Source organism: Lissotriton vulgaris, chromosome 2_1 (genome assembly GCF_964263255.1).
Source record: "Lissotriton vulgaris chromosome 2_1, aLisVul1.2, whole genome shotgun sequence".
In the NCBI taxonomy this organism is placed as follows: Eukaryota; Metazoa; Chordata; class Amphibia; order Caudata; family Salamandridae; genus Lissotriton; species Lissotriton vulgaris.
In genome coordinates this window covers 927,954,755-928,243,112 of record NC_141687.1, presented here as the reverse complement: position 1 = coordinate 928,243,112, position 288,358 = coordinate 927,954,755, and positions in this window count along the sequence as shown.

The window sequence follows — 288,358 nt, the reverse complement described above, 5'->3', positions numbered from 1 at the left end:
TACTGCTCTGGAGTAAGGCCATACCTGAGACATAAGGCCTCCTTCATATTGGGGTAGGTCATGGCACCTGTCAACTCTAAAGGCTCTAGAGCACTCCTCCCAGACGCCTCAAAATGTTTCCACAGGCCCGCCCCCCAATACTTGTCAGGCACATCATTCATCTTCAATGCAATTTCATACGAAGTGAACCAGGCATAAATATCCTCACTCCTATGGTAATTCTGTACCAGGTCTTTGGGAATATATACCTTACCCCCATGCACTGGCTGCGCGCTGCCACCATTAGAACTGGCATCCACCTCCTTGTTTTTCAGATCCAGCTCTTTTATTCTCAATTCATGATCCAAAAGCAATTTCTTTTCCTCCAAGGCGCGGGCCTCTCTCTTGTCTTCCGCTGCCCTTTCTTTCTCCAACTCCAATTGCCTCAGTTTCATTTTCATGACTTCCAAGTCATATTCTCTTATTCTTTGATTTTCCTGTAACTCTTCTGGGGTGAGGCCCCTACCGGAGTGGTTGCTGCCAGCTCCTGAGCCTACTCTGCCCACTGGCAGATCTGTGCTTTGAAAAGCATTTTCTACATCCACATCATCTTCCTCTCGTGCCTCCCAATGGGCTCTCAAGATTCTCTGTAGCTCCTCCTTTCTGTAGGTGCTTTTTATGGGGCACTCAAACTCAAGGCAGAATTTCTTCAGTTGCTCAACTCTGTATGAACACAAATCTTCAATGCAAAACTCTAATTCTGCTTCTGCCCTCTCACTGGGTGCCTTCCCATTCTGAGACATGATGCTTTTCGAAGAGTTACTCAACAACAGAATTCAAAAACTCAAAAACCAGTAGTATGCGGTGGCGTAATGGTCAGCACTCACTAGTGATGTACACCAATTACTGTGGGTCAAGTACAAATACAAGTTCAAATCCCACCGCCTGACCACCAATGTTAGAACTGGGGGTCTCTAGTTGGCAGGGGTAGGTACCACTGTCCAAATAGGGACCCTTGCTTCTAGTCAGGACAAGGAGATAACCCTCTCAGATAACCCCTGCTCGCCCTCAAGGTAGCTTGGCCTGAGCAGTCTAGGCTAACCAGAGGCAATGCGTTAAGTATTTGTACCAACACTCACAGTAACACAGTGAAAACACCACAAACTGATTCCACAACAGTTTAGGAAAATAAAGATATTTATTCTAAACTACACAAGACCAAAACGGCAAAAATCCAACATACACAGTTCAAGGTTACGGTTTCAAAAAGAGTTCTTCAGGTTGTAATCAAAGTTCTTTAAGTTGCGTTAAAATAATCCACAGATGCGTGAAAAATTCACAGTTGCGTCACGTTTACTCACAGTACCTTTTAGATGCAACAAAGTTCCACAAGCAGGAAGCTGGTGCGGTGGAAACAAGCGATGCGTTACTCCTGAGACCCTGGGGAGGCGATGCGACAGCCCCGCTGCAGCAGCGGGCGTGTGGCGACGAATCCGATCTGTATGGGGAGGAAGGCAGCTTGCGTGGATTCCGGTGCGTAGGTTCCGTGGGAAGTCTGTTCTCGCAAAGGCACGATGCGATGATCTCGTAGGGGCTGCGACGATCTCCGGGGCGACGATGCGCGGTCCAGCGGTGATCCTCTCTCTCGCAGCTCCTCGATGCGATGGTTCTGCGACGATGCTCGCAGCGACGTGATGCGGTCCGCAAGCAAGCGGTGCGGCGATCTCACCCAGCGACGACAGGCTCTGCGACGACACTCGCAGCGATGTTCGATTCTCCCGCACCGGTCTGGTGCGTCCCGCAAACGAAGGGTGCGACGGCTCCGGCAGCGATGTCAGGCGCTGCGCCGATCTCGACCTTCGTAGCGGCGGGAAACTTCTCGCACTGTCGGGGATGCGCTCCGCAAGCGAGCGATGCGACACTTTTCAGCTTCACAAGTTTCTCAGCTTAGTCTCAAGCTTCCCAGCTCAGGTTCAACTTCCAGAGGCCCCACAACTGGATCAAGCGCTCTAGGAAGGACAGAACTCTCTCAGCAGAGTTCAGGGAGACTGGGGGTGAAGTCCTTTTGTTCCTGGGACTTCAAAAACAGGGAGCCAGCTCTTCTCAGGCCCTTGGAGATTCCTTCAAGACAGGGGACACAGCTCACAGCAAAGTCCTTCCCCTCTCCTTGGCAGCAAAGCAACAGCAGGTCAGTCCAGCAGAGCAACAGCAGGACAGTCTTCCTTCTTCAGAGTCAGCTTTCTCCTTGGCAGAGGTTCCTTCTTGATTCCAGGATGATCTACTTTTCTGTTGTCAGGGGTCCTGTACTTATACCCCTAAAGTCTTTGTTCTCTCTGTGCATGTGGGCCCTGAGCCCGGTCTGAACCAGTTCTGGGTGGATCCTGAGTACTTTGTTTTGCTGGCTGCATCTTTCCTTTCAGAGTGAGGGGCAGGGTCCTCAGCCGCCCAGCAGGAGGTGGGGCCAGCATTGTGGCAGGCAGGCACAGCCCTATTCAGCCCAGGTGCTAACTCCTCCCACCACTCAGGTTGTAATTGCTTCATTCAGCCTAGTGCTGACTCATCCAGCCTCTGGGGGAATTCCCCAGCCCCTGTCACTCACAAACCAGACAGTCAATACACAAACAGGCCCAGGCACACAGAAGGGTCAGACAAGAGAACAGCAACTTTCTAAAAGTGCTGTTCTCAAACACAGGATTTAAAAACCACCTTCCCTAAAAGATGTATTATTAAATTCTGAGTTCAGGGATACTAGATACTTATGTCCTATCTTGTTCCTATGGGAAGGAATGCTGTTAACCACTGTAGCCAGCATCCCCCATGTTAACCTATGGAGCAAGATAGCCTTACAATAGTGAAAAACGAAAATGGCTGTAATTCACTACCAGAGCATGGTACCTGCACTAGTACATGCTCTACCTTTCACATACACTGCACCCTGCCCAGGGGGGTACCTTGGGCCTTCCATAGGGGTGACTGAGGTGCACGAAAAGGGAAGGGTTAGGCCTGGTCAGTGGGGACACTGACCAGGAGGACATGGCAGTTCTAAACTGCCCGTAGGCGCTGCAGTGGCAGGCCCGAGACACCATTTTAGAGCTACTCCTGTGGGTGGCACAATCAGTGCTGCAGGCCCACTAGTAGCATTTGCCATCACCAGCCCTGGCACACCCAGTGCACTTTACTAGGGACTTCATGGTGATACAAATATGCCAAACATGTATATCCAATCAGAATAACAATTTACATAGGGAGCACTTACACTCTGGCACTGATCAGCAGTGGCAGAGTGTCCAAAGCATCTAAACCAGCAAAAACGAATTCCAGCACAGCATCAAAAATACAGGAGGCAGAGGCAAAAAGATAGGGGTAATCACGCCAAAAGATGTCAGGTCTAACAGTTATTGTGTTATATTTGTGTTAACTTTAGATATTTGAACAAATGCTACCACATTTCCAGAAAAAATAGGGACCTTTGTATGGAGTTGCTGTGAAATGAAACTATTCACCAATGTCTAAAGTGGTAAAATATTATAGCTGCACCGCATCAACTATTTAAGACATCAGGTTGCCCAAAACCTTGGCAGAGACTGTTTCTTAAGATACCACTTCCAGTCCTTACTTTATGTCATACAGCCCCAAATGTTATGAATGCATCATCACATGCTAAATTATTTACAGTTTAAGAGAAATGGGCTGGAGGAGGACCATGATGGCACCCTGAAGAGAGAACTTGTGTCAGAGGTGGGCTCCAAATACTATATCTGGTATAATCCTGAGCAGAAGAACGAGCACCACTACAGGGCGGCAAATGGGTGAAACTGCTTTATAAAATGCCACTTGAAAGAGTCACACTGAAAAGGACACTGTCAAAGGTGTTCCTGCTATAGAGGGGAACAAGACAGAGATACCCTTTATCACCAAATTTCTTTGCGCTTGTGTTGAAAGTGCTAGTGTGCTTGATAAGAGGAGACCCCCTAATAACAGGACCTAGATGGACAGGAGACTGGGAGAACTGCATATGACTGTATGTGGATGATCTTCAACTATATTTCGTAGATCAAGAAATGTCAATAGACAGACTCCTGTATATCATTAAAGTGTAAAGCCAATACTTAGGGTTTAAAGTTAATTGGGGAAAACTATCATATACCAGTTGACTGAGGGATCCAGTATAAGGGTATCATAATCCTCACTAGAGATTGAAAATACAATATTTAGGTATCTATCAATACAGATCTCTAAAGACAAGGATAGATTCATAAACTTAAACCTAATATTGATACTCACCAAATGCAGATTGCATAGAGACCACAGGGGAAAGCTACCTCTGCTACAGTTAACCAGACCAGGCATGCTCAAAATGATCATGCTACAAATATTTTTGTATGTGCTACAAAATATGCTATTTTGGGTTCCTGAGGATCTATTTCTGCAAGAAAATGCAATATAATGTAATGTATTGTGGGATGGTGGGACTCCCAGCATTTCCCTGGATACATTAAAGAGAGGAGTATGTGAAGGAGGAATAGCTCTCCTGATTTGAGAAAATATTATTGGGCCTACCAATTAATGATAGTAAATGATTGGATGTTTGCAGCACACCATGAGCCCTCAATCACACTTGATAAGATGGTAATGTATTAAAGGGTTTACTTAGCTTGACTCTACAATACCAAAACAACTCAACATCTACAAGGACCCACACATGAAGTTATCAGGTCATGGTTGCCAGCTGCGGCAAAGATAGGCTGAAATGGAAGAATAACCTTGGAGACATTACTAGAAAAAAGCAGTATTCTTAAGGAGGTAAGAGTGCCGGGTGGATTTTATAACTGGGTCACTATAGGAATCACCAAGACAGAAGATGTGTGGACCCCGGGTAGAATAAAAACACCTGAAGCGCTACAGTTTGAATATGAGCTATCAAATTCAGGAATGTATATATATATACAACTGAGGATTGCACTAGAACTGTATCAAAAAGAGAAGGAAAACGTAAACGGTAGTTACCTTACTGAATATAAATCATTAAATGGGCAATATCCCAAGCACACAGAACACTTATTAATAAATACTACCACATTGGCAAAACTATGGGAATGGTGGTAGAAGGACTCAAGGCATATTGATGAGAAAGACTGGGATGAGGCATGCAGACACCCTAGAAAGGCGACAATAAGCTTGTGAGTTTGATTGGAAAAATTAAAGATACTATATAGATTATTCTATAGGAGAACTCAAATGATGATATTTGTGTGGTTAATGCCGCATTTGTTTTGAGAAATTGCAGTCAACTAAGTACCTTTTATCGTATAATCAGGCAATACCCTAAAGTAACTAAATATATTGGAAAGAGGTTGCAAAATGCATGGGTGAAATATGGGGTTTGAACCTAGAATGCCCTTAAGAACAAGATGCTGGGCACATGCAGTGACAATATAAATCCTAAATATGAAGAAAAAAATCTTTACAGGAATGGAGCAACAACATGGACTTGTGTATGTGAAACATATGTGTACAAGAATAGCGTATGCCTGAAGAAAAAGAAAAAATATGGGGAAACTGGAAGGTTACATATAGGAATACAACAGTTGCTAGAGAGATTGCTGATAGTGCATGGGGCTACCTGTATATTGCTAGCTTGTTGTTGCACATGGTCCAACTTGTAGAATCGGGCTGTTTGCAAAAAGCCTGTTTGTATCTAAATAACCCTATTTTACGTTTTGGTAACCTATTACCAAATCGCAAAATGGGTTTCCGATTCCGTATTAAAGGCTTCCCTTACTAATAGCGACTCTCAGTGTGATGTATGAATGTCTTGTGACCAAAATGCAGTTGCAAAACATTCGCATTTTACTACCTACTTTAAGAAGGTGGTAATCCAAACGTAAATGGGAATTGACCCTTTCCCCTTCGTAAATGCATGTGAAAACGTTTTTGAAGAGCAAACAGTGGTTCCAGGCACCACTGCTAACTTTAAAAAAAGTGAAACTGAAACGTTTCATTTTTGTTTTTGAAATATATCCTGTTATCCTTTAAGAAAATGGGCTGCATTTTTTTATGTTGCTTTATTTAAAAGCAAAAACAGACATTGTTGTCTGCTGTCCCAGCAGGCCACAATACATGTGTTTTTAGCAATTCCCAATAGGTCGCAAATTGCGACCTACCTCATGAATATTAATGAGGTAGGTCAATTGCGATCCCATTAGGAATCACTAAATGTGTCAAGGACACATTTATACATATGTGTTTGCAATTTCGCAAATCAATCAATCAATCAATCAAGCTTTATTTTGATATAAATATCATAAAAGCAATAACAATTTCAATATGGGAGAAAATGCATAAATTGATAAAAACATACAACACAATTTTTTCTTGTTCAATAAAATTTATAGCTTATTAAAATATAAATAATCGAATGGATAAAGCATGCCACACAATTCTCACTGAATCAATAAAAGTTAAAGCTTTTAACAAATGTTATAAATAATCAGTATGGTTAAGAGAAACAATTTAAGACGAAGAGGACAAATATATTTAAAATATAGAAAGTTCATTGGCTAAATCAAGGAGTACCATAGCAAGCTTCAATCTTACAATGCACATGCTTTTAACCACTATGTCAATTTTTGGAGGCCCTTTTTATGGCACTGTGCCTGATTCACCAGGCTCGACTCAGAAACTTAGCAACAGCACAAACATATAAGGTTCTTGGGTCTGTTCTCAATATGCAAAGGGCATCTCGATGGTTAGTGGTGACTAGCTGCTTGCAAATAGGCTCAAGCCAAAAAGACCTGGTGCTGGCGTAAGCAGGTCAGGCGAACATAAGGTGTGCGATGCTCTCATTAGGCTTCCCATGAGACGGACATTCTTTGGCGGTCTGATTAAAAGAGCGTCACTTCATAGTAAATTCGGCAACTGGGATTGTGACAAATCTGAATTGAGTATATAAAGTATATAAAGTCCTGTCTCTTGGGGTCTGAATCACATCTAGGTAAGGTTCAAACGTTCTAGATGATTATGATTAAAAAAACTCCTCTGTAAGCTTACCTAAGTTTGGTTTACTGTGCTTTCTAGCACCTATCCACTCCCAGTACATACGTTTAAGCTCAGCTTTTGTCGGGGGTTTGGGAGTTCTAAAATTAGCAGCAGTGCCTAGACATTAGAGATCCATTTTATGTTTTTACCAGTGTCCGGTGTTATTACCTCAGTGAAAGCATTGGCATAATTTACAAGTTCTGAGGTGCACCTAAAGCATGGACAGTACAGCATGGGGCGGGGTTTGGCTAGATCCTTAATATAACGCCTGCCTAAGTCATATAACAAGGGGATTAAATGTGTTCCCTGTGGTAGCATAAGGAGGTCCCTAAGGAACTTATTTTCTGATCTACCAAGGTCATCAAGATTGTTAAAACTCCATAGTTTGGAGTCACAAAGGGCCGAACTAACTGCCTTAGCTTAGTACACGGCGAGGGCTGGAGCAATAGGTCTGCTATATGACAAGCAATGTTCTTTACTTATCACTCCAGCCGCACGCTTGTGATTCAGAAGCATTTTGTCCAAATGAAATTTCCATTGGGCTTTGTTAGAGAGGCGTATCCCAAGGTAGTCAAAAGTCTTAACTCTCTCAAGATAGATTCCATCTAGAATGATATTGCTCTTAAAAGATTTATGGGGAATAAAGGTCATAAACGTTGTTTTGGACGTATTTACGACTAGACCCCAAGTACTACAAAAAAGCTGGAACCTATACAAAAGCTTCTGGAGGCATGTTGGTGTCTTTGAGATCAGTAGTGTGTCGTCAGCAAACAGGGAGAGTTGGCACCTTGTTGCCTGCCAGGGTCGGGGCATCTGCTGATGTTTCTTGCAGGAATTTAACCACCCGACCACATATAACGAGAACTGAGTGGGTGCCATCACACAACCCTGGCGTACTCCTCTGTTTACTGGAATCCTGCCAGTAAGCTGTCCCTGTGACCCCCACCTAATCTGAGCATAGTTACCCTCATGTAGCCTTCTGAGTAGGTTAAGAGTCAATGAAGGGATGCCCATACCTTTCAATGCAAGCTATAACTTATCTCTGGGGATCAGGTCGAAGGCAGTCTTCAGATCGATAAAGGCAATGTAGAGGCTGCCCCACCAAGTGCCACTTTCCAATAGATCATAAGAAGCCTAAAGACCTGGTCCACAGTTCCTATCTTGGCCTGGAAACCAGCCTGAAAGAATATTGTCTTCTTCTGCCCACAGTTGGATCCTCTGCAATATGACCCTGCCAACTAACTTCGGCATTGCATCTATACGGCTAATTGCACTATAGTTAGACAAGTCTTCTCTGGCCCCTTTTTTTGTAAATTGGGTCTACCTCAGCTTCCTTCCATGAATCTAGGACCGGGCATCCTTCAGCGATGGAGTTAAGGAAGAGGAGAACATACGCAGCCCAATTTCCAGGTCAGCTAGGATTAAGTCCCCTGGTAGGCCATCAGGTCCTGGGGCTTTTGCGGGTACTATCTTACTTATGGCTGACTCTACTTCTTTTAATGTAAATAAGTCGCAGTCGCCCTCTGCAAGAGTTAATAAAGATTGAGCGGGATGGGCCTCTGCATTTGGGCTGTTAGGTTCGGAGTATAGATTACAGAAATGGTCATACCAGACCTGGGATGTTATGTGATTAGGGATTTGTTTGGGCAACAGATTTAGTGGGCCTTTTCGGGGTTTAAAAGTAAATACAAATGTGTTCAATAGTACGAGAGTGTTCGCTAAGAGCATTAGTTGGCCCTACTACATTTCCCTCTCTCTAGCTCATTTGTGCTTTCACAAAGAAATCGCTTGATGGCCTCCATTTTTACTTCGTCAAGGGCAAACTTTGGCCATTTCAGGGCTCTACTGCAGTTTGAGGGAATCACCTTCTTGGTCACAGAGTAGGTATTATTAGGTAGTGTGTGGCGAATTGATGTCCAAGGGGACCTCAGTGACATGCAAAGAGGATTATGATCGCTGTTGGTTGTGTTACCCACCATCATGTCTAGGACAAAGCCCCAAAGCCTGACATCCACTAATATATAGTAAATTTGGGATGGACTGGTTGCCCTATTATAAGTAGATGCCCCTAGGGTGTTGGATCTAGTCTTACCATTTGCCACCCTTAAACCGTATTCCAGAGTGAGTGCACACAGTTGGATAGCCACCTGAGTCCATCGCTTTCTTATCTTTCTCCTCAATCCCAACTATATCCTCTGCAATAAGGGGCTCGAAAGTAGTATTAAAATCACTGACTTCTAAATATCTGGAATGGGGCGAACAATCTGATAAGCCCTGTTCAAGTACAGCACAAGCAGATGAGGTTTTGCCCCCTCTTGCCCCCCTTATATAAACATTAAAAAGGTCCAGCACAGCCCCTCCCTTCCATTTAATGGTGAGTTTCATGATATCGGGGCTCAAGGAATGGCATTTGAGTGTAGTACGATTGAGGGCCATGCTAACCCATATGATCAGCCCTCCTGAGGGGCGACCCCTCCCTTTGGTACTGGCAGGTATGCAAAAACAGCTATAACCCGATTTGTGCAAGGGAACCATGCTCCAAGTTTCTTGAAAAGCGCAAATATCATAACCGCCTACCAAGTCATTCCAATTGGGTAAAGATAACTTATTACTAAGGCCAGCGACATTCCATGATATAATTTTTAACTGGCGATTAGTAGGTGTATCATAGGTTAGGGCTGTAGTAGGTGTCTACTGTAAATCTGGATCGTTTGGATGAGCTAAATACATGGGTGGCAGGGGTGTCTGCCGTTGCTGCGCTGACTGAGTCTCAATTGGTGGTCAATCATTGGCTTCCAGGGAGGAGGATCCACTGGCCAACTCTACCCGATGTTGATCATTAGCTCTTCCTAAAGATGAAAATAGTGGGAACCGACTAAGCTGTATTAATGATGAGTCGGGGGAGCAGGTGCGAAACTCAAGCGAGACGAGATTCTCTGACAGAAAAGCACTAACTAGAGTCAGCTCGATATGATTGTGTGCGTGCCGTGTGCCTCCTTGCCCTAACAATATCCTCCCTAATAAGTGAATGACACCCCCTAACATGATGAATCCAGTGTATTGACTTGTTTATCAGTGACTCCTCGCTTTCGTAACCTCCTGCAATACTTAGTTTTAGAACAATCAGGGGTTGTTATATGTATTGGTGCTGGTGTGTTGTTAAGTACAATGCAAGACTGGGTTCTAGGGGCACGGGGTTAAGGACCTGTGCTGTCTACTGTGTCAGGGGGTGGTGCTATATCCATCTTTGTAGCTAGAGCTACAAATGGGCGTCTACATATTTGAATGCTTTGGTCCTGTACGGAGGGGGGAGGTCACTGTGAGCGTACGCGCTCTTCTACCAGAGAGCATGGGACCTGATTATGAGCTGTTTGGCTGGGGGGTCAAGATTTTGATCGCAACAAACAGTTCATCAATCTTTGCTATCAAGGTCCCTATGTCTTGTCTAAGCAAGACAACAAGCTGGTGCAGCCCCTGGGATGAACTGTCCACCTCCTTGCTGTTTGCAATTTCTGATCCAGACAATATTGCAGCAGCGCTGGTCTCCGTAATATCGGAAATATCAGCCAAGACTGCGAACCTGTTTGTGCAATGTATTAAAGTTTCACCTGGACTAGTGGTAGGTGGGAATTTTGCATGGGGAGATGGTATATCTTTGATCTGGGGTTCTATTATTTGTACCTCCTTGGGTGCATGCGGTGTTTCATTACTATACTTGGTTATTTTACCCGTGAACTGCTAAACATCATAGGAATGGTGGACTTGACTCATGAGGCTGGGCTGTGAGGTGGTGATTGGGCATTACTAGTTGGCGCAGGTATCTCAGTGCCTAAGATATCTTCACACTCAAGTACAAGGGTGTCGATCTTGTCCATTATTCAATTATTTCTAGCCCGTTTATTTGATTTTTTTGCTTTCTTCCTGCACCATGCCCCCGGCTGCAAGCCACTGTTTTCAGACAACCCCTCCATTACCTTCCTTTTGCCCATGATGCAATTAAGTTGGAATAACTATAGCTCACAAGGAAGCATGACAGAGTTCGACAGTTCTCCTAACTGTGGAGTCCACCAAGAGGGGAAATTGAATGGCAATTTGTATGAAATGTCCCGTAATGAGATAGATCGCAGTGAGCGCCAAAGGCAGATATAGTAATAGGGCACAGTACCTTAAGTTCTTTAGGCGGGTGCAAAATAGTCCACTCATGGTGGAGGGGGGGTGGCCCAGCCCAGCCTGCTCCGGCATGTGACTGGCAAGGATGGGCCCGCCCTTGGCCAGGGCTTTGCCCACGCACGTCCCGCGCTGCAGGAGCACGCTTGATGATTTATAAGCAGCGCCACCTGGCGCGGCTGTTGACGCATTGAAAGGCTCATCGGGCACTCTGGGACACTGAGTCCTAGCCCCCTCGCTGACCCAGCTACTGCTGCTGGAGTAAACTGACGGGCGTCTGCGCTGCGGGAGCCCGCTTGATGATTTATAGGCGGCGCCTCCTGGCACGGCTGTCAACGCGTTGAAAGGCTCGCAGGGCACTCTGGGGCACTGAGTCCTAGCCCCCTTGCTGACCCGGCTACTGCTGCTGGAGTAAACTGCCGGGCATTGCAAATCGCTAAAATTTGCTGTTAGGAAGTCACTAAATGAAACCTATGTGCATGTTGACCATTATCTCAACCATCTGTTAATTTGATGGTACAGCTAGATACAAGGAATGTATCTGATGAGACCTTGGTAGTAGACATACTTGTTTTGATGTATATGACTGACACTGACTCATAAGACAATCTTGCTTAGTTTAAAACACAATCTTGCTTAATATAAAAAGGACCAAAGCTGATTATTTCACCTCCACAATATGTAATGCCTCTAATAGTTCGAGATGCATCTTTAACATTCTGAACAGTCTCACCAGCCCTGATTGTTCAAGAAATGAAATAGTTCCCTCTCAAGAACTTTGCAAAAACCTAGCTAGCTTCTTCCAGGAAAAGATCCAACTGATAATCAATGATCTTGCGGGTTGTCAGTTGGCAGCCGGGAACATTGTATCTGAGGCTGGGTGCTCAGGAGCCCTTGCAAGGGAGGAGTTGGAAGGTGTGGATAATGGCCGGGGATGGCAGGATACTGAGATTCTATCTGAGTTTAGGCCATTTTCAGCCGAGGATTTCAATCGCTTGGCACAGGGTATCACTTCCGGATCACCCCTGGACCCAATACCTCACAAGATCTGGAAGGAGTATGAGGATGAACTCCTCCCTTCCCTTCGCCTGATCTGTAACCAGTCACTAGTAAGTGGGGTAGTGCCCAGATAATGGAAACAAGCCTTATTGTCCCTGTTACTGAAAAAGCCATCTCTAGATCCGGAATGCTCTAAAAATTATAGACATATTTCCCTATTGCCGTTCCCATCTAAAATTGTGGAACGTGCTGTTGCCATCACACTTTCCATGCACCTTGAACAACACAGCTGGTTGGAAGAGACTCAGTTTGGCTTTCGACCGGCACATGCAACCGAGACTGCCCTGGTGACCCTCATGGATGAGCTTCAGAGGCGGGCAGACAAGGGTCAGGCAGCCGCCCTGATCCTGCTTGACCTGTCTGCCGCCTTTGATACGATAAATCACGGAATCCTGCTGGAAAGACTTAGAGAGGCCGGATTGAGAGGCTGCACCTTACGGTGGTTCCGTTCTTTCCTGCAGGATGGAGAGCAGGCAGTGTCCCTCCCTCCTTTCCAATCCACCTTCTCTATTGTGCTGCATGGTGTACCTCAGGGATCAGCAATCAGTCCTATGATATTTAACATTATTCTAAAACCATTGATTGCGGTCATAAAGTCTCACGATATTGATATTGTGAACTATGCAGACGACACTCAGATAATCCTCTCCTTCGATGGAGAGGATTCAACGTCTATGGAGGTATTTCATAAATCAGATACACAAAAGGCCGCTTGTAAATTCACCAGTGGTCAGGGGGGTTTTGAGAGGAAGGAGACTGGAGTATGTCCTCCCAGGAAATCAAATTCACAAAAAATACTCCAATTACACTTTTTTGAGATCGTTTCTCAATTAGTGTATTTTATAAGGACTGACATCTATTGTGGTATGGAATATGCATCTAACCACTCAAGGAAATGGCATGCTAATCATGCCATTAAATCAATGGGGTTCACCCACAGAATCAAAGGACCTGGGTATGAATAGTATAAAGAATGGTGGTCCTTGACTTTGATTTGAACAAAAGCTTATATGAATATCATTTGTTTCTTAGTTATGTGATTAAATCTGCATACATTGATTTAAGCAAAACAATGGGAGAGATATATTCAAAAGAGGACAATACCCAAAAGTTTAACACATTTAGCTTATGGAAAAACAATAGATTATAACCACACTGTGGATGCTTGTTGTATCAAATTTCACATATTAATTTACAGTTTAATAAAACAGTTTTTAAACGGCGCAAAAGACTATCAAGAGTATAGTCAGTGAGGAAGGAAAAAGGGGTGCTCTAGTGATTCAGAGGAAAAAAGGAGAATAGACAATTGTAGTATACTGTTATAATATTTACATAACACAAAGCAGGAGAGCCTCCGCTATCATATGGGCCTGTCCCCTGTAAATGTCAATTGTGGGGGAATCAAAATTAAACTGAGAGGGGTACAGGCATACAAATTGGTGAGCGTCGACGTTTCGACCCTAGTGCTCTTGGGATATTTGGGACCTCGGCTGCGGGTCTTCTTCAGGACAATGGTGATGGAAGGGGGGGGCGAACAGGGGAAGGAAACCTTGGCCGTGATCCAACAATTGGTCTGGATTAAACACCAGTGATGCTGTTCAAGTTTGGACCTCCGTCCACGCTTCTAGGGGGTGGGTCACCTAGTGTCTTGTTGGTGGTCAGATGGTGCAATTCAACTTTCAGTCAGGCTGATATTCTCAATGGGGCCGCTAATGGTGAACGATAGTGGGATCATACCGGCGCCCCCTCGGGCATTCCGGTGGTGGTGGTATACTAAGATACCAGCGTAGCCTCTATCGTTTGAGGTCGCCCTTCTATTAGCGTAAGTGTCACTATCAGGCACTCAAGTTACCTCTGATAATATTCAGTCGGGCCGGGTACCACAGGACAGCTTCTACCGGTGTTTGTTCGGTAAGGAGCGCCGCGTTCGAACTGGACTGATACTTCTGTGTTTGGATGTCACGTGACCATGCAATCATCTGCTAGTCACAAGTGCAAATCACAGCAATGTCAATAAACTTTTTTCATCCTTCTCAAGTAGCGTAATGTATTATTATTGCTAATATTATTATTATAATTAGTAGTAGTAGTAGTAGTAGTAGTAGTGGCAGTAATAGTATTAGTAGTAATATTAGAAAGAAGTGAGACTAGAAAATTAGAGACGAAGGAGAGAGTGGAAATCAACAGGAGAGGAGAAAGTAGCTGAGGAGTATTAAAAAGTGTGATTCAGGAGCTTCTTATAGCAATACGCAAAGGTTTAAATGTTGACTTCCTCTCCCATCATTTTGTTTTGCATTGGTTTCACACAATATGACATGATCTTAGAGTAAGAGACCTGATTGATTCAAATGTCTGTTTCTCAGAGACACTATCGGCCTGACGCAGACATGCTTGGGATCATGCTGCAGAACTTTCTTTGCAGATTAAGAGGAGATAGGTGAGCATCTCCGCCACTTGATCACCAAAACTCACCAGGTCGAAGAGGACAGGAAGCAGAGAAATGGTGGATGCAATGCAGCAGGACAACAAGACGATTCTCCATCCTGTCATGATGGTCACAGCCCATAGATGATGCAATGGGATCTTGAAGGGATCTGTGAGCCTTTTCCAACTTGTCCGGGGACCAACAGAAATGTTACAATGTCCAATGATGAGGTTTAGAATATTGTATGGTGAAAGAAAAACATATTTCTTAATGTCCAAATAGCGCTCTTTGCTGTCAGCTGGCCACACACAAGACTTCTTTTCAGACGAAAAGCAAGAATGTTGACAAAAGAAACCCAAGTAAATGAATTAAAATATGTTTTCTCAGTTTCCCTTTTCTACTTGATTGCTTCTTATTATCACCCTGTGAACTAAGGTTTGTTTCGCCCACATCATTTCCTTGTATTGCACCACGGTGCTTTTTTGGAGGGGCCTGGCTCCTGTTGGGTGGCTGACCATTTTTAGTCTGTTTATGTGTAATTTTACATATTTGATTTTGTTTGCCTACATTACCAGTATCCTCCAAACATAGGGGAGCCTGTAGCTGGAGTACGGGGTTGCTAGATCCTCTTTAATCTTTGATTTGCCTCACCTGTTTTTCCTTTGATCGCACTGAGGCGATGAAGCCACACCCACTGAGACACGGCTAGCCTTTATGATGGGCTACTTAGGCAGTTCTACAGCATGTCCACGCAGCCTGTGAACTAAGGTTGGTTTCACCCACATTTTATTTTCTTGTATCGCACCACTGTGCTTTTTTGGAGGTGCCTGGCTCCTGTTGTGTGGCTGGCCATTTTTCCTCTGTTTATGTGTACTTTTACATATCTGATTTAGTTTGCCTATGTTACCAGTTCACTCCAAACGCAGGGGAGCCTGTAGCTGGAGTGCGGGGTTGCTGGACCCTCGTTAATCTTTGATTTGCCTCACCTGTTTTTACTTTAGGCACGCTGAGGCTACTATGCCACACCCACTAAGGAATGACCAGCACTCATGAGAGGTTACTTAGGCAATTTTACAGCACAGGCTGTGAACTAAGGTTGGTTTGGCCCACATTTTATTTCCTTATATCACACCACGCTGCTTCTTTGGAGGTGCCTGGCTCCTGTTGTGTGGCTGACCATTTTTTACACTGTGTATGTGTTCTTTTACATAATTGCTTTAGTTTGCCTACGTTACCAGGTCCCTTCAAATGCAGGGAAGCCTGTAGCTGAAAGGTGGGGTAGCTGGACCCTCGTTAATCTTTGATTTGCCCCACCTGTTTTATTTTGGTCACGCTGAGGTGACAAAGCCACACCCACTGAGACACACCTAGCCCTCATGATGGGCTACTTAGGCCCGTCCCCCTGCCTGTTTCATGACCTAGACCAGTCCATATAGAACCTACACTCTTAAGGAATTGCTCGACTTGAACCCGGGCGAGCATACTAAATATGCTTTGCTGGACTTAGTCGGTAATAGATATAACCCTAATACCTGCCAGCTCTGCAAACTCACATGCCTTAACCATAGAATTGGGTACACTGTCCGAGCCACACTTTCGGATGCAAAGAAGTTAACCTTAGGTAAGGTTCCGGAAAGGGAGAATGTTAGATGTGCCCTCATCAATGCTAGATCACTCGTCAAACATGCCTTTGAGGTCGCCGAACTTGTTGAGAGCCGTCAGCTTGACCTGTGTTTTATTTCAGAGACATGGGCAGACCAAACATCGGGTCCGGAAATGGTCACAGCTACACCAACTGGGTACACTCTTTTCAGACACGATAGGCAGCATAACAAAGTTGGAGGCTTCGCAGTGATATACCGCTCGTCCTTCACAGTTTCCTTCTCCTCCCGAGCTAGTAATGCGTGTGAGGTGCTGGTTTTCGGCATAGAACTCACCAAGAAGAGATCTTTTAACTGTCTTTTAATGTACCCCCTAGGACAAAGAGCAAATTTCAATTATGAGATGTGCATTCTCCTGGAAACATTCTCACTGAAATTAGATTCCACCATTCTAGGTGATTTTAGTTTTTACTTAGAAAATGGATTAGACAGGGATACCAAGGTATTGTTGGAAAGCATGGCCAGTTTTTGCCTTACTCATGAAACATTAAGACCAACTCATACTGCAGGGCACACCCTAGATGGCATTTTTACAAACAATATCTATTTGGACAAAATAGAAATATTAGAAATTATTTGGATTGACCACAAAGCCTTCAATTTTGACTTAGGACCCGAAGAAATCACCTCCATTACAAATTACAGGGGTAACTCGCAAAAAGTCATCCCTGGTATAAAATTGGTGTCATGACACCTTAGAGACAACCAAGCCTGAAAATTCGAATGACCCAGAGCAACAAGCTTAGGCATAAACAAACTGGATCCAGTCAGCTGTAGAGACCTTAGCACCCGCTAAAAATAAAGGTAAAATAACAAGGACACATTTTCTGGGCCGCGGTGGGAAGCCAGGAACTCTCAGAGTCCTTGGCCTCCTTTTTCCAAAGTAAAAGTCAAGGACATCTTTGAAAAATTTGATGTCCATGCCCAAAATTCAATAGCACTTTCAGAAGGCAGAAAGTCATCTTTCAACAGCTTTGAATATCTATCGATTGACAGGGTTTCTCAGCTGATTGCCAACTCAAAATCTGGCTCCCTGACTGATCCCTGCTCACCACATATAATGCACTTGGCTCCAGAGCCAATCGTGACGGTTATGACCAACGTAATAATGCCATTTAGGCCTCATGGGGTGTTTCCAACACAGTGGGAAGAAGGCCATGATTCTTCCCCTTCCAAAGAAGGTGAACCTGGATCCTAAGGATCCCTCAAATTATCATCCAATATTTAGACTTCCTTTTCCGGCTAAGGTTTCCGAGAAGGCAGTGAATATAAAACTGCCAGCTTATACAGAGACTAATCATCATCTCAACAAAACTCAATTTGATTTTGGAGGCGGTTTTATTACCCTATCAGCACTTATTGTAGCTACAGAAGAGATCAGATCATCCCTTGATGCAGGGGGCAGAGCGTCTTTTATCTGATTCGATCTGTTGGCAGCCTTTGACACAGTGAATCACAGTTGTTTGATGGATTCGTTGAAAGCTGCCGGGTTAGGAGGCATGGCCTTTGTCCTTATTCAGTCCTTCCTGTGTGACAGATCGCAATTGGTCAATTTATATGGTTTTATGTCTCTACTTTTCATGCTGTCATTCATGGTTCCTCAGGGCTTGTCACTGAGCCCAACCCTGTTCAATGTTTATGTTTCCTCCCTTGCTAAACTAATAAAATGATTTGGGTTCTCGCTAGTAACCTACACTGATAACACCCAGGACAGTTGTTGACGAAATTCATCCACTGCCAATAGATTTCAAAACTGCGTGAGGGATGTAAGCGATTGGATGATCATTAATTGCCTCAAGTTGAATTCCACCAAAAAAGAGGTCATGCTCTTCGCTAAAGATACATCGTTTTGGCCTCCTTCTTGGTGGCCACAAGAGCAGGGGTACCTTCCTAAACCTGGTCTCCTCTTCCTTCCATATTTTGAAAACGATCAAGAAAATCACTTATCTACTCTCCTTCAGACTATTGCAATGGACTCCTCCAGGGCCTTCAAAGATGCTTTCTCAAAAGACTTTAAAAAGTGCAGAACATGGCAGTAAGAATGATTTTCAAAATGCTGAGATACAAATACGCATCTCTTGCTTTAAAATCTTTGCACTGGCTTCCTATAGAAAACGGGATCACGTTTATGGCACTGTGTCTTGCACACAAATTGCTATGTGGAACCTGGCCAGACTACCTAAAAGAAACCTGACCTGGTATGTTCCAGAAAGACCACTAAGATCTAGCTCATATAAAAACTTGTTAGTTCCTTCTACAAAAATAAGTCATTGGGTGGTAGGGGCTTTGTCAGAAACACTGCCACCAAATGGAATGGTCTCCCTCTCTCTTTAAAATCTACATCGGAGCTTCTTGCTTTGAGGAAAATTCTAAAAACCTTGCTCTTTACCAACTGAACCTTTCTAACTTAGGATTTACAGTTAGCGCCATGATTCCTCCGGGTACACTACGCGTTTTATAAATACTTTTTTTTACAGAGTTTTATATAGCGCAAACTTGACCCGGTATCTGGTGTCAGAGAGCTTTACATAGCACCAGTTGTGTTACATGAAGACACATTAATTTTTGTTAAGCACGGGGAGATTAAGTGATTTGCCCAGATTCACAGGATGTTCAGCGTCATAGCCGAGACTCGAACCCAGTTCCCCAGATTTGAGGTTGACCGTCCTAGCCGCTAGGCCAACTCCTCTTCCCAATATCCTTTCAATATCAATATCTAGACACCAATGTACTTTTGTAAATATTTTGTGGCACTGTTCATAAACTATGGCATGATTTGATGTATTATAGAGAGGTATTATTTATTAACATGGTTTGGGCAGCCATATGTGTTCACTGCATTTAACCTTATTCTATTAAGTGTTTACAACAAATAATCAAATTATGAAAAATCTGACTTTTATAAATTCAAAAACTAAGAATTCATTGAACTGAAATGCTCAAAATGCACACTAATGGTCAAATCAATGAAAATGGCAACATTTTACAGGGGTTAAAATGGCTGTAAAAGTAAGCATCCTATCCAAACTTGCTTTGGAAGAATATACAGTAATATTTCAGATTTCAGAGAGGTATTTTAGTAGTTGGAGGTAGAAAATGTTGACAATCCCTTGTTTTGTAAAGCTATTTGATATGAGTCTATGATGGGGATAACAGAAATGTATTTGTCTTGTAAAGGGGAAGAAAATTGGTTTTTTTTTCATGTTGACTTGATGTCATACACCCTGGTTAGGAAGTGTGTAGTACTAAACACTGTTCCAAAATGGTGAGGTGAAAGCACTCCATGCCATTGTTCACGAAATAACCTACATAATGCTCATTTAGTAGACATCTCAAATATGGCATCAGTGCACAATACCTGCCTCCTCTTGTTCTTCAGTGATCACACAGTCTGGCCTCACACAATCATCCTTTCAACTGTTCATTAAAAATAATCTTGGGTTTCAACAATGAGCTACAAACTTTTTGTTTGCAAAGACTAATACAGTATTGTCTAGCTGGGGGGGGGGAGATATATCTCTTTACTGGGTAGAAGGATAAACTACCTAACTTTACATTACAAAACACCAGGGTATCCTATGGCCATCTACCACCATTGATTCCAGGATGTCCCTCACCTACTGGACTACATTTCACGTAATACATTATGCATGACATGAGATGGAACTGTATTATGTGCACCCTGAGGACAACGCGCTCAGAACGAACAATTCCACATAAGTACCCCACGGTTATGCACACAAATGATCGAAGTAGGAAAGCAGAGGGGTCTAAATAGTTAAACCAATGACATAGTACCCTTGGAGTAATATAAGGGATAGTCTACCCCCTCAGGTACATTATAAGGATAGTGCAAGGCCAAAGACCGAGATCCTTTATAAGGTTATGGAACTCGGAGGTGACTTGCAATATTCTTATCATGTATGCCAGGGGGTACTTTATCCCATATAATACATGGCCACAATATAACCTTTTTCCACAGACCACTTAAAACCTGGGTGCATATATCTTTCATATGGAAAAGCAAGCATGTTTGTGAAAATGAAGAATAAAAATTAAAACTCTAGTGCAAAACTAAACACATCAAAAGCCTGTTAGATATTTCTTGAAAACATATATTAGAAACATTTCAATATGTCAGTTTAAAAAAAAAAGTTGCAGTAGCACAGAACTTGGAGAAACATGCAGAAAGATTCTACCTTTTCTCTATCTAAGGAGTGCAGAAAATTAACACATTCTCTCTGCTTGTCATTGCAAACTATTAAATTAGAGAAGGAAAGAAAATAAATATTTTGTTTGTTGCTTTAAACACTTCTTTAATTTTGTTCCATGACTCGACCTGCCTTTCACATCAGCAGACATTTGGACATCAGAACTCGACTGTAATTACCTTATAATAGATGAATTCTGTAACGCTTTCTCTATAATCGGCGACTTGGTGCAATCACCGATTGTAAACAAATTAGGTACTGCCACTTATAAAGGGATTACAGAATCCCATGTATAATAAGTATATTAATCAGAGCACAAGACTCTGAGTAGGTAAAAAACTCTCTTTCTACTTCAGACCTTAATGAATATTGACAATGAATGAATGAATGAATGAATAATAATATTGTAAAACGCGACCTTTGCCCGAAGGCGTCAAGGTGCTGCGGAAAGGGCAATCAAACAAAGACCTGAGAGACTCATACTGACAAGCTGGTGAAGAGCCAGGTCTTCAAAGCCTTGCGGAAGAGAGAATGGAAAACTTGTCCCGAGCTTGCAGTGGGAAGGTAGTTCCAGTGCATAGCGGCAGCGACGGTAAACACTCTGCCCCCCTCCTGACTTTCTTAAACCTGGGAACTAAAAGTAGATTTTTATTAGCTGATCTTAGCTGCTTGGTAAGAACATAACGTCGAAAAAGACATTTGATACCTTCAGAGCCTAAGTTGTAGAAGGCCTTGTGCATGAGACAAAGAGCCTTGAACAGGATTCTCCGATCCAGGGGGAGCCAATGCAGCTCTCTAACAGTGGCTGAGACTGAGTGATATTTAGGAAGGTCCATCACCAGCCTGGCTGCTGCGTTCTGTACCAGCTGCAGAAGATGAATAAGTGCTATGTTAATACCCAGATAGAAGACATTACATTAATCCAGTCTAGACCAGTCTAGATAACACTAAAGCGGTAACTGCCTGCCTACGAGAGGCTAATGATAGAAATTGCGCGATTTTCATGAGAATCCTGAAAGTCCCGAAACAGGTGGACACTGTTCTACTGATCTGAGGGCCCAAAGAAAGAGAGTTGTCCACAATAACACTGAGATTTGCCCCCTGGGACACTGGACAAAGACAGGGACCAAGACTCTCTGGCCATTAGGCATTGGACCAGATCTTATTTTGGTTTCCGAAGATCTAGACCTCAGTTTTGTCAATTTCGACAATCTATATATCATGTCCTGTTCTACCTTCAATAATATAGAGTTTGACTAGAGCGACATGTTCTCTTTGCTTTCAGAATGAGTTAAGAGCCAAACAATACTAGGGTGAGATAATAGCATACGTTTTACAGCGCACTACATCATGTGTGCTTTAAGCATGAGTTATTGGTGTATTTTAACACCTATGTCACATGTTTAGATGTGCTGATAACCTTAATGGTTAATTGAGCATACACAATGTTACATATATAGTGTTGGTAAATATGTCATTTCAGATGAAAGGCACTACATGTAAAAACATGTAAGATCTGTGGGCAAGATGTACAGCCGTGTTTAGCTGTCAGAAATTGAGAATCAGGCCTTTTGAAATTGCTAAAATGGCTTTTACAATGTACTAATCCTATTTTGCGTCTCAGTACCCAATTATGAACAGGCAAAATATAAATAGTTAATCTCCTATAAACCACTATACGGTATCTAGGCACTCAAAGTAAGACAGAACAACTGCAGAAGAAGGGGCAGTAGGAGAGAGTGAGGAGACTGAGGGAGATCGCGAATCCCAAAAACCCAGATCAGTAAGGGATGGAGAAAAGGGAGGGAGAAGGAAGGAAGAAAAGAATAACACAACTGATCGGAACCATCATAATCTCCAGGATACCTGGAAGAGGAATGTAAGCAGCTCAGGGGTGTGCCCTAGGCTCCCCCTTGAGAGGGAGGAAGAACTCAAGTTGGTTGCAGAGGTGGTTTGCCTACTGTGGATGCAGCTTGTGGATAACTTGTGTTACATCCAGCATCGTCCTGACTCAATACCAACAACCAAAGATAGCAAACCTTCAATGATGAGAATCTCAAGAGATCTTTCGTTAGTAAAAAATAAATGGGCTACAAAGGAGGAAAACAAACCCAAAACGAAATATTGAAGGAGACAATTCTTCCTTTTCAAAACCCTCAACTCCCTCCTCATCACCTAGTGGATTGGAGCATAAACCTTCACAGGCTGGAACAAATAAGATGGATTTAGGGAAGAACAAAGATAAGAGCATTACTTCCTCTATAGCAGAAGCAGGCACAATAAGATTAGATTCCTCCCTTCCACAACCTAATCTACGCACTGTATGCCAAGAAGATCCATCCTTGAAATTAGGGAAACCAACATATCCTCTTTTCACTTTGGGAGTGCCTAAAGAGGTGCATAAAAGCAGTACTTTCAAACCAGCCAACATGCAATCATTGATTAACAGTGACATGCCCCCTGCCATGGCGACAGAAGCATCTCCAGCACAGAAAATGATGAAGGGTCAAATGAGGTGCCAGCTCATGCTATAGCATCCATGAATATTGAAATAATGTTAAGCCAGATAATATGTGAGCTTGACGAAATGAAGATTTCCCAAGTAGTGGTGATTCATAAAGCTAATGAGCAATTGGGCCAGCTTACTGAGAACTTTCATTAGCTCTCAACCCGCTTGACACAGGTCGAACCTAAAATGTTTGCTTTAGAAACAGATAGATATTATCAGGGCAGTAATCTAACTAGACTGCAAGCCGAGCTCGAGGATCTTCAGTTAAAACTGGATGATCCTGAAAACCATGCTTGATGCACCAACTTAAGATTCATTGGCATATCTGAAGATCGTGAAGCAGGTCAGTCAATGATGCAATTCATAAACAATCCAGTAATGTCAATCAATCAATCAATCAGGGAATTTGTAGAGTGCACTACTTACCCGCTAGGGTCTCAAGGCCCTGGGGGGGAGGGGGGCAGCTGCAGCTAGTGGTGGAAGAGCCAGGTCTTAAGCAGTCTTCTGGCGACCTCATGTCACAAATTCCACATTTTTAAGAACTATCCTGGTCAATTTTGGAGAGTGTAGAATCATAGATCAAACCCTGTCACAAGCAACTCAAAGAAAATCATTTGCTACTTCAGACAACTTTTCATTTAGAATCTACTCAGACATGTCAGTCTTGGCAGCACAAAGGGGCAAAGAGGTTGTAGGAATGATTGACGAATTTAAACGCCATAACGCTCCGGCTGGGATAATACAGCAATCCAATCTAAAAGTCCTGTATAAAGGCAGATCACACATGTTCCAGTTAGTAGACCAGGCAAAAGATTCCCTTCTTTCCATTAAGGGGGAAAGGACAGCTACTATCCATATACATTAGAAATGCAACAATATAATTGGCATGCGAAAGATAAGGAATGATATCATCACCCCTTTTTTTATCATTTTTTGTTGTTCTTCTCTGTTTCCGTCTCTGACTATGCCAGTCCAGCTCAGGGATATCAGGTTGTTTACAGCCTTCTCCTCCAGGGGGAAGGTTGTAGTACCATGTCAAAGTAAATTGCTAGGGTGTGGGGGAAGCAGGTTTTTGGCATAGCCGCGGGGGTGAGAGGCCTATGTCGGGTAGGCGGCGGACTAAAGGAAAGGGAGAGGTGATGAGGTTTTAAAGAGACACCTTGTTTTAATGGCTGAACAACTACTCCAAATTGTCTCATGCAATATAAATGGGGGCAATAATATAATTAAATTGTGAGCCATACTTCAATGGCTAATGGGAAATCAGCCCCATGTGATACTATTGCAGGAGACTCAGTCTAAAAACGGGATGCATCTACCTAAATGGCTGAAATTTATAAAACAGGCTTTTCTAGCCTCAGCCAATGCAGCAGTAAGGGGGGGTTGCAATATTATTCACATACTATTATCACTGTAAAACCCTCAAGGTTATGAACGACCCTTTAGCGAGATGGGTGATGGGAAAGCTGAAAATTGGAGAATAGATTTTCTATTTAGTGAACTATTTTGGCCCATTAAATGATGAGACCTTAGCCTTGGAAAAGTTGGTTGACATTTTGACTCCACTATATGGAGATATAATTATAGGAGAGGATTTCAATTTTATTCAAACTCGTAGGAATAGGTCACAAAATAAACCTCTAACCTTTGATATTTGAACCGCAGGATCACAGATTTCACATTAATAGACCCGTGGAGAGTCCAACACCCCATACAGAAAAAAATGCATAACTCAGCATCTAGAATAGATTTATTTTTAATTTCCCATCTGTGCACATTAGAAAAGTCCTGGATTATCCCCAATCGTTTTTTGGATTACTTTGTCTGGCTATTAGAAATTAAAACACATTCCAGCCATAGCGATTGACCGAGGTGGATGTAGAACAAAAGCTTGTTAACTGAAGAGGTCTGGATTATGAAAATCCCAGAGTTGCAGTTGGAATTTACACATAGAAATTTTGGATCTGCTCCAACCTTTCCAGTATGGGACTCCTGTAATGCTTTTATTAGAGGGGAAGCAGTTTCACGTAGGGCATGCATTATTAAGGAAAAAAAAGAATTGGCTAGGCAATACAGCGAGACCTCTTGCAGGCAAGCCAATCGCACACCGCACTTCATTTGGAAAGAACAGCATTTAACTTAAAGAAAGCCAGGCAGAATATCAGACTTTTTTAGAGGAACAGGCTATTGTAAACAGAAATACGTGTCTACAAGAGTGGTATGAAGAAAGTGAGACAACAGGGAAATTCTGAGCATGGTCTCTAAAAAAAAAAACAATAATGCCACAATGAAATCGATCCATGATGAGCAGAAAGACCAAGATGTCTACCAGTCAGATGAAATGAATAAGGTTTTTAATCACATTAGAAACAAATATATTTGCCCCCTTCATCTATTTTGCTTGAAGGAATAGATAAATATCTTAATACAATGGCTTTGCCTACTCTGACCTCTTCTCAGAACGCTCATGTCATTGAACCAATCTCCGAGACGGAGATCCAGTCAGTCATTATAAATAGACTAGGTGGTAAATCCTGTGGCAATGATGGAATACCTATCGAATTTAATAAACCTTTGATACCACAACTAATAAGCCTATAACAGCCTTTACTCAATGCGAATTTGGAAGGGTGCAAGATCTCCAAACATTTTCAGAAACAGTTTTCATTAGCTTTTTAAAAAGAGGTAAACCACAAAAATTCACAAGTTATAGTTAGCATAGCTAACTATAACGTGTGCTCTCATCAAGCAAAGCTTATCATCTACACTCATTACATGTTCATTGACATCATGTATTACATTACTGATGACATCTCAAAATACATCATTGGTGACATTACTGGTTGAAGTTCACAGAGTCACCATAAGTGGAACTCTGCAGAGTGGGTAAAAAACTCTGCTACACTACACAGAATTCCACGGGTGGGCGGAGTTTCCTGGTGCACCCGTTCATGTTGTGTTTTCTATCAAACGCAAATTGGATTGCGTCCTTGTGTTCAAAATCATGAGCGAGTGGCACCACAAGGTTCGCATGGGTGCATTCATCTTGTTTCCTTCCTCTGTTTATAGTATTTTTTTAATCCCTCTTTAATCTTTGTAACACTCTGTCCTCCTGAGTAATCTACCTCTCATTTATGTTTATTGTATTAGTGTGTGTTACTGTGTTTGTGTATTTTATGTCTTTTTTATTGTTTTTGTGTTTAGTGTAACTTTTTGTTTATTTTTCCTTCCTTTTCCTGTTTGTTTTCTTTACCCCACCCAGTGCCATGGTAGAGCAAGTCAACCAGGAGAGTGGTGAAGCCCGCCCCCTCCAACCAGCCAGCAGCAGCCGCCTACCTTGCAGGTAGAACTGTTGCATAGGTGTTCTCCACTGAGGAGGAGGTGACAGCATTAATTTTTTTGTGCAGTGTCACCTCCCTCCATGCTGGCAGCAGACGGCAGGCCCCGCAGAGGATACCCCTGTGGGAGTGTCTACTGCACTGGGGGAGGGTGTGCTGGTGCATGCACACCCTTCATCAGCTAACTCCTTTGTGAGTGGATATTCTTGACTGTGAGCAGGACCTGCTTGACCTGTGTTGAGATATTGGGGCTAGGAGAGTATTATTAATTATTTGTTGTGTTTAAGTTCTGCAATGCTAACATTTTCTCCGGAATAGCATGTTGCTCACATTCAGCAGTAAGTTGGGTTTAGCTTAGGATAAGAATATTATTATGTGATCCAGTTTCAGCTAGGCAGGTGCTCAACACTACCTAATTACACTCATCATTGGCACTCGCTCTGGCTGATAAATTAAGAAGCCTTTGCAGACTCTTTGGTCCTCGTGTCACACTAGTGAATTAGTGATATTAGTGAGTTAGCGTTCTCTGTGACTTTCCTTATGATATGTTATGTTATGTTAATTTATTTCTTCTTTAGCGCTCGGCTACTCCAAGGAGCATCCTGGCGCTTATGTAGTTTGTATAGTTCCAAGCTACTTCACAGTGATATGTAGTATGCATCTATACATTGAAAAAAAGTGAGACTGAGTTGGTCCATCAAGGGGATTGAGAAATGAGAATAGAATCAACGATCTTTTATTACAATGCATTAGTTCCAAATGTAGTTTTTGTTAATTTAATATTGAGGTTTTAAAATTAGTATGGCCAACTCAATGATAATCGATAGACTCAAAACTAGTACTATAGGCGATCTGTTTTAGATAAGTACAACGCAACTGCATTTCCCTGGCATAATAATTCTGTTGAGATCAACTGAAGCACTAATCTATTTTTTTTCTATCTTCTTCATTTTGTACATCAGCACCCAAGGACAAGAGGTTGCATTCCTGTAATCCCTTCATTTTTTGTTTCCTTAGTTCATGTTTTATATTTTGGTAGCTGACTTTTTCCAGTCTCTAGTTCACCTATTTTGTGCTTTGTTGGTAATCCTTCCCTCTCCCCTATATATCTTTTGGTACTGTAAGACAAAGACCACATTTTTGGTACTCTACTGTCTACCGTGAAGATTACGTGCCCATGTACGCTAGTATTATAAATATTATGACAATGTATGTTTGTTGAGAAGGCTTTATTTTTCTTTCTCATGCTCCTAATCAAAATCACATCAAATTCCAATGGACCTACAGGACCATCAGTGTAATGCTACTGTGCCACACATTAATTTAAAACAATTGTTTACACAGAGCATTATTAAAAAATTGTATTTGTCCTTTTATTTCCAATATAGCTACTCCTGCTAGTCCATCAGTACCACCCACCAAGCAGGAGAGAGCGGTGGCAGAGGCTAACCCTTAGGCAGTGAGAATGCTGGATCTGGTGGTCCTGGAGGAAGAAGAGGCAGAAACAGCTTCCTATCAGCCAAGCCCCAGTACAGCCTGTCACCCACAGCCTCCACCCTCCCTACCATCCCATCACCAGCACTGCAGCTAGTTGACAGGGCCGTGACAACAACTGCTGCTACTCTCTCGTGCTCTCAGTGATCATAGTTGCGGTGCATCCTACTGTGGCTGGACGCTATGGACAGCCAGTTTTTCAGGTTGGAGCAGAGCCTGGACCATCTTCAGACCCAAATGGACATTGCTAATTTTTTGTCCTTTTTTACATTTTATGTTTTGGTGGGAAGGATTTGTTGGTGGAAAGGGATCATTTTTAAAAAAATGTGTTGGACATTTGTAGTTGGGTCCATTTGTTTGGAGACAGGGTGAGGCTGTTGTGGTAGGAGAGGATGAGTTTCTTTGTAAAAAAAATAAATAAGAAGATTATTATATTTCATCAAACTTTATCCCTGTAGTTTTTTTTCGAGTTTTGCTTTTACTTTGCACTTCTGCCTTTAGTTTTTATGCAGCATGTTCATCTGCTTTCTAGGAGTATATACAGCTTAATTATAGTTAGTTATACCTCTGTAACTATCCTGACCATCTGGGGGACGAAGCCATGACATTCATTTTCTACAACATCCTAGATGAACTATTACTTGCAGTAACAGTTAGTTTGTTCCTTACTAACTTAACTAGTTCACTTAACTCCATAGTTGTCTTGCCTGAATATAGATGAATCTATAACACAGTAAGGCATCACAACTTCACTCCCACCTAGGTGAGCTCTAACCGTATGATTATTAGGACATATTATACATTGCAGGCAATTAAATGGAAACAAAAACACTGAGTTAGTGGGTTATAAATGATATCAAAGCTTTACAAAGAATTGAGACCAGAGTAGTCTACATGACACAAAAAAGAATTCCTGATAGTGATAAAATTTCAAAAAAATAGCAATAGTAACTTCTGAGCAATGTAGTGCTACTATTTAATTTAAACTAAAATTATGAAATCCTCGAGTCATGCAAACTGGACTCAAAGTCTGCAGTGGACTAGGTTAGGCGTTTACAGTTACAAACACAAGGCCTGAATGATGATGCTGACAGCTGATGTTCTTCATTCTGTATCTAAAATATGCATTACTTTTCTGCGCAGGTGGGTAAATGGGGCCAGGGTGGGCTATTGCTTAGAAGATGCTGCCATGAGTTGATGTTGGTTTCACCGCATCCACCCCACCAAGTGTGTGATCAATTAATCGTGTAAATTGAGCCACACCTCATGTGAAACAGTGGAGCACGAAGGATGTTATACAAGATTGATTGTGATAATGTTGTATAGAACTAAGTTTTGTTGAAAAGTTCGTGGTTTTGAAATGTGGGTTGTTAATACTTGTGTTATTATTATTCACATTATGTTCCCTGACGAAGGACCCAGAAAGGGTCCGAAATGCATTGGATAAATAAACTGCTTACATGAAACCATGCATCTGTACGTGTTTTGGGTTGAGAGGTTCGGATGGCCCGCCCTAACATGAGAAAATTTGAAAATTGGCATCACCTTGCATGATAAAGAGTCCAAGCAAAAGGATAAATGAGACAAAAAGATTGCGCAGCGCAAATGAATAATGAACAAGCAAGACGTGAGAAAAAAGGATTACTAAAAGTTAATGGTAGCATTGGCATTTATAAAAAAGAGGCTGTTGCCACTGCGGTGGGGTATGAATGAAACCCTGCCACTCTTTGTGTTTAGGTATTACACGTGTCGTGTGGGCTTGGCACGAATCAGTGAGCACGCCAGCAATCAAAATAATAGTTGGAAAAAAGTTTTGTGATGAGAATTGTTTTCGAAGAAACGGTGTGCAACCTGCTTCCTTCTGTGATTTTGTCGAATCTAGCCCCACCGGGTTAGCACCCAGCGAACTAATGAACTTTATTAGCAGGAACAATGAAAATATATTGAACTCAGCATGCAAGGTTGAACATCGGGTTTCACTCAGGAAGCTGGTTTTAAACGTGTCAGTGAAAGAAGCGAGAACGCATATTTTACCACGGACATTGTTTCAATCTTGTGGACATTTCTTGATTACTTATCATCCTCCATCCAGTTTACTGTGCACATATAAATATATTTGGAGTAAAAGGTTGCTAGTTTAAAGTAAATATTATATGAATATTAGAAGGATTATGGGAAAGGTCGTCACTCCAAGCAGGATTGTTTTCCATGTTTCAGGTGCAATCTGTGTGTTTAAGGGAGGAGGCGGGTCTCAATCGTGAAAGCCTGTTAAAGGAAGGGGAGTATCTCAGCAATGTTAGCCGTCATTTTTCACCAAGGGGAGAGTGATGCCGTTTGTTAAGCAGGTACGTTGAACGTAGAAAACCGGTGAAATCAGGGAAGGGGTTGTTGCAGTGCAGCAGTTAACTGACTTATAAGTGAAAACGGCAAGTTTTATCATTCAGCTTAAAGAAAACTAGTGCGTGAAATAATGGGGTAGAACTATGTTGAAAAGAGAACGGTTATGATTCATTTGAGACTCGTAGTGAGAGGGAAGAAGTTCAGGTGTAACTGATTTCTTTCAAATAATTCCAAAGAGCTCAGTCAGGGAGACGGGTTGCATAGAGAAAGGGCATGTGAAACAGTGGAGCACGAAGGATGTTATACAAGATTGATTGTGATAATGTTGTATAGAACTAAGTTTTGTTGAAAAGTTCGTGGTTTTGAAATGTGGGTTGTTAATACTTGTGTTATTATTATTCACAGTATGTTCCCTGACGAAGGACCCAGAAAGGGTCCGAAATGCATTGGATAAATAAACTGCTTACATGAAACCATGCATCTGTACGTGTTTTGGGTTGAGAGGTTCGGATGGCCCGCCCTAACATGAGAAAATTTGAAAATTGGCATCACCTTGCATGATAAAGAGTCCAAGCAAAAGGATAAATGAGACAAAAAGATTGTGCAGCGCAAATGAATAATGAACAAGCAAGACGTGAGAAAAAAGGATTACTAAAAGTTAATGGTAGCATTGGCATTTATAAAAAAGAGGCTGTTGCCACTGCGGTGGGGTATGAATGAAACCCTGCCACTCTTTGTGTTTAGGTATTACACGTGTCGTGTGGGCTTGGCACGAATCAGTGAGCACGCCAGCAATCAAAATAATAGTTGGAAAAAAGTTTTGTGATGAGAATTGTTTTCGAAGAAACGGTGTGCAACCTGCTTCCTTCTGTGATTTTGTCGAATCTAGCCCCACCGGGTTAGCACCCAGCGAACTAATGAACTTTATTAGCAGGAACAATGAAAATATATTGAACTCAGCATGCAAGGTTGAACATCGGGTTTCACTCAGGAAGCTGGTTTTAAACGTGTCAGTGAAAGAAGCGAGAACGCATATTTTACCACGGACATTGTTTCAATCTTGTGGACATTTCTTGATTACTTATCATCCTCCATCCAGTTTACTGTGCACATATAAATATATTTGGAGTAAAAGGTTGCTAGTTTAAAGTAAATATTATATGAATATTAGAAGGATTATGGGAAAGGTCGTCACTCCAAGCAGGATTGTTTTCCATGTTTCAGGTGCAATCTGTGTGTTTAAGGGAGGAGGCGGGTCTCAATCGTGAAAGCCTGTTAAAGGAAGGGGAGTATCTCAGCAATGTTAGCCGTCATTTTTCACCAAGGGGAGAGTGATGCCGTTTGTTAAGCAGGTACGTTGAACGTAGAAAACCGGTGAAATCAGGGAAGGGGTTGTTGCAGTGCAGCAGTTAACTGACTTATAAGTGAAAACGGCAAGTTTTATCATTCAGCTTAAAGAAAACTAGTGCGTGAAATAATGGGGTAGAACTATGTTGAAAAGAGAACGGTTATGATTCATTTGAGACTCGTAGTGAGAGGGAAGAAGTTCAGGTGTAACTGATTTCTTTCAAATAATTCCAAAGAGCTCAGTCAGGGAGACGGGTTGCATAGAGAAAGGGCATGTGAAACAGTGGAGCACGAAGGATGTTATACAAGATTGATTGTGATAATGTTGTATAGAACTAAGTTTTGTTGAAAAGTTCGTGGTTTTGAAATGTGGGTTGTTAATACTTGTGTTATTATTATTCACAGTATGTTCCCTGACGAAGGACCCAGAAAGGGTCCGAAATGCATTGGATAAATAAACTGCTTACATGAAACCATGCATCTGTACGTGTTTTGGGTTGAGAGGTTCGGATGGCCCGCCCTAACATGAGAAAATTTGAAAATTGGCATCACCTTGCATGATAAAGAGTCCAAGCAAAAGGATAAATGAGACAAAAAGATTGTGCAGCGCAAATGAATAATGAACAAGCAAGACGTGAGAAAAAAGGATTACTAAAAGTTAATGGTAGCATTGGCATTTATAAAAAAGAGGCTGTTGCCACTGCGGTGGGGTATGAATGAAACCCTGCCACTCTTTGTGTTTAGGTATTACACGTGTCGTGTGGGCTTGGCACGAATCAGTGAGCACGCCAGCAATCAAAATAATAGTTGGAAAAAAGTTTTGTGATGAGAATTGTTTTCGAAGAAACGGTGTGCAACCTGCTTCCTTCTGTGATTTTGTCGAATCTAGCCCCACCGGGTTAGCACCCAGCGAACTAATGAACTTTATTAGCAGGAACAATGAAAATATATTGAACTCAGCATGCAAGGTTGAACATCGGGTTTCACTCAGGAAGCTGGTTTTAAACGTGTCAGTGAAAGAAGCGAGAACGCATATTTTACCACGGACATTGTTTCAATCTTGTGGACATTTCTTGATTACTTATCATCCTCCATCCAGTTTACTGTGCACATATAAATATATTTGGAGTAAAAGGTTGCTAGTTTAAAGTAAATATTATATGAATATTAGAAGGATTATGGGAAAGGTCGTCACTCCAAGCAGGATTGTTTTCCATGTTTCAGGTGCAATCTGTGTGTTTAAGGGAGGAGGCGGGTCTCAATCGTGAAAGCCTGTTAAAGGAAGGGGAGTATCTCAGCAATGTTAGCCGTCATTTTTCACCAAGGGGAGAGTGATGCCGTTTGTTAAGCAGGTACGTTGAACGTAGAAAACCGGTGAAATCAGGGAAGGGGTTGTTGCAGTGCAGCAGTTAACTGACTTATAAGTGAAAACGGCAAGTTTTATCATTCAGCTTAAAGAAAACTAGTGCGTGAAATAATGGGGTAGAACTATGTTGAAAAGAGAACGGTTATGATTCATTTGAGACTCGTAGTGAGAGGGAAGAAGTTCAGGTGTAACTGATTTCTTTCAAATAATTCCAAAGAGCTCAGTCAGGGAGACGGGTTGCATAGAGAAAGGGCATGTGAAACAGTGGAGCACGAAGGATGTTATACAAGATTGATTGTGATAATGTTGTATAGAACTAAGTTTTGTTGAAAAGTTCGTGGTTTTGAAATGTGGGTTGTTAATACTTGTGTTATTATTATTCACAGTATGTTCCCTGACGAAGGACCCAGAAAGGGTCCGAAATGCATTGGATAAATAAACTGCTTACATGAAACCATGCATCTGTACGTGTTTTGGGTTGAGAGGTTCGGATGGCCCGCCCTAACATGAGAAAATTTGAAAATTGGCATCACCTTGCATGATAAAGAGTCCAAGCAAAAGGATAAATGAGACAAAAAGATTGCGCAGCGCAAATGAATAATGAACAAGCAAGACGTGAGAAAAAAGGATTACTAAAAGTTAATGGTAGCATTGGCATTTATAAAAAAGAGGCTGTTGCCACTGCGGTGGGGTATGAATGAAACCCTGCCACTCTTTGTGTTTAGTTTTTATGCAGCATGTTCATCTGCTTTCTAGGAGTATATACAGCTTAATTATAGTTAGTTATACCTCTGTAACTATCCTGACCATCTGGGGGACGAAGCCATGACATTCATTTTCTACAACATCCTAGATGAACTATTACTTGCAGTAACAGTTAGTTTGTTCCTTACTAACTTAACTAGTTCACTTAACTCCATAGTTGTCTTGCCTGAATATAGATGAATCTATAACACAGTAAGGCATCACAACTTCACTCCCACCTAGGTGAGCTCTAACCGTATGATTATTAGGACATATTATACATCGCAGGCAATTAAATGGAAACAAAAACACTGAGTTAGTGGGTTATAAATGATATCAAAGCTTTACAAAGAATTGAGACCAGAGTAGTCTACATGACACAAAAAAGAATTCCTGATAGTGATAAAATTTCAAAAAAATAGCAATAGTAACTTCTGAGCAATGTAGTGCTACTATTTAATTTAAACTAAAATTATGAAATCCTCGAGTCATGCAAACTGGACTCAAAGTCTGCAGTGGACTAGGTTAGGCGTTTACAGTTACAAACACAAGGCCTGAATGATGATGCTGACAGCTGATGTTCTTCATTCTGTATCTAAAATATGCATTACTTTTCTGCGCAGGTGGGTAAATGGGGCCAGGGTGGGCTATTGCTTAGAAGATGCTGCCATGAGTTGATGTTGGTTTCACCGCATCCACCCCACCAAGTGTGTGATCAATTAATCGTGTAAATTGAGCCACACCTCAATAAATCAAACGGCCTGGAGGAAAAGGGTTAGGGGTTTGGAGAATGGATGTACAAGGGTATTTAGGGTAAGGTTTTTACATAGACAAACACTACACAAGGACAATAGTCATCTAATGATGAGCAGCACATCACTGTCATCTATCTGTTGTGGAAGGAAATGAAGGAATGAGTATGACAGAGCACAGTTAAATGCATTGGAAACAGTCCGTGTATCCCAGAGACCCAAGTTATCAGGTATCTAAGGGTCCGATTCACAGAACTAACTTCAGACAAAATCCTAAACTTACTACCATTTTGGTATTCACAGAAGGCACTTACTCATTTTGTTATTCACAGAAGGCACTTACTCATTTCGGTATTCACAGAAGTTAGGAGTCCTAACTTTAGGACTCCTAAATGCCTTCTGTGAATACCGAAAGTCTTACAATTTGGATTTTTTTACTCCTAAACTGAAAAAAATCCTAATTTTAAGACTTTTGGTATTCACAGAAGGCATTTAGAAGTCCTAAAGTTAGGACTCCTAACTTCTGTGAATACCGAAATAAGTAAGTGTCTTCTGTGAATTCCAAAATGGTAGTAAGTTTAGGATTTTGTCTTAAGTTAGTTCTGTGAATCGGGCCCCAAATGTTCTGTCTCATAGGTTGGAAAAAATTACATTTTGGAGGAGTTAACCCGCCCACCCCCTTCTTTAAATACGATTGTTAAAAAACAAAATTATAGTGTATTACAAAATTAGGTGGTGCATTTGCATTCTCTTTGGGTGCCTCTCTGGACTTGTCTGATAGGTAAGTAGGAGTGTTAAGCTCAGCCTTCACCTTTCATTCATGCAGGAGCCAAGAAGGCCTGTGGTTGTAAAACAGAACCTGTATTTTAGAGTCAAGGAGCGGGAGCAGGACAAAAGGAAAGTAATCGGCATGAGAAGTGTACCAAGAAGACGCAGAAGAAGAGCAAATTAATAGATAAGGACTTTTGCCGCCTGTGCAACACCCACACACTGAGTAGCATTTCACAAATCAACACACCTCTCTCCATTTCACATAGCTGAGTAGTAGGGCTTAGAGTCATGGTTTTCCTTTGTTGATAACTTCTTGCTTCTAGCTGTTCATGAGGTAGTACCAACCTGAGTTCTTCCATCCTCCTCCTGACTTCAAGTAACTCCACCCCAGTCAGGACCGGAGCAAGATAGATGTGCAATGCACTGCTTTTGAGGTACATGTAGACAAACAGAATTGCAGTATTTTGTTTAGGTATTTGTTTGTTAACTTAAGTGACTGTTCTAGACCCTGTAAAAATCTAAAAAATGAAGTGGACCCTGCAAGTAAATCTGGCTGTGTGTGAAAGGGCCATTCACCACCTTGAAAAAATGATCACCCATCATATAGGCTCCAAACATTGCAAATCATCTCTACCAAGTTTCCTAATTACTGTTGAACACACTCCCTCGCTGTCTACCACCACATTAATCATATTTAGGCCTTGGCGGTAGATTCCGTTCCGCTCACAGAATTTGGGTAATTTCGCGTTTCACAGAGAGCGCGGAATTGGAAGTTGGTCTGCTAACACACTTGATTCTGACCAATCATCCTACCCCTCCTCCTGTGCTGTTTCAGGAATGTTGTAAATGTAGATTCATTTTGATCATAGTCAATATATCCACGTTTTGAGGCTAGAGACAGGTCCATTTCACTGTAACAACTGCACCATCTGTACTGAATAAACCACAGAATACACACTGCCTACAGGAAAAGCCAGATACTTTTTTGCCAGCCTGCTGAGCTCTGGCATTTTGGCACATCTTCCTATACCAATATATGCACTGGTTTTGAACCACATAGACATCTTTTAGATCATCAAGATACTCCTGGAACATCCTCTGAATGCTCATTGGTGATGCCACTTGCTCGCCCTCTTTTGCCATTGCCTCTGTATTAGATTTAAGCCTGGTCAATTGAGACTAATTCAATGCAGAGGTTGGGTCCAGTGCTTCTATTGCTGTTGTTGTTTCGGTTGATGGTATTATTGGCTGCTGGGAGACATGATTGCCCTCTCTGGAAGTTGAAGGTGGCATCCCAGAACTGAAGGGTGGGACTCCAAGTCCCAGCGATTCTGCTTCCAGGTCTCTGGCTTGCTCAACAATCCACCTCTTGTACTTTGCATCACCCCTTCAGAAAAAGGAAAGTGGGCAGAGTTGTATTGTACCATGGATCAAGTAATGGCACAGATGTACTCTTTAAATGAGGTGATGTTCTCTTGCAGCCTCGTATTGGAAGCCAATAAAAAGAGTAAGCTCTCATCCAAGGCATGTCCTTCTGCGTTTTCGTTCACACCGGCGGGGGCGAACCTTAAAGACACCTTCTTTAGCTGGCCCTGTAGCAGATGCAACAACAGGATAGCTTGGCTCATCATACTGTCCTCCTTTCTAACCTTTTGTTTGAAAAATTCAGAAAGGAGCATCATCTGTGTCAGGCATTTGAATAGGCCCCATTTGTCTGCATCCATGGTCATAGCTTTCCCAACTGTATCCCCTCTTCTTTGAATGACATAGGCGTTGATCTGTTTGTACTGCTCGAAAAGACGCTGCAACATGCAATAGGTCAAGTTCCGATGTGTTTGCACCTCCTGTTTCAGGGCTTCAACTAGTGCTCTATTAGCACACTGAATAATCTGTAGCTGCGTCTGGGCTTTAAAAGAATGGCTGATATGAGTGCAGATTCTTCTGCTGGTGCTCAGTATTTTGCTAACTTGGTCCTATTTTTTGAAAAAGTCTTGCACCACCAGGTTGATGCAATGGGCCAAACACAAGACAGTGAAATAGCCACTGTCTGACATGGCCTTGACTATGTTACTGCCATTGTCCGTGGCAACAAATCCAATTCTGGGACCTCTGGGTCGCGGCTATTTATACACCTTGCTGCTAAATTTGTCTAAGATGTTTACAGCTGTATGTGATTTCTCCATGGCAAACATGGCCACTGTTGCATGCTGCTGAACACTCTGAAAACTTTCTTCAGAGCCAAGACCTGTAGATATATTTTGCTTTACCCCAGAAAAGAGATCCAGTGTGCAATGATGCACATATATTCAGTTGTCTGACAATTGGTCCACAAGTCTATCATCTGAACCACACTTTGCTGCAAAGGTTGTCCAACCAATTGCAGCACAACATGATGCAGCACTGGAACAGCAAATCTGGCAAAATATGTCTGACATGGAACCTTCCATTTTGGGCAGATTGCTGCCACAAATCCTAAGAATCTCACTCCTCCCACAAAGAAAAAGGAAAGAGGTCCAATGATAACATTCATGCCAGCTTACCATTTTACAAACGTTCCATTGGGTGGTTGCAGTCATAGGCCCCTCCTGCCTGAGCATGCCCATAGTGGTAGCCTGTATTTTCTTTCTTCTTTTCTGGGACCACTGGCACAGGCGTCTTTTGAGAAGTAGTTGGTGGTAGACTCAGTGCAAGTTATGGTGGGGCAGTCACTGTATGCCATTGTTTCTCCACCTCACTCAGAGTCTTGTGCCAATGTGACGCTGAGGTGGATGACTCTCTGGTGCACTGCTGGGGGCAGGGCAGCTTTGCATGTGGATGTCACCCTCTTCTTCCCCATCAACATTACCTCCCACCGTAATTGGACTTGTAGCTGATATTTCTCGGCTCTCCAAACTTTTACCATGATGACCACATTCTGCTATTAATTTTAAGGTGCTCCTCCCACTGGATTTTGTGGTGTGTTTTCATATGGGTTGTCTGGTCGACAGTATCATAATGTGTACCAGGCTTACCTCGATGAACATTTGTGTGGCAATTGGTGCACACTGCAATGTGCTCCCCCTCTTTGCTAACCATAAAAAGTCCCAAACTGGGGAGGAGTACTTTTTTACTGTGCCTCTGTCAAAACTTGAAGAAGAACTGTAGGTAGGTGGGCATGTCGTCGATTCCCTCTCTGAAGTGTATACTACTGCTGAGGTAGTGGTTACTAGTGCAGGTCTCTGCTGGGGATTTGCAAATATAGGAGCTTGTAGTGCTACCTGTGCCACATCCCTTGGAGAGGGTTGAATAGCAAGACTCCTCTGTGTCACCTTCCACAATGACTAAATTATCATCATCATCCTCCTCATCATCCTTCCCTTCCATAATTCTAAAACGTTCGGGAACTTTTCTTTTCCCTTGTCTCTACTGGACTCGGCACACTGCTGGTTGCACAAAACGGCTGCCAGCGAGTGCCACATGGTCAAACAACAGCCCTGAACAAGGAGGTATGTGGAACAAAGAACACAGGCAAGCCAATTGAAAAATCAATGGCTAGACACACAAAATGGCTGCCAATCACATGGCTTGCACTGGCATCTGTATAAATTGCCACTCTAGTCACCACATGATACTGATACCACTCTACATAAGAGTGCTCACAACCACTTAGATATAGTCTGTTTAAAGCTTGACAGAGCCAAAAACGTTGAGCTTCAGAGATTTAGAGAATAAGAGAAGAGCTTTTCAGAAGACCATCCACTTTCAACATTGGGGGTTATATACAAAGTGTTTGCCAACAGATTGAGCTCAACAAAAATATTAGATTGAAGAAAAAACAAAGCAGGACTGCATTACATGGGGAGGGGCTATTGGAGCATCTCAGAGCAGGTACAATTCCCCTAGAACTTCAAGGAAAAAAAATCCCTGTCATGTCTGGATTTCCCCGGATGCATTGGCACTTGTAGCCATATTTATAACAAATGCTCACACAATTGGATGTCTCTGTCGATCAAGAGATCTGAAAGACTGACGATGAAAGAATTGGAATTAATTGAAGTATTGGAAGATGCAGTTTTGAATAATGCAGTGGTCAAAGGCACAAGAGCATGGCTGAGCAAAAAAGAAAAAATACTGCAATCTTCCCCAATAAAATGAAGATTTCAAGAAAGCAAAATTACAAAGGGACATCAGTACTTTTGACGTCAAACGAGTATTTCCTTATCTACATAAAGACTTCTATAAACAACCTGAGAATACGAATGCACTGACTCAATTTCAAAGAAGAAGTAAACATAAATTCATCTGTTTCAAACAGATCCTCTTTTTCAGACAGCTCGAGCAATGCAGAGCCCTCCGCAAGTGTGGCACAAAATCAACCAAGCCAATCATCTTCCATGTCTTCTTTTTACAGCGAGGCTGAGTAGCAACAGACGCAAATGATGGTACAACCTGAATCAACTCCAAGGTGAAATTACAACGAAAGGACAAACATACAGGTGGTAATGCCAGAACTAATTCCCATCTATAATCTTTCAACAAGACAGTTGGATCATGATGAGACAAGATTACAGAGGATTATCCTTTGTACCTACAACATGACCAGACTACACACAAATAAGATTAGAGGTATTGTAGTTGTTCATAAAAATGTGCCTGAAGATATTATTCACAGAAAATCTATCTGAATATGAGAGAAACTTTTAAGGACTCAATGAAATTTCCAATTTTTAGCTTGCTATTGCCAACATGCCAATTAAACTACAAATGTTTGAAAAAAACGTCCTGCAACATATTTGAAAGAAAAAGAAGTACACCAAATCGAATCTTCCAAAAGATGAACAGGAAGCAATGACAAGATTGAAAAATTATCAAGAGATAATCATAAAGCCTGCTGACAAAGGAGGAGGTGTCATCATTATGGATCGAGTTAATTTCGAAGCAGAGATAGTACGCCAATTACAGATCAAAAACACTATGGGGCTATTCAAGAAAATACCAGCAGAATGATTTCAAGCAAGCTCTGAAAACTAATCACAGAAAGGACACAAGGAGGATGGCTATAAAAAAAGTGGAATACCTGCTCAATAATAACCCAACAATACCTTTTATTTACATCCTTCGAAAGGTACACAAGGACCAACAGAACCTCCCTGGAAGACCCGTCATTTTGGGTGTCAATTCGATACTAGAACTCCTGGCCAAATATGTGGATGTATTCCTCAAACCTCTCATCTCAGATATTCCCAGTTACCTCGGTGATACCATGCAATACGTGGATATTCCTCAAACCTCTCATATCAGATATTCCCAGTTACCTCAGAGATACCATGCTTGCATCAATACCCTGGAAGGCATGCTGTTTGATGAATCCACTGACACTTTTATCACTCTAGTCTAGACATTATCAGTTTGTATACTGACATCCCACAGGAAAGTGAATTGAAAGAGATGGAATGTTTTTTAATAAATGCAGCAACCCTATAAAAGTCCCTACATATTGTATTTAAAACTTGTAACGTTTTGCCTGAAGTTCAGCTTTTTTAAATGTAATAAACAGTTTCACCTACAAATGAAGGGAACAGGGATGGGATGTCCCTTCATACCGAAGATGGCCATAATGCTAATGGCACTGTACGAGGAGAAATAGATATACAGTACTAAGCTTTTTAAAGAACACAACCACATATGGAAAAGATATATCAATGATGTGTTATAGATCTAGAGGGGGTCTGATTACTTGATCAGCTAATTTGCTGACTGACTCAAAAGGAGATGCCCAGGTATCCGGTTCTCCATATCTTTTCACAAAAAAAGAGATACATTTTCTAGCCATTGATCCAGCGGGAGACATGAGATGCATGGGATCACACTATACTATATATAGAGAAGGCCGTTAGAAACACATTTTTACAATATTCAAGCTTCCACCAAAGAGCACTTAGGAAGCAACTTGCCATATAATCAGTTCTTCAGGATTCGAGGTAAATGAACCAAGTGAGAGCATTATTTTGCAAATTCGGAAGATATAACAAAAACACTACAATAGAGAAATTATCCATGAACATTGCTCAAAATCATTAGGTAACTGGGTAACAATGTGGTAACATCCTATTTTCCCCCGTTCCAATGTGAAAAACTCTGTGCACTATTTTAATGAACAATTGTTGCTATGTTTTACCGGGAGTATTATTGCATCTAATGTATTCCCAAATTGGGGACAAACCCCTTATTGCACCTGAATCTGTTCACCCACACAATGTAATGTGGCCATTATACTTTACTTTATTTTTTGTTTATTTGCATTTGTTTCTAAAGTGCGGTATAATTTCCCCCTAGGCCTCTTGGCACTATCAGATAATAAATTATGCAGATAGGGAAAGACCGCAGGTGCTTTCCATGCCATTCTAATATGAATACGGGAGGAATAGAACCTGATAGGTCCATTGATGGAAGTTAGAGTGCGTCCAGCCAGCTTTTTCTTTTTTTCCTAGGTCTGTTTAGAGATGACTCAACACACAGGGCGAGTGGGAGATGATTGCACTGCCACTTAACAAGTTCTTCTACCAAATCTCTAATATTGAAATTTTGAGATGGTGACCAAAGCACGGAATTGAGATCATAGAGTTCAATGTGGATATATTTAGGGAAAGATGTCTTGTGTCGTTGTAGATCTTATACATCACACAATCCACTTTATATTGTATGCACTTAGACATTGGTAAGTAGTATAACTGTTAGTGCTGTAGGGAAAACTGTCCATCTTGAGCAAATTGAAAAATAATCTGATTCTGGTAGTCTAGATAATTTGCAGTGTTTTTCTTAGACTGCCCTATGGCAATCGAATGACAGAAATTCAATCTGGAATGAACAAATATATTTGCTACTGTGACATTTTGGATAAAGTTTTGAGAAGGACGAGACACGTTTAATACAGTGAAGACTAACAGAGCACACTTTGCCATTGCTCCAATTTGTGCATCAAAAACTAGAGCATCATCCATTACAATTCCCACATTTCTGACCACTCTCACCGAAGTGGTGCAGCTACCTAGTGAGAATGACCAGAGAGAAGCCTCCCAAAGATTGACTTTCGAGTAAACTCGAACAGTACTTCATTTAGGCAGGTTTAGCTTCGGAAAATTGCTACCCATCCAATTCCTTGTGCAGTGCAACACTCCTGAGAGTTCACACATGCCAGCATATACATTTCTTCTCAGATTGATCACTAGAGACAAGCCAGCTGCATACATGTAAGTTACGATCAGGAACTCATGCAGTAAAGCAGTAAGTGGTATTAGACAGATATGAACTAGCATAGGGCAACAGGAGCCCTGCAACACTTGAGATCATTGATCTCTGGATTGTAGGAACCCAGCTGGATTCATTGGATCAGCTCAGTTAAGAAGGAAGAACACCAATCCAAAGAGTGTCCCCCAGAACTAACTTTCTCTAGCTGATAAGTCATAATTCGGTGATTCATGGTTTCTAAGGCGGCTGAAAGCGCTATTATTACAACCACCCTGGGCTCCCCCTTTTCCAGTGTACTCCTACGGTCATCAGTCACTGATGTAACCACCGGTTCCAGGTCAAGCCTTGACTGGCATTTTGCTTAAGACTTGTCTTAGGTGCCATTTTACTCTATGAATTCCTGACGTTGGTCCGTGATCCCTTTCTGTAACAGCTTCCCAAATAATGGATGCAGGTCTGCAGCCCCTTTCAGGCTACCATTGCTGCATTTGTAGCCCTTTGCAATGGATCACAAATATCAGCCTTCATAATCAGCATTTATTAGCAGGTCCTTCAGCGACCACTGAAAATTGGAATTTTGAAATAGATCTAGTAGCACGTAGTTCCCATCACAAAAATAAGAAGCAGGTCACAAAAAGTCGGTGCACATTTTCCACTGTTTGCCATATGCCTATTCATACACCTAGCCCAGTATTCTTTCAATATATAGAAATGGCTACCATCTGCTATCTACATGGCATCAATGCAATCTTAAAGCACTAAGCTGCCAGGCCTCCATCTATGGAGGTAGACACCAATTGAATGCTGTCCATTTCTGGCTCCCTCTTCTGACGTTGAGAATTGATTGAAAACATAATGGTTTTGATAATTATTTTTGTTGACGACGGGCCAATCCCCACAGTGAACTCTAGAACCACATAAATGGGTTGTCCTGCCACGACCTCTAAAAATATAAAAGACAAATACATCAGAAAACAGAAAATCTCATTGACATGTTGTAAACAGCTTTGAAAATATCTTGACCTTTTTGTTGGCACCGGGGCTTTCAGAAAACTTCACAATTAAGTGAAGTATTTACTGAGCCAGACCATTGAAAGCATAATTACAGAACATTTAAATCACTCATGAACTAATGACTGTTTTAAAAGTAGCAATTATAATTAGAGCCTGCCTGAGAGTAGCGCGGTTTGCATGTGAACGTGATACATTGCATGTTAAGTTACTTTACGAGAATATTCTTTTTTTTAAAACACTATAGGTTGTAGGTAATTCATTTGTACGTTTTGCTCACCTAACCCGAGGGCGTTTTCTGTAGGCGGACAAAAAAATGTTTGATTGATTTAATGGCGACAGATAATTTCTCTTAACTACTATGGATGTAGGAGAGAAATAATGGATAACACTCATTAATTGAAAATGCTCATCGTTTTAGGAAATGGAAAGTGATGTGTGAATTAAAAGGAACATGTTTGCACTGTTTTAACTACTGCTGCAAGCGCGAAAACAACGATAATAGAAATATGTTTTTTGAAATATTCTTATTAGTATTTTATAAACAGGCAATAATGTAATAAAATAAAAGCAGCTGTACACAAACAATCCATCCCCATCAGAGTTATTAGAACCATTTCCTATGTGTGGTTGAACTTTAACCACCAGCCTGCTTCGTCGTAAAGTCTTCCCCACTTTGACACTAGGGCTCACCTGATGGAGCATATCCAACAATGTGCCCCAAATGTTACTGTGTTTCTTGAGGCATCCCCTCAACCTTTATACTTTTTCTTCTGTGGTGGTGCAAAAGTCCATGGGCTAGATGTAGGTAATTCCCATTTACAGACTCTTATTTACCGAATTTTACCGATTCGGTATTTAAGAGTCTGTAAATGGGAAGGAGGGCAGAAATCAGCTAATTTTAAAATCTGAATTACCGAATCTGTAAAATTCGGTATTTACCGATTCTGTAAATACAGAATCGGTATTTCCCATTGATTCCTATGGGCTTTGAAGCCCATGGGAATCAATGGGAAATACCGATTCTGTATTTACAGAATCGGTAAATACCGAATCCTGCAAGGGTGCAGGGGGTGTCACTTTGACACCCTCTAGCACCCCAAGTACAGGCTTGTGTTACATGTGGCACACATACATGCCCTAAGGGCATGTCTGTGTGTCACATTGCACAGGTGTGCATGCACAGATGTGCATGCACACCTGAATTCGGTATTTTACCACACAATAGGATTGTGTGGTAAAATACCGACTCTTAAGGGCCTGTGGCACTGTAAACTGTGCCACCTACATTTCTAATTACAGAATCGGTATATTTACTGATTCGGTAATTTACCGATTCGGTAATTTTACCGAATTGGTAAATATACTGATTCTGTATTTTTCAGCCCCCTACATCTGAAAACCCTAATACTGGTCGGAAACGGCCGAAATCGGCTGTTTCCGACCGGTATTAGGGCTCCTACATCTGGCCCCATATCTCTGAACTAGTCACTACCATTACCAATCAAACTTTTTCAGCCAAAAAATAACACAATTATACAAGAGAGGTGTGGTGCAGCGGCCAGAGAGGCTGACTCTGGAGTGCGGGGCTCATGGTTTTATCGCCTGCGGCAGCTCAGGTTAGCAACATGTGACTTCAGGCAATTGCTCACTTAATCTCCATGACGGTTCTCAGTGCACTGAAACCTTAAGGGGTGATATTGTTGCACATTACAAATAGGAATTATTATTACATAAAAAGTTAAATATATTTCATTTACGTACATAGACAAGAACAGATTGTTTCCAGTTCATTGAATATCAATGCCTATTCCATTACCAAAACAGAATAAATACATTATTAGGGTGTCCCATACATTTTTCTGATAACCAGATCACAGCAGGAAAAGTTAAGCACTGTAAAACAGGTATTTATGCAACTTAACTAATGTATAAAAGGGAGAGCTCTCTGTTAAACTGTGTATTCCTCGCAAAATTGGATCTTGAAAACGTTTTTGTGGACAGAAGTACAGTTTACCGAAAAGCATAAAGCGTGATGTGCTTTGAAATGAAACGTTGTCACAGGGACAATTCTGAAGAATTGGAGACCAAACACCCTTCAGAGGAAACACTGCTAAAAATGTATAATGGTAAAACCGAGTCTCATAAAATAAAATCTATACTCATAATTTGTAAAGCCCAAAACATAAAACTCACACCACATTGACTGCTTAATCACACTTTAGTTAAAACCAGAATTTAGCTTTCTGAATGCCTCCAAGTGGGTTCCGGCTTGCCTCTGCAGGAATACATCGCTTTTTTTCTTTAAGTTTAAGTTTATTAGAGAAAGCATAGAGATACAACAATTAATAAACGCATTTGTCATCATAAAGTTATATGTATAAAGCATTCTTAGAGAACTCTACATCATGAAGATCTGTGTAATAAAATGGGGGAGGAGAAAGGAGAGAGCAAATTGTAACGTGCAAAAACATCTAAGACAACGTTTGTCAATTATTTGATTTGAAAACAAACAATAACAAAATTGTGCACAGGCAGAGTGAGAACTAAATTCAATGTGGTTTGCATACTTCATCTGGGTGAGAGACATTAATCCTATTGGAAGAGGCACAAAGGATAAATATGTGGTTTGAGGCAGCCATAAAAGATCTCTTTTAATTACAAAGGAAATAGGGGTGACGTATTTTGTATCTAATTTATAAGGGAAACAAATGGCATGCCACCAAGACCTAAAAGTAACTTTATGGGCTTGTTTCCAATGTAAATGTAATTAAGTGAAATGCAACAGCCAATAAGAAATCTATTAATTGAAAACCAGGATTTAAATGAGGCCATTGAGGTGCCAGGCTACCTAAGAGAATGTTAGTAGAGGTAAAGGAAAAGGTGACCTAGAAAAATCTTGTTAATTTGAGACCAGATTAGTAGTATTTGGAGCAATGTTTTTAAGACAGCAGGAGTAAAAATTAAATGGCAGTACACAAAGTAAAGAGTCTGAGTAGTGTTTGCAGCTCATGTAGGTTTGTGTAGTTTAAGCCACATTTTCTCCCAAAAAATGGTAGGCCAACATTCCCCCAAATCCTGCTTCCAAGCAAGTTCATCTTTTGATTTGAGTTCATCCAGAGTAAGCTGCAGGGATTTCTAAATGGTAGATACTGACATGTTGGTAGTAAGTAAGGGAAAGAGCCTAGAAGAGATTTACAAAGGAGAGGCAGTAGATATTTGAGTGTAAATATAGTGATTAATGGTATTCCATAGAGGAGAATATTCTTTTTTGGAAGAGTGTGATAAAAAACAATTGTGACTGAAGTGCAGGGAAAGAAATAGCAGTTTTTTTTAAAAGAGCTGAGAAATCCCACATAAACCTTTGGAATGCCAAGCTTTTCAGTAAAAAGGGCAACTATTAATACAAAAGGCTTTATTATGCCAAATTGGTAATTGTTTATGGTTGGTATATGCAGGATCCGATAAGGGTAAAAGAGGTTTCAAGATTTAATAAGAATGGGAAATAACAGGAAAACTTAATTGAACTATAGGTGATGTGAAGGCAAGAATCTCTTCAAAAGCAAAGGGAGCAATAACTGTTTTTTCTAGTGGTAACCATAAATTGGGTCGTGTACGAAGATCAGAAGAGATCCACTTGATTACTTGTTTTTAGAGAGAAAGTATAAAGATATTGTTTAGAATTTGAAAATGTAAGGTCCCCATTAGATTTATCTTTTTTTAATATGGATAAGGCTATATGAGAAGTTTTGCTTTTCAAAAAAAACTTTAATAAGAGGGAATATATTCTCTTGAAATAATAACCAGGGATAGAAATAGGAATAATTGCAAGAATGGATAAAAATATGGGGAGTGACCATCACTTTAATAGAGTTCATTCTACCCCACCGAAATAAATAAAAGTGGATTCCAACAATCAATGCTATCACCTAATGACTTAAGAATACAAAGTTTATTTTTAAAGTATCTTTAATATTGTGAGAGAACCATACTCCTATGTATTTTAACTTTGTAAGTTCCCAAGTAAACCCTGTGTGTGCAAAATGTGGCTTATTACACAAAATGGTCAAGAGTAGCACTTCGTACTTATCAGCGCCAAGCCGACACCCTGACAGCTGAGAAAAGGTAGATACTTATTGAAAAAAGGGTGGAAGAGAAGTGACAGGATCAGCACAGTATACAGAATATCATCAGAATACACTGACATTTTATTATTGCGATCGCATGGAGAAACCTCTAATGATATTATCCTACCTTACCTTTGTTAAAAAATGGGCAGAGGATAACCTTGAGGAACACCTCTGTACAAGGGAAAATAATCTGAAAGAATACCATTGATGAAAATAGCATCTTTAGGACCTGTGTAGAGCAAAGATGTAAGAGCAATTAATTTGGGAGGAAACCAATCCATTTTAAGGCCTGGAACAAAAAATCCTACCAAGTCGATCAAAAGCCTTCTCCGCACCAAAGGCAATAACAACAAAAGGATGATCTAGCGTTGAAGCTTTGCGTAGGACTTTGAAAGGAACCCTATTATCTGAAGCCAAAAGACCCTTAATAAAACCAGATTGTTCACATCCTATTAAACCGGGAAAAATAGGATAAATACGTAAGGCCAAGATCTTCGCAAAGACAGGGCGATAATTTTTGCATAGTGAGGAGTCTTTATTCTCTTTAGGGATCAAGCAGATCATAGCATCTTGGAAGGAGCCACAAGAAACACCTTCATTAGCAAAAAAGGTATAAAGAAGTAAGAGAAATGGAAAAAGAAGTTTAGAGAAATGACTATAAAATTCTACATTGAAGCCACCTGGGCCAGGAGCCTACCCTCTATGTAATAGAGAGACTGCATGGGGTATTTCTAAAAGTGTAATATCAGCAGTTTTTCACATATCAAATATAATATGATGGGCAGTAGGAGAAGGAATGGATTGAAAATAATCAGACAGATCGGATTCTGTAGGTTGTGGTTCTGAAGAATATAATGCAGTATAAAAATTTACAAATTCATGTAAAATATCTTCACTTTTAAAGAGAGTAGCCCCAGCCTCGCTCCGGATAACTCAATGTTGGTTCTGTCTTTCCTAATTTTTAATAAATTTGCAAGAAATTTCCCCATGTTGTTTTGACCACCGTGATAACATGTACAGCTTTTCAATAGGACATTGGAAGCAGCATTAGTCGTCAAACTTTTAAATTGCCTTTTAGCTTCGAGTAATTGTTATCTTTCATGGATTTATAGTAAGCATGTTCCAAAGATTTTTTTTTTCCTTTGGAGATTTCTATAGCGCGAACTCCACCTGAAGGTAATGGAGTGCTATACATGAGCACCAGTTACGTTATACAAGGATACATTAATTCTTTTGGTAGGTAAGGGGAGATTAAGTGAATTGCTCAGAATCACAGGATGCTGAGCAGACACTGAGGCTCAAACCTGGTTCCCCAGCTCCAATGTTGACACCTCTAGTCATAAGGCTACACCCTCTCCCTATTTAATGTTAGCAAGCAATTGATCCAATTGGGACTGTATACACTTTTTCTTTTGTGAAACAAAATGAATTATATATCCTGTGGCTGCTGCTTTACAGGAACCCCCAAACCATTACAAAAGAAGCTTCTGAGGTACTGTTAACAAGAAAGAAGTCTGAAATAAAAAATTCAAATTGAGAGGTGTATGCATTATCTAAAAGAAGTGAATTATTGAAACACCATCTGCCTGCATGGGGGGAGAAAGGAATGAGATCAAGATCTGTACGTACTGGTGCATGATCAGAAATGAGTATAAATCCTATGTCAGAATGAATGATATGTTAAGCCAAGGATTTACTAAGAAAGATACCACCTATATGGGATTGTGAGGGATGTCAATTTGAGTAGAAAGTGTACTCTAGAAGGTCAGGGTGACATAACCTCCAACTTTCAACTAGTGATTTACGGGGAATAGCAGAACGAAATTGCAAGTACATTTTAGTATGAATACATTTAACTTTTGAGTTCCTATCTAATACAGAATCATAAATTTGATTGAAATAACCACCAAATATATTATAATCATCATTATACGTTATTAACTTATCAGATACATTCATTCAAAAGGCATTATTAACTGAAACTGGACAGTACACATTAAAGATTGTTAAAGGTATATAATCAACCTTGAGTTTACAACAATCCAACGATCCTCGGAATCGGCCTTTGGGAAACAACAATACCATAAAGCTTCTTATGCAGGTGCAGTAAATATATTAGCCACCCAACATTTTTTCAATGTAGCTGCTTCTGTCTCCGAAAGATGAGTTTCGTGTAATAAGGCAACATCTGTATTGAGTCTGGCTAAATGAGCTAAGACTCTCTGCCGCTTAATAGGGTTATTTAACCCTTTAATATTCCATGAGGTGACACTGAATGGAATATTAGAGCAATCAAACACACAAGTATTTTGCCCACGGTTTCATATTCAAATGGGAAAAGAGCATAATAGTAAAAGGGATAGAGTAATAACATATAGTGGATGAAAAAAGGGGAGAGAAGGGAACCCTCACTAAAGAGGGAGGGAAGAAGGGGGGAAGAGAAAAAAGGAAATTAAGTAGGAGGATAAAAGGGAGAAGTGACAGGACAAAAAGAAACAAGAAACAAAAAGACAGTACAAGTCATACAAATGACAACTGAGGAACATACCTACAAAATACGGAAACGTGTAGAGGGTTGGCGACACCAAAAGGCAACAACCACACCCAAACTCCATAGAACGACAGGGCATATTTGACATACCACACAAGAGTAGAACATTATGGGGACAGAATTTAAGGACAACTGACCTGTGTTGAAAGAAAAAAAAACACCAAATTAGGAAAGCTGAAGAAGAAAAAGATAAGCAGCATCATAAGAAAAGACAATAGAGACAAACAATATAGAATCCTTAAACAGATTACAAGAACAAAAAAAGTAAAAAGATATCAAGTAATCTTCAAAGTGTCCATATCATCTCCTCCATGCAGCTGATGAAAAGTCTTGCGAGCAGCAGGCTCTTCAAAAAAAGTTGTCTTATCTTTATATGTCACTTAAAATAAGCAAGTATGAATTACACCATAACGTGCATTCATCGCTCTCAACTAGAGTTACAGATCCAGAAATTGTTTCCAACAGTAACTTTAGCAACATCCTAAGAAAAGTTATGGCCATCCTAGATGATTTTTTTTATTTACCTGCAGATAATACTTGTAACAATTCAGTATACTACAAGAAAAATAGAATGACTCCTCTTGGATTCGTAGAAACGTTAGGACCAAGTCTATGAACTCTTTGTATGGTAAGAGGAGTGGATATAGAGATACCAAGATGTTTCGGCAGAAATGTTTGAAAGTAAGTTGTCGGATTAGATCCCTCTAAATTTTCTGGAAGTCCACAAATGCGCCAGTTGTGAGATACACAGAGATTCTTGCTGCAGATTTTCAGTTTTTGTTCCACTACCAAAACACAAGAGGACCATTGTCGTCCAGCTGTTGAAGTATTTTAGTGGTCTCTTCCATAAATAGTTGCAGCGCATGGATTTCGTCAAGGATAACTTCCTTAGAAGCTGCCGTTGGTTTTGTTGGCGAGGGAGGATCTTTTTTAGGCCTTTTGTTTGTGTCAACCATCCCCCCGGCACAAGAAAAAGATTTAGGGTGAGTACCTGAAGGGGAGTCAGATTTCTATAAAACAGTGTCATTCATGTCGCTGTGGATGAGGTCTGGATCCGACAATAAGTGATTCTTTAAACGATCTAAAAGCTTAAGATTTTGTATTTTTCCCATTAAAGGAAAATAGGAGAAAAGGCAACACTACTTCCCAAAAGATATTCCTCGAGAGGCGAGTAATCCATTAAAGGGATGGTCCAAGAGCCAAAAAAAATTGAATAATAACTGCTCAGTGTGAAGTAAATACTGAGTATGTCGAACGAAAAATGTTGAAAAGCAATTACTCACTTCATGTAGAAAATAGATTAAAAGAAAACTTATGAGCAATAATTAGTTAACGCTACACACATTTTGAAAAAATTATTAGGAGCCATTTAAAATAACAAGCATTGAAAATATTGCTCCTAAATAATATAATTAAATAAATTGATTCCCCTGAGGGGGGAATTCAGTCTGTATGAAGAGTGTGGGAATTTGGAGCCAGATGGGGGCAGAGCAAGAAGCACAGAGCCTTCAAAAGGGTTCCGGCGACTCACCTTAGCAAGTGCGTGAGACACATGCTTGTTGAAATTGCCCCCCCCCCCATGTGGGAATAGCGCTCCAGCGTCCACGCAGCTCAGGGCAGTGCCGTCCTCTTGGTTGGCACTGTAACCAAGCACATCCAGGAATTAATCTCTAACCTAACCCGTCTTGTGCTTTTAGATACCCTAGTTTTCTTGTGCTATTAGATTCTCTGGTTTATCACATATCTCTGGCTGACCCAAATCAACAAAGCAATTTTGTAATTAATTTATCCATTCGCTCTCCAAAGCATTTTACGAGTAAGACAATCAGACAATATTCCTCATGAATAACCTTCCTCTTGATTTCCCAGATCCTAAGCCAAAGAAGTAAGGGGCCTAATATGATCCTATCTCATCTAATCTAGCTCCAACTCAGAAAGACACATAAAAAAGGGTGAGGATTGGCAAACAGACAACGACCTCTGGTGGAATTTATTTCCTACCTTTTTTATTTGGTCCACAGATTTATAACCTCATACCCCTGCTCCATAGACCACCATTGAGATGCACTTGCTATTAAAAATGTTCAGAATCTCCTTCACCTGTTTGTGTCCTAGTCCACGTGCAAAGCTAAAAATCGGCACTATAGCACCCAGACATTGTATTGCCCTGGAGTTGAGTAAAAGGTTCCAATTTAAGTTAGTGTCAAAAAGGATTCCCAGGTACTTAAATTGTAACACCTTTATAATATTTACCTTTCCTAATTGAAATTTCTTAGTTTTAGAATTTTGTGGATCAATTTTCATAGTAAAAGACACATGAAGAATACTTTAAAGGTCCACATTTCTCAAAAATGCATTAAAAAGCATCCAGGAGGAGTTGGAAACCGTTAGCTATTCTAGAAAGTAAAACTGCATCATCTGCATAAAGTAACACCGGTATTGCACGTGTTTTCGTTAGCAGCAAATCTTTCCCTGCCTCCAGACCCCATATATATATATATATATATATATATATATATATATATATATATATATATATATATATATATATATATTCACTGAAAAAACCATAGGTTAGAGACCATATATAGTTAGCTGGACATTTTATTGACAAAAAACCAATGAAATTCCATATATAGTTAGTTGCACTAACTATATATCGCGCACCCGCAATCCACTGCTGATGATGTCACATATTACATCATTCATGACATGGTCAGTGACATCACTGATGACATCACTGATGACATCTCAAATGACATCACTGATGACATCACTGATGACATCTCAAATGACATCACTGATGACATCATCTAGTGTCTGTGTGTTTTTGTAAAGTTTAAATATGTTTTACATATTGAAGAATGAGTGGATGTATGGAAGACTGAGTGTGTGTGTGGCTGGCTGGGAGGTGTGTGACTCTGTGCATATCAATGTGTACTTGTATCAGTGATTGTATAAGAGAGTAAGTATGTGTTAGTATATGTGTGAAAAGTATGGTGTTCTGTGTTTAACTGTATAGATGAGGAAATCGAAGTGTGATTGATTCTTCACAGGACTGACTAGGTGTATGAGTGCATATGATAGTGTTGTAATAATGAGTGACTGTATGTATGAGTGATTGTATGGGTGAATGAGTGAATGTGTGTGTAGACGTAGGAATCAGTGAGTGCGTATGTAGTAACTGGTATTGGTGTGTCATGATGTCATCAGTGATGTCATTTGAGATGTCATCAGTGATGTCATTTGAGATGTCATCAGTGATGTCATCAGTGATGTCACTGAAGTATGGTGTTCTGTGTTTAACTGTATAGATGAGGAAATGGAAGTGTGATTGATTCTTTACAGGACTGACTAGGTGTGTGAGTAACTCCATGGATGAGTGGCAGTGTGTGAGTGTCTGCATAGGTGTATGAGTGCATATGATAGTGTAATAATGAGTGACTGTATGTATGAGTGATTGTATGGGTGAATGAGTGAATGTGTGTGTAGACGTAGGAATCAGTGAGTGCGTATGTAGTAACTGGTATTGGTGTGTCATGATGTCATCACTGATGTCATTTGAGATGTTATCAGTGATGTCATCAGTGATGTCATTTGAGATGTCATCAGTGATGTCATCAGTGATGTCACTGACCATGTCATGAATGATGTAATATGTGACATCATCAGCAGTGGATTGCGGGTGCGCGATATATAGTTAGTGCAACTAACTATATATGGAATTTCATTGGTTTTTTGTCAATAAAATGTCCAGCTAACTATATATGGTCTCTAACCTATGGTTTTTTCAGTGAATTTTCAAGGTTTTGTAAATGCAAATTCCTAACTATATATGGTCTATAACCTATGGTTTTTTCAGTGAATTTCATTGGTTTTTTAAAAGCTAATATCTATAGCTGTAAAATATATTCTTTATTACGTGACGTATCACGTAGCCACGTGAGACGCCTCATGACGCGTCGCATAACCGTGACGTATCGGTTCTGCAGCGCAAACAAAACCCGTAACGTAAGCGTGCCGGAGCACGCTTACAGATATATATATTTTTTTTAACCTTAATTAGACAAAATCCACACGTGCACATATCTTGAGGCCTTGCAAAGGCACATCAAACAAACAGTCCCTACAATTTTGCCAAGTTTGCTGGAAATCTATTCCCTTAATTTTTTTTTTACTGTTTCTCTTGGTTTTCCCCTTGTTACGCTTACCGGGACGCTACCCGGTACGCGAACCGGACGCTCCAAAAACACAAGATGGCGGACTCCCGTTACGCTGCCGGTTAGCTGCCCGGTTCGCGTACCGGGAAGCGCCTCTACCGCGAAAAATCGCGGGGACTTTAATATCCCCCTCATAAATCCTAGGGGGTCAGGAGGGGTTTACCTTGCCCCCTTTCCTTCATTTCCCCCTTCTTTTTTCACCACATCTTGTCTCTCGAACCTACCGAGAGACAAGATGGCGGCCGCTCCGGACTGTTTACAATGTTGACAGCTACGCTGCCGGTTAGCTGCCCGGTTAGCTGCCCGGTGAGCTGCCCGGTTCGCGTACCGGGACGCGCCTCTACGGCGTAAAATCGCAAAATTTTTTGCCCCGCGGGGCACTTTAATATCCCCCTCATCAATCCTAGGGGGTCAGGAGTGGTCTACCTTGCCCCCTTTCCTTCATTTCCCCCTTCGTTTTTCACCACATCTTGTCTCTCGATCGTACCGAGAGACAAGATGGCGGCCGCTCCGGTTTGTTTAGAATGTTGACAGACACCGGAGAGCCAATCAGATTCGCTTCGCGAAGTTCCGTTACGCGTCAGGTACGCGAACCGGGGCGCTAACCGGAGCGCTGTCACAGATATATATATTTTTTTAAACGTTAATTTCTCAAAATCCACTGGAGCACATATATTGAGACATAGCAAAGGCACGTCGGGCAAACCATATCTACAATTTTGCCAAGTTTCATGTAAATCTATTCAGCCGTTCGAGCTAAAAGTGAGTCCAACCGCCCTATGGAAAAATGAATGGGAAAAACGCGTTTTGGGACCCCCCTTTGTTCTCGGCCCCCCCTTGACGAAACCCCACCAGATTTTCAGGGGCTGCTCAGAAAAAAAATGTGCCATTTTCCTGAAAATTTCAGCCAATTCCGTCAACAAACGCCAAAGTTATTAGACATAGAATTTTCAGAAATCCCATAGAGAAAAAATCCTAACTATATATACCCACTGGCTATCGCCAGTAGGTAATATACATATATAAACATATGTAATCTGCATATCTATATAAATATAAATGCATGCATACATATACATATATGCATACATATGCATGTTATTTACATGAAAGTTTTAAAAACACTAATAAAAGCAAAGCTAAAAAGCCACCTCATTACAAACAGAATGGCTTTAACTTAAACGAGGGCGAGATCTATTGCATTTTCAATGCTTGTTTACTTTGGTTCTATCAAGAAGGCATTCAGATGTGTCACACATTTGCCATAAATTCTGAATGTTAGCACTCTAGTTGCTCATTAGATCACTGTAGTAAAGCTAGTGCTCACCAGGGAAGTCTGCTGCTAATCATGGTTTGCAGCCATTTTCCCGCATTTTTTATCCCGCAGACTTTCAGTCCGCATACCATTATCCCGCAAGGTCATTGAGCTCGCATACCATTATCCCGCATTTTTTCAAAACGCATGTGCATTTATCGCGCATGCCTTTACAAAGAATTACGTTTTAAAGGCATGTATGGTAAATGCATTTGCGTTGTGAAAACCACGATGACGAGAGAGGTAAGTGGGTTTGTGTTAATTTTTTCGTGGGTTAGTGATTGTGTAGTGTAGTGTAGTGTTGTGTAGTGTAGTGTTGTGTTAGTGTAGTGTAGAGTTGTGGTGGTTGTTTAGTGTAGGGTCATGCTGGGGGTAGTGTTTTAGGGTTTAGGGTTGTGTTGTAGTGTTTGCGTAGTGTAGGGTCATGCTGGGGGTAGTGTTTTAGGGTTCAGGGTAGTGTTGTAGTGTTTGCGTAGTGTAGGGTCATGCTGGGGGTAGTGTTTTAGGGTTTAGAGTTGTGTTGTAGTGTTTGCGTAGTGTAGGGTCATGCTGGGGCTAGTGTTTTAGGGTTTAGGGTAGTGTTGTAGTGTTTGCGTAGTGTAGGGTCATGCTGGGCGTAGTGTTTTAGGGTTTAGGATAGTGTTGTAGTGTTTGCGTAGTGTAGGGTCATGCTGGGGGTAGTGTTTTAGGGTTTTGGGTAGTGTTGTAGTGTTTGCGTAGTGTAGGGTCATGCTGGGGTGTAGTATTTTAGGGTTTAGGGTAGTGTTGTAGTGTTTGCGTAGTGTAGGGTCATGCTGGGTGTAGTGTTTTAGGGTTTTGGGTAGTGTTGTAGTGTTTGCGTAGTGTAGGGTCATGCTGGGGGTAGTGTTTTAGGGTTTTGGGTAGTGTTGTAGTGTTTGCGTAGTGTAGGGTCATGCTGGGGTGTAGTGTTTTAGGGTTTTGGGTAGTGTTGTAGTGTTTGCGTAGTGTAGGGTCATGCTGGGGTGTAGTGTTTTAGGGTTTTGGGTAGTGTTGTAGTGTTTGCGTAGTGTAGGGTCATGCTGGGGGTAGTGTTTTAGGGTTCTGGGTAGTGTTGTAGTGTTTGCGTAGTGTAGGGTCATGCTGGGGGTAGTGTTTTAGGGTTTTGGGTAGTGTTGTAGTGTTTGCGTAGTGTAGGGTCATGCTGGGGGGTAGTGTTTTAGGGTTTTGGGTAGTGTTGTAGTGTTTGCGTAGTGTAGGGTCATGCTGGGGGTAGTGTTTTAGGGTTTTGGGTAGTGTTGTAGTGTTTGCGTAGTGTAGGGTCATGCTGAGGGTAGTGTTTTAGGGTTTAGGGTAGTGTTGTAGTGTTTGTGTAGTGTGGGGTCATGCTGGGGGTAGTGTTTTAGGGTTTAGGGTAGTGTTGTAGTGTTTGCGTAGTGTAGGGTCATGCTGGGGGTAGTGTTTTAGGGTTTAGGGTAGTGTTGTAGTGTTTGCGTAGTGTAGGGTCATGCTGGGGGTAGTGTTTTAGGGTTTAGGGTAGTGTTGTAGTGTTTGCGTAGTGTAGGGTCATGCTGGGGGTAGTGTTTTAGGGTTTAGGGTAGTGTTGTAGTGTTTGCGTAGTGTAGGGTCATGCTGGGGTGTAGTGTTTTAGGGTTTTGGGTAGTGTTTGCGTAGTGTAGGGTCATGCTGGGGGTAGTGTTTTAGGGTAGTGTTGTAGTGTTTGCGTAGTGTAGGGTCATGCTGGGGTGTAGTGTTTTAGGGTTTTGGGTAGTGTTGTAGTGTTTGCGTAGTGTAGGGTCATGCTGGGGGTAGTGTTTTAGGATTTAGGGTAGTGTTGTAGTGTTTGCGTAGTGTAGGGTCATGCTGGGGGTAGTGTTTTAGGGTTTTGGGTAGTGTTGTAGTGTTTGCGTAGTGTAGGGTCATGCTGGGGGGTAGTGTTTTAGGGTTTTGGGTAGTGTTGTAGTGTTTGCGTAGTGTAGGGTCATGCTGAGGGTAGTGTTTTAGGGTTTAGGGTAGTGTTGTAGTGTTTGCGTAGTGTAGGGTCATGCTGGGGGTAGTGTTTTAGGGTTTAGGGTAGTGTTGTAGTGTTTGCGTAGTGTAGGGTCATGCTGGGGGTAGTGTTTTAGGGTTTAGGGTAGTGTTGTAGTGTTTGCGCAGTGTAGGGTCATGCTGGGGGTAGTGTTTTAGGGTTTAGGGTAGTGTTGTAGTGTTTGCGTAGTGTAGGATCATGCTGGGGGTAGTGTTTTAGGGTTTAGGGTAGTGTTGTAGTGTTTGCGTAGTGTAGGGTCATGCTGGGGTGTAGTGTTTTAGGGTTTTGGGTAGTGTTGTAGTGTTTGCGTAGTGTAGGGTCATGCTGGGGGTAGTGTTTTAGGGTTTAGGGTAGTGTTGTAGTGTTTGCGTAGTGTAGGGTCATGCTGGGGTGTAGTGTTGTAGGGTTTTGGGTAGTGTTGTAGTGTTTGCGTAGTGTAGGGTCATGCTGGGGGTAGTGTTTTAGGATTTAGGTTAGTGTTGTAGTGTTTGCGTAGTGTAGGGTCATGCTGGGGGTAGTGTTTTAGGGTTTAGGGTTGTGTTGTAGTGTTTGCGTAGTGTAGGGTCATGCTGGGGGTAGTGTTTTAGGGTTTAGGGTTGTGTTGTAGTGTTTGTGTAGTGTAGGGTCATGCTGGGGGTAGTGTTTTAGGGTTTAGGGTAGTGTTGTAGTGTTTGCGTAGTGTAGGGTCATGCTGGGGTGTAGTGTTTTAGGGTTTTGGGTAGTGTTGTAGTGTTTGCGTAGTGTAGGGTCATGCTGGGGGTAGTGTTTTAGGGTTTAGGGTAGTGTTGTAGTGTTTGTGTAGTGTAGGGTCATGCTGGGGGTAGTGTTTTAGGGTTTAGGGTAGTGTTGTAGTGTTTGTGTAGTGTAGGGTCATGCTGGGGGTAGTGTTTTAGGGTTTAGGGTAGTGTTGTAGTGTTTGTGTAATGTAGGGTCATGCTGGGGGTAGTGTTTTAGGGTTTAGGGTAGTGTTGTACTGTTTGTGTAGTGTAGGGTCATGCTGGGGGTAGTGTTTTAGGGTTTAGGGTAGTTTAGTTGTTTAGTGTATGCTAAAGGCATATTCGTTCTAAAAGTTTTCGTTATTTTAATTTGCGGCCTAATAGTACATGCGGGATTTTTTTTGCGGACTGATGGTATGCGGGATTTCGTCATATATTCGCTAATCATACTTTCTATGGCAAAATGAACCCCCTCATTTTGTTCCTTTTTAAATTAAATGTTTTAAGAGTTACCACTTTATTCCAATCAAGATGGCTTCAGGTGTGCCATACCTTTGTAATAAGTAGGACTGTTAGCACTATAGTTGTTCTTTAGAACACTCTGGGACAATCTGTCATTGGGCTATAGTTGGGCTACATCTGGCTGATATTTGGGCTACATTTGGTTTTTTGTCTCTGGTGGCCATCTTTGGGCTACATTGGGCTACATTGGGCTACATTGGGCTACATTTGGGCTCCAACATATATATAGCCCAATGTAGCCCAATTTATATTTTTCAAAGTTAATTTTCGTAAAAACCACTGGAGCCTATATCTTGAGACATAGCAAAGGCACATCGGGCTACCAGTCCCTACAATTTTGCCAAGTTTGGTGTAAATCCATTCAGCCGTTCAGGCTAAAAGTGAGGCCAACCGCCCTATGGAAAATTGCATGGGAAAAACACGTTTTGGGACCCCCCTTTTTTCTCGGCCCCCCCTTGACGAAAACCCCCCAAATTTTTTTAGGGTAGTGTTGTAGTGTTTGCGTAGTGTAGGATCATGCTGGGGGTAGTGTTTTAGGGTTTAGGGTAGTGTTGTAGTGTTTGCGTAGTGTAGGGTCATGCTGGGGTGTAGTGTTTTAGGGTTTTGGGTAGTGTTGTAGTGTTTGCGTAGTGTAGGGTCATGCTGGGGGTAGTGTTTTAGGGTTTAGGGTAGTGTTGTAGTGTTTGCGTAGTGTAGGGTCATGCTGGGGTGTAGTGTTGTAGGGTTTTGGGTAGTGTTGTAGTGTTTGCGTAGTGTAGGGTCATGCTGGGGGTAGTGTTTTAGGATTTAGGTTAGTGTTGTAGTGTTTGCGTAGTGTAGGGTCATGCTGGGGGTAGTGTTTTAGGGTTTAGGGTTGTGTTGTAGTGTTTGCGTAGTGTAGGGTCATGCTGGGGGTAGTGTTTTAGGGTTTAGGGTTGTGTTGTAGTGTTTGTGTAGTGTAGGGTCATGCTGGGGGTAGTGTTTTAGGGTTTAGGGTAGTGTTGTAGTGTTTGCGTAGTGTAGGGTCATGCTGGGGTGTAGTGTTTTAGGGTTTTGGGTAGTGTTGTAGTGTTTGCGTAGTGTAGGGTCATGCTGGGGGTAGTGTTTTAGGGTTTAGGGTAGTGTTGTAGTGTTTGTGTAGTGTAGGGTCATGCTGGGGGTAGTGTTTTAGGGTTTAGGGTAGTGTTGTAGTGTTTGTGTAGTGTAGGGTCATGCTGGGGGTAGTGTTTTAGGGTTTAGGGTAGTGTTGTAGTGTTTGTGTAATGTAGGGTCATGCTGGGGGTAGTGTTTTAGGGTTTAGGGTAGTGTTGTACTGTTTGTGTAGTGTAGGGTCATGCTGGGGGTAGTGTTTTAGGGTTTAGGGTAGTTTAGTTGTTTAGTGTATGCTAAAGGCATATTCGTTCTAAAAGTTTTCGTTATTTTAATTTGCGGCCTAATAGTACATGCGGGATTTTTTTTGCGGACTGATGGTATGCGGGATTTCGTCATATATTCGCTAATCATACTTTCTATGGCAAAATGAACCCCCTCATTTTGTTCCTTTTTAAATTAAATGTTTTAAGAGTTACCACTTTATTCCAATCAAGATGGCTTCAGGTGTGCCATACCTTTGTAATAAGTAGGACTGTTAGCACTCTAGTTGTTCTTTAGAACACTCTGGGACAATCTGTCATTGGGCTATAGTTGGGCTACATCTGGCTGATATTTGGGCTACATTTGGTTTTTTGTCTCTGGTGGCCATCTTTGGGCTACATTGGGCTACATTGGGCTACATTGGGCTACATTTGGGCTCCAACATATATATAGCCCAATGTAGCCCAATTTATATTTTTCAAAGTTAATTTTCGTAAAAACCACTGGAGCCTATATCTTGAGACATAGCAAAGGCACATCGGGCTACCAGTCCCTACAATTTTGCCAAGTTTGGTGTAAATCCATTCAGCCGTTCAGGCTAAAAGTGAGGCCAACCGCCCTATGGAAAATTGCATGGGAAAAACACGTTTTGGGACCCCCCTTTTTTCTCGGCCCCCCCTTGACGAAAACCCCCCAAATTTTCAGGGGCTGCTCAGAAACAAAATGTTCCATTTTCCTGAAAATTTCAGCCAATTCTGTCCTCATAAGCCAAAGTTATTCGACATAGAATTTTCAAAAATCCCATAGGAAAAAAATCCTAACTATATATACCTACTGGCTATCGCCAGTAGGTAATATATCGATATCGAGCGTCTTTTCCATTTTTTTTAAATGGCCATTACCACTGCCTCCTACCATAAAGTTATCCGCTTTCCTGATATGGAAACCCTGATTATAGTTCTTTTACGCTGGTCCACTGGGGTACAGTCTGGCCCCTCTAAACCAGTCATGCACCTGAGGAGCAGTCAATGCCCACCATGTACGGGAGATTTCACTTTTAGCAATTAGCAACTAACTTCTATCATGCCCATAATCCATCCCACTCTGGCATTTTTCCCAGTAGTGTCATCTTAAGACTTCATGGAACTTGGATCCTGAGCACTTGAGCTAAAGCTAGAGCATCATGTATCCGATGCTGTCATGACAGAAGTGTTTGAGCATTCCCAAACCACATGAAGGGAAAGCATAACATTATGTTTGCAGCAGGGGGTCATTGGGAAGTAGCTTCTACCCATTTTATGAAGCCATTCAGGAGTGAAGTAAGCTCTGTGGAAGAAGTTAAATTAGATGAGATAGATTGTGGCCGGAATTACCAGTTCTCTGGGGGCCATCTTCACCTCAATCCACTCCTCCTTCTTTAAGGGGACTAGTTCAGCTTCCCATTTCTCCCTGCGGTTTAGAATAAGGTTGGAGATATTCACAAGTAGAGTTTTGTACAGAATAGATATAACGTTTTTCTCCATCTGCTCAAGAACACGCTTCTGTTGTAGGAGGGCAAATTCCAGGAAGTCCATTAGTTGTTTTTTGGCGAATTCGAGGGCATGGTGAATGTGTACAATTTTGACAAATTCTGATTTGTGTAACCCTATTTCATCCTGTAACTGAATGAATATGTTGCTTCATGAGGTCCCCACACGTTTCCCACACTGAGTATTCCAATGGTGTCCCACCCAGCTGGGGCACTGCAGAAGCATGTTATTAACAACATGTAATGAAAACTTTGTGCAAACTCTAACTACTTCAGCAGTACATATTTCTTTTTTTTATTTTATGTTTAGTCCTCATTCTACAAAACATGCTCTTAATTCAAGAATATAACACTAGTCAAACTGATTGCTGCAGCCCAATGAGAAAAGAAAAAGAAACCCTGTCTCTTCTCACTGAAGGGTGGGTGGATTAGACCCCCTGGCTCTATTTTCTGCAGGGCTTATCGGAGATAACCAGGGCCCCTCCTCTTTTATAGGCCTTTCACACCTAGCCTCAGCTAGTTTCCCGTCATTTCAGCCAAGCGTGCAAATTCGTAATCATTGGAACAATAAGTATGATTGTGCAACTCCCTCGCCACCTTCTTCCACCGCAAGATAACAGACATCCACAACAGCTTCAACACCTAGACAGACCCGACAGACAGCAACACATCAGACCCTCAGCAAACCATGGACCACGACCCCCTGTTAGCCTGAGCCAGCGTGAGCATCGATGACACCATCAAGCGGGAGCTCCGACCAAGCTCATCAAATGACTACAACGCATCCAAAACACCTCGGCAAGACTGATCCTTGACGTACCATGCCACGACCACATCTTCCCCCCACCTGAGGGACCTGCACTGGCTCCCCGTCAGCAAGAGGATATCCTTCAAGCTCTTCATCCACGCACACAAGGCACTCCACAAAACCGGCCCAGCCTACCTCAACAGAAGGCTCTCCTTCTACGTCCCCAACTGCCAGCTCCGCTCCGCCGACCTCTCACTCGCCACCATCCCGCGCATTCGAAGAACAACCACCGGCGAGTGATCCTTCTCCCACCTCGCTGTCAAGACATGGAACACCCTCCCACTGAGCCTACAACAGACCAAAGTCCTGCTGACCTTCAGGAGGATGCTCAAGACCTGGCTATTCAATCAGTAGCGCCCCACCCCCCCCCCACCCCAGCGCCTTGAGACCCTTGTGGGTATGTAGTGTGCTTTACAAATAACTGATTGATTGATGGATAATATCATAGTTTGTAAGGCGCAAACATTCCAGAATTTTTCTTATTCTGGGAGGAAACCTAAGGCCATTCACAATCCAGTATAGGATCTTTAAAATTTGTGGAACAGCACAAACTATTAAGAATACCTTTTTGCCACAGCATCTTTTTTTCTAAAGCAATGTTTTGTGAGTGAGGACAATTTTTTCAATCTTTTCCCCAAATGCTTTCTTTAGTTTTTTTCTGGTGCTTTCCCTTAACCCCCCACCCCACCCTATCCCTCCCTGGGGAACCCTCCCCCATCTTTAGAGGCGTTCAAGGTGCCTCTTATTTTGGCCTCTCAACTCTCATAGCGGATTGGTTAATGGTTGTGTTTTAATCCTTAATTGGATGAGCTTTTTATCTGCTGAAACCAGGAACTAACATCCTCAGGATCTCTAAAATTAAACATTTTGTTCTTCCACATCACCTTCAGGGAGGCGGGGATTTCGAGTTTTGAAGTGGCCCCTTAGCTCTTCAGCTCCTGTATCTGTTTTCCCAATTCCCACTGCCTGTCCTGTGTGGTGCGTGAAATATCCGATCTAATACGGAAAGTCCAATCTCCCTTGTTGTATAGCCCCCTTTTTAGCCCCTCTGAAAGGACAGCTTCTTTTATGGAGTATGTTTTAAAATGTACTAATATTTTCCTGGGGTTTTTCCTTCCAGGCCGTCTAGTAAAGGGGTCTCGGTGTACTCTCTGGATATCATTTTCAAGGGTCAGCTTCTCAATATCGGGGTGGAAATCATTTGAAAGATTGATTATAAATGTTTTAATATCCCCACTTCGAGGTCTTACAGAATATTTAGAATCCGGATGTTGTTTCTACTGGCATTCTTTTCCAAGCTCACCAATTTATCCGCCAGTTCTTTGTCTTTCAGTTTTAGTCTCTTCTCTACTATATTCTCCTTGACCTGTTTTGAAAGGTCTTCTACTGTGGCTTCTACTGCTTCCACTCTACCCATTATGTCATTTATTTTTAGTTCCAGCGTCTCTCAGGTCCCCTGAATTCTTTGTTGATTACTTTCTGATATAGTGAATTTTTCTCTCATTTCCGAGATCAAACTTAAAAGTAGATTCTCTGCAGTGGAGCTGGACCCCGTTGCATGCTTTCCTAAACCCCCTTCCTGAAACTAGTTGACTTGATGGGTTAGCTAACGTGAAATCAGTACTTGGAGTGGGATTTAAGCTAAGGATAGGGAAGGGGGGGTTTGTTGGCGTTAATAACTTTTGAACATTGCTGTACTAGAGCTTGTTAGGTGGAGTCAGTCTGTAATGGAGAAGTGTGGCTCACTGGTTAGAGCAGGCAGACCCTGAAGCAGAGGTCAGACCCAGGACCAGGGTTCAATTTCCGATGCGGCAGGGTCTTGAGCTCAAATGTCCATGGACTCGATAATTCTCGCTTCGGTGCCTGACCTAATCATGGGTCACACTCTGCAACTCTGGGCATTAAGCTTGCTTAATCTCCACAACGGCCCCCCGCGGCGGGATGCCTGGCTTTCACCTTGGGGATGCCCTGTAGGGGCTATCTCACAGGGAAAAGCCAGGACGGGTTCCCAAGGCAAGCGCGGAGATACCCCTTCGGGGGTCGATTCAGGTGCTATATAAGAAACAAAATAATAATAATAATAATGCAGCTTCAGTGTCCGCCATTCCTGCCGTTCCTGCCATTCCTGCGAAACATGAAAAGCTGTTCTCTAGAAGAATTTCATAAGTTCTCTGCTCCATAACCCTTGAGCTTCAACTGTCACTAGCATTTACAAGTATCTAATTTCTCAAGTTTCTCAAGGCCTTGGTTAGAATGAGTACTCAGAGCTCGAGTCTGAGCTTGTACTTTAAAATAAGTATGAAGGGATAGAGTAACACTGGAACTTACTCGGTTAGTTTGCTTGGCTTGTTTATTTTTAGCTTTTATGGCTTGTATGTCTTTTTTCCCCTCTATATGGGGTTGAATAGTCACTTTCTCCACTTGTGTAATTTTTAATGTGGTGCACCCTGGAGAATTCTCAGTGGGCGATGAATCCAACCCCCAAATACCTTTGCTACGCAAGGTATACCGGTTACGGTTATTGCATGTTTGGGGTATGTTGCTACTTCCCCGTGCCCTCTATGGACTTTTGGCCCCCGCTGCTTGTTGTAACCCAACACCTCCAGATTTACCAATGCCAGACTTAGTTTTAACACTGCCTCCCTCTAGAAGAAGCCCCCGCACTCCCTTCCTCTTTCCCCTTACCAGGTTCATCAGCGGGAGCCTTTCATCTCCCACCGCGTCTTTCCAGCTGCTATTCTGTTGACCGGTCGCCGCCGGCGCGACCGAGACCATAAGGGGCCTTCCGCCTTTCGAGAGCCCGATCCTAGCCGCTACGCACCAACCTCTGGCAACCCATAGCACTGCCTCTGCCCAAATCCCGCCCCCTGGCAGCGGGCAGGCACCCCCCGCAGCCGCAGCCACAGTGACAGCAAAATCCTTGCTGGGAGACCAGCCGGAAGCACAAGCACGAGTATGCGTGAAAACCATAAGGAAACCAAAGTGAGTAGAGTGAGTAGGGAAAAAGCAGTACATATTTCAACCACAACGGAAAAATTAAAGGCTCAGTAAGACTTGTTGGGATTCATACTTGTAACAGCTGTCAATACGGAGTACCGACTCACAAGCTACTTTGCCTTGAGTAATTACAAGATGATCACGAAAGTGTTGAAAGCACAACCATTACAGAACCAAAAAATAATGGGCAATGTTGGACTCACACCGTAACATATTACAAGTCATCGCATTAAGTGAATCAATTAAAAGGTACTATATGTTCATCAATGATCATTCATCCAGAACTATATCTGCCTCTAAATACACATTTTGGAGGAAGGAAGGGGTACTTTTCTTTACATCAAACACTAAGGGAAAAGTATTAGGATCGTATTTTAATGATGTCTAAAAAAACAAAGGATTTGATCACAACATTCAGTAGTCAGCAGCCGATGCTAGAGAGTTTGGTAACAGCGAATACAGAATGTATTTAGGTTAAGAAAGTCTATATTAGTGAGAAAGTAAAGAATAATGCGTGGGAGGGTATTAGTGTACACCATTGGTATCACAAACATTTTCACAGGAGCTAAGCAGTACACTTTTGGGTGTGATCTATAAATGTTGGCAGAGGTTGAGTGAAGCAGGAGTGGAAGGAAACGTGCATTGGGGGGATTATGAGTCACATAATGTTTTCAAGGATTAATTGCGAACCACATTCTGCTCACTTAGGCCCCTGGTCTCTATATGGCATATAGATCTCACCAGGCATTGAGTTTATTAAGTGAGACTACTTTGTCATACTCTATCTGAGTTTCAGTCTCCTTACCACCTCATGGGGGTAAGACTGACTGTTTGCCATCACTACACTTGCAGTGTTGAGCATATAAAAAGGGATCTTGATTATCCAATTGGAATTTTGACCTCATAATGCAGAGTTAACACCTCACCATGTACATAATGTGGGTAGTTATCGGGTGCTGTATTTTCCCCCACAATAGCAGGCAACTGATATTTATGCTCCTTAGGGCCATATGTATCAAGCTAGTTATAGCTAATTATAACATAGCAAATTTCGGCCTTTGCGAATGCTAATTAGCTAAACGGTATGTATGTAACATGTTTGATGCAAAATAAGGAATTGCAAAATTTGCTATTCCTTATTTTGCGATTGTACTTAAGGGCCCACATGCATCAAGCATTTTTGTAGTCGCAAATGGTGCGATTCCTTAAAATCGGCCGTTTGCGAATGCAAAAGTGCTTTTTGGGATGCATGAAGCAATTTTAGAATTCGTAACATGTTTGCGAGTTCTAAAATTGCGGGTGCTTTTAAGAAGTCGCAGATGTGCGATTTCATAAAAGCAATGCATCATTAAATTTAAAACTGTAAATACGCAATTAGGGTGCCAAATTTACCGAGTGGTTGAACCACTCGTTAAATTTGGAAAAAGTGTTTAAAATGCTTAAAATGTTTTTTTTTCAACATTCATGTTTCACACACACATGTCCTTAGGACATGTGTGTGTGAAACATGATGCGAAAAATACATTTCAGGGGTGCATGGGGGGGTCCTTTGGCCCCCACCCTGCACCCATGAAATTTTCAAAGTGCCACTCGCAATTCCCATTGACTCCTATGGGCCTTTTGGGCCATAGGAATCTATGGGAATTGCGAAAATTAACTTAAGAATTCGGTATTCATTTGGGATTCGGTAAAAATTGCGATTTTTACCGAATCACAAATGAATACCGAAAATAATGATGCATAGCATTTTGCACTTCTTAATTTGCGATTCCTTATTTTTCGCAAATTAGGAAGTGCAAAATGTCACAATGATGCATGTGGGCCAAGGAATCACAATTTTTGCGATTCCTTAAATGCAATGTATCAAAGAAAAAATATTCAAAAAATGCCCATAAGGATTCGAAAATTACCACCAACTTCTAGTTGGTGGTAAGTTGCGAATTCTTTTAAAAAAGCTTTTTTCCAAAAAACTAAAGGTGCCATATGACGCTCATACATGCCCTTAGGGCATGTATGTGCGCCATATGCCCCCAAATGTCATATTCAGGGGTGCAGCAGGGTGTTCTTGAGACACCCCTGCACCCTTGAAAGAATTCCTAATTTCCAAATTGCCCCTTCATTCCTATGGGCCTCCTGGCCCATAGAAATGAACGGGTAATTTGTGATTAGCAATTTGCTAATCGCAATTTAGGAATGGTAAGGAATCGCTATGAAAAAGCGATTTTGTTCATACATACCATTTTGCATTTTCTAAATAGCGATTCCTTAAAATTCGCTATTTTGGAAATGCAAAATATTTTGATGATACATATGGCCCTTAGTCTTTAAATTTCTCGGTACCAGTTCTTATATTAAACTTACAACTAAGGGTGTGTATAACTTGCGCAATTTGCTCTAGAGTTACTATGCAAAATTACACAAAAGTTAGCAGAATTCAGTGAGATTCGTTTTGTGCTCCAAAAACTACCCAAATAGTCTGGTTGGGTACAAATTAAACTTGAAAATGTAGTTTGAGTTGATTTCCAGTTGCTCATGTACAAAACACTTCCATTCATGTTCGAATTTATAATTCTGCCCTCGAAATTACCTGAATGCTCTGCTTGGATAAAAGATCTACCTGTAGTGTTTGTGACCTTTATCCATAAAGCAACTGCTGCTCATATTTAACACTGCTGCTTGCCAATGGATTTTCATTTTTTGCTCAAACATTGTCCTCTCTGTTAAATTGTATCTAAAGTGTTTGTGTACCGTCCTTGTTCGACTGCTCGCTTTGGGAAGATGCCGATCGCATTACAATTTCTCCCTGAACAGGGATTTAAATACACAATGTGGTATACTGGCCTAATCTTGGTAGTTATGATGGTGGTGTGTTCTAAATAAACATTGTTGACATTTTAAATATGCCAGCATGTAATTTTGGTTATCTCGAGTATTAAAAGTCATTTTCTAATACTCGAGATTACTAAAATTACACCAATTATGCTGGCATACTTAAAATGTCAACAAGGTTTATTTAGAACTCACCATCATACATGGAACCTGAATGGGAGAGTGAGAATGTATCACTGCTGTAGAATACTTCGTCCTCCACTGACCTCATTCCAGCACCCTCACTGAAGAACATATGTGCAATTCAACAGAAGTGCATTAACAAAAACACAAACATACCATTAAAAGGTTTCAATATTTTCAAGTATAAAGGTCAGAGAATTTTGGAGGATGGGAGTTAAATATCAAATATCAGGAAACATTACACCAATTTCCAAAGATAATATTCAACAACATCCTGGTATCTGGAAACGGCTGTTGCAATTAACTGCATCATGTAACCACAGCAATGGATGATTCTACTGTCAACACAGTACATCCGCAATGGCCGGCAAGTGAGACGTTTTCAATTGTTAAATTATCACTTGGTGATGGACAGTTATTGTTGCCAACCATAGGAATATGCGCCACTATTAAATCTGTTATTTTATTTCCTAATTTCAGTCCCTGTCTATCATTTATCCGCAATGATGTGTTCGTGTGTAACTGAATTCATTCTCTGACTGCTCCCTTTTAAAATTGCCCATGAGGAGGATGACTGAATTACTCTGTCAACGCGAAGGCCATTTTAGGGTATGAAATAATCTATTAGTGCAATTGTTCTGGCTAGAGATATGTGCATGTTAAAGCAGGGTGTTTTTGTATATGTCTCTGAAAATTAGATACACTTAATATGAAACGATTATAAGTATATACATGCTCTTGTATTGATTCGTATTTATTTGAAACTTTCATGAAAGATTTCCTGTAGTTCACTAATATTTCCAATTGATATCACACTGATACGAGTAGAAAAAACATCTGTGGAAATGTATCAAATGTATTCATATGAACATGCCAGGCGACACAGGCAACAGCGTGGGGGTGGGAGAGAGTCCACAGACGACAGGATAGGGAAAGTAAAGAAAATAAATAAATAAAACCACTTACCTTGCGCTCGCCGCATCGCTGAGTCAGTGTTGCGGCGAGCGCAAGTTAAATGGTTTTATTTATTTTCTGTTTTACTTTCACATCCTGTCATCTGTTGGCTCCCTCGGGCCCTGCCCCGCACCTGCCCCACCGCTTTTACCTGTGCCCGCCGTGCCTGCATTTAAATGTAATAAGCAATGTGTGCTACCTTTTAAAAATCAGGCAGCAACTACTTTCTTAATCCATTGCTCTGCCCATGTAGAGCAGAGACCAAGTCAGGACTTACAAGTATCATGCAGTCTCCTGGCTATTACCATATATATTCTGGCTCATATTTCTGGGTAAGTCTTGCAATATAGCTCTGCACAGAAAGTTACCTTGCTGGGCTGTACTAAGTAACAGAGAAAGGACAGGAATGTGCCGTAATTAAGGAAATACGGTGCATTCCTTCCTTTTCCAATGTGCTGGTGCCCTTTTAGATGCTTAGTGCCATTGGAGGCACTTTTACACCATGGTGCAAGGGTGTCTGTGTTGTATGCAGGATTGATTTTGTTCAAGAAGGGACATCTCCTGTAAAAAAAAAATCCTCTGAGGCATTTTCCTCTTTTCAAGTGTGCTGAATGCAGCACAGTCAGAAACAGGGAAAAACAAGTAGAAATTAACATATTTCTCCTCATTACATCTCACTTTGGGAGGCATAGGTTTTCGGCATCTTCCCAGGTCCACCATTTATGGTAAATCTGGGAATGAGTCAAAATCCATGGAGGTACGGAAGGAGCACCCACTCAACACCCATGGAAATGCCTACTTGGAGGACAGGAATGCAATGCAGCAATTTGAACTGGTTGCATTTTTTAGTGTTGATCAGATCTGAATCACCTTTAAAAAAATGAAAAGTCAAGAGCCTTTTAGCAAAACAGGAACAAGTTTGTTTAATTAAACACAGCAGCTGGGAGAGTCTAGACAGAATGTGTTTGAGTAAAGTCTCTAGGTGCACAAAGTTTTGGCTGACATTATATACATCTTGTGAGGTACAATAAAGTAATTTCAGCATTCCTGAAAAAGCATCTCAGTCATAAATTAACAAATTTGGACATCTGATACAGACACAGATGGCATTCAACCTAGGGTAGAGCAAGTGTGGTCCAGATGTCCGGGATGAAGAGCATGTGATCACTATGTGTTGTGTTCATGTCGTGTCCTGATTGGATGAATGTTCCTATCTACATGTGGTATCTAGCTTTGGAGTATTTTTACGAAATGCAAGCCTTTGTTCAAACATATTTTATTGGTGCCATTTTATATTGTACCTATTTATGATGCAACTATCTATCTGTGGGATCAATCAGGGTTTTCCCTGGGTAAGCATTTGTCTTTGGGTTGAGAGAGACTTCATTTGTGACCTTTCATTCGATAAGCGTGAGTGAGGGTCACAGGACCTGCCTGACCACGAATCTTTGACTCAGGGTTGCTGGGGAGGTCACCCGACAACAATGATACAAGTTCATTGGAACTCATGAAAATAGCATGATAGTCACCAGTAACATTTTTATCAACATTCGCAACATTGTACGAACAGTTATCATAGCGTACATGGATATTGTCTTTACTGCCGGTATCGACACTGTTGTGTGGGCATAGATTATTGCATACATTGACATTGCATTTATAGGTTTTGACATTGTTATGCAGGCACAGGTTATGGTATACAGTGACATTGCATTTATTGGTATTGCCGTTGTCAATTCTGCACATCTCATGGTATTGATTGACATCATATTCACCCATTCCAACACGAGAATTATAAAGCCACTAAGAGCAACGAAAGGTAGCTTTGCGTTGCTTCATAAATCTCAATTTTAAGTTACGTCGCTCCTGAACCCCGTTGCGTGGTGCAAGAGCGACACAAAGGGGCTCATAAATATGCCCCAACGTGACCAAAGTTTATCGTACAAGCATTTACTGTGACATTTTAAATAGTCATACGCCTGCCTTTGAAATTGCAGTACAGGTCCCAGCTCATAATAAATTCATAATAATTGCTTTTAAAAGTTATTTGCAATAAGTTACTATAAAAAAAAAAGAAATTGATTGCCATCTTAATTATCTATCCCTGAAGACTGTTTTATCTGCGCTGAGTTTTTGGACTTGTGGTCATGACATCACTGACATCTTATGAGTGGTTCGTCAACCTATTGCTACAGTAATTGTAACCAGTGATGCAGCACATAAGGTTCAATAGATTTGTCCCCAGCAGGCAGCGTGACTCTTCTCAGCAGTTGTGTGGTATAATGATGCGCTTCCCCAGCATGCACTTGGGACTATCTCTCTCGCTCAGACTCTACAATGCAAGAACAGAGAGTGCAAGAGGCATTCATGTATTCGGAACATGAATTAATAAATTCCTTGTCAATGCATAATTCAGCATGTAAATGTTGCTTGCTTCAAATTAATAACACAACTTTCCTGTTGAAAATTAGGCTCAGGGCAACAAGAAAAAGAGAGGAGGTATGTCTGGAACTTCAGAGCGGCCTCATGTGCAACATGAAGAATGTCTGCAGCAACTGTGAGAAGCATCAGAACACAGAAAGGGGAACAAACGATTGCAAAGGTACCGTTCTCTGAATTCAAAATAAATACCTCTGAAAGACATGCAAAAGCAGGTGACATAACGATGTATTTCTTTGCGGGAAAATAAGTCTGTGTGTTTGCTGCCTACCAATAGAATTACGGGGGCAGACATCTCCGCTATATTTAAAAAAAAAAAGCAAAGGATGTCACCAGAATAGTGCCACACCAAAAATGGCATTTACTTTGGTGAGGGACCACAAAACATTATGCAATGTGTTTCCTTCAGTGCAACTATCATCCAGTAAGTTAGGCCAGTTCAGATCTGTTGAAGCACCTTGAGTTGATAGCGCACTGTATTCAGTGATGGGTTGCTTGCACAGCATGGCCTGCAGGGATCTCGTTTGCACTCCAAACCCTAAGTACAATATATACAAGGGCTTAGGGCTGATGACTATGCATGTTTGTGCTGAGCTGGTATTCTGTGAGGCCGCATCATTTTTTTGCATTAGCTAGCTCACAGTGCCACTAGTGGGAACAAAGGCGAATTATTGATTCCGTAGAAGCCATGGCACTACAGGTGGAGGGGGCGCACGCACTAGATCCAAACGAACACACAGCGCAAACATTGACACTAGCGGGGCAGGACGTTTCGGGCATAAGCCAAAGATATGGCTAAAGCGAGACACACAGACACAATGCACAAAGTATATGAACTGGGCGACATAACGGGGAAAATGCTTGCATGGCTCGAAAAGAAGGAGAGGGTGAGTAGATGGATAGGCCAACTGACACTAGAGGACGGCACACTTACAACAGGTCCTCAGCTAATTGTAGAGGAGCTAGCAACACACTATGAGAAAGTCTACACACTACGAATACAGGCAACGGAGGAGGACTGTAGGCAGTTCCTGGATGACATACCACTACCAACACTACAGGTAGCAGATATGGAAAGGCTAGAAGGCGACTTATCGTCAGAGGAGGTGGGAAAAGCACTCGGGGTACTACACACGGGCAAGGCTATGGGACCTAATGGGTTGCCGGTAGAATTGTATAAAAAGGTTCCAAACAAAATAACCCCACATCTGATAACAATGTACAATGACTGCCTAACACAGGGGACACTGCCCAGGGATCAGAGGCTAGCTACTATTGTGACAATACACAAACCGGGTAAGCCACCGGAACACCCCTCTTCTTATCGACCAATATCACTAATCAATGCGGAAGCAAAGTTATTGGCCAAAACAATGGCACTACGTCTACAGCCCCACCCAACGACACTGGTCCACCCGGACCAATCGGGCTTCATGCCCGGTCGCAACACCTCCCTTAATTTGCGCCGCCTCAACGGGGTTCTGGCTTGCACCCATCCTCTCCTTGGATGCTACGATGGCATTCGACCAGCTGTAAAGTCCATTCCTGTTTGCCGTCTTACGAAGGATGGGTTTCGGCCCAAAATTAAGCGGCTGGATTCGACTACTTTATAGAGCGCCCCTGGCACATGTGGTCGCAAATAGTCATATCTCGAGGGAGATTGCGCTGGGCAGGGGGACTCAACAGGGCTGCCCGCTCTCACCGTTCATCTTTGCCTTAATCCTAGAACCCTTGGAGGCCTGGACATGCACAACACCGTTACTCCGGGGGCTAACATGGGAGACAGGTTGGGAAGACCGTATCTCATTATACGCCGATGATGTGCTAATATACATGACATCACCAACAGAGTCCCTGAAGGCCCTCTTGGAAATCCTAACAGTGTATGGGGAAAAATCCGGCTATACCATCAACTGGTCAAATTCACTGCTCTACTTGCTGTGCGGCCTGGCGCTGACCCTTACCCCAGATTGCCCAGTGCAGATAGTGACCAGGAGATTCAAATATTTAGGGATATATATCACACCCCAAGATACCACCTTTATGGAAAAAACCTGATGAAGCCACTGCACAGACTAAAGTCTGACGTTTCCGACTGGCGGTCCCTCCCGCTAACTCTGTTAGGTAGGGTGGCCCTTTTTAAAATGTTGGCACTCCCTAGGTTCCTCTCTGCACTTCAAAATACTCCTTTCCCAGTCCCACTCTCCGATTTTAGGGCCGTTAATGCCGAAGAAGCTACTTTACTATGGGATGGGAAATCTGCTCGCATAGCGCAATCCAAACTGATTCGAAGCTGGTATGACGGCGGCATAGCTCTACCAAGCGTCAAATTGTACTACTGGGCTGATCAGCTAGCAATTGTCAATCAATGGCTGCACACACCACATGATGATCCAGCTTACCGCCTAGACAGGGATGTACTACCGGTTGATCGTCTGATGAGAGCCCTGTACACGAACAAGAGGTGCCCCACACTGACAGGCCCCACGGCCCACACAATCAAAATATGGCACACGGCCCAGAAAGTGCTGGGATGGGAAGGGGTGCTTACTGGCCACCCCACTCTAGGAGACACGACGACTGGGCACCTTAGCAAATTCTAAAGGGTTCAAACACTGAGACCTAATAGGTATTACAAATATTGGTGACTTGTGGGTCAGGGGCGAAATCCTACCTTTCGAAGCACTCCAAGAAAAATAAGGAATGGCAGACGCAGAGCTATACCCGTACACCCAAATAAGGGATGCACTCCAAAGCACGATCCCCCCGGGCACCAACCTGGAAGACACTTCCCCACTTGAGGAAAGGCTCCTCACAGACCACCTAGACAAAAAATCCATATCGCAAACATACCGGAAATTGGTAAACAACCTCCCAGATCCAACGGTAGTCCTACGTAGCAAGTGGGAGGTGGAACTGGGGAACATAGAAGACTCTGACTGGATGGAGGCGTTGGCGTCGGCCAGAGAGGCAGCGATCCCATCTCGTTTAAAATGAATACAGCTCAAAGTCCTACATCGTGTATATTACTCCTGCACCACGATACACAAACTAGGACATGCGCCAGATCCACTTTGCCTGCGGGGTTGCGGACAGACCGGCACATACTACCATACATTGTGTGATTGCCCCAAAATACAATCATATTGGGAGCAAGTACTAAAACAGAGTTCGGAAGTGAGGGGGGTGGAGGTCCGGGTGGACCCCAGATGTTGCATTTTAAATATATGGCAACCAACAGACCTAAACGTGGCACAAAAAGTGTGGGCTACACTGGGAATGACCATTGCAAAACGAAATATAGCAGGTAACTGGGGCTCCAGGGTAACACCCACACAATCACAATGGGAGAATGATATGGACGTAGCGATGGTAGCTGAAAAAGCAGTTTACACACATCGGGCTGCCCAAAAAAGTGGACGCGAATATGGGGGAAATGGAATGAATCCCGAGGGAATTTATGTGAACCGCCATGTACAACACTGTCCCCTGAAACTAGCCCATGACAGAGGTGGAACTATAAGCAACGGTTGTAACCACTAACATATTGAGGAGGGTGGGGGGAGATGAGAGAGGGCGATTTACGGGGTAATAAAGTTGATATGATATTACTGAACTTTGCGGAGTAAACAATACCGAAACATTTACAATCAAACACTGTACATGGATGAGACCGTAGTTGATTGTTGTGTACTTATATGACTAATAAAATGAAAATAAAAAATGTTTAAAAAAAACAGAAAAAAAACAACATCATTAGTAAAGATGATGTGGGGTAAAGCACTCAAGGGCTACGCACTGTAAGACTGAAGCTCAGTTAGTTCCTCACCCACAATTGTTGTTAAAGACGCTGACTGAAAATTGCACACATTGTAGGGCAACCACAAAGGGAGGATCTGTGGACCCTTTGCAAATAGTGATGTATAGTAAGTAATATAAGACAATACTCCAAGTAGATGACAAACACCAGAGAGGTCGCCATTTGTACCCTCAAATCCTGTCAATCGCACAGGAACAGCAAGGGTGAAGAATGTATAACACAGTCAATATAGACAATGAACTATAGAAGAATAGCACTTAAAAGGATAGATTGAAAAACATGGGTAGAACTTAGTAAAAAGCAGCAGGAGTAGGAAGGCAGAATACAAGAAAAATCAAGGACAGCAAAAATGAAAAGTACAAAAGGACTGAAAAGTCAATTAATCAGGAAGCAATGAACAAAACTAGCTCATGGCATATGGATAACATTGTGCAACAGTGCTAGTGCTGGAAACAAGGACACACTAAAGATTGGTGCAGATTCAGGACACAAGGATTGACAATAGCTCAAAAAACAGATTATAAGCCACACAGGAACACTGCTACAATAACCATTGCTAGACTGAAACAAACCGAGGTTTAAAGGAGCTCCTTAGTAACTACATACCTCAGGCATGGTCAACCTAGCACCTGCCAGCCATAGGAGTGCTGATTTTTGAACTAATCCTAGGCATGCAAGTGTTTATGTGAAGTAGTGAGTAAAGGATTCTAGTAAATGCACGTTTTGAAAGGAAATGCAAAAATGCTGGCATATTACCCAGGCATGAATCTGGAATGCAAGTAAAATCATAAAAGTTTTCAAAGCATCTGGAAATAAGTATTGTGTTATACCACATGGTCACAATTTCTGCCAGGCCCAAGCCCTCCTTTTTAAAACCTGTACATCAACCCTAGATTAGGAACTGGACAGTCCAGAGTGCAGGGGGTAGTATACTTAATAGGTTAATCATGCATTTTTAAGTTTTACATGTCCTCGTAGGGAAAAACTCTTAAATTCATTTACCACTACGACAATTCCTACCTCTCTTATAGGACAGCATTGGAGTTACCTAATTATATTTAATAAATGATAATTTCCAAATGAGAGCATGCTACCAGTTCATGTTTGGTGTCTTTGGAAGTGTAATGAAGAATCCCCTCTCATGGTGCAGTCGAATTTTAGAATACAATTTTGAAAATGGCACAAATGGAGTACGGAGTTACTAATACTCCACAAACGTCGCTGGCAGAGAGGAGTTCACTGCCCGCCCTTACTCGTGACTTCTAAGCTCTGTTTTTGCATTTGATCTTTAAAAATGTATACCTAGAATTCTATTGATTGCATTTTTGTCATTTTAATCTTATTATTCTCTATGTGGAGTCTTTCTGGGCTGTATCTATTGTGTTACTGTGTGTGTGTATGTTTCACAAATACTTTACAGATTGCCGCTTTAGATAAGCCTGACTGTTCTGTGCAAAGCTACCAGAGGGATATTGCAGATGATCTTTTAGTGTGTATCTAGCTCACCCTGACAAGAGTTTTGATTCCTGTGTGGCCTGGGTGTATACCTCACCAAACCAGGAATCTCATTTCAAGCAACATGATTTTCTATTAAACATGCACTTTCAATTTTGGGTTAACACACCGAAGAAAACTAGTTTTAGAAAAAAACTACATTTTTGCAGCAAAAATCTGTTTTTATGCATGGTCCAGAAATGGCAGCTAGTTGTTCTCCATTAAAAATGTATCTCCTTGACAGATTATGCCCCACCTTACTCAGTATTGACATACAAGGAATGCCCACCACAATGATGATGATTACCTACATTATTTCAAGGATGCCCACCATTATATCAGGGCCACACCCACTTTTGTGATTGTGTCAGTCGTGTACATGATGTTTCCAAGGAGGCCCCAATTATTTGATAGATAGCTCAATTAAGCAAAGCATACTCACAATATGGCAAGGAGAACTGCATTATGCCATTATTAGTCCAAGGATTCCCAACATCGGTCTAGTTTTACCATTATTATGTGCCCAACCTATGTCATGTTTTACCATTATTATGCCAGAACCAAGATTATGTCAGGAATAGTCTTAAATGTTCCAGAGATGAACCTCTTAATTTGGGGGTACCAGATACTTTTGGTGCTCCCTGACATCAAGAATGAATTCCAGGGAGAAACAATGTCTTTCAAGGAGAACACAATGACAGACTCATACACAACACACACATAATGCGGCACACATGCAGACAGAAACAGTCAAACATATACACACACATACAAGTACAAACCCTTTCCACCATCTGAAACAAACTAGACTGTTATGTATCTTTACTCTCAGTCCTGTTGCTTGGCTAGACAGCTACTCATGTGCAGTTCTCACACACTGCAACTCTGTCACTGCACATTCATTCTGGCCCAATTTTCACTCATACTCTTTGAGGGATAGAGTGGAGCTTGGAAAGTTACCAATATCCTTGTGAGTCTGCTAAACAGAGAGTGGGGATAGGTGGTTTTGCTTCAGAAATCACAGGCAGTCAAAACTCATGTGTATAAGCGTGAGGCCCTGCTATTGGTTTGGATGACAGACACTGTAGGATACAGATCTGTGTATCTCTCGCTAGTTCAATTTGTCTAGACCCTCTGAATTATTACTATGCTGGCTGCACTGCAGGGAGCTACTCCTTGGGCACTATCAAAACTACCAGTAGCTTCTAAATTACCAGTGGAAGACCCCTGCTTTAACATGTGGACAGGGGAAATATACCATTATCACATTTCTAGATTTACAGTGTCTCCAATTGGTTATTGTAGTGCATGAAATACTGTGTGTGCATGTGCATGCATACACACAGATACACAGACTGCACACCCCCTAAGAGGACAAACCACAAAGTGCAGGCTGGGCACTATATTCATTTATGCACCTTCAGTCACAGCAGGGAGGTATACCCATACTAAAACATACTTACTCACCACAACTATCTGATATTTGTAAACAAATACTCATCACAGGGAAATATATCAAGTCCAAGCTTTACAAACAATCCTATTTGACTCACATTCAGAAAGATAGGGTTACATTCCTGACAGGTCACATCACTAAAGACTTGGGCAACTCCTACCTTCCTGGTAGCACATAGCCCAGATGTAAAATGCTGTGAGGGTGACCAAAAACACCTGCATTCCACAAATCATGAGCATCCTAATTTGGGTGCAAGCAGGAGTCATTGTGAAGACAGAATTCCAAAATTTGCGGGAATTATTTCACATAGCACTTTTCCACCTCAAATAGTTTGACAGGTAAAACTGGGAATATTTGGAGAGAGAAACCTCAAAGTTTCCTGTTCCACACCTCAGAACAGCGAAACACTGTGGTGAATTAGCATTATGCCCTATTCTGATGTGTAGAATGGTGTGCTAATAATGCATTTATTGGTATGCTACTTACCAGGTATGGTTTTACTAAACCAAAATAAGCCTCTATGAGTGCCTACGTAGAGCAAATCTGCATCAGGAATTTGGATCACTTGTGAGCCTTATTCATCCTAAACTCCTCAAAAGTTCAACTATTTGATGGACTTTCCTTAAAATTCATTTCTATTAATTTCTGGAATACTTCAGCTATCTGACATGTTTGTGGGCTACAGAACGAGTGCATTATTCCCTGGCAGGATTCTACCTGGTGTGTTAACAATGTCACCTAGATTTGTAGCGCTATCATTGGTGACCAGTACTTCATCGACCATTCACTGCCAACACAATAACCAGTCAGACTGTTTTCAGCAACTTTTCTTCATTCCTAATGCTTTACAGTTGTTTATGATGGGCTCTGACACACTTGCTCATAGTATCTGCCAACCAGTTTCAATATGTGGACTAACACTCATAGGTTTGAAGTCCTTGGTCCCAGAGTATTTTGGTCCATTCTCTGGGAAGGAAACAGCTCTTGATTGAGGACCTGGCATGAGGAGATTCTCAGTTACTTATTTCCCTGCATGCTAGGCAGGGAAGGGCAGGGCTTACCAGGTATGCCCTGCGATCTGCGTGCCTCAGAGCTCCTCACGTATAAATCTCTTTAACTCTTTCAAAACTTTCAGGCCTTCCATACATTCAATTGTCAGCAACTCTCAACACTCAAATCATATTACTGAAGACATCTACTCAATTTACACTTGAGTGCTAACTGGCTGGAGTCTCTCAGCAACTCTTAACAAACAAATCATACTACTACAGACACCGCTACTCAATTCAGGCTTGGCTGATGATCAGCCAGGTGAGGGCTTTGCAAACAGTGCACCTGATACAATAGTTGTCAAAACAATTGATACATCTTTTGTACAGTAAGGACCGAGTCGTACAGCTCATAATTCAAACCTAAATGAGTTTGAATGCAAAGTAAATCTGGAAAATAGGGTCTACAGGTTATTATTATATTACTAAAGACATGATGGCATGAAGTACCCTACAAAAAATAAAAAGAATACAAGACATGGAGTGATAGGCAATTTAATATGCATTGGACCAATTAGATTTCAGCACATGTATAGAGATCACTCATACAGTGAAAATTCTCCCTAAATGCAGGTCTGTCAACAGTGTTACATTAAGGTTATAAATGAAAGTTTTGAGGATACATTTACAATTAATGAAAATAGTGTCCTAATTCGTGTAGTTTTGCAGGGTTTCCCATGATCACCTGTCCAAGGACCTCAAATAACACACTTCCATAATTGTATGTTTTTAGTTATCTTGACAGACCAGACTGTGACCTGCTGCCAAAGGTATCTATGAGGACAAAACTGGACACTCTTGTTACCCAAATATTTGTGGACAGACCTGAGTTAAAATTGATGAATTGATTAAAAACACTGAAAGGGAAATTGTGCTTTCAATGGAAGTCAGTGCATTGCTCTTCTCACCAAAGGGACACCAAGCTCCATGTAATTCTGACTCATGTGTTTCAAGCCATCTCCAACTAGCAGGGGCGGCTCATCCGCTAAGGTGGAGGAGCATTGCCCCCCTGTTCTCGGAGCAGTAGAAAAGGAAAAAATAAAATGATATTAACAAGGTTATTATCATTATACTTTTCTTTTCTGCTGGGATAGGTTAGGGCGAGCTGGGCTGGTGGCTCAGGGAGGAGGAGTGGACTGTGCACACTAAGGACCTGATTCTGATGTTGTACGGATGGCCTCTGAATCAGATTTGGCTTTCCCGGATCCGATTCGTAGCCCTTGTTTCCGACCGAATCATACACAGGTCCCCAGGACCATGTACGATGCGAAGATCTCGTACGCACCAACCAAATTGTTAACAAACCCGATCCTGTCCGTACGACTCATTCGTAGTTCAAGTGTTCAGTGCAATGGAGCCGTATTCCGACTGAGCGAGTACGATGCACGATTCAGACAGACGCATCGACTTGGTCTCAGTGAGACAGAACGGATGTAAGAATCGTATTTCGGGGGGGGTAGGAGGCACCCCTTCACCTGGGGCCCTACAAGTCTGTCAAGGCGGGGTGCCCATGGGTCCCCCCGATCCAAGCATGCACAGTGTGGCAGGCAAAATAGGGTGCCCGCCACGGTGTGTATGCTTTTCCGCACCCACCCTTTTTTGGTATGGGAGCCTGTGTACACAAGTTCCCATAGAGTGCTATGGGAGTCCGCCCGAATCGAGTCCGTAACTATGCAATTGCATCGTACTTCCTCAGATCGACTTGCACATTGTGGCTCGCTAGGAAAGCCTTTCGGGTCGGATTCATAGGGAGGGCTTTCCTAGTGAGATAGGAATCTGGCCCTAAGTGCGCAGGACTGCTTGGACGGCCGTCTCAGGCTGGCAAACAGTCCTGAGCCCTTTGCATCTTCCCCACCCAGGCTGCATTACAGCCTGAGTGGGGAACATGCACAGGCTCCCTGTCTCAGTCTGAGCATCGAACTACAGTGCTCAAACCAATCACAATTCTGTATTGCAATGTTGTGATTGGCTCAGGGGAGCCAGTTTGCTCGGACTCTTCAGCAACGAAAGAGAAGAGACAGAGGCGGCCAAGGCGTGAGGCTTGATTTTTTTTTTTTTTAAATATTTTGTCCCCCACCCCTTTGTTGTCAATCGTATAAAAAACAATAGAGAGATCATCAATAGCGAAGAATCTCAAACTGTCTTCTTCAATATTAGCCATGTGGTTGTTCACAACCTCAAACAGGATGGTCTTGGTGCTGTGATCAAGGTGTAAGCCTGTTTGTATCTTGTTTTAATGATCTAAATTGCTGAGATGTGCCTGAAGTTGGCCAGTAATTATTTTCTCCAGTAATTTCCTTACAAGCAGTAGAATTCCAATATTTCTATAATTCTTAGGAATAGTTATTTGAGTCTTTTTGAATAGGTGTGATGACATGCTTAGTAGGGGAAAAATTCACACTGTCCAGCTAAGACGGATTGTCAGCAATAAGGGAGATGAAGATGTCCAGAAACTTGCATCCTCATGTTGGTCACAGTTGAATCCATTGGTTTTGACATAAAAGGAAGCAAAATGGGAGGTTATAACAAATCTGAATGCCAGTGTAACACTGATGTGCTCTAGGTTGGCTATAACCTCAAATTGCCTCTAAGAGTAAGGAGAAGACATAATCAGGGAATCAAAAACTACAGCGGAGCAATTTCTTAAACACACACATTTTATTTTAAAATATTGAGCCATAGGATCACACCGTTTGTGTGAGAGATATGGGATGCCAGAGGAAACAGTGGGATTTATCAAATTTGAAATAAGTTGACAATTACTTAGCTTTGACAAAGTTAAATAGTAATAATTTTATACCTGAGTCCTTACCGAGTGATGGTTGATTTTAAGTGATTATATTAGTCCAAGATATTGCGACAATTGCAGTTCTTATACCATATCCTTTTTAACCTACAATAGGCTTGTTTTAGTGAATTTGATTTGTGGTTCATTTGCATGGGGGTTTGGAAGAAAAACCTTGACAATGAATGTCTGCTGTTAGACCTCAGTAATACCCAATATTTAATGTCCTCAATGGTAACATTTTACAAATGAAATAATGTCTTTCATTAGTTCTAGAGAGTGAGTGATGTTGTTGATTAACTAAGTGAGTACAGGACAGGTCAGACATCATTGTATATTAAGATGCAAACAAATTAGGACTTGCTTTTTTCTGAGTAAAGAACTGGTTGCTCCTTCATTAAAGAATTCTTTATTTCCATCTCACATCAAGAGGTGATACATCAGATAGCACTTCATTATACACTTAGATGAAATTAGTCATACTACTGTAAGAGATTCAAACCTTGCATCAAGTGTGGATAGTGAAGAGTCAAATCATCTTTAAATATAATTCACACCCCTCTACAAACACCAAGGCAGTTGGTAACTCACTTAATGAGAGAGTTATTGGGGACTAATTCATTTAACAAGGTATTGTTTAAGGTAAAAGTCATATTTCCATTAAAAGCCAGATATGTCTATTTTGACATAGTCTGACTTAATGGATTTCTGGACTGTCATACCACAAACATCAAATTTACCAGCCCACAAGAGATCTGTGTAAGGGTCTGGAGAGGTAATTTCATGCTAAAGTCATCAAATCCCATTGAAAAGGGGATTAGGAGTAAAGCAGTGGTAGAGATGGTTGGGATCCTAGATTCAAAATATGCTGATTTGTCTCTAGTTAGAGGAAAGAGTATTAACTTTGTAAAGCTTGGTGTCTGTTTGAATACTCAAAGGCTAATTTATGAGAGCCCTGCTTCACTTTTGTACCACATAAAGTGGTACATGCATGACATAGGGCTCTCATAAAGAATTATGAAGCCACTTAATGCCACCCATGCGAAATCATGAGTAAAGCGGCACAGCATAAATTGCTGTGTCGCCTTACTCTGTGCCCAGGAAGCAATCCATAGGCATTGCGGTGCGTTTTTCATGCAACAGCCATGAAATTTGACAGTGACCAAGATTACCAAGAACAAGTAAACCTGGGGAAGCACCAAATCTGATTGCCTCCTGAGGTAAGGCATAATGAGGACAACTGCAAAAACAATTGATGGACAGAATGCAGAACAATGACATACATTCACCCCAGTACAGGGATCTGGGCCTAAATCCATCGTTTTTTTGCTCCCCATGCCATTCCAGTTTGAACCCAGCCATGTGCAAATCACCCCTGTATCTGTGCCCAAAGGGAACAGTCCAGCCCGAACTGCCAGGCCAGGTCCTCCCTGTACTGGAAACAAACATGAATGAGGAAAACCAACACAATTTCTCCTCTTGTTTTTCTCTTTCCATGTGTGCTGCGTTGCAGCACACAAGGGAAGAGAAAAATTCCTCGTAGGATTGTTTTCTGCCCCCTCCTGCACACAAACAATCCTGCCTGCAGAATAAACACCTTTGAACTATGGTGCAAAGGTGCATACATTGGTGCTAAGATGCCGAAATGGCACTGAACAGGCTGAAAGGACAGGAATGCACCATGGGGCACATGCATCAACAAAAGGAATTGCGATTCCTTAATGGCGTTTTTTTTAGAAATTGCTATTTAGGAATTGCAATTCCTTATGCATATCGGAATCACTAAAAAAATTGTGATTCCTACATATTCCTTAATTGCAAATTGCAAATTGCGATTCACAATTAAGGAATAGCTTCCCATTTAGAGGGCCATAGGAATTAAGGGGAATTGCACGCGCAATTTGCGAGTACCAAATAGGTACTCACAAATTGCACATGCAATTTCAAGGGAGCAAGGGTGCCAAAAGAACACCCTGTTGCATCCCTGAAATTGCCAGGTGACCACATGTTGCATGCACACATACCCCAAGGGCATGTGTGTGTGTGTGACATGGAACTTTGAAAATTCACTTTAGTGCATTTTTCAAAGTTTTCACAAATTACCATCAACTTTAAAATGATGGTAATTTGCGATCCCTAATAGCAAAATCGCAATTTAAAATTGCATCATGCATTGCATTTAGGGAACCGCAATTTGCGATTCCCTAATTGTATTCCCAATTTAAGTTATCACAAATTTTGCAATTACTTAAATTGCGAATTTGCATTTGGGTTGATGCATCTCAAATGCAAAAATACTGGTTGCAAAGGGGCAGATTCACAGAATCTGCCCCATCGCAAACGTTTTTAGAATGATACACGTGCCCCTATATTGCTTAAAATATGCTGCATTCCTGCCCGTTCACTTTGGCATAGGGCAGTGCAGCAAGGTGCCTTGCAGCATTGCCCGACACCAAAATGCCATCAATTAGGCCCTCAGGTAAGGACAATAACACAATTGAAGGCATCCTGAAATGCGATTTGGTATTATAACCCTCAAGTGGGAGGCATGCTGCAAACCAGGGGCAAAGCAAATATTTCTAGGGAATTAGGAAGAATTGGATAAGAATGCATAGGCTGAGAAGAAACTATGGCTGTTTATCTATTTTCAAGGAGGTACCCGACCTGATGAAAGTTCACCATGGATATGAAATGTAAAAATGGAGGAAGCTAAACAAAAAAAACTGGAAGGTTTTAGGTTACCTACATTTCTCAAAATGTACTGTAGCCAACACAACAGAGGGGGCTTCAAATATTTTGTGGCCCGGAGGTATGCGGAAAAGCTGATTAGCAGGGAGCCAACCATGATTAGATGGAAATTATGTTTAACACCCACCTGATATCTCTCAAATGAGGCTAACAAGTGAAATAAAGTATGAGACAAATGGCACATTATCAAACACTGCTGATTGGGTTGGGTGATCCACTTATCGACCTATTAACAGACTATGCAAGTGTTAGCCTTCTCTATAAGCCGCATGTGGGTGCAACCTTCCAACAAGCATTAACATTACCTATAGGTCTCGCCTTTGGGACCTTATAAGTGTTTATCCATACAGCATATTATCCTTGGTTCTACAACATCTACCGGTGGTGTGCCATCACTGTGATGTGCGGTGCAACCACCTGTAGCTGCCAACTCTCCAAGTGCTAACAGGAAGCATGAGAAAAGCCCTTGCGCACAGGCTCTTAGAGCTAAGCTAGTCCATTGGCTAAGTTGTGGCTCAGCTCTCAGTTAATTTGTTGGTTCACACTCTTTCGTTAAAACGTTCACTCAGTCCAATAAGGTTTAAGACCTATGTCTGCCTGCTTACACGCACATACATGCTAACATTTTACAAGTGGAAAGTGAGAGATTTTGCACAAATATTAAGGGGGATGCATTTCCCCCCTCTGGCGTATATTGATTGATTTCAGGGAGGAGACAGATGAAATAAATCCATTTTAGATTAAACATCGCGGGTCTCCTGCCTGAATGATGTCTGTTGGCATGTGTGCCCTTGCATGTACAAGCATGAACCCACCCCATCTCTGCACCAGGTTCCAAACCCATGGTCAATCCTTGCTGTTTATAGTTGCCTGTTTCTTTTCAAGAATCATTCCGTACCACACTTTGATAAGCTGTGAATAATAGGTGCTACATTCACTGAATATATCAACATAAGAAGGATGGAAGGCCGAGTCGGCCTGCCATAGTACTCCAACACAGAACCAGCAGGTTAATGCATGTTAACACTAACTGGGTAAGTAACTGACTCACCCTGCTTGTTTAGGGGTGATGGTGTTGCCGCCACCCTGTTAGAAGAAAAATACCAATCAATCTGTTTTATGATTTGGAATACCTCAGTGCACACTTGTATAATAAACTGCAAACATTACCTGCATTCTTTTTCTTGAAAGTTTTAATCTCGATTTGTAGTTCTTCTTTGATTTTTTGCTCTACAGGTCCCTTTCCATTTCCACTCTGCCCCTAGATTTCCTCTAAAAAAATCCTTTATGTAATTGTCTGTGATCACATTGTTAGGCCTAAAGTCATAAAATAACATATTGTGTCTGGTGTTCTCATCAGTATGCAAATTCGAGGTTCTATACCTAAATAAAATCTGTCTATGGTCAGAGAATGCCATCAAGTATTAGGAGCTAGGTGTACGTTAGTTACCACATCATGTACCGTCTATGAATTTTAACAACTGATTTGTTTGCATCCACCATATTTAGGCTTAACTATTAATTACACATTTATGTTAAAATTAACTATCTTGTGCACTTTGTCTTTCTATACATACACACATATATACATGCTATGGGTCTTTTAAAAACAAAGGGCATGCAGATTATGTAAACTAGTCACACATTGCTCAGATACCCTTTCCTCTAGGCTGTGTTCACTGGTGTCTACTGGCAGCTCCCCTCTTCCATCTCCCACGTGTTAACAACATTGTTGGAAAGAAGTTTCCTTGGAGCACTATATAATAAAATACGCCTGCACACCCACCGCTGACAATGAAACATGACAAAGACCGAAGAAGAAACAGATGTATCTAAGGTGAAGATTTACCATAAGCTGCGAGGGAGAAGAACAAAACAACAATTCACACCTGGAGGAGACTTGCAGTCTTTTGTTGATGAATAAGAGAAGCAATGCCGATGGAGATCAATATAAGCGCGAGAATTGAGTTTACAGCCTCGGACCCCAATCTCCACCACTCCTCCACTTTAGCTGAAGCTTCCAATGCATAAAAAATGCCCTCCCGTACTTGCTCACTTTTCAAAGCAATGCAGGGCTGTATTGAAAATAGCACAGAACTGTGGCAGTGTGCATTGTACAAACAGGGACCAAAAGGAAGAAAGGGTTAAGAGTGGGTGCGCTGGGAAGGTGACTCAGTGAGGGAAACATAGATAAAAGTCCAGAAAAGTGCCAATCCTCTTTGAGACAGGAGGTGGCATAACATCTAAAGCTGCCGACTTTGAAACCAGGGAACAGGGTTCAAGCCTCGGCGTAAGCTCTCCCCACGTCATAAAAAAAACAAGTGAGCTCAGCTGCAAGGAGAGGGTGGAACGTAAAAGTAGCTCACTGAAACAAAACGTATGGCCTCTAGTGAAAGCATCCATGTAGCAGAGGCAGTTGCCAGGGCAGTAATAAAACAGCCACAGGGTGGTACAAATGTAGACTATTCACCAAGAAAAGCCATAAAATTTGTAAAGGCAGACCAAGCAACTAATGAAATAGTGGTGGGTGTGTTCAAAGACCCCAGAGGGATTACAGCATGCCTCGCTGAGCAGTGCATGTGCTGACTCTAGGCTCAACCTAAAAAGGCTCTCTCAGATCTGGCAAAATCCCACAGGCAATCTTGTCTCCAAACCCAAATTACTAAATTAATTGTGTTTGTCAGTTCAACTTGTAAGCACAACTAGTCTTTTTTTTTACAAGTGTGAAGCAATATTTACTATTCAAAACATGTACTTTTATATTTGGAAAAAAATGTACTCATACTTCTTGTGTGGGTAATACCTATCTCAGGGTCAATAAATAGCATGAATGTTTGAGAAAACTTACAAATGTATTTGTTTCATAGTATTCAAAAGTTTGTTGGGGTGTCATTCTCCTCTAGCAAATTGTAAGAGATTTACTCTAGCTCCTTCTGTTAGGTTGAAAATTGGAAGATAACACCCTCACATTATTGGAGGTGCAGTGGATGGAACTTACTGGACTTACGGACAGGTAGAAATAATTTTCTATGAAAACACAGGATTTATTTTTTGATTGGATAGTTTGGTATAAGGAAGGGGTATGAGAAAACAGAATATTCAATCAGGCGTATTTACTACGGATCTGGTGTTTTTACTCATACTATTCTTAGGATAAGAGAAAAAAAATCAATTTGCAGCTAGCCCTCCCTTCATCGCCATCATGAAGAACTCAGTTTTGACAATCCCTCCACCTGCAAATGCTGATATTGTCCTACAGAACATGAAAAGAATCCATCCAATCTTTGCGGACAATGGACAAACTGTAACATCTAATTAGCAGAAGGTGACAATAGTAGTATTAAGATATCAAATGGATTAATCATTTAAAGGATTTACATACAACCAATATGTTGAACTTTGGATTCTTATCATGAACAGACAACACAGAATGTATCACCATTTCTGCAGATGCACATGTTCTTGGCAGTGAATCCTCAAAAGAGTAGAATTTTTGCTTTAGTCCAAAAGCAGCAGTTTGCTTTTAACCACACTCTGTCAAGAAAATAATTGGCTAATAGAGACTGATGGTTGAAAGTAAAAGAATATCTGACTCACTTTGTGTTACAATACCAGTTATACCAACTTATGAAAATGATACAGCCCATGAAAACTAAACAAAATGCTGTTTTTCTCTTCTGCGGCCTGTACCTGAAAGAAACATGCAGCGAGGGAGATAGGGAGGGGGAGAGGGAAAGGGAGGGAGAGAGAGAGAGAGACAGAGAGAGAGAGAGAGAGAGAGAGAGAGAGAGAGAGAGAGAGAGAGAGAGAGAGGACTCTAAAAATAAATCATTTATACAGCCAATGACAGTCTTGAAAATCTACAAAATACCTAACAGCGAAAAAAAACGAACCTGTAATACCATTTTTTTAAAGTAGTAAAAAACAAGAGCCTGGGTATGTGACTCAGTTCACCATTTTGAACTTGATGTGAAATACCCCCAATCCATTTCTTCTACTACCTTTATGATTCCTCATACTCTTCTGTTTTTTTGTCCTTCCTAGACTGATAGGATGTGTACTGTGTGATACTCATGAGCAGTATGTAGGATAGGTGAAGGAAACTAGACCTACCAATAACTCCATCCTCTATGTTTCATTGATGGAGTGGACACAAATGAAAAAAGAAATACAACATTTTAGCAAATAACTCACTCCTGATCTATAAAACTCCCAAAAGGAGTGAGGTCAATTAACTCTGTGTTGGTGAGCTACCTATGACTTAGTATGCTCTGTGTGGCAAAGAGGTGGGTTACCACTTGATAGAGGGATGCTAATGAACATTCTATATTGGTGTGTTAGAAATCACAAACAAATCTTAATCTTTGAATGCTTAGTACAAGATTAGAAAGATAATCAAAAGTGGAGGTGCTTACTATCTTTCACATCTACCTGTTTCTACACTGGTCATCGCCGAAGTCGAGCAAGACGTGCAGCGTACTCGCTGTGTGACAAACATATACTCAGGACTCCTGACATTACTCCCATCCATTGGCTTTGTTCACACTATCAAGAGCGCCGTGCATTTCGGGGCTCCAACAAGGAGGGAGTCCCCTTTGGACCTTTCAAAGTGTCCACATACCTCCGGACCATTTTATTATCTTCAAGAAGCACCTTTTCCCAGACCAGCCGGGACGGAATTACATCCAGTGGAGAAAGAGATCAATCACCTTCTCGCAATTTTGCCTGCCAGCCCTGAAGAAGTCTTTGGTTACTACCCAGACTAAACACTTGTTGGCTGGGCAATCGATCTGAATATAAACCGAGAGAACATACTGATACTCCTGAGTGTTCTTCTTGATATATACAACATTGTCTATTGTTTGTTTTACTACATGTTCTAAAGTACTAAATATGCAGATACTTTTCTGCATACAAAGTTGACGTGAGCACGAGCCATTTGTAAATTTATTGACCTTGCATCTTAGATTGGGGTTTCAGGGTTATCCCCCGCCTGTTGCACCATCAGTACCTGATTACACACACCATACTCACACATACAAGAGCTGGTGCCATCGCAAACCGCATACACCTCAACCCTTCTCTGTGTGACTGTTTCTACCCCTATCATAGCCATATTAATCTAGCTCATTCATCAGGATCATTGTTCTAATAGGGAGAGATTTACACTTTTCAGGTAGGATGTAGGTTTCAACTGCATTGTATATCTACAAATTACTTACTCAACTCCAAGGCAAGCCATATCTTTGACTTTGCCCACATTGCACAGATATCAGGAGATAACTTTAGGATCTGGACATGGATGATCCACTTTTAAAGATGGCTTAATTAGGAACTGCTGCAGTGAAAAGAAAGGAATTCTAAGAAGAGTAGGAGCAGTGTAGAAGTCCAATTTGTCAGAATAGTTTTCAGAGTCACAGATCAAGGATCACTGGTTACACTGTTACACCCAACTGACTTGCATACATCTCCAATAAGGTCCTAGGAAGTAAGAACAAGAAATGCATCAGTGGTGTGGAAGTTAAATGTCAGATATGGGATGTAGTGTATGTCTACACCACCCACATATAATGCAAGATAAGTATTGCTTCAGAAACACAACTTTAGCCTTGCTATGTAACCACTAAATGTGCTCTGTAAGCCTAAGTGGTTTAAGTGCATAAGGTATATAAGTGGTACATGTTAAATATTGAATTTTGAAAGGCTACCAAATGGAATTTTTGATTAAATAGGTAAAATGCAATTTTCAATGGAGAGACCTGGTTGTGAATAATGGTCTATTTTCACAAGTCCATCTGGAAAAATTCCCAAAACATACTTACGTCAACTCTGTTAATCAAAAATGCCCCATGAACAATTATAAAACTTAAAGTGAGTGACTTACGAATCAAAGTAAGTATGCTTCTAGCTTACGTTCAGTCAGAGGAAAAGTATTGATCATGATCACAATAAGCTCAACGGCATAAGAATCATGTGGTTGCAGGTGAGTCTCTTGGGGGGATGCAAAGAAATGCCAGGGATATTCACCCGTGGACACAGCCATTCCGTCCTCAGGTTTCTCTGTCCCTAATGCGGAAGCGCTGAACTCTGTGCTCGGAGCCCCGGGACACCAGCGTGGTTGCTGTTACCTGGAAACTACACTACCCGGCACCACTTCGGGCGAGGACGCCGCCAACGTGTTCTGCGCCCGCTGGCGCTTAAAAGCAGCTAGAGCCCTCAGGAGAGCAGGAGATGCAAAGAAAAGCTAGGGATATTCACCCATGGACACAGCCATTCCGTCCCCAGGTTCCTCTGTCCCTAACGCGGAAGCGCTGAAATCTGTGCTCGGAGCCCCGGGACACCAGCGTGGTTGCTGTTACCTGGAAACTACACTACCCGGCATCACTTGCGGCGAGGTTCTGCAACCGCTGGCACTTAAAAGCAGCTAGGGGGCCTCACATCGCGGGACGTGCACGGGGAGCGCCGGGAGAAGCCCGGGACAAGGGCGGGACAGTCTGTGGCAGTCCGGGGCAAACCGAGGCTGGGCTGGGCCACAGCCCTTGGCTGTGGCAGTAGAGGTGATCTACGGACTAAAAGTGAGACATCTGAATATTTTGATCCCCTTGACTGCTTTTAATTTTCTTATGTTAGTTTACTAGCTGGTTTATTTTCAGCACTACCAAACATTCATGATAGCTTTTTGTCTTTTAACGTTCACTTAATTTACACTTTCTGTGTGTTTTTGTGCTAGTTCTTATAATGTCGAAACAGAAGGCCATCAAAACCCCTCCAGTGTTGGCCACGATGGACAATTACTTGGTGAAAGGGGTTAGCAAAATTAACAAGGAGCGAAGATTGTCGCTTGGTAAGGAGAGTTCCCCAACCAAATGTCCAACACTGCCCAGTACACAGGCTGTTTTATTAATAGATGACAATCATGAATCTGCTAACCCTGATATTTTGACGGAAATGAATGTTCAATCAGCAGCCCCCAAGGATATTTCTGATGTACCTAGTGAGACCCCTGTCCAGTGCTCGTCGGCCCGTAGAGCGCTGAGAGCGTGTAGAAAAGTCCAAATTAATTAGGGGGGAATCAAACCCGCAATAAAAAGAGAGTAGAAACATCATCTAAAAGTACTGTAGAGGATGCGGAGTTAACGGCCAAGAACGGCACAGCAATAATGAATACCGAGCAATTTGATCTCTTAATTAGTATCATAGATGCTAAGGTTGAAAAGATTTGTAAACCTCTTGTGGCTAAACTAGACCAGATCTTAACAGAAGTAATCAGATTAGGAGGTCTTCTTGACACCCATATTGCCTTGGCAGAAAGTTATAGGGTTGCCGATAAGGGTTTAATACCTACTAAAGCTGTCCCTAAGCATCTGATAGGGGGGAGACCAGTAAATTATGTAGTTACATTGCCCCCCCCCGTTCTGACCCATCGCTAATTATCTGTCAGAATAAGCAAGTTGCTGCAGTAGTGGCACCAGCGAACCCAGCTGGACCAATTGAAACTGGGAGAAAACGCCCTATTAACCTCCCCCCTGACTGTGCGCCCTATGTGGTAGTTTTAACCAATGTACCACCCCCTGAGAAAGATCCTATCCAGCCCCACCAGGAATCCCATGATTCTTTAAAAAACAAAACAGTCTCATGGTTGCATAATCACTGCGGATTCCCAACTACCTATTCTGACCAAATTTTAACTACTAGAAGGGTAGACTGGATTGGCACCTCTAGTAAGACATGTAGGGGTGATTGCGTAATTATTAATTTTAAACACCCCCAGCATGTGGCAACAGTTCTGCTAAGGGCAGCTTCTTTAACTCCCGGCGAGAATAGAATATGTGTCCGCCCGCTAGGCTTTTTTTATAGCCACCTTATGAAATCGCCCCCGGACAACAATAGAAGCGGACATTTTCCACCCACTCATTGTCCCGTGTTTGGAGTCTCTACGCAAAATAGATTCCATGCCCTAAGTTCTTTGGACTCTAATGATTGACCTGCCCAGGTATGTGGGCCCGCCTTATGCCTGTCCACAACTGCTCAGGTGTCTAATCTAAGTGAAAAGCATCCTAACTGTGACTGTGGTGGAGGACCAAGTTCTGACCAGTGGTACTAGGATTATAACAAATGGAAATTTTAATTCAGGGGATTATTTAGGTGGAACTATACCCCCGAACATTATTAGTACAAGGGCCCTTAAGGGTATAACTATTGTCAGCTGGAATGTTGCCGGACTAAAATCCAAGGGGGATGTCTTGGGCTGGAATGATTTTATTAATACCCACTTCATACTCTGTTTCCAGGAAACATGGAGCAGGGAGGAGCTCAATTATGAGGGGTTTGCATCTTATAATTTGTTGGCGCAAAGTTCTACATCAGGGAGAGCCAAAGGGGGCCTTCTGATTTTGGACTCAATCAATAGGCGGATTAAAGTTCAAAGGTACCTGACTGTGGCGGCACATGTACAGATCCTTTGGCTCCTTGATGACCAAGGCCGAAATGTTCTCCTAGTTAACTACTATAGTAAGGTTTTTGATGACAACAGGATGTCTATAGTTAAAGACTTAGCTAGCGCTATTGATAATTTAAATGATCAATCTAATGTTTTCTTTGATTTTATCTGGGTGGGTGATTTTCATATCTCGTTATGTGAATTGTCATCTCAGAAAGTCTGTGGGGTTGTAGATAATGCTGGTTGTGACGAGCTCCACTTTAGGCATAACAGCTATGGAGAAATTCTGTACAAATTTATAAGCAGCTATGACCTGGAAATCTTGTATTTCGCTAAAGACGTAAATGGGCAGACCATTCCTACTTTTAAGAACTGGAGGACTAGCTCAGTAATCGATCATGTGATTGTTTCTTCCAGTATCACGCCTTATTGTGCATCCCCTAGGATTGAAGTTACATCTTTAAGTGATCATAATTATATTATCCTAGAATGTACTCTTTGAAGTGAGAGTCCTGTAGCTGTAGGACCCACTGTCACTAATGTGGAACCAGACAGACCGAATGGCGTTCCAGTCAGATGGATAGGGGAAAGAGCTAATGAATTAATAGGTTATATCGTTACAGAATGTCTGCTAGATTTTACCATTATCTCTGAAAATAATACTGATTGCGAACGGGTCTTAACTGCTTTTAAAAATATAAATTCATCTATAGATGACAGGTTCACCAGACCAAAAAGAGATAAGTGTAGAAATGGACCAGGATGGTTTGACCACACGTGTACCACCCAACTAACGGAGCTGAAACATACACTTGTTATTAAACCTAGGGATACTAATTTGATAACTAAATTATGAGCAGAGTACAAGGAAGCCCTGAAAAAGAGGAGGGGTAATCTACAGCAGAAAGCATGGGACTCTCTCAATCTAGCTGCAGAGTTACACAATAATACATTATTCTGGGCTACGGTTAATTCCCCCTTCCTCAAGGAGGAAAATATACCTGGATTTACCTCTAACGTCCCTAGTGACTGCTGGGTTACCCATTTTTCAAAAATCTTTGGCTCTGAACGCTGTCTAGTCACTACCCTAAGTAAATGGCCCGTACTACCTCTTGACATTACTGTCACCGAGGTCGATCTTGGAATACGTACTAGCAAGGGGGGGAAAGCCAAGGGACCCGATGGGGTCCCTATCGATGTTTATAAAGCTGCCCCTGAGATATGGAGCCCTCTCCTGACTAACATATTCAATGCAGCTGTATGTTTGGATGCCCCAAAAACCTGGGGGGAGTCTATTATTATCCCGATATTCAAGAAGGGTAGTAGGTCAGATGTAAAAAACTATCGCCCCATTTCCCTCCTTGACTCCTCAATAAAGATCATGAGTTGAGTCATGCTGGTTAGGCTTGAAGAGTAGTTTGAACAAGTCTCTGGGTGGAACATTAGCTAAAATGATTACATAAGGGGTAGCGTCTGGTGGCAGATTTAATCTATCTCTTACTACAAGAGGAGGGTTAGGAGTTCTCCCCCCTTCAATCATGTTATATAGGGGGATTAATGGAGTCCCCTTATTTGTAAGCTTTCTCATCGCTGTTGCCAGGGTAGCTGTCTGATTGTGGGGTAGAACCCTGGTAGCCTTCATGGTACTTCCTACATGAGGGCTACAGGTTTGGACATCTCCGTTTCGGCCTGAGGACCCCTCACCAAAATTTGTGTCCCCGTGAAAATCAGCCCCCTCCCTTTGCCCCCCCTTCGCATCTTTTATCAATTGCCCCTGTCTCAGATAATATATCCACAACCATTTTATGCATTAGTTCCACACTTGATTCCATTTTTTTTAATTCTAGCCAAGATTGGTGAATTTTTTTGGGCAATAGTACTTTCAATACATGATATTCGTGCTGTAATAGTTTGCGAGGATAGTCCTTGGGGAGTTGGGGAGATGAGTTAACGTTCGAGTCAATCAAAGGGGTGGACTATGCTGATTACAGGCTATGGCTTCTGGGGTCAAGTCTTGAGTCTTTTTCCAGGATCTGGTCCATTTGGCCCTCATAGTTTCCGAATTTTTAAACTTCTTTTTCTTTCTAACTGGGATTTCATGTACAGGAATAGTAGTGGGTAATGGGGAAGGGCACTGAACGGTGGATGTGGCTGATCGGCTTGTAATACATACTTGATTTGTTAATGTAGAGTCACCTATGGGGGAAACGTGTATGATACCCTCTGCACTGGGGCCAGCTGAACCCACCTCAACTGACAAATGTCGTACAGCAACCTATATCTCATTATCAATAGCCATAGTGGCCCGTAGGAGGCGGCAGTCTAGTGTGGAGTTGATCAATGTTTTTGGGGTACCCACCTTCCCCCCCAGTGGTTTCAATTTGGCCACCATTCCAGGAAGAGGAGTAGTAGAAGATTTAATCAACCTACTTAGGCAGAGAAGATCCTGTCAAGCTGCCCCTTGTTGTTTGACAATTATTGCAGACAGTTGTGGTCAGATTTATAGCCGGATCCAAAAGCAACCAAGGGACCGGGCCCAGCCCAGCCTCCTCTGGGCTCTGACGGGCATGGAGGGACCTGCCCATGGCCCGGGCATTGCCCAGGCATGGCCTGTGCACATCTTGAGCCGTGGGGGGTGAGGCTGCGCTTTTGAGCACGATGGCGGGGCCTCCCCCTCAGCTGCGTCGGCGGGAAGGCACACATTGCACCCTGGGACTTGTAGTCCCACCAGGGTGTGTGTCAGCCCAAGTGTCAGCGGATGGCAAGGGACGAACACAGCAGATGTTGTACCCTGGAATTAGGATCCCACAAGGGTGAGTCAAAGCAATATTAGGTGCCCCAGAGATGGTCCAGCTGAGCACCTGCACAAGAACAACGTTCATGAAGTCAATAGGTCCCAGAGCCACCCTGTGAGAGACCATGAGCAATTGTCCTGGTGTATCTCTGCGGCCAATCTGCGTAACGTTTGTATGGCAGAATATACGGTCGGAGCGCTATCACGTATGTACACATAGCAACTACTGCCAATGATCCTACATGCTCCACCCCTATCAGCCTGTATGACATTTAAAAACATCCGATTTTTACGTGAAACGAGTCTTGTAGCTTGGAGCTCGATTGTTATATTGGCAAATATACAGGCAGTAGTATTAATGACTCCTTCAACTTCTGTAGCAGATGGCGTATGTTGCCGCTATTAAACATGGGACCCCAGAATTGCACAATACCTTTCATTATGTCAGTGAATTGCTGTAGGGAAGTATCCGTTTTTATCAATATCATCTACATTGATCACTCTTTTAGCTCGGTGTATGAGGACATCCCTTCAATGTAACCTATGATCTTTGTGATATGTGGATGGTGCAATGTAAACAGGAGGCTGAAGGAAAGAGAGATATCACTGGCCGGACCATCCACTAGGGAGCCACGTATAAGCTTGTGCCCCACAGAAAAAGTACACATTCTGAGGCATCAGTAAGGGTGGGCTACTAGTTGTATTCAGCTGGTAGGTATAATTACAATAACTTCGTCCCACAGAAACATTCCCTGACCCCCTAACACAAAAACTAGCCATTGTATTTATCACAGGAACGGGCATAGATTTATCCTCAGTGATATTACGCTCTTGGAAATATTTAAAGTATTCAGTGACTTTAAATCCTTAAAAGTCTAATACTTCACTTTTTAACCAGGTGACATGTCCGTGGACGGTAAAAACATTCATTCAGGCATCAGGGTGTAGCATACCCTCCTTTCCATCTTCCCCAGGGGTATATCCCTGATGCACCACAATGTAATCTAGAAGTGCTTCATAATTGGCCTGTGTCATTTTCATTGCATCTGCATAATAGTGCATATAAACCATGGACAGTAGTTGGAACCAAGCCTCACAGCTACCTAAGTAAGATAAGGGTATAGAAATTATTTTTATGCATAACTGAAGGGAGTAGGCCAAATACCCAGCACCCACCCTGTAACATTAGTTGTGCCATGCACCTGATTAAGCATCTGAATAAACACATTATAAGTGTAAGTTTGTCTATTTCTTTCTTTAGGCAGGGCCAATATAATAAATGAATGCTCTGCTGGCACTGGGGTATTCCCTATCAGAGTTTTTACAGGATGTTTTTTTCTTTTTTTTAAAAAATTTCAAAAAACCTTTATTAAATAATTTTAAGTCAGGTACAGCACACTGTGCAGCAGATAAATACAAATCATCACATTGGAAGACAGTTCAAGCAAATAAAATGGAAACAGCAGTCCCTCTCACAGGAACCCAAGGTGCAAAGGCATGTTACAAAGACATCAGAAAATGCAAGAGAGGCCCTCCTCGCAGGGGGGGGACACCTCCACCGCTCCTCTGTTGAAGATGAGAGACATGTGATGGGGGCCTAATGAGGAGGGGGGCAGACACCGAACAACACCGGCGGCCGCCACGGGCGAAGAGCCGGCGGGGAACGCGGGAGAGGCGGTACCGCTGGGGGGGAAGCGGGAATGACGGTAAGTCACCAGAGAACCCTAAATATCAACTGGCCGGGAATTAGAAGGCATTAAGTCCCAAAACTCCGATAGCGAAGTCTGGCATCAAGCGGCATCCTCCAGCCAACTATTATCCCACGGAGCAGGCCTATGCCCCCAGCACATGGCCACCCTGCGCCGGGCCAAAACAAGCAGCATAGCGATTAGACGGCGGGAAGCATCTGGGCAGAATTTTACAAAGCCAAGTAAGCACATGGTGAGGTCAGGGGGTACTAGAGAATGTACAGAATGTTGATACTTCAGATACCAGACTATTCCAAATAGTATCATCATCAGCGACAGAATGAATACCACCAACCTACTCCCAGTGAACAAATTTGACCATCCAGGTCCATTAAAGGGCGCCCCTCCCTCATTGTGGCACAACTAAACGGGTACATAGCTAGAAAGTATTTAGGGAAAATCAGATCCGCTGTACAACCAGCCAGAGGGGTGTTCTTCTTCCCTGTGTCCGTCAAAGCATCACAGGCAGGCTTCTATCATTCATCAATGTTGCCTCTCCCACGATGGAGCTGCACACTTGCAACTCAGCAACACAATTGCGGCTCGTGCTGTAGACAATCATTCATTCAGAATAGGGTAACCCCCCTCCAGGTCAAATACCCTCAATGATCCTGTCCAGTATTCCAGACAGTGCACCAGTATTCTTTACTCTAAGCTAAAGCAGATACCAGAAGCACAGCACCTGCACCCTAAACTCACGTCTTTCCCTAACTCCTGTGTTGGCCTGCTGATGCACTGTCTTTCCGTCGGGCCACAGGTTGTACCTAGTGTGCCCATGTACTTTGTTGTCAACAAACAAGGTAAGAACTCATACTCCGTTGGGGATCGGGACTCAGGTGTTTGCACTGCGGGAGCTGGAGTATCCGGGCGGACCTTATCTCAGGGGGGAACCACCTCGAGCAAGACCTCAACACTCTCTTTGTCGGTCTGTGCCCCTCTCAACCGGGCTTCAGAAAAGGGAACAAAGCGGGGAACCCGCTTTCCTTCCTGATAGGTGATCCCATCCTTCACCCAGTAACCATACAGGAGCGGCAGAGGCACCCTCTTCACATGTGAGGCGAGCGCCCAGTGCTTCCGGCCATCCACCTTCACAGCTGTCCTAGTGGCCAAAAAGCACCTGGGTAGGGCCTCTTCACCACAGCTCCAAGCAGGAATTGCACTGAAACTGGCAGATGAGCACGTAGTCTCCAAGCTGGATCTGATGTCCGGGACCCTCTAGCAATGGTTGTAGGGCAGCAGATATCTTTTGGTGAACAGAACGGAGATCTTTAGACAAGGCATGCAAATAGTCAATCAAGAGAGGATTTTCTGTCTCTAGGTCTTGGGATGCCCCAAACATTAGCAGGGCACCCAAAGACCACTTCGTAGGGTGACAATCCAGTCATAGACTGTGCAGTCACCCTTGCTGACATGAGTGCTAGGGGTAATGCGTCTAGCCATTGCAATCCTGTACTTTCATTAATCTTTCCTCTTTTGAGCTAGGGAATACAATTATATTTCTCAACTAAAACAGCTGATTGTGAATGGTTTGCTGCATCGAATTTCTGTAAAATCCGCAAGCTTTTAAATACCAGGTCAATGACTGAAGTGGCTCCCGTTGTCACTCCAGATCACACGTGGCAATCCATAGCGCGGGAAGTACTCCTTTAAAAGTTCCTTTGCTGTCGGTATAGCCTTGTTTTCTTTAGTTGGGTAGGCCTGTACTCACTTACTAAATGCACAGACTACCACTAGTACGTATTTTAGATTGTTGACTCATTCCATTTCGATCAAATCCATCCGGATGACGTTGAAATGGAAAGAAGGTGAAAATTATCAGCAGGTGTAGTGCTGCCTTTTCTGCGGTTGAGCTTCAAATAGACAATACAATGTCTCACCAAGTGCGTTGCAGCTTTAGAGATATTCTCATTCTGCCATACTGGGTATAACAATTTATAAATACCCTTCACACTAATGTGTGCCAGACCGTGAGCCATAGTGACCACAGGGAGAACAAAAGCATTGGGTAACAGCCATCTCTGCTTTCCTGAAAAATCAGTCAAACATCCATCCTCGTCCAAGCGTCCTAGCCTCTCCTCCCACATGTCTAGTTCATCTATAGTAGCCTCACTCTGTATTTCCTTTCCACTTTCCATGATATTCTTGAACATCCAATTTCCTGGGACCCATCCAGCAGGAGCTGCCACAAACATCTTATTTATTTTTGATCTGGCTGTCTCCGAGGCTGTTCTGTCTGCAAACACATTACCTTTCCCAACATCATCTGTGACAGACTCATAGGCGCAACATTTTATTATAGCCAATTTAGCAGGAAGGGTCAGGGCTGATAACAGTCTAAGTATCAGTGGACCATGTTGTATTCCCTGGCCATGTGATGTCAGGAACTCTCCCTCTGCCCAGAGGCGCCCAAAATATGGGCCACCCAAAACGCATAGTTCAGAGTAGCACATAGATTGATGGTAATGTGAGGAGTGAACAAAGTCAACTCATAACCCGTAAGACGTGCCCTAGTATGGTGCTGTGTCTTTGTCTTGTTCAGAAGCATATCCACAGCATGAAATACCATTACTGTGAGGTCAGTATCAAGGACCAGCCCTGCCGATTATCTGATAGAAACTGCCACAGTCGTGGCAGCACTCAGACAGCTCTGAAGCGTTCTGGCGACGTTATCAAGCAGGGCACAGAAATAGGCGCAGGGTCTCTGCTTACCACCAAAACCCTGTGTTAGAACAGCAAGCGAGCAACCGTCCTCCTCATGCAGGTAGAGCACAAAAGGCTTCTGGTAGTCAGGCATACGAAGCACAGGAGCAGAGCACAGCACAACCTTTAGCTGTTCAAAAGCTTGCTGGCATGCTGGTGTCCAAGGCAGGGGTTCATGCACATCTTTGTTGATCAGGTAAAGAAGGGGTTTTGTTAGTAGGGAAAAGTTGGGGATCCAATTCCGACAATACGAAGTTATCCCAATAAGTGCGCGTACCTCGCGTTGGGTCTTGGGAACAGGCATATTAGCGATGGTGGCTATGCGCCCTGAGGTTAGTCTGCGTCCCTCCTTCAACATTAGGTGACCTAAGTAGGTGAACTCCAGTCGACAATATTGAAATTTGGAAAGTGACACCTTGTGGCCATGGAGTGCCAAATGCAAAAGTAATTCAACTGTGGCTTCCCTACAGCCATCTTCAGTATCAGGGGCCACAGGAAGGTCATCAAAATATTGTAAAAGCACATTACCAGTAGAGAGTTCCATAGAATCCAATTGTGTATTTAACTGCTTAACCGCAGCTCAAATTCTCCCGCAGTGTGTGAGAATTATTGAGTGGGCCAATGGACATCCGCAGCACCAGCGAGGTAGTGCTTGCAACGGCCGTTGGCAGATGCAAGCATGGAATGGGTTAATGCTTGGCTGTTTATACTAGGGCGTTCTGTATAGCCTTGCGCAGCATTATAGAATCTACAACTTTGACCAACAATTGTAAAACCAAACAAATATTGGCTATCTGTGTGGATTGGTATGCTGAAAAAGGCATTTTTCAAATCTATCACAGAAAATAATTTTGTAGATGGGGTATCATTGTAAAGATAGTTGTAATGTCAGGGACCACTGGGTACTTGAGAACTACAATCTTATTGACTTCTCGCAGGTCAATAACAAAATGGTAGACATCTGGGTGAGCATCAGGAGAATCTTAGGGCATCTTTTTAAGGATAGGAAGACTAGGGCTATTACACCCATTCACCACCTTCTTTTCAACCACCCTTGTTTAATCAAATCCTCTACTATTTGTAGGAGAGCTTTTTCTCCTGCCTGTGAAATTTTGTACTGAGGAATATGCAGCAATTTGCCATTATCCTTCAGCTGAATGGACACAGGCGGGATCTGAAGCAACCCCACATCTGTGTCCCACAATGTGCGGGCTACTGTCTCAAATTCTGCGTTAAGTGGAGCATCCTTGGCAAAACATTGTTTGGCACGGGCCAATGGTCATATACAAACCATCAGCAGAACGCAAGATCGTCGAATGTAGTCTTTTTAACAAATCCAATCCCAACAAATTTTTCCCACAATTGGATGTTAATAAAATTGGAAAATCAACCTTAATGGGACCAATAGCCAATTCAAGAGGTTTGGAAATGGGGCTAACAAATGGCCAACCTGAGAAGACAACTGAAACAATATTATGGCCAAATAAGCAGCCCCCTGGACCAATTACCGGGAAACAGAGCTATTCATAGCCCCTGTGCCAACTAGAAATTTCTTTGCGGTGCCCTGAAAATCAGTGATGACATAAGGTCTTCGTTGATCTATAGGCACTCGAACTGGTCCCTTGCCCTGTCCCTGGGTGTCCTAGCTGCGGGACAACCAAATCACCTCATCCATGTCATTATCTTTATGATAATACTGTCGGCTCCTGGGGTCATCAAAATAATTCCCACTCAGTCTATTGAATGATGCATCCTCCGGCTGCATCCCCTCTCGTCCACCTCCTCCTCTCCCACATTCTCTCTATCCTCAACCTCTCCGAGCCTCGCCTTTGTGCCACAAATCCGACACTAATTTTGCCAATGCCCCTCCTTTTTATAATACGCACATTGGTTAAGCCCAAGGGGTGCACTGAAAGCACCACCTCTATTGGACCGAGATAACTGCAGGCCCGATCCTGATGCCCTGGCTCTTACTCTCACAACTTGCTACAACAACACTCTTGCCTTCAAATCCTTTGCCGTTTTCTCCACCTTTTCTTTACCCTCTTTCTCTCTATGCTCATAATACTGTGCCATACTCAGAATCACTGATGGGGAGGACGTAGTCCAAGTGCTCTCTGAAGCTTGCAGCCTAGCTGTAATCTCGGGAAGCAAATTAGTAACAAATCTGTTAATGAACAAGCAAACACCACCTTCCTGCGATAATTTCTGACCACTGAAATCCAAGAAAACCCCCTCAAATCTAGTAAAGAAATCAGTCACACTTTCATCCTTCTGGCGGCATGTAGTCAACTTATCCCAATCCACTTTCTTTCGGGGAATAAGGGCTTTTGGCTTGTCACCAGGCTTGTGTTCTCTGTCCCTTGCCATAATCTCATTCGAGGTACCTCCTAATTCCAGTGCATGATCTTGCGTATGAACCTGACCCCATATAAGGGGGCGTGGCTAACAGCCCAAGATGGTGATTCCATAGGCGAGGAGCTCCGGAACAGGCCGCCTTGCCATGCATGAAAGTGTTGGTGGGCAGAAAACAGTGGAGCACCTACCTGCTGAGGTGCAGAAGTGGTTATCGGCCCGAATATGGCATGCCGCAAGTATCGAAGGCACAGCGGGCCTGGTGCCGGTGAAGCAATAGCCTGCACAGTGGACTATACTGGAGGCTGGCTGGCTGGAGTCTGAGTGAGAGGCGCGCACTTTAGCGCAAGGTTCGGGCTCTTGGCCTACTGGGTGCAGTTACGGCCTGACGGCAAGTGACTCCTCTGCAGACTGCCTGGGGCTTGTGCTTTGGGGACCAGGAGTACCACCATCAGCACCCCCGGTGGGGAGTAAACCCCCCCCACTTCCCCTCCATGTTGAAGGTGGAAGATCCTGAACTGCACCGGTGCCAGCGGCAGCGACAGAGGGTGTGCGGGTGGTCGCAGCCTGGCTGGCTCCCTCATGACCTCCTCCTCTCCCCCCCAACTGGTAAAATTGGAGGGGGACTTACTCCTTTGGGTGATGCACCTCTGCTGACACCTGGGCTGAGGTGGCTGGAACACTTGGTGGTGGCGACGAGCTCCGGCGGCGAGAGGCATTGGACCAGAGCTACAGGTACAACGCGGTCCTAGTTGATGCATAGGGTGCTCCTCCCTCTGAGGAGCAAGCTTCATCGCGACCCAGCTTCCACAGCGGGATGGACTGCAGGGGCGACACGGGGCCTGGGACCACATGGTGACCTGGTTCTGCCTCTGCATTGCTTGAGACTCTGGTGGGGCCTAGCGTGGTTATTTCTGGAGGTACTCCCCCCACATCACTGGTTGAGGCTGTGCGTGGGGAACACCTCCCTGCTGGATACCGGGTCCACCTGGACTGGCATAGACAATGGGCAGAGGGAAGACCCGGACCACCTCGAGGTCAAGTAAGAGGGAATCCCATTCACCACGTTCTGAGTCCTCATCTGGCAGATCCCCCGGGGATGGCAGAGGACCAGGCACCCACCTCAGCATGGGATACATTGGACACGATCCTAAAGGAAATTTGTGACTCCCGGTCTGCACTGGAGAGTCAACTGGGCACAATATCAGTGGACTTGAATCTACGTAAAGACGACCACCGAAAGTTGTATGATAAGGTTAAAAAGCACTGAACACCTGCTGGACACCATGGAGCCTCAAATCACTGAACAAGATTGGCAACCGAAGGAGATGTGACAACAGATGGATGCCTTACATGCCCGGGCTGATGATGCGGAAGGGTGGGCGAGGTGCAACCACCTCAGAATAGTGAGTGTGCCCGAGGGGATGGAGGGGCTCAATCCTACGACTTAAATCAAAGAGTGGCGAGTAAGAGGGGATCCCATTCACCACGTTCTGAGTCCTCATCTGGCAGATCCCCCGGGGATGGCAGTGGACCAGGCACCCACCTCAGCAGGGAATAAATTGGACATGATCCTAAAGGAAATTTGTGACTCCCGCTCTGCACTGGAGAGTCAGTGGACTTGAATCTACATAAAGACAACCAACGAAGTTGTATGATAAGGTTAAAAAGCACTCAACACCTGCTGGACACCATGGGGTCCCAAATCACTGACCAAGATTGGCAACTGAAGGAGATGTGACAACAGATGGATGCCTTACACGCCCGAGCTGATGATGCGGAAGGGTGGGCACGGTGCAACCACCTCAGAATAGTGGGTATGCCCGAGGGGATGGAGGGGCTCAATCCTACGACTTACATCGAAGAGTGGCTACAAACTGTGGTAGCACCCATGGGTCTATCTCCGCACTCTACTGTTGAGCAGGCTCACCGGGTCCCTACACGACGCCCCTTACCTGGAGCGAACCCACGTCCAATGCTGGCCCGTATTTTGAATTATAGGGACCGAGACCAGTTCCTGCAGGCGGCGAGGTAGCAGGCCCCACTGCAAATGGAGAACGCGAGGATTTCCATATTTCCGGACTACACTCTGGCGGTCCAGCGGATACACTTTTTTTTCATGGAAGTGAAAGCAAAGCCAGTGCGGCCGGCTTGACATTTGCCTTACTTTTCCCGGCCAAACTCAAGATCAAGCACAACCAACGGTCATTATTCTTTGATACTAGGGGTCGGCGGAATATGAATAGTCGCGCTACTCAAAGCTCCGCATAATTGTAAAAAATCTCCACGAGCATGCAAAAGTTCTGCTAACACGCGGAATTGCTTGTTCTGCCCGTTCACAATGCTTTTTTTCCAGTTTGCGTGCATGGGGGGGAAATTTCTCGTGAACACGCATTTTGAAAGCGCGAACATGCAAAGCAATCTGCAAAGCCTCGGATCGTGGAATTTTTGGCTATTACGCAAATTACGCAAGCGGAACGGAATTTACCACATGAGAGTGCGTGGGAATGGCTGGACCAACGCTTTCCTGATGTCCTGCCAGAAAGGAGACTGGACAGCTGAAATCACAACGACCCCCCGTGCCTGCGCAAGAAGGGTATGGTTATGTGGAGTGGGGAAACTTCTACCCCACCCCGCCAGCTGGTGATGGAGGGAAGGCAGGAGGCCCTCTGGACAGCCGAGACACGCAGAGTCCCATGGCCTGAGATCAGCTCTAACCCTTCTGAGGCAGCCAACTTGGACCCCGACTCTGGGGGTAGCATGGCCTTATTCCCGTCGATATCAACTCAACTCAGTCAAGACCCATTAGGCTCAATATAGTGGATCCCCACCCATCCTTTTGAATGAATGCAGACGCTAAACTACCGGAACCATGTCCACCCACTTCAGCAACTTACTAATCGATATGGGTTGCTCCATTCCCCACTGGTCTTTATTGTATAATGTGTTACTAATGTTACTGTTTACACATGGGGACCTGGGGGAACGTTTGTTAGTATAATGGCCCGACCCGACTTGGGCATGTTTCACTATCATTTCTCAGGAAACTTATGTGTTCCACACGTAGCCTATCCCATGAGCGTAAGCCAGAGTTCTAAGTGTACAATCTTAACCCTGTTTTGCACAGTTTGGTCGTATGAGGTTCTGTCATTGGACCAAGTATTCAGGGTTGTTTGCATCGGTTTTATGGTTGCTGCAAATTCCGATCGGGGTTTTGGGGGCTGGGGTGGTGGGGTGGGTGTGGTCCCTAGTTGGCTGTTGGTTTTACTGCTGCAAATGCCGGTTGAGAAATTGTGTATGGTCATATCCTGGAATGTCCAGGGGATGGGGTCGACACAGAAATGACACAGAATCGTAGCTCAGCTACATCGTCGCAAGGCCCAAATAGTATGTCTCCAGGAGATGCACCTTTTACAATCTGAGACATGTAAACTGCAGAGGAGGTGGCGTGGCCAGATTTATGCAACAGCGTACTCAGCCTTTTCTAGAGTGGCTGCAATATGGATACGGGTGGGAATCCCATTTGCTCACAGCGAGCCCTGAATAGAAGACTAAGGCAGGTATGTCCTGATTCGTGGGACCCTGGATGGTAGACAGGTAGTGTGGGGCTCCATCTATGGTCCGAACGTAAATCAGGAGGCCTATCTCTCCAGGTTAACACAGGCACTCTCGGACTTGGTACAATACCCATTGGTATCAAGTGGGGATGTTTACGCTTTGTTTGATGTCCACTGGGACCGCTGCCATCCCCCTTTGTCGAACACCAACGCTGTGAATCAAGCTGCCCCGCAGACAAGGTGGGCACTGGGGTGGAAACTTGTGGATGTCTAGAGGTCCTAACACACAAATATGCAGGAATATTCTTTCTCCTCATACCCACATAACCTACATACCCGATTAGACCATTTTCTTTGCACTATAGATCTGTCCTCTGCCATGTATCACAGTACGTTTCTGTGAAAAACCATCTATGATCATAATCCTATAGAATTATCACTGCATTGGGGGCGGGTCCCTACGCCTATCCAAACATGGTTGCTACAGCATATGGCCTCTGAAGATCAGGTGTTCTGTCCTAGATTAGCTGACACTGTTACTACGTATTATGCTGATAATGAGGGCACAGCTTCCACCAGGTCGATTGAATGGGAAGCTTTTCAAAATCACAATACGGGGGATGCTATGGGAAGTTTAGTGGGAATTAGGAGAGAAGTGACCACAGACTTGGCAGACTTGGAGGACAGACTGCAGGTGCTAGAAGTGGCTGCTCGGGTATATTAAACGGGAATGGAGCAATTGCAAGAGGCAAGGATTAGGTATGCCGAGTTATTAGAGCAGCTCCGAACAGTAGACCTCCATGCATACACGCTGCGTACACATGCTGAGGCAGATAGGGCTGGCACGCTGATGGTGTGACTGATTGCTCCCCCACTGATTCTCACTCCCACCTTGGCGGTCCATGAAGCGCATGGCATATTATTAACCACCCAGAGCGAAATTAATATGACTTTCCACGACCACTACACTACTCTGTATAGTGCAGAACCGTCTGAGAGATCGGATGAGACGATGAAATTCCTTACAGGCATAGACCTTCCCACGGTAACGAATGCATCTGCTGAGCTAATTGCGGCACCAATTACCAAAGCAGAGATCCCGGTTGCAATAAAAGCGTAGGCACATAATAAGACCCCAGGCTCAGATGGCTTACCTGTAGAATGTTACTCCACATATGTGGACACATTGAAATGAAAAGGAAATTTGTAAGAGCGCGAAACATTCACCCTTAAGTATCATGGCGCTAACTCAGCATAAGTCGAGAGAGAAGCAGCTAGGACACAATTCAGAGGTTAAACAGACACGTCTTCAGATCCCACCTAAAAGCTGGCAGTTGATTTTCTTTCTTGATATGTATTGGCATTGAATTCCAAAGTCGGGCATTGGCCCCACTTTTATTACAACTGTATGTCACCTCCCTTGAGGAAGGCACACTGCTCCCACTACTAAGGAAGCAATAGTCACATCCCTATTGAAATCAGATAAAGCTCCCACTGAATTGACATCGTACCGACGGTAATCAATACTTAATTCTGAATATGAAATCCTAAGTAAAATCTTGGCATCCAGATTTCTTCCCCTGTTGCCTAAACTAATACACACAGATAAGTGTGGCTTTATTCCCAAGTGTAGTACTTCCCTCAACATTCGTCGATTAAACGCCTTGATGCATGCAGTAACAGAGTTGGCTGGATGCCTGCCCCTAGATATACGGCAAGCGTTCGATGCATTAAACTAGCCCTATATGCTTGCAGTGTTAGTGAAGTTTGGTATACCCCCCGAATATTGCAAGTGGATTCAGTTGCTTTATACTGACCCCACGGGTCGCGCCAAATCGGGAATGATCATATAGCCTGAATATCATATTTATAGGGGGACTCACCAGGGTTGCCCCCTGTCACCTCTGTTGTTTGTATGGGCATTGGAGCTAATGGCACAGCGACTGCGCAGAGTGATGGCCCCATATGGCATACCGTTGCAGCCAGTAATACATTCCATCTCGCTCTACGTGGACAATATGCTAGTATTTTTTAGGGACCTTGCCATGGACTTGCGTGTCATTGCCGCTGTATTCTCGCAGTGTGGAGATATCTCTGGTCTACACCTTAATGCCGCAAAGTCAGTTGCATACCCCTTCTCTGGCACATACGAGGGGACCTACCTACAATTTGGTCTAGTGCAGTTCAGAATAGAATGCGCAACATTTAAATATCTTGGGATAAAATGTATAGGTCCTCCGCTGACACTATCAATGGGAATGTGATGCGGACTATAAACTCGCTCCAGTCGCAAGTATCCTTCTGGAACACCCTGCCGTTGTGCACTTACGGCGAGGGAAGTTACAGGCACTGCTATGTCCCGGGGCGACAAGATGCAAGAACCTCCCTTCCTGTTGTCCATTGCCATCCACTACTGGAAGCAAGCTCAGATATCTGCTAAAGCCCTAAATCCATATGCTTCGAACATCATCCTTTGTGGTTTGCCTACCCGACGTGGTGTATTGTTGGCTGGCCAGGTACGGGACTGAATAAAGGCAGACACATCCACAGTTGTGGATCTCTTCCTAGACGGTACACTGATGACACATGATGAATTGGTCCGAACTAGAGCGGTGCCGGAGACTCTATTCCTCATGCATGCATCGGTTTTACCATGTGGCCGGAAGTATTGGTCAGTGACGCAGACGGAACCCCCTACATTTCAATTGTTGTGGTCACTTCACATCATGGGCCATGGATGCCAACTAATATGCTGGCTGTACCGCGGACTGCGAGAGCACCTACATGTACCACTATTGCCTGTCCGTCAGAAGTGGGAACTGGTGAGGGAATTGGAAGATAGGCAATGGGATGCTGCCCTAGAACACCCCGAAAGGGTGTCCCATCATTTTCAGCTGAAATCAATACAGTACTAATACTACACAGTGCTTATCTTACAGCACAGGCTATTAACAAGATGTACCCCTTTACTGCTGCACAATGGCCCAGATGTACCCAACATCCTGCAGATTTTACTTATATGTTATGGTCATGGCCTGCCCTTTGGAGGTTTTGGTCTGAAGTTACCCGTGGGTTAGCTAAACTTACGGAATGCCCCCGTTGGGACGCCATTGAGGTGTGTCTATTAGGTCTCCTTTCACTTCCGAAGAAGGCAAAACTGCTACTTCACTTTACAGAGTGGCTCTGATGCTTGCTAAATGACTAAGTCTTGCAGGGTGCCACAGGAGGGCAAATGGAGAGAAGTGGTCATCATTAGATGGATGGTAGCAGAGGGAGAGGCGCTATCTCGCGAGGAATATAGGGGATTAAGGAGAAGACCAATTGTGCTAGAATTGGCTCAAGTGTTACAGCAATTTAAGGCAGAAACAGAGGACGACGTGGTGGAAGCCCTGGACCCCTCTGTTGAGTTAGCCACGTCTGCCTAATTCTGGCTTGGGCAGTGACCTGGACAGGAAGGGGAACTGTGCTTGAGCCCCTCTCACTCTTTCTTCCCCCAGACCACTCAGCCTGGATGCCAGTCGACTCCCTTCCTCCCTCCTTTCTCCCCCCTTTCTCCTCCCCTCCCCCCAACACATAGGGACACACTGGAGCAGCACTACCTTGGTTATCCCTCAAGACCCTGTCCCAGTGAAACATATTGTAATAAAGGAGCCAAGTTTATGATCCACAGTTCGTTGGGTGGTAAAATTGTGGGTGGGGTACCGAGGGTGGGTGTTGGGTAGGAAACTGATGATATGCAAGGATACGAGATATACAGTTCTGAATGCATTGTTGTGGTTTACATTGGAGCCATGAGCTGTTAACTCATGTGCCGAGTAATTGTATGCATCAATACAATGTCACACTGGCACTTGTTTAGATATGTAAGCAATCTGACAGCGTATATATAACTGAAAATGTAACTACATATTGTTTCTTGGTATGTATTGGAAAATGCTAATAGAATTGATTTAAAAGAAAAAAATTGAACCTGCCTCCATATATCAACTGGTACTAGCAAGCCGAAAAACAATTCTATATCAGCTGGTGTCATCACAGTGGAGGAGGCCATCTGTCAGTTCTTTGTAATATGCAGTGGGTTTTTTCAGAGGGTCTGCCAGCTGGCTCTTTAAAGGCAGGACCTCACTCCTCTTCCAGGGTGTATAGATCCACTGTTCTTAAAACTGGGCATCAACTTGTGGGCGAATTACTGTATTCATCGAGTCTCGCAGTTCTGGTACTTCAGGATGATAAATGGGATGAACTTCCCTCATACGGTGCTGTACCCCTATGGTCGGGGGTCTTTTGGAGAAATCTGCCTCGATACCCCACTAATGTCGTCACATTGGCAAAAACTTAATTTGGAGCAATACTTATAGCATTGCCCCTGTCTCGTAGTTCATATATAATCTGTGGTGCAACACCCTGAAAGCACTGCTCCCACAATCCTAATAATGTAGCTGACATGTGCTGAAAAGCAAGCTGCTGCAAAAACGGTTCATAGACTTTCATCACACTCCACACATCTTCCATAGTATAAATCGCATTGCGAGCCCACTGGGCTGCCTGATTCACCACAATCGTATTTTCCTCATCACCCACTGCAGAACGCACCAACACTCTTTTCATGCATCTTGCGCAACTGCCCAATTTCCTTCAAGTATCCCACGCACAGGTGTATCAACCTTCAGTAGCATTTGAGGTGTCACATCCGAGAGGGAAAGGGTGGATGCAGAGACAGGAATCATCATGTAGATGACAGCGCTTTAGGTGTGGAAAGAGCTGTGGTAATCGAAGCGGAATCAACGGACAGGGTAGGGGGGCTAGCAGCACCCGCTCCGGTTACTGGCATGTAGGAAAGGGAGGCAAAAAGGGTCAGGGCAGAGGCAGTAGAACTAGATGGCATCTGGGAGGATGGCACTAGGAGCCGGAGACTGGGACGTCGGGACTGTCGGGTATATCCGTTCAGGGGCATAAGGAGGTGGAGGACAAGAATCCAATAGCTCTCAACAATATTGTCACCTTCTTCCCTCATAACATAACATTTATCAGTCTGCAAGCAAAACTTCTGGTTTGCACATTCTATACCTTTCTCTACCTTTTCCCTTTCATAGGCCACAGCTTTCTGTGTTATTGTCTGTGTCTGTCTTTTCCTGGCCTCATTCTCCACTCTCATGCACCGCTGCTTCACTTTGTTCTGCCACACTCTTAAAGAATCAAACATCGACTGTCTACTTTTTCGGGCGAACAATTTGTCCTGCAAGAAATTAAATTTTTGCTCATCAAATGAGCCAGCAAGTGACCCTTGCAGTTCAGAATTGTCCCTAGTATATTTATGCCACAATGTGCTAAACAGAATAAGGCCAATACTGTGCTTCACGTATACATCAAAATTTGGGGAACCCTCCGGAGGTGCAGGCTGGCTCTCTCCCAATCAAGCAGCAGTAGAACAACATTGACATCCGAAACACCCAAACTTACTGAAATAAGGCATCTTAATATAAGACACATACACTGTCCCCAACGGACAAATATGACACCAACAAACAAGGAAAGAAGGTAAAAAGAAAAATAAGCAGGCCTAGGCGGGCAACTTCGCTACGCCCACTAAGTGGGTGTAGTGTTGCCTACTTCGCCCTTTGCAAAGTAGGCGAAGCAGGCAACACTACACCCACTTTGTGGGCGTAGCGAAGTTGCCCGCCACCCGCCTCCCTCCCGCCCTCCCTAAATGCTTACATTAATATATAAAATAATTATAAAACCACTTACCTTGTCCTGCCGCGTCCCCGGGCTCCCGCTCGTCATTATGCCACCGGCGCGCGCGTCTTGAATGCTAATGCGCATGCGCGGGCGCCTGCACATGCGCATTTCTCACGAGAAATGCGCATGCGCGGGCGGCCGCGCATGCGCATTAGCATCCAAGAAGTGCGCGCCGGCGGCGCAATGACGAGCGGGAGCCCCGGGGACGCGGCAGGACAAGGTACGTGGTTTTATTATTATTTTATATATTAATGTAAGCATTTAGGGAGGGCGGGAGGGAGGCGGGTGGCGCGTAGTGGGGCTACACGAAGTGCGTGGGTGGGCGTAGTTTTTTGTCCACTTCGCGTAGTTTCGCGAAGCCCCACTACGCCCACTACGCCCACCCTTAAAAATAAGCAAGAGCACAATGGTCCAAAACCGAAACAGAGCGGTCTGCAAACCGCACAACGCAGTCCGAAGACTGCACCAAGTTCGAGAAGACAGGTTTTAGCCCCAGACCTTTTCAAACAGGGGCCAAATTACCAATTGGCCTGGCACATTGTCCGCAAACAGTCCTGGTCCTTTTAGAGCGCGAGTCAAATTTCCAGCTGACCTGGCAGACTGTTCGCGAACACTCTGTGTCTTTTCCAAGGGTCCACAAACCCACCAAGTACAAACCAAGATGGCCCAGAAGACCGTATAAAGACACAGCTCGTCAGCTGGTGTCATCCAAGACAGTCTAAAGACTGTATCAAGGCACCGCCCGCACGCTGGTGTCATCCAAACTAGGCAGTCCGCACACAACACCCAAGACAGCTCAAAGACTGTACCGATACAAGAGGACAGGCCTTCAGCCCCAGAACTTTTCAAGAGCAAAATCAAATCTTTTAGGTCTGGTTTGGTAGAATACCTGTGAACAGCCCCAGACCTTTTCACAAAGGGGCCAATTACCAATTGGTCCAGTAGACTGCTCACAAGCACTCTGTGTCCCTCAAGGGTCCGCAGATCCATCAAGTCCAAGACAAGACAGTCCGCAGAAGGTATCAGGCACGGCCCGCAATCTTGTGTCGTGCAAGCAAGGCGCCTTTTTTCCAAGAATAAAATCACTCACCTAATGCACACAGGTCAAGCAAGTTATTCTCCACTGCTGACTCTCTGGACCAAACGGTCAACTCCAGGGTTTTCGCCTTCAGAACCCAGGCCAAGGGCCACCAACTGAGGATCCGTCCAATTGGAAGGGCGGAGGAGCTGCGAGAACCAAGCTTGGTCTTGTATGTGAGGGGCCCTGATCCGCCCAAACGACCAGACACCACCCCGGCCCTTGCGATCTGGTTACAGGTGAGGGTGAGCTCGCTGGGGCCCTGTTTGGGCACCAACTGAAGGACGTGGCCCTCTAAGGGCCCGCAGGTTATTTTCACAACTACCTGCTATGCCTTCCCATTGAAGAATCAGTCAGACATTAGAGAATACAAACTTAATTTATTGAATATATGCTTTGCAGAGGAGCCCCAGTTCAGAACTTCACCCTAAGATGGTTGCTGAGAGGGACTGACTCCCCAAGGCATGCCAATACATAATTAAGCCTTTTGGGGACCTCAGCCACGCCTACCGTGGAAAAGAATCGACCTGAGCCGGGAATGAACAAAGAAGGTACAGGGAGATGAGCTAACACCTGCAAGATTGAGCCTCAATGTCTCCTAACGTGCGAGCAGAACTACACATGCAGAAAGGAATGTGCAAAAAGAACATCTATGCATTAGCAAATCAGACTTCAACCTTGGAGAGCAGAGAAAGAATAATAACGGCATATAGTTTTACAGTTCTGCTGAAGCAAGCAAAAAATAAATGAGGCCTAGTGTGGATGCGGCCTAAACAGCCTTCTTACAAGATGGAGGCACACAACCCAACTAAGGATAACTCAGTGGGTTTCATAGTGCTAATACAAATGGCATCTATTTAGCCACATAATGCTAACTTATATATAATATGTATGAATGTACAATATAAAAAGGAATTTAAAACCTAACATGTGTTCTATGACTTACTCTGGATTCCTTCACTATAGGTTCGGAGCTGGGACCTAAGTCAGTATTGGAGCACCACCCTGGCCAAACAAGGTTGACACTTGCCACACAGGCCATACTGCAATGTAACAGGCTTCCAACCAACCTCTTTTTCACTGGTAGGATCGGCACTTCAGCAAGGGTATGCAATGCTCTATAAATGTGTTTACAATATAGCACAATGCTTCTATGTGTAGTAAATTGAAAAGATACTGTATATTGAGCGATAAAACACCATTACTTCCGAACACCACCTATCTATTCCCTCTCCTCGCATCTTTTTTTATTTAGATAATTAGACGATAGATTCATCGACAGATCTCCCCTCTTCATTCTGCAGTTCAAGCTCCATTCTTGAAAAGCTCTTCCCATTCGTCAGAAGTCTTCTTACCTTGCCAACAGAAAGCACAGACGCGTGACAGTACAAAAAAGAGTTTCACAGCAGTTGTCTCTGTCTCCTTAAAGATGTCCTCCATTTCTAAGGCACTTTTAAAATGAACTAAAATTAAAATGCGAAATCTTCTTTGAAGAGTAAATAGCAGAGTCAGGAATCTGGTACTTCGTAAAACGTCCTTCACGCGCCAACCAGGGACAAGGGTTTGCCAGAACCGATTCACAAGATTAAAGGAGGTTTCCAGAAATTACCGTAGGAATGACTCCAAATCTCTAAATGTGTTGAACTTGCAGAGTAGCCTTTAATCGTTGGTGCCCCCTTACAAGAAGTCAGCAAGAGCCTAGTTAATGGCGTCGCACATACATATGTTCATGCCGGTGCTGTTAATTACCTTCCCGTTCGCTTCCAAGCAGAGGAACCTTTAAGGGAATGACAAGATGCCTGGGAGATTAAACACAAATGATGTGCGTGCAAATGGGAGGCGAGGCTAACCGAGCATGAATCGAGGCCCCGAAGTGCTCAGCCGCAATGCGACGCTAATACTGCCCTTCTCGGGGTGACATTCACCACCAGGGCTCGTGCAGCCAACAGCTGCAGCAGCGGCGCTCTTAGTGCTATTACATCCATGAACATCGTCTTCGTGTACAGATCCTTTCAACAGCCACACTCCATTGGTCTTCGACTCAGCCGCTTCTCCCCAGGCCACTAAGAGCGAGACAACCCACACGAACCCTAAGAAAGACTGACAAATATCAGCAAGGGTCAAAGAAGTGCAGATGTTCTTGCTGCAGAAAGTGCACATCACGTTTCTCGGAAAGAAACTGGTCTCAGAGGAGGTAGCGGCTTAGTGGATCAAGGATCTACTGTGGGGCTGCACACGACCCTTGTGTACATTAGAGATGAACACAAGGGCTTAATCTTTCCATTGCTCCATGCCTAGGCCATAATTTTGAGTGTCTAGCAAAATAAGGTACCCCTTTAAATGCACGATTTGAGGTCTGGGACAAAGGGGGAAACACACAAATTATAATATAAAGTCCCACTAGGCCTGTATTGCTTCCTAACGGGCTACAAGTAGCTCACAAAGCTGGCCTTATGTAAAGTGTTATTCAATTAAACTATTTAGTCGTTGTGTCAAACTCATTTCTTTATTACAATTTCTTAACTTTTTGTTTCTTTATGCATTTTACATATCTCAATTAAATCATACATAAGACTTAATGTGAATACATACAATATATATAACACTGTACAATGTGACCCAGTATATGGTGCTGGTTCTTTTATTAACTCTTTTAATTTCATGTTAAACAATTGAATCACAAGAAACCGTAGACTAAAAAACACAAGAAACACAACCCTATACAAAAACAACTCTTAAAAAAAAGATACCGCATACCAATTTTTTACTCACATGCATTCAACGCCACTCACTCCTTGAACACATACACATGTATTCACTAAATTTTTGCATTCATACCTATCCCAACAGCTAATTACAATCACTATCCACAAACAACGAGAAAATGCCTATTTTTTTTGGAGCCATTGTTGTGTTGTAGGTTGGGATCTTGCACACTTCAGTCTACATACATCTCAGAGGAAAATATATAAAAACTCCACCTTCCCAGGAACTCTGCGATGAGCTCAGCTCACACTTCCATCTGAAGAAAAAGGTCCTCGACGACAACTTAAGTGCCTAGGCGCCCAATACCATCACCCCCCCACCCACCGCCACCGATAAACCAAGCATCATGACCTGGGATCCTGCCACCATCAATCACATCACCACAACCATGAAGAAAACCCACTCAGGAGCCCCTACGGACGCCTGCCCTCTGCGCATATTCCACAGGGCCGCCGCCATCGCTCCCAAACTAGGACGGACCACCAACGCCTCCTTGCGATCTGGCATCTTCCCAGGCGACTGGAAGTGGGCGGAGGTGAAACCCCTCCTCAAGAAACCAACGGCTGACTCAATGGACCTGAAAAACTACCGGCCCATCTCTCTCCTCCCCTTTGCAGCCAAAGTCACTGAGAGACTTGTAAATGCTCAGCTGACCGCCTTCATTGAAGAGAACTCCATCCTAGACGCCACCCAGTCTGGATTCCGCAGTAACAATAGCCCTCCTCGCCGCTACTCGACCAGGGACACACCACGGCCCTCATCCACCTAGACCTCTCCGCAGCCTTTGACACCATTTCACATCGCATGCTCGTAGCCAGACTCCACGATGCGGGCATACAAGGAGCTGCCCGCGACTGGATCCAATACATTCTCTTCAGCAGAACCCAGAGAATCAGACTCCCCCCTTCCTCTCCAAACCCATCAATATCAACTGCAGAGTACCCCAAGGATCCTCGCTCAGCCCCACGCTCTTCAACATCTACATGGCACCCCTCGCCAACATCGTCAGACAACATGGGCTGTTGAAATGTATCCTACACCGATGACACCAAGCTCATCCTCTCACTCACGAGGAACCCAGAAGACACCAGACTCTGCTCCCAGGAAGGAATGAAGAACGTGGCAGCCTCGATGAAGGACAGATGCTTAAAGCTAAACTCAGAGAAGACCGAGGTCCTCATCCTCAGACCCTGCTCCTACGCCTGGGACAACACCTGGTGGGCCTCTGCCATCAGGAATCCACCCACCCCTACAGACCACGCACGAAACCTCGGCATCATCCTCGACTCCTCTCTCTCCATGAACTGCCAGATCAACGCCGTCACTTCCACTAGTTTCAACTGCCTGCGCATCCTCTGTAAGACCTTCAATGGATCCCCCTGACTGCAGAAAGACAGTCACCCGCACACTCATAACCAGCAGACTGGACTACGGCAACGCCCAATAGGCCAGAATCAACAGAACTCTTCTACACAAACTCCAAACCATCCAGAACCCCGCAGCCAGACTCATCCTCGGGACACCGCGTCACAAACACATGACCCAAAACCTATGAGACCTCCACTGGCTCACCGTCAAGAAGAGGGTCGCCTTCAAACTCCTCACCCACGCCTACAAATCCCTCAACAACATCGTACCCAAATACCTCAACGAGAGAGTATCCTTCCACGTACCCAAGAGGAACCTACGCTCTGCCAACCTTGCCCTAAGAGAGGTCCCTCGCATCCGCAGGAACAGAACAGGAAGGGGAGCCTTCTCCTTCATCTCAGCCAAGAACTGGAACGCGCTTCCTGTGAACAACAATGCCCGCTTCTCCAGTGAGATTACCACTACCAGTCACAATCCCTTGAAGCAGGTCAGCACGGGAGCCACTAGGAACAGCTAAGAACAAGCCATTTTGAGTATCGGGTGCACCCTCACCTACAACTTGTGGGGAAGCAGCTATCAATTCGGTAAACTCTAAATTAGCTCAAATATTAGCCTGCTCTCTTCCACTACTTTCACCCACAAACTTCGATTTATTAATCAAAGGAGGGGCAGAAATCCTTAAAGTGTTTGGAGCCACGTTTAGTATGCCAGGAGTAGTGCTGTTCAATGCTGTTAATGTCACCGTTTGGTTTGCCTGCAGCACCTTTGTTTTACCTAAAGGCTTTTTCTTAAAGATACTGGCAATAGTTACCTTTGATCCTGCCAAATCCACCGATTCTACAGCACCGGGGGCGAGAGCCATATCTTGCTGCTTCTTGGTGAAATTTTCAGCGATCTTTTCAGGTGTCTACGCACCCGCGGCGCCTTGCCCCGTGACTGTATGGACAACGTTCTGAGAGGTTTGGGCTGCCGAGGGTACCACCAACTATATGGTTGCAGCCAGGGCCGGTTCTAGGATTTGCGAGGCCCTGGGCTAAAAGGGAACGTGCAAGGCCCCCTCTAATTTACGTAAGTGGCCCCTTGCAAGGAGAATATTCACAGACACTGTGGGGGCCCCATTGTCCTGCATTTTGGCGCCCCCACAGTTTTAACTTTTACTCCACAAGCATTTCTCACACCTTCATAGGTGTGAGAATTGATTGTGGTCTAAAAGTTAAAACTGTGGGTGCGCCAAAATGCTGGACAATGGGCCCCCCACAGTGTCTGTGAATGGTCTCCTTGCAATTGAGGGAGCGTCTCTGTCTCCGTCTCCCTCCCCTATGCCTCCTGACACCATCCATGAGAGGCCCAGGGAGGTGGCCCCCTCCAATAGACCTTAATTGCAGGCGACACCTTTCTTTGTGATAGATCGCCAGGGAAACAAAAGGACATATCACCAGTGCGTGGCCCCATGCTGGTGGGCTGAATGCGAGGCCCTGTGCGGCCGCCCACGCTGCCCATGCCTAGCGCCTGCCCTGGTTGCAGCAGCCAGGCACATGCCTTCGAACCCTTGGGAGCCACGTTAGTGCCGGTGTTCTTGGGCCCATCCTAATCACGCTGCTCTTGTTTTGGCCCGGTTTTTCGAGGGAGCCACTGAGTCTGCTGAACGGCTGTCGCAGGTCTCTCTTCCTCCTCCGAGCACCAGGAGCCGACCGCTGACCCGCTGAGACGATACCAGCAGAATCCAGCAATGTGTAAGTAGAGTCAGCGTTTTAATTGAAATGTAGATGATAACAGCCTCAGCATTCCGGACTCCGATAGCTCTTAAAGCTTTCTCAAACTACTTCACGGACATCCAGCGGGCAGGGGGGAAAGTAGTGGAGAGCACTCATGTCCTGCCTCGCTCGGACGCAGCTGTGTCCGCCATCTTGCCCTGCCCATGTGATCTCAACCTTACACATCCTGGAAAAAAAGCCTGCATTCTCGTTTTTACTGTAAAAGTGATAGTAGTCTAAATGGCGAGGACAGAGTTACATGTTGGCAACTTATCAGTGCTAACATCTGAATAGGTGAATGGGACTACTAAATATCATGATTCAAGGTATGAAATAATTGTTCCATTAAACCTGACTTGATGGTCATGTTGAATTTAATGCAACATATGGCCACATGGCAACTTAAGTCAGTAATCTCTCTGTTGCACAAGTTTTCCAGTGACTAATTACGCATGCTGGCCAGAAGACAGCTTTCTGCCCCCCTCTGTGTGAACGACTCTCAGGAAGGAATACAAGGGGTCTGCTGTTGGAAGAGGTGTGAACTCTTTCTGGCAGTAATGCCAAATAGGGTGTGAGGCCAAGAGGTGAACTTCAAAGTGAAAACCGCCTTTGGAAAATGGTGGACACGCAACGAGAGGGGATGCTCTTTTATTCTTGTAAACAGGTTGGCATCAGGGAGAGAGAGTGGAAACATTTGCCAAACTATTTTTTCTAAGGCGTGTGGTCCCCAGGTAGCCACACCTCTGGAGTGGGCTAGAGAGTTCCACACCCCAGGAGAAGGGTTCTGCCATCTTATAAGTGGGGAGAACAGTACATTTAGGGCTATCTAGATGTCACACTTCACAAGAAGTCATCGGTGGGTGGAAGGGGAATTGGTAGCCCTTTGCCTAGTATCACCACATCACCCAAAGCCACAACCTGGGCATAAAAATAGCACTGAGACCTCAGATCACATCTGTACTGAGGACTGGACCAAAGAAGGATGCCCTGCTATTCCCTGGCCCCAGCATAAGAGAGGCTGCATCAAGACTAGACTGCACTGGCTGCTACTAGGGCTTGCAAATACAGGACTGTGCCTGTAGTGCCCTGCTCGAAGAAAGGTTGTCCCAGAACCTCAGACACCCCATCACCAGATCAACTTTGTCACCATTCTTCAGCATCTTCAGCAACCTGTATCACTTCACCCCATTATAGGCTTTGGTGGTTTGCCATAGAGCCTGGAACTGGAATAGAGACTGCTTTGACTGCGCGACAAATGTCCAATCAATCCTCTTTGGTCCGTGTGACTTGCTCCTTGCCTGGATAGGTCACCCAAAGTGGGCCAGAATAGTAGTTTATAGCTTTATAATACTTTTCCAAAATTTGGCCTTGAGCATGGTCCATTACAATGATTTTTGTATTGAATGAAAAAGCAGTGATTTACTCTTCCTTTGAAAATACATATCTACGGAACCCTATGGCTGATGTTTGAGGTGTTATTTTAAAGAAAAAATACAACCTATGTATATAAATTGGTGTTGAAGTTTTATTGAGTCTTGTTTCTTTTTTTTTAGTCAAATGTTTTGGTACTTCTTAATGCTTTACTCATGTTCCCTTGATAAAGCCCAACTGCTTAAATACACAGCTACCAGGGTTGAGCTAAGGGATTTAAAACTAATCTAACTGGACTCAGAACAGGTAGTTTTTTGTTAACCGCATCCGTGCGGTGCGAATTACCCGCCCATGCTGACTCCACCTTGCGCGGGCGGAGTCATGACGGAACGGTTCCGTCATCAACACAGCTCAGCCGATGCTGATGACGGAACCGTTCTGTCATCAGCATCGAAGGGGTTAAACAGTATGGTCAAAAATGCATCATGCTCACCAAGCCACCCCAGTTCAGACATGGCCATATGCAAATCAGTCTTGACCCTGTCTCTCATGGGAACAGTCCAGCCTGAACTGCCAAGCCAGGTCCTCCCTGGACTGGAAACAAGCATCCTAGGACCGGTTTCGAAGTTTCATCCCTGTTCAGCCAGGATAGCTTGATTTCATTGGCACAGTGAGCCCAGGACCCACACCTGAGCATACCTGGCGCACTTAGGGCGAGAAAGCAAAAGATACATCACAAAAGATAATCACTAAAAGCCTCCGCTATCTTAGGTGTACTCCCTACAAGGACTCTGTTTTCGTTATATATTTGCGATATATCACTTTCACTTCTAGGAAAGGGAGTTAACATGGCCAGTACCGAGCTGGGTCTATCCCCTTTGGCATACCATCATGTGGCATATTTCCGCAAATATTTACCCTCAGTGTCCTGTAGCTCAAAAGATACACAATTGATGGACGGATTGCAGAACAAATCAAAACATTCACCCCCAGTCAAGAGATCCGGGTTAGATTCTTTTGATCACCAGGCCACCTCAGTTTAGACCTGGCCATATGCATATCAGTCTTGACCATGTGCCTCATGGGAACAGTCCGCCCAAACTGGGGTGGTGTAGTGAATAATAAATTTAACCCAGATTTTTTGACTTGGGAAGAGTGTTTGCATTGTCAGCATTCCATCCGTCATTTGTTTGCTGTAACATTTTTCGTCCTAAGTGGGATGGGTATGCCCAGACGTGGGTCCCTTGCTCACTGTGGCACTGGTTTCAAGCTAGCCTGGCTGAAGAAGGGTGACATACCCTGAAACCGGTCCCAGGATGGTTGTTTCTGGTCCAGGGAGGGCCTGGCCTGGCCGTTCGGTCTTGACTGTTCCAATGGGGCACAGGGTCAAGAGTGATTTGCATATGGCTGGGTCCAAACTGGGGTGGTGTAGTGGTCAAAAGAATGATGGATTTAACCAAGATCTTTTGACTGGGGGAGAATGTTTGCATTGTTAGCATTCCATCCATCATTTGTTTGCTGTAACACTTTTTGCCCTAAGTGGTATGGTTATGCCCAGACGTGGGTCCCTTGATCACTGTGCCACTGGATTCAAGCTAGCATGGCTGAAGAAGGGTGACATACCCTGAAACTGGTCCTAGGATGCTTGTTTCCAGTCCAGGGAGGACCTGGCACGGCAGTTCGGTCTGGACTGTTCCCATGGGGCACAGGTTGAAGCGTGATTTGCATATGTCTGGGTCCAAACTGAGGTGGTGTAGTGGGCAAAAGAACAATGGCTTTAACCCAGATCTATTGACTTGGGGAGAATGTTTGAATTATCAGCATTCTGTCCATCATTTGTTTGCTGTAACACAACTAATTTAGGCAGCATGGGTGCCAACCTGTTAGACAAAAGCTTGGCATAAAGTTTGGCATCCGTATTAAGCAGCAATAGGGTTCTATAAGAGGAGCAATTCTCCAGCTGCTTTCCTGGCTTAAGTAGCGTAATCAGGATGGCCTCATGCGTAGAGGGTGGCATAATACCCACCTTAGCCATCTCCTCAAATAGACTCATTAGGTGGGGACTTAGATGGTCCTGATATGCCTTGTAAAAGGTCACCGTCAGGCCGTCCGACCCCGGTGCCATGTCACTGGTCATGTCTTTTAGAGCTGCAGTGATCTCAGTTGGGTGAAGAGGGGCCAGAAGCCTTACTGTATCTGAATTGAAATGCCTATTTATTGTAATGTGGGCAAGATAGCCCTCCTTTGTTTCTGCTATTTTGGGGTCACGCGCATAGTACAGTTTTTTGTAATAATCGCTAAAAGCCTCAGCTATCTTAGGTGTACTCCCAAAAGGACTCTGTTTTCGTTATATATTTGCAATACACCACTTTCACTTCTAGGAGAGGGAGTTAACATGGCCAGTACCGAGCTGGGTCCATTCCCTTTGGCATACCCTCACGTGGCATATTTCCCCAAATATTTAACCTCAGTGTCCAGTAGCTCATTGAATTAATCTATCTTAGACCTGATATGTGGTCATAGTTTAGGGTCTCTCCTTTCCTGAAATTGCTTTTCTAGTGTTTTCAATGTTGTTTCCACATTTTTTAGTTGTTTTCCGATTTAAGGACCCCCGCATGTTTCGCAATATTCATACCTCTGATGTAAACTTTAAACGTTTCCCAGATGGTACTCATCTCAGGTGAGCTTCCCATATTGGTGGCGAAGAACTCATCAATTGCCTTATTCAACTCATCTCGAAAAAAGAAGTCTAGTAATGAGTATTGCGGGAATCTCCAGATGGGTAGTCTGCGCTGTATATCACTTATACCTTCAACACTATGGGGGAGTGGTCGGAAAGCATGCAAACCATATGCGTGCATTTGGTCATGAGGGGTAGCAGTTCCTGCGATGCATACCAATAATCTATCCTAGTGGAGGTGTCGTGTGCAGATAAATAGTGTGTGTATTACATATCCAGGGGAGTGTGGTGTCACCAGATGTCTGCTAAATCGTCTGCCTCTGAAATGTCAGCAAACCCTCTCGCAGCCTTATAAGGGTGTCTTGTGAGACCTTTTGATCTACCTAATTCCGGGTTTTGTATGCAAATAAAATCACCCCCCAGAGTTGTGGCATATCTGAGTTTTACCTAATTTTGCTGTGCAAGATGTGGTAAAATTGATGGTCATCGTGATTAGGCCCATAAATGTCGACAAATAACACGTGAAAGTTATCATTATGACATCTAGCTATTACATATCTACCCTCCATATCCACTTCAACCTCCTGTACTTGCAATCCAGGGTTTTTGTGCACCCAAATCAGCACCCCTCTGGTATGTGGCATAAACTCAGATGCAATACATGTGCCCTTTATTCTCCTCGATGACAGCAGGCCAATACCTGTGGGAAGGTGGGTCTCTTGGAGTATAGCTACATCCACATGTGTCGTTGTAAATAGCCTCCTATCTTAAGTGAACAAAACGGAGCGAATTCATCCTTGAAGCATTGAAGATTTGGATTGTTTTTGTAAATTTGTAATTTCTCAGAGATCGTTTTTTGAATCTATCATTGTAATGGCAGGCTCATGCCTTAACCAGAAATATGAATTATATGTTTCATGCAAATTGAAAAAAATATATGTGTAAGACATATGAAAAGTTTGTTTATTCATTTATTTATTTTTTGATGTTGTATAAATGCATGTGATGTTCTAGTTTTAGAACCACACCAGCAACCGTGCACGGAGGTTAAGTGTTTTGTTAGGAGGTTACTACGTATATAGGTTATTACGAGGTTATTACTAGGAGGTTACTAGGTAGGGACAAATGTGCTACCTCCGCAGCACGCTTAGTTTAAAGATAAAGCAAAGCCGTTAAGTCTAATAGGAGAGAAAAAATAGGAGTGCTTCTCCAATCTTCTAAGAACTCATTTTGTGTCGTTGTAAATAGGCCACTACATTATGGATTTTTCTATGATTATTAAGGCCCCTTACATTCCACTACATCATTTTTAAATTGACATTAGTGTTAGTGGGTTGTTCTGTAGACATAGTATGTACATATGAGTTGATACGAAATACGCACAATGTAAAACCATACATCTGTACAACACGTGCTAAGTACAATTAACCTAGGCCTGCTTGCTGACAAACTGGCTGTGTTAACATGCCATAGCCATAAATTTGCGACATGGCCTGATTTGAACATCTGGTACCTACCCTTCCCAATAACAAAAACATTTTAAACTTTACTCCCTGGTGGGCATTACATATTAGGGGGTGGTGGTTGTCCACCTAACTGTGCCTACTGATGGTCTCCTCTTGTCCGCCCTGCTAATAGAATACCATCCAGATAGATACTGCTACTGACGACTGTAATTAGTGTTTCCTTTACAACCTATTGCAATTATAGATCAGCACATATTTACTTATGCATTTGTGGTGCCCCTGAGCATTCTTAATATATCAACGTATCCAGTCTTCATGATGCGAATGGGGCACGTGCTTGTCATGCACGTTGTACCATTATTCGAGTCTCGGGGGTGCTCCTACACTGCCAGCCCGATTATTCTGAATCGCCTCGTGCATCGCCTTCTTCAACCACGGAATTCCTCGAAGGTTTCTTCTTATTTACTTTGCTGTGCTTTTTGAGATCTTGCTGCAGTTGTTGAGGGTCAATGTAGTTGGTCTTGCCATCAAAATACACTCTCAGTCCGGCTGGATATAACATTGCATATTCTAGCTGCAGCTCTCTCAATTTGCATTTAATGGGTGTATATTGCCTGCGTGCCTCTTGCACCTGTGGATTAAAGTCCGGAAAAAGTCCCAGCTCCGAACCTTCTTATTTTAACACATGCAACTCTCCGGCTCTCCGGAGCGCTGTGACCCTGTCCCTGTAATTCAATAATCTTGCTACCAGGGGTTGAGGGGGAGCTCCTGGGTGCGGTTTGGGGGACAGAGAGAGGTGGGTGCGCTCCACGCTGAAAACTGGCGAGAATGTTTCAGTGGGGGGTGCTTGGAGTGTGACATCCCACAAATAAATGCATTCTTGGCTTGGTAGTTCGGACTGGGGGCCTTGAATTGGATTTGCCATCTCTGTGTTGTTTATTTTTTTGTTGTGAGCCAAGAATGGCGCTCCCATTCCCACTTCTATTTGCAACTTGAGTTTAGTATATGGAGATGTCAGTAACTTGATAAAAGGATTTTTAAAAGGCTAAGACTAGAAACATAGGGGTATATTAACAAGGGCTTTATCTCCCCTTTTTTGTCTTTAAAAGCCAAAAAAGCGGAGATAAAACTATCACCCTATTTAAAAAAGGGTGCGCTACATGCATAATCTCATGTTAGCACCCTTTTTCCCGACGCCTTCCTTTGCATCTCTAATGAGATGCAAAGTGGGCGTCACTGGGCAGTTCAGCCTTGCAAATATCGCTGATGTGCACATTGAGATATTTACAAGGCTGCCCCAGCGTTTTAGCAGTCGTTAGTTTTTGGAGAAAACTGCAGATTTCTCCAAAAAATAACGTCTGCTAAAATCCTGATTTACTAATCCCTAACATAGGGAGTGGATTATGCTGCTACGACCACAGGGTCGTATCAGCAAGGTTATCACCCTTTTGCAGGGAACATCGCTGGAAAACCAGCCATGTTCCCTGCAAAACGGCGTTTTCCCCCACTATCTCAGAATTTTTTTTCGCCCTGGAGCAACGCGTTGTTGATAACGCGCTACCAGGGTGATAAATTCCAGAGATAGACGGCGATGAATAACAAAGCGCTAAGCACGCTTTGTGTTATTCATCGCCGTTCCTTGCTGATATGCCCCACAGAGACATGTCAACATGTGCGATTTAACAACTCTACTATCAAGGATTTTTGTAGCAAAGAGAATGAAGTGTGAGCAGTGAAAATATAACTAAAATAAGTGACCCAAAGGGCTGGGATTCCAGGCCTTTCTGTTTTGCATGATCGTAGTCATTTCCCAGAGACAACAACCAGGTCCGGGTGGAACAGAAAAGGGCGTAAACTTACAGAGGGTGTTTGGGTGTCACTGACCCCAAATTCATTTTTTGGGTAGGTAGTTGACTCTAGGGCCCCTGAGATGGGTCTGTTAGGCCTTCTACCCCCCTGACGCATGCCTTCTGGAGCCACACCCCATGGCTGCCCCAACTGGAGTTAGAAACTCCAGTCACTTTAAGCGCACCACAAACAGAAGAATTTGAGGTTTAGGAGATGCACAGTGCCCCTGATTACTTTAAGGAAAGCAGCATCAGAAAGAACAAGCATCTGCAATGCAATAGGTCTTGCATTTACGTATGAGCTATTGGCACTGTAAATGACAATGCCTTTTATTTATGTTTTAGTTTTTAAAACATAAAAAAGGCTTTGTCATTTACAATGCAATAGCTTAAACTCTCACAAATGCGAGACCTATTGCATTCCAAATGCTTGAAGGCATCTCTTACTTACTCTTTTATGTCTCCCATGGCCCCTGAAGAGCTTCCCGTAAACAAGCTGATGGTCACAACTGCGCCTGAGAGACCCTCCTGCCCTATTGCAGTAGAAGAAACTCATTAAAGAAAATAGTGCTGACAGTCTAAAAAAGACATACCTTATAACAACCAAAGTAAACGGGCCAGTCCTCATGGGAGGTTACAATTGAAGACAAGGTGGTACTAAGGAGGGACTAACAAGCATAATGACAAATCAGAAGCCAGTATTTAAGAAGGACAATGACACAAGCCAATGACAAATATGGGCAGAGAGTAGGCGGGGCTTCAAGTACATACTCTAATACAGCTTTGCTCGCAGAGCAGGGCATGCGCTGCCCACGCTCGACCTAAAAAACAGCTACTTTCAGAGCCCCCCGATCCCTCACGAGATTAGTAAATCTTTTATACAGAGCAGCTATGTTGGGCGCAGATGTTATATAAAGCTGCTAGCATCTTCCACAACTTGCTTGCTATTCTACGATTATCCTGAAAGGAACTACGCTCGATCGCTGCTTCGGTGTACCCAGGATTATTTCTGTTCCTTGCTGTTTTGCTGCATCAAGGACTCCTCAGTGGCTCACAACCAATTCCTGCATAAAAGGAAACAGGGTGTAGGACTTGTCAAGTAAGCAAGCAAGCAATAATTTATTTTATATTGCACAGTTACTTAAAACCATTTACAATACATCTTAAAAAGAAAGGCAGACCTAAAAAATTCATTTGTATACGAAACTTTCAAAATAAGTGTATAAAAACTCAATATATATATTAATATTTGCATCTGTGAATAAAAACAGCAAGCATATACCAGTGTGTCCACAATAGTGACTTGCTTGCTTAAGTTAAGATATTATAGTTATTAAAATGATGTCTTATTCGTCTGGTTTGTGGGGCAAGTTGGCTTATTGGTCTAAGGTGACTTTCATCATGCCTGACCCTTCATTTTCCGAAAGCCTGTTTTGAAGCTTGGCCATGTATATCCCAAACTTGGCCAGGTCTGTTGGAAGGGGACAGGAGAAAAGTACCGATACGGCTTCTTTTACTGTTCGAACCCCGTGTCGTAGCCAGATTTGTTTTAAAAAGATCCGTAGGGGCAGGAGCATCTCAGGGCAACAGCAAATCATGTGTAGCAGAGATTCGTTTTTATAGTTTCAGAGTCTGCATCTTATTTTGTGTTCCAGGGACCTCCACCCAGGGTTTAGCTCTTTGATTTGGAGGGGCACTAGTCTGGCCCATATGATGTTTTTGAGTGCTTTCCTTCCAAGTGCTTGGCTGAGGTAGGGCTGTGTTTTATGCCCTGTATATGATGTTGCCAAGCCGGGTGGGCCCTTTTCTGTTACGAATTCTGCTAGATCATTGTAATTGACGAATAAAGACACTGTTTGTTTATTGCATTTTTAATCGCCAAGTAGCTTGTTGGTGCTTCTTTCCAGTTTTCAATTGCAAGCCCCAACGTTTCAACTGCTTTTTCCTTGTAGCTATGCCACGGGTTAGCGGTATCTCCGTAAATTGGCTTCAGCATACTTTTAAACTTCCAGCTGGGGCAGTTAAAACTTGGTAAAAGTATTTAGCATGTGTACCAAAGCATTCCTTACTTTGTTGCTTTAGGCCAAACTCCAAATGAATTAGACTGTGACAAGTGTATTTGGGAAGTTTAAAAATACGTTTGTAGGCCTGGAATTGTACTTTATCGAACATTGCCTCCATTTTGCCTGGGAACGCCTGTTGTGCATATCCTGCGGTCGCCCTGATCTTGGCTTGTAGAACCTTTCTAATGGGAGCTGACGTTGGGCTCTGCATGAGCTCATTTAGTTTGCATATCGAAAAAATTGTTGCTTGTGCTCTGGCCTTCATTTTGTACGTATGTAATATAGCTTTGCCAGTTTCACTTAGCCAGCCCCCAAGATAGTTATATGAGCGCGTGGTTGTGATGATTTCCTTCCCCAAGTGCTATTTCAGTGAGGCTTTTTTGGGGAGCTGGCCGAAAATAACAACTTTTGTTTTTTGCGCGTTGATTATGAGCTCGTTGATTTCATTGTACTTAATTAAGGCTTCTAGCCCTCTTTGCAGCCCAATTTTTGTGTGGTCCATTACCACTAAATCGTCCGCATATTGTAAAATTTGCAGTTTGTTTCTCCCGATTTTTGGTGTTGCAAGGCTGGCGTTCAGAAGCTTCTTCCACAGATCTGCAGTATAAAGATTAAACAGCGTGGGGGCAAGTACGCAGCCCTGTTCTAATCCATGATTTGTCTGACACTTCTTTGTTGGAGTATTATCTGCTAGTTTTACTTGGATCCAGGTATTGCTGTATAATGAAATGATAGCGTTAAGGAGTCCTCCTGGGATGTGCCAATTGCTCAGTTTTTTCCAGAGCTTATTTCGGGGTACCCCGTCAAAAGCGGCTGAATAGTCTACAAAGCATGTAAAAATTGGATTGTTGTTTTTACAGTTTGCTTGCCACGATGTTGTCAATTGTGGCGCATCCCTTGCGAAAGCCAGTCTGTTAGTGGGGGAGGATTTCGTTCTCTTTAATCCATTCGTTGAGTTCCTTCAGTAGAGTACTGGCATAGGCTTTCCCTTCAATGTCCAGGAGAGCAATGAGTCGATAATTTTTTTGGGGGATCTGTGTTGTCCCCCTTCTTGAAGATAGGATGCAGGAAGGGCCCTCGCCACGAGTCTGGTACTTGTGCTTTTAGTCTACATTCGGTAAACAGTGTAGAGAGAATTCTACTCCAGTAAACTGGATCTTCTCTGAAGTTTGCCCCTGGGAGGCTGTTAGGCCCAGGAGCCCCATCTCTTCTTATCCTGCTTATTACTTCTTTAACTAAGGTGCCATCTTGTTCTTTTCCAAGTGATTCTGCGCGGGCTTCCATAACAGTTTCTTCTCCAGTTGCAAGTAGGACCTCTTGTTTTTCATGGGCTGCGATAAATGCTTTCTCAGTGTAGATTGAGGCAGCGTACCTTGTCCAAACATCGGCGTGTACTGAGTTGCGCCTATCCACTTTGCCATTCTCCATGTTTTCAATGTATTGCCAAAGTTATCGTTGTTTGTTGGGTTTTGAAAGCTCATGTATTGTTACCAAGTCGTGCTCTAGTTTTTCCTGTTTGAGTGACCATATTAAGTGTCTCTTCTTCTTTGATAGGTCTGTGCATTTCTCCCTTGTTTCTTTTGTTCCTCTAATTTTGTGTAATCGTTTTGCTTTTTTTAGTTTACGCGACAGCATAGTCAAATTTGTATTATGTCTAAACCTTGAGGTAAGCATTATATTTCCCGGGCCGCTGACATTAGGATTGTTGACCAATTTAGCTTTTAGGTTTCCTATCCACTTTGTCCAGTTTTCCATGGTGGGTGGATTCCCCAAGCTCATCTCTTGTTTTTTTTTTCCAAAGGTTAAACCGCTTGGCTTGGGACGTGTTCAAGTACATACTGTAATACAGCTTTGCTCGCAGAGCAGAGCATGCGCTGCCCACGCTCGACCTAAAAAACAGCTACTTTCAGAGCCGCCCGATCCTTCACGAGATTGGTAAATCTTTCAAGCAGAGCAGCTATGTTGGGCGCAGATGTTATATAAAGCTGCTAGCATCTTCCACAATTTGCTTGCTATTCTACGATTATCCTGAAAGGAACTACGCTCGATCGCTGCTTCGGTGTACCCAGGATTATTTCTGTTCCTTGCTGTTTTGCTGCATAAAGGACTCCTCAGCGGCTCAAATCCAATTCCTGCATAAAAGAAAACAGGGTTGTAGGACTTGGCCTTTTTGACTAAAGTTCTCTAAACTTTTTGCTTTCCCCTAGACCGTTTTCCTGACATAGAGTTGCCAATTTTGGATTCTTTGGGTATTTTCCCACTGATGATAAGTGTCAAAGTACACGTATTCCCTGTGTAAAGTATAATGGTAACTGGTTGACCATGACTGGTATGTTTGCCTTACTAGTAAAGTCCCTAGTGATGTGCACTATGTCTACCAGGGCTAGTAATGCAAAGGTGCGCGAAGAAGTGAACTCAGGCCTGCAGTGTAGGGCCTGCGCACAGTTTGTTAAGTTAGCATGTTGTCCTGACAAGTGCAACCACTTGTCAGGCCTTACTTTCCCTTTTGCGTACACAGTGGGCACCCTTGTAGTAGGTCCTGGGTAAAGCCTTGGCAGGGTGCAGAGTAATTAAAAGCCAGGACAGATACTGAGGTGTGTGCTATGTCCTGACAGTGAAAAACACTCCATTTTGTTTTCACAGGTAAAAGGCCATCCTGCCCATAGGACAGAATTGGGGAGGCTGGGTATCGTGTTTTGTTAGCCTAGTTTCTTATAAGTTTAAAATGGAGAGGTGAAGTTTAGTATGTATGAACTCACAGTGTAACAACACATCTTTCTACAAAAGTGGTTTTGTCAAAGTGTGTTCAGAAACAACTTTTTTAGAAAGTGTCTGAGTTTTATGCTCCATGCATTTCTGTGTGTCTCTGCAGAATGTGAATTGACTGTCTAGACCTGAGAGGTGAGAGGAGCTGGGGGAGGTCTTGACCCAGGGAGGGGATTGAGATGGCACCAGGCTGACCTGCATCTGGAAAGTAGGCAAGAAGAAGCCATGGGAGGTGAAGAGGCCTGGGTTGATGATATAAAACAATTGACCTGTCGCCTGCTGAGTGATTAAGGATCCAGACTCCCAGTATAAAAGTGACAAAGGTGACACTTGGAGTGAGAGACCCAGAACTGATTTAGGCAGGGGTCAGGAACCTCTGAGCACAACAAATGTCAAAGACATCTAGGGGTATAACTATGAGAGCTGAGACCCCTGAACATTGGAATGGAACCGAAATGGATTGAGAATGAAAAGGCTTGGACCCATTTCGTGGTCAACAGGAACCTCTGCTAAGGAAGGAACAACTGAACAGACTGCTGGGGAAAGAGCAATCCTTGCTTCATGATCTGGGGCGGGTCTGCAGTTTGCTGTTTTAACCAACAAAGAGGCTGTTAAATCTGTGCTTGGTGCCCTGGGTCCCCCTGCTTGACGAAGACTGTGCTTTGTGCTGTGTCTTGTTACCCCAAGATCTGAGGTGAGCTGCCTCCCTGTTTGGAAACACAGGTACATAAAAGTTTCTGGAGAAGTTTCAGCCATCGCAGTAGGCGCATGCAGCTTGAGACCCTCAGAAGGAGTGCCCTGTGATCTTGGACACACAGAGGAGAAATGAGACTTGTATGCACTGCGTGCATGTCCTGGTGCACCGCAGGCATTAGTGAAGAGCACCTAGTAAACGTGTGCACCAAAGCTGAAGTGAGTCTCAGATGCACTGGGTGCGTGTCCTGGTGCACCGCATGCATTAGGGGTCCACAGACAGAATAAAATAATGTATGTTGACCTTTAGGTTGTTTTAAGTCAAAGTACTGCACAGTTTGGTCCAGTTATAGAGAGGATTAGACCTCCATTCTTCTTTTTCAGTTTGTTCACGTTGTTTACGTGTTGTGTTTGTGTACTATCACGTGTTTACTTTTTTTTCTACCCACCCCACTGCTCATCGTCAAAAAAGATTGCGCTCTATCCAGTATGTTGGTCTGCACCTGGATGTATGATGTGGCCCAATGATGAAGCATTACACTGCAAAGCTTGTGAGGGCAGTATTAAGACATTTGGTGTCTTCCCCTGTTCTGTCCCTGGTTCATGTAGATATGATATATACTGTTCCTATGTGGTATACTATATGATTTATAGTTCCAGCCTGTCTTGGATATTCTGCAGATAGAACTACGTTTTCAGTATTTCTCTGCTGAGTGAGTTAATATTGATAGTGAGGGAGACGAGAAGACTCAGTCCCTTGCCTTTTCCGGTGTGGTTTTCATTAGTGAAGAGTGCCTGGTCAGCGTGTGCATCGAAGCTGCGTGTCGTGGTGCACCCCAGTCGCTGGTGAAGAGTGCCTGGTGGGCGTGAGCATCTCGAACATGCAGGGTATGTGTTGGGTCGCACCGAGGTTTTGGTGAAGAGCGCCTGATCATCGAGTGCACTGGAGAAGTGAGGCTCGGACATGGTGAGCGTGTTGTGGTGCGGCCGAAGGCGTTAAGGAATAGCGCCAGGATATCGGGGCACCAGAGTTGGAGTAAGTCTCAGTAAAGCAGTGTGCGTGCTTCGGTGCAACCAGGGACTGTGGAGGTGATCGGCTGATCATCGTGTGCATGGAAGAAAGGGAGTCCCTGCAGCGCGTGTTGGTGTCTTGGTGACAACTGAGACCGCTGGAAGGAGTGCATGGTGAACGTGCACTCGGATTTGACGTGGAGTCCTAGCAGCGTTGTGTGAGTGGCTTCGTGCCAGGGGAGACCCCCAGGGTGCTGTGGTGAACGTGCACCCGGGGTATAGTAATCTCAGGGGTGTGTGGTACATGTGCCCAGCAGCCACCTGAGACCTTCCTAACAGTCGCGGACCGGCAGCCCTGGAGGAGCTGAGCTGCCAGACCAAGCTGCTGAGGCCCATTGAGAAAGTTCTCCATGGAAGGCCCAGTTCGCTGAAGGAGGAGAGGAGAGTGGGGACGCGCCCCCAGGTAATGTGGATCACTACCTGGGCAGGGTGCTGGCTCGGAGGGACACTCTCTCAGCCTCTCAGTCCTTCTCATGACGTGAGCCTTTGCTTCGGCTCAGATTTGGGGCCCGTACTGACAAAGGAACAGCATTACTGGGGCCAGTGTAAGAAGCTGTACTTTATGTCTTTGTCGATACATGTGGGGACAACTGTTATCGGAGAGGCTGATTGTCATAATACACATTGCCAATATTGCTGCTAATAAACTGCCGGACTGTCTAATGACACCTGACAATATTTTTGCATAACGAAGTACACGATTGTAGAGCTACACATTGCATTATTTCTCCCTTGCAAAGTATGTGATTAGGGTATGACGCATTGCTTTATAGGAATAAAGCAATGCGTCACACCCTAATCACATACTTTGCTCAGTACATGATTGTAGCAGTACTCATTGCATGATTTCTCCCATTGCAAGGTACTGGGGTGTATCGTTACTCATTGTATTATTTTTCCTTTGCCCAGCACAGGATCGTATCATTACACAGTGCAATATTGTTTGTCCATTGCAAAGTGTGTGATTATAGCATTGCGACCAGCTTAGCATTTTGAAAGCGGTGGTTGGGATTTAAACCTACCAGCCAGCAGGAACGAATATTACTCGTTATTATAAGTTGGCTTTTGTATCATGTGATCTGATCGTATAACTTTTTATATAAAGTTTATACTTGTTTTATCAAACTCGTGTGGAGTTCATTTGTGGTGTCACTCGGGGGTTGCTGTGGGTGTGGTTGCACATACTGTACACTCGTGCCTTGTAGATAGGCTTGGCTGCTCGTGCCAAGCTACTAAGGGAGTGAGCAGGGCTATCTCAAACGGTGTCCTTACTTGGCCTACCATTGAGTGAGGAGTCCCGGGTCTCGCATTTGGTGACAGTGGTGTGGGATGGGGACTCTGGCTTCCAACAAGGACAATAGGAGGTATTCTACAACTATAGAAGGTATCGTGCTAGTGCAGATCGTGTTAAAGATCCTGCTAATTACTACACTAGTTAGTTGCTGCTAATCAGCACGAATCTCAAAAATAGGAAGAAATGTATATCAGAAAATCAGAACGGGCACAATATTGTTTCATATGCACAAGCAATACCGTTTGTGTAACATTTTTTTAAAGGTTGTATGCGATTTGGAATGAACCTTGCCCAAAACACAGTGTGTGTGACCATTCTATGTCAAATGAGTCGCCCTCATTATGCTTAGAGTGCAAGATGTAAAAAACGATCACATCAATGGTGCTCGTGGATAAATGCAACAGAACTGAATGCAGATAATACTAAGCATTGATGCTTGAAAATATGTCTAATTGTTGTGCTGTTACTCAAAGTTTTCTAATTTGCTGAAACACATATCAAACAGCTATCGTAAATCCCAAATAGATCTTCCATACTAAAGAGGAGTCAGAAGATTCAGGTATGTAAAGAAGTCTTTACTCATGGTGCTCATATGTGAGAGGAGAGAATTAAGAGAAAATGGTCTGTTAAATCTCATTTATATTAAAGGTTGTCACATCCATACCTCAAAACCTACAAAAGATGGAGCATCAAAGGCAGGAAAGAGGGAACTGGAAGGTACATATCAGGCTCACGGGTGCAAGGTTAGGAGGGAACTAGGTTGGAGGGAAGAGCTTACTTTTACTCTCCAAACATTATAGAAAGACCAGCTTGGGGATTTCTGGAAGAATACAGGAAAATCAGAACCTAATGCATTCCACAAAAGGGATTGTGATGGTCCCCCTTTCCCATGTTATGGCTGTACAACAAGAGTGTGTCTCTCACAGAAGAACTAGAACCTGAAAAGAAACTTAACAATGACTGAATATAAGGTTGGGTCATAAGTCGAAATTCTGATCTCGGTTGTTGTGCATCTATGGAATCATCTTCAGGACTGTATAGTTCATGAAGATGAAGGACCACCATTAGGTCAGCCAGATAGTGACTGTGACTTACACTGTCAAGAGATCAGGCAAAGAAGAGGTACTAAGAAATGTTGTGTCTTCCCAATATAAATTGCGTGGTTGGATTATTTTTAGATATATATAAATAGGTTTCACACCAGTTATAGTTACCTGGAAATTTTACTGACATAAAACCATTGAAATTCCCACGTTATAGTTAGTTGGACTCACTATAACTTGCGCGCCTGCAATGCACTGCTGATGATGTCACATATTACATCACTCATGACATGGTCAGTGACATCACTCATGACATCACTGATGACACCATCCAGTGAATGTGTGTCTTTCTGAAAAATAAATATGTTTTATATTTGTATTTGTAAAGGCCGATAGAAGAATAAAGGTTTAAAAAGGTGTGTAAATGGATGTATTTTTAATAAAATATTGATTGGTTAACTGGCTTATAAAGTGTATCTTAGTGAATACATATATTAGCGAGTAATTTTTAAATATTTAAATATATGTATCAGTATTTCACTTTGTGTATAAGGGGCTGCATGGGTTGGTCGCTGACTCACTGTTTGTATGTGTTTTGAAGACAGCATATGTGCATGACTGTATGGGTGGATGAGTGTGTATATGTGTGTGTTAGTAAGCGAATGCCTTCCTCACTAGGTCTTTATGAGTAACTACATATGTTTTAATCTAGTATATGTGAGTAATGATGTATATAAGTGAGTATATGTGAGAGTGAGAGATTGAAAGAGTTCCTGTTTAAATAAGTATGTGTTTCTATAAGTGATTGTTTAAGAGAGTAAGTATGTGTAAGTTTCCTTAGAAGTAATGTGCTAGTGTGTGTATAGCTGTATATGCAAATAAATCGATGTTCAATAGTTTATTTGCATGTGTGAGTATGTGTGTGAGTAACTTTTGGATGACTGTCGGTGTGTAACAGGATATATAGGTGTATCACTACATATGATGAGTGAGTATATGTATGAGTGACTATATAGAACTGTTGGTGAATGAGTGGATATGTATATAGATGGTGGAATTACTGAAGTGGTTGTTGTAACTGGTATGGGTATCATAATTTTTTTGAAAATGTTAGTTTCTATTTTTGAATATGTGTTTTAAGGGTTACAATACACTGAAAGGAGGTCTGTCACTCTGTCACAAGGATGGTGTCATCAGTGATGTCATGAGTGATGTCACTGTCCATGTCATGAGTGATGTAATATGTGACATCATCAGCAGTGCATTGCAGGCGCGCAAGTTATAGTGAGTCCAACTAACTATAACGTGGGAATTTCAATGGTTTTATGTCAGTAAAATTTCCAGGTAACTATAACTGGTGTGAAACCTATGGTTTTTTCAGTGAATTTAATATGTTTTTTAAATGCTAATTCCTAACTATAACTGGTGTGAAACCTATGGTTTTTTCAGTGAATTTCATAGGTTTTTTAAATGCTAATTCCTTTCTATATCGAGTTTGTAACCTACGATTTTTTTTTAATTTGATGATTTGTGTGAGTACTAATTAGTATTATTATTTTTTATAATAATATTTAAAAACATTTTTTTTATCATTTTTTTTTGGGGCGCTCTGGGTCCGCGCACCCAAAGCACTACTTGCGTTCGTGTAAAAAAATATGAATGAAAAGTAAATAATAACGCAAGACATTTAGTACCATACATATAAACAGTTTTTTTGAATAAGGAAATGAAAATAATTTTGCATTTCCGTGAAACTATCAAAACGTCACTTCGGCGTGCCGCATAAGCGCCCCCGGAAGCGCCTACATTCGCGCCGCGTATGCGCCCTGGAAGCGCCTACGTTCACGCCGCGTATGCGCCTACGTTCGTGCCACGTATGCGCCTCGGAAGAGCCTACGTTCGCGCCGCGTATGCGCACCCGGAAGCGCTTCGGTGCGCGCAGCTTCAGCGCGTCAAGTCATGTGACCTTAAAATAACACTTTTGTTGGTTGCTAACAGTTTTTTTTACAAAGAATGAAATCCCCACCCATTTCCTTCACTTCTTCTTTCACTTTGTGACTGAAAGACCTGCCTTTTTTTCTCTTCGATCTTGCTTGGTTAATCATGGCTGCCAGACCATCCAGCAGTGAAGATGAGCCTGAATTCATTGATGAATAGCCTCCTCAGCCAAAGGTGAAAGAGCATTTCATCTGGAATTTTTTTTCCATACCAGATGGACAGAAAAAGGTGAATGCTCCAAAAGTGGAGTGCAGGATCTGCAAAAAAGTCCTGTCACGGGGTGACCCCAAAAAGAAATATTCTTTTGGGAAATTCACAATGCTTCGCCATGTGGAGAGGAGGCACCCCCAGAATTTTGCCCGGGAAAGTGTCAGGGCTCCTGCAAAAGAGGTTCCAGTGATGGGGCCTCTACATCCACCGGAGGAGCAACTACTTCTGTGAGGGGGCGATCGCAGGAGCTGGTTCCAAATATTCAGCCTGCATTCAACAAAGGTGTCCTGAAATGCAGATACTGCAATCAACTCCTTACCTTTGGGGAGCAAAGTGTCCTGCTCATGGTTCGAGCATTGGAGAACCATCGCTGCTGTTCCCAGCCCTAATTTTTTTTGTTTTTTTTGCTCCTGTTGAGCAGTTTCCATTCCCTGTTTTTGTTTCTGTTCTAAAAAAAGAAAAAAGAAGAAAAAAAAGATCTTTTCAGAACTACCTCCAATTCTCATCAAAGAGCTATATTCTTAAAAAAATGAAAAAGAGTAAGTGAAGTGGAGTGCATTGATAATAGAAAGGAAAATGAGTAAGAAAGAACAGAAAGGTATGAGAGGAGAAAGGAAGTGAAGTAGGGGGACTGAAAGAAGGTGAGTGTTGAGAAGGAAAGTAAGAAGACGGAGAGTGAATATGGGGAATGTGGATATTCAAAGAAAATGTTGAAAAGGAACAGGGGTGTGGAAGGGTAAGAAAAGATGCATTGCTGGAGTTGCATCATTTTTGTGACACACTCCAGCAATGCATCATTTTTGCACTTACAGATACGTCTGAAATACTGACGTATCTGTAAGTACTTCTGACATAATATGTCATATATTTAATATGACGCTTGAGTAAATGACTGAAGGCCTCATTTATGAGGCCATGCGTCACTTTAACGCCACTGGTGGATCACTTTTTGTGACGCACCAGTGCTGTAAATATTGCACCTTATTCAGTCATATTTACAAAGTGACGCATCTAGGTAGATGTGTCACTTTGTTAGCCCCTGCGCCACATTAAACCTACGTCAGGTGTAATGTATGTAAAAGGGACGTATTGACGCAAGAAAGGGTCGTAGAGGTGACGCAGTGAAATCTATGAGATATCACTGCGTCACTTTTATGACGCTGTTGCGTCCACATCTTACGCCTGTTTCACAGCAGGCGTGCAGGCCCTTTCACATGGGGCCTGGCCCCATGTGAAAGGATGCATTGCTGGAGTTGCATCATTTTTGAGACACACTCCAGCAATGCATCACTTTTGCGCTTACAGATACGTCTGAAATACTGACGTATCTGTAAGTACTTCTGACATAATATGTCATATATTTAATATGACGCATGACTAGAAGACTGAAGGCCTCATTTATGAGGACATGCGTCACTTTAACGCCAGCGGTGCGTCACTTTTTGTGATGCACCAGTGCTGTAAAAAATGAACCTTATTCAGTAATATTTACAAAGTCACGCATCTAGGTAGATGCGTCACTTTGTAAGCCCCTGCGCCACCTTATACCTACGTCAGGTGTAATGTATGCAAAAGGGACGTATTGACGCAAGAAAGGGTCGTAGAGGTGACACAGTGAATAAACTGGGTTTTCCCCATGCTACGCTCCCCGGTCCGCTCCTCGGTCCGCTCCCCGGAGCGCGTACCGGGCGCTTCCCACACGCAAATCGAAATTTTTTTTTTTTGCCCCGCGGGACCCTAATATAGCCCCCACATCAAACCTAGGTGGTGAGGGGGGATCTACCCTGCCCCCTTATGGTCATTTCCCCCTTTTTTTTGCCACCTCTTGTGTCTCGATCCTACCGAGACACAAGATGGCGACCGCTTCGGACTCTTTTGAATGTTTACAGACACCGGTGAGCCAATCAACTTTCCGTGCGCAAGTCGCGTAGCACGCCCGGTGCGCTCCCCGGTGCGCGCACCGGGGCACGCCTACAGATATATATATTTTTTTTAACCTAAATTACTCAAAATCCATTGCAGCACATATCTTGAGACATAGCAAAGGCACATCGGGCTACCAGTCCCTACAATTTTGCCAATTTTGGTGGAAAACCATTCAGCAGTTCGGTCTAAAAGTGAGTTCGACCTCCCTATGGAAATTAACATGGTGAAAACACGTTTTGGGACCCCCCTTTTATCTTGGCCCCCGCTTGTCGAATCCCCCCCGAAACTTTAAAGGAAGAACCGGAGCTCCGCGAGGCACATTTGAGGAAATTTTCAGGCAGATTCGTCAACCGGCGTCAAAGTTATTCAAAATAGAATTTTGAGATTTTGCATTGAAAAAAATCCTAACTATAACTACCTACTGGCGACCGCCAGTAGGTAATATATATATATATATATATATATATATATATATATATATATATATATATATATATATATATATCGTATCAAAACACTTTTTTCTTCGTATATATATGTATATATATATATATATATATATATATATATATATATATATATACATATATATATATATATATATATATATATATATATATATATATATATATATATATATATATATATATATATATATATATGAAGAAAAAAGTGTTTTAATACGAACATTGCATGGAACCTACTTAAGGTAATAATAAAATGTCACCCTAAAGGACTTCCTTTCCCAGCATACTATGCACTAAGCATGCTGCAACCAATAAAAGAAGCAGACTCTTTTTTTAATAAGGGCGTTGTCACTGCTTGAACCAAACCTGTGAAGAAGGGGCCGGTGAGCCTTGAAACGCTTCGGCATTTCATTTTTTATCGGAGCACAGAGGCAAGTTTGATTGAAAGTGCTGGAGGGCAGGCATGCTACCGAGTGATGCCTCAGATGCCTCAGAAGCTGAAAGGCAATTTGTTTATATATATATATATATATATATATATATATATATATATATATATATATATATATATACAGTCGCCAGTAAGTAGTTATAGTTAGGACCTATTATGCATAGAAAAACCGCAATGTTCTATTCCCAATATCTTTGGCATCAATTGATGAATCTTTGCAAAATTTTCCAAACTTTTGGCCAGCTCTAGTCCGATCCTATCCTGAAAGTTTTGGGGTATTCATCAAGTGGGGGCCAAGAAAACAGGGGGGTCCCTAAACGTGTTTTCCCTATGCAATTTCCCATAGGAACTTTAGCCACAGCTACAGGCTGAACAGAAGTATGCCAAATTTGGCAAAGATGTAGTCCTCAGTTCAGACCTGTGCCTTTTGCTTATATGGTATCAATCTGTTCAGTAGTTCCTGAGAGAATTACAGTTAAAGTCATTTATATATCCATGGGCGCGGTGGATCCGTGGAGTGTGCAAGGATTGTCATCGTACCATAAGCACGCGCTGAATGCTAATTGGCTGTCAAGTGGTTGTCAACATTCGAAACCAGAAACTTTTGGCAGCCATTTTGTGCCTCGGTAGAAGCAAGGCTGAGGAAGTCATTAAAATATGTGTGCAAAACGGAGAAAGGGAGAAGGGTAGAAATTATTTTACCCTCTGGACCTGCATAGGGGGTCCTAGAAGGACCCCCAGGGCACACAATTTTTTTATTTTTAAACCCGGGGCTAAAAAGAAAAAAATTGTGGGGGGAGTGGTCTAAGGTCCCCAAAGCCACGGGGACCACCACCCCATGGGGCTTTATGTATTGTGGGAGGGGGACTGCGTGGCCCCCCTCATGGAGCACTGGAGGGCCCGTTACCCCCTGGGCTACAAAAAAAATGGTTGTGGGGGCTGCAAGGTATTGTGGGAGGGTCGTTTCCTGCAGTGTCCCGGGGTGTCCTTCCTGCCCTCCTATAGCAAGGAAATATGTTCTCTCTTTTAAAATCAGATTATGAGTTGTGCATCCAGCGTGTGCACACCAGTGGGCCGCACTGAGCGCTGTGCTGGGTGCGCGACTTTTAATTTTACCATAAAAAAATAGCCCCTATCAGTAATTTCTAATATTACCAGGGACCCTGTCCCCTGGGTCTTATAAAAAAATGTTGAGGACTGTAGGGGAAGCCAAAATGCCCCCACGGTCCCGTCAGCTCCCCGCGTTCTTCGGGAGCTGGCATTGCTTTTCCGCATGGGTAGACACTAACTAGCAGGAGGTAAAGCAATCTGGTTTGGATTTTGAAAGTGAGAAAAGATTTCACTGCTCTGTGTTTCAAAATGCAAACTAAGGGGCATATTACCAAGGGGGGCGATAGGCCATTATCGACGATTTAGCGGCTGTTTACGGCCGCTATGCGGCGATAATTCTTTCGCCCTATTAGCAAGCTGTCGCTAACTGATGTTAGCGATAGCTTTTAGGCGATAGCGAGCGGTTTGGGGCCCCTTTGCATGTCAGCTATCGCCTATTAGCATGGCAGGTGTAGCGTTGGGCGCGTATATCTCCAAATACTAACACCTGCCCACACCAGTTCTTAGTCGTGTTATCCAATGGGAGGTGGATAACATGGCTAAGAGCATTTCGTCGCTAATGCGTGAATATCGCTGTATTCTCCGCTAATATATCCAGCGATAAAAAAATTGTTGCTAAGCCTATTTAACGATAAATATCGCTACTTGTTAGTAATATGCCCCTAAGTTTGCTATGGGGGGGCGAGAGCCGCAAGACTCCTGCTCTCTCATAGCAAACAGCATTGTCCCGTGGGGTAGGCACCCCGGGACACTGCAGGAGTTGGCCCTGGGCCGTGGCGGTCCCCAGGACCCTCGAGGGCTCCAGGCGGAGGGCCACGCAGTTTGCTTCCAACAATACCTGAGGTGGTGGATCCCAGGGCTTGAGGGGGGTCGTTGAGGTCCCCACACTTCTAATTTTGCAGGGGTGCCTTGGACGTGAAAGTAGCACAAGTGGGTTGTAAATCTGGTATACAGTGTTACGATTTACTCTGCTTTCCTTTCTGTAATTTAGAGGATACAGGGTAAATATAACGGTTTCTGTACAGCTTGTATTTTTTAACCCTACCTCCAAATTACTTTCTGCCTGTTACCATAGTAACAGTTCATGGAACACTTACGTGAGCACAGAGGTTAGCAGTTCACCACACTATTTTGCTTATGGAAAAAGTTACTGTGCTGGAGTTTCAAAACTTTTCCACAGGAAACGCTAGTCATAGCTATAGAGTCTAGTAAAGATCTGGTAAAGAGTTAGCCTCAGAATTACGCTTCAAATTTTAAATATCATTTCTATTTGGAATCGCCACCCCCCAAAATACTATTTTTTAATAACTTTTATTAAAACAACAATAAACAACTGGAAACGTAACTTACAGACAACAATATAACAAATAACTAGAAACATAACTTTAACAAAACAATATATTAAACAAAATGTGATATGGACTCCAATGGAAGTATGGTAGGTAATGTGCAAAAGAAAAATGAAAATTAGTGTTTAAAATTAGATCGATGTAACTAAATGAGGTCAAACATACATTAAAAGTCAAGGTAACAGCAATATTATATAATTATTATAATTATATAATTATCATAATTATATAATAATAATAATAATAATAATAATTATTATTATTATTATTATTATTATTATTATTACTATTAATATTATAATTATTATAATTCTCGCCTCAGTGCCTATTCTAATCATGGGTCCCACTCTGCAACTCTAGGCAATAGCTTGCTTATTCTCCACAACAGCCCCAACAGCGCTGGGATGCCTGGCTTCACCTTGGGGGTGCCCAGGAGTGGACATTTCACAGGGAAAAGCCAGGAAGGGTTCCACAGCGGTATGCGTTACAGCGCCATGACACCCCAGTTTGGGGTATTAGTGCGCTTTACAAGTAAAAATTACAATTACAATTACAATATTTCCTTAGTTTTACATCTGCAGTGTGTCTGATACATTTCACTTGTCTTATCGGCCCACGTTCAAGAGGTGTCTGTATGGAAGTGTCTACTGCGTCAGATTTACACTATGGATCAACAGGTCTTTAAAATGATTCAGAGATGAGACAGAATTAGGTGAGAGATCAAGTCATTATGCAGGACAATGTTCTTTATGGCTTCTTTCCAAGACTGTTGCACCACTTTTGTGTTACTTTTCCCATGTTGAAAGTAAAGCAAAAGTGGTGCAAGGGACTTGTAAATAAGCTCTTTTTCTTCTAATGCGTTTAAACGGAGGGATTGTATATCTAGGCCGCTTTGCTTACCTTGTAAAAACACTGTGACCAACAGAGTTCACAACTTGAACTCAGCTTTAGTTTTACACGTCAGAGTGGGCAGCAGCGTCCATAACTTTAAAAGAGAAAGAGAAGCGATGTGAGAGAGAGTGAGAGAGAGAAAGAGAGAAAAAATGACATTAAAACTGTGAGAGAGAAAGTTATAGATGGAGCGGTTAATACTGGAGAAAATACTTGTAGCTCACCTTTTGCCTACGTTGAGTGTCCGAGCACGTGCTGGTTCATAGTGTACCCTCCAGTTTAGTGATCTGAAAGATAGTATATAGAGTCAGTGTTAGCATAGTACATACAACTGCACACGTATATTTTTGATTTATTTGTACACTCAGGATACTATATTACAACAAGTTCCACTGCAAGTAGTTGTCTGTGTGCTGTTTTTTTCCAAAGTAGTATATCCCATGTACTCCCACTGCATAGCGGTAACTGTACATTCCTATGCAGTGAAACCACTGCACACTACCCACTCTCTCCTTTCACAGATGACTTGTCGTTGTTTCGGAAACAAGCTTCTTTGCTCACCTTGTGCCATTGGCCTGATTTAAAGAGGGTGAACTACGTGTTGAAGCAGCTTTCTCAGAAGTTGTTATGATGGCCACGCATCATCGCAGGATCCTTGAACGTTGAACTTTTCAGGTGTTGGGGGGGACGCCAATTTGTGAAAGACAACCTGTAAGGTAAAAAGGAGTTAACATTGTGTGTCATTTTTTTATCAAAGGAGAGAGGAATTGAGAGAGTGACTGCAAAGATTATTCGCAGCTCACCTTTCTGTTACCAGTGTGTTTTCACCACTTGCCGGGACATAATGCACCCTGAAGCTCTACATATATAAGATGTTATGATTCGTATTTGTTACTATCTTAATGTGGAGTTGAATAACATTGCCCTTTCACACACCTTCCCTCTTGCATTTAAAAACAACTATTTGTATAGTTTATATTTCGGAAGTATGACCGAATATAAAAACGTTCCTGGTATTGGAAAAGAATATATATACATGCAATAAGATACGCTATATAGGACTGCGTATGCCTAAATTGCTGCGTCGTTTTTTTTAAATCCAGTCTGCTGCACCCATCAACTCCCTCCGATGCGCACCTAGGCCTCATCACTCACCTTTTGGTGGACAGGACACCTTCTACATCATGCAGTCCCGCTCTGCCACTAAGAAGTCTCACATGTGGTGTCTTGATATTGCTATGGCTAACGACATCCTCGTACTCCCATCATCATCATTGCAGGTTCTTCACCCGCTCAGTCCTTCCGCTACCATAACTCAGTAACCAAAGAGGCCACTCACGTGGTGGTGGGCCCCCTGTTCGGTGGTTCGGGCCTACATGAGGCATCTGAACCACCAGGACGGGCCATCACAGCACTTGCGATGGGAGCAACTCTAAAATGGCGTACAGCACGTGCGCCCCGTCTTTTTTATAGGTATGGTCACTTGTGTAGTGACGGATGTGCTGGGTGGATATATACCAGCCATGAGGGAGTGTGTGTGTGGTGTTCTGACAACTAGACCTGGAACTAAGAAATCACTACAATGGAAATCTGGGCAATGTTTCTTTGTTGTTTTTTCCTGGTAGCGTAAGTGGAGTGGGCTGGCCTGATGTATGCTAGTGCTGTGCGATGCTCTCGACCATGATTACGGAGCTATGGGCGTGGTCCCGTCGTGAGTTATATGAGAAATCAAGTGATTCGGGTGTCCGTTTTGTGGTGCTGACATCACCAGGGTTTTAAAAGCCAATGTGTCAATATATCTGTAAAGTTCCACAACTTGGCCAACATGGAAGGTACGGGGTATCACTGACTCTATTCGTTCATAGTTGCATACATAAAAGATGGTGGACATGACGTATTTCTGCGATTATGAATGTTTATTGTACATTCAGTGCAGTGTTGTAGCTGTAGTAATACAGGGCTGTGAAAGGTTTAAGTTGTAGTTTTTGGTACATGAAGGGCAGCTAATATATATACCTATGTGGTCATTTAGGTAGACTGTAGAACTTGATGCTGGAAATCACTGTTACAGATTTGGAGTTGCGTCCACATCCTGTTATTGTAGAGTAATGACGTTATGTACGCATGCCTGAAAATGTACAGTAGATACGGTGCTCATGTAAATAGCTGATATAGTTTTGGGTTGATTTTGCGCTATATAAATATGCTTAAAAAAAAATAGGAGGAATAGCCCACACTTACTGTCACAGGTAAGATGGTTGCACACGCTATTTATAGCACAATATAATGTGGTAAGGCGGAGGAGCAGCATTTTAAAAGCACAATAAATACACAGACACTGATAGATAGTTGAAGTGGGTATGGGCATGTGTGCTCGACTCCATTTTATTACGTTGTTGTTGGTAACAAATAGAATAGGAATCATGATATCATATACAGGTATTTCATCATCAACAGTTTATGAGTTCTGCTGTACAAAGGTAGGAGCATTGTATGTGAAATAATACGCAGAAGATTCTATCGTAAAGGGTTCATGAGTTGTGGTGCACTGAGGGAGGGACGGTTTGTATGGAGCCTGCGATGATGCATGGTCCAGGCAGACCGTACTGGTAAAAATGTGTTTTGACTATTGAATTTTGATTTAATATGGGCACATGGCGATTATTTACGGTGTACTGAGTTAATGGTACGTCTGGTGTTTATCGTGTGCTCATCCTGCGATGAGATGCAGTCTGAGCGGGCTGTACTGAAATCATTCACTGTTGCATACTGGACTATATGAACTTTGAGGGGGGGAAACCTAGCAACGAAGGTTATCAATTGCTCTGCAAACTAGGTCTACTGATTGCTCCCCTTAACAAATTAAACGATTGCATTTCACATAGTGCGTTCTAACTTTCTCAAAATGGGGACTAATGTCTGGTGGGGATGTTGAAGGTGATATCCCAGAGGTACTTGGTATTGCCGGTGGTGGAGTACATTTTGGCGTTATTTTCTACATTCTTTGTTATTATTGTTCACAGAATGCAACGATTGAAGGTGCTTGCGCATACTAGCAGTGCAACAGCACTATTGTTTTCTCTGCTTTAAATAAATTGAAGCTGAATTTAATGCTGACTGTAGTGTAGATGAAAAGGTAAATTCAAGTTGTGAACCCTACTGTGCACAGTGTATATGGAAGCTAGTAGTCAGTACAGTTATGGAACAATGCTTTTTTTCACTTTTCTTCAACAAAATCTGAAAACACACAGTATAATTGTCTCTGCATTAAATAAATCAAGGTTGAATTTCCTACTGTCTACAGTGTTGATGCAAAGGTGAATTCAAGTTGAAAACCCTGCTGTCCGCAGTGTACATCTTAGGGTGGAGTGCATCATCTGCAATTATAGTGGAAGTGGAAGATCGAACATGTATGCAGCGTGCATTTTATTATTCAACTAAATCTATAAGTGATATAGAAAATATTTTTGAAGGAAGCATACTAAAGGAATATTGTGAAGGGTGTGATAGGTGTTATACTTAATTTGGCTTCCACTGAGTTAGTGGTACCTGAAACAACAAGGTTCTGTGGAGCTTGCGATGATGTGCGGACTGGGCAGGACGTACTGATAGTAATGTTTTTTTGTCTTTTGAATTCTGGCTCAGTAAGGCTAAGTGGCGATTTTGTGTAGGTTTGAGGGTAGTTACTTTATTTGGTACTGCACTTTATACATAATGAATGAAGAATCAGTTAAATTCTGCCTGAATAGGGCTATGTGGAGATGAATTATGGTGCACTGAGTTAGTAGTACCTATGGGACTGAGCGTATACGTAACCTGCGATGATGCGTGGTCCGTATAGGCCGCACTGGGGATAATGTCTTTTGACTACTGAATTTTGCCTTAATAAAGGCTTGTGGTGATTATTTATGGTGTACAGAGTTAGTGGTGCATCTAGTGTTTAGCATGTGCTCACCCTGCGATGATGCATGGTCTGAACAGGCTGCACTCAAAGAATTGAATGTTGCACACTGGACTGTATGTACTTTAAGTGGTAAATAAAAAGTGCTATTGATGGGTATGAATTCTTCAGCAACAAAATGATCAAAATCAGATGATTCTTCCAGTGGTGTAGCCATTTTTGTCTCCAATAAAGAAATTTGGGTTTCCAATGAAAAAAGAGAGAGGTTCAAATTGTGATCTATGCTATCCACAGCGTAGATTATCATTAAGTGTACCTTTGCACTTGCAGCGTGAAATTCATTATTCAAGTAAACCTATAAGTGATATTAAAAAAGTTGTTAAATGAAGCATAATAAAGGGACATTGTATAGGTTTGGATAAATGTTATACTTAGTTTGATATTGTAGTCTGCAAATAATAAATCAACAGTATAAATATTTGTGAGTTCTGATGACCGCAGTGTAGGCAGGAGGCAGTGGTTAGCAAGAGCCCACGACCATATGGCATTGATTAGAGCTGCAGAGTATTGGTAATTTAGTGTGTGTGCAGGCAGCGATGGTAAGTGGTGCAACGAGTTAGTGGCACCTGAAGCAACAAAACTCTGCGAATCCTGCGATGATGAGTGCTCCGAGCAGGACGCACTGGTAGCAAAGTCTGTAAAATCAAGTTTTCTAATAAATATTGGTTGTCCTTTCATGGGAGTAAGTGGAAGTAGATCTCCAAAGAGTATGCTATATTTTCTTCTAAATAAGATATCTGACTCAATACGGTCACGTGGCAATGATGTTTGGTGCATTGAGTTAGTAGTACCTTTGGCTTGTACATACCCTGCGATAATGAGTGGTATACGGGGGACCGCATTCTTACCAATGTCTTTTTTCTACTGAATTCTGCTTGAATAAGGCCACGTGACGATGAATTAGGGTGCAGTGAGTTACTGGTACCTTTGGCACTGAGCGTGTACGTAACCTGCGATGATGCGTAGTCCTAGCAGGCCACACTGGGAGAAATGTTTTTTGCCTAGTGAATTCTGTCTTAATAAGGCCACAGGGAGATGTTAAATGTTAAATGTTGTATACTTGTAAAGCGCACAGCTGCCCCAGCAAAGTGGCGTCCCGACACTGTATACCGCTGGGGAACCCATCCTGGCTTTCCCTGTGAGATGGTCCCTCCTGGGCATCTCCAAAGTGAAGACAATCATCACCGACGCTGATGGGGCCGTTAGTAAGGATTAAGCAAGCTATTGCCCAGAGTTGCTGAGTGGGACACATGGTTGGAGTAGGCACCGAGGCGAGAATTATCTAGTCCGCTGACCATGGCTCAGGACCCTGCCACGTCGGGAATCGAACCCTGGTCCCGGGCGGACATCTGCTTTGGGTCTGCCGCATCTAACCAGTGAGCCACACCACTCCACTCCATGACTTGTGGAGCAGTGAGTTAGTGGTACCTGAAGAACACAGCATGTGCGCACCCTGCGATGATTCTTGGTTCGGGCGGGTCGCACTGGTACAATGTCTCTTGGCTATTGGAATGCATCATGTGCAACCGCCATTCCACCTGAATCGTGAGCCCTCACAATGTAGATCGAAGGCAGTTGTCAGCACAGATATCGACGAATGATTTTTGTGACTTCTGTCAAAAAAATCTGAACCTACACAGTAGAATTGTCTCTGCATTACATAAATCAAGGATGAATTCCCCACTGTCCATAGTGTAGATTGAAAGCTGAATTTAAGTTGTGAACCCTGCTGTTTGCAGAGTACATTTATGGCAGTAGTCCACAGAAACATCAATAAATGCTTTTCTGTCACATACGTTAACAAAATCTGATGACATAGCAGCATTGTCTCTGTCTTCAATAAATCGAGAATGAATTCAATGTTGTCTGTAGTGCTTTTCCGCTTCTGCTATCAATCTGTAAAGTCTGTTGATCGCAGTGTACTCTTGAAGGTAGTACTTAGTACAGACATAGATGAACGTTTTTTGTGGCATTCATTACCAACATTGACTCTGCCTTACATAAATCAAGGCTAACTTGAATGCTGTCCATAATTGTCTCTGTATTAAATAAATGAAGGCTGCATTTCCTACTGTTCAAAGTTTAACAAAATCTGAGGACATAGTACAATTGTCTCTGGTTTAAATAAATCAAGACTGAATTCAATGTTTTCTGTTGTGCTGATGTGCAACTGGTATCAAGTTGTCAATTCTACTAACCGCAGAGTAGATTGAAGGTAGTACGCAGCACAGATACCGACGAAAAATTTATATCCAAAGTTGAATTCAAGTTGTGAACCCTGCTGTCCGCAGTGTCGATGGAAAGCACTAGTCGATATTGACATAAGTCTGTGGTGGTGTGGCTCTGAGTGCGCAATGGGCCTGTATCGAAGAGGCACGTGGTCATGGCGGCAGCCGCGTGGCAGGGTGCGGTACTTTGCTGCGGTGCAGTCTCTTCTCTTTGCAGAAGTGAACCACGCCCAAGGCATAGCCTAATTATTTATAGTCTTATGTTGACATTGTTTAGGTTGGACTAGCCCACTCCGCTTCTGTTTCAAAGGGGGGGGTGAACACAGCTACATGACTGAAATATTCCCCAGTGCCTGAGATATTATGGTTGCATCCTCTATTCAGTACACTACATGTATCAATGGTATATCTACACACAGAAAAGTTTTGATTTCTATAGTGAATTGTCTATATTATTTCACCGGTAGTCTTAGTGTTGTGTACATTATTTTTGATGTTCGAGTTCTTTCCCTTATACATACTTGGTTGCCACATCTCTGTAGATTAAGCTAGTGTACTGTTGAGGGGTTATATTATTTTGGAAAGGTCCGTTATCCTGTTTTGCGCTGCTTCTGAGGTAGCAGGGGGGAGGGGTCCATGGGGATGGTTGTGGTGGTCGTGGCGCTGGGTATTGTGATTTTGGTGAGGGTCGGAAGTGTATAATTAGAACCTCTATCACATATTGCTCTTTAAACATGGGTGTGAGTTGGATGTAATTCACGAAGTACATATTCGACGTTCTTACAGTAGTTAAATGTTGATGTTAATTTGTTAGTGGTAAGTGGAACTATTGCCTGATTTTCTTGGTGGCATTGCACATTTGGTTTCTTGTTGAAAATATGGGGAAGTGGTCAACATTATAAGTAGGAAGTGTCATTTAAAAAACCTTTGAAATTCTCTGAAAAAAACATAGGTTTCAGGCAGGTTATAGTTAGGAACTAGCATTTCCAAAACCTTTGAAATTCACTGAAAAAACCATAGGTTTCAGGCAAGTTATAGTTTGGAATTAGCATTTAAAAAACCTTAAAAATTCACTGAAAAAACATAGGGGTTAGTTAGCTGGACATTTCACTCATACATAACCATTGAAATTCCACCGTTATAGTTAATGTACTAATTGTAACTCTGGCGCCTGCAATCCACTGGTGATGATGTTACATATTACATCATTCATGAGATCGTCAGTGATATCAATGATGACATCACTGATGACAATAGCCATGTGACAATCAGATACACCTCATCATGCACTACTATAATAGTTCATCACTCACTGTAAAATACAGAGTACCATTTTTAAATCCATTGACACACCAATACAAGCATCTAAAAACCCACTCAATCATTCCTTAATCTACACAAACATGTAATCAATTACCTATAGATTCACTCATACATGCTGTCAATGATCAATAGAACACTATCAAATATACTAATACACCTATATTGACATTACACACCAGCACACATCATATTTACTTATGCAGCCATCCTACTCACTTATTGAAATAATGGATCATACTTATATTTACTCAGCTACACACTTATACAAACACCACTTAATGTATTCATATATATATATTAACTTATACTTAGTGTGTTATAAACTCACTATTACAAGTATACAGGTATCCATACAGTCACCCATGCAATCACTGAGTCTTATCTATACTTATTTATATACAACAAATGTCTTTTATTATTCTAGGTTTTTGGACATGTACCATTGAGAGATATATTTGCTTATCAGCACATCCATATATATATTCATTCACCCAAAGAAGTATTATAACATGTAGTCTTAACGTCATATACCTACTGAATCAACTATTGACACATTTCTGGGCAGTCACACCCCCCCACCGAACCACACACACATTCACTCTCCCATACAAATAATCAGTTAACTAATCAATAACTAATATAGACTTTCACGTAGCTAGTAACCAAATGGTGCAGCAGTTTACACAACAACTGAGAAAGTAATACAGATATTCACACGGTTTAGTAACTATCTGATATATTTAGTGAGACACTATAATTTAGTCAAGTAAACAGTCAATCACATTGCTACTAAATCCTCCATCCAGACACTTATACATCAACTCATTCTTCAATGCAGATTGCTATATACATAATACAAATTGTCATATGGAACCAAACCACATTCACTGGATGATGTCATCAGTGATGTCACTGACCATGTCATGAATGATGTAATATGTGACATCATAACCAGAGGATTGCGGGTGCAAGAGTTACAGCTAGTACAACTAACTGTAACGGAGGAATTTTAATGGTTTTGTATGAGTGAAATGTCCTGCTAACTATAACACCCCTAAAACTTATCTTTTTTTCAGTATATATATATGCTGTTATGTTGTTTTAACTCTAAAGTTTTATACTTTTATGAGTTTAACATAACCAATGCGTAATATTGCACAAATACAACTTGGTTTTAAAGCATTTTTGCTGGTATATATGAATTCTAAAATGCGATGAATTTTAGAGTTTTTAACTATTTTTTACAATGTTGTAAATATAATAATTTTACACAGATTTATTATGTATTATTATTTATGGCATAATGTTGCACAGTTATAAACAATGCATTCATGCACAAATGTATAAAGTAACTGGAGAAAATATATTGAAACCGATTTCACAAATAAGTTTATGTAAATGTAACATTACATATTTAAGTGAATGTAGAGATTGTCGGTAAAAGTATGTCTTCACTTTTTATGCACCACGTGGTGAGAATGAATGAAAAAATTAAGTATTTAGTAAGGAAGGATACTGCATTGTTGCCATGTGATCAAGGTTACCTGTTAACCGAAACGAGTCATGCTGGAAGAAAACCGTGATAATAGTTAATACATCTTCCTGGAATACTTACTTGCTGCTTGGTGGTCCGTCATTCTGTGGTCCGAGAATGCCATTTTTCAGAATGTGCTAGGATATATATATATATATATATTGTGAAGAGTTTTCCGCTATATGATGGGATTGGCTGTCTTCTCCAGTCCCTAACGTGGACAACTCGGCAATTGGGGCTACTCACTTCAAAGAAGAAGCAGTCTGAAAATGGCATCTGGGAGGATAGAATCGTGAGCAACCCCCCTGCAGATCTTAATTTTATGGTACAACTCACCGAAGCAGACACCAGCAGGATCTTCGTGGCGTGGCAGGCAGGCACGGTCTGCCGACTCGTGACCCGCTGAACCGGAGTTGGACTTGCTGGTGAGTTCCGGACAATATAAAATAATAGACATAAACTGGGTGCTGAGTGTTGGCGACAATTTTCAACAGAGGCACGAAGAACTGCACTCGCCACATTGAACGTGCCCTTTGATGGTCAGAAACAACAAAACGTAATTCCAGCGTGAAGTGCAATGGCGGCCAACAAGCTCAGAGAAAGAGAACAGGCAGCAGATGCAATGTTCAGCGACGAGAACCTAGTAGACACAAACTCGATTGCCCACAATGCACCATCAATAACTACTAACACGGGGATGAAAGAAAAATGCAAACTATTGGATAAGGCGATGCGTGCAGAACAATACAAGTGGTGGGAGGCAAAGTCCCTGCAGAGGTACATAGACTTTGGTCGAGTACCACAGGGATTAAGAATTTCATTGGCACCCAGCTATGAAGCACCGAACCATGAGATGATGCGTGAGTGGGCAGAAACTAATCTTAAGTCATCGCGCAAACTGTTATTCATACTGGTAAAATTTGCTGAGCAAGATTGTGTCAACTTGGCAGATGAAATTGAGAGATTAAGTAACGAACTGGAAGAAATGGGTGAAACAGATATTTTGGATAAATTAAAAAATGACATGCAAAAAAGATTGAAAAAAGAGGATGTCATCCGGGAACGCAAAGCGTTCAAATTCCACTGTGACAGGTGCGATCATGAGTGCGGCAGGATCTTTACGTTCGCACGCACATTTGGCAACTTGAAATCAGGCAAAGCAGGAATAAAACATCAAAATAAAAACCGAATAGAAAATACTACGTCTGGCATACAATCAGATTTAACATCAGCATCTGATTCAAGTTCAGCTGCGGAAAGTGAACATGACAAAGAGACCCAAAGAGCAAACAAAAAAGAAGGAGTAAGAAAATTCTCACTCACAGAGGAGGTTGATTTTTATGTCAAGAGCGCCTGCAAACATTGCGTCCCCGGAAAACACATGTCAACCCTGCATCAACACAAGCAGAAAACGCAGGGAGAGGCGGAAAGAAAGCAGGTGCAGAAAGCAACAGCAACCAAAGACAACCAAAACGCCAACAGAAACAATTTTGGTGCAAATAAGCTCTGTGGCCATTGAACCATCTCCAAAAACAGTGATTAATTTAACGGATGTGGTTCTTAATAAAGCGGAAGAACAATTGTTAGCCTTGGGACTTTCATATTGTACCGAAAGCTCTTTTAACTATGCAGCTACAAGGGTAGACATCTATAATAGTGTACGGAAATTGAAACTGCAGAAATATTTTAAACAAACCAATGCGGGGGAAACAATCAAGATGCCAGGTTTCATCGATAATACCATTCCGCAACCAAGTGAGGAGTCAGCGAAAGCCAGAAATACGACTAAAAAACAATTGGAAACCGCGCTGGAAGCACTTTTAGAGGAGGCTGATATTTCTTGCACAAACCATGATACACCAATGTCTCCCGTTAGTGCTCAAACAATGGCTCATACTCCCTTTAAACCACCATCTACCTTTTATCCGATTATGCTAAAAGATACTATTGACAGTTTTCAAGACCAAGTTTTACAGGATTCGAAAAATGTAAATAAAAAAATCCAAAGCACTATTGCCTGTGACACAAGACAAAGGAAAAATACAAAGGAGCTCCAGTACCATCTATTAATGACTAAACTTAGCAAGGACAACGACATAGTCATAAGGAGTGCAGATAAAGGCGGCAACGTTGTTCTATGGAAACAAGAGGATTATGTCCGCGAAGCTATGAAACAACTGAATGACACTGATTGCTATAGCCGTAGTAGCAAACAAAGTTTAATGGCAACACATGGAAGCTACAATTTGAAATTATCGGCCTGGAGAAGTATAGGACTGCTATCCATGGATGAATATAAGTATTTAAAAACTAACAATCCTGTAACACCTATTTTATATTTCATCCCGAAGATACACAAGGATGCAACCGATCCCCCAGGTAGGCGGATAATATCAGCCAGAAATAGCATTTTTGAAGGAACTTTAATTTATATTGACTTTTTTCTTCAATCACATGTTCAATCCTTAAAATCTTATATCCGTGATACAGGGGACTTTTTACAAACAAAAATTGATTTCAAACGGTGTGAAGATTTTTTGTTGATTACTCTAGATATGACATCTCTATACATGTCGATTGGGCACAAAGATGGCCTCAGAGCTAATAAATATTACTTGGCACATAGGGGCCCTGAACATAAAGAACATACAAATATGTTATTGAATATGATAGAGAGTTGTCTGACTAATAACATCTTTTTGTTTCAGAATAATTCCTATCAGCAGGCAAGAGATGTTGCCATGGAAGCCAGCTTCTCCCCCAGCTATGCTGTTTGCATATGGGCTGGCGGGAGGAGGTGGTTCTCATGGGCAAACACCAAGAGACCGTGTCCAAACATATCAGGACCTGGTGGAGATTTATTGATGATCTTTTCCTGGTCTGGCAGGGCACTAAAAAAGAGGCGGAAAAAATCATTGAAGAAATTAATGTAAACAAATTAAACCTGAATTTTAGTGCATGCATTAGTGACAAGGTTCATTTTTTGGACATGGAAATCTATATTGAACAGGGCTAATTCGAGACCCACCTGCATCAAAAACCTACTGCAGGCAATTCTGTTCTACATGCTAGCAGTGCCCATCCTGGGCACCTAATTCATAGTATCCTCTAAGGGGAACTACTACGTTTAAAACATATATGCAGCAGTGAACATGATTTAGTGTTAGCTCAAGGTCAATGTATGAAAAGATTTCAAGAAAGAGGTTATAGTAAAAAGTGTATAGACGAGGCCCTCATGAAAAGCAATTCAGTAAACAGAGATAATTTAGTAACAACTAAGCATAGTGACCTGACCAAGAGTAAATCAAAAGACAATTTTAGATTTATTCTAAGGTTTAATCAACAGAAAGGTGCTGTCAGAAAGATAATCAAGAAAAACTGGCACCTTATCAAACAGGGTCCCATCATAGGCAAAATGGTTTCTCAACACCCGGCAATAACATACTGCCAAGGCAAATCTATGAAGGACACTCTGGTCAAAAATCTGTGTGGACCACTGACAAAAAGTACATGGCTATCCCAGCGAACGGGCTTCTTTAAATGCAAGACATGCAAGGCCTGTCAGCATGGGGTGTCAATGACGAAATCCCAAACCCTTTTTAGTGAAAAGGATATTGTCATTGACAAGGTGTTAACCTGTAAATTGGACCATGTAATTTATGTATTGGAATGTCTTTGTAAAATATAATATGTTGGAAGTACTGTATTACAAGGCCACAAGAGAGTGTTACAGCACATTAGAGCAATTAAAAAGAATGATCCCTCTTATCCGGTGGCACGCCACTTCAATGAAAAACATAATGGGGACCCAAAGGAGCTACATTATTATTTATTGGATTCGGTCCCAATTTCGAAGAGGGAGGGGACCGAATAAAAGCCCTTCGCAAATTGGAGATGTTGTACATACTTAATTTGGACACTAAATTTCCGGGAGGCTTGAATGCCACCGAGGAATTGTGGTCAAGCATTGAAACATGAATTTGATAAATTGGGTGATAATATTTCAGTTGTAAATATTGGCAGAGCAATGAGGTGATTATAGCTTGTGCACAGGTGTTGAGTTTTAGATATTTATTTTTGTATATATACATATATATGTATATTTATATTCATATTTATGTATTTATTTATCTGATTTTAGTGATACAATAATGTATTTGTATCGATGTACAGTTTGCACATGCTTTTAAATCCTCAAACCCCCATGCCATACCCCCTGGTTTAAAATACACCCTTCTAGCATCCATTAAAATGATTATCTATAAAGAATGCACAATATTTGATGATTATTAGTAGACATAGTATATTATATACATATGTTTTTTTCTCTCCTTTTATCTTTTCCCTCCAGATTTTCCTAACAGTATTTGAACATAATTACCACCAGACCAGCTGTTTCTTGCCTCAGTTTTAAATTCTATATTGGGTTTTGCACAGTTGAGATATCAACGTACTTTTTATATCACATGTGATCACTATAATTTCCTGAACATTAACTGCAATATATAAATATATTAAAGGTATTCAAACTGTAATGAAAGTAAGAACAATCTTGAGCAGATCATGAGATGATAACAGCAAGAACAGACCGTATATATACAGGTTCTAACGGGAATCACGCGTAATGGATAAAAAAACTGTAGATATTTACAATTATTTATTGATGCATATTGATTGATATCTATTCAAGAATCAATGTATATGTGTATATAGAATAACAGGATATTTTTTATATGAATCTGTCAATTTTTTCACTTTTATAAGTATACGTATATTTTTATGTATTTATACATTTATTTGTTTTTATAAATTTATATGTGTACTTGAAAGGTGTTTAGGGCTGAATCTCTATGCATTTAAGCATTAATTTTGATCCGCAACAAGAATGATCATTATGTGTCAGATTTTGCGCAGGAATGTATGTATTGTACTATCACTTTAATTTATTTTAAAGTATTTTCTTGACTGGCACTTTAAGGTTTAAGTCACATGGCATATGCATTTAAAAAAGACAAAAATATTTAAACCAACTGTCTAATCATGAGCGCATCATGTGATCAAGGCCCCCGTGAGGGACGAAACGCGTCATTGCTGCTGCTGTGAAGAGTTTTCCGGTATATATATATATATATATATGTATATATATATATATATATATATATATATGTCCTTCTACCAAAGTACGGTTTCCCATCAGGGCTGGAGGAGCAAAAAAACAGGAACAGACCACCAGCAGGACGTGATAGTAGGTGCTTCTTAATTTCACCACGACCTCTCTAGCATGACGAGTTTCGACCGGGTCTTCTTCATATATATATATATATATGCCACAGTAAGGAATCACTGCCCTTGTGCTGGCCAAAGTTTTTCTACCGTGGTCGCTTCAAAGCCATCTGTCTTGCTTGGCATTCAATGTTAGTTTATCAATGTATGATGAGATCAGTTTTCTGAACCCCTGGACTTTTTGATTTTTAATTTCTATATTAATTTGACGTAAATACACACACCAAAATCCTGAAATGTATCTGCTTACAAAAATTAAGCATACATATTTCAATAAAGTTGTGATGTCATGCTTGGTCATCTCAAATAATTAATACATTCTTGTGTTAAATTGCCTTCTGAACAAATCCTTTGTTGGCATCCTTATCTATCTGACTTTTAATACCCAAGCCCACAATGGAATATTGGGTTGTCCTTTGGTAAGTTATATACTTTTAGAAAGTTGGCATTCGTCTGCCTATACCAAATGTGCCTGTAAGCCAGTGTCTAGGGTCACATGCCTGTTAATGGCTCTCCTGTGGTGTGATATGTATTCATTCTAGGCAGGGGACAAAAGGGCCTTTGGTGTGGGAAAAAGGTTGTTCCTCGCCTGAGCTATATGGCCTGGAGGCTATATTCAGTCTTTCCCTAGCTTCAAAGTATAACCTGGGGCAGTACCCATCACCTCCCTCCCTGATGTCTGAAGATACCTGCCTTGTCACTGGCAAATTTAGCTCACACCTGGGCCTACCTGCCCTTTGCCAACATAGACTGAAGCCAAACCCAGGGGAAAGTGAAACAAATGATCAACGGGGTGACCCCTTTCCCACACAGGCTACCACTGGGTTTAAAAGTAGGTCTCTCAGAACCTCTTATCAGAACACTCCTGAAGTTATCAGAGGGTTAAGCAGAAGTTTATCCAGTGACTTTTGTGGTTCACCCTGTTTAAGAAACTGGGTTGACTGCTAAGGCCCATAGGAATGAATGGGGAGTTATTCCTTATTTACGATTAGCAATTTGCTAATCGCAAATAAGGATGCAATTTCAAGGGTGCCAGGGGTGTCCAAAGGACACCCTGTAGCACCCCTGAAATGTAATCTACATTGGTGTTGCGCACACACATGTCAAAAGGACATGTGTGTGTGTAACATGCAACTTAGAAAAATGCATTTAAATGTGTTTTTCTAAGTTTTCGCTATTTACCACAAGGTTTGACCTCGAGGTAAATAGTGGCCCAAAATTGCGAATTCGCAATTTTAAAATAGTTCATGAATAGCATTTAAGGAATCTCAAATAGAGATTCCTTAAATACAATTCCTCGCAAATGTGCGAATTCTTTATTAGCGAATTTTGCTTTTGGGATGATGAATCCCAAATGCAAAAAATGCACTCACAAAGGGCCAGATTAGGCCTTAGGCCCATAGGAATGAATGGGGAGTTATTCCTTATTTGCAATTAGCAATTTTCTAATCGCAAATAAGGAAGCTGTAGGAATCGCAATTTATTTAGCGATTCCTACATGAATCCCGTTTTGCAAGTCCTTAATATCGATTCCTTAATAATCGCTATTAAGGACTCGCAAAACGGGACGATGATGAATCTGGCTGTAAGTGTAAAAGGGGTACAGATGTTGGGCAACCTCCATTCTTTTGGGAGTATTGCAAGATCCATGCAATTATTGTGATCCACGATGCATCCTGTAATTTAACTCATAATCCAGGTCACATTAATTGCACTAAGGTGGTCACATTACTTGCACTAAGGTGGTAGTTCATGTGTTTCTTTTTTTCCATTATCTGTTGCATTACCAGCCCTCATATATTTATGTATGTAATTGTTGTCTTGCTGTGAGCAGAATAACCAGTACTATCACAGGTTGGCATACAGTGTGCAGTATCCATCATTTGTATGTCTGTATTTTACAATCTGTTGCATTCCATGCCTTGAAGTTATAATGTATGAGTCATGATCTGTGAGGATAATGGATAGAGATTCGGGATTTGCATAGTGTGCACAGACTTTCATGTAATTTTGGTCTATGTGTTATGTACATTTGCACTGTTATAGAACAGGGGTTGACCCAATGAAGTCCAAGGACCTGGGTATTCAGCAGTACAGACAACAACTGGTCCTCGACATAATTTTGCCAATAAGAATAATCATAGCCTTCGATCAAGTTAATTGACTCCACATCCAGACCCCTTGGGAGCCTGTACCTACTAATCCCTGTCCCTTGTCCACTCCCTACCCCCTCTCTTCATTGCCAGTGGTGCAATTGAAGGACTAAGGAATTGTACATAGCATTTAGCGAGTAAAAAAGAAGTATTTTTTACAAGCATTACCTAGGACAGGCTCATTATTCTTTTGTATATAAATCAACCACACTTTTTTCTGATCTTCTTGATCATTCACTTGAGCACTTACTTTATCTTTCTCTGTGCACGTTTTCTCTCTTTTTTAAAGTGTATTTTGCTTTATGATTTGTGTAAATACATGTACATAGATACATTGATTTTCAAACATTACTGTATGGTATATTAAATTAATCGTCCCAATTGGACTTTCTTTGGTTTCATTGGTTATTTGGCACTTATTGTAACAATATTCTTTTGAGGGTGTGGGCTAGTATCCTCTATGCCATTAAGACTACAGATTTAGTCTGGATGTGGAGTCAATTAACTTGATCGAAGGCTATGATTATTCTTATTGGCAAAATTATGTCGAGGACCAGTTGTTGTATGTACATTTTCACAGCATTTATATATAATCCCACGTGGAGTCTCGTTGGTGGGGTATTTATTGTGTTACTGGTGTGAGTGTGTTGCACACATGCTTTACACATTTCCTATGGGGATAAGCTTGACTGCTCTGTGCCGAGCTACCGTGGGTGAGCACAGATTATCTTTGGTGTGTAACTTACTTGCCCTGAGAAGGGTGGTGGGTTCTGCCTGGCTTAAGTGCATGCCCTAGCCAACCAGACACCCTATTTCTAACAGGAAGTGAATACCTCACAATGTTCCCACAGGTGTTTGCAACCAGCTGACAGTTTGTCCCCTCTTCTAGGCAGGCTCTCTCCTGCACGATGCACTTCAACTCCTTCTCTCGACAGCATTCCTGGCTGTCCTGCCATGCAAGTGTTCCACAGGCACTGCTAGCAGGGTTTTTGGTCCAAGCCCAGGCTCAGGCTCCACCCTAAAAAGGGAGGCATCAACAAAGCAAACTTTATATATATATCTAAGTATCTCCAAAACAACACAGGTGTGTACATCCTCTTTCCGTGAAAATTCTTTAAAATCTGAATTGACGAGACAAGCGATTACTTAATCTAGCGCTGGCCAATAATCTCAGGTGCACTGTTCCAATTTTGAGGCCCCCCTCACCTACAGGGTACTTTAAAACTCTATATTAAGACACATTAGGAAGGGAAATGTAGGACTTGGCCCTCTTTGGCTAAAGTCCTACATTTTTTCCTTTCCCCTAGACCTTTTTTCTGACATGGTGTTGCCAACATAGATGCTTTGGACAATTTGCCACTGCTAAACAGTGTCAAAGTGTAAATGTTCCCTGTATAAAGTAAAGGTAATTGGTTTTTCATGATTGGTGTGTTTGCCTTACTAATCAAGTCCCTAGTAAAGTGCACTATGTGTGCCAGAGCTGGTAATGCAAATGCTACTAGTGGGCCTACATCACTATTTGTGTCACCCACACAAATAGCCTTAAATAGGGAACTCAGAAATGCCATTGCAAGGCCTGCACACAGTTTGTTAAACTGTCATGTTGTTCTGTCAGGTGCATTCACTTGCCAGACCTTGCCCTTCCCTTTCTATGCACATCAGACACCCCTATTGTAGGTCTAGGGTACCTCCTGGACAGGGTACAGTGCATGTGAAATGTAGGACATGTACTAAGGTGTGTGTCATGTCCTGACAGTGAAATAATATCATTTTTTGTTTTTCACTGTTGAAAGGCCTTCTTGCCCATAGGACGGAATGGGAAGGCAGAGCAATATGTTTTCTAGCCTTTCTTCCTAAAAGCTTAAGATGGAAAGGTGAAGTTTAGTATGCCTGAACTCACAATGTAATAACACATCTTTTTATGAAGGTGGTTTTTGCATTGTGTGTTCAGAAGCCACTCTTTTAGAAGTGGCTGAGTTTTTGTGCTCTAACATTTCTGTGTGTCTCTGCCTGGCTGTGGATTGAGTGTCTGGATTTGAAAGCGATAGGATCTGGGGAATGTCTTGACCCAGGGGAGGAGGTGAGACAGCAACAGGCTGACCAGCATCTGGAGTGTAGGGCAAGGAGTAGCCCCTAGAGGTGAATAGGCCTGGGTTGCTCCTATAAAATAATTGCTCATCTCCAGCTGAGTGATTGAGAATCGAGACCCCCACAAATCAAAGGAAGAAAAGTGCCACTGGCAGGGAGGCACCCAGAAATGGGTTAAACAGGGGTTGGTGCCCCCTGAAACACAAAAACTTCAAAGCCATTGAGGGGTATAACTATGAGAGCTGAAGCCCCTGAAATTTGGAGAATGACTTGATCAAGTGTGAACAGGACTGGAGCTGCTTTGTGGTCAAGAGGACCTTTGCAAAGGAAGAAACAACTGAATAGACTGAAGGATAGGACTGACCCTTGCTGTGTTATCTGGGGCTATCATGCAGTTTGCTGTTTCAACCAAGGAAAGGCTAAAGGGACTTTGCTGTGTGCTGTGTCCCCCTGCTTGAAAAACATTGCTGTGTGCTGTGTCCTGAAGTTACTTATCCCAAAGGGCATAAGGTGAGCTGGCTCCCTATTCGGAAACACAGGAACACAAAAGTTTCAAGAAGAATCTCAGCGGCACTGTGTGTGCATGCTTGTTGCAGTCTGAGACTCTTGTAAGAACTGCCCTGTGATCGTAGGCCTCTGGAGTCCAAGTGAGTCTCAGTGACGCTGTGTGTGTGTGCTTTGTGCAGCCTCTAAACTTCAGGGATTTGCCTAGTTATCATGTGCATCTAAGTGGATCTAAGTGAGTCTCAGTGATGCTGTGCACATGATCTTCGTGCAACCTGAGACGTGTGTTTGGAGTGCCCAATGATCGTGTACCTGGAGTGAAGGAAGTCTCAGCGACACTGTGAGCGTATGCTTTGTGGCAGTCTGAGATCTTCTTATTTGAAGTGGCCCGGACTGGCAGTCCCGGATGAGCTGAGTTGCCGGCCTGAGCCGCCATTGCCATTTCACAAAGCTGCATTGGAGGTCCAGCAACTGGATGAGGAGCGGAGAGTGGGTTCATGCCCCCCAGGTAATGTGTGTCGACTCCTGGGGCGGGCCGCGGCCTCGGAGGGAGACGCTTTCGGCCTCTCTCTCGTGTTGGCAGCATGAGTCTCTGCTTCTGCTCGTGTCGCGGCCCGTATTGCCCAGGGAGTGGTGGTGCAGGGGTTAGAGTGCAAAGCTGCACTTTGGGATAACATTGTACTGTGTTGGGGGCAACTGTGACTGTGAGAGGCTGACTGCAAGTCAGAAGGAGAGGCGGAGAGACTGTCTAAGGCCCGGTGATCGGGGCCTAAGTATACTACGTAGTATTCTATTCCTGCAGAACAGAGTACCTGACTGTCGTATTACACATTGCATCATTTCTGCATAACGGAGGATCTGATTAGAGTATTACGCATTACATAATGAACTACCTGATCAGTGTATGATGCTTGCCATTTTATCTGCATAGCGAACTCCCTGATTGCCGTATGACATATTGCCTTGTTTCTGGAAAAACATACGGGGCCCCATGTGAAAAGGATAATACACCAACAAGGAAACAATTTATTTGGAAAACAAATTTGCACCGGGCATAGTGCTCAATAAATAGCTGTGTAGCAGTTGCACAATTATACCCCGAATAAAGACAAGATTGCCAAACCTATGTTTGCGTACAAGCGTAACAAGAACTTAAAAGATCATGTGGTGCACTCCCGCATGAATACAAGAGTAACATCGAAGCAGATGAGTAACACAGGATTGGGACCTGTGACAGGCAACTCAAGCAACATCTTTTTCTATTCTAGTAAACCACTGGTGTGAACTCCCTGAGGAAGGCTTATAGCCGAAACGCGTTGGTGATAACAAAGATCTGTAACCAGTGTCTTGTCAAAATCAGTACAGATATGGTGTCCGATAATCAATAACTTTGATTAGTTAATCTGAAATGGACAGAAATTGTATATCTAATTGAACATCATTTATAGATATTGGAACAACTGTGAATGTTTTTTTGTATGAACTAAAGACATTCGTACCTCCTAAGTAGATTGCACCTTATAGTAATCTATGGTTTATACGTGTATAGAGAAGGGTTTAGGATGTGCTTTTTTTAGAGAATGATCATTTGTTATAAGTATGTATGTTTTTTTACAATATTTGAAATAATTAATAAGAAGTAAAAAAGAAAATTAATAAAAAAGATATATTTTTGTACTATAGTAGTATTGGGTGTATAATTGTTCGAAGATCTATGTTGCTACTGATACACAGCTATTTATTGAGCACTCTGCCCGGTGCAAATTTGTTTTCCAAAAAAGTATTGCCTTGTTTCTGCATAACAAACTACCTGGTTAGCATATTGCGCATTGCATTATTCCTGCATAACGAATTACCTAATTAGTGTATACGAATTGCCTTATTTTTGCAGAACAACGTATCTGATGGTTGTATTACGCATTGCATTATTTTATTTTGCAAAGTGCCTGATTGTTGCGGTATGCATTGCATTCTTTTCATTGCAGAGTGCCTGATTGCTGCATTACGTATTATAGTATTGCTAAATTACAAAAGTGACTGACTCTAGCATTACGAACTGTATGGTATGATATTAGGAGTACAGGAGAATGTTTAGAAGTGCTCATTGACATCGTCAGAACTTACAAAGGCTGGTTGGCCTCACAACCGGGCTGGAGAAATATTACACAACCTCATATGTTGGTTTTACATTGTGTGGTATAATCGTATATCTTTTTACATAAAGTTTATACTCGTTTTTATAAAACTCGTGTGGAGTCTATTTATGGTGTCATCATTGGATTATTGTGAGCAATGCTGCGAATACTTTACACATTTGTCTTGAAGATCAGCCTAGCGGCTCGTGCCAAGCTACCTAGGTGGTGAGCGGGGCTGTCTAAGAAGGTGCCCTTCCTTTCCCTGACGTTGGAACGCGGGTCCCTACTTGGCCTTAGATATCTACCTCAACCAACAAGGGATCCTGGGTCTAACAGGAAAGAATGTTCCGTTGCAGCTTCCTAGTTCAACAAAAGACCTGAGAAGTCTCACTGCAGGGTCTCTGCCATTTTATACTGCCATACACACTCAGGAAATTCATAACAGATTCCCTTCTGCACCCAGCCAGACACTTGAAAGAGTGAGGTAAAAAAATCCTGTCCCTTCATTTTAATCTGTGTCATCTCCACTGTCACTCCCACACAGCCCAGGTAGAGAGGGCAGTAGCTCCTCTGTCAAAGAGGAGTGGATTTGCATGCCTTTTTTACGGCAAGACACACTGAATAGAAATAATAGCAATTATAATAATAATGTGCAGTGCTTATTTTTCCTATTTTTCCTATTTCTCCTCACCATGGATTTCTACAGTGGAGTGCACTAGGATTCAGAGTTCAAAAGGAAAGCTTTTTTATTCCACTTTTGCAATCCGAAGGTTTCAGATTCTGGTAAAGCTTCTGTTTGGGTGATTGGAGCTACAGCAGGGAATCCAAAACAGGCTGATGTAGGAAAAAAACAGAAAATACTCCCTGATTGGTCTTCTGTTTTATTTCGAACTATCAAGGAAGCCAATTACAAACTGAAAACCCCTCAGGAGAAAAGTAATATTTAACCACCAGCCCAGCCTTTTGATATCACATATTCCTTAATTTGGATGTTAAACCCTTTCAATTTTTGCAGACGAAGATAATTAAGGTGCTGAAAGAAACCCCGATTTTTCAGAGAAATCACACCATTTAGTCAAACACAGACGCTGTGACAGTGTATTCTCAAAACCACTGGGAACAACTCAAATGTCAGATCTCGTGTCCTTGTCCAGGTTTGCGTTGCTGTCTGCTGAAGACAACATGGGAAACAATGAAAAGACAAGAGACTGAGCGAGTGAAACATGAGGTCGCTTGACTAAAAGTAACAAAGGCTTGTTTTATACACTTCAATTGCAAACAAAGGCCCCCTTGAACAAAGATATTTTGTGGTCAAAATGCCTGCAATTCCCACAATCTACAAAGGCCATTTTTATAATTCAGAAATTCTTGAGGTGCATAAAAGAGGTTACGCCACCCAATCAGAATCGCAGTTAGGAGGGGGCTTCCCTCTCCAAGTGTAAGCGGCAAAGGTATGTATCACTGGTTTGCTACTGCAATTGCCGTTCAAATCATTCAATTGATCCTCGATTTGGGGTGGAAACAGTTTCACATCGGGGAAGCATGGGATAGCATGCCCTGTGGGCTTTTTGTCAGGCAACTTGGAATTAAAGCAGGCAGTGGTCCAAAAGACCCCTGCCTGCTTCCTGAATGGGAAACGTTAAAACAGCTGTGCCTGTCTCTTTCATAGACAGAGGCAATGCATTTGCAGGGACTGAGATCTCCGCTCCCTTTGCAGGCCTCCAATCCTTCCATTTGCAATTATTCAATGATATTATTAACTGCCTAGTAACCATTCATTGCACAGATTTTTTGTGACTCCTTCTGAATGGGCAACGTGTGATGCAAACTATAGGTCAATAGGTCCCATGGTAAACTGCATACCCATTTTCAAACAAGTCAGTGTGCAGATTTCACATGTTGATTTCCTAATGGATATTAACATATTAGTACTGAGTATCTTGAACGATATCCTAATTGATTATATATGTGTATAAATATCAATTGTAGACTCCAAATCTCAGTCGTAGTGGGTGGGAGCCAATCAGCCTTTCCTCCATCCCAAGTAAAGTGACTACAGCTACAGTAGTAACGTTGTGCATACTTGGGGCCTTCCCTACAAGGAGCATGCACCGCCAAATGCATCAACATTTTGTACGCAGTGGCGGTGCTCTCAGTACTCCATATTTACAAGGTGACATATCTTGGAGGATGGGATCAGTATTGCCTGTGTCACGTACATTTTAAAATATACAAGGTAGGCTACCCATTGTAAATTCCACCGTAAAACTGATGCATGGTTATCTACGAGAAGTACCAAAGTGACGCAACAGTGGCTTGAGTGAGGCAGAGGTGGGTTAACCTCAGAAAAAATTTGCCTGTGAAACCCACATGTGACATTTCTACAAAAGGAGAAGCTGTACAGGACAGTATTGCAACCACAAGTACACCATGGAGGTGCTTATTTTGCAGCTGGGAGTTGCATAGAGATGACCACCACCATCCACTCACCCCAACCAAACCACCACCACAAAGGCAACGCAGGAGAAGAAAACATGTTTATTGCCGGTGAAGTACTCTAATAGGACTCAGGGAGGATGAGGTAATCACCTATTACCGGCTCAGGAGGGAGTCAATTGTAGAGCTGCTACATCTGATTGCACCAAGGCTCCAGCCAACATCTGACAGGTCTACCAACATCCCTCGACTGGTAAAGCTCATTGTACATTGTGTACATTTTGTTCTATTTTTCATCCACGGGAAGACACGGCTACCTAGAGGCCATAACAGTGCTGGCTTGCACCGGACTAGCAAGGATGCTTTTCAGTATGAACACACAAACATTTCTCGGTTTAGTTAAAGGAGTGTTTTGCTGACATTGGCAAGGTCTTTACATGATGAAGCTTCGGCCCAGCAGCTTGCTAATATCTCTGCAAGGGTGTCCAGCACATGACCAAGACAGGGACTTACATTCTTTACCGTCAGGTAACCGGGGTTGGATCATCCACTATAGGGATTCTTGGCAGAGCACATAGGCACAATCCCCTAGACACTTACAGTTAGGGACTACATAGTAGGAGTATGCCAGATTTCTAGATTGTTTTAGATGCCTGCATATATACAATGTATTAGCACAATGGTGGAAGTTTTTATCCTGTTCACTGTCTTGATACATCCAATAACTTTCACCTGCTTCTATCTATTGATCATTGCAGCACATATATTCTATACAAGAATCACGTTGGTTCAATAAACGTTGAAAACGTCCCATTGTGTTCCTTTTATATTTCTCTGAGAATAAGAGAGCATGAGTGACTATGAAAAAGAGTTCTAACTTAACATGAATCCTATGGAGATCAGGGTTGTCATGTTCAGTGGTTACCAGAATCATTTGCTACCCGCCAAGGTTTAGGGGTACCTATGGTGGCAGTGTGAGGTATTTGGCCTTTAGGACAACATATACTGAGGGGGTACATAGAATCAGTCTGGCATCTTCCCAACGGTTATGCCGTCCAAAAACCTACCGTAGGTTGGAAACGATACAACAGGAGGCTATGCAAAGCCACATGGAAGTAGAGTAAGTCAAGGCAACGCTTTGCACTGCTTTGCCTTAATTCATGCCTATGAGGCCATTCGAAGCCACAAAGGGTGGATATGCGTCTCCTCATGGATATGATAGAGAGGCCTGTGCCAACGGAGTGTCATTAATAGTGAGGGTCCGGCAGCACAGGCCTCTTGTAAATGAGGCCCCATGTTTTTTGCTTGGCGTTGTGGGACATAAAGTTCTGGTGACTCATGTTGTGCATTTGACTATAGGAGCAGGTTTACAGATGTGACCGTGGGCTGGTGTTGCACTTAACACATGGAAGAGAGAAACATGATGGATCTGGAATGCCCTGTAGAAAAAGTAACTGGGCAGTGTGGCTTACATTTATGTGATGCTTAGCAGTACTTGACCCACATACCTGCCCTTTGCCCTGCATGCGGCGCAGTTGAGCACTGGTACTTAACTAGCTACGCTGTATGACATGACCCTTTTGCCCACATTGCCCCTTGTTACGACTTACCCTGTAAGTCTGGTTGTTCCTCATGGGCTGCACTGTCTTGTCTCAGAACTTCTGCAAATTTTACACAACCTGAAGGGGGAGAGGTTACATCTCTGCTCCAATCTCCCCGATCAATCACTGCAACACACAGGAGTAGGAAAGTGTACATAAAAATAGTGGCACATTTTTAAGTGTGAAAAAACTGCCCTCACTCACAAGATTGTGCCATGCTTCATCATAGGGAATGCTACTAATACCCCTGTGCAGACCAACGCCTGGGGTGGAGCAAAAGAGAGGGGAAGACAATACAAGCAATGACATTTTGGGATCACTAAAGAAAAGTGCAGAACTCCTGCAACCAACTCCCCTGGGATGACAGCTGCCACCAGCTCGTCCAAGACTTCTCAATCCTGTTGCCCCAGACTTCCTCCTGTAGTCTGGAATGCTGCCTTCAGGTTCTTGGCCAGGTTCTCCTTCATCCTGTGCTTTATGTCGTGCCAATGTTTTTTCGAGACAGTGACTGTCTGCTACACTTTTCCAACGCTGTTGACTTTGTCCACTATGGACGCCCGTTGCTGCCGATTTTGCCTGCATTTGTGCCGCCCTTGCCTCACCTGCTCTCTGGGGGCTGCTACCACCATCGCCATCGTGAGTCCCGTGTTGCAGACACCTAGGGGACTCCATTTCCCGGCTGTACCTGCGGCGCGCACACCGCCAACGAGGAAGGCAAGCACCAGGAGGCGCTTAAAGGGACTCTGGGGCTCCCGCCTCGCCTGTTTGTGGGACGCCTGTTTCTGCTGATTTTGCCCGCATTTGTGCCGTACTTGCCTCACCTGCTCTCTGGGGCCTGCTACCACCACCCCCATGGCAAGTCCTGTGTTTTGTGTTGCAGACACCTAGGGGACTCCATTTCCCGGCTGTACCTGCGGCGCGCACACCGCCAATGAGGGAGGCAAGCGCCAGGAGGCGCTTAAAGGGAATTTTGGGCTCCCGCCTCGCGAAGCCCGGGCAAAGGGCGGGCCCGTCTGTGCCCATCCGGGACCGTTCGAGGCAGGGCCACCACCCTGATATTGGCATCCCAAGGACATCTGGACCCTACAGCGGTGAGTGGGGTGTATTTTTCAAGTACCTATCAAATGTCAGGGGCAAATAACACCATGGGCAAACGCAACCCAACCGCCACAGCTCATAATGCTACGTCCATGATACTATGTTGGAAAGGGCGATGGACAGAGTCAGTACTGAGATTGAACTGACAGGGAGACGATTGTCCCTGGGTCTCACAAAATCCCAACCTGCAATATAAGTTGAGAACATTGATATAAATGACCCTCAAATAATGGTACATAATGAGGCTGACCACTGTCCACACCAATTAATTGGAGAGAACTTACTGAACGTGGAAGGCTCTGACCATATAGGTGCAATAGCAGACTCTTTATCTAGGAGTTTTCCAATTGACATTGCAGTTTTGGTTAATTCAGACATATCCCCTAACCCTGAGGTATGTGGAGCGAAAAGGAAGAGGAAGGCAGCAAAACCAGTTTGCTCCAAACTGAAACAACCTCCACGCTTGAACTCAAAATGAACAACATTGAATACATGGATTAAGGGCCCGAAGGCCATAGTAGACCCAATCCCTAGTAGTGACTCAATTAATTTAGTTTCATTGGATGTTTTAAGTAACTCTGTATATACACAGACGGAATCCACACAGACTGCTTTTTCTAATTTTACACTTGGGGACACTGCCATGGATAATATTATTGACACACTGTATGAACGTGTTAAAGGGATTGTGGATAAAAACTTTGCAAAACTATGGAAGCGTATAGATCGCTTGGAATCCTTAACCACTAAGGCAAAATCTCACTTAGGGAACCTAATAAGCAGTCTGAAAAGGCTGGTCCCCCGGGAGCTTTAGCCCAGATTGGACAATATGCACCTCAAACTGCAAAGTCGTTATCTACCCCTTGTGATATTAATAGCAAAACTAATGATTCTGCTGTTTTAAAAACATGAATTGTACCTGCTAACACACAAAATACGAGTGTCACTCATGCCCATGATGGGCCAATAGTCCGCTCGAATATTATTGATATTAATATCGGCAGCCATGTTGAGCCAAATAAGAATGTTTTAAATCTACCGCCAGTATGCTTTGGCTCTTGCAGGGGTACCTCCATTAGAGAAAAACAAATTAGAGTCCTGGGAACAATTCCGGACAAAAGTGTGGACTGGTTGGCTAAATGTAAAGGGTACAGGAGGTGGGATATACATGATATTCTAATGGTACGAAGGGTAGGCTGGGTGGGACCAGCAGAAAAAACTATTAGGGGCGACTGTATTGTCATCAACTTTTGCCAACGAGGTATTGTTAGATCTATACTAGCTGTTAGAGAGACTAATTGCCGCCTACCCACAAACATCTGTACACTACCCCTCGGCTTCTTCTATAGACCGCCACCGACACAGGGCCCATTCATTAGCCCATTTTCCCAATCGGCAAATAGGTTTTCCGCAATCTCTGACCTAGACACTTTTGATTGACCTTTTTCTAAATCTCAACCGACTGACTCTGCATTCGCGGCACCCATGGAGACTCTTAAAATCAATATTGACACTGAGGTGGAAACTGTTTCTCTAAATGATCGGTCTGACTCATTACTACGGGTGCTGAATGTGGCTGGTCTGGCTCCTAAAATAGACATTGAAGAATGGGTTAATACGGTAAATAAATTTGATATCCTTATGCTCCAGGAGACCTGGGCAACTAAAGAATTATACATAGAAAGATATGAGTGTATTAATATTATACCCCCTCACCCTAAACACGGTAGACCTTCTGGTGGTTTATCAATATGGGTCAGTATTGCATCAGGTGGCAGACTGAAATTAATCCCCATTAAAAACGCTAACTTTCAAGTACTGATTTATACACAGGGTTTCTATTTGTTTTAATAATTTTTATAATAATGATTTCTTAACTACACCTAACGTTAACTCAATCTTTTTAATTTCATTTTGGACATGGATAATCTACTGAGAGAGTATAAACCAGTAGGGATATGTTTGGGAGGTGACTTTAATGCGAAGATAGCAGGGGGAAATACTGCAAGTCCCACCCAGCACATCTCAGTTAATCCATGTAACAGAGGATACGAATTGATAAACCACTTATCAAACAGCAGTCTTTTAAATGTTATGGATATTGTTTCTGTAAATAATGGTGAAAATTCAATACCCACGTATAGAGGGTTCGGACGAGCCTCAACTAAAGACTATGTTTTTTATATCTGCACCATTATTTATTTATTTAAGTAGTTTGTACAGCGCGCAGCTACCCCCGGAGGGGTGTCCCGGCGCTAGAAACGGAACCTCAGAGAAGGAGGAGTGGAGCAAGCTTATTACAAGATAGGGATCATAATTTGGAGAACAGCCAGGTTTTTAGTTTAGCACGGAAGATGGATTCAGAGGGACAGAATCTGAGGTCGAGGGGGAGGCAGTTCCATAGTTTGGCAGTGATTACGCTGAACCCTCTGCCGCCCATTCTGGAACGTCGAAAGCGGGGAGCAGTCAGGAGGCGCAGGTTGTTGGATCTTAGAGATCTGACAGATTGAGAGATAGACACTCGCTTTTTCAAGTAGCTAGGTCCAAGGCCGTTGATAGCTCGAAAGGCCAGGGTGAGGATCTTGAATTGGATGCGGCTTGCGATGGGGAGCCAGTGGAGCACTTTGCGATAGGCGGCAACCGACTGACGGTAGGGGATATTTCCTATCAGTCTGGCAGCCGCATTCTGAACGATCTGAAGTCGATTGATCAGATATTGTGGGGCACCGGCATATAAACTGTTGGCGTAGTCAAGGTGAGAGGTGATGAGGGCCTGGGTAACAGTTCGGCGGGCATCCAAGGGAAGGTACGGAAGGATCTTCTTGATCATGCACAGCTTTGTGAAGCAGGCAGAGGTGACCTTGTTAATTTGTGCTTTGCACAAGAGTGAGTCATCAAACTGATAGCCCAGGTTACGTGCTGATTGGACAGGAGTGGGTGCAGGGTCAAGTGCAGTGGGCCACCATAGACTGGGGGAAATCGGAGTTTTCTGGTTAAAAAACAAGACTTCTGTCTGGTCAGCATTCAGTCTAAGGTGATTGTTGGTCATCCAATCACAGATGTTGTTCAGACATTGGCGGAAGTTGGCAAAGGTGGAGTCTGAGTGGTCTCTAAAGGAGAATATCAGCTGAGTATCATCAGCGTAAGAGACCACTCTGACTCCACAAGACTCCACCACTGAGGCCAAGGGTGCGAGATAGACGTTAAAAAACAGAGGGCTCAGGGCAGAGCCCTGCGGAACACCACACAGCAGGGGTTTACCCTCTGACTTGAAAGGCCTGAGCACCACCTTCTGAGTTCTGCTAGTGAGGAAGGATTTGATCCAGGAGAGAGCATCTGGTTTTGGCAGAAGTTAGGGCATCTACTTTTGGGGATCATCATCCCATTTTAGTCTCTTTTTGGTCAGCCGCAAGACCAAAAATTAGAAAGGAGCTAGGGGCTAGCTATTTAGATATTTTCACTGATAACCTAAGAGTTAAACGGAAGGGCATGGACTGCACGAAAGTATTCCAAAAGATGGTAAAAAATTATCCATCGCTCTGTAAGACTTGCCTCACACTGGCCAATCCTAACCCAGAGGCAGTCTCTGCTTTTATCTTATTATGTGCCGGTATTAAAGAATTAATCTCTAGACCCGTAGTTACACCTATACATGACACTAGGTGGTTTGAAAACATTTGCTCTAGGGCCAACAGAGAACTCAGAGCTGCCCTATCAGTTTCCCCTAGAGATCCTAACCTCATTAGAGTACTAAGGCATACTTACAAAAGTGCAGTAAAGCTAAGACGAGATGTGGTTTTAAAAGAGCTTTGGAGCAACTTGGTTTGTGCTGCCAAGCTTAACAACACAAATGGTTTTTGGTCATCCACTAAGTCATTGAGAGCATTTGGCACCACTTCTACCCTCCTAAGCTGTAACATAACAAGCGAAGCGTGGGTAGCTCACTTCTCAAAAACATATGCCCCCACATCTCAATGCGAAGATATCTTTGAAAATCTTAGTCCTGTCCAAATCCAAATATCACTGACAGGAGTTGAGGCTGCAATAGGTCAGAGCTTGGGAAATAAGGCCCCAGGCCCGGATGGGCTACCAATTGACCTTATAAAATCCAAGCCAGAGTACTGGGCTCCCCTACTACTCAATGTTTTTAATAATTTAACAACATCCAAAATTCCAAATACCTGGTCAACATCCGTAATCGTCCCCATCTTCAAAAAGGGAGATAGATCGAATCAAAGCTGCTACAGACCAATCTCCCTCATAGATAATGCTCTTACGATAGTGGGGAGAGTTTTATTTAACAAAATCAGAACTTGGGCAGAGGATAAAAACATAATAAACAAATGCCAGTTGGGGTTCCAAAGTCATCTTGGAACGGTGGAGCAGTGTCTGAATCTTAATTTAATTATAGGGAAATATACCATTGCCCAACACAGTCCCCTCTACCTGGCATTTATGGATCTTACATTCGCTTTTGATTTTGTTAATAGATCCAGGCTTTGGCAATGCCTTTTAAATTATGGATTGGACAAAGACATGGTACATCTTTTAGCATATCTGCATAGGGACCTAAGGGCTCGGGTAAGAACAAGTATGGATGGGGCAGTTTCAGGGGACAGTAGTTGGCAGAAGCGTCAGACAAGGGTGCGTTCTCGCCCGACTTTATTTATTTTATATGTTAATGAATTACATAATGTACTGTCCAGCCAAACTACAGATGTACCAATAACAAACTGCCGGCCCTACTATATGCAGATGATGCTGTTTTAATGGGGCGTACACCCAATGCCCTTCAAATTTTAGTTAGGGGCTTTGTAGCTTTTATGAATAGCCTAACCTCTGCACAAATTTTAAAGAATTTTTTTTAATGTGTTGTGGCCCTAAAAAATGTTTTATTGGTACTATCACTTTGGGCTCAGATTCCCAGCTATACACTCGCACTTTCCCATATCTGGGCATACAATTTTCAGATAATGGGTCCTGGACAACGCACCTGGTATATGGACGGACCAACTTTTTAAGAAGCTATAAACTCAGTAATAAGCCTTCCCCAACCAAAAAGAATTGAGGTGGTCCTGTCCCTACTTAAAATCTATAGAACACAATGTGCACCAATTATGACTTATGGGGCTGAAATTTGGGGCTATACAAATCTGAAAAGTGTCCAGGCCGAAGGAAATAGATTTTGCAGGAGAATTTTGAGCTTACCAATTTCATCGTCCACTTTTATCTGTCACAATGAGTTAAGATTACCCTATTTAGAGGATTTTATTAGGTCCGGCCCTGTCATGTTCTGGCTAAAGGTCTGGCAAAATCCGGCAGCTTTGTTAACAAGGGAGAGCTGGGCTGTCTGCCTAAAATGCGACTGGGGCGGTGACATACCATGGATAGCGGAAGTGCAGGCAAATTTAATAGCAGTTCATCTTGGCCATGTTTTCTATAAACCTGAACAATTAGACGGAATCGATAGAAAGACCATTCGTAAAGTCTTATATAAACATTATGGGGACATAGGATATGCACAGGAGACCACCAAAGTATCAGTGGGACAATACATACTGATGGCAGAAGAAGGCGGACCTCTTCTTTGTGCTCCAGTTAGCTATCTCTTAAGAGACATTACTCGATGGGAGCGAAGCCTTCCTTTTCGCCTTAGATCAGGTACAATGAAATATTTGCTGTGCTTCCCGATAGGCTATCAACCGAACATTGAGGATATGGTTTGTCCATGTGGCAACTCAGGAATACAGTCCATGGTGCACTTTTTGTTTATCTGTACTTTTTCTCAAAAATATAGTATGCATTTATTGATACCGTTTTTTAGGATAAAAAGAATAACTGATTTTAAGGTTGCACATAAAATCATTCTTCAGCTTAAAGATGATGATTTAACATATCGAGTGTGCACCTTTTTGAAAATGGCTAATTGCTCACGCTCCTCTATGGATCCCTGAACGTTGGATTACGATGAACTATACGCATGTTTGGATTTTATATTTAAATAGGGCAACATACGATATGAATAATATGTGGGTGTGCAGAGTATTATATATAGAATCTAACAATTTTATCTTTTATTGTTATTTTCCCTCGTTTTTATTTAGACCTTGCACACTGGCACTTTATATAAAGCTGCTATTTGTAAGCTCATTGTGACTTATTAATCCGTTCATCTTCGCTGCTATTTCTTGAAGCATTTGCATTTTGCACTCTGGCACTTTAGCCTTGGCTGCTATTTGACTATATATGATAATTTTGTAAAAATTTTTATCGACTAGTTTTATAATCGAATATTGCTTATAAAATTTTATTGACAATGCATCATGTAAATGCCTATGAGAAATGTTTGCACTTTTATGGATAATGCTTATTAAAGACCAATGAAACTGAAAAACTGAAACTGAAAATGACTGCCAAACAGCCTCATTCTTTCCTAATGGCAATTTTGAGGTGACAAATAGCTGATGTTGGTGGTATGTCACCTCAGTTATCTAGATCTCATTCTCCTCCTCATTGAAGTTGCACTTTCTCTTCCACTGGGAGTCTGTCGGACATCGTTGCTGGTGCGTGTTGTTGGGGTTGTTGTCCTGGCTACTGCTCTCCTCTCCTCGCTCCAAGGCTGCTTTCTGTGAAGGGTGTCACTTTTTAAATTTCATTTTGAATCTTCTAAAAAAGGTTATGTTGCTCGCTCTGAAAAGTGACGCTACGGTGGTCTTGGTCGCCTTACATGATGTAAATCTGCTATACGACACTTTCCCAGCTGATACGTCAGCTTTTGCTGCACCATAATGGAGGAGCCAGCATAATTTTTTGATCACATAGCCTGAAGCTTATGCCAGGGTGCCCCATACCATAAATATGGTGCATGCATGGCGTTTAGAAATGATGCAGCGATTCGTAAGTCATTTTGACGCATCTCTGATGCAGTGCAGTGATGCGTCCCATCTTGTAAAAAAGGCCCTGGGTGCTGAAGGCTGGTCAGTGCCAGGACGGGAAACCATAACAGGGATGTGTTTTCTGCATTTGTGCTATTCACATGATTATGGGGAGATGATGAACAGATGACAAACAAACACAAGCCTTTGACTCAGGATAAACACGGAAGACTTGCTTAGGCTTTATGAATGGGCTGCTATGTCTACAGGTTTTCAGTTAATATGCAGCAGGTGTGGACACTGTTCTAGCAAAAATGTCCTGGGCCTCACTGCAAGACAAACAAAATGGCCACACATGGGGTGCAGATGGACCCTTGAATGTCTGTGCCCTGGTGCCACCACTCTTACTACACTAAAGACAGATAGGTATGCCCCTGGATGTAGATCTGACCCACTACCACCCTCACCATTTACCCCTCTAGCTTTTTGAACGTGTGTAATCCTTAAATATGTGAAACATATTACAAGAAGAAAATAAAAGCTACTATGACCTTAAGTTTGTTCAAACATGTAATAAACGATACACACCCCTGCCCTCTATGCATCCTTTCTTAGCTTATATTTTTTATAATTTTGCATACCACATTTATTGTGGACAAAAACGGAGACTATTTTATGGAGTTTTCTTTAAAAAATGCTCCCACTTAAATTATTTCATTCCACAGCAGTATGTAGATGGCCCCTGCTACGGTGGGATTTTTGATCTCTTATCAGATCACTCTAGATCTAGATCCCAACTCAGGTCGACTGAACCTTTGTTACCTGTCATAGAGTAAAAAGCAATCCACTACTAGGTTAATCAGTTTAAGACTTTACACAACTCTGAAGAACCACTTACTACGAATAAGTTTAAAAGTTTTATTATAAAGTCAAAGGGGACAGAGGGCGCCCCTGTCTTGTACCTCTGTGCAAGGGAAATCGCTTGGATGTATGCCCGTTAACATAAACTTGACCCCAGAGATCAGTGTATAGTAGTCGGATCCACTGAATGAATTTGGGACCAAAACCATAGCGGAGTAGGACCTTGAAAAGGTATGATGATTCTATAGAATCAAAGGCAAGCATAATGTCAAAGGAGAGGATAGCTGCGTCTTCTTCAAGATGTGGAATCCTACTCATTACGTTGTGAACCCGTCGGAGGTTAAGCGCTGTATTGCGGCCTGGTAACAAGCCCGACTGATCCTCATGGATCAAGGCGGGGAGGACTGTCATAAGTCTGGTAGCGAGGAGTTTCGCTAGGACTTTCACCTCGGAGTTGATAAGAGAAATCGGTCGGTAGGAGCCGCAATCATTATCCGGTTTGTTAGGTTTACGAATTACCACTATTGATGCCAACCGTTGGTCCAATGGCAGGCATCCGGCATCTCGGCTCTCCTCAAACATTGCTTTGAGGTGCGGGAGGATCTCACCTGCCATGCCCTTTAGGAACTCGAAAGGGACACCATTGGGGCCCATAGCTTTACCTGATTGAACGGCAAACAAGGCATTGCCAACCTCCTCTGCTGTGAGGTCTGCCTCCAATTCCTGCACTTCAGATTCGGAAAGAGTGAGAAGTCTCATCTCGGCTAAGAGTAGTTTGGACTCTTCGGCGCAATAGTGCGCTCTGCCTGTGTAGACACCTTCTAGGTGGGTGGCAAAGGCCTCTGCTATTTCACCCGGGTCCGTGACAGTAGATTGGTCTGGCATGGTCATCTCTGGGATCCGTCAAGATCCCTGCTCACGTTTTTCGAGCCATGCCAGCAGTTTACCTGCCCTGTCCCCCAGTTCGTAAACACGATGGCGGGTCTTCAATAGCCTGGCCTGCGCTTTCTCAAGGGCCAACACTTTGTATTCCAGTTGTTTCGGCGGAGGCGAGTCGCCGTTTCGTCTGTGGGGTTTGCATTGTGGAGTGATCCCAGGTGGGTCAGGTCTGTTTCAACCTGAATTAGGTGTTCACTCTGCTTGTGAATGTATCCAGTTTTGATAGCTAATGCCTTATTCTTAAGTATTGCCTTGTATGCCTCCCATATAGTTATGGCCGATTTCACAGATCCTACATTTTCCGCGAAGTAGTATTCTGTGTGCTCTAGCAGGCAGTCTTTTATGTCAGGGATTTTTAGGAGCCAGGGTGTTATGATTATAGGGCTGCAAGATCTCTGGTGGTAATGTGTGAATTCCACAGTAATTGGGGAGTGATCATAGATTCCCCTGGGGAGCCCTTTAGGGTGGAGAAAAAACTCCGGGTCAGTGGTAGGGGAAAACAGATAATCTATGTGAGAGCTGCTGTTGTGGGAATTGGAGTAGTATGTGAAGTAAGAAGTAGTCGGGTGGGACGAGCGCCATAGGTCATCAAGCCCCATTGTCTGTGTGAATTCAGATAGATCAGAGCCCGGCTTGTGTGACGTGCGCTGGGGGTGCGATCCTGGGTATCATTCATTGTCATGTTGAAATCACCCCCAATAAGTAGGGGTCCTTGTGGGAGATCTAACATTATGCGCTGTAGGGCCTGTAAAGCAGCTGTGCCTGAGGTTGGAGGGATGTAATACTGAGATAACATTCAACGGTTTGCCTTCCCAGGTGGCCTCTAGTACAGCGAAACGACCCAAGGGGTCAGCCCACGTCTTTGTACACGTCAGTGCAACATTCCTCCGAACCAGGATTTCGGTCCCCCAATATCCGGAGGTGAAGCCTGCGTGTACGAGTAATTTATAGCCTCCCCGGTGTAGTGCTTGGCACGCTTTGCCCATCAAGTGTGTCTCCTGGAGGAGAACCAGGTCTGTAGCGTGACATTTAAGATATTGCATGATTATCCCTCTTTTTATTCTATTGCCTAGGCCTTTGACATTCCACTTCATGAGGGAGAGAGACGTCGTCAATGGGGGTGTCATGGTGGCTCAAAGAACGGAAAGTGTGTACAGATCAATGGTTTTAGGGGCACGGAGTGTGTCTTGTAGGAAATAACGGTCCCGGAGAGGCCTATGGCGGAGTACGGGAAAGACCTGGGGTATCCAGACGCTGAGCATTGGGCGCCCCGCGAAGGCACATAGTGTTGTGTAGTTAGGCCCGTGTCTGAGAAACCACAGTAGTGTGGAAACAGAAAAGAGATCAGAGATAACGGCAACATCAGAGCAGGTTTCCCAACAATCCATCTCCCTCCTAGGAGGGAACCGGTGCTTTCTGATAATGAGTACGGAATGTTTTGTGAGGGTGCGTTTTGCCGTGTAGCACGTTCCATCTTCAAAAATTCTCTGCAGTGTGCAGACAGAAACAAAACCAAAAACAATAACAGTTTCTTAGCAAACTTCCCAACAACCCATGTCGCTCTCAAACCCTCCCCCCTTACCTTTCCCCTCCCCTCAACCCCCCTCCCTGCCCCCCTGCCCGCGGACTTGAAACTATCCACTCCCCAACTAGGCAGAGTGCCTGTCGCCCTCCCTAACATTGATGAGGTGCGTGGAGAGCCGTGGGTGCCCCCGCTAGCTATTGACAGGATGATATCGTCTAGTGCGGTTAAAAACAACTTACATCAGTAATAGCATTCACATAGTAGAAAGTATTAACAAAGTATGCCCAGGTCGGCCCCACGCCGAGGGCCCTGCCCACGTCAGTTCAGGCAATTGACAGTGTCTAGAAGCGCTACTCAGTTTATACAGACAGTTTGTGACAACGAATAGGGTAAGGATGGTCAGAGTCTGTAGTGTTTCTCTCCCCCCTTAAGCATAATGTTCATCACCCTCCCACGCTTCGATAAGTCGCCCAGAGGGCCGAGAGTCACCTCCACTATAAGAGTACCAGCTGAGTTAGTCTGTCATACCCCAGAGCAATCCACAAGAATAATATCGTTCACAGGTCATCTGAAGACAGCAGTCGAAACAAAATGTACAATTATAAAGGACCAGGAAAAGGATATATATGAATCAAGATGGGCTGCAGACTGTAAGATGGAATACTATCCGGAGAGGAGGGTCACTGAAATATTGGGTTAGGTTCATAGCGGTGATCTGGAGGAACATCCGGAGGATCGAAGCTTTAAGGAGGTCACGCCCGTGGAGGTAAGATATGGTGGTCAAGTACGGCCTCGATTAGCGTGGACAGCCCCAGCAGTATAGGTGTCGTGATGGACAAATGAAAGGGCGGATCTTCATCCAAGAAGCCAGCAGGGAGTCTCGTGGCAAGTAGGAGCAACACTACGGGCGTTGCAGGTTTAGACGGTCCAGAATAACAGTGCTCCAGTTGCTAGATAAGTCTTAATCTTGTGGGTCACTGCTCACCCTGAGTGTTGTCTGCGAGCAGGTCTTTACTTTCAGGTAGCACCTCCGCGTCAGAGCGATCTGCAGATTTCCTGCGGCGATTCTGGGTGGTCGCAGACTGACGCCACCCCTCAAGCCAGTCCCACACCTCAGCAGGGGATTAAAAAAGAACAGGTCTTGCCTTCCGATTCAATGCGCAGTTTCGCGGGAAACAGCATGGAGTACTTGATGGACTGTGCACGGGGCGCCTTCTTCACTGCCAGGAAGCTGCGTCGGCCAGCCTGTACTTTCACAGTGAAATCCGGGAAGATCGTGTTCTGCGCATTGTCACTTCGTAGTGGCGGTCCCGCTCGTGCCGTCTGGAGGATGACATCCCGGTCACGGAAATTAAAGACTCGGGCATCGATAGGGCGCGGGGGAGCGCCCGGCTTCGGCCTGCCCCCGGGGACCCTATGTGCCCTTTCTATGGAGAAGTAGTTGGCGAGTTGCTTTGGTTGGAGATGTTGCAGGACCAGTTTCTCCACAAAGAGATCAGCGGCCGGCTCCTCAAGACGCTCTGGAACACCCAGGATGCAGAGATTATTACGCCTTGTGCGCCCTTCGTAATCATCAAGGAGCATCTCCATTTGATGCTGTTGTTTCTGGAGTTGAGTTACTTGCTGTTGTAAAGTGGAGGTATCGTCAACAAGTGCTAAGGTCTTGATTTCTATATCTTTTACTTTGCTATCCATTTTACGAAGATCTGCGCGCAACAGCGTCACTTGTATGTTCACTGAGTCAATGCGGGTCTCTAACGAGGAGCGGACTCCAGCGATCGCCTCCATGACATCGTCTAGGGTGGGGGGCCTCGCCTGCGGAGGGGGAGTCGCTGGTTTAGGGATAGCATCAGGGGCAGTGTCTTTAGGTTCTCCCTTGCAGCCCCACGATAATTTGCTGATTTGTCTTTGGTTGGGGGGATCGATTTCCCTTACCGGAGGCCATCGCGAAATGCAGGTCTTGCAGGAGGTTGTAAAGGCGCAGATCTGAGGGGCACACTTTTTGTAGAGAGGGGGGGGCCCTCGCCGATCATATATGGGTAGCGTACCCCGTGTCGTCTGGGATCTTCATCTCGGAAGAGGTCGTGAGTCCACAGGGCTCAGGGAGGCAAGGGCAAGCAGTAGCCCACAGGTGAAGAATGGGGGTCAGGAACACCACTCCCAGTTATGCCTGCCTCACCATCAAGCAGGACTCACAGTGGTAAGCAATCCACACCTGGGCGGCACTAATAGACTTGGGAGGGTTGGTTACCTCAGCGTGGGAGCTCCTCGTCTTCTAGGCGTCTCCAGCAGTAAAGGTGGGCACAGAGAGCTGTTACTCCGTCACACAGGTGGAGGGGTGAGTGCTGTGTAAGGCGCGCCAGAGTGGGGCCCAGGGTAATGGGTGGTCACGTCGTCAGCTTGACTCACGAGGCCTCAGAAGCACCCTTTCCGTTCCAGCCACTCGATCAGGCAGGGGGAAGGTGGGCCATTTGGTGAGGCCGTATATTCGGCCGCTTTGCAGCAGAGTGGAGAAAGCCGAGCACCACCAGCAGTTATATGGCAGTCCCCGGCGGTAGGCCCAAAGCCGGGGACTCGCGTGGGCGTTGACGCTGGGCGGCTGGGGGGGTCCGTTGTTCGCTGCGCAGCACTTCACCCGAGGGGGCCAGCAAGGTGTGGGTAGGCGGTAGTGGTGGAGAATCGCCCCCTTGAGACTCGACAAGGCAGTCCGCTGGGATTCTAGGTCCCTCGGCGTCTGAAGCGGCCCCGGTACTTGGAGCAAAGCGTCAGGTGTCTGCGGCCGTCATCTTGGGCCGAGGGAGGGCCGATCTCGGGGATCAAGTTCCAACGGTTAGGAGGACCCAGTTGGCATCAGGGGCCGAGCGGGAGCACCCAGAAGGTCAGCGATCTATTGTCTTGCGGCCCTGGGCAGTATGGAGGCACCAGCGCAGGATTGATGGCAGTTAGGCAGCGAGGGCCGAGGAGCCGCCTCAATGTGCGACCATTCCCCTCTGTTGCAAGCCACGCCCCAATCATAAAACATTATTAACTATAAGTGTAGTAACAAAATTGTGGACAAACATAGAAATTAGATCCCCAACCGGCATCATAAGGACCAGCTGCCACTGTGCTTCTGGTACTGGTTTAGCCACCTGAGGCCGCAAAGGCAGTACCAGGGGTCATAAGAAGAAAGGCAGGGGTCGTAGCTGCGAACCCCAATGGCCCCTAAATGATGTCCATAGTTGCATTTTTAACTTGTAACAAAGAACGTTTGGTCCTAGGACATTAGTCAGGGTATTGAGATTGACAGATATCAGCTACTGCCGTCTCTATCGAGGGTGTGTGAGACTCTGAGTGGCGGCAGCACAAGGCACCTCCTGAGTCTGGATGAAACAGCAACAATGTCAGTCACCATGCAGGGCAGAAGATGGCACTGGCATCATTCAGGGGGTGAGCTTGGTTTACAGCATTGACTTACAACCGTAGTGGTCTGCAATTTGGGAGGCGCACCTGTATACAAAGGTATGGCACGAGATCCACAGACGAAAACCCATGTCATAACTTGTGTGTGCTGTTCTTTGTCCTGGAGTGTTAAATGCTCTGCTAATCAGTGCTTAATTTGTAAAAAATGAAGTGCTGGGGCTGAAAGTGCTGTCAAGGAGGCTGCTACCCACTTCTACCTCCGGTGTGCCCAACTTTCAACACCCGCACTGCCTCAGTCTCTATCCTGTAACCATGCTCTGCTGTCTGTCTTCTCAGACATGCGTTTTACTTCTTTACCTACACCGACAGATCAGTGCGAAAAAAAAATGTACACCAAATGAAAATGCTTTTTTTGAACATATTAATCAGTGTGGTCTGACTGGGTTTGTTGCAGGTCAGGAGGCAGCTTGAGCACAGGAGGTCATGTCACTGCTAGTGCTGCCTGTAATTAGTTTGGTCCAGTTATGATGACGGCATAGGCATCCACTGCTCAGCTTGCTGTGACCCTGCCTGCCACAGCACAAGCACTGACCCCAGCCGCAATGCTGCAATGCATGTGAGATGTGAGTATTTCTATTGCACCTACTGGGCTCAAGCACACTCAGCAATTAGCATGCTTGGAGGCAGCACACGGAAACTACAGGTGACTTCATAGCACACAAAAGTTGCGGTGGGCCACCGCCACATCAAGCACATTGAGGATAGTAGCAATGCAGGGCTGCAGGCCCCCACTACAATTATCCAATGGGAGGCTTAGCCTCAGGCAGTGACAGGGTGCAGCAGACTCCTGGAATAGAATGCAAGCCATTTGTTAATGATGACTTCTTGGATTCATGACAGGCGTGATGACATCACCATAAAGTGGTGATACAATAATCATGCCTGCCTGAACAGATGTACGCCTGCCTATGAAAACATACCAGCCCGTCACCATGCAAAGTATGTGGTTCTTTTTATTTTAAATTGGGCAATTAATATTGAGACTACCACTTGCAGGATCAGAAATCGTAGCCCCAACCCTGTGAAAGAAGTGCCGATGCTAAGCACCTGAAAGCACCTGCTGAAATTAAGCAATGCTGTGCCTCCGACCATCCATTACGTACATTTCATCCTCCAATAATCAATGACTTAATAGTAAAATGTTATTTCTCAATACAAGGGTAAACCAACGAATAAGCACAAATATATATCTCCAAGTGACTGCAGCAGGACTTTCAGAATTTCATGGTGGAATGTAAACTAAGTGTGACTGGTGCTATAACTTTCATATTACCTGACTCACCCACTTTACATTTGTTTCAGTGATGTAAGCCTCTGCTCGAGAAATTTGTCTATATCCTCCATGTTACTCATGTCTTTAGTGTGCATGCTCTGTGAGAGATGCAACCTTTTACTAGTCTTCCCTGCAGAATCTGTGCTGGGAATGGAAGATTTCAAGGGCTGCATTCTGTGAGAGACAGAAGCTTGCCTTGCTGCTGTCGTGCGGTACTTGTTCGGTGAAGAAGCAAAGCTTGCACTGAGGACACTTTAGTTCACGAGGCAGGTCATTTCCTGTTCTCTATTCTGTTTCCGGTGATATGACGCCAGTGGGTCGGTCGAAGATGGGGAGTCATGAAAGATCGGGTCCCTCTGTCTGAAACAGTATTTACAAGTACATTCTAAAAGATGTTCCAGTCGAGTGGGGACATCCATCCCCAGCGCCAGAATTATAAAAAAAACAGCTTTTTCTTTGCTGCATTTTTTAACAACTTGTGTTTTAAAACATCAGGTTTCAACGTGTACATAAATATTTATTGCGTGTGAATTGCAAGTCTCAGCCCGAGGCAGTCCAGCGCTAGCGTGCGCCTCGGACAGCTTTTAAATAAATAATGCTTGCAATAAATGAGTAATATACCCCAGGGCTGCGCGTGAAGTGGGGAAGGCGGCATCTTTGTACGGTAGGTGTGAGGCCTGAGGCTCAAAGTACAGTGCTTTCAAACATCCGAGAGCGGCTGGCCTCCCCGGAGGCGAAGACGCTCTTGTGTACAGATACAGCGCTGACATCAATCCATGTTGTTTCTATGTGGTTTTAAGCTGCCTGGTTCTGGTTCAGCGCCGCATATGCGTATACCATGTGATCAAGAACAGCGACCAGTACTGATATAGTTCTTCTAAATATACACCTTATTTGTGACGGTTCTGATCCTGATACAAAAATATTCACATGACTGATCTTCTAATATCCGTGATGGGATTTTCAGTTTTCTAAGTAGAGAAAGTGACCATGAAGTAAAGTATACACTGATAAAAATAAATGACAGAATGCAGAGATTTGGTAATGATCATTGTTAAACTGAATGTCAGAGATATTAAGAGAACTTGAAATCTGATGTCTGCTGATGCCCATGCAGCGCTCCTGTTTACCTGCATAGTATATGGACATAAAATGATCTCCAGTTTATCAACAGAAGTGCTTTATTACTTTCAAATTGTCCACTGCCTATGGCTGCGGAGTGATATTCCATACAGTCTCTTGTTTTTGCATAAAAATACATTGCATTTTCCAATGATTTCCAGAGCAGCCATCTTGAAGCTAAAAGGTTCTGTTTACATGTACAGCATGGGGTCTTTCCCTCGGAAACGGTACTACTCATAGTGTCCTAATTGCTGTTGGGATTTTGAGTATTTTTATTACATTCTCCACCTAATTTCCATTGCGTTTTAGAGGATTTAGGGCATCCTTTAGAGTATTAGGGAGAAGGAGAACTTCCATAAGCTGATAAATCGCCGGTCCTGTGCAACCAGTGGTTCTCCTGCCTCCAGCAGGTTTCTGAGGATGAAGCCCCAGCTGTCTCAGCTGTCAGAAACCAGTGACCTACCCTACTTACCACAGAGCCACTTATGTACATCAGAAGGCCTGCTCTATTTAGTAGCCGCAACAAAAAATATAGTCATAGCAATGGGAAGAAGGACCACCACATCCCAAGAAGATGGTAGATTGTCCTCTGTTGTCATGTGAACCCCTTAGACTTTTGAGAACATCCTCATTTGAGGTTTCTGAAAACTTAGTGAACATCAATCACAAAGATAAGAAATGTAAATTATTCCAACAAGCTAAAACTATAAATACATGCCTACAAATGCCTACACAACAACAGACCCAAATACCTCAACGACAGAATCAACTTCCGCGTACCCAAAAGAAACCTCCGATCTTCCAACCTCGCACTGACCGAAAGCCCGTGCATCCACAGAGCAAGGGGAAGATCCTTCTCTCACATTGCAGCCAAGTCCTGGAACGAGCTACCGGCAAACATCAGATGAGCCCCTCCCTGAACATCTTCAGGAAGACCCTCAAGACCTGGCTCTTTGGAAAACAGATCTGTGGACCCCCCCCCCGCCCCCTCCTCAGGGGTGAGTAGCACGCTTACAACTCCCTGATTGATTGATACAAAAAGAGAAGTGAAAAGAATACTGAAAATCATGATCACACCTGGCAAATGAATACATTTAGGGCCCGATGTAGGTAGTCCCAGATTACCGAGGCAATTGGGATGTAGGTAAAAAATTACCGAATCCGAGGCCCATAGGAATGAATGTCAATTACCTAATCGGTAAATACCGATTCGGTAAAATTGGGAAACATTGAAGGGTGGCAAGGTGTCACTTTGACACCCTGTTGCACTCCTCAATTGTGTATGGGTGCACATGTTGCAGACATACATGCCCTAAGGGCATGTATGTCTGCAACATGTCACTGTTAGAAAAGCAAATAAAATGCATTTTCATAGGTTTTCATTATTTACCACCAACTTGTAGTTGGTGGTAAATAACGAATCCTAAGATGGGAAAATCACTCATTTGAGTGCTCCCTACATATCAGGATTTGGTAATTTACAGAATCGGTATTTAAGAATTTGGTATTTTACAGATTCCTTAACCCTTTCGATGCTGATGACGAGCTCAGCTCGTCATCACCCACGGGTGTTGTGTGCTGATGACGAGCTGAGCTCGTCATGGAAACAGCAAAATGGCATTTTCCAGCACAGGGGGGGAAAATGGCCAGCAGTCATGTGGTTAAATTACCGATTTGGTAAAATACTGAATCCTTAAAAAATGCCACCTACATTTGGAAAGCCCAATACCGGTCGGTAACGGCCGAAATTCGTTAATTTCGGCCGTTACCGACCGGTATTTGGTACCTACATCGGGCCCCTAGTCACATGGACATAATAATGAATCTTTGCCAAATGTTGAAAAAAAAAAACATTGCAAAAAAATCCCAAATCATTATATGAGTGGCATTTTGTGATCAAGAAAAAATGATTAGAAAAAACAGACTAATATGGCAAAAGAAGCACAGAGCGAGAGCAAGAGAAGCACAACAGAGGAACATTCCAACCACATGGCAAAGAGTGCATACAAGAGCAGAAATGCTGTCATGAAGATTCTGGAGGCAAGGGCAAGGTGATAAGGTGGGTGAATAGAGTAGGGAAAAGTAATAAGTTAATAGAAGACACAATATCTGCTGAGGTCATAATGGAGACAGATCCTGAAAGAGGTTTAACCCCTTCGGTGCTGATGACGGCCCCCAGCAGTCATGCATTACGGTGCTCGTGTGCTGATGACGGCTGGGGGCCGTCATGAACCCGCCCGCTCGCAATTCTGCCACACAGGCGCAGAATTGCGGCCGCACAGAAGGGGTTAATAGAAGAACTTAACATTCAAGCTCACTAGAATTCTTCTGCTGACCCTCTAGTCTCCGTAAGGTAGGTATGGGGTGATTAGTGGGTGTGAGAGTTGGTTCTAAGGCGTCTGGATTTTTCGCTTTTTGAACACTGGATTTTTTAGCTTTTACTGTGGGAGAGCCTCATAAACTGGGACTAACCCTCTGGGAACTCATGATAAAATGGATTGCATGTGGATTTCACTGGTGTCTGCCTTGTGAGATAAGGCCGCTACGATGCAGCCAGGGTAAGAGGCACCGGATGGGTTACTTGTGGACACATGTGTACACGGGTGTGCACTCATGTAAGGGATGCGTGGGGGAGATTCCTGTTGTGCGCCGCCCAGGAGCAGGTACAGATCGAATGGTGTGACAGGAATTATGCAGAGTTGGGTGGTGACATAGAATAGACTATAATGTGGGGAGACATGTAAGGGAAAGTCAATGTGCTTTACTTTTTCACTGCAGGAACACTCCATTACTCTCCTGTAGAGACAGAGACCAAATGGGTACATTATGTTCCCTAGGGCCTACAAATTCCAGACAAGCACCAAAGTACAATGTCAGTTGTGTAAAAAGAAGTATTCTTCTGAGTCCAAAGCCATATCTGTACTGCTTATGAGTCATCCAGAAATGTCCTATTCCTCTGAATAAGTTCATAACCAGAGCCTGGCCAGGTGTGACCCTGCCAGGCTGGATTAATTACCTTCCTCCCCAAGATGTAGCATCAGAGGCCTGGCCCTTCACTGCAAGCATTCCCAAGGGCAAAGGTCTTCTCTCCAGGAGGGTGAGATGGAGGTGAAGCTGCAAGTTATCCATCAGCAGCTGTCATCCAGTGCCAGGCACCAGGCCTGCTCTGAGCCCGGTCTCTGAAGTCAGCAAGAGGGGGAAGGAGGCTTTTCAGAGACCATGTGGCATGAGACCCCTAGATGCCGCCATTTTGAAGTATCCCAGCGGTCTTGCACAGGAAGAGGAGCTCTCTCGGGGGTGATCTTGCTAAGGAAGACTGGTGCTGGAGCCTGGCGCCATGGGCAGTTGGAAGGAGGAACCCCCTGACTGCCCCAGGACTCTGGACTGTGCCTTTGAGGGAGTCCAGGGCCAGTGAGGAGAAGCCTGGGCCTCTGCGTAAGAAGAAGAGAGGCCCAGAAGGAGAGCCAGGTGAAAGGTTAGCACATGGAGCCAGTGACAACAGCTCCTTGCAGAGTCACCCTCTTGGAGACAAGGAGGATGGTGGGGAGTATTCCAGGAGGCTAGGACTGGTCAGCAGGAGCAAGAAGAGGCCTAATATGTGAAAATTGGTCCCCTGGGGGCTACGATATGCCCTAGAAGATAGGTGACCTCTGACCTCTCATCAGAAAGCGCGTGTGTCTCCACCACTGGTCTTGGATGTTCCCTCATGCATGGTGGGTCAGGTCCCGGGGCTGCCCACAGAAGAAAGTAAGGTCAGGGAGCTTCTTCGGGCTCCAAGTAAAATTGCCCTGAGGGGGTGCTAGGAGCCCACCCTGATCCCTGACAAAAACAGAGGTAGGGGAGCGCTGTAGTGCCCCACTGGAAATGGTGCAATAGGCCCGTAACCCCCAGCTCTGGGCCCCGCAGAAGTCATGGAGTGCCCTTGCACCACCCGTAAAGGATTTCCTGGGGCCCGGGACCCCCAACTCCAGGCCTGAAAAAACGGGAGCCAAAGAGTGCGGTTGTGCCCCTAGTGAAGGAATTCCCTGGGGGTCTGGGATCCCCATCTCTGGGCCCCCTTGTGAGCGGAGAGGCGGGGGAGCGCCGTTGCACTCCCCCGCAGCAACCGGAAGGAGGGGGAGTGAGTCATTACTTCCCCAAGGCCCCACCCAACTGGCAGCATCATCCATGTCTGCCCACAGCTGCGGGCAGACCAGAATAAAGAGCCAGCTCGTGCGGCACAGATGAGGGTGCTGGCCAGTCAGAGAGCCGGTGAGAGCAGTGGGTTGGGCTCCCCGAGCTGCTCTCCAACCTACCAACAAAGCGAGATGCCCGGGTGGGACCGGGCCCCCGAGAAATCAGACACATGGCATTAGGCCGCCCACTAAGGCAGCACGGTTTTCCTTGGAGTAGCGGGGGAGCCGCTGCTCAGCTATGCATGCACTGAGCAGGGAAGTGCCCCATAACGCCTAGCAGGGCAGAAGCAGGATACCAAGAAAACCTTCCTGTTTTCAGCGCATCGTGACCTCAGAAAGGTGGGGTCACGACCATTTCATGGCAAAAGCTGCAAGGGGAGATGCCGGAGCAATGTAGACTCCACCACCACAAAAGAGTAAAGTCCCTTCCTAAGTCTCTGGGGACTTACTGGAAACAACTCCTACAGGGTTCAGCCATGTTGTAAAAACAATCTTTGGCTGCAACTTTTGTTCTGTAGCTGGGTGTGAGTGTTTGGGGCTGCACCAAGGTGTGAAATGCTGAACTTGGAATGTCTTTGGAGAGGCACCCCCTAGAGGTAAATAGGTGTAATGCACAAGTGGTGCATTTACATGATGTTGTTCCTAACGGAGACCGGAAGTCACATTTAATATGTGCAATGCTAAATAAATTGGAAATGTGTTGTTAAGCATTCCTGCGAGGGTGCCTGGTTGTAATTGCATAATTCTGTGATTATAAATGTGATGCCTTTTAGGAGCTGTGATTGACTTGCATTATAGCTGTTACCAGATATGATAAGTACTGTCATTCTTAGTGATGCCTAGACATGTATTCTTGCTACTGCGTTAGTTGAACACCCCAACTGTCAGCCACTGTGATTTAAGTGGATATGCTCTAGGGCAGTATGAGATGCTCAGTCAGGGTTATGTGTCACTATGTTTGGTGTTCCCATTATAAATGCTTGTTGAGATAATGGGGGCACCATTGGGATGGTGCCAGTGTGATGGGCCCTCACTCTAGCTTATGGTCAACCCGCTACATTTGGCGGCAAGATGATGTGCATACATGTGAGTGGTGGTACTAGACCCCCCCTTGCAGGAGGGGTGGGGATGTTATGCAATGTCAAGAAGTATTTCTAACAGCTTATGCATATTTGTAAATTGATGCATAGTATTGAGTGGAGTGTGTGTGTAATAAATGTACTCTTCTTTTTTACAAAGCAAAGTAGTTTTTAGTGTTAGCAGATACCCGTTTGGTGTAGGTCTAGTAAGAAAAAAGGAGGGTTTGAAATTTTAACTTTTACATTTTTATAAAAAATGGTTCTCGCACTTGCACTTCAGTTAGTATGTGGAAAGTATTATTGCTATATAATTTTTTTATTGTATTACTGACAATATAAATGGAATAATGAAGGGATGCCAGACGTGAACTTTATAGTCCTTGGTTGCCAGGTTAATACTTTCTGAAACTCCTTTTTTTTAGGTTTTATTAATTCAGTCATTCTACTCATATTTATTCTTTTTAAAAATCAAGTAAGGTATTGTATTAGAAATATGATTTCTAGCAGGTATGCATTGGTCTAGCGGTACCTTGTGGACAATGATAATAAATGAATGTTTTATTATTATGATGTGTAAATTGTTAAATGTATATCTTCTATGGTTTTTTAAACTGAAATAAAGATTAAATAAATAAATATAGCAAAGTACAGACTGGGCAATCAATTATTGAGGGTTATTTCTGCGTACCTGTGAATGGCAATAACTACCCACACCACCTCCCTTTAGTAAGCCATAGACTGCTCTGCAATGATACCCTCTGAGACTCAAGATCTACAATGGTGCTTTGGTTCCCAGTGAAGGAAAAGTGTAGATATATTTTTTGCGCAGGCTTCACAAATAATGTCTCGTTTTCCAACAGTGGGCAACTATACTTACAGGTTACAAACATCTAGGTTATTTGAGGTCAAAATGATGAGGAGGCAGGAAAAAGAGGGTAAGGTGGTGAGAACATGTAAGGATTGGAATTAATTTCAATGAAAGAGACAGTATTGTTAGAGGTTAGATTCACAGACACATAGTCTATAAGTTCAAGTGGCAAAGGACGGGGTGTGATAATTTTCCAATGTAGCAACTTTTCTAGGAATAATCTATAAATATTTGACAATATACATACTTGAAGTACTGAAACAAGAGGTGTCTGAATAGTAGATAAAACATCAATTGAAACAAAAAGATTAACCTTTCATAAAAAGAGGTGGAAAAAGCACATTAATTTTCTATACATAATGTAAAATGTTTCCATTAGATTCATCTACAGCCACACTCTTGGAAAAGCAAGAAGATAGCAGTTGTGGTGGCAAATAAAATAAAGGACAAATCTCACAAGAGCCACTACCATTAACAGCCTATTTAAATGTGAGACAACATACTTTGACATACACACATCCAGGGCCAGTGCTCGGAAATGCTTTTACAATGTTAACCAGCGTTCATTCCTTTCAGACAAGCAGGTTCACTCCTTTCGGCAAGAAATTTGAGAAAAAAATCTGCACAGGCACATCATCAGTCAGCTTCCTGATCCATGGTATCCTCAGTGTTCCCTTGTTCCCTGACATTTTGAATAAATATGTTTGACTTCCTAAACCTTCCCTGCACATTCATATCCTGCATTATGTTGGCAACAATCAGCTTGACATACAAAGTCTCTCAGAGGGCTAGTGATGTCGCTCTCTCCTTCCATTTTGCATCTCAGCTTTAACAGCTGTAAACAAACTGCCTTGCTTGAACTCATTAAAAGGAGATGCTCTGTATCTCAAATACCCCAGGCTCTGAATCAATATCTGGTTGCCCCTCCTGTAAACACTGATGGGAAAGGTAATGAGATCAATAACTAACTCAAGAGTCTTATTGTTACTTTTTTTACATTCGACTGAAGATATGTTGCTGTAATCCCCGCGAGTTGAAGCTTCTACCACACCAAAGTGCTTGAAGAAAGTCAAACTATACAATTTTAATTATTCTCCAGCAAAACTACTCATTGTTTTCCCCCAATAATCTTTCCAACTCACCCAACTATCAGTGTGATCCATGTTCGACACAGAGAGCAACTACCTACCAACCGAGCTGTGTTGGTTTACAAGAGATTATATTCTGCTATTGTGGTGCTGCCAACTTCTTACAGAAATATGTACGTTGAAAAAACATTTGTTCGCATGGAAAAAGCTGATGCTCGAGTAAAAAATCTACTCGAGCGGCAGAAAGGAAGCAGCGCCCACTTCCACCCTCCTGAGAGGTGCTTGGTGCCATTAGTGATGATTGTGCAGTGCGGACAAACACCCGGTGCTGAAAATCACAGCGAACAGCATTTATCATATGCATTTATCTAACACAGTCTGCCAGTTGTAGAGCTCCACATAGCGCGGCTGAGTTTGTTTTGTACTTTGCGGAGTTGAACTCCGCCCAGGTTTATTTAAAATTAAACTCAGATAAATCTGGAAATATGTTCTTTCAAACACTATGGGCCAGATGTAGGTAGCCCTTTACCGATCGGAATCGGCCGAAAATACCGATTTTCGGCCGTTTCCGATCGGTAAAGGGCTATTGAGATGTAGGTGCACATTTTCGGTAATTTTACCGAATCGGTATCATTACCGAATCGGTAAATTTACCGATTCGGTAATATGTACCGAATCGGTAAAATAATTACCGATTCGGTAAAATTACCGAAAATGCAATGTAGGTAGGCAATGTACCTTCTGCACATGGCTTACAGAATCGGTATTTTACCATGGAATACAAATCCATGGTAAAATACCGATTCCGGTGTGCATGCACATGTGTGCATGCACACCTATGTCATGTGACAGGCAGACCTGCCCTTAGGGCAGGTATGCCTGCCACATGGCACCTGTGCCTGTTTTGGGGGTGCCAGAGGGTGTCAAAGTGACACCCCCTGCACCCTTGTGAATTCTTTAATTACCGATTCGGTAAATACCGAATCGGTAATGCCTAATCATTCCTATGGGCTTTGAAGCCCATAGGAATGATTAGGCATTACCGATTCGGTATTTACCGAATCGGTAATTAAAGAATTGTTAAGGATTCGGTAACTAATCCAGATGTTGGGACCTACATACCATTTACCGATTTTGAAATACCGAATCGGTAGGATTCGGTATTTCAAAATCGGTAAATGGGATTTACCTACATCGGGCCCTATGCTCTTCCACAGATACTTCTTTGTGGCCAGAGAATTTCGGTCCTCCACCAGTTCCTAAGCAAGTGGTTAGGGACCTTGGTGCCACTTTTGACAATCAGCTGTTGTTAAAAACAAACATAGGATTTTCTAATGCTTTATTGACTGATAATAAAATGAACCAGTCTATGTTCACAGTTGTCTTCATTACACTGCTATATGTAGAAAATACATATAAATATAAATACATCTTTTAACTTCCACTCTCTTACTTTTAGGTAAAAGTAAAAAACTCATAAGGAGAATACCAATTATGTTTTATTGCCCTATTGAGTAGTTGACTGGGACAGCCTCTTGTTTTTAGCTTGTTCACACGTTTCTCTGCTTCAATGAAGTTATCTTAAAATGTTCAATTATGTCTCATCCTGAGATATTGCCCTACACATTGTCTCTCAAGACCCTGAGGAGATGATTTTGGTTTATCAGAAGTGAGTACCTCTCTGTGGGTTTTTTTGTACTAGGTAGCAAAGAGATGAACATCAATATTATGAGGATACAGTCATGGTGAGTTATAAAAACTGTAAATTTCAAACAATATATGTGAATATTTATTTGTGAGAAAGTGGATTATTAGTTGGGGGTGTTGCTGATAGGCCACCACAGGTAATAATGTCACTATTCTTGTTAAGCCCCTTAAAGCTTTCAGTAATTAAAACCTGAGCTCAGCCCTTGGTAACTATGGCGGAGAACAGACAGGCTTAACTAATAAAAATGTGTAAACTATTTAGAAGTAACAAAACTGTTAGAAAGTTGAGTGCGCAACATAATGAAATTCCCACTCAAATTTATACAAATAGAGAATGATTGAACAAAAAAGTGCCGGAAAAAAACAAAACTCCTTCAATGGGGACCAGGAATATACATTTTAAAATTTTTAAATGAAATAGCACCAAAAAACACAAAGCACCAACCGCGGGCAACTGGTCGCACTAGACCGGGACAAAGCCTAAAATGATGGCCGACCGTGGTCAATCACCTCCGGGGAGTAGGCTTGTCCCGGTAAAAGAGTTACCTTCTTTAATTTGAAACAGTTCTCGATGTCGACCGGTCATTGATGGGTTCATCAGCATCGAAGTCAGCAGGCTGAGGGCTCAACAGTGACAGGTTGCAGGAGGATGGGGTCCTGATGTGGTCGTTGACGAAGACAGGAAGGTTTCAAGAATAGGAAGTTGATGGTTCATGCCCAAAGTGGTGTTGATGTCGATCGGGGGTTGGTTGACATTGGTTTCAGTCAAGCCGTTAGCGATGAGTCTTTGATGCTTTTCTAGAGCTCGGATTCCTCAGTTGAGCAAGGCTGCAGCCTGTATTGGGCAATGGTTTGATGCCATTTGATGCAGCTTTGACATCGTTCCAGATGAAGAACTGAGCTAGAGCTATGGAAGTCCAACCCCACCATGGAGGGAGGGATTAAAGCAAAATGGATGGAAGGTGGGAGGAGGGGATAAAAGCAAAACAGACGGAATGAAAGCAAAAGGAGCAGAGGGAGGAAGAAAGGGTCATTGGAAGGTCCCTTACTGATCATGAAAGTATCATCCATATATCTATTACACATCTGAACATCATTGACGTATGGATAGGATTTGGGATAGATAAATTTCTCTTCAAATTTGGCAGCAAAGAGATTCACTAGATATAGAGTGAAGCTTTTGCCCCAAGAAGGTCCTTATAGTCTATAAGATGTAAGCACCTAAAGGTCCAAAAACATTCTGCCTTAGGCTAATCAAGGTCAAAGTGAGCATGTATTGCATGGTTATTTGGGCAGGTTGAAATCTGGTGTTCAATATTGCTTTTATGACCGTCAGATCTTCTTGAGGGATGTTAGTATATAATGATTCAAAGCCTAAAATCACAGAAATTCTGTTTCAGTTAGTGCTTGGGCTGTATCAGGAAACTGAATTCCCATTCCCATACCAGTTGGTGTGCAAATTTCACAGATCCAGTTTTTGAATGGGAATATTATGTTGGGCTTTGAGAAACTTTAGAAATGTTTCACTGGAGTGAAGTCACTGAGGATCATAGTTTAAGACTCTGCTCACCTGTCTATGAACACAAAGTTTGATTCGTGGTAAGAGCAATGGGACCTCACGCCTTAGGGCCATTAATATGAGATGTATCACACATGGAATTACTGTTTGTTGGACCAGGCATCCTTTTCCCCCAACATTTTGCCTTCAATCCTAATTGTGCCACCATCATAAGTAGCCTTTTAAAAATGTCCCAGGCCTGCCATTGCAGCTTGTGTGCGCAGTTTTAAACTTCCATTTTGACCTGGCAAAACAAACATTTTGCCAGGCTAAAGCTTCCCTTTTAATATATGTCACTTCTAGAGTAGTTCCTAAACAGACAAGAGAGCAGGATGCCGTGAATTTAAAATGTTGGACATGTAAGTTTTAGTTTTAAATGTCCTAGTCATGAAAAACTCTTACATTCATTTTTCACCACTGCAAACCCTACCTGTCCAATAGGATAACACTGGATTACCTTATTGCACTTGATGAGTGCAACCTTTCATTTGGGAGCTGAAAGAAATGTTGAGTTCGATGTCTAAAGAATTGTAGTTTAAGAACTACTCTCATGGTTACGTCAGGTTGTAAGTCATACATCTGAAAATGGCACTTTTAAAATCTTAGCATTTTTTTGTCCTAACAATTTCGTCGCTATAGCCTGTAGCCTGGGTCACATGACTAGGTATAGCTGGTGGTTGGTCTTTGTGCATTGCTCCCAGAATATGAGACAAAGGAGGAATAGGTATTCGCAGGATGACCCATCTATGACTTGATGAGGGGAAATAGCTGTCACCTACCACACTTGCACTTCACAAAGTCTCTGCCTGAGAACACTCACAAATGGTTTGGCAGTAGTCTTTTGTGACTCCAGACAAGCTGGGATCAGGGCAGGTAGGCAGGAAATTCCAAGCACCTTTGGGCGTAGAAGCCTCTAGAATGTAATCTTACTTCATAGTGGGCACCAGGAATGAAAAATTAACCTTTAGACCCAACCCTTCACTACTCCTCTCGACCTATGGAATACTCAGAAAGACTGGTGTTCTGCTCTGCACGAAAGATTGTTACTTTGTTGCACTTTTGCTTGAGTGATAAGGACTGAACCTGTATCTTGAACTTAGGGCTACCAGAGTGGCTCCAAGGGCTAGCTAGCCTGTCTCCTGATCAAAGTCTCAGAGGCAAAAAAGGCTTCACCCATCTTGATCCATCACCTGGAATCTGTCTGCTATGAGTCCTACCCCCTCCAAGTAGTACCACCTTTATCCTGGACCCTTGTAAGTGGGCCTGAAAGGCTGTCTTCCAGGCTAACTGTGGTCCTGTGAACAGAACTAAGGCCGCACATTGCATCTTCTTGCAGAACAATTGGAAGTGCTGCAGTGTGGTACTTCCCTGACGCAGGACCGCGAAGCCCAAAGCTTTCTTGGACCTACCACTGCGCAACACATCCTTGATGCAGGCCTTCATATCACCAGGCCCTCATTAACGTCATAATTGATGTTGATGGAGGACCTTGCTTTGCAGTCCTGGAGCTTCCTTGGATCTGCTGCTGCATGACGCATCCTTGATGAGGGACCACGCAACGCTCTGTATTCCAGGATTTAAGGTTATTTGTTCCAGCGGCCTACCTTGTACCTCAATCTGGCCTGTACTCCATCGTGGTCAGCCTGAACTTGTGACTTTGTCCTGGTCTACTGTAACCAGATATCCACAGTTGGAGCTTTATGCTTCTAGGCACTATTGTTCCCCAAAACTTTTAAATTGTATATCTGCTGGTCTACTGATTGGATTTTTATCGTTTTGGTCTCAAATAATGTACTAGATTGTACTCTATTATTATAAATTAACATGGAGTGTTTCTTATGTTGTGTTTTCTCTTCACTATTGTTTGAAGTGCTGCATAAATAGTTTACACACTGCATCTAGAATAAGCCTGACTGCTTTTGTGCCAAGCTACCAGATGGTTGAGCATAGGTTAATTTGGGGATTGCTTGTGTTTCACCATGACAGAAATCATTTGTGGCCATGATCTGTTTAACGAGGATGAAAGGCCTTCTTCCCCTGCACGTGGTTGTAGTGCTTTACTCCTCTGCATGCAGGTGTATGTTAGGAGGGTCCCCCTGTCCATCATTCTCGCTCCCTCGGTTGCCCTCAAGAGCTGCATTGATAGTGTGCCACCTCTTTGTGGCACACAGTCAGTCTTGATTGTAAAAGAAAGTTAGGGGCATATGTATCAAAAAAACAGATTTCCGAGTCCTTAGTAGCGACTTTTTGCGAATCGCCTTTACGGACTCTCAAACTGCTGTGTATCTAGGAATTGCAATAAGAATTATGATTCCAATACATTTCTTAATTGCGACTCGCAAATTGCAACTCGCAGTTAAGGAATCCCATCCCATTCATTCCATTGGGCCAGGAGGCCCATAGGAATGAATGGGAATTGCATGCTCAAATTGCGAGTACCCAATAAGTACTCGCAAATTGTGCACGCAATTTCAAGGGTGCAAGGGTTCCAAAAGGACACCCTGTTGCACCCCTGAAATGTAGATGTGTGCACATGTGGCGGGCACACATGCCCTAAGAGCATATATGTGTGCCACATGGCACTTTGAAAAAAGCAAAAAAAGTGTGTTTTCTAGGAAATCGCAAATTACCACCAACTTGAAGTTGGTGGTAATTTGCGATTCCTTAAGGCAATATCGCAATTTTCGATGCCTACTAGAATAGCATTTAGGGAATCGCAATTTGCAATTCTCTAAATGCATGCGCAAAATAGGGAATCACAATTTTTGCGATTCTTTATTTTACACGTAGGTTTTTGCCTACCTACATTGCACACAGCTAAATTGCGATTGCAAACGCTAAAATTCAGCGAATTTCAGTGTTTGCGATTGCAATTTAGCTTGATACATCTGGCCCATAATGAATAATCGGGTTCAATCACACAAATAAAATATCCCTCTATTTTTTCTACTATGGAAGCAGTACCCCAACCATATGGTATAAGGTCACTTGCTACTGCAGCTAAAGAAACGGAGGCAACTAGAAATAAACATTTCTTGCATGGTAGAAAGCTTGAAACCCTTAGCCAGTCTTGGCATGCTCATCAAAGGACTTAGTATTCTACGGTATTATTAACAGGCCTTTACAAAGCTAAAATATAAATGACAAGTCCCAGAATGCATCATGTTCTTAGCTCAAAGGAAAGGACAGGTGTAAAAGTTCACATTTTATGTAGGGCGTGCTTGGTAGCTATGGACCAGCAGTTTCCAAGTAAAAGAAAATATCTATCTTCGCCAAAGTATAATACTGGATAAAAAAACTTCAACGGATTTTAGGGCCATCTAAAAACAACTTACTCAAACGTATCAATTTGTAAAGAAAAATATTTTTTTAGTACTGCCATTCTTAACTTTCTAAACAAGTTAGTGATCTGTCTCTTTTCAGATCAACTAAGAATGCTGCAGTTCAGTATGTCCAGAAGAGGCCGAGCTAAGATATTGTTACCTTTGATGATGTAAATGTGGACTTTGTGAACATGATCTTCGAAGCAGTCATGATTGAGTCTGTTTAGTTGATGTACTATATATAGTTAAACATTTGCTCAACCAACCTAATTTGTGAAAACATGTAGCCATATTGCTCACATTGCAATCCTCATTTCTCCTTCCCTGTTTCCCTCTCTACCAGGCTACACCCTGCACCTCCCTGTCAGTTTCTCTCTAACTCCTTATAGGTCAGTTTCTCTCTCTTCAACTGTTCCCGAAAGTTTTTTTCAAGCATCTTTTAGCTCTCCCAATTAGTTTATCTCCCCTTTCGTGCACTTCCCGTCGCCTATCGGACACTCTTTCTCCTACCTCAGCCAGTCTCTTCCTTTAATCCGTTTAACCCTTTAGTTCATTTATCTGTTAATCTCTACTTACCACTCTTACCCTGTTCTCGAATTCTCCTCACCACCAGTCTCTCATACCCTCATGGTCACTCTGTTCCCATCCACCTCTCTATCAAGATATCCAATCCAATTCCCTGCCAGTCTCTCTAGCCCTCCTCTCTATCAATCTTGTTAAATCACATTTCTTAATAAATATAATTTTGGATCTGTCGGTTTCTTCCCCCCACCTGTCAGTTTCTCCAAACACCCTGCTTGTCAGTCTTCTCAATGTAACCCCTGCCAACCACACTGTCCGGCTCCCTGTCAGTCCCTTTGCCCTCCACCACATTGTCAGTCTCACCTGGCCAACTTTCTTTCAATCTCTGCTTTCTATCAATCATTATCTCCCCTCTCTGCAGTATGGGCATGACTCTGTTAAAAGTGCTCCACTGTTAACATTTCAGGTGAGCTGAGCTGCCTCCAGACTGCCATGTTGTCGGGGCTGTGGAGTAGCCATGTATTATTTATACGACTAGTTCTGTTCACTTCTATATTTCTGATGGTAAGTTAGACTGCCCATGTACCCAGGCTATCGACACTGAAGCACCCTGCTTTGATTGGCGAACTGACCGTTTCAAACAAGCACCATGTATGACATATGTGTCTACTTATACAATCTTGTGGAATGGAAATAGTCTTGTACCCAGGCCCAAGCATTGGACTGCGCCGATATGTCGGTGAGCAGTGCCCGGTGGTGTAGTGTAGTTCCTATTTTCCCAATAGGCCCTGCGCATTGGAATAACATAAACAGTAGTATGGACGTAGAAGTGCGGATCTTCCAGGTCTCCACTGACTATGCTAAACTTAATTGGGTTTGTTACCAACTAGCTCAGAGGTCACTGGAAACTTTCTTGACTGACTAGGAAGTGATCAGCTTCCCTGGTCAGACAAGAAGGGATTCAGTTTTCCAACAACCGCATAAACATGACAACTTTGCTCCTTAGAATAAGAGTCAATCTCTAGAGTCGTGTGAAACAATAGACAGTTATTTTACTCAGTCAGTTTTGTGCAGATTACTTTCACCAATATGCAGAGAATAGCGAGACGGGCGTTTTCAATAAAAAGGTATTATTTATTGAACAGTCTTTCTTCTCGTGCAAGAGAAATGAATTGCCACAATGGCAAGACTAGTTATTATAAAAAGTATGTACAGTAAAATGAGTATTGCGAAATAATACTGTAAAAGCATTGATATGGTTTCTTAGCCATACAATGGTTTAAAATGAATAAAACATATATACATTCATATATACATTAGCTAACGTACTCAACTGGTGCTTCTAACTACGCCTACCCCAGTGTACCTGACCTAAGCCTAATACTTGGGAGGGAGTAAGTAAGTAGCAGTTTTAGTTAAGTTGGTTTTGCCAAGGTTTGCTTCAAGAATTCTCTCTAAGGGTTTAGTCAACACCATACCTCTGGAATAGAATGTTGGAGGTCTTGTATCTCCTTCCAGGACTCGATATCCCAGTCACTCGCAAGAGTAGGCTGGAAACGCAGGAGCTGGATTTTCTCGGCAGGAGAAAAGACAGCGTCTCTCTCAGCGCGTCGAGGAGGAGGAGGGGCAGCGTCCGTGGGCAGCTTGTATCTGCTGGGCTCTGTAAGGGACAGCTGTTCTGCTCCTACATTCACCACACCATCGCTATCATCGATGTCGTTGAGACAGCAGTAGTGGCAGCGATAGCATCAGCGTTTGCTTAAGGCAACGTTGGTAATATTTATACCTGAAAGGTGCCTTGTTTGACGTAAGTTTTTGGACATAAGACGTCAATAAAGATGTCACTAGGAAGTGATCGTCTCTCAGTGCTCATTAGAGTTCTATTACTAATCAAAACATAGCAAGCGGGGCTTTCCCAGGTTGCTGAGTTTTTATCTTGTTGAAGAACTCGGAGTGTAATCTAGGAATCTTAGATAGTGGCTTCTGCTGTGTCATTTGCTCTAATGAGCTGCAGAGGAAGCTGCAGAGGAAGAGATTCTGAAATGTGGCTCTGATCGTGTGAGGCCAGAGATGAGTTTCTGAATATTCCATTTGATCGTTTATGCCAATATAGGGGTATGAATGGATTATAGCCGTATAGGGGCATAAGGTCACAGTATTGATCGGGGTCCTAGATTAGAACGCGACACCCACTCCACGAATTTATGTCCATCAATTTACTAAAAACTATAGCAAAAGATGCATGTGTAAGATTACCCACCCCAAAATACATATATGCATTGAAATGGCGTATCTGAAATACGTGGTAATTTTGGTACTGTACGTTTTTAAGCATAGAAATCATTCAAAATTGTAGCATATGTAATCAATGAACGATTTTGCGAAAAATTACACATGAAATATCTCTTATTACAGAAAAGAAGGGCAAGATAATTTCATCACATATAAAGGGAATTGCTGTAACATGTGCTAGAGGCTGATGTAAAGTTATTATATCTCTAGATTTACCTAAAAATAGAAGCTTCTGTTCTTTATGAATAGGTCTACTTCAAGCAAAGAATTTTCGTGCCAGAAGAAGGAAAATATTTTTTTTTTAAAGTGTTCAATTAAAAAAAAAAAATTCTTGTTGAACGGGGGAATAGAGTTCCAACGCTTTTCAGCAGTTTTTGTTGATCAAAACTGAAGGCCGAATTCAGAGTTCATGGGAACGCTGTGTGTCGGAATGCTTTTCAAAAGTTATTGTTTCTGTTCGGGGGAGAACATCATATCAGACAGGCTCTCAAAAAATTGGTCTACAAAATCAGGTGACAGTTCGACCAAGTTTGATAGTGCTGTAACTTGGCAGGTGTGAGAATGATTGCTATCATCAAAGTCTGGATCAGCAATGCTCATAGATGGTCGTACCTGGGTGATGTTGCTTTTGTTTCTCGCTCCACTGTCACCACCCAGTCGTAGCACAGGAGTCTCAATGAATGCCGTCATCAGGATTGGTAGCCGCTGGGGACAACACAATGCGTGAGCCGTTATAGGACTTAGCAAAGTATCGATATCCATTGGTACTGCTGATGGAAGTGCAAGACAGATGTCCAACACGCACTCATCTCCGCATAGCATACATCGAAGCACAGGTAAGATGCAGGTCTGCCATATAGGTCTGAATGAAAGAAACCAGGTCATGTTTAGATCTCTCAGCCTGGCCAATCCAAGGACTCTAGTTATTCTGTCCCGGTAGCGCATTGCTAGGATTGTTTCTTCCATCCCTGTCGGAGTCATGTCTGAGTTGTGGCTTGCCATATCGGAGCAGGAGGGTCAAAAATAAAATCCCTGCTACAAGTCCCAAAATAAGGGGTATGCCGCCAAAGACTGAATGGACAAAATTGGGAAGGATTCCCAGAATTGCTTTGAATGGTGTTAACAGTCCTGTAAAAATGGTCTTAAATACACCTGGGATGCCTATGGCACTAGACATGTTAAGAATTTGGCTAAGCATTTCTGTGAAATGCACGGGGCAATTTGTTGATTAAAGGTCATGAATCTCTGATGTTGTCCTTGCAACTTGGAGTTCATACGTCTCTTTTGATGACGTGATGGGCACTGTTGTCTGTAAAAGCACAGACTTCATTTTGCTTAAAGTATCAATTTGTATAGAAGAGAAATTCGGAAAAGGCCAAATGGGAGTCTCAGTGTCTCCAGGGCCGTTTGAAAACAATGCTTGCATACAACAAGTGACCATGGAAGTTACGTGTACGAGATATGCTTTCCCTGGCAAAAGGCCACAACAGCTGTGATCCGTTATCAGAATGTAACTCCCATTCGAGAGTTGCATAAAGAAAGGCTCTACCTGCGTTGCAAGTGTGACATGTTGGTGGCATGAAAGGTTGTTAGAATGTCCTTCACAGGCTCCGTGTAAATTAATACCCTGGCACAAAAGTATACCGCTCAGTGAACGTTTACAGTTTTTTCCCACTAAGAAATACATTTTTGTTGCTGTCACTATAGCATGTGTGTGTGTATGGTAATTTCCATGCTGATTTAATGTACCCTTTACCCAATCGTTCATACTGTCCAGTAGGTATGTATTCAAGGCAATTTTTAAATCGGAAAATTGTTATCGGAATAGTGATAATTCTGTGTATTATCCATTCAATGACAGGACTTTCTGATATTGTCAATGGTAATCTCACAAGTTTTTCGATGCTCAGGATTGTATAGTCTGCTCCTTTCTGTGCCAAGCTGATTTGTTTATCAGTAAGGTTAAAGATGGAAAACAATGACGTTGTGTTGATTAAACGCCAAGGCACATAGCCTGAACGAAGATTTTGCAGCGTCCAGCCTAACTGTACAATAGAACGCAATTGTGACTGGCCATGCTGTAACATTAGCAAGTCTTTGTCTATTATATCTATGGCAGATGATACAATACTGTCCAGTGAATATATTCTGGAGGACAGAGTCATTAACCCATTGTCCACTACAGAAAGTGATTTTTCCAAATTAATACGATCAATTTCTCGTATTTTTTCAGCTGTTTCAATTTGTGTGACTTTCCAAGCCTCGTTGAAAGCCGCATATATACTGGTCGCTATGAAACGCTTTTGACGCTGTTTGCGTGGTCCCAGAATGAAATCGCGCAAATCAGCACCATCTTTAAGTAAAGATAAGTGTTGCTTAATTTCAGCCAGTGTGGATGATTCTAGCCATTCAAGGCACAGCTTCCCTACACTGTATGTTGTTACTATCCCTGGATGTTGTCTCTGGGAGTATCTAGGGTCTTGTCTGGTCATTGCTTCAGGAATCTATCTTGACAGTTGTTTGTGTCAGTAGGCCAGATTAACCACTTTTTCAAATCAGGATGTGTTCTGTTTAGATGTAAAATTTTTGATACGTCTATCTCAATATCTGTTGTTGCATTATCAGGTATTGGCTTCGGAAAAGACGGTTTGTTAAGGTCTTTGATCTTAGCTAGGCCAAGACAGGATGTTTGATGAATTGTGTCATTTAAGAACAATATTTGCTCTGGGATCATGCAGGCTCGAAATAATGCTTCTAGGCCTTGTACCTGCCACTCTTTTGTACCCCAGATGGTTTTTGTTTCAATGTTATTTTTCCAATAATCAAAACCAAATGTCATCATTTTTTCATAAAATGCTTCTGAATATATCAATTTAGTATTTGTCAGCATTGTTTTCAATCCTGTTTTATCTAACAGTTTATAATAAAACGTTTCTGCATCACTGGTGTTAAACCCTGAGAAGTACTTGAATTTCTCAAAGAATGTTTTAGAACTGCTTTTAGGTGGTGTAGCACAATGTTCCCATTGGTTATACTTAAAGACATTTCTAGGTTGTGCAGATTTATGCAAGTAATGGTCTCCATAATGTGAGAAGCAATACATATTTTCATAATTAGACGAACCTTGTAAATAATCATGTTCTGTGAATTTAGCTGACATCACTAAATCAGACATCATATTATTAATACTTTCAAAATCCCAATCATCAGAAAATGTACGTGGTTTTACAAAGTCACTTAATGAAACCTTGAATTGATGAGGATACTTCAGGATTTCGACCGGACCATAGATTTCATAGTCAGTTTTGTCCCATACTACCCCCCTGGTATTGGAATGGCTGTGACATTTACTGTTGACAGTTCTCTTTTCTTCACGTGGGATGATTTGTGTGGTTTGAGGACTAAGTTGATGTTCTGACTTGCTGTGTCCATTGTGCTATATTTTCCTTCAATGAATTTTCCCAAACAAAGTACCATGATGAGCCAAAGCAGGAGGAAAAATACACCTAGACCAAACCAGAACTCTAACCATGGAGAGATAAGGTAAATTTCCTTGAGTTGATGAAAGAGTTCAGTTGCTTTTTCTTTAAAAGTCTTTGTTTCTGGCGTCACTGCGGCGTTGTTTTGATCCTGAGAAAAGCTATCGAAGTTGATGAAGTAGCCAGAGGCAGTTCTGTCAATTGTTGGGATTGTTCTTTCAATTTGTCTCTCGGTAGCACATTCTGATGCCACATCATTGTAGACTGGTGTTTCTTGACGAACTGTTTCAATCTGTGTTTCAAGAGGCACGAGTTCCATGGCATTATTGCATAGTCCCTCTCTGTGCACTGCAGGCTTATCGAATGTGATTAGTCTTTCAGTTTGAACCTCTTGAATTGTTGCAAGTTTGGGTATTCTGTTGTTTCTCTGGAGTCCACTGGGCCTACTGTTGATTATAGGCCACATGCTTGTGGTTTTACCAGGTCGATTGATACAACTCTGTTCTCATTTTTACCAGCAAGGGGCGGTAGTGCAACTGATCTTGTTCCGTTGATTGCTAAGACAGGTACTGCTTTTCTGTAAGAAGGCCCAAATTCCTTCTTCACCGCTATTTTTTCTCTGACTAGATCCCCAATCTTTGGAATCCAGACAGGCCTTGCTGGGGTTGGTGGTGCCTCGTCAGTGGTAGTTGGCTGTTGCTTTAACTTTATGTTGCTTAAGGATTTTCTTGTTTCGTTCAAGTCCTGTAAAACAGCCAAATGGTCTTTGATGTCAAAGTCTGTTTTCTTATCTTCTACCACTGATACCTGACTATCTAAGTCCTGAATGTGCATTCTATTTCCGAACAATAGTTCATATGGGCTGAAACCTTTTAGAGAATTTCTTGGCAAGTTGTTTAGGCTTAACTGGACACTTATTAAATGTTTGACCCACCCATCACCCGAACCTAATACCTTTGCTGTTATAGATTGCTTTATGTCCCGGTTACTTCTTTCTACCATACTGTTCCCTTCGGGGTGTGACGGACAAGAATACCACAAGCCAACGCCCATGCTGGCCATGGCCTCCTTATAAGCTCGAGAGCTAAAAGCAGGACCCTGGTCAGAATGGAACATGGCAATTGCGTATGTGCCGATAAAGACTCGCAGATCTTTTATAATCGTTCTGGCATCAGCCGAGCGCTGGGGCCACATTTTTTAAGTGTGTTTAACCTTAATGATATACAATGGGACACGTTTCTCTTGTTTGATTTCGCGGATAGATCGCCTTATGCTTTCTATTAGGGTTTCTGACACTACACTGGCCGGTTCTCCACTGCGATCTCTGTTGCAGTCTGCACAATTTTTTGCAAAATCATGAATTCCTTCACTCATTTCCGGCCACCAGTACTCTGATTGCAATTCTCTCAGAGAGTCCCTGATTGTTTGGTGTCTCAGACCCAACCCCATATGTGCTTCCTGTGTAAGGAAACCTCTCCGGTTCCTGTTTGGAATTACTCTATCCCCCACTCCAGGAATTCGAGCAAAAGGAACGGAGTTTGCATCAATTACGTATGCATAATTGAGTGGATAGTTCACGGGTAGTGCTGCACAGTCGCCTTTTACGGACGTTTTGACTGCCAGCATGGTTTCCCCGTCTATGTATTTTTCTGAACGCTTTTTTGTGGCTACGGAAGCCGGTTTAGTTGCTTCCGCTGTGGCTGTATTAGCCAATGAATTCCCTGCAATGTGAACGCCATCACGTTGATGAGTCAGAGTGTGTATCACGTGAGTCTTTTGTAGTTCTTTCTGTAAAAGAGCTACTTGTTTCCAAAGCATTTTATGCTTTATTGTGGCACCTGTGTCATCTTTGTAATCATTTTTAACCCAGCTCTGTAACTTATTATTGTAAGAGTTGACGCAAAAATGCGAATCGCACACGATTAGTGTCGGGAATTCACGTTCTGCATTTTCAAGCGCCATCTTTAAACATCTGATTTCAGCTCTCTGAGCCAAACAGTTTCTAACTGATTCAGTTTTTGTTATTTTTGGTCTGAATTTACTGCACAGCCAGTGACCTTTAACAATCACACAGGCTGCATCGTAGGATTTGTTCTCTACGTTGAAATGCTGTACAAATCTATCTGTATAGATTATACAGGCGTACTGTGGGAGAGGCAGAAGTTCGATTGGCAGAGGATATTCTTCTTCATGAGTCAAATCATTCAGTTTTTCGAGTTGCAGGGCGAAATAGTATTTCACATCTTTCGCTCCAAGAGAATCTACACACTGTATCCATTTCGGATCCAGTGACACTGTAGGCAGGTTTACTGGGCTGAATAGCGCCTCGAAGGCAGATTCGGCTGTGAGGACATTAATCCATTTGCCATGTGCTAGTTCTCGTTCATTTGCTAATGCAGTTTCTACTGCTTTCACAGTTTTTTCTGTAGGACTGAATGTTTTTTCTGCTTGTGTGTACAAGTGAGATTTGTAAGCTATTGGTACCTTTTCTCCCTCATTAGTGGTCCGGTACGTGAATCTGCATCTTCCTGGGATTACTTTGATTACAAGATCGCGTGTGTTGTCATGTGTATCTAATTTTGTTTTTGCTAACATGTCTGTTTGCAGTGATCTCAACATTTCTGTGTGTTTTTGAGTCCAAGTGATTGGTTTATAATCAGGTTTAATTAGTTCATAGAGAGGTGTCCTGACATGGTTTTTGGCTCTATTTCGGAGTGATGAAGACTTTAAGCTTGCTCACATCCATAGTCTGTATTCTTACCTTGCGTTGGCCCTTTTAAGCCTTTTTTCCAGACCTAGAAGAGGATAGCTGCTTTATATGATGATAGATCCCTTATTCTTGACTCTAATCCATCTATTGCCTATTGGCTTTGACATAATTATGTGTCCTTTCATTATCCTGCCTATAGTAGAGGGTGGATCCTGTGGTCCTGACTTTATATTACACATTGGTATGGTTTGTGTAGGTACTCTGACAGAGCTAAGGGTTATTTCATCCTTCTCAGGCCTACAAGGCCCAGAACTAGAGAGACTCCATTTTGCTTTCTGTCCCTGCAGAGCTGAGATGCTTGAAGGGTAAAGGTAATGTTTATAGTTAAGCCTGTTGTCTGCTAGGGGAAAACCAGCCAGGACTGGTTCTTATCCGAGGAATGTATTTGTCTCTTGGGTTCAGACGTAACATGCAGATGGTCACTGCGGTTGCGCGAGGGGCCCTGGAGCTGGCACAGGAATTCGGTGGGAGGCAGCCCTCTGTTGGAAATTTCCATGAGGGAAGAGAATTCCATATTAGTGAAGTGCAGAGGCGGAGTTAGTTAGTTGAGCTGGAGTTGCAGAAAGAGCTTGAGCTGGAGTTGCAGAAAGAGCTTGAGCGAGAAGGAGTTGAGCTGAAGTTGCAGTGGGTTGAGCTGGAGTTGCAGAAAGAGTTCGAGCTGGAAGGAGTTGAGCTGAAGTTGCAGTCAGTTGAGTTGGAAGAGCAGAAAGAGTTCGAGCTGGAAAGAGTTTGAGCTGAAAGCAGTTGAGTTGGATTGAAGCAGAGGAGAGGAGTGGAGTTGCAGAAGGAGTGGAGAATCAGAAAGAGTTTATGTTGAATTGGAGCAGAGGAGAGGAGTGGAGTTGCAGGAGGAGAAGAGACAGAAGATGCTTGGAACATAGAGAAGACAGACAGACAGTCAGTGAGCTGGAACTGAAGGAAGCAGTCAGAAGCAGTTACTTATCAGGAGGAGTTGTGAATAGCTGGAGTCTATAGTAATGCCTTTTAGAAGAGACTGAAGTTATATCGTGGATTAATCTGTGGGAGCAGCTGGAGTGAATTGGACATTGGCATGGAGACAATCAGATAGAGTGAAGAAGCTAGTGGATCGAACAGTTATCAGAGCGGCAGAAACCATTAGACTGAAGTTGGAAGGTGGAGAGAGTTCGTGGGGGAGAGGAATCCAGTGCAGAGTGATCAGCGCAGATGTGTGTCCAAGAGTGCAGGAGAGGATCTAAGACGAGCTAAGGCAGAGACGAGAGAGGAGCCCAGATGACAGCTAGAGCAAGACCCCACACCCCTCAGGTGATATCCTTCTGTATTTCCAAACATTAACCTTGTCCTTATATTGTATGTCTAATCTCTTTCTTTCAGCGGTGTGTTACAGTTCCTGTTAGTTACAGAGACCCCGCAGATCTGTGTATGTGTCCCATTCTATTGTTATTGTAATAAAGATACCCCAGTTCTTAGTGAACCAGTGTGCATGTGTTGTTCTTATGATAGAGAGCGTTTAAATCAGGAAATAACTCTTGCATACAGTGTCTGTCTCTTGTTCTTAAAGCACATGTAACCTTTCCTTCTAGTCAGGTGTTACAGCCAGAACAGATGCTGCCCCTGATCCGGTAAGTAGCAACTAAATAATTAGGGAGAGAGAGGAGCCCTTGGGCTAAAAGAACATTCAGACACTAAGTGATTCGGCCATCCCATAATATTATTGTAGTAGCGAACCTTTAGTGAATAGTGAGAGAAACTTCCCAACATAGAGAGAGAGAGCTGAAGGTATTCATAGGAAAGTGATCGTCGTTGGTAAGCGGCGTTAAAGAGAGCATCAGGTGGAAGCCTGATGTGTAGGTCCGCCGGATTGTGGACCGGGCTGTGAGTTAGAGAACACTGGGGAGGACACCAGTGCTTAGGTCCGCCGGATTGTGGACTGGATTGGAAGGAAGAGAGCACTAGGGCTGCAGCCTAGTGTGTAGACACGACGGATTGCGTGTCGAGTGAGCAGTGATGGTGATCAGTGTGTAATGGTAAATAATCAGAACTGCCCCAGGGTAGATTAGTCTGGACCCATGTGGTCGCGAGACTATGAGGTATGAGTGTGGTGTAGGGCATGGACGTCCTTAGTAATCAGTGAGTATTCCTAGTAATCCCTATAGATTTAGTGGTGTTTCTGATGATATGAGCTTGTATATTGCGAGTTCCCTACCTCAGGTAGGTACCCAGGTGCCTGGATAGATGAGTCCTGAGGAGGGAGGTGGTTACGTTCCGGCTGGGTTGGAGGTGCTCTAAGGAGCTGATCCCATCTGGTTCAAGATCCCGGTCGTTACATCTGGCGTAGTCGACAGCTTCGCACTTGTTGCGCAGAGGTGGGAGCCCTTGGTATGTATTTGGATACTTTCCCATAAGTTGTGGGGAGTGCCCTAATCGCCAGTTACATCTGGCGTAGTCGACAGCTTCGCACATGTTGCGCAGAGGAGGGTGCCCTGGTCATGTATTTGAACTTGAAACCCTTTAAATTTGCCATCTGGGAACAGTCTGTGACTTGCATGGTGAGGTGTAGTGCTTGACCTATAGGATTGAACAGTTGCAGTGTAAGGAGATTGCAGTACATCGTGGCATTTGACTTATGCAGGGTGTAAGAAATGCTTTTCATCTTGGTGTTTGAACTGTCAGGCTTGAAGGGTGACATTACATGAGGGAGCCAATTCCATCTTGGTGATGATACAATTGTACATATGTATGTGAATAATGCTTTTGAATTGCCCATTAAATTGCTTGCTGCATTTGCTTATGCTGTGCAATGTGAAATGTATTCAGTGTAATATGACTTGTGGAGTTCCTTGTAAATAACTCCTTGTAAATATGGCTTGTGAATAGCGCCATGTAAATATGGCTTGTGAGGAGCATGTTCTCATTTTGACTTTCTGTGTTCCTTGTGAATTGTGCCTTGTATATATGCCTTGTGAAGAGCATGTCATTTTTTGGATTTGTTGACTTTCTTGTAAATATGGCTTGTGAATAGCGTCATGTGGATATGGCTTGTACAGAGCATGCTATTGTTGCGTTAGGCAGGAGAGAGCTGGATCTCTTTCAAATGCTTGGAGGAAATGTTTTGTAGATGTGCGCGCGTGTTATTTGAAAACGTGAAGTTATAAGTTCTTGAATTTCCTATGTACTGCAGACATTGGGGAATGATTGTGTTTGAGCTGCCAAATGGTTAATATCTTGGATTGAGACGGCAGTATTTATTTTAACATGCTGTTTAACATGCATGGTTATGTGAGCTGACACTAAAAGTCAGTGATTGTTTAGATGAATGATGGTTTGATTTAACTTTTTCATTGGTTGCTGGGTCTGCCTATGTGCTTTGTCAGCTTGCTGACAGAATGGTACCATCTTGCATGGAGAGAAAAGCAGCGTTCATTTAACATTCTATTTGTAATGGGTCCACAAATTTGTCTGGGTTTGCCTTGGAACACATGATTTAATGTGTCTGACTCGGAGGTCGGAAAGTTATAAATCAACCAGTCGGATTGAGATAAGGGTTAGTGCTTTAACGGTTGTGAAGAAGAAAATATAAAACAGACCCATCATGGAATGTGCTTTTAATTAGTGAAATGCAACCGTGTGCTTTAAAAAAAAATGTTCTAGAAAGTATACATGATTATTTTTTTTTCCAATGCAAGCTGCCCTTTAGAATAGCGTGTGAAAGTTAACCCACTCAGTTAGAAAAAATGGCTATTTGAAAAATAAATGATGAATCTGGCCCTTTTAATAGGTAGAATAGAAAAGCTTGCACAATAAATTATGAATTCTTGGTTATGCAATGCAAATTTACATGTTACCCCTTGTTTAATTTGACGGTGTTTCACATGTTATTTTTAAAAAAAAAAAAAAAAGAAAAAATGTAATGTGTTTGCATGCAATGTTGTTCTATTATTTTTTCCCTTTCAGCCAGTAGCAGTATTTTATAATAGAATTATTTTAAAATGCTAGCATGTGCCTTAGTTACAACAAATATGTCTTTATTAATTTGCTTTTTACCACGTCTAAATCTGCTTCAGTTAGTTAGAAAATAATGGTCAGTGCTTCTGGCCTGGGAAAGGCTGTAATGTTTTCAGTTTCAAGGCATCTGCTTAGACCTTGACTGATATGAGCCCTGCATCTGTTCGCGCTCTGAATTTTGAAAGGGTGGAGGCCATGGGTAACTTCTGAGAGCAGAGAGAGCCAGTTTGTTATTCTTGGCTATGTTACAATTTCTTTCCGCTGAGAAATGTTTATGTAAGGGGGGTCAAGTCGCTCTTCCTTGCTGTCGGCGCAGACAGCTTCATTGACTTCAGATAAGGGATCCTTGCACATGCAGAATAATTGGCAGACGCTTGGCCCTTGGAGTTAGATAAATACAGTAGGCCCAGTGAGATTCCCTGACTAGAGATTAGAGATACTTAAACAGAATGGTTGGCAGTAGCTTTGCTCCTGCAATGAGATCAGCATTTGGCAGTGATTCAAAATTACATCGCACTGTAGCTTATTATGATTGGAGCGGATTCAAAACTCTGAGCGCGAACATCTTTCTGAAGGGAGGGGCTGTTTCTCAGATGAGTAAGGAGTAGCTAGGCCCCAGCCCTTCTGGCTGTGTATGACAAAATTAGATTTTGCCTAAACAAATTTAAAGAATATGATTTATATAGAATGTTTAAATCATTCCTTGGATTTAGAAGAATTCTTTTTATAAATTAGGAGGTTTCTTTCGAAAATAAAAAGCACTTGGGGTGCTTTTTAAATGGAAATGTATTTTTGCTAGATTGATGATACTTGTTTTTCGTTTCAGGTTGTTGGGATGTGGTGTTTGGTGTGTGCGTCGGACCACCCCCCCTCCCACTCCTATTCTTATTTAATTTTATTGTTTTTATTTGTTATGTTAGTTTGTTGTTTTTGGAAGATAGAACCAGACCAGACCGGATGGTGGTGGATGAACGGCCGAAGCTGGTGACTAATGACCAGATCGGAGGAAGTGCTTCCTTGGCACAGGATACAGATGAAGATGGAGGGTGGTGACCTACACTGATGAATATGAGTGGAACTTTCTCCTTTCTGTGGAGCTATTTCTAAAATATGAAGACCATGTGTTTATCACACTGGACAACCTTACTGAAAAGAACTTCCTTTTGATGAAGACACTTTATCACAATCAGAGTTAAATCATTTTTCTAATAAAAATAAAAAGTGTCACAGACTATGATCCATATTAGAATCCACAGTTGACTGCCTTGGCAGATGAATTTATAACTCTTCATTACAATTTCGATGATCTGGATTTCCTGAACTTTTTTGACAAAGCCAAAAGTTATATCTTTTAAAAAGTGAACTGAATTTCTGTAAAAAAATATATATTTTTGAACCCTAAATTACAGTATTGCACGAGTCATGTGCTATGATCCCTAATGATGAAATGCTGATCTAAAAGAACCCATTTTTATTTGGTTATAATTATGTTTCCAACAGAAGGAGTCTGACATGTAATTTCTTGGCCTGCGTTCTTTAGCCTTGCATTTTCCCCCATGTTTCTATTTCAGATGGACATTATGCCACTTTTGCAGTTACCATATACAGGCCCCACTTAAAAAAAAGTCTCACAGTCCTGTTCATGGTTTTGATGTTTCATATATATTTTGCTTTTAGTATGCTATGCTATTTCATTATTGATACACTTATTTATCTTTCACCTATTTCATAGTTTTCCTGTTTTCTGCAAAACAGTCTTGCAAATGGAAGAGACAGCAGTGTTTAAAATGATGGTGCACACATGTGTTCCACAGATTGATACAGAGAGATTAGGTACAAACTGTTTTCTGAGTTAGATGATTTGTGATCTTTACCTATTGCCTTTGGCATGGTTCGAATTTATCTTTTGAACAATGTATACACCACATTTAGATAATTTTCTTTGATTTATTGCTTGATATGCATAGTGCTACACCAGCTATTTTGTAGGAATGGGGTTATCCTTATTTTCCTGTTATTACACTTTCACTTTGATTCATCAACTCTTAATTAGAATAGTGGGATTAGTTCAAGGGTGGTCACCCTAAACTTTAAGTTGTCCTGAGAGGTGTGTCTTTTAGTTAGGTTATGTTCTAAATCTATTAGTAATAGTTGCCCAGACCTTGGGGGCGTGGCCAAGCACGCAATGTAGGAAGACGTGCCCGAGCTGAGCTCCGTGCGAAGCTCCCCTACCACGGGCATTTTATCCTGCATTACCGACGGTACCGAGCTCAAACTCGGACCGAGTGCACCCGGACGCCCGACCCACCTCCAGGGCGATTTTCGGGCACATCGGAGCGACTGATCCTCCGACCGGCAGCGGCCCTGAAGACTGGCCGCCTGGAGTGCACTTCCGGCCGGCGGCCCAATTACCTGAGGCCGGGGATCCGGCCCTGCGGGATAGGCCGCAAAGCGAGTGCCCTGCAACGTGCGGTCCGGCGGAGGGACAGGATCGCATCCCACACGCCGGACACCCACCAGCGACCAGACCCTGCAGGGGCCCCGGACATCAGCGGACATTCGACGCCCTGACCCACGGTAGGCCGCGACACTAGCGCGCCTCGCCCGCCGCCACTGGGGGCATTCCACCGAGCCCCGGGACCACCAGGGGGTGAACGCGCGAGCCTGGCTGGGGGCCCGCACTAACGCAACACTGCCCCAGGGCCCTGCCGACCCACGACGCACGCAGGGAACCCGCGACACTTGCCAGTAGTCCCCGGCGACCTGACCACCCGAGGGCCCTCAGCGCTGCAAGCACCCACACAGGGCTGGCCCGTGGCGGTCTGTGTCACTGCCCCTCCGCACCTGCAGGCACTGGAGTCACCCGGCCAAGTTGAACAGGCACCTGTGAGCTGCCACGTTGGGCCACCACGAGGCCCACACAGACACCGTCACCGCCAAGCTCAGCGGGCCATCACCGGAGGCTGCACGGCCCTCTCCTACCAGACCTCTGCGCCTGCCCATCTCATAAGAGATGACACGGATCGACATCGGACCCTCCTGGCACCGTGAGGCCTAAAGCGCGCCACTCACGAACTGTGACCACGTTGCACCGGCCCCGCTAGTACCCAGCCCAACGCTGAGAGACTCTCCCGCCCTGGCGCCACGAGGCCTACACAGCTCACTCCACCCACATCCACCGGACTTGTACCGGACGAGCCAGACCCACGCGCGGCGCTAGGGCCCGCCTAGCATCATCCGGCAGAGCGCGTCCTCCCAGGCTCAGCAGACGGACGAATCGGGGGTGACCCACCACCCCGGCCTGCCGGACCACCGAGTGGCTCAGACGGGAGGCGAATGGCAACCGGGACCCCCGCGGCACTGACCGCCACGCTCGGGAGTCCCCTCACCGGCCGCCACGCAATCACCCTGTCCTCCCTAGGCGGCCACGTGCTACAGATCCTCGGAACCCTGCGGTGGGACGGCCCTCCCCCCCCGCCTACGGCTACGCGGCATCCGCAATAGGGAACACAGAGAACCTGACCGAGAGACCCACGTGCCCTGGCCCCTCCGCCGCGCATTGCGAGAATATACCCACCCGCCTGATCAGCCGCAAAGGCCTCCCACATGTCAGGGGGGACCAGGGCAAAGACTGGCACAGGAGGGACCCTCGGCAAAGGGAAAATGGTGAAAAACGCAGAGGCTGACCAGACTGCTTCCAAGCTAGACACCATGCTGGCGGCCATGGAGCGCCTGGAGGAATCCATGCAGCTGACCCGTACGTCGCTGGAGAACAGGATCGACAAGGTGGCCGTGGATCTGACACTCCTCCGGGCAGACCACAAGAAACTGTCTGACCGCACCACGACCCTGGAGCAAACGATGGCGGAGGCCACCCCCAAACTAGCACAGACGGACAAGCACGTCCAGGACCTGCTCAACCGGGTGGAGTTCCTTGAGGATAGGGCGGAGGACGCGGAAGGACGGGCCAGGAGGAACAACGTGCGCATAGTGGGCCTACCGGAGCGCTGGGAGCGGAGAGAGACAGCGGAGCATATGGAGACCTGGCTCAGAGAATTATTGCCAGAAGGCACACTGTCGCCATACTTTGTAGTGGAGCGGGCACACAGAGTACCAGCCCGCCCGCCCCCGGAAGGCTCCAACCCAAGACCGATGCTCCTGCGGGTATTGAACTACCGCGACCGAGATGCCATCCTCCGCGAGACGCGGAAACTATCAAATATACAGATAGACAACGCCAAGGTGATGTTCTTCCCTGATTATACCATACAAGTTCAGCGACGACGTCAGTCCTTTCTTGAGGTGAAGCACCGGCTCAGACGCTTGGCTCTCAAATACTCGCTGTTGTTTCCGGCACGCCTCAGAGTGGTGGCATCAGACAAGACCCACTTCTTCGACACCCCAGAGGCGGCAATGGCCTGGCTGGATTCGGGGGTGGACACGAACCCCGAGCCCGCACCGAGAGAACAGCGCCGGAATCGAGGCACGCGCAGACGGAGACAGCGACACACCTCGAGGGCCGGGTCGCCGACCGTGGACACGGAAATCGGCCCCACCCCGGAGCAAATACAGAATGAACAAATGGAAGCCGTCCGCATAACAGCTGTGATCAGCGGGTCGCAATCGCCTCTACTGCTATCCAACGCCAGCCCGCGTTCACGCGGGAGCGAGGACGACGACTACATGTACGGTCTACCAGACGACTCGAACCCAGGGGGCCTACCAGACGTCACCCCCCAAACATCAGATCTGATATCGTAAGTGCTCCTCCCCAACCCAGCCCTGGCTGGACCAAAGCGACTCGCACAGAGGAGCGGTCGGCTCCCCCCCATCGATGGCCCGATCGGGGAATTACATGGATGCCTCTGAAGGCCTGACGGCCACGGCCGCCGCCTTCTCCGAGACCTGTGCTTTGCTGCCGAACCCCGCTTTCCGGCTTGCCACGGAGCTACAGTGGCACCGGGTGGGGGGCCGGGGCTCCTCTGCTGGAACATCACCGGGACCTTGACTTTGGAGGGGTGGACGGACCCCTAGAGGTGAGTGCCCCTCCTCAGGGGGGAATGAAAGATGGGGCCCCGCCGTGGGACCAATGTTCTGGGTCAAGTGACACTGGGAACCCTAAACTGGCCGCAGACACTATCACTGGCTCTTGTTGCTCTTCCAGCCCACTGCCCGTGGAGGGGAGCCGCTTCGGCTCTTTCGGCATAACGAACTACCCTGTTTATTTTCAGTGCTGTACTTAGTCAACCCCCCATTGAACTCACGGATTGATTGAGCTCGATAGAGCGTTTGGGGACGACTTGTTCTTGTTGTTGCCCTTTTGGTATTATGTTTATGTTCAAGTTATTTCTTTTGAGACTAGTGTTGGTACTGACTTGCTATTGTGTGCATCTTTGGGTCTGTGGGGAGGGGCGTGAGGTAACAATGCTCATTATTCACCGCTATTGTGTGGGTGTGGGCGAGGCGGGTGGGGGCCTGGAGGGGGGGAGGTGGACACTTGGCCGCAATCAACACTGTGATGGCTACGTTTAAATTTTGTACCTGGAATGTCAGGGGCATGCACACACCCTCACGTAGATACCAGGTATATTCCTATCTTAAAAGGCATCAGATCCAGATTGCACTGCTACAGGAGACACACCTAGTTGCCGCAGAGGTAGCCACACTTCGCCGTAAATGGAGGGGACAGATATTTGCCACAACCTTTTCGGCGTTTGCGAGGGGGACCCTGATCTGGGTCCGGCCCGGGGTCCCGTTTGCGCTAACACACAGCAACATTGACACTGAGGGACGCTACGTCTTCATACAGGGCAGGCTTGACGGGCAGCAGATGGTCTTAGCCTCCATATATGCACCTAATGTAGAACAGGGGAAATTCTTCACACGACTGTCGACAGCAATAGCGACATGGCCGGACGTACCCCTGATGGTGGGCGGGGATTATAACTGCGTGTTGAATGCCTCCCTTGATCGCTCATCTCTCCCAGCGACAATCGCCCCGGTACAGGCGACCTCCAAGGCCCTCCTTGACTGGGCAACACAGTGGAACTTACAGGATGCCTGGCGCGTCAGGAACCCCACCGCCCGGGTGTATTCTTACTACTCGGGAGCCCACTCACTGCATGTCAGGCTGGACAGATTCATGTTGTCCCGTGACCTGCTCCCCTCTGTGTCCGACACTGACTACCTCGGTCGGACCCACTCGGACCATAACCCGCACACGCTGGTATATGGATGGAAGCGTCCACACCCGCCCGTACCAACATGGCGCCTGCAACCGGACCTCCTACTCGACACCCCATTCCGAGAGGAAATCTCCGGGAAGATCCTGCAGTACTTCGAGGACAATGCAGACTCGACCTCCTCCCCGAGAATCGAGTGGGACGCCTTTAAGACGGTGACCCGGGGAAGTTGCCTCAGTGTACAGGCGGGCCTGCGTAGGCAAGTAGAACGAGACCTGGCACAGGCGGAAAGGGCACTGCTGGGTGCAGAGCAAGGGGTAATGGGGGATGATGACTGCCAACTCGTCTCGGCCAGAGCGGACCACGCTGCCTTGATGGAACGCCTCAAGAATATCAACTTCGCTGCGCACTCCGCGCGCACCCACAGCACGGGAGATAAGCCTGGCAGACTACTGTCGTGGCTGGTACGACAAGACACGCAATCCGCATCGGTCCTATCTATCCGCACAGCCCAGGGCGTTGAGGTCTATACCCAGCAACAAATTCATGATGCGTTCACATCGCATTACAAATCCCTGTACAGCTCGCGACTACGAGCCACGGTAGCGGAGATCACAGACTACCTGGCGACACTGCAGCTCCCGACCGCTACTGCTGCCCAACAAGCAGAGCTGGGAGCCACGCTCACTGGTGAGGAACTGCGAGAGGTGATTTTCTCCCTCTCCAATTGCAAGGCGCCGGGCCCCGATGGGCTCCCGGCGGAGTTCTACAAAGCCTACTCTCTGGTGTTAATACCGGAACTGCTGAAAATGTACAAGGCGGCGCTGGAAGACGCTGAACTCCCGTCATCCCTGAACGAAGCAAACGTGGTCTCCCTGCTGAAACCAGGTAAAGAAGCGAACGAACTCGGCTCGTACCGGCCGTTAGCGCTCCTCAATACCGATTATAAGATACTTGCAGCAGCCCTGGCCCGGAGGCTCGCACCACTGGTCCCCACTCTGGTGCACACTGACCAGAATGGCTTCGTACCCACACGGAGCACGTCCCACAACCTACGCCGGTTTTTCAGGGTCCAACGTTACGCGACCCCGACCTGGCCACGCTCGGGATGTATCGTGCTTGACTTAGAGAAGGCATTCGACTCGGTGGAATGGCCGTATCTCCTCCGAGTCCTTGAGAAGTACGAGCTGGGGGACACCTACATCCAGATGGTGGGGCTCCTCTATCAAACGCCCGAGGTCCGGGTCCGGACCGGGCGGTTGTTCTCGGACAGGATCCACATTGGGAGGGGCACCAGACAGGGCTGCCCCCTCTCCCCCATCTTATTCGCCCTGGCGATGGAGCCACTAGCGGAGATGCTCCGCACTTCCGGAGACGCCTGGGGCATTCCGCTGGCGGACGGCATCCACTCGGTGTCTCTGTACGCCGATGACTTGTTATTATTTGTCAGAGACCTCACGCGCATACCAGCGGCGCTCTCGGACACCTTTCGGACGTTTGGAGACATGTCGGGGCTCCACGTCAACTGGGCCAAATCAGGGACCTACGCATTCGATGGCGAGTTGCCACAGTGCGATGTGCGTATGATGGGGGAGACACTCCGATGGCACCCGACGGTATTTAGGTACCTAGGGATCTTGATGTATCGGGACCCTACGGATCTCCTGGAGGGGAACCTAGTGAGGGCCATCTCCTCGCTCACAGCCCAGGTCACATTCTGGAACTCCCTCCCTTTAAATGTGCCAGCCAGAGTGGCCCTGACCAAGATGATAATGCTACCCCGGCTTCTCTATTATTATACTAATTTGCCAGTGTATGTACCGGTGCGCATATTTAGGGAGCTGGACACCCTCACCAGACGCCTCATCTGGAATAAGGGGAGACCCCGGGTTGCGCTAAGGACCCTGTATGCACCCACAGACGCTGGAGGCCTAGCGGTTCCCAATCAGGAGCTTTATTACTTAGCGGCACAGCTACAGTGGGTTGCCTACTGGTTGAGCGGTAAGAACCTGGCGGACACGGCCACGGCCGATACTATCCTATCCCCCGTACAGGCGCTCACACTCTTCCACTCACTGACAGTGGGCCGGTCCCCCACGCAGGTCCATGTAGCAGTGGCAAAGCGATGCTTCGCACGGAGCCTTCGGCTCACCAGGCATACGGTGCCCTATGCTCCGAACCTACCCTTGCTAGGGACACCTCTGGGCGCGGGCATACTGTCCACGGCTGAGCTGCGCAGCTGGACTGCAGCAGACCTGGATGACCTGGGCGGCCTGTACAGCGACGGAGAGCTGATGCCATTCGAGACCTTGGCTGCGGACACAGAGCTACCGGTAGGTCAATTCCTGACACACGCCAGACTCCTTCATGAGCTGGCAAAGGCGTGGGGTGACCTTAGCCACGAGCCGCCCACTCACCTGCTCATTCAATACCTGCATGTGATGGGAGATGGGTCCCACATTGTGCACTGGCTCGCACAAGCCTTGCACAGCCATACGCAATTTTCTTCCCAGAAATTGAGGGAAAAATGGGCGACCGACCACGGCTCAGACTGGACAGACAAACAATGGAATGCTATCTTAGCAGGCGCAAGGGTCATTCCCCGTAATGCACGTTTCAAGATTATCCAATACTACATCATCCACCGTGCATATCTGTCTCCGGACAAGCTGAACCGCTACTTCGGGCTCACTTCATCGGCATGTCCCAGATGCGGCCTCCTGGACTCAGACTTCCTGCACGCACTTTGGAGCTGCGCCCATCTTACCTCGTACTGGTCTACGATCGCGGATATGCTAACAGCGGCGACGGGCGGAACCCTCCCCACGACGTGGGAAGTATGCCTATTGGGACTCTACAAGAGAACCAAGCAGACCAAGCTACGGGCACGCTTCTGGGACTTGGGCCTGATTACGGCCAAGCGTCTCATTACACGGCGATGGAAGAGTCCCACCCCGCCGCGCCCTGCAGATTGTCGCCGCTCTTTTGCCAACTGGGCCTGTGCGGAGAGTGTGTCGCTCCATAGAGAGGAAACCGCGGGCCTACGGAAATACCCGATCGCCCAAGATTGGGACGCTGCCCTGACTACATATCACCGCGCGTGCACCCAAGCCGGAATAGAGTACCGACTCGACACAGAACAGGGAGGGCCCACCTGATTGCTGTCCGCACCTGGCACAGACTCCACCACCCCTCTCCCCCCCCCCCTCTTTCCCCCCCGTCCCCCCCCCCGTCCCGCATGCTTACTTACCTCCCCAACCCCCCCTCCCGGTAACAGGGGTTTTGCGCGATGGAGATGTCCCCTGCCACTTACGCCCCCCCCCCCCACCGCTCAGTCCCCCCCCTATTGCCCTACAGTCACGGCGGCGCCGCCTCCTCCATTGTCCCTGCCCCTACACGGCCCACACAGGATACACCACACACAGCTGGAAACCTAGATGCATTACCACACGCACGAATGCTAGTCTAACAGTTATTGCAATGTTCCTCCCCCACCCCTTGTTTTCGGCTACCCAGTTAATTCTTTTGGTTGACACAGAGGCCGTTCATACTATGCTTTTGATAACGCACGAGTACCCTTCCTTGTCTGCATCTTATGTAAAGCTGCTTAGATGTGCTCAGAACTGGGAAGCGGGCACCCAGCGACCCACTAGACACCGGAGGGTATGATACTGCCTTTATCCCCTGCTACAATGACCAGGGAACTCCATTTCAAACAATGACTGTTGGCTTTTCGTTTTGGACACGCTGGTTCCTTGTTGCAGTGCTATGAACCGTAGACACTGCACCATATGACATTTCCTGACACCGTCATTTATGAACTGATGCACTTCCACCAGCAACTGTTTGTTTTCACTCATGTGTACCTGAAATGTCGACATGTACTATCTGCTGGGTTAATGTTTGTAACAATACTCCGTGGTTCTGACACTGTATGATTAACAACTGGCTTATTTGTGAAACTGAATAAAGTTTGGGACCGTTGGTCTTGAAAAAAAAAAAAATAGTTGCCCAGACCTTGAGGACCCTTTGTCATGTTTATTTGTCAGATTTTACCAAATTCTTTCTTAAGTTGACCGAATTAGGTAGGCCTCATTTAGGCCCCTTGTTGTTTTTATTCCACACACATGGCCCTACACCAATAGATTTCATGAGTTATCACTAGCAGTTGAGGCACATTTAGTTCTTAAGTTGACCGAAGTAGGTAGGCCCCATTTAGGCCCTTTGATGTTTTCATTCTACAAACATGTCCCTACACCAATAGATTTTATCAGTTATCACTAGAAGTTGAGGCACATTTAGTTCGAGGGTGCTTTGGTTAGTTTCTGTTGTTATCAGATCAATCTTAGTTTCAGCATTCAGGTCAAGGGTGCTTTGATTTGTTTTCAGTTGGTTGTTAGATTTACATTCCCTACATCAAGTTTTAGGTGGAATTTCCTTAAGTTGTCATTTATTTTAGTTTTTGGTTTTGTTGATAGATTATGTTGATGTTTGTTTATTTGTTTGTTGTTGGTTATAGATGTTCGCAAGATAAAGTCTAGGGTGGAATGTCCTGACATGGTTTTTGGCTCTATTTCGGAGTGATGAAGACTTTAAGCTTGCTCACATCCATAGTCTGTATTCTTACCTTGTGTTGGCCCTTTTAAGCATTTTTTCCAGACCTAGAAGAGGATAGCTGCTTTATATGATGATAGATGCCTTATTCTTGACTCTAATTCATCTATTGCCTATTGGCTTTGACATAATTATGTGTCCTTTCATTATCCTGCCTATAGTAGAGGGTGGATCCTGTGGTCCTGACTTTATATTACGCTTCCGAGCTGAGTGGTCGCTCCCCTGCTGATAAGGTACCGTCTGTGCAGCGCTTTTGATCTATTCCAGACTGCAAAGAATCGCGTTTTGCTCCTGCCGCTCTGCCCATTTTGTTCGCTGCTTTGCCCATTTTAGTTGCTGAAATTGACGATCTGCCCTTTCGCAGTGTGATTCTGCCAGCGTGACTCTGCAGTTTAATTTATTTACTTATCGCCGCTTTTGCTAATTTGCATTCTGTTTACCAGCGCGACCCTGTTTCAGTCCTTGCGTTTCCCCCCCAAGCTCTCCTGCCGCCCTGACCCCTCCACCTCCATTTTGTTGTTGTTTTCGTCCTCCTTAGCCCGCCCCGCCTCCCAGCTGAAGCGCCCTCCCACAGACAACAAACAGCGCTCACACACCTCGAAGCGCCGTGACTCGCTCTACGCTTCCGAGCTGAGTGGTCGCTCCCCTGCTGATAAGGTACCGTCTGTGCAGCGCTTTTGATCTATTCCAGACTGCAAAGAATCGCGTTTTGCTCCTGCCGCTCTGCCCATTTTGTTCGCTGCTTTGCCCATTTTAGTTGCTGAAATTGACGATCTGCCCTTTCGCAGTGTGATTCTGCCAGCGTGACTCTGCAGTTTAATTTATTTACTTATCGCTGCTTTTGCTAATTTGCATTCTGTTTACCAGCGCGACCCTGTTTCAGTCCTTGCGTTTCCCCCCCAAGCTCTCCTGCCGCCCTGACCCCTCCACCTCCATTTTGTTGTTGTTTTCGTCCTCCTTAGACCGCCCCGCCTCCCAGCTGAAGCGCCCTCCCACAGACAACAAACAGCGCTCACACACCTCGAAGCGCCGTGACTCGCTCTACGCTTCCGAGCTGAGTGGTCGCTCCCCTGCTGATAAGGTACCGTCTGTGCAGCGCTTTTGATCTATTCCAGACTGCAAAGAATCGCGTTTTGCTCCTGCCGCTCTGCCCATTTTGTTCGCTGCTTTGCCCATTTTAGTTGCTTAAATTGACGATCTGCCCTTTCGCAGTGTGATTCTGCCAGCGTGACTCTGCAGTTTAATTTATTTACTTATCGCCGCTTTTGCTAATTTGCATTCTGTTTACCAGCGCGACCCTGTTTCAGTCCTTGCGTTTCCCCCCCAAGCTTTCCTGCCGCCCTGACCCCTCCACCTCCATTTTGTTGTTGTTTTCGTCCTCCTTAGCCCGCCCCGCCTCCCAGCTGAAGCGCCCTCGCCCCTCCCCCCCACTATCCATATATGACAGGAGTTCCCGCGCGCAGCGTTCACGCGCAGCGACCGCGCCCAATCCGCGCCGAAGGTGCGCCAAAGGTAAGCCCGTCTACGCCCGTCCGCGCCTGGACTGCGCCCAGCGCCAGACCCCCTGCCCCTCGCGCTGCCCAACCCCCCCGCATTTCCTACGATGCCGCCGCCCTCCTAGCCCTTAACCCCGGTCGCGCCCCCAACTGCGTCCAAGCCGCTCCTGGACGCACCCATGGTCCGTTCTCCTGCTTCTCCTGCAAATTTAGCGGCACCGACGACATCTCCGCTCCGACCACACCACAGATTCCCGACCCCAACCACCTAGAATGCATCCTTCTCAACACCCGCTCGGTCCACAGACACGCCATTGACCTTTGGAACTTACTAGACACCATCTCTCCTGACGTCGCCTTCCTAACGGAAACATGGATGAACGCCTCCTCCGCCCCTGACATCGCCATCGCTATCCCTGATGACTATAAGATCACGCGCAAGGACCGCATCGACCATACAGGGGGAGGAATCGCTATCGTCCACAAGAAATCCATCCGCATCTCAACCAGCTCTGACGCCAACCTCGCCAACTCCGAACACCTTCACTTCCAGATCCACATCGACCCCAAGACCACACTCAGAGGCACCCTCCTCTACAGACCACCAGGACCCCGCGCTAAATTCAGTGAAGACATCACGGACTTCATCACCCCACACGCGCTCCCCTCCAAAGACTACATCCTTCTGGGAGACCTCAACTTCCACCTTGAAAAGATCAACAACCGCAACACCGCCACCCTCCTGGACAACCTCGCCAACCTCGGACTTAAACAACTAGTCACTTCCCCCACCCACATCGCAGGTCACACACTCGACCCCATCTTCACCTCCAGCAACCATGTCTCTTTCAGCCACACTACGGATCTCCTCTGGACTGACCACAGCTGCGTTCACTTCACCTACAACAAGCCGAAACCAATCATCCACCTCCAACCAACTCTACAAAGAAACTGGAACAAAATCACCACGGAGCAGATCTCCACATCGCTCCTTCAAACCTCACCAGCCCTCTCTTCTAACGCCAACGAAGCCGCCTCCAACCTCACCCTTTGGTTATCCAACACCGCCGACACCTTAGCACCACTGAAAAAACGCAAACACAAACTTGGCATCAAGAAGGCCTCATGGTTCAACGAGGACCTCAAGAAATCCAAGAAACTATGCCGCTCCCTTGAAAAGGCCTGGAAAAAAGACCCATCCACCAGCAACAAGGACGCCTTCAAAAGCGCCATCCGTACTCACCACCAACTGATCCGAAAAGCCAAGAAAACAGCATTTAAGGATCGACTCGACAACAACGCCCACAACAGCAAGGAACTTTTCAACATCGTCAAGGAATTTTCCAACCCCTCGGCCAACTCCAAGGACATCACCCCCTCTCAAACCCTCTGCGACTCCCTAGCCTCTTTTTTCCACAACAAGATTGCTGACATCCACAACAGCTTTGACAACCAACCCGGAAGCCAATCCACCCTTCCATCAGCTGACTATCCTCCCCCCGTTAACACCCTTAACGCCTGGAACCCAATCTCCACTGAGGACACCATCCGCCTGATGAATTCCATCCACTCTGGATCCCCCACAGACCCATGTCCTCATCACATCTTCAACAAAGCAGACTCCGTCATAGCTCCGCACCTCCGAGACGTCATCAACTGCTCCTTCAACTCCGCCACCTTCCCAGAAGACTGGAAACACGCTGAACTCACCGCCCTTCTGAAAAAACCAACAGCAGACCCCACCGAACTCAAAAACTACCGCCCCATCTCGCTTCTTCCATTCCCGGCCAAAGTCATCGAGAAAGCTGTCAACAACCAGCTCGCCACCTTCCTCGAAGCCAACAAATCACTCGACCCCTCACAATCTGGCTTCCGAGCCAAACACAGCACTGAGACCGCCCTCATCGCAGCAACAGACGACATTCGAACTCTACTGGACAATGGAGACACAGTCGCCCTCATCCTCCTCGACCTCTCTGCAGCCTTCGACACAGTATGCCACAGCACCCTTTTACAACGCCTCAGAAACATCGGAATCCAAGGAAAGGCACTGGAATGGATCACCTCGTTCCTCACCGGAAGAACCCAGAGAGTCCGCCTCCCACCATTCAAGTCCGAGGCCTCTGAAATCATCTGCGGCGTACCACAAGGATCCTCACTCAGCCCCACCCTCTTCAACGTATACATGAGCCCCCTCGCGGCCATCGCCCGCCAACACAACCTCAGCATCATCTCTTACGCGGATGACACCCAACTGATCCTATCTCTCACCAAGGACCCCAGCACCGCCAAAACTAACCTACACGAAGGAATGAAAGAAGTCGCCGAATGGATGAAACAAAGCCGTCTGAAACTGAACTCAGACAAAACAGAAGTCCTCATCTTAGGTAAATCCCCCTCTGCATGGGACGACTCCTGGTGGCCGGATGCCCTCGGAAATGCACCCATACCGACAGACCACGCACGGAACCTTGGCGTCATCCTGGATTCTTCACTCTCAATGAACAGACAAGTCAGCGCCGTATCCTCTTCCTGCTTTAACATCCTTCGCATGCTCAGAAAAACATTTCGCTGGATCCCCTCCGAAACAAGGAAAACAGTCACCCACGCTCTAGTCACGAGCCGAATGGACTACGGAAACACCCTCTACGCAGGTACCACCGCTAAACTCCAGAAGAAACTACAACGAATCCAAAACGCCTCAGCCAGGCTCATATTAGACATCCCACGCAACGAACACATCTCTGGTCACCTTAAAGACCTCCACTGGCTACCCGTCAATAAGAGGATTACTTTCCGACTGCTTACCCACGCACACAAATCACTCTACGACATCGGACCAGATTGCCTCAACTCTCGATTGTCCTTCTACACCCCCTCCCGCCATCTTCGCTCCTCCAGCCAAGCCCTCGCCACTGTCCCTCGCATCAACAAAACCTCCATGGGAGGCAGATCCTTCTCATACCTGGCTGCCAAAACATGGAACTCACTTCCCGCTTACCTTCGCCTCACCCAGAATCACCTAGCGTTCAGAAAGCAACTTAAAACGTGGATATTTGACAAATAATCCTCCTCCCCTCCCTAAGCGCCTTGAAACCCTCTGGGTATGTAGTGCGCTATATAAATTTTATGACTTGACTTGACTTGACTTTGTGTAGGTACTCTGACAGAGCTAAGGGTTATTTCATCCTTCTCAGGCCTACAAGGCCCAGAACTAGAGAGACTCCATTTTGCTTTCTTTCCCTGCAGAGCTGAGATGCTTGAAGGGTAAAGGTAATGTTTATAGTTAAGCCTGTTGTCTGCTAGGGGAAAACCAGCCAGGACTGGTTCTTATCCGAGCAATGTGTTTGTCTCTTGGGTTCAGACGTAACATGCAGATGGTCACTGCGGTTGCGCGAGGGTCCCTGGAGCTGGCACAGGAATTCGGTGGGAGGCAGCCCTCTGTTGGAAATTTCCATGAGGGAAGAGAATTCCATATTAGTGAAGTGCAGAGGCGGAGTTAGTTAGTTGAGCTAGAGTTGAAGAAAGAGCTTGAGCTGGAGAGAGTTCGAGCGAAAAGGAGTTGAGCTGAAGTTGCAGTGGGTTGAGCTGGAGTTGCAGAAAGAGTTCGAGCTGGAAGGAGTTGAGCTGAAGTTGCAGTCAGTTGAGTTGGAGGAGCGGAAAGAGTTCGAGCTGGAAAGAGTTTGAGCTGAAAGCAGTTGAGTTGGATTGAAACAGAGGAGAGGAGTGGAGTTGCAAAAGGAGTGGAGAATCAGAAAGAGTTTATGTTGAATTGGAGCAGAGGAGAGGAGTGGAGTTGCAGGAGGAGAAGAGACAGAAGATGCTTGGAACAGAGAGAAGACAGACAGACAGTCAGTGAACTGGAACTGAAGGAAGCAGTCAGAAGCAGTTACTTATCAGGAGGAGTTGTGAATAGCTGGAGTCTGAAGTAATGCCTTGTAGAAGAGACTGAAGTTATATCGTGGATTAATCTCTGGGAGCAGCTGGAGTGAATTGGACATTGGCATGGAGACAATCAGATAGAGTGAAGAAGCTAGTGGAGCGAACGGTCATCAGAGCGGCAGAAACCATTAGGCTACCTTCTTTATTGGAAATTGAGATTTTTTACTTTGAGCAGGTTCCTTGTCTTTGGACTTGGTGAGATTTCCTGGGTCTGACCGTCCTCTTCTTTCCGATTTCTGCGAAAAAGATCGATCAGGGACGTGTATCAATATTTTGATATCTATCAGGCTTCTTCAAATTATCCCTATTTCTAAGGTTATATCTTTTCTCAGAGGGCTCCCTCTGGGGAGAATGGTGTTCTCGAGTCGGAGTTCTTTCCCTCAGTCGAGGAGACCTTCCTCTGGACTGGAAAACTTTTTCTTTGGGAGTGGATTGTTTATTTCTATCCCAGCTCTTTTTAGGAGTGTTTGAATTATTTTTAATAAATAATTTAACTAACTCTCTGTATGCCTTTGTTAATTCTCTTATTTTAACTAAGAGTTCTTCACTTGACATTTTATCAATGTCGGGATGTGGTGTGTAGCTGGCTAGAACCGGCCACGTTGCTCCTGGTCTACCTAGTGGACCGAGCCTGGTTATATGATCATTGTGTTTTAGGGCGCCTTTAAACCAGAGCAGGTGCTCTTGGAATTTTAATGGGATTTCAATCTACTCGAAAGGAGCGTACAATTCCGGTAGATCCCCTATTTTGTAATAGTGGAACTCGTGTGTTGCAGTGTTTGCTGCTGGAAATTTTATCCAAGAATAGAATACCTCTGTCTGCCGATATTCGTGTGCCTCTATCACGAAGACGACTGTGCCACCTTGTGTGGTCAGTCCATTTTCTATAAGTTTTGACGTTATAGATTTTCTTAAATGTGCCGGGATGATTATCGCACCCGGTTCAGTAGTTTCATCGGGACCCTGCTCAGTCGCATTTACTGCGGGTGCAGCGGTTCCGTTTTCTAAGTCTGACATTTTATGAAATGCAGGTTTTTGCAGAGCAGGTCTCCAAGGAGACAAAGATTAGGTGCACAATATTTTGGAACACTGTATCCTTCAACGTTGAATAAACCAGAGCTTTACATAGGAATCTCTTCCTACTAAGGTCAGGTGGATTTTAACCTTTCACCCACTCCAGACGTCTATTGGAGTATTTACGATAGAAAGGGGTCTGTGTGAAAAACGCATGACTGAGTTACTCTAACGTCTTGCGTTAATTTTATCACCTTACCAAACGTTGGGCGCCATGTAGTGTAGTTCCTATTTTCCCAATAGGCCCCGCGCATTGGAATAACATAAACAGTAGTATGGACGTAGAAGTGCGGATCTTCCATGTCTCCACTGACTATGCTAAACTTAATTGGGTTTGTTACCAACTAGCTCAGAGGTCACTGGAAACTTTCTTGACTGAATAGGAAGTGATCAGCTTCCCTGGTACAGACAAGAAGGGATTCAGTTTTCCAAAAACCGCATAAACATGACAACTTTGCTCCTTAGAATAAGAGTCAATCTCTAGAGTTGTGTGAAACAATAGACAGTTATTTTACTCAGTCAGTTTTGTGCAGATTACTTTCACCAATATGCAGAGAATAGAGAGACGGGCATTTTCAATAAAAAGGTATTATTTATTGAACAGTCTTTCTTCTCGTGCAAGAGAAATGAATTGCCACAATTGCAAGACTAGTTATTATAAAAAGTGCGTACAGTAAAATGAGGATTGCGAAATAATACTGTAAAAGCATTGATATGGTTTCTTAGCCATACAATGGTTTAAAATGAATAAAACATATATACATTCATATATACATTAGGCTAATGTACTCAACTGGTGCTTCTAACTACGCCTACCCCAGTGTACCTGACCTAAGCCTAATACTTGGGAGGGAGTAAGTAAGTAGCAGTTTTAGGTAAGTTGGTTTTGCCAAGGTTTGCTTCAAGAATTCTCTCTAAGGGTTTAGTCAACACCATACCTCTGGAATAGAATGTTGGAGGTCTTGTATCTCCTTCCAGGACTCGATATCCCAGTCACTCGCAAGAGTAGGCTGGAGACGCCGGAGCTGGATTTTCTCGGCAGGAGAAAAGACAGCGTCTCTCTCAGCGCGTCGAGGAGGAGGAGGGCCAGCATCCGTGGGCAGCTTGTATCTGCTGGGCTCTGTAAGGGACAGCTGTTCTGCTCCTACGTTCACCACACCATCGCTATCATCGACTTCGTTGAGACAGCAGTAGTGGCAGCGATAGCATCAGCGTTTGCTTAAGGCAACGTTGGTAATATTTATACCTGCAAGGTGCCTTGTTTGACGTAAGTGTTTGGACATAAGACGTCAATAAAGATGACACTAGGAAGTGATCGTCTCTCAGTGCTCATTAGAGTTCTATTACTAATCAAAACATAGCAGGCGGGGCTTTCCCAGGTTGCTGAGTTTTTATCTTGTTGAAGAACTCGGAGTGTAATCTAGGAATCTTAGATAGTGGCTTCTGCTGTGTCATTTGCTCTAATGAGCTGCAGAGGAAGCTGCAGAGGAAGAGATTCTGAAATGTGGCTCTGATCGTGTGAGGCCAGAGACGAGTTTCTGAATATTGCATTTGATCGTTTATGCCAATATAGGGGTATGAATGGATTATAGCCGTATAGGGGCAAACGGTCACAGTATTGATCGGGGTCCTAGATTAGAACGCGACAGTGGAAGTAGATGGCCCAGGAAGCTGGGCAATACAAAACAAATGGGTGATCACTTATTTAGTTTTCTAAGCAATGTCTGCCTTTCTATATCACTATGAAGAATGAGGCAGTGTTACATCAGTACTCGCTTGTTATATATTAATACAAAGGAGCATTTACATATTTTTCATATAATGGGCGTGCTGAAATGTAAGAATACACCTGCAATAAAATATGAATAAAGTGATATTTTAGAGAAACAATGCTTGTGCATATATTGTAGGTTCAAAAACAATCATAACTCCTGGGGATTGTGTTTTTGGAAATAAATAAATTCAGCCACTATGAAAACATAAAAATATTCTCGGTTGTAATATATGAAATTTATAACAAGTAATATGTATGCTGGATCCTATGAGGCCACCTTGTACAAAGTACAGAGTAAAATGTTTCACGATATGATAAAGCATGCGTGGGATATTTTCGTATGTTGAGAAACCCTTGTAGTCCCTTTTGACATGTTGAGTTAGGCATTCACATGTGCACATTAGAAAATACTACCTGGGGATGTAGCTTTGAAGACCCCATTGGTTCCCCTGCTTCTTGGGATTCTAAGATGCTCTCCTTCTCTCCAAGCATCATATTTTATACAACAAAGAGATAAAAGTGTAGTGCATGCCCTCCGGTTTCTGAGAGGTTTCACAAAGACAAGCTTGATAAAAGAAGAAACTCTGGCCCTGAAGGAAGTAAAAACTGACTAGCAACTCTGGTGCAAATACTTATTAATGCACACATTCTGGTATTCCCTATAACCATTCCACTTCTGATTCAAATGCTATTTTGCTCCAAAAGTGACCATTATTCGAAGGTCACTGGAAAGGGGTCTGCACACAAGAGTATAAACTCTGTTTTCTCGGCAACCACAGGAAGTGTACCGTTTGTCCCCATTCATTCAGGAACGTAGACCTCAGGATATACAAGGGACTCTAAATGCCATTTTCCATAGTGCAGCAAAAATCTTAGATTTGGCCATAAATGTACCACAACTGGGCAAATTGCATGTAAAATTAGACTCAGTTCCAAAAGCAGTACTACAATTTAAGTATCGTTCATGAATTTCTTGCAGTGTTGTAAAAGATAACGCGTTTTCATTGATAGCAGCCAGCGTTATTTACAACAATCGACTACAATTTAATATTACATTTATGTGGGTGAAATATTTCACCAGTATCTGCATCGAACTGCAGCCTAATCGAGCCTCTGAACGGTAACTGCTGCTGCAGCATTTATACAGCCCAGTCAAAGCAGGAAGCAGCAGGTCAGATGTTTTGGGGTGCTGTTTGTGTCCCACTTTTTATAGATGCTTATTAGAAGATCCAGCGTCAGTGATAAAGAGGAGATGCACAGTACAGGAAACAGGTGCTCAGCTGGAATAGATCGTGACAGCTGTACAAAAGGTTGCAAAGGTGGAGCTATATGCAAATTATGAGATTTTCCAACGCACAAGTAAGCTGAAACGGACACAAGATGCACGTAAGGCTTGCCTGGCATGTTAAGAACACCCACAGAATGTATTCTGCCTCTTCAGAGACCTGGGTTGTTGCGCAAGAGGCCGGCTTCCCTGTGTTCTGGGCCACTGGCTGGACACCCTGCAAAGCCAACTGGCCAAAACCAGTGCTGTTTCTGGCCTTCTTGCCATGAACGTCTCTGCGTTACAGCCACCTTTATGTATATTAGTGGAGATCATGGGCATCTGGCACCACTCCACTGCCTGAGATCTCCCTGGCTCTCAATGCTCTGTCACGACATATCATGCCGTATTATGGCGAGGTATGCTGCCCGGTGCTATTGGCATGATTAGCTGCAACGGTTTAGGGATGGAAATTAGATTACAGGGAAGACACCTGGAAGCACACCAAAATATGTAATAATTGTCCTTATGTCCTAGATGTAGTGGGAGTGGGATACATAATTTTCACATGTGCATTGAGTGCATGCACCAGAGTGGACGTCCAGAAACCTAGAGACTGTTGTGTGCCATGAGCTAGCAGAACGTAGGGGTTCACGAGGTTGTCTCAGCTGTTCGAAGGGATGCCTCAGCTATGCATTGTGCGATGCACAACCAAAAGTGACATACATGTGGTCTTCTCTCAAACAGGCAGCCAGTGCAGACATATGATTGCAAGGAATTTGTAGTCCTCCTGACATACCATAGATTGTCCTTCTGTGGCATTCTAGAGCCACCACATATGCCTATTCAATAAAGTCTAGTTTAGCCTGTCTCTATGTGATTGCCCTTCTTTCAATCGATCTTGGTGTTTGGTGCATAGTCTAACTGGTGTGTAGTTCGACGACTAGGAAGAGGCCACTCAAATCTTCATTTTGATGTGATCTTCATCTGCCACTGTCCATTAAGTACCTTAACAATGTGTGATTCTGACCATAAGTTTCCCTCATCCCTAGACACACAGCATGAAAAGACGCACGCATTGACTTATTTCGGTTCACCAGAAAACTTAAGCTTAAAAAATGGTTTGCCTCTAAGCCACGTTTAAGAAAAGATAACAGTAAAGAAAAAGCCAGCACCCTGTCTATTAATGATGCAGAAACATTACAGTTTGTGCACGAATTGGCAGGCTGTGAAGATGTTTTAGACAACCCGGTCCTTAATTTACTGGACAGTGATATGGACATTGGGGCAAGCAGTGCAAGTAATTTTAAACCTAAATCTCTGTTTGTTCCATAGATCAATAGCAATAGTATTGAATGTTTTGAGATTGGGATGATAAATGAAATGAGCAAAATTGAAAAACGTGTACCACATCTGAATTTTATTTTAAACAAAAGAGAGTATGCAGCATTGCAAGAAATGCAGGATTGGTCGGACGTTGTAATTAAAAACTCCGATAAAGGAGGCAACATCGTTATCTGGCCTCTAGATATGTATTTGAAAGAAGGCCTTATGCAGTTGAATAATGGTGACAATTATAAGATTTCAAATATGCATGAATATGATGAATCCAAACAAATGTATTTCTGTAAATTGAGTGATTGGAGAGACAGAGGGGTTCTCGAGGATGATAAGTACAACTTTCTTTTGTGTAAATATCCACGAATTCCAACGCTCTACCTACTCCCCAAGTTGCACAAAAACATAGAGGTGCCCCCTGAAAGGCATATAGTGACCTTCAACGGAAGTCTTTTAGAAAATACCTCTAGGTATATCGATTATTTTTTGCAACCACTGGTCCAGTCTCTTCCATCTTTTATCAGGGACACCTCTGATTTTTTTAGGGTAATTAAGGACCTAATATGGAAAGATGAATATTGGCTCATTAGCTTTGACGTCACACGTCTTTACACATGTATACCCCATGACTTGGGCATCGATGCTTGTAAGCATTTCTTAGGAGAAAGATCAATTTCACACCTACTCCACACACACATGTTACTAGACATGATTGAGATTTGTTTGAAGAATAATTTTTTCATCTTCAACAAACAGGTATACCAGCAGACCCGGGGAACTTCGATGGGCAGTCGCTTCGCCCCCAGTTTCGCAGGGTTGTACCTGGGCTGGTGGGAGTAGCTGGTGGTGAATAACATCTCCCACTTCACTGACCACGTAGTTCTCTGGGTCCGTTACATCGATGATATTTTTTGTGTGTGGAATGGGACTGTCGATGAAGCGAAAGAGTTTGAGGTCATCCTCAATGACAACTCATTGAATTTGCAATTCACCAGCCACATGAACACCAAGAAATTGGAGTTTCTAGATGTCAGTCTGGAAATCATTGATGGGTCACTTACCAGTTCTCTTTTCCGTAAGCCCACTGCAGGGAATAGCCTGCTGCACGCAAAAAGTTGTCACCCCCCCAACTTAATACGCAGCATTCCTTTAGGAGAACTAATCAGGGCTAAGCATAACTGCAGTTCCAAGGAGAGCTTTGAGGCAGAAAAAATCACGATGTGTCAAAGGTTCAGTGAAAGAGGGTATAGCAACACTGTGATCAAGCAAGCTGAAACCAAGGTTGAAACTATGAATATAAGTGATTCTGTTAATACCCAAAACACGTGAAGAATCTGAGCAGATCAGGTTCATTACCAACTTTGACAGTCAGGCCTGGCAGTTGAGGAAAAGTCTCAATAAACATTGGGGTATCCTCAAATTAGACCAGGATTTAAGGGAGGTATTGAGTGAATATCCGTCACTCACCTTTAGAAAAGCTAAATCGCTTAAAGACTCTCTCAGTAAAGTCACAATACGTGAACCTACTAAATCCCCCCATACTGTGGGATTTTTTCCTTGCACTAGATGCAAGGCGTGTAAAAACAGCCACAAATGTAAAAGTCTCATGGACCAAGCGGTTCGCGGGAATAGTTCAAATCGGCATACAGAATATTCACAGATTTAGAACGCCCGGAGCGAGTGAAGGCGGATTTTGACAAGAAACCAGCTTCACTACCATTGAAGAAGTGGAGTGGCCAAATTGGAGGACAGGATTTACACTTTACATAACACCAATAATCAGATTCTTCCCCTGATGAAGGCACACTTGAGTGCCGAAATGCATTGGGCTCGCTCAAGAAATGTTGTTTAAATGTATATTAACAGAATTGCCAAGCAAAAGCTGATGAACATGATGTTAAACAACACTGTGAATATAAGTTTGTTATCATAAGACATTGTGAAAGCAGAACAAAGAAAATACAGCCTATATGAAAAAAATATAAGCATGAAATAAAATGAACTAATGGTAAGAATTACAAGTGTGGTTTAAACACTATTTAAAGAGATAATATTACAGAAAGCGCCAGGGCGCCAAGTGAACAGTGCGCGATTGGGTGGATATTCAACTTCACCATAACCGACTTCATTACCAACTTTGACAGTCAGGCATGGCAGTTGAGGAAAAGTCTCAATAAACATTGGGGTATCCTCAAATTAGACCAGGATTTAAGGGAGGTATTGAGTGAATGTCCGTCACTCACCTTTAGAAAAGCTAAATCGCTTAAAGACTCTCTCAGTAAAGCCACAATACATGAACCTACTAAATCCCCCCATACTGTGGGATTTTTTCCTTGCACTAGATGCAAGGCGTGTAAAAACAGCCACAAATGTAAAAGTCTCAAGATCTGCAGAAACCAGGCAGAACATAAGATCACCAAACTGTTGGGCTGTAACACCTAGTATGCGGTTTACGCCCATAAATGCCCATGTGATAAGTTCTATATTGGGATGACTACCAAAAAGCCAAACTGCGGGTACTTGAACACCTACGAGCCATCAAAACTGCGAATCCACAATACCCGGTGGCCAGGCATTTTGCAGCTGAGCACCAACAGAATCCCAAGCTTTTGAAATTCTTTGTCATTGATTGTGTGGCGAGAAATGAAAGAGGTGGTAACAGACTTTTAGAGCTGCGCAAACTAGAATCACGCTACATCATCCGGTACAATACCATCCAGCGCTCAGGACACAATATGGGGGAAGAATTATCAGTCCATTTACAAATATGATTGATTTATTGTTGTCTTCTTTCCTACTATATTCCATTCTGTATGTTTTAATATTTTCATTTCTCCGTGATCCAAGGGCTTCATATAGTAAACAACTTGCATATTGTCCTTTTAATTTTCAGGTATGCTGATAATACACTTGGCAGTTGGAGCGACTTTGCCCACTTGGGCTAGACACCTTCAAGCATGAACTATTGACTTTGTTTCCCCCATGCAATATTGAGAATTCGATATCTGCAAACTAGGGTTTTTGAAATTGCCCACTTGGGCATGAAGTCTCGATCATTTATCATGCTTTAATGTTTAAGGATTTATGAGTTTAGCAATTTTGTATATTTTTTCAGATTTGCTTTATCCTTTAAACGTGCCTAGTTTAAAATCATTGTGTATTTCCATGGCAACCATATGATTGTAAATAATGGACTGTGTATGCAACATAGTAACTTTTCCATTTCTCTGGAGTCACGTGCACGAAAGTAATCACGATTGTATCACTTTAAAAAAGAATGGCCACCCAAACGAATGTACCCGTGAGCAAGAAGCGCTAGCAACGAAACGAGTAGGGTTTGTTTTGTCCGTGTGACAATAAATACAGCACTTTGAACAACATTTGGGCCCCGGTTCTGGTATTCTTTGCTGAAACTACGAGCATTTGTGACCAGGAGTGTGTATATATATATATATATATATATATATATATATATTCACAGAAAAAACCATAGGTTATAGTGGATATATAGTTAGGAATTTGCATTTACAAAACCTTGAAAATTCAATGAAAAAACCATAGGTTATAGGCCATATATAGTTAGGAATTAGCATTTACAAAACCTTATTTTACTCGCATAAAACCATTGAAATTCCATATATAGTTAGCTAACTATAAGCGCTAACTATATATCGCGCACCCGCAATCCACTGCTGATGATGTCACATATTACATCATTCATGACATGGTCAGTGACATCACTGATGACATCACTGATTACAACATCCAGTGACTGTATGTTTCTGTAAAGTTAAAATATGTTTCACATATTGAAGAATGAGTGGATGTATAAGTGTCTGGATGAAGAATTTAGTAGGTGCATGACTGACTGTATGAGTGAGTGATTAAATGTGTCTCACTGAGTGCATGGGTTAGTGACTAAACTGTCTTAATTCGTGCATCAGTATGTTTGTTGTTGTGTAAACTGCTGCTTGTGTTGATCAGTAGCTATAAGAGTAGCCATATGGGTTATTGATTGGTTGCCCAAATATTTGAATGGGAGGCTGAGTGTGTGTGTGGGTGGCTGGGAGGTGCGTGACTCTGTGCATAGATGTGTAAGCAGTTGATTCACTAGGAGTATGAGTTCAAGAGTGCATGTGGAAACAGCTATATGAGCGGTTGACTGTGCATGGGTGTGTTGGTGAGTGAATGGATTTCTCATTGCTACATGTGCAAGTAAGTACGTATGTAAAACACAATACATGTGAGAGTTGAGATATATAAATAACTGAACATAAGAGCCAGTGAATGTGTGAGTGGCTGTATCGATCACTGTGAGCTTGTATCAGGGATTATATAAGAGAGTAAATATGTGTTATTATATGTTTGAATAAGTAAGATGTGTATAACTGTATAGTTGAGGAAATGGAGGTGTGATTGATTCTTTGCATGACTGACTAGGTGTGTGAGTAAGTCCATGGATGAGTGACAGTCTGTGAGTGTCTGTTTATACTGAGTGTATGTAAGGTTATATTAGAGTCTGAAGAGGTTCATTGTATTATCACATGAGTGATGTGATCAGTGATGACAAATGAGATGTCATCAGTGATGTCATTTGAGTTGTCATCAGTGATGTCATTTGAGATGTCATCATTGATATCATTTGAGTTGTCATCAGTGATGTCATTTGAGATGTCATCAGTGATGTCATCAGTGATGTCACTGACCATGTCATGAATGATGTAATATGTGACATCATCAGCAGTGGATTGCGGGTGCGCGATATATAGTTAGCGCTTATAGTTAGCTAACTATATATGGAATTTCAATGGTTTTATGCGAGTAAAATAAGGTTTTGTAAATGCTAATTCCTAACTATATATGGCCTATAACCTATGGTTTTTTCATTGAATTTTCAAGGTTTTGTAAATGCAAATTCCTAACTATATATCCACTATAACCTATGGTTTTTTCTGTGAATTTCATTGGTTTTTTAATAGCAAATATGAAAAGCTTTAAAATGTCAAGTACGTGATAGATAAAAACATTTTCGTATTTATGCACGCTGATGTGCTTTGAACGCTGCCCCCCCCCCCTCCCCTCTTTTGCCTTTGTTAGTACTCTCTCTTTGCAGATACAGAAGGGCAGTTAACGCAGGCCTTTACCCCCGTTGTAATCCGTCGTACCTCCTTGTCTCTCCATTTGATTGATTGTTGTCCAAGCATTTACTGTTTTAGAATTGGTTCTCTTTGGATCATTCTCTATTTACAAACAAGCACAAAGTCGCAATACTCTGTTTAGTCTTTGCAGATAGTGAAAAATCGTGTAAAAAAATAAAAGTAATCGAGCAAAATCAGTAGGCCACTAATTGGATCTCTTTTTGACCTCGCTAAAATAGAAATATTAGGAACAACCCTTCTTGAGAAATACGAAAATAGTGAGATGAACTGAGCTCCACACCATGAGGGCTGCAAGACAGCTCGGCTCCATCACCCATCCCGCACAAAATAATGACAAACCCTATGCAAATATTAAAAATATAGACAACACACCAGCAAAGAAATAGGGTAAAACATTTTATTAAAAAACTATTTACATAACGTTGGTTTATAAGATGATGTCAGTAGTGGACCGATGTGTGAATAGATCGAAAACAGCACAAGGCTCCAAGATCCGGATAGCAAGCTCCTGGATGTTGGGTGCCATAGTTTAGAGTTCTGAATTTCAGCCTTTTTCAATGCCTGTGCTTTGTTGAATCAAAATGGCGGTTTGACACAAAGCTGACTCAAGCGTTGTTACTGATGCTATGCAGACCAAAACTGGTTTTCAGTTTGTACATTTTTCTAGATTTTTCAATCCAAGTTTGGTTGACTTTGTAGAACGATGGCTTCAGATTTTCAACATACGGTGTGGTGGCGCTGACTGGGAGGGGGCGCTTCGCTCCTGCCCCCTCCCCAAGTAAGATTTTCATACGTGAAAGTACGTTAATGGTTTTGGTCCCCGAGATGCTTCGATGTCACTACCATTCTCAAATAGCATAAGTTCTGGATGTTGGGTGCCATAGTTAAGAGTTCTGAGCAGCGCTTGTAACACTGTCTGAAGCTTATTTCCTCCTACTGCAGCTTCACTATTCTCAAAGTAAGTGAGTGTCGTTTGTGGACCTGACTGCATTAGAAAACAATATGATATGTTACCTTCCTAAACAGCTTGACGGAGGCCCCTGAGGGGCGCTGTGATGGCCATGGACTCGGAGAAGACGCTTGGCTCCGACACCCTCCCCAAGTCTTATAGCACTGGTGTAGCCTGAGATCGCCCCCGACATAGGCGGCCGGCTCCCGGGGTCCGGCGGTACTTTTTGCCTTTTGATGACTCTTCAATTCTGGACCTTGTCCCACAATCCGTTTGACCTGAAGACAAGCTGTAGTGAGGCGCCCCTTTATCGTTTTAGTTGCCATTCCGCCCGCTTTTGCTACACTGTGCCTCTTCCGCCATTCAGCTGTTTTCCGCCCGCTCTTGCGACTACAGCGTCTCGCTCACCATGTAGTTGAGATGCGCCCGCTCTAGCGGTGCAGCAATAGGCGGCTGCCACAGGACTCTCAAAATGGCGGCCGGCTCTTCGGTTTTGGGCCTGGTCCACTAAAATGGCCCTGGGACACCTTGGAACTCGGACGCTTGTCTGCTAGGGCTTGGATCCCATTCTCGAAAAGCGTCCCCTCAGCCGTGAAGATTCTACAAAAGTCATGGGGGCCTCCGACTCCCGCAGGCTTCTGGTGGGGAGCGGCTGCCATGATTGCTCGTGGAATGGCCACGACGGAGCTACGAGATGGTAGTGGTCTCATGCTGACGCCAGCTTTAGTCTGAAACATCCAGAAACACTGTAGACTACCAATTCGATCAGTTCCGGTAGCGCCCCAACATGACCCGGAAGAGAAGAACTTGCCCTCCCCTCTTTGACTGATGGTTCTTGTTGCCTGTCCCCTCTGTTGTCATTTAACAGAACTTTTTGGACTACTGAAAGGGGTTGTGTTCTGAACGCTGGTTGGTGGAGACATTTAGACTATATTCTTGACCTACGTTGTCGCGTAATGCGTTTTATGACACGCCGCGTTAGCGCACCCGGAAGTGATCCGAGGCGCGGCGCGCAGCGCGTAACGTAAGCATAACAGGTCATGTGACTTGTTAATAAAACTTTTCATTGGTTCATTTTACTTTTGTTAATTTAATGATGAAAAGCTTGGTCATATGACCTAAAAATTACGCTTTTTATTATTTTCGAACAATATTTTTTTTTCAAACATATGTTATAATATTCCAGGCTAATGTACTTTCCCGGAAAATTTACAACTGTCTGGCAAGTAAAATATATTCCTTTTTCGAGAAAAAGGGCGTTTCTTCCTTCCATGACGGAGCCGTTGAGTAAAAGAGATTCGGCCTGCTGTCTTAGTCGCCGATGCGCCTGATTATCAGATTCTTATCGATCACTTTATGTTGCAGACATGAAAAACACAACTGCCCTTGACCATTTATCTTTACTGCGTTCCTACATATTATACCTTTTATCCGTCATGTAATTGGACTGCTTTATTTCACTTGCCTTTTACTGATTCGAAAACAGTCACTAAAAGTAAAAACTTTACAAATGAAAATACTACTACCGTGTTTTGTTTTAAAAACCTTTATTGTGAAAATGTCAGTATACAAATACGGGCCTATAACCACGTGGGCCGGCCACGGAGCAAACTCAAATCGTATATGATGAGGAGACATTTACACTGTAGAAGAACGTAACGAGCGGGCCATTAGGTGACAAGAACAAAGGTGTCTAACAGTTGCGGAATCGGTGGACGTACATTTTGTAATTAAAATACGACAGGGCCACTTACAATAACATTTTCTAGATATACATTTGCGGGCAAAGAGTTACGAGTCCCATTTATACCGGCGCCATTTTGGGCGAGGCCGGGCAGGTCCAAGATATAGTCAAAATGTCTCCACCAACCATCGGCCAGACCAGAACCCCTTTCGGCCCTTTATGCTACAAGATGGTGTCTTCCATTCAGAAAATATTGGTGGCAGCATTTTGAAAGGAAACAGAAACAGCCGTTCTCCTAGTGAGTTTCACATTGTTACATTTAGGAAGAATGTTGAAGAGTAGTATGTGGAAAATCTGAAGCCATTTTTCTACAAACTCTCAATCAGACTTGGATGGAAAAAAAAACCTGAAGAATGTACAAACTGAAAACCAATTTTTGTCTGTATAGCACCAACAGTAACGCTTGAGTCAGCTTTGTGTCAAGCCGCCATTTTCATTCAATCAATAGCGTCCCCCTGCACACATTCAGGGACCTGGTCGTGTCTTTAGATGAAACGCATTGTAGGAAAAGAAGCAGAAAGGAAAAGGAAAAAAGTTCCGCCGGACCTAGTGAAGCTGCAGCAGGTGCAAATAAGCTTCAGACAGTCTTACAAGCACTGCTCAGAACTCTCAACTGAGGCACTCAACATCCAGGACTTGCCATTCGGATCTTAGCGCCTTGTATTTTTGTTTTGTTCTTGATGGAGGGGAAACAACAAAAAACAGGCATTGAAAACGGCTCAACTGGAGCAAAAAAAAAATTACTTCTTGGGTGCATTAGGGCATTTATGATTTTCGAATGCCGTATTCATCATGTTGATGCTCATGTTGCCATAGGACAGCATAGCACCACAGTGTATACAAGTTAACTTCATATGTTCAGATGAGGCAGGTGGCATATTTAGCATTCACCTTCTTTGATCCAGGAGGGATGGAGAAAAACTGCCAGATGAAACTTGAAACTTGGCCATCCAGATCTCGGCGCGTTCGACTCACTGTACCGCAACAGTGACCGCAACTCAGCTGGACATGCCGTCTTTCGGCGCAGCATTGTAGGATGGCCACACCAGTGCGGCAATTTGCTAGACACCACCTCGGTGCCATCCGGATCTCGGCGCGTTCGAGTCACTGTACCGCAACAGTGACCGCAATTCAGCTGGACACGCCGTCTTTCGGCGCAGCATTGTAGGATGGCCACACCAGTGCGGCAATTTGCTGGACACCACCTCGGTGCCATCCGGATCTCGGTGCGTTCGAGTCACTGTACCGCAACAGTGACCGCAACTCAGCTGGACACGCCGTCTTTCGGCGCAGCATTGTAGGATGGCCACACCAGTGCGGCAATTTGCTGGACACCACCTCGGTGCCATCCGGATCTCGACGCGTTGTGCTGCCTTCGGCCTATTCGCACATCGGTCCGCTACTGACAGTGACCGCAACTCAGCTGGACACGCCGTCTTTCGGCGCAGCATTGTAGGATGGCCACACCAGTGCGGCAATTTGCTGGACACCACATCGGTGCCATCCGCATCTCGACGCGTTGTGCTGCCTTCGGCCTATTCGCACATCGGTCCGCTACTGACAGTGACCGCAACTCAGCTGGACACGCCGTCTTTCGGCGCAGCATTGTAGGATGGCCACACCAGTGCGGCAATTTGCTGGACACCACCTCGGTGCCATCCGGATCTCGACGCGTTGTGCTGCCTTCGGCCTATTCGCACATCGGTCCGCTACTGACGCCGCCTCACGTGCCAACGGATTTTCTACGCTTTTTGTAGCCCTATGCCGCAGAACAGGTCATGTGACTTGTTTATAAAACTTTTCATTGGTTCATTTTACTTTTGGTTTCCTAAAGATGGAAGGCTTGGTCATATGACCTAAAAATAACACTTTTCATTGGTTTAGAACATTTTTTTTCCCAAACGATGAAAGCCCCACCTTGTTTCTGGATCATTCAGACTGAAGCTGGCGTCAGCATGAGAGCACCACCATCTCGTGGCTCCGTCGTGGTCATTCCGCGAGCAATCATGGCAGCCGCTCCCCACCGGAAGCCTGCGGGAGTCGGGGGCCCCCAAGACTTTTATACAATCTTCACGGCTGAGGGGACGCTTTTCGAGAATGGAGCCCAAGCCCTAGCAGGCAAGCGTCCGACTTCCAAGGTGTCCCAGGGCCATTTCAGTGGACCAGGCCCAAAACCGAAGAGCCGTCCGCCATTTTGACAGCCATGTGGCAGCCGCCTATCGCTGCACTGCAAGAGTGGGAGCAACTCCACAACATGGTGAGCGAGACGCTGTGGCCGCAAGAGCGAGCGCAACTCAGCTAGATGGCCGCCACCTGGGGAGGCCCGTTCACGCCGCCTCCCTTCCCCCCCCCCGGGCCGCCGCACGCCAATTTTCGGAGCAGCATTGTAGGATACCAAAACCAGTGCGGCAGTTTACTGGACATCACCTGGGTGCCTGTCGTACATGTTGTGTCAGCCATGTGACACTGGACACAGACCGCTACTGACGAGGCCTCCCCCCGCACCACCCGGGACGCCCCACGCTGTTTTTCTGTGCTGCATTGTAGGATCCCTAAACCAGTGCGGCACCCAGGCGACATCACCTGGGTGCCGTCCAGAACTCTGCACGTTGTGCTGCCTTGGGACTATTCGCACAACAGACCGCTACTGACGAGGCCTCCCCCCGCCCCACCCGGGACACCCCACGCCAATTTTCGGAGCAGCATTGTAGGATCCCTAAACCAGTGCGGCACCCAGGCGACATCACCTGGGTGCCGTCCAGAACTCTGCACGTTGTGCTGCCTTGGGACTATTCGCACAAAAGACAGCTTCTAACCATTGTTGCTTTTTGTGTTAATAAATGTTTAAATGTTTTTAGTTTTTGTTCTGTTCATTATCGTTAAAAGTTAATAAAGTTTTATAACCTTACTTTGTTGGAGTGTTATCTATTTTTTGAAAAACGGGTGAATGGGGCCTTGAATCGGGTTATTGTCATGTGTGGGCTTTGGAAGTGTGCTGCTGCAGGATCGGACATTTCAAACTCAAATGCACGTTCTTTTTCTTACCTTTCCGAAGCATGGAGCGCAATAGCAAGCAGAGAAAGGGTGATGCACGTGTTGAACACTACCTGACCTGGCAAGTTGCTGGCAGTGCCCCCCCGCCCGCTCCTGAAAGAGGGCACACACACACCGCCGCCCCGAGTACTTCAGAAATCTTTAAAAGACCATGCGCTTGTTCATGAGGCTTAAATGGTTTATCACCTCTTCTAGAACCCCTACATCGACCCTCTGACGTTTCATGGAAAAATTACCATGTAACACAATACCAAGCCCTATCAGCTGAAACCCCCAAGGAATCGTGGGGCATATTAGCAAGGGGGTTTATCTCCGCTTTTTTGGCTTTAAAAACCATGAAAGCGGAGATAAAATTATTTCCCTATTATCAAGCTGTCGCTAACACCAGTTAGTGACACCTAAAAGGAGATAGCGACCATCTTGGGCCCGGCTTTGCATGTCAGTGATACTTATCACTAATGACATGCAAAGTGGCGTGCCAAGATGTTAGCGACTGGAAACAGTCCCTAACATCGCTACCTTCTATTACCAACTTTTGGAGATATTCGCACTAAGCGCGAATATCTCCAAAAGCTAACACCTGCCCTGAGCAGGTCTTAGCCATGTTATCCAATGGGAGGTGGATAACATGGCTAAGAGCATTAGGTCGATAATACATGAATATCGCTGACTTTTCTGCGATAATAGCAAGGTTTATCTGCGATAAAAATCGCCGATGTGCGGCGATAATTTTTGTCTCTAAACAAGTTATAGACAAAAATTATCGCTAGTTGTTAGTAATATGCCCCCGGGTTTTTGCTTGCAGAAATCGGGAGGCGGGAGACTAGCACTGAAATCAGTACTCACACGCCTGAATCAGGAGAATTGGCATGTCTGAATTCTCTACAGCTGGGGCCATAAACTACATCCGCAGGGGTAGGTGATAGCCTGGGACCAGCCTAGCATCTAAAATGGCTGCCGTGCACGACAAAATTGTGGCATTCGAAAAAAGGCAAGATGGCGCAGCCGCTGGAAGAGATATATCAACATATATCAGCCTCCTCAGCCACCCTCAGGAAACATAGGGGATTAGGATATGTCTCCCGCACCCCCTTATACCTAGTACTTTAATTAACGAAGCACAAAATGGCGAATTCCCGTTTCGCTACCAGTTTGCGGCCCAGTTCGCGGCCCGTGAAGCGCTTCTACCGTGAAAAATCATTTTTTTTTTATTTTCCCCACGGGACCCTTTAATAACCCCAACAACATTCCTAGGGGGTCAAGAGGGGGATACCTTGCCCCCTTTCATTAAATTCCCCCTTAGTTTTTCACCTTTTCTTCTCTCTCGATCCTACCGAGAGACAAGATGGCGGCCGCTCCGGACTGTCACGCAGCAAAAAAAAAAAAAAAGCTCACGCACAGCCGCTGGAAGAGATGTATCAACATATATCAGCCTCCTCACCCACCCTCAGGAAACATAGGGGATTAGGATACGTCTCCCGTACCCACTTATAACTAGTAATTTAATTTACAAAGCACAAAATGGCGAATTCCCGTTTCGCTACCAGTTCGCGGCCGCGCTTCTACCGTGAAAAATCATTTTTTTTTTATTTTCCCCACGGGACCCTTTAATAACCCCAACAACATTCCTAGGAGGTCAAGAGGGGGATACCTTGCCCCCTTTCATTAAATTCCCCCTTCGTTTTCCACCTCTTCTTCTCTCTCGATCCTACCGAGAGACAAGATGGCGTCCGCTCCGGACTGTTTAGAATGTTGACAGACACCGGAGAGCCAATCAGCTTTCTGCGCGCAAAGTTCCGATAAGCGAAAAGTAAGCGGACCGGATCGCTGCCCAGAGCGCTGTTACAGATATATATCTTGGTTTGAACGTTAATTTCTCAAAAACTACTGGAGCACATATATTGAGACCTAGCAAAGGCACATCGGGCTAACAGTCCCTACAATTTTGCCAAGTTTCGTGCAAATCCATTCAGCCGTTCGAGCTAAAAGTGAGTCCAACCGCCCTATGGAAAACTCAATGCAAAAAACGCGTTTTGGGACCCCCCTTTTTTCTCAGCCCCCCCTTGACGAAACCCCACCAAATTTTCAGGAGCTGCTCAGAAACAAAATGTGCCATTTTCCTGAAAATTTCAGCCGATTCCATCCACAAACGCCAAAGTTATTAGACATAGAATTTTCAAAAGTCCCATAGGGAATTTATCCTAACTATATATACCTACTGGCGAACGCCAGTAGGTAATATCGCATATATATATACATATATATATATATATATATCGCCAGTAGATAGATATAGGTAGGACCTATTTTCAATAGGAAATCCGCAACATTCTTTTTGGAATAACTTTGGCGCCAGTTGACGAATCTTCGCGTAATTTTCAAAACTAATTATCAGCTCCAGTCCGCTCTTATTCTGAAGTCTCTGGGTGATTCGTCAAGCAGGGGCCGAGAAAAAAGGGGGGTCCTAAAACGTGTTTTCCCCATGCAATTTTTCATAGGGACATTTTGACGCAGCTACAGCCCGAACTGCTGAACGGAATTACACCAAATCTGGCAAAAAGGTAGTCCTCAGTTCAGACTCTTGCCTTTTGCTTAAATGGTGTAAATCTGTTCAGTAGTTCCTGAGAAAATGATGTTTAAATGCATGTATATATCCATGGCCGCGCAGGATCCGCGTAGCCTAAGCGCACCCTTCTGTGCATGAGCTGTATTCTAATTGGCTGTCAATACTCCAAATCAGAAAGTGTTGGCAGCCATCTTGTGCCTCGGTAGAACTGAGGCACAGTACACCTAAGAAACAAACGCGCAAAAGGTGAAAAGGAGGCAGGGTAGAAACACCCTGACGCCCAAGGCCCACAAAATCCTAACTTTAGGACTCCTAAATCCCTTCTGTGAATACCGAAAGTCTTAAAATTTGGATTTTTCTCAACTTTACTACTACTAAACTGAGAAACATCCTAATTTTTAGACTTTCGGTATTCACAGAAGGCATTTAGGAGTCCTAAAGTTAGGAGTCCTAACTTTACTACTACTAAATTGAGAAAAATCCTAATTTTAAGACTTTCGGTATTCACAGAAGGCATTTAGGAGTCCTAAAGTTAGGAGTCCTAACTTTACTACTACTGAATTGGGAAAAATCCTAATTTTAAGACTTTCGGTATTCACAGAAGACATTTAGGAGACCTAAAATTAGGAGACCTAACTTTACTACTAGTAAACTGAGAAAAATCCTAACTTTAAGACTTTCGGTATTCACAGAAGGCATTTAGGAGTCCTAAAATGAGGACTCCTAACTTCTGTGAATACCAAAATGAGTAAGTGTCTTCTGTGAATACCAAAATGAGTAAGTGCCATCTGTAAATATGAAAATGGTAGTAAGCTTAGGATTTTGTCTTAAGTTAGTTCAGTGTATCGGACCCTTAGATAGTAACTCATACTTAGTGTGTTATCAAATCGCTATTAAAACTATACAGTTATCCATACAGTCACTCATACAATCTTTGTTTTGTTTTTTACTTATTTGCATTGGGAATATAAGTGCAGTTACAATTGATAAAAAAACATTATTCATAAAATCCAGAGATAAAAGCAGCAGTTCTTACAAAAAGACACTAACAAATCACGACTAGACTAAACAATAAGCTATGTGGCAATAAATATAAGCTCAAGTTATACAATACGGCTGAAACAATTTCATAATATTTACATCTTATTACCATTTCATAATAATCAATCTTCTGCGGGTAATCGAAGACTAATAATAGGCTCTAAAAGACATTTTCACATTTTGACTTTTTACAGCTTTGATTTCCTCCAGTCTGTGACTGGGGCCCAGAGTCTTCTTCCAAAGTCCCGAGTTCTTATTCCCTTAAGTTCATACAGTGCAGACTCAATATTATGTATCCAGAGCAATCTGGTGAGCCACATTTGGAAAGAGGGGGCCACACTATCCTTCCAGCCGGCCGAAATCAAAAGCCTAAGCACGGCCACAGATATAAAGATCAAAGCTTCTTCCTCTTTCCCAAGTTTTAGTTCAGAATCCGTTCCCAGAATCATTAGGGTAGGGGATAGGTCAATGCTATGTCCTAGCAACCCCCCCAAAATTGTTCAATCTCTTTCTTTACCGGTGTTAGAAGATTGCAATTACAAAACATATGAAGTAAGTCTGCTTGCCTATTCCCACAACTTGGACATGTATCATCCGTCCTGACCCCCCAAGAAAATAGTTTCGCCGCTGTGTAATAAAGATTAAACACTGTCTTGTAGTGCTGCTGGGCCCTTAAGTTTGTAGCTCTAAAGATCTTCTTATTCAGTAATAGGGCCTTATCAACATCTACATCAGGATTTCTCAATTTTCTTGCCCAGGCTACCTCGGTCTTATCAACATCATCTTTGATCTCTGATATTAGAATATTATATATGGTGTTAATTTTGCTGCGCCCACTAGTAAGCACCTCCAATAAGGGACAGACATCGGGAGGTAACAGTTTTGGTCTCTGAGCCTTCATTATACGAATTATTTGTGTATGAACAAACCAATGATTATCTGGGATACCATATCTACTTTGTATAATATCGAAGCTTACTACTCCCTCTCCGTCCATCAATTGCCCCAGGGTTTTAATGCCCAGCTCTCTCCATATTTTAAGAGTTCTGTCGGCTTCGATTGCTGAGAGGAGGCTGGATTTATAAATATGTCAATATGAGTTGTTTTTTGGAATATTACAGTGCTTTCTACAAACCGTCCAAACTCTCCAGACACCATCCATAATCTTAAATCTTGCCTTCTTGAAGAATTTGCGGTTAGTTTCACATACTATTAACCCCTGTGCCTTTCTGCCTAACAGTAGTTCAAATATGGAAGGAGGGCGTTCTACTCCTACCGTTGGGTCATTGCCATTTGACTCAGAATGAAATAGCACTGAAATTTGTGTCAGCAGACAAGTCCAATGATAAATCCTTAAATTAGGGAGAGCCAAGCCTCCCCTATCTTTGGGGAGAGACAGCAAATTGGTGGATCGTCTTATCTTCCCAAATTGCCAGATAAACTTAATGAAGATTGATTCCAGATTTGTAATAATTTTCTCCTCCAGAAATAAAGGGATGGCTCGAAATAGATACAGAATCTTAGCAAACATTGTCATTTTGACTGCGTTAACATTCCCGATCAGGGACAGATGTAACCCTTCCCACCTTTTCAGCTCAGATTTGATTGATTTAATAAGTGGGGTATAATTTTCCTCCACGATTTTCTCAACCGAAGCATTAATTGTCACCCTGAGATAAACTGCTGCTTTTACAAATCTGGAATCAGCCTTCACGATCTTTTTTGTACAAATGATCTGGGTCTTAGATTCATTTAATAAATATCCTGACCTAGCGCCAAACTTTTTCGACAAAACCTCTATTGCCTGCTGGGGCTCCGAAGAGAACACCGCAATGTCGTCCGCGTAAGCTAGGACTTTATTTTCGTGCCCATTAAAAATTACCGGTCTTAACCTTGGGCTTCCTAGTATAGCCTGAATTAGCGGATCGATATATAGGGAGAAAAGGATCGGAGAGCACAGGCATCCCTGACGGATTCCTCTCTTTATAGGAAACAAGGTCGATTTCTCCCCCATAACGGTCACACTGGCGACTGGCTCTTGATACATCGCCCTTAGTGCCCTAATGATTTTCTGTCCGAACCCTCTACCTGCTAAAATATCCCACAGATAACTCCAGACCACCCGGTCAAATGCCTTTTCTGCGTCGAGCAGGATCATGGCCATCTCCCCTCCCGTAGCAGCATGGGCATCAAATAGGGCTATAGCTCTGTTGGTATGATCCGTCGTGCCACGTCCAGGGACAAACCCATGCTGCCAAGGGGAAACAAGACCGCCTATGATCCTGCCCAACCTCCTAGCCCAGATCTTCGAGTAAAGCTTGGTATCGGAGTTAATCAGCGAGATAGGTCTATAAGACCCTGGGCTCTCGCTAGGTTTCCCTTTTTTAAGGACAATTATAATATTAGTCTCCTTCCATGAGTCTGGGGTTTGACCTGAGCATACTATCCCATTAAAGAGATCTACAAGTAGGATGATAATTTCGGATTCTATACTCTTATAGACCTCTAGAGGAATGCCATCGGGTCCTGCTGCCTTCCCCGAGGCCAGCTCATGTAGAGCAGTTATAACCTCCGATTAGGTGATGTCTTTATCTAATTCTTCTTGTAATACCGTATCTAGAAGTGGTCCTTGGTCTTCCATAATATCCTGTTGTTCTCTATCTCTATTCTCCTCATCCTAAAGTCTTTGATAGAAGTCTCTAAAGACATGTAAAATATCACTAGTTTCTGTATATTCGTTATCATTATCCACAATCTTTGAGATTACGTTTTTAGACCTCTCTTGTCTCAGGCAGAGAGCAAGGGCTCTACCCCCATGTTCCCCTGTTTCGTAGCGGTTGGCCCTGGTAGCTTGATACTCCCCTAATGCCTTTTGTGTGATCAATTTCTGTAATTCTGCCTTAGTAGCAGAAAGGGTATTATAACAATTGCTACCATCTCCACCAGATACTATAATCTTAACATGTTCTTCTTCGATATCCGATAGACTCTCAAGTAATTTGGATTCTTCCGCTCTATCATCTTTTTTCATTTTAGCTGAAAAGCTAATGGTCTCACCTCTCTAAGCTGCTTTGAAGGATTCCCAAACTATATTCCGAGAGGCGCTAAATATATTGGCATCAAAAAATGCTTTGGACCAATGCTTTAAGTGGCTACAAATCTATGATCCGCCAATAGTCTTCTCTCGAATGTCCAAGAAGATTTTGCTCTTTTGAATCCGTTCATTTTATACTGGATTACCAAAGGATTATGGTCAGACAGCACCATTGGTAACCTAGTAATGGTGGCTCTATTAATTTCGGATGAGGAGATAAATATATAGTCCAGTTTAGAGTGTTTCTGGGCTGGGCTCGAAAAGTAAGTAAAACCAGGATTTTATGGGTTTTTAGTGCCCCAAACATCAACTAATGCCAATGAACTCGTAAGTGCCTTAATCGCCCTGAACATTCTAGGTTGCCGACCTGCATATTTTGAGTTATCGTCCCAGTTGGCCGAAATATTTAGATCACCACAAACTATTACCGGTCCTGACCAGCCAGCTAACTCTATCTCCAAAAAGTCAAAAATCTCCGGGTCATCGCCATTTGAGCCGTAAATTGAACATAGTGTTAGACCCAATTCCAGCTCTAAGATAACCCATCTCCCATGACTATCTGCCTACACTCTTTTGGCCATGCCCAACGATTTCCTAACCAATACAGCAACCCCCCTAATTGTTGTAGTTTGTGAAGAGCAAGCGACCAACTCGAAGCCGTTTAGGAACAGAAGATGCCTCTTCACCCAAGGAAGATGCGTCTCCTGGAGACAAAGTACATCAATCTTATTAAATTTGACAAAATGGGCCAGTCTTTGTCTCTTTCTCCAGTCGTTTAGACCTCCCACGTTTAATGTACAAGTACTACAGTTTGCCATCAAATATTTTGTATTGACTACCCTGTAGGCCCTGTCGCTTCATGTTTGTAGTTATCTGCTTTTCTCATCCGGACATTCCCAACAAAACAGTAGTGCATTTTATATTCCTTTTTTCGATTTTTTGCCTGCTACTCCTACCCCTCCACCTACCCCTGCCCACCCATTCCTCCCCCCTGCACCCCAACCCAACACCCTCTACCCCCCAGCCCCCACGCTGTGAGACGCACAGAGCTAGTCTGTGCATGTGATGGAGTTGCTAAGTTTACGGCGAGGACATTTAAAGTGTACCATCTTTTACCTTCAAAGCCAAGGAAATCCAAAAAAAATACATTGAATGCATTGCACATCACGACCCCTTGCCGGCAAATCAAGAGATACATCTAGAGATACGTTGAGTTAGCACTGTTAACACATTAAGCCCTTTGATACATTGACAAATTAAATGTTCTATTTCACCAGACTATCCAGATACTCTTTAGCTTTAACTTCGGAGGAGAAGTAAAGCGTTTTCCCATCATTAATCACTTTTAGCTGTGCGGGATTGATCAGATAGGCTTGAAGTTTCTTATCCTGAAAAGGTTTTATCATCTCTCTAAGGCGCCAGCGTCTTTCCACAGTCTCGTGGCAGAAGTCTGGGCGGACAAAAAATGACACCCCGTCTACATTTCTCTTAGCATCAGGTCTCGCCTTATCCGAAATTGCCTGTCGAAGGACAAAGTTACCCAGGAAAATCAATACAGCCCTGGGCTTATCTCCCTCTTTTGCATTTCTTCTTAAGTTAAAGGGGAAGCGATGAACTCTTTGTAACTCTGTTGACCAATCCCAACTAGATAGCTCTGGAAAGGCTTGCTGAAATAATTTAATCATGTAACCTCTTATGTCATTTCCTTCGGCCCCTTCCGGAAGACCCAAAACTCTCAAATTGTTTCTTCTTAGCCTGTTTTCCATCGCTTCCAGCTTCCACTGAATATCCGATAACTGAGTACATTGAGCATCCACTTTAGAAACAGCCCCCGCAGCCTCGGTTTCAGCTACCACTACACGCTCCTCTAGGTTAGTCACTCTATCCCCAGTAGTAGCAATGGCTTTAGAGAGTTTACGTACCACTCCCTGCATCTTCCTCATCGCTGCCTGTGATTTCCTGCTATCCTGCCGCGTCTTCTCTCTGTGTGCCAATATTTCTTGATGAATGGTTTCTAACAGAGACAGCTGTGTCTGTTCCATTAAAGGACTTCCTACTAGAGGCTGAGTGGAGGAGTGATCCCAGACTAACTCTTTTTGTTCTAGCTCTTGCCCCCTAGCAGTCTGTTTAACTTTCATAGCCGTCGCTGGCAAGTCATTCTCGAGGTCAGTATCCGTCTCTTCACATGAGCTCTGCTCTTTACCTTCTTCTGACCACTCTCCTCCTGAGACCGAGAAGAAAGCCTCACTAAACTCGCTCTCCTTATCACCAGTCCATCCCGCCATTGCCCCGTCAGCCTTATCTTCAGAATCAGACTCTGGGAGCTCTGACAACATTTCTACCTTACCAGAGATTTCTTCCATTCCGGCCGGTTTAACCCCCAGTTCGCACGGTACTGGTGCATTTTCTATGCTACTAGGCAGTGACTCTTTTAGACAACATACTTCGGCGGGCTCTTGCATAGGAAGGGATGTGGCTGGGCTCTCTGGTTTAATAATTTCAGCCACATGTGTATTTTCATCAGGAGCCCTCTGTCCCTTCTCCTTACCGGCCTTTACTAATAGATCCAAAACGGTAGCTGTAGCCGCACGGGTTTTAGGAGCACCCTGCTGTCTCTTACTTTGCTGTTCAGTATTTTCTGCCACCTCCTCGTCTTTCTGTGCTTTTTTCCTTACATTGCCGGTTTTTAGGCTGGAGTTCTGCTTGGGAGCCATTATCCTTCCGTGTTGCCTTTGCTCCCTCTGCTGAATGAAATCTGCCCCGCTGGAACCACACTCGAGACAGCAGGAATCTCGCTCTCTCCCCCGCCTCTGCCTGAGCCGGGCTGAGCTTCGCCGCTGCTGATACCGCTGACTCCGCCCACCTCTCGTCTCGAGGCAGCTGGGGATGACGGCTTCAAGCGCCCCTCAGTGCAGCCCACAGACGCCGTCTCGAGGACCCGATCCGAGCGAGGATCTGCTGCATGTCTCTTCTCTTCACTCCACCTCAGTTCTGTTTCGGGTTACCAGGTTAGTGTATGTGTCAAGCATTCAGGGATTCAGGCATACTGGCTGATTGTCTGGAGTCCTCGCCACAAGCTCTCTGCACCGGCCGCTCAAGCGGCCGCCATCTTGCCTCACTCGACTCGACAGTCCGGGCTCGATTGCTTTTTTGCAGTCACTCCTACAATCACTGAGACTTATGTATACTTATTTATATATAACAACTGACACATACACTGCCTTTTATTTTTCTAGTTTGCTGGACATGTACCATTGAGAGAAATATTTGCTCATCACCACACCCATAAAGATATTCACTCACCCAAACAACTGTTATAACATGTAGTTTTAACTTCATACACCTACTGAATCAACTGTTCACACATCTTTGGGCAGCCACACCCCCCAACCCCCCCCACGGAACCACACACACATTCACTCTCCCATACAAATACTCAGTTAACTAATCAATAACTAATATAGACTTTCACACAGCTAGTAACCAACTGGAGAATCAGTTTACACAACAAGTGACAAAGTGATTCAGATATTCAAACATTTTAGACAATAGCCAATATATTTTGTGAAACACTATACATTAGTCAAGTAAACAGTCAATTACACTGCTACTAAATCCTTCATCCAGATATTTATATTTATATATCCACTCATTCTTCAATGCAAATTGCTTTATATATATAATACATATTTAAATAACGAAGCAAACCACATTCACTGGATGATGTCACCAATGATGTCGTCAGTGTCGTCAGTGATGTCATCAGTGATGTCACTGACCATGTCATGAATGATGTAATATGTGACATCAGCAGTTGATTGCGGGCGCATGAGATGTAGTTAGTTCAACTAACTATATCGGAGGAGTTTGAATGGTTTTGTACGAGTGAAATGTCCAGCTAACTATAACACCCATCCAACCTATTGTTTTTTCAGTGAATTTCTAAGTAATTTAAAATGCTAATTCCTAACTATATCAGGCCAGAAAATATATATATATATATACACACAATACACTTTGCAGCTCATATTATATATACATATCTATTCACTGGAAAAAACAAAGGTTAATGTAACATTCTAGTTAAAGGAATTTGTCAATAACAACATTAACATTTTGAACTAAAATAAACACAGAAGTTCACCAGTTATAGTTAGCAGCACTAGCTATAAACGTGTGCCCCCACCATGTACTGCTTATGATCTCACATAAAGCATCGCTCATGACATGTTCTATGAGATATTTTATAACATCATTGATGGCATCTCAAAGGACATCATTGATGCCAGTCTTTTTGCGTGGGAAAGTACAATATAGTATGACAAAAAACATGTTGTAGAAACCGAAATATAACGTACAACGTTGTAAAAGTATGCGCAGTTCCTTCTGTGTGTGGGCGATAAGAATAAGAATGGTTAGGATTTCAAAAATAAAGCGCATAGGATATATAACAATTTAGCATTAAAATAGAAAAGCCATTTATTCACTGAAGTGTGATCAGCAGAGATGGCCAAAACAATGCTTCTGCGTGGGAGTAAAACATTAGTTCACTGTCTGAGAAAATGCTCACAAAAACATAGCAATACTTTTTGTGAATTACTATTATCAGTCAGTGTAGGAAAATGCAAAAAAAAACTATATATAAAACGCAAATTATTCCTCAAGAATCCTTCGCTCGATATCAAATCAGTTCCAAGTCCATGACCATTGCAGTACTTGATGTTATTATAATCTTCCCAGAAGCGTCTGTGGATCCTTTGTCATTTCCAAGGCATAGGCGCTTTTATCTCCCCTAGTCGTGATGAAACGAAACTGTGTTGGCGGAGACGGGCGGAAATGTGCATCTTCTCTGCTAACTTCCTGATCCTTCCCACCTTCATTAAAATAGTCCTATAAAAAGTATAGCTGCCACCTGCCATGCTCTCCTTTTAGCTTTAATTAATCCCTTGGAGAAATTGATGGTGTGTGGTTAGTCAGCTCGAAGGAGCATAAATTGCATAAAGGGTTGCAAGTGCCCATTTAACCACTAAATATTTCCTGTGTCCCTAACAGCACACTGCACCACATCACTGATGGCAACTGCTTCCCAGGCGAAGCACAGGCTCTGTGAATCGACTGTGGACAGCATTCAAGTCTGTGCCTAAAATGGCGTCCCACTGGACATTAGAGAATGGCCATGTAATCATATTTGTGTTGGCATTTAATGATCTATGTGATAATTTTTCTTGTCAGAATAGCAGAATTCTTATGACGTGTCCACTATATTCCTCTGGAAATGCTCGTTCACCAATTTGCACAACGCACTTGAAGCAGTCTTAAGTGTCATCAATGATATATTAACAGAACCTATAAATACATACAATAAATATTGGTGACATTTAAACTGCTGCAATATCAGCATGTATATGTGTGTGTGTTAGAGAGCCTGAGGTTGCCTGGAGTCAATGCAAATGAGGAGATCTCCCACAGGGCTGATTCATTTGCAATGACATGTGGTCACTTGGCAGGGACAGTCACGTTTTCGAACGGTGTTCCTGTCCTTCTACACTTTTAATGGCAAGGAGCTATTAACTGGTGATGTAGCAATATCTTGCTGACAGTTACCCTACATTGTTGCCTTCAAACCTTAAAATGTAACATAAGTGTAGGTTGCCTTTAGAAGCTGCTAGATTAAATAGATAGGCTTGTCACTGTTTGTTTATATCATACAGTCTCCTGCTTTCAAATGAAGTATAACACTTAATTGGTTTAAAAAGTGTTGTGATTTTACTACTGATAATGTATGTTTTCAAAGTGCTTTTGAAGTCACTTTGGCTAACCTTCAGGGGTGCCATCACTGAAGACCGGACTTTTAGACCTTAAGATGAAGCCCACCCTTTTTTTATACCTCAGGAAACATCTTAAACCTAGCTCAGAGCTCCTATACCTATGCCCTTGAAGTTTAATCAAACGACAAGGATGCTATTGTTGAAATAATAGTTGGCAGATCTCACTGTTCTTGAATTCATTTGGTTGTAATGCCATTTTTTTCCCCACGGCGAAATGTGCTATGAAATTGTGTTACTGTGTTACTCGTTGTTTTCCCTCCAATTTCCCACTGCTTTCCTTGTCTCCCCCACCTGACCTGCTCTCGCCTCCTAGCCACTCATCCCTCCCCCTCCCCTACTAATGCCGATCACTGCATGGTCGCGCAGCGGACACGCCCAGTTGGCGCGCTGCTTGCGTGCCCAAGGCGCACCCATGGCGCATCCAAGGCAAGCCCATCTGTGCCTGGCCCGCGCCCTGCACCAGACCCCCTGGCTCCTGCGACCACCACACGACCCGACGCCGCTACGACTCAAACACCCTCCATGCACTCAACACCGGCCAAAATTTCACTGATTTCCAGGCCACGCCGAGGCGCACCCACGGACCGCAGCTACACCAACCATGGGTGCAGCTATACCAGCACCCATTGAAACTGCAGCTACACCAGCCAGCGCACACCAGCACATCCTGCCCATCCCTACAATGCAGACCACAACCATCTCAGCTGTATATTGCTCAACACCCGCACAGTCCACAAGCACGCCGTTGAACTCTGGGACCTGCTTGACTCCTCCGCCACAGACGTCGCTTTCCTGACGGAAACCTGGATGAACACCTCCTCAGCACCGGACATAGCCATAGCCATCCAGGATGGCTACAAGATCACACGCAAGGACCGGACCAATAACAAACCAGGAGGAGGAATCGCCATCATCCACAAGAACAAAGTCAGAATCTTAAAACCAGCACAGAGGACTTTCTCAGCATGGCCAAACATCTACACTTCCATATCCACGTCAATAACACCACCACCCTCAGATAAACCCTTGTATACAGACCTCCAGGACCCCGATCACAGTTCAGCGAATCCATCGCCGACCTCTTCAGCACTCACGCCATTGCCTCAACAGACTACATCCTCCTCGGAGACCTGAATTTCCACTTAGAGAACACCAACGACAGCAACTCCACAACACTGATCGACAACCTTGCCAACCTCGATCTCAAACAACTCATTACGACACCCACCCACTCCGCTGGACACACGCTCAACCCCATCTTCTCCGCCAGCAACCATGTCACCTTCAGCCACACCACTGAACTCCACTGGACCAACCACTACGGCATCCACTTCTCCTTCGAGAAACACACAGCGCACAACCAACCGCAACGTATCCCACACTGCAACTGGAAAAGAGTCACCAAAGACCAGCTCACCACCACGCTTGCCCGTGACCCACCACCCGAGCCCTCCAAGTCCAACGCATCAGCCAACAACTTCAGACAATGAATCGGCAACTGCGCCAATACCCTCGCCCCAATCAAGAAACCCTCCAACAGGCGCACCGACATGAGAGCCATCTGGTTCAACGATGACCTCCAGAATTCCAAGCACACCTGCGGAAGACTCGAGAAGCAATGGCGCAATGACCAGACACCAGACAACCATGCAACCCTCATAAACGCCAGATGCAAACACCACCAACTCTTCTGATCCGCCAAAAGAACCTCCTTCAAGGAATGAATCGACAACAACGCACACAACACCAAAGAGCTATTCAACATTGTGAAAGAACTTGCCACCCCCAGCTCCAGCTCCAATGACGTACCGCCGTCACAAGAACTCTGCGACTCCCTGGCTACCTTCTTCCACCGCAAGATCCCAGACATCCCCAACAGCTTCGACACTCAGACACTGACGACAGACGCCGACACCCCTGACCCAACACCCACCAAACGCACCGACCTCCTGCTCTCCTGGAACAACGTCAATGACGAAGATACCATCAAAATCATGAACACTATCCACTCCGGCTCACCTTCCGACTCTTACCCCCACCACATCTTCAATAAGGCCAGCTCGATCTTCGCACAACAGCTCCGAAAGATCATCAACTGCTCCTTGGAGACCGCCACCTTCCCATAAAGCTGGAAATATGCAGAGATCAACGCTCTCCTCAAGGAACCCAAGGCGGACCCATAGGACCTCAAGAACTTCCGACCCATCTCCCTGCTCCCATTCCCGGCAAAAGTAATTAAGGAGGCAGCCAACAGACAACTGACCCACTTCCTGGAGGAGAACAACGTCCTTGACTCCTTCCAATCAGGCTTCCGCAGCAACCACAGCACCGAGATCACCCTCATTACCGCCACCAACGACATTAAGACCATACTGGACAAGGGCGAAACTGCGGCCCTCATCCTCCTGGACCTATGGGCCGCCTTCAACACCGTCTGCCACCACACCCTGCGCACACGCCTCCATGACGCAGGGATCCGAGGCAAAACCCTGGACTGGATCACCTCCTGCCTCACCGGCAGAACCCGGAAAGTCTGCCTCCCCCCTTCCGATCCGAAGCCACCACGATCACATGTGGCGTACCCCAAGGATCAACACTCAGCCCAACCCTGTTCAACATCTACATGGCATCGCTCTCTCGACAACATCGTCCAAGCGCACCACCTCAACATCAACTCATACACGATGACACACAGCTGATTCTCTCCCTCACCAAAAACCCGGACATGGCCAAATCCAACCTCCACAAGGGAATGAAGGCAGTCGCAGATTGGATGAAGACCAGCCGACTGAAACTGAACGCAAACAAAACGGAGGTCCTCATCCTCTGTGCCACCCCCTCCGCATGGGAAGACTCCTGGTGGCCGACTGGACTGGGAGCACCCCCAACACCCACAAACCATGCACGCAATCTGGGTATCATACTGGACTCAACGCTCTCTGTGACCCGGCAAGTCAACACTGTTTCTTCCTCTTGCTTCAACACCCTCCGAATGCTCCGCAAGATCTACAGATGGATCCCCACTGAAACCAGGAGAACTGTCACCCAAGCACTCGTCAGCAGCAGGCTGGACTATGGCAAAGCCCTCTACGCAGGAACCACGACCACACTCCAGAAGAGACTCCAACGAATACAGAACGCCTCAGTACGCCTCATCCTTGGACTCCCTCGCCACAGCCACATCACCACCCACCTAAGAGACCTGCACTGGCTCCTGATCAACAAGACGATCACCTTCAAAGTCCTCACCCACACACACAAAGCACTCCACAACACTGGACCTGCATACCTCAACAAACGACTGTCCTTCTACACCCCGAACCGCCAGCTTCGCTCTGCTGACCTCACGCTCGCCACCATCCCATGCATCCGACGAACGACCATCGGCAGCAGATCAATCTCCCACCTCGCCGCAAAGACATGGAAAACCCTCCCCATCCTCCTTCAGCAGACCCAGGACCGGCTAACCTTCAGGAGACTTCTCAAGACCTGGCTCTTCGACCAGCAGCTGCTTTCCCCACTCCCTTAGCGGCTTGAGACCCTCATGGGTGAGTAGTGCACTCTACAAATACTTGATTGATTGACTGATTGATTGACCCACGGTCATTTTTACTTACAGGGACATTATTAGTCGGTCTGTTCGGTAGTTTGTTTTTACTCTGAAATGTGGTAAAACCACATTAGCAATCATCACCTGGTCAGAATCTACACCCTTGTGCAATTTCATTAGTTATACCTATCAAAAGATAAATGGTTTTATGTTGTTACCTTGATACAACCTATCCTGTAGATGAAAGGATCTGCCTCATTATGTTTTGCTAGCTGCTTTTTCCAAACGATAGTCTATGACTGCAAAATTATAATCGGCTCAACACCCTAATACAGGTGGTTTCATGTGTGATGTTCATTTTGCCTATGAAGAGGTGGCAAACTCTCATGCCCAGACGATGTACGCATACCCTAGCAAATATCCTATTATGTTCAGTCCCAGAGGTGAGACTCCAAGTACCCCTCTGCTAACCAGCTTACACGTCATGTCAAATAGATAATTGACTTATTATCTATTGCTTGAATCCTACTGCTATAGTAACACAATGTATATCACTTAATAACGATAGGTACAGAGCCCAAGAGGATAACAAAAATGTAAATATGTACCATTCCCCAACATGACCTAGTTCTAGACCTCTGTTGCAGCTCCCTGCACCAACGATATAGGCCATCCTGAAATAGAAGCTAGATGTTTTCGTTCTATGGTGGTAAAATGCCGTGGCCCAGGTACTCTTGCATCTCGGTGCAAATTCTGGGAGATAAGCATCTGGTGAGGTTAGTATGTATTTCCATGCCATCCTCTATTGTCATCCATGCATATGGTGAATTGGCTGCCCTATAACAAGCCCCTGAGGTGTGTGCAAATGGACTTGAAACAGAGATGATGTGAAAATCATCAATCAATATGCCATCTCTATTTGAACCCTCCAACAGATAGTCACAGTTTTGAATCCTTGGGGATTTACTCAGGCTTTCATGCTCATTCCAAAGTAAACATAATGTATCTGTTAACTGCTGTTCAGTAGGGAATGTTTGCTCTACAAACACTCTAGATATGTTTTGCTATTAATTTTTTTAATCGTCTGATCATAAATGTTGCTCTATCCAACATATTAGGTGAAAGGCTTCATTTATTTGTTCCAACCACAAAAACCCGCCTATTCTAGAGCTGTAAACAATATCTAGGGCCTGTGGGCCAAATTCACAAAGGTTAATTTACATTTGTAAATCTACACATGTAAATTTACTTTTACACTCTGTAGAGCGTTTATTACTTTTGGTTATTCACAGTTAGACCTGGCATCTTTTGGCGTGGTTTCCCTTGTCTTTCTGCCCCCCACCTCCTGTTTTTGACTGTGTGCTGAACTTCTTTTTTGCTGGCTAAAGGACTATGGGCACTTTACCACTTCTGACCACATCTAAAGTGCATGTGCTCTGTGTCTAAAATGTAACAGCATTTAGGCCCACATGCATCAAGCATTTTTGGAGTCAAAAACGGTGCGATTCCTTAAAATCGGCCGTCTGCGATTCCAAAAGTGCTGTTTGGGATGCATCATGCTATTTTAGAAATCGCAACTTTTTTGCGATTTCTAAAATTGCGATAGCATATAAGAAATCGCAATTTTGCAATTTCTGAAATGCTATGCATCATTTCAAAAAAATGTGCGATTTTTCAAATTGGAAGTGCAAATTGCCACGAAGTTCAACCTCTTGGTAATTTGCTAAATTGTTTAAAAATGCACAAAAATGCATTTTTTAAACTGTTAAGTTACAGACACACATGTCCTTAGGAGATGTGTGTATGTAACTTATACTGAAAAGTACATTTAATGGGTGCAGGGGGGGGGTCATTTGGACCCCCCTCTCCACCCTTGAAATGCATTGATGAATTGCGATTTCAAATTGCGAATTCGCAATTCCCATTCATTGATATGGGCATTTTGGCCCATAGGAATGAATGGGAATTGCGAATTCGCAATTGTAAATTCGCATTTTTTATGCGATTCGGTAAAAATAGCGATTTTTACCGAATTGCAAAAAAAATGCGAAAATATTCATGCATAGGCTTTTGCGATTTCTAAATTGCGAATCGCTATTTTTCTTAATTTAGAAATCGCAAAAGCCGATATTGATGCATGTGGGCCTTAGTTTCTCCATGAATGGCTTATTTGATTTACTACTAAGTCCCTGGTACAGTGCACTACAAGTACCCTGGGCCTGTAAATCAAATGTTTCTAGTGGGCCTACAGCTCTGATTGTGCCACCCACATGTGTAGCCCTTCAAACATGCATCAGGCCTGCCACTGTAGAACCGAGGGGTGTATTTTCCAAACTGCCATTTCTACATGGCAAGTTCCCCAACTTGCCAGGCCCAACCCTTCCCTTTTATTACATTTGAGACACCCCTAAGTTAGGCCTTACGGAGCCCCATGGGCAGGGTGCACTGTATGTAAAAGGTAGGAGATGTGTTTTAACGTTTTACATGTACTGGTAGTTAAAAACTGCTAAATCCGACTACAGCAAGGTCTGCCTCGCTCATATGTTAGCATTGGTGCTGCCTTGTACCACTTTACAGGTGTATTTTCCAACTGGGAGCAGATAGAAAATTGGAGTTTGCTGTCTCTGGACTCACAATTTAAAAGCATATGTTTTAGTGAAGTTGGTTTTTAAATTGCAGGGGTGAAAATGTCACTTTTAGAAAGTTGGCATTTTCTTACTTTAACCATCCTGTGCCCTTGCCTTCTCTAGTATACACGTTTGGGTTGGATGACAGTTGGGCTTTGTGAATTCACTCTAGACAGTCACACACAAAGGGAGCTGAGGTGTGCCCTGCATATCCTGCATATCGCCAGGCTGATGAGACTTCTTGAGCTAGAGTGGTGACACTTGCACCTGAATAAGGCTATGCCTGTTCCCTCACAAAACGCTGCCTACCCCCCTATAGTGTGACTGGAGGCAGGGAGATGAAGGGCTGGGTCTTGTGCTCTACAAAGACCTTTCTTTGAAGTCTCCCTACTTCAAAGGCTAAAATGGATATAAGTACTGGGCCTCTGACACCATATACTAAGAACACTCCTGGTAAACTTTAAGTGTGTACTACACTTACCCTGACTAGAGTGTGGGTCCCTAATTGGACAGGGTGTAAACCACTGCCAACTAGAGACGCCACTTCTAACACCACAATTTACAAACGAAAATTGACTATATTTCTGAATTCTAAGACTGGGGTGTAATTTGCAATTGTAAAGTTACCACCAGTAACTTTTCAGATGTAGGCTGAGGTGTCGCTTGTGAGGTGGAGATCTTCCTAAGTGTAGGAAAATTGCAAAAAGCGTATTAAAAATACAAGAAAATACAAAAAATATTGTATGTTACATACTAATGTGATGTAAATTTATAAATGTATTCAAAATGTAGAATACAATAAAAAATGTAACACTACTGATTACTTAGGGCCTGACTTCGATGGAGGTGGGACTGACACTGTCAGGCCATCAGTGGTGGTCCCACCGCCATCTGCCCCTGCAGGTCCGCCCACCACATTACAATGGTATGCGGATGCTGGGCTGCCAAGGAGACGAACTGCCACACATCTGCCAGGCTCAAGGAGCCTATTGAACCGTCGGAGTGACTGCAATCCCTTCAATAGTGGCAGTGCTTGCTTAGGCACCACTGTAGGGATTAGAATGTCCCTTTCTGCCGCCCGTTTCATGGCCGTCAACCTGCCATAAAAAGGCAGGCAAAAAGTGACTTTGGAGGCCCCTAGTGGGCCCCCTTGTCTTTGGTCCACTGCTATGAGCCCCTGGGGGCACCTATGATGCCTCCTTAAACATCCCAGTACCATGGTGCCTGCCACATAGTGCAGGGATTTACATTTTTTTTTATTATTGCAGCGTGTGCTGCAGCCTGCAGCACATGCTGCAATACAAAATATACACATTGCGACCGCCATGATTTCGGTTGAATTCGTATTGCGGCCGGCAGGACCTCAGACTCCTAGTCGGCAGTCCTGCTTCACATCACATTCAGGCCCTGAATTTTGCAATAAATATTAAAAGAATTTAAATATATTCAATTCAATTAACCCAGAGCCAATTAGATCTAGAAAGCCATCCTTAATGGAAGAAGATGCCTCACACGTAATACTAGGGTGGGGGGAGGATGCCTATGATGAAGCATGACAATATTGTGTGTGTGAGAGGTATCTTCTTCCATTAAGCATGGCCTCCTTGTTCTGATTGGCCCTGGGTGAACTGAAGTAGACAGTATCTGAATCCAACCTTTGGGCGATGTGTTGGTTAAGCAACCCTCTTGTTTTGTGGTTAGTTCATTTCATTTGGAGGACAATAGGTTTGCCTTTTCTCCCCCTTACTCTCTCCTGTGTAGTCTTTGTGTTTACATTGTGTTACTGTGTGTCTGTGTGTGTTGCACAAATTAAACACCAAAAAATACTCCACACAGGTTTAGAAAAATAGATTATATTTTATTTTGTAAAACAAAACCAAAATGACAAGAATCCAATAGGTAGAACTGGCGTCATGATTTTTTAAACAATACATCTAAAAGTAGGGTTTGGAAGCAAAAAGTGCCTAGGGGTTACTTGAGGTTGCGCTGGACTAGGGTAAATCCAAAACTTAGGCAGAATGTGATGGAGTGCACACTGGCCACAGGGCTCATGCAGGTCCCGCTGAAAAAGTACCTTGGTTGGAGCAATCGTCGAAGTCAAAGACTTGATGCAAGCAGTCGAGGAGGTGTTGCATCAATTTCAAACTCATGGATGGAGGTGAAGCACAACCACTGATCCGCACAGTTGATAAAGGCTTCAGCACTGATCCACTTTACCTCTTTTTTACCCCTCTCATTGTATTGGAAGGGTATGATCTTCTGTTCATTTCTGATCCTTCTGGCAAGATGTTCAATGTATAAATTGAACAATAAGGGAGATAGTGGACACATTTGACGAGTACCTCTTACTATTTGGAATTGTGATATAAGAGAGCTGGTAACCAACATCCTAAAAGGCAGTGTTTTACAAAATGGATCTTATTGCATTGAGAGGTTATCACCTAAGCAATTTTGCTTGATGAATTCGGATAGAAATGGCCAGCTTACTCTTCTGAAGGCCTTAATGGCGTCAATGATTATGATGGTCTGCGGGGAGTTTATTTCTTTAGTAACATCTATTGCACTCTCTAGTGCACTCACCAAGTCATGAGTGAGCTTGTAAAGTTGTCTCTGGTTCACAAAGCCATTTTGGTTTTCATGGACAAGATCTCCCATCAGTTTATCAAATCCTCTAGCTAATATTTGTGTGCATATCTTATAGTCATTGTTAGGAAAAGATATAGGGCTATGCGATTCACACTTTTTTGGATCTATTTGGGCTTTAAAATTATTGTTATTGTAGCTTAATTCCAAGATAATAGGACAAGGAGGTGAACTATGTAAATTGCATTTAATAGGCTGGTCAAGATGGAGTGAGTTTATCTTTCAATACCTTACATAGCTTGTTTGGTATACCAGTGTGGCCTGGTCTCTTCTCATTTTTTATCCCTCTAACCATTTTGTACACTTCTGCCATATTAGTTTCTTGCTTAAGATACTGCTGCTTCTCCTGGCCCAATCTAATAAGAGAATCCCCCTTTAATCAAATATCTATGTGTTCTTTTGAAACTATTGGGTCATCGGTAAATAGATCTTGAATGAAACTATCAAAGGTCCTTCCTATGTCTGGGTCTTCTAGCCAATGTTCGCTAGTTTTAATTATTGCCATATTTATATTTCTGACACTGTCTACCTTTGTCTTCCAGACCAACTGCTTCCCAGAGCCCTCGCCATTTTCATAGTGTTCTAACTTGGTAGCATTTCACTTTCTCTGCACCACTCTTTCCAAATATTCTGTTATGGAACCCTTGGCCTATTTAAACTGATTTTGTAAATTCATTTTGTATTGGGGTCTTTACAGCTTGTCAGCTCCTTGTGAATTTCTCCAATTTTCAGTTCAAACTCTCTCACTTTATCATTTTCTTTTCTCTGTGTGCCGTGTAATTAATCAGTCTCCCCCGAATAAAAGCTTTATAAGCATCTCATATAATATGTATGGGGTGGAAATATTATTGAATTCAAAATATTCTATGGTGTTCCATTTCAAAGAGTCTATAATCTCCTTCTCCCCTCGTGGTGACCTGCCCAAAGCCCATCTTGATGGAGTTGGGGAACTCTCAAGAGAAAACTCCAGCCTTGCCGCAGAGTGGTCTGACAGATGCTTTGATTGGTGAGTTACCCTTTTAGTTTATTCCCCAGTTTTACATCTATACACAAATGTACCTATTCTGGAAGCGTGGACATATTTCTTGTTGTGGTGGATGTAGTCCTTCTACAGACCTGCTCTCTGTAACCAGGCGTCCATTAAACCCAGATTCTTCATCAACTGGTGTATACGCTCCCTCATCTTTGGTGAGTTAACAGTTGGTCTTAAAGTGGAGTAGTTGAGAACTGGGTTTAACAATATTACATTCTTTGCCTCCTAATATGTAGTTCCCAGTATCGAGTAACTGTTTGTAGAGCTCCCCAAACTGAGGTTAATCATCTATAGCTAGGCCATAATAACCTGCAAATAAATAACTTATTCTATGCATTTTAACAGTAGACATCAGCCATCTTCCCCTAAGGTCTGCCATAAAAGTTTTTTTAAGGAAGATCGCCACCCCTTTTACTTTACAGGTTTGACTAGTGCAAGCAAATTGTTTGATCCACTATTGTCCCCTTAAGATTTCCCCCATTCCTCTTGAAGTAAATGCATTTCCTGGAGCATTATAATATCATTATCAGAAAGTTTCAGGAATTCTAAAATCTTCCTTCTCCTACTGGCTACCCTCATTCCATTTATATTTCAGGTTAAAACCATTTGGCTATGGAATTTATTTGATTCCCTCATTGTATCCCTAGTACCTCTGTCGTGGTGCTCTACCAGTACTTTTAAAAACCCTTGTTGCAAGTGGGGACTTTTATTTTTTTTTTTCCACCTGTTGTGATTCTATATTCTACTATTTACATTTGCTGTGTTTAACCCCCGAGTATATCCCACCCGTACCCTCCCTGGGAAACCCTCCCTGTATCTAAAAATGGTAGTTTGTCATACCGATTGAGCTTCAGCTCTCCGGTTTACCTATTGTTTGCTTAATGATGCATTTTTATCTGATTTATTAGTATTTCAACCTCGGAAGGGTGTTTTATGTTGAGCATCTTGTTTTTCCACATTACTCTTAATGTAACAGGAAATTTCAGTTGTGTGTTAGCTCCAAGTATTTTTAATTCCTGGCTATATATCTCTAGTTCCCATTGCTGGCTTTGGGTAACTTTAGCAATGTCAGCTCTAATGCGAAAAGACCAATAATTTTTTATAAAGCTTTTTGCTTTCAGAGTATCAACTTCTTTAAGGAATAAGTACACACATCAATTAGAATCTCCTTGGGTTTATCTCTGTTGGGGTTTCTTTTGAAGGGATCCTGATGCTCCCTTTGTATATCCTGCTGCACAACTATGGAGCTCATTGATGGGATGCACTCCTTAATTAATCTTATGACTCTTATGACAAACTCTTTCACTTTACCATTTCCTGCCCATCTGAGAAATTAGGGAATGTAAGTTGTTTCTTCTAGAATTATTTTCTAGAGATTCCATTTTCTTTTGAAGTTTCTTTCTCCCTGTTTTAGGGCCTGGATCTCCTGACAATTAGTCTCAAACTCTTCACATAATACTCAAAGAGGCTTCCCTGATACATAATCTTACAAAGAGGTCTGTCATTTTAACCTCAAGATTCTCACAGGCTGCTTGTACTTTAGCTTGGTTATTCTCTGATATTACAAATTTAGTCTTCTGGCCCGATTACAAGTTTGACGCTCCATAGGACCACCAAACTTGCGGTGGAGGTGTTTTGGTGGTTGTGGACTGCCACACCAGTGGTCCACTAGCCATATTACGAGTACGGTGGTTGGACCACAATAGGACTGCAGCAACTGCTATGGATTCATGAACCCTGGCAGTGGCATGGCACTCTGAGGGCCAATATATACTGGCAGTGCTGCTGCGGCACTGCCAAGCATATTACGAGTTTCCTCACATCCACCCTTTTCAAGACAGTGACCCCGCCATGAAAAGGTTGGCAGTGAGGAACCTTAAGGGGCCCTACAGGGCACTCTTTTACCTGTTACCTGCATGCACTCCCTTTTGTGGCTTTGGCACTCACATGACAGTGCCTTTTTAATGGGCATCATCGTGGAAATTCCAAAGGACCTCCTGCTAGACCACAAGATAACTCGTAATCTGGTGGGCTGCCGTTAGTGAGGTGTGGCGGTGTGGGAGAGGGGTGGTGGCATGGCGGCTCACTCTAACACTGAAAATCTCAAAATCAGCCTCATAATCTCCTCCGTAAGTGTCAGATAATAAGGATCCTATATTTGCTTAATGTTTCATTCCGCTCTTCTCAAGGTGAGGAATGTATTTCCTCCACCATGTTGCCTCCCGTGAAATCCTGAAAAATAAGTTGAAACCGATTTGAGAGAGGGAGGCCCAGCTCTCTCCTTGTAATAGATTTAGTACAGTTACACTGTTCCATTTTGTAGGTATTTGAAAATGTAATGAGATGCAGATTGTTGAAATTGGGCTGTTTTTCAGTGCCCTGCACTTTAAAGTAGGATCAATCAATCAATCAATCAATGACATTTATAGAGCGCACTACATACCCGTAGGGTCTCAAGGCGCTGGGGGTGGGGGGAGTGCCGCTACTGCTCGAACAGCCAGGTCTTCAGCTTCTTCCTGAAGGAGAGGTGGTCTTGGGTCAGGCTCAGGTCGGTCGGGAGGGAGTTCCAGGTCTTGGCGGCCAGGTAGGAGAAGGACCTTCCTCCTGTAGTCGCTCTAGGATCTAGTTGAAGGCATGATTTTAATACTCCCCCCTGAAATACCTGCTGTATCTCTTATATAATTTTGATCATCCGCCTGATTCAATGCCGGGGTAGGTAAAGGAAAAGGTGATTCTTGTGTTTGTACAGTAGAGGAAACAATGGGGGATGATAATCACCCTGCTCTGATGTTGTTGGTCACTAGATTCCCTCCCCTTGCTCTGTGACAGGTCTGAGCAGCAGCGGTGCGTCCATTGGGGCGTAGGGGCGTAGCCCCACTAAGCCCTGGACGCACCGTGGCACTGCAGCTGAGGCTGCTAAGTAATTACGTGACTTCTTCACAAGCAGCGCGGGAGTGACACGTCAATGCCTGGTTGTGCGGCCGGAGTGCGCAGGGGGGGGGGGGCGGGGCTGCTGGTCTGCTGCAGCTGCTTGAGTGACAGTCTGCAGCAGGCCAGCACTCTGCGCATAAGACTCCCGGGCTGAGACTTGCCCGCGCATGCGCCATGCCAGCAAGCATAGAGAAGGGGCCAGGGGTGCGGCTTCAGCTGGGCCGGGTTTTTACAGGCTGCCCAGGGCGAGCACACAGTGTGCCCCCCTAGCACCAGGATTGGCTTGTCCAGCGCGCAACATCCATTATTGGATGCCGCGCGTGGGTGGGCGGGGGCAGAGTGGCGCGAGCGCGATCCCGGGTAGGAGGAGAAGCTGGCAAGCAGACCCCGGTGAGAGCCCCCCAGGCCCGGTGTGTGACCCCCCCCCCCCCACCCACACAGCCTCCCGGTGCCAGAGCAGAAGTTGTGGAAAGTTTCCGTCGAAGACGGTAAGTGCAGATTTAAATAGCGCGAGCTTGACCCGAAGGAATTGAAGCGCTTCACACAGTTCACATGAGCACCAGTTACATTACACAGGTCACGTCATGGCAAGTACAGGAGACCAAGAAAGACGGTGTAAAACATATATTCTTGGACAATTCCTATTCATTTGTAGGACGGGACAGATGTACACAGCAATCATGTCTAAAATGTAAGGAAGCCACGGAGAAGAATATTGTTTTAAGACTTGTTTGGACTTTGGAAATGGGTGACCAAAGTACTTTTGACAACTTGCTTATTATTTCCGGGCCGGATACCAATTGGTGACCCCTGGGAAGCATTACAAATAGATGTCATTGTCTCACTCCGAGTCCGGCCCGTTGTGCGTGGCGCGCGCACAACCGGTTTCGCTGTGCACAGCGGGGGGTGGGGGGGGGGGGGGGGGGACGGGGGAGAGAGGCCTATTACAGCAAATGCACAGTTCAGGGCGCAGGTGCGAACTTACAGCGCTGCTCTGAACAGGGAATCAGTCAAATGCAGATCAGCTGTTTGAAACCACCGATCTGCCTTTCACTTGCAGCCGGAGACCCAGCGTCAGTTTAAATGAGCACTTCCGTCACCTGCGTGGAGGGGGAGGCCAGGGGGCCTCTTTAACCCCAGCATACGAATCTTTCGGGGCCAGGAGGAGTGGGTTGATGACTAACAGGGTATCCCCTCAATCTGGAGCACTGACAATGCACCTCTTGGCCGCTCCATCTCCACTGTGCACACATCTGTAATATGGTGTGAATGCAAAGGAAAAGTGTTACATCCATTTGCATTAAGATTATTCTCATGACGTCGCATCAGCTCTTCTGCAGAGGACAAACCAGTCTTAAAATGAAGGATACAAGCTAAGCCGCTTTACTAGCGACATTAGAAGGGCGGTTACTTGATGAGAGGAGGAAGTTTAGGAAATGCTATGATTCATACAAATATAATGAAACCGATCAATGGTGTGTTGAAATGGGTAGCATACCCTTTTAGTGTTATTTTTAAGTTTGGTGTTAGGTGAGGCCTTTTGATTTTACTAAAGTTATATACTAACATATAGGGTCTTTTAATGCATCCTCTACATCCATTGGTCTGCTATTGCGTCGTTCTCACATTTCTTTTGCCCACTACAACGCACAGAATGGCAATGGACCATCCCCTTTAGCCATTACCTAATTTCACAGAGTGACAGCATTCTACTCTTTACCATAGAGCACATCAGCACACAAAGTAGCTTCCACCAGTGCGGCCGACAAACTACTATGACAACTGACAGTGTGTGATTCTGGAGATCAAAAAAATGCATTTCTTTTAGCCAATTTTTTTTGTATTTTAGATGTCGGCAGGGCTCCGCAGATCCCCCAACAATAATGTTTACTAAAGCTATGACAGAACAAGCACTGGCACAGCTAGAAAGTTGGCAGCCAACACCAGACCTACTGGCTTTGCCAGAAATTTATGTTGTAAACCAGACAGCTTTATTATTATGACCGAGCAGTGGCTATTCTCCCAGAGAGTTTGATGCACATATTCCTTGTGGCTTTAGCATTTTGTTTTTTTCTGTAAGAGCGCCATTATAACAGAGGAACCGAGAAAACTGCAACCTTTCCAAAATGATCTGCAATATTCATATTGACTCGAACCCGGGTCCTCAGCTTGGAAGCTTGCAGTGCTGCTGTCTACACACCATTCTGTGCGAATTTGAGAGGGATGCCGTGAGCACTGCTTCTGGTGAGAGGTGCCTGTGAATATGAGAGAAGGTGAGGGAGCAGGCCACCCTGCTGCCGGCTTCGCTGCACTTGACTCACGATGCAAGGAGGGCTTCCTCTGCCGCATCGTTGACTACTTTGTCTTGTAGTAGATGCACTAAAAAATGTCTAGTACAAACGTGAACTTAGCCAAGTCCTTCCCACAGAGCACGAGTAGCATCTATAGTACATTTAATGATCTTTCGAGTTCAAAATGTATTATAAAAACAAGAACGTTTCTACTATCCCGGGGGGCTCGAGGGAAGCCCTCTTTGGTCTGTGCAGCGGCTGTGGTGCCAGGTGCTGCCCTGGGGTGGCAGGACATAGCAGACATGCCAGCGCTTCCTTCAGCTTCTTGGCGCTTTAATCCAAAGAAATTACCAGCATTAGCCAAGCGCTGTTGAGTGCACTCAATGAGCCGAGGCTCTCACAGGTCCACTAACTGCTTCAAGGGATTTACATCAAATTACACGGGGCTCGAACCAGTTGGAAAACACAACTGGTGACAAAGTGTAGAATGAGACAGAGAGATGGGTGGATGTAAAATAAACCGGAGGGGAACATGTAAAGAGTGGGGGATAGAAAGAAAACGAGAAATAAAGGGCATGGCCACCACAGGAATAAACAAGGTTGAAACTGACGTGTAAGGGGTGAGATGAGAAAAGGAGGCGCAGGTAACAGGCTCTAGAGAAAGATGAGAAAGTAGGGGACAGAATCAGAAGTGGATGACTGAATATTGTGAAATCTGGGAAGGGGTAACAGATAGGCATCTGGTGATTTTTGTAGAAAGAAATGTAGCTTTCCTTCAAATGATTTGAATAAAAGACATTTTCAGGCAAATGTGCATTTTCGAACCGTTTCATTTGAAGCCTTTGAAATGTACAATAAATAGTTCTTAAACTTTGGACAGATACATTGAAAGCAAGCCTTGCCTGACCAGTGACGTCATCGGCATAGCTCCAAGAGGCCCTGCTAGTCCAAATGCTCATTCAACTTTACTTTTTTAATTTAAAGAACTTTATTATTTCAACGAAATAGAGCTACATAAATTTTTAATCATATAGATATCAAGGCCACATATGTATTTACATTTAGGTTGTTGTCTAAGTAAATCATATATGTACAAGGCCATATGGAATAAAAAGAAATATGTTATTGAAGCAAGGTAATCTGGTGTGAAAACATTAATAAATAAATATAAAGAGGAAGGGAAAAAATAAAACTAATAGGTACAATTATACATTGCCTATGTTTGATACATATCGATACATTATGTATTGTTTACAGTACAAATATTTATGATGGTTTAATGTTCCCAAGGTACATATCCTGTTTCTCCCATGTGCGCCTCGTTCTGGCCTTCCAAGGGGATTTTTGTAGGGTGCATGACTTTCAGACAAAAGTATTTATGGTACCTGTGAATAAAGTTACTTTGGATGACAATTCACCCTGCCAACCATGCCAGAACACAGTTCTGTGGTTGTGTACACTGTCCCCCCAATGATTATGCTTGACAGTAATCTGAGCATCCGGCCTAGGGCTATACATGAAACTAGAGGTGGGTGGAACTCTGCGGAATGTCACAGAGCAGAGGTAGGGCTTAATTTCATGCTTAATCTGACTGCAGATAGAGTTTCATTTATCCTTAATATGAGATGGTGTTTTACTTTTACCTGGTATTGAGCAAATAGTGTTCACTCTCTACCAGTTGCGTTCCTTTGGCAGGTGTCTTATTTCTATATGTTCAACCTGTTGCACTTGTACAAGGCATATCACAGGGCTGTTGAAGGCCCTCCCCCTAACTCCCATCAAATTGCCCTTAAGAAGAAGGCTGGCAATGCATTGTTTCCCCCTTTCTCGGTGTTTCTTAACACAGGTTCAACTGCTGCTCTCTTTGTTCTGGTAAATAAAATCTTTCTTAGCCTGGTGGTTTTTCAAAGAGTGTTCGTGTTAGCCCATTGGCTGTGAGATGCTTGCATTTTTAAGACTACCCCTGCTCTTTCATCCACTGTGGTGTATTATAGCTGTGATTTCATACAAGAAAACAAGACAGAATGCCAGGATCTCATTTTGCTATGCATTTTACAAGTCCGTCAAGTGGCATTATGACATACGATACCAGCAGTTAGTGTTCTCACAGCCTGTTCTAAGAAACAGGCCATGCCCACGCTACCAAGCCAAGTTTGCAACTGACTAGGATGGGCAGTGGGCACACGTAGGCCTTGAGACCCCGAGTCATAATCCCACAACACCCAAGCATCTCCTACCTGGCAAATAACCCCAATACTGTAAGACGGTTATGGTCCGGTCTCATAATTCTGGGCTGCCCCTGTGTTGCATCCTGTCTGGAAAATCTGCTCTGCATGAACAGCTGTTAGCACAACCTGGATCCCCAGTCCTGCAGCAAGTGTTGCTGACTATCATTTTATTTATGGCAGAGCTATGAACATTTGCATTATTTATTTTTTAAAGTATTTTTTGGATTGGTTCTCTTTAGACTGTATCGTTGCACTGAGTGGTCTGCTTTTACTAAGGTGAGTGAGCCACAACACGTCTTCTCTGACAATTGTATTAATGACTCGAGGCAAGTCAGTTGTCTTGTTTCTCATATGTAAGCCTTTGTTGTTATATATAGAGCAATACTATAGCCTACCATATACAACAGATGTTTGATTGTTTGTACAGTGTGCATCCTGAATTGAATCATTTTAAGATTCTCTCAAAATTGATTATCATGGATAACAAGCCACAGTGTAGAAAAGTAATTGCCCAGAGTGTCACAGTTTTGTCATGCAAGAAAGCTAGAAGTGAAACCAGAGTCTCTAGTTCATGGCTCTGCCCCTTAGTTTTTGCCCCAGTTCATCAAAATGTTCGGACTGGCCTGGGCATGCTACACTAGTCCTAACAACAAAAGAACCGGGGGTCTATAACGGAGCTTCAAGTACTCAGAGCTGCCGCAAAACTCCTACATAAGTGAGTTAGGCGCTAATAGAGCTACATAAGTCTCTATATCAGAATGTGTGCCAGGACAAACCTGTCGAAGGACCTACTGAGATTGTTGGTAAGACCCGTACAGAGATGTGTTGGATTCCCATCAAATAGGTATGTAAATCAAGTGTTCTCATTTGGTCATCCAAAAAATGGGGTGGTATGTCTCTTGATCAATGAGACCCATCCATCGCCCTTACTCAATTGGGTCGCACCATCAATCGAGTAAGGGCGATGGATGGGTCTCATTGATCAAGAGACATACCGCCCCATTTTTTGGATGACCAAATGAGAACACTTGATTTACATACCTATTTGATGGGAATCCAACACATCTCTGTACGGGTCTTACCAACAATCTCAGTAGGTCCTTTGACAGGTTTGTCCTTGCACACATTCTGATATAGAGACTTCTGTAGCTCTATTAACGCCTAACCCACTTATGTAGGAGTTTTGCGGCAGCTCTGAGTACTTGAAGCTCCGTTATAGACCCCCGGTTCTTTTGTTGTTAGGATTACAGTTAGGGGGATACGAACTGGGCAGGTCTTTAAATTTCCCTCAGACCCTTCTTCAATTGTTTGTGTTTTACATGCTACACTAGTGCCTTTATTTAATTGCCTCAAGCTGTGCATGGTGCGAGCGTGAGACACACTGTTAAAACATGGTATTTCAAGCTGGTATTTATTTAAAGTCTTATAGTTTGAATTCAGCACCTGAGCTTAATAGGACGGAATGTATGAAGCTCTGTGGTTATACTGAATAAACAGCTACCTATGTTATGCCATCTATTAATGTAATAACTGCACTTTCACAATTGCTTTATTAACCTTCCTGCTTTCTCAAATTTGCTTGAAAATGCACGATTTTTCTTCTTTTTTTTCAAAATTTTCTTGGGGGGGGGTTATCCCCCCAAACCCCCCTTTTGGGGTTCGAGCTCGCTCGCTGCGCTCGCTCGCTACGGTGCTGTATGCAAATCATATTGCGCCCCACCACTTTCAAATGTCACCCACCGCCCCTGGGTCTGAGCCTAGCTGAGTATTCCTTATTGTGTATCTGTTTTACCTCTGGGTCTTGTGGAGTCGATTCCATGAGCCCTGTTGAATTTAGCCTTTCTTTTTTCTTCCCAAGGGCCTTCCTTGCAGCGCTAGGGAGCTTCAGAACGATTGTTCTCTTAGGGTTTAGAGGTCGTCTCTTGAAATCGCAGTGAAACGCAGTTTTTATGCAGCGTACTGGTGAGTGCTGCTGTCAGCTTGTGTTGACGCTGCCTACAGTTCTCTGGAAGCTAATCCAGGATGTGGAGAACTGATCTTGGTGTAATGGCAAGGCAGCCTAAGACCACAGAGCTGGCCGCAGAGAGCTGCAGGAGAGAAAGCAAAGTAATGAGCCTGGGCCACCCATGCAAACCTGCCAACCTGTAATGCCACCAAGATAAGCCCAAGACTGGCTGCATTTGGGATTGAGGACCTGGCCTTTCATTGGCTGAAGTCCTTTCTGTCAGGGAGGACCCAGAGAATTCAATTAGTGGATTGCATATCAGAAGTGGGTGTTCTTGAGTGTGGAGTCCCGCAAGGGTCGGCACTATCACCACTTCGTTTTAACCTCTATCTACAACCACTGATAGATTCCCTGGTAAACATGGGCTGCAGAGTCTTTAACTATGCTGACGACACCCAGCTGTTGCTGAGTATAAATAATACAACATCGGCTCAGACCAAGGCCTAGAATATACTCAGGTTTACTGTGAGCTGGATGACACAAATCTACTCAAGATAAACCCTGAAAAGACGGAGGTCCTGGTAGTATCAACCGCCAGCTCGCCATGGAGTGATCTGTTATGGGCCAAAGAACTTGGTCTCACCCCAAAAGCTTGCCCTAATGTAAAGAGCCTTGGTATAAAAATTGATCATGAGCTAACGATGGCTAGCCAAGTATCCTCTGTTGTTGGAACCTGTACCAATTTGATCAGGCAATTACGCAAGCTAGTTCCTATACTTTCCTTGAATATGCTCCGAACCATTGTTTCGGCAACAATAGTCTCAAGGATTGAGTACGGAAATGCACTATTTCTAGGTCTGCCAAAAAACCTGATCAATCGCCTGCAGGTCGTTTTGAACGATGCAGCACGGCTAATTTTCAGATCACCCAGACAGACGCATGCCTCCCCTTTGTTACATAAATTGCATTGGCTCCCTGTGAAGCAAAGGGTGGAATTTAAAAGCCTATGTATCGCCCATAAGGCAATCTATGGGAACGCGCCTGCCTATATAAAAGAACGACTCAACATCTATAAGCCGACAAGGGTACTGAGATCTTCTAATTCCCAATTGTTGTCGTGCCCGCGTTTTAAAATGGCTACAAAATGTGGTAAATCCTTTTCTGTCCAACTACCACAGATGTGGAATAGACTGCCGGAGCCGCTCCGCAGAGAAACCAATCTTCTTTCCTTTAGGAAATCTCTGAAAATGCTCTTATTTAGGGAAGCCTTCTGTTCTATTTAGGCCGGTGTTATGCTGGCATTTTTTCTGTCCATCTACCCATCTCTTATTGTATTTGTCATAAGCGCCTAGAGACCTGCCGGTGATTCGGCGCTATACAAAACCCAAATAACAATAATAATAACAATAACAAAAGTAAAGTGAAGTAAACCGCTTCTCCGAGGTATGAGATTCAGCTTATATTGCTACCGCACTTCTAGATTATGTGCTGGAGAGAATAGGAGCCCCCGGCCAGCTTGAGAGTTGGCCACCATGCGCCCCCTGATTCAGAACTCATGCTGGTCCCTGTTAGAATTGGGGGGTCTTCAGTTGGCAGAGGTATACACTTCTGACAAATAGGGACCCACCTCCTCTAGTCAGGGCAAGGGGATCACACACTCAGTTAACCCGCTCACCCCCTTGGTAGCTTGGCAGAGCAGATAGGCTTATCTCAGAGGCAGTGTGTTAAGCATTTATGACCACATACAGTATTAAAGTGAATACACCACAAATGGACACAACACAGAAGGTATTATAAAAATAAGAATGTTTATATAAGGCTTAGCACAAGACCAAATAACGACAAAAATATACCACAATCTTTTTTTTTTTTTAATTTTGAAAACCTTTATTGAAATCAGAGCACACAGCTATTCAGCCTGACATCCCGGAGGCAAGGCAGCAGGAATAACAGGAGAGAAATAGTGTCAAACAATTGAGACATAATCGTCGAAGGTTACTTTTATATTAAGATGAATGCAGCAACAGGGCGCCCATGGGCGCGAAAGTGGCAGTGGGGACAGTATGACGCTGGGTGTCGGGGATGGGTAGGGGAAAAAGGCAGGGAAATGTGCATCAAGGATAGGTTGCAGAATGGGAAGGAGGAGGGAGGGGGAAGGTGACAGGAGAATATAGTATAGTAGAGCTCAGGTGGCGTCACAGGCTAGGGAGACATATTATCATGCAGGCTGACTGATTCAGGCGGTAAGCACACATCTCCCCTGTACTCATTCCATGCTCCCCAAATTTTAGTCCAAGTTCGAGGTCTCCCTCTGGCCACATAGACTGTCTTCTCCCTGAACATGCACCAGTCCATGTTGGCCTTCCACTGTACCAGCAGGGGGGCCGCGGACGCACCCCACTTCTGGGCTATGTCCCTCTTAGCTACCATGTTCCCAAGGGTAACCCATCTAGTCTGCGCAACGTTGTGATCGGAAGGCTCCCATATGTTCAGAAGGCATCGACGGGCTTCAGCGTGGGCAGCCACGCCAGTTACCTCCTCCATGACGCGGTGCACTCTCCTCCAGTAGGAGGCGATCACCGGGCATTCCCAAAGGATGTGCAAAAAAGTGGCAAGAGCTCCACAGCCCCTACGACAGAGACCGTCAGGCGAGAAACCCATGCGCAATAATCGGGGTCCTGTCATATACACCCGGTGCAGGATCTTAAATTGCACGAGGCGAAGACGGGAAGAAATGGCAACCTCCTTAGGGGAGGAAACTGCGCTCTGCCAATCCTCATCGTCCAATTCAAGGCCATCCGCCACCCACTGGTCTCTCAAGCTAAGGAGGAGGTCCGTGCGCACATTGATCAATTTTTTATAGGAAAGGGAGATTGCGCTGTCCGGCATGTGCCCATCTAGTATCCTGTCTTCCAGAGGGGAACTCTCAGGAATGACGCCGTCCGGCGGAGAGGCCGAAAGCAGCGCGTGTCTCAGTTGAGCGTAGCGAAAAAACTCCGTTGCGCCCAGCTGGTACTCGGTTTGTAACTGGGGGAAGGTCTTAATTGAGCCCCTGGAGAGCATATCATCAACCCTGCTGATGCCGATAAGGTCCCACTTGTCAAATCCCTTGGAGTGCCATAGTCTACCCAGGATGTCCGAGTCAAAGAGGGGAGTGAACCTCGTGAGTCTGCCTTGCCACCCTTGTGCCTTAGTAACCGCCCGCCAAGTGCGGACCGCCGTACGGGTGGGGCCCGTCAACCATCGGTCAAAAGACTTCGAGTATAGGGCCCGATAATAGTTACCATCGCCCATCAGTCATCTGTCCATGGCATAGCCGGGGCTCCCCACTGGGCCATAAAAGCCGTGGTTGAGGGCAGCTAGTTGCGAAGACCAATAGTAGCGGCGCACATCCGGGAGGGCGATGCCACCGTCGTACCAGGGGAGTGTTAGTTTGTGGAAGGCAACGCGGGGCCGACCGTCCCAGAGGAGGGTACGGAGAAGGCCTTCAAGATCACAAAAATAGCGCGCCAGGACCGGGTCCTGAGCTTTTTGGAGTGCGTATAGGAACCTGGGCAGGGCCATCATCTTGAACAGAGCGGCACGGCCAAGAAGGGAGAGCGGCAGTTTACGCCAGCTGTCCACATCACGCCGCAACCGCTGAAGAGGAGGGAATAAATTGTTCTCATGCCTCAACTTGGGATTACCAGAGATGTAGATGCCCAGGTACTTGAAGCCGCGCGTGGCAATCTGAATCCTGCAGCCTCTGGGGAGACGTGGAGTATCTCCCTTGAGGACATATAGGGAGGACTTGGCCCAGTTGATAATCAGGCCAGAGTATCTCCCGAAAAGTCTGATCACGTCACAGGCCACAATGAGGGATCTGCAGGGGGAAGTCAGATAAAGCAGGATATCATCGGCGTACAGGGAGACCCTGTCTTCGAAGCCGGGGGCCCACGTAATGCCTCGCAGGTCAGGGTGCACACGCAGTAAAGCTGCAAGCGGTTCAAGGGCCAAGGCAAACAGAAGGGGCGACAGGGGACAACCCTGTCTAGTACCCCGACGTAGGGGGAATAGTGCCGACAGGCGACCGTTGACCGTAACATTAGCCATCGGGTCCGCATATAATAGCTTCACCCAGCTCACAAAGACAGGTCCGAACCCGAGTTTGGCCAGCACTGCCCAGAGGTACGGCCATTCGAGCGAGTCGAAGGCCATAGTGGCGTCGAGAGACGCGAGGACAGCCGGCTCTTCAAGAGTGTGGGCCCTGGCCATAACACCATGGAGGCGTCGCAAATTGAGGGCGGTGTTTCGGTGGGGGATGAATCCCGACTGGTCGGGATGCACAAGGTCGCTAATGACGCCAATCAATCGGTTGGCGAGCAGCTTGGCGAGGATCTTGGGCTCCACGTTAAGGAGAGAGATAGGACGGTACGATCGACAGACGTCCCGCGGCCTACCCTCCTTGTGGATGACCACGATGGTAGCCAGTCGTTGATCCAGAGGGAGACAGCCCCTCTCAAAGGACTCCAAGAACATTTTACGGAAATGCGGGGAGACCGCGTCCGAGCGAATTTTATACAGTTCCACCGGTATGCCGTTAGGCCCGGAGGCCTTTCCGGTCCGTAGGGAGCGGATCGCGAGGTCAATCTCTTCAGCGGTGATGTCTCTATCCAGGTCCGCTCTCTCATCCTCGGAAAGACAGGGTAGGTCAATATCCGAGAGGAAGGCCGTTGAGTCCGCCTCCGAAAAGTCCGAGGCAGACTCATAGACCCCCCGAAAGTAGCCAGCGAATGAGTCAACGATAGCACTAGGGTCCGTAAGGACCGCGCCGTCATCTCCGAGGAGTTCGGGCACCACACGGCAGGCCATCTCTCTTCTGTCTAACCAAGCCAGCAACTTCCCGGCCTTATCGCCCACATCGTAGATGCGGCCTCGCTGTTCCTTGGCTAGGGCAGGTGCGGCATTCGTGGCCAAGGCAAGGTACTCCGCTTGTTTCAGCGAGAGGGTATGCAAGACAGAGGGGTCTGGCTCGGGCCCCAGCTGGGCCTCGAGTCGCAGGACCTCCTGCTCAACAACCAACATGTCAGAATCCCTAGTCCGGCGGGCCTCAGCAATGAGCGCCTGGGCTTCGCCACGAAGCACCGTCTTGAAGGCTTCCCAGAGCGTAACGGCCCACGTTCTCGGAGAAATAAAGATCAATGGCTTTGGCCAGGAGGGAGCGGGTTTTAAAGTTCCGGAAATACCACGGATTGACCGCTGCCGGTCGTTCCGACAGGACCACCCCAAAGTCAAAGGAGACCCATAACGGGGAGTGATCAGAAATGCCCCGTGCCAGAAAGCGGGCTTCGGAAACGGCCAGTGCATCCGAAGCCAATGTGAGGACATAGTCAATGCGAGAAAGACTCCCGTGCGCACCCGATAGAAAGGAAAATTGACGGAGCGTGGGATGCAGAAGTCGCCACCCGTCTACCAGACCCATGGACTCGAGAAAGGACGGCAGCCACATCTGTGGGCTACGTAGGTCGCGGGGCGGTTGGCGATCAAGCCCCCACAGGAGGCACACAACGTCGAGGCAAAGTTATCTCAAAGGTTCGGCGTCGACCGCGAGGAGCCCTACGTCGAGCCCGGAGTCGAAAAAGACCCCACAAACACAGTACCTTTGGAAATAAAGAAACGATGGTCCACGATGTCGAGATGTATCGGCGTCAAGTCTTCGGCGTCGATTGGGCCTCGGAGTCGGAGCGATCTGCAGCGGCGTCGACAGGTGTCAGGCTGGAGCAGCGCTCACAGTGGCAAGCGGGATACGGCGTCGTCGTCGATGTCGTTGTTGCAAGAGTGGGCAGCACTCACAGCGTCGAGAAGGGCTGCGGCTTCGATGGGATGAGCGGTGGTGTCGACACAGGGTCACTTGGAGCTGGAGCCGAACTTGCTTCTCACTGGCGTCGCTACTGGCATTGATCGGGCCCGGCGGCCGGCGTCGAGGAAGCGGAACACTGGAGCTGTTACTCACGATGTCGAGCTGGATTCGGCGGCGTCCGTCGACGTCGAGATTCTTTAGAATACTGGAAGCACCACGCTCCATTTCAAGTAGATGACAAAGTCTTTTAGCCCTGTGACTTCAGCAGGGGACTGGCACTCCTCCAGTCCTTGGAGATTTTCTTGGCAAAGCTTGAGAGTACACACTCAGTTCCTCTCTCCTGGGTCGTTGGCAAAAATAAAGAAGCAACTGCAGGATTCCCCCCAGCAAACAGCACTTTGGCAGAAGGGGTAGGCAAGTCCTTGGATCAGCAGGCTTCTTGTCCTTGGTGTAGGTTTCCTTGTCAGAAGTGATCTAAATTCTTGGTTCAGGGGTCCTTCTCTTATACCCCTTTTCTGCTTTGATCCCTTTGTCCAGGCAGGGGAATTCCCCCATCCAGGGTTTGTTGTGGGTGTTGCCAGGCCGAAGCACTTGGCCTATTCATTGTGCAGGGCAGAGTCCTCAGCCGCCCAGCAGGAGGTGGAGCCAGTATTGTCACTGGTAGGAGCAGGGCTATCAGTCGCCCGGCAGGAGGTGGAGCCAGTATTGTGTCAGGCAGGGCAGGCTATCAGGAACTACTCTTCCCTCACTCTAAACGCAAATGCCTCATTCACCCCACACCAAATCATTAAGACCTCTGGAGCCACCCAGCCCCTGTCACACACACACCAAACCAGCAGAGACCGGTAAATAGTTAAACAAGAAACTAGTCATTTTCTAAAAGTACTAGTTTCAAACTCAGAACCTAAAAACCATCCATCCTAAAGGATGTGTTATTAAATTCTGAGTTCAGTGATACTAAACGCGACTTTCCACCATGCTCTCTGAGTCTGTTTGGATTATATAGTGTAATAATTCCAGCAGCTCAGTCTGGCCTAAGGAGAGCAGGTAGCCTTACAATTGTAAAAAACAAAAATGGCTGTAATTCACTATTAGGACATGCCACACACATCAGGGCTTGTCCTACCTTATGCTTACAATGCACCCTGCCTGTGGGCCTACCATAGGGGTGACTGATATGAAGTTAAGGGAAGGTTTTGGCGACTGGCAAGTAGGTGTACTTGCGCAGTCAGCATGGCAGTACCAGACTGCACGCAGGTTCTGCAATGGCAGACCCTAGACATTTTTTACTAGGCCGCTTCTGTGGGTGGCACAACCAGTGCTGCAAGCCCACCAGCAGCATTTATATTTACAAGCCCTGGCACTCCTGGTGCACCCTACTAGGGACTGACAGTAAACCAAATAAGCCAATCATTGAATCCAATCAATGTATCAATTTAACATAGGGAGCACTTGCACTGCGGCACTGATCAGCAGTGGCACAGTGCCCAAAGCAATATTCCAGCAAAACATCGTAAACAGAGGAGGCAAACAGACAAAAAAATGGAGAGACTCATGCCAATGATGCCAGGTGTCTAACAGTCCCACTGAAAAAGTACCTTGGATGGAGCAAGCATTGACCTCAAAGACTCGATGCAAGGAGTCGAGAAGTTGAGGAGACACTGCATCATTGTCGATTCCATGAATGGAGGAGAAGCGCTGGTGCCGATCCGAGCTGTTGATGAAGGCTTCTTTGAAAAAACCCATTACTATGCAGGTGCTGGGTGTACGTCTGGCCGTGGTGTTCATTGTTGTTGAACTGCCCATGCCCGTTGAGGCGATGCTGTTGATTGGTTCCTGTTTCGAAGGGAAATGCGTCAATTCCAATAGGCGAAAAGCTCTCACTGTTTCGATTTTGATGGTTCTGGACAGCAGAAATTACTTTTCAAGGGCCCCGAACTGGATTGGCACCACTAGGCAGGGCAGGACTCACAGATGGCAAAGCCCAGGCGCTGTTGCAGAGCTGTAGCCAATCTTTGATGGCCCTGAGACTTCAGAACAGTGGGCAAGCCAGCAAGCCCTTGGAGTCACTCTCGGTTCAAGTGAGTTGGGTCTAGTCCTTGTCCTCAGCAGAGCAGAGATCAGCAGGCCGCAGGGCATCATAGCAAAGCAGAAAAGCAGTTCTTCCTGAGCAGCAGGCAAGTACACAGCCATCTTTACTCCTGGCACAGTTATTCACAGGTCCAGCAGTGTACTGTCTTGGTAGGATCAGAGCCCCAGTACTTATTCCCATATGTGGGGGTGTCTTTAAAAGCAGGCCCTTGAAGTGCAGAGGTCCCTTTTCTTCCCAACCCAGTCTGCAGGCTATCTGCAGGGGTAATCAGCTTACTGCCTGTTCAGTTGCAAGTGTCATATCCCCCTCTCTCTCCTACTGCCCAGGAAGAGCTATGAGAATACATATAACGGCAGAAGAGTCCTCTGTCACACCCACGCTTCCTACGTTTGAGGCAATCAAGAGGGAATGCACAAAGTGAAGCTGTCACCCACCCCAGACGTGCATTGGAGACAGGTTGCAAGGCACACAGAGCAGTAAGAACAGAAACATATCTACTTTCTAAAAGTGTCATTTCTAAAATAGGAATGTTACATCCAACTTTACCAGCAAAGAGGATTTATCACAACCATTCCAAATTTATGAAACAGGACACAGCTACTCTATTCTAACCAGGAATTACAGCTTTAAAGTCTTTTAAGGCATCCCTAATGCTTGCATATGAAAGGAGTAGGCCATACAGTACTGAAAAATGAATTAAGCTTTTTGTCATCATCAGGAAATGTAAAACTTCCATGTACTACCTGCTTAGCAGTTACTCAGCACCCTGCCCTTAAAGCTACCTAGGGTCTGACTTAGGTGTTACTTATGTGTAATAAAAGGAAAGTTTAAGGCTTGGAAAGAGTGCTACTCGGCAAGTGACCCTGAACATTAGAGTGAAGTATTAAAGGGAATGCGCAATGCATTATGGGCTAACAGGGTTATCAAAATGATTTCAAAGCCTTTGAAAGCAAGCTGGGAATGTTATATGTTCAACTTTTTGAGCATTAAAGGACAGTGTTTGTGCATTGTTATTTTTGACTGGAGTGCAAGTAGTGTTCCTATGTACTAAAATGCTCAGTGGTGAAATGCGACTGAGGCATGTTGGTAATGGAAATAATTAGCCTTTTTTTAAGGAGGCTGGCAGAATTAACTATTGTTGATTTGATACAGAGCCCATATTACACAATTGTTTTGTGGTGTGTTGCAGAGTAAGCCAGTGATAAATGCACATGTAGCTTGCCTACCACACACCATTTACAACAATCGAGACATCCACAGCTCTCAAACTCTAGCATCCAAGGAAGTGGACTGTAGAGAATTACAGAAAACCGAAAGCCCATCTGTCTTCTACTGAAATCTAAGCAACACAGAAAGGAAGCCGGGAGCACAGTGTTACTTCAGTACTGCCATTTAATTAGTGAACAAATATTCCCAGTGCGCAGATGATTAGCGTTCATCCCATGTTCAATTTCCTATATGTTAATTAAGCATGCCTTTAAAATGGCACAGAAGTCTCCTTCATTTATTCTACTTTATTGAACAGCCACTTGGAAATTCGGAAAGTGAATGACTTCTACCAGCGTTAATTATCTTGAAAATTAGGTTAATCAACGCTCATTTAAACTTGTCTAAACAACAACCCGGGACTTGCAAAGGGAGGTTGCATGTTCCCGCGCCAAAGCAAACTATTTTATTCAGTCAAACGGGGAAAGTTTTTCTTCTGCTTCCAACACAAAAACACTGATTGACTTTAGTATAACTATCTTTGCTTAAGTTCATGGAAGGCCCCTTCAGAAAAAAACACCTTTGTTACTGGTCCAGGGTGACCAGACATGCCGAACTTCCACTTACAGTCTTTGTTCTCACTGGACTGGCCCAATACGTTCCTTAATTTTAATTAAATCTCACCGTTTTTGGGTCAAAGTCAGGCCATCCTGAAAAGGAGAAGTGAAAATTATACTCTTGTAAAGTAATTTATATGTTTCAGGCAGTGCAGAAGTAGGTGGGATGCACCTTCCAGAAAATGGGAGACAGAGTGTGGAGGAGGTATATATATATATATATAGTCACTGAAAAAAACATAGGTTTCACATCAGTTATAGTTAGCTGGAAATTTTACTGACATAAAACCATTGACATTCCCACGTTATAGTTAGTTGGACTCACTATAACTTGCGCGCCTGCAATGCACTGCTGATGACGTCACATGTTACATCACTCATGACATGGTCAGTGACATCACTCATGACATCACTGATGACACCATCCAGTGAATGTGTGTCTTTCTGAAAAATAAATATGATTTATATATGTATATGTAAAAGTCAATGTAAAAATAAATGTTTAAATAAGTTTCTAAATGGATGTTTTTTTTTTAAAAATTGATTGGTTATCTGGCTTATGAAGTGTTTTTTAGTGAATACATATATTAGTGAGAAATGTTTAAATATTTAAATATATGTATTAGTGTTTCACTTTGTGTATAAATGGTTGCATGGGTTTGTGAGTAGCTACATGTGTGTGTATATGGGTTAT